General features: G+C 39.1%; 27 protein-coding genes and 2 pseudogenes across 39 annotated transcripts; 16 read left to right on the forward strand and 13 right to left on the reverse strand.

Moving 5' to 3' along the window:
• Positions 1-7,880: 7,880 nt before the first annotated feature.
• LOC116210525 (histidine kinase CKI1-like) lies at positions 7,881-11,622 on the reverse strand. The gene is made up of 5 exons (XM_031544408.1): positions 11,529-11,622; positions 11,168-11,432; positions 9,975-10,555; positions 8,727-9,794; positions 7,881-8,192 (listed from the first exon to the last, which is right to left on the reverse strand). The coding sequence occupies exons 1-5, from the start codon at positions 11,580-11,582 to the stop codon at positions 7,983-7,985; spliced, it is 2,178 nt and encodes a 725-aa protein (XP_031400268.1). The 5' UTR covers positions 11,583-11,622; the 3' UTR covers positions 7,881-7,982.
• Positions 11,623-14,489: 2,867 nt separating this feature from the next.
• On the reverse strand, positions 14,490-18,625 carry LOC116212217 (histidine kinase CKI1-like). The gene is made up of 7 exons (XM_031546785.1): positions 18,572-18,625; positions 18,198-18,434; positions 17,352-18,038; positions 16,829-17,204; positions 16,073-16,647; positions 14,846-15,988; positions 14,490-14,699 (listed from the first exon to the last, which is right to left on the reverse strand). Exons 1-7 carry the CDS (start codon positions 18,623-18,625, stop codon positions 14,490-14,492), a joined length of 3,282 nt encoding a protein of 1,093 aa, XP_031402645.1.
• A 1,590-nt stretch (positions 18,626-20,215) lies between these two features.
• Positions 20,216-24,765, reverse strand: LOC116210461 (aspartic proteinase-like protein 2). The gene is made up of 11 exons (XM_031544336.1): positions 24,639-24,765; positions 24,246-24,462; positions 23,707-23,836; positions 23,354-23,601; positions 22,818-23,042; positions 22,435-22,600; positions 22,264-22,337; positions 21,983-22,070; positions 21,433-21,505; positions 21,127-21,198; positions 20,216-20,486 (listed from the first exon to the last, which is right to left on the reverse strand). The coding sequence occupies exons 1-11, from the start codon at positions 24,709-24,711 to the stop codon at positions 20,335-20,337; spliced, it is 1,518 nt and encodes a 505-aa protein (XP_031400196.1). The 5' UTR covers positions 24,712-24,765; the 3' UTR covers positions 20,216-20,334.
• A 4,031-nt stretch (positions 24,766-28,796) lies between these two features.
• On the reverse strand, positions 28,797-32,767 carry LOC116209904 (aspartic proteinase-like protein 2). Its single transcript, XM_031543657.1, has 10 exons — positions 32,556-32,767; positions 32,076-32,205; positions 31,727-31,974; positions 31,176-31,406; positions 30,795-30,960; positions 30,601-30,674; positions 30,335-30,425; positions 29,786-29,858; positions 29,534-29,605; positions 28,797-29,139 (listed from the first exon to the last, which is right to left on the reverse strand). The coding sequence occupies exons 1-10, from the start codon at positions 32,765-32,767 to the stop codon at positions 28,988-28,990; spliced, it is 1,449 nt and encodes a 482-aa protein (XP_031399517.1). The 3' UTR covers positions 28,797-28,987.
• A 5,415-nt stretch (positions 32,768-38,182) lies between these two features.
• On the reverse strand, positions 38,183-38,916 carry LOC116210414 (17.3 kDa class I heat shock protein-like). The gene has a single exon (XM_031544279.1). The coding sequence runs from the start codon at positions 38,815-38,817 to the stop codon at positions 38,341-38,343; it is 477 nt and encodes a 158-aa protein (XP_031400139.1). The 5' UTR covers positions 38,818-38,916; the 3' UTR covers positions 38,183-38,340.
• A 5,202-nt stretch (positions 38,917-44,118) lies between these two features.
• LOC116209845 (thioredoxin F1, chloroplastic-like) lies at positions 44,119-45,929 on the forward strand. Its single transcript, XM_031543569.1, has 3 exons — positions 44,119-44,504; positions 45,339-45,438; positions 45,559-45,929. The coding sequence occupies exons 1-3, from the start codon at positions 44,134-44,136 to the stop codon at positions 45,691-45,693; spliced, it is 606 nt and encodes a 201-aa protein (XP_031399429.1). The 5' UTR covers positions 44,119-44,133; the 3' UTR covers positions 45,694-45,929.
• Positions 45,930-47,833: 1,904 nt separating this feature from the next.
• On the forward strand, positions 47,834-54,282 carry LOC116211571 (glutamine--fructose-6-phosphate aminotransferase [isomerizing] 2-like). The gene is made up of 11 exons (XM_031546019.1): positions 47,834-48,293; positions 49,114-49,283; positions 49,405-49,516; positions 50,033-50,178; positions 50,994-51,152; positions 51,679-52,039; positions 52,526-52,776; positions 52,871-52,985; positions 53,082-53,337; positions 53,554-53,722; positions 53,898-54,282. The coding sequence occupies exons 1-11, from the start codon at positions 48,020-48,022 to the stop codon at positions 53,979-53,981; spliced, it is 2,097 nt and encodes a 698-aa protein (XP_031401879.1). The 5' UTR covers positions 47,834-48,019; the 3' UTR covers positions 53,982-54,282.
• A 107-nt stretch (positions 54,283-54,389) lies between these two features.
• On the forward strand, positions 54,390-58,502 carry LOC116211574 (biotin carboxyl carrier protein of acetyl-CoA carboxylase, chloroplastic). 3 transcript variants are annotated; one of them, XM_031546021.1, is made up of 7 exons: positions 54,390-55,245; positions 56,232-56,285; positions 56,364-56,536; positions 56,617-56,935; positions 57,040-57,111; positions 57,967-58,032; positions 58,135-58,502. In XM_031546021.1, exons 1-7 carry the CDS (start codon positions 55,108-55,110, stop codon positions 58,156-58,158), a joined length of 846 nt encoding a protein of 281 aa, XP_031401881.1. In that variant the 5' UTR covers positions 54,390-55,107; the 3' UTR covers positions 58,159-58,502. The 3 variants fall into 3 exon arrangements, with proteins under 3 accessions (XP_031401881.1, XP_031401882.1, XP_031401883.1); XM_031546022.1 differs by having other exon boundaries at positions 54,395-55,245; positions 56,382-56,536; XM_031546023.1 differs by having other exon boundaries at positions 54,399-55,245; positions 56,430-56,536.
• A 791-nt stretch (positions 58,503-59,293) lies between these two features.
• Positions 59,294-61,612, forward strand: LOC116211575. The gene is made up of 2 exons (XM_031546024.1): positions 59,294-59,962; positions 61,072-61,612. Exons 1-2 carry the CDS (start codon positions 59,453-59,455, stop codon positions 61,132-61,134), a joined length of 573 nt encoding a protein of 190 aa, XP_031401884.1. The 5' UTR covers positions 59,294-59,452; the 3' UTR covers positions 61,135-61,612.
• Positions 61,613-62,317: 705 nt separating this feature from the next.
• On the forward strand, positions 62,318-66,224 carry LOC116211573 (membrane-associated protein VIPP1, chloroplastic-like). The gene is made up of 11 exons (XM_031546020.1): positions 62,318-62,636; positions 62,808-62,932; positions 63,030-63,140; positions 63,243-63,307; positions 63,393-63,474; positions 63,714-63,788; positions 64,381-64,451; positions 64,546-64,628; positions 65,220-65,284; positions 65,522-65,596; positions 65,752-66,224. Exons 1-11 carry the CDS (start codon positions 62,525-62,527, stop codon positions 65,866-65,868), a joined length of 981 nt encoding a protein of 326 aa, XP_031401880.1. The 5' UTR covers positions 62,318-62,524; the 3' UTR covers positions 65,869-66,224.
• An 8,296-nt stretch (positions 66,225-74,520) lies between these two features.
• On the forward strand, positions 74,521-75,703 carry LOC116212444 (protein TIC 20-II, chloroplastic). Its single transcript, XM_031547064.1, has one exon. The coding sequence runs from the start codon at positions 74,601-74,603 to the stop codon at positions 75,264-75,266; it is 666 nt and encodes a 221-aa protein (XP_031402924.1). The 5' UTR covers positions 74,521-74,600; the 3' UTR covers positions 75,267-75,703.
• A 9,492-nt stretch (positions 75,704-85,195) lies between these two features.
• LOC116211399 (putative RNA-binding protein Luc7-like 2) lies at positions 85,196-91,123 on the forward strand. Of its 5 annotated transcripts, XR_004157662.1 has the most exons (14): positions 85,196-85,480; positions 85,690-85,742; positions 85,971-86,139; positions 86,226-86,289; positions 86,598-86,677; positions 86,882-87,035; positions 87,413-87,474; positions 87,578-87,640; positions 87,911-87,969; positions 88,083-88,128; positions 88,282-88,363; positions 88,808-88,854; positions 89,902-89,948; positions 90,053-90,131. XR_004157662.1 is itself a non-coding variant. In XM_031545764.1 (13 exons), the coding sequence occupies exons 1-13, from the start codon at positions 85,334-85,336 to the stop codon at positions 90,792-90,794; spliced, it is 1,248 nt and encodes a 415-aa protein (XP_031401624.1). In that variant the 5' UTR covers positions 85,196-85,333; the 3' UTR covers positions 90,795-91,123. The 5 variants fall into 5 exon arrangements, 1 of the variants encoding a protein (XP_031401624.1); XR_004157661.1 differs by lacking the exon at positions 88,808-88,854; XR_004157659.1 differs by lacking the exon at positions 88,083-88,128.
• Positions 91,124-92,168: 1,045 nt separating this feature from the next.
• On the reverse strand, positions 92,169-96,289 carry LOC116212054 (calreticulin-3). Of its 2 annotated transcripts, XM_031546639.1 has the most exons (14): positions 96,106-96,288; positions 95,518-95,625; positions 94,980-95,172; positions 94,484-94,742; positions 94,294-94,350; positions 94,162-94,209; positions 93,860-93,946; positions 93,715-93,772; positions 93,531-93,598; positions 93,344-93,436; positions 93,206-93,262; positions 93,021-93,116; positions 92,725-92,754; positions 92,169-92,521 (listed from the first exon to the last, which is right to left on the reverse strand). In XM_031546639.1, the coding sequence occupies exons 1-14, from the start codon at positions 96,215-96,217 to the stop codon at positions 92,510-92,512; spliced, it is 1,278 nt and encodes a 425-aa protein (XP_031402499.1). In that variant the 5' UTR covers positions 96,218-96,288; the 3' UTR covers positions 92,169-92,509. The 2 variants fall into 2 exon arrangements, 1 of the variants encoding a protein (XP_031402499.1); XR_004157805.1 differs by having other exon boundaries at positions 92,725-93,116; positions 96,106-96,289.
• A 7,237-nt stretch (positions 96,290-103,526) lies between these two features.
• On the reverse strand, positions 103,527-105,792 carry LOC116212008 (acyl carrier protein 2, mitochondrial). The gene is made up of 2 exons (XM_031546577.1): positions 105,465-105,792; positions 103,527-104,008 (listed from the first exon to the last, which is right to left on the reverse strand). Exons 1-2 carry the CDS (start codon positions 105,675-105,677, stop codon positions 103,832-103,834), a joined length of 390 nt encoding a protein of 129 aa, XP_031402437.1. The 5' UTR covers positions 105,678-105,792; the 3' UTR covers positions 103,527-103,831.
• Positions 105,793-109,534: 3,742 nt separating this feature from the next.
• Positions 109,535-113,259, forward strand: LOC116211967 (phospholipase A(1) LCAT3). 3 transcript variants are annotated; one of them, XM_031546522.1, is made up of 11 exons: positions 109,535-109,976; positions 110,070-110,161; positions 110,443-110,570; positions 110,671-110,806; positions 110,898-110,949; positions 111,140-111,240; positions 111,395-111,574; positions 111,664-111,821; positions 112,234-112,288; positions 112,531-112,584; positions 112,765-112,859. In XM_031546522.1, exons 1-11 carry the CDS (start codon positions 109,730-109,732, stop codon positions 112,816-112,818), a joined length of 1,257 nt encoding a protein of 418 aa, XP_031402382.1. In that variant the 5' UTR covers positions 109,535-109,729; the 3' UTR covers positions 112,819-112,859. The 3 variants fall into 3 exon arrangements, with proteins under 3 accessions (XP_031402382.1, XP_031402381.1, XP_031402383.1); XM_031546521.1 differs by having other exon boundaries at positions 109,538-109,976; positions 112,850-113,259; XM_031546523.1 differs by having other exon boundaries at positions 109,538-110,262; positions 112,850-113,259.
• Positions 113,260-115,037: 1,778 nt separating this feature from the next.
• On the forward strand, positions 115,038-121,997 carry LOC116211339 (gamma-tubulin complex component 2). The gene is made up of 22 exons (XM_031545669.1): positions 115,038-115,492; positions 115,640-116,159; positions 116,281-116,321; positions 116,442-116,487; positions 116,602-116,736; positions 116,862-116,993; positions 117,343-117,426; positions 117,503-117,601; positions 117,714-117,805; positions 118,339-118,411; positions 118,776-118,928; positions 119,013-119,132; positions 119,327-119,380; positions 119,842-119,925; positions 120,023-120,097; positions 120,176-120,298; positions 120,416-120,541; positions 120,634-120,741; positions 120,828-120,890; positions 120,983-121,057; positions 121,188-121,384; positions 121,469-121,997. The coding sequence occupies exons 2-22, from the start codon at positions 116,082-116,084 to the stop codon at positions 121,593-121,595; spliced, it is 2,085 nt and encodes a 694-aa protein (XP_031401529.1). The 5' UTR covers positions 115,038-115,492; positions 115,640-116,081; the 3' UTR covers positions 121,596-121,997.
• Positions 121,998-133,615: 11,618 nt separating this feature from the next.
• Positions 133,616-138,441, forward strand: LOC116212407 (phosphoglycolate phosphatase 1B, chloroplastic-like). Its single transcript, XM_031547005.1, has 12 exons — positions 133,616-133,979; positions 135,031-135,098; positions 135,307-135,399; positions 135,479-135,550; positions 136,008-136,079; positions 136,329-136,388; positions 136,554-136,606; positions 136,789-136,886; positions 137,280-137,379; positions 137,532-137,635; positions 137,716-137,826; positions 138,031-138,441. The coding sequence occupies exons 1-11, from the start codon at positions 133,697-133,699 to the stop codon at positions 137,820-137,822; spliced, it is 1,110 nt and encodes a 369-aa protein (XP_031402865.1). The 5' UTR covers positions 133,616-133,696; the 3' UTR covers positions 137,823-137,826; positions 138,031-138,441.
• Positions 138,442-154,918: 16,477 nt separating this feature from the next.
• On the forward strand, positions 154,919-159,603 carry LOC116211848 (fatty alcohol:caffeoyl-CoA acyltransferase). The gene is made up of 3 exons (XM_031546374.1): positions 154,919-155,526; positions 158,328-158,754; positions 158,848-159,603. Exons 1-3 carry the CDS (start codon positions 155,074-155,076, stop codon positions 159,330-159,332), a joined length of 1,365 nt encoding a protein of 454 aa, XP_031402234.1. The 5' UTR covers positions 154,919-155,073; the 3' UTR covers positions 159,333-159,603.
• A 2,686-nt stretch (positions 159,604-162,289) lies between these two features.
• LOC116211427 (splicing factor U2AF-associated protein 2) lies at positions 162,290-167,438 on the forward strand. The gene is made up of 14 exons (XM_031545804.1): positions 162,290-162,629; positions 162,749-162,856; positions 162,992-163,126; positions 163,231-163,433; positions 164,092-164,307; positions 164,564-164,656; positions 164,732-164,770; positions 165,141-165,230; positions 165,320-165,422; positions 165,530-165,610; positions 166,153-166,229; positions 166,704-166,784; positions 166,881-166,972; positions 167,137-167,438. Exons 1-14 carry the CDS (start codon positions 162,587-162,589, stop codon positions 167,258-167,260), a joined length of 1,485 nt encoding a protein of 494 aa, XP_031401664.1. The 5' UTR covers positions 162,290-162,586; the 3' UTR covers positions 167,261-167,438.
• Positions 167,439-167,646: 208 nt separating this feature from the next.
• Positions 167,647-168,904, reverse strand: LOC116211428. Its single transcript, XM_031545805.1, has one exon. The coding sequence runs from the start codon at positions 168,806-168,808 to the stop codon at positions 167,852-167,854; it is 957 nt and encodes a 318-aa protein (XP_031401665.1). The 5' UTR covers positions 168,809-168,904; the 3' UTR covers positions 167,647-167,851.
• A 5,532-nt stretch (positions 168,905-174,436) lies between these two features.
• Positions 174,437-174,940, forward strand: LOC116212218. The gene has a single exon (XM_031546786.1). It carries the CDS (start codon positions 174,437-174,439, stop codon positions 174,938-174,940), a length of 504 nt encoding a protein of 167 aa, XP_031402646.1.
• A 6,752-nt stretch (positions 174,941-181,692) lies between these two features.
• On the forward strand, positions 181,693-186,183 carry LOC116212219 (pentatricopeptide repeat-containing protein At3g02650, mitochondrial-like). The gene is made up of 5 exons (XM_031546787.1): positions 181,693-182,493; positions 182,535-183,122; positions 183,283-183,346; positions 185,048-185,115; positions 186,052-186,183. Exons 1-5 carry the CDS (start codon positions 181,693-181,695, stop codon positions 186,181-186,183), a joined length of 1,653 nt encoding a protein of 550 aa, XP_031402647.1.
• Positions 186,074-192,517, forward strand: LOC116210280 (annotated as a pseudogene).
• Positions 192,513-194,355, reverse strand: LOC116210279 (GDSL esterase/lipase At5g55050-like). The gene is made up of 5 exons (XM_031544127.1): positions 193,826-194,355; positions 193,588-193,721; positions 193,235-193,462; positions 192,903-193,152; positions 192,513-192,800 (listed from the first exon to the last, which is right to left on the reverse strand). The coding sequence occupies exons 1-5, from the start codon at positions 194,073-194,075 to the stop codon at positions 192,580-192,582; spliced, it is 1,083 nt and encodes a 360-aa protein (XP_031399987.1). The 5' UTR covers positions 194,076-194,355; the 3' UTR covers positions 192,513-192,579.
• A 1,625-nt stretch (positions 194,356-195,980) lies between these two features.
• LOC116210629 (type II inositol polyphosphate 5-phosphatase 15) lies at positions 195,981-203,552 on the reverse strand. Of its 4 annotated transcripts, none has more exons than XR_004157533.1 (10): positions 202,276-203,552; positions 201,182-201,971; positions 200,722-200,846; positions 200,211-200,295; positions 199,229-199,537; positions 198,575-198,842; positions 198,165-198,288; positions 197,130-197,490; positions 196,368-196,866; positions 195,981-196,216 (listed from the first exon to the last, which is right to left on the reverse strand). XR_004157533.1 is itself a non-coding variant. In XM_031544578.1 (10 exons), exons 1-10 carry the CDS (start codon positions 203,535-203,537, stop codon positions 196,510-196,512), a joined length of 3,579 nt encoding a protein of 1,192 aa, XP_031400438.1. In that variant the 5' UTR covers positions 203,538-203,552; the 3' UTR covers positions 196,253-196,509. The 4 variants fall into 4 exon arrangements, 2 of the variants coding, with proteins under 2 accessions (XP_031400438.1, XP_031400437.1); XR_004157532.1 differs by having other exon boundaries at positions 195,981-196,251; XM_031544578.1 differs by lacking the exon at positions 195,981-196,216 and having other exon boundaries at positions 196,253-196,866; positions 199,229-199,269; positions 199,372-199,537.
• An 11,309-nt stretch (positions 203,553-214,861) lies between these two features.
• On the forward strand, positions 214,862-216,772 carry LOC116212026 (protein C2-DOMAIN ABA-RELATED 4-like). The gene is made up of 3 exons (XM_031546600.1): positions 214,862-215,098; positions 215,734-215,829; positions 216,151-216,772. The coding sequence occupies exons 1-3, from the start codon at positions 214,988-214,990 to the stop codon at positions 216,433-216,435; spliced, it is 492 nt and encodes a 163-aa protein (XP_031402460.1). The 5' UTR covers positions 214,862-214,987; the 3' UTR covers positions 216,436-216,772.
• Positions 216,773-245,515: 28,743 nt separating this feature from the next.
• On the reverse strand, positions 245,516-247,473 carry LOC116210115 (MLP-like protein 31). Its single transcript, XM_031543926.1, has 2 exons — positions 247,191-247,473; positions 245,516-246,065 (listed from the first exon to the last, which is right to left on the reverse strand). Exons 1-2 carry the CDS (start codon positions 247,381-247,383, stop codon positions 245,788-245,790), a joined length of 471 nt encoding a protein of 156 aa, XP_031399786.1. The 5' UTR covers positions 247,384-247,473; the 3' UTR covers positions 245,516-245,787.
• Positions 247,474-256,292: 8,819 nt separating this feature from the next.
• On the reverse strand, positions 256,293-258,231 carry LOC116210018 (MLP-like protein 31). The gene is made up of 2 exons (XM_031543806.1): positions 257,935-258,231; positions 256,293-256,823 (listed from the first exon to the last, which is right to left on the reverse strand). Exons 1-2 carry the CDS (start codon positions 258,125-258,127, stop codon positions 256,546-256,548), a joined length of 471 nt encoding a protein of 156 aa, XP_031399666.1. The 5' UTR covers positions 258,128-258,231; the 3' UTR covers positions 256,293-256,545.
• Positions 258,232-267,437: 9,206 nt separating this feature from the next.
• Positions 267,438-269,601, reverse strand: LOC116210441 (annotated as a pseudogene).
• Between the last annotated feature and the right edge of the window lie 13,160 nt (positions 269,602-282,761).

A 282,761-nucleotide genomic window follows, 5' to 3' on the forward strand; every position in this document is an offset into this window, starting at 1 on the left:
TGCTATGATTACAATGAACCCACATGTAGTTAATTTATTTATGTTCTATTGACCTACTTAGTTTTTGATGTTATTCTATTTATTTTATTTTGTGTTTAATGCCTGCAATTGCCTGATAAACAGTTGTTATGATCTGTTAATCTGAATGAACTTGAAAAGCGAATTTCAAGTTTAGAACAGGGATAGAGTAGCCTAAGTTTAATCTCAAGGAATCGAGTCAATTAGTAGGTAAGATAGGAATATACTTACACATCTTAGGTAGCCAATTCAAGTTGGAACTTAATGAGTTTAGCCTAATCGCAATTTTGCTAGGAATATAGGGGATTGGTCAAGTTAGATATTTTTTTTCCTAAGCAATTTCAACAAAAATCAATAAAGAGTTCTAGAAATACAGTAATAATCCGCAATCGCAAAGGTCGTGTCTTTAACTTCTTCCAAATTTCATTATGTTTTTTCTTATTCGTTTCCTTCGTGATGTGAAGAGTAATGGTATGACCCCATCTAACTTATGTATCACTTAAAGATTTTTTCCCCGCTACAACTAAGGCCCATACGACTAATAATAAAGAGAAATAAAAAGCTAAATGTGGGCGCAACAAATGTCCATGAGAATTGAATCTAAAAATATTGGTTCCTAGGCGAAGCCGTGTACCATTTCATCAAGTCCCATTTCCCTATTACTTTGCAATTTGACTCTTAACTATCAATTATAATTCAATGTGAATATTGTTGCATTAGTTTATACAGTGACATAACTAACTCGCACACACCACATTTAGAATCCGTATTTGCTTAAGCCAAATTGTCACTCTTGAGATTTCCATAAAATAGATTGCGAATTCATATGCTTATTATTTTATTTTTTTTGGGTAAGTGGTAGACAAATTTCATTAATACTGAAGCATTTGCATCAAGTAAGCCACTCACCCAAGTACAAGCCTCACATAAATAATCCTCTCGACCCAACCCAAACTGCTAATATTTACATTAAGAACTATAGAAGATTGAACATGCTTAGAGGAAACTCCAAGGAAAGAAAGCATTTTCATTTTTACTTCATCAAAGATTCTCTGAGCCAAAGCAGTAGGAGATGGTACCTGTCTCTTGAAAATTGTGGAATTTTGTTCCCTCCATATCCAAAAGATGTAACATCTAGTTAAGCTCCGACCTTCAATCAGTACAAGATTTCAATACACCCACTTGGGACCCTAAACTCCTCCAAATTCCCTAAGTAACAAACAAGCGAAGAATAAATGATCCCGAGTCTCTACCTGTGAACTGCAGAACTCACATTCTGGTGTTGCATCAATTACACCCGACTGTAGTAATGTCCTTGTACTTGTTCGACGGTTTAGAATCCCACTAGTGCACTGGCCGTATGAGTAATATAGTAACGAGTAAAGTATCGTTCCCATGAGAACTTGATCTAAAATTCTACTAACTTCTGAAATTATCATAACCTAATCGAAGTCAAGAAAATTAAAAATCGGTTTTAAATATATTAAGCAAGTTAAAAATAACCAAAGATCAATCGGTGGAGACGACCTAGGAAAATAATTTTCTCCACACTTCGCTAACCCGATATACCTCCTCTATCCCTAATTCGATTAAGATCCAACCGACTAACCTAAAGGTCACAATTATTTCCTAAGTATCTTCCGAACTGCGTAGGAAAAATACCTAACTTAACCGGCTTCCTATATTCCTATGTAAATTGAAATTGTGCTTGGTTCATTAGGTCCCAACTTTAATCTAGCTACCTAGGGTGTGTAAATATATTCATATCTCACCCACAAATCAAACTCAACTACTCGAGATTGAACTTATGTTATTATATCCATGTTTTAAACTTAAAATCCCTTTTCCAAGTTCATTTAAATTAACAAATCATAACAACTGTTGATCAGACAATTGGAAGCATTGCGAACAATATAGAATAAATAAGTTAAAATGGAACTTCATTACATTAAGAGAAAATAAATAAATTAACTACATGTGGATTCAATTGCAACCCTAGTATATGAAATTAGCTCATAAGAATTAGAAAACACATAGACGAATTTAACATAAATATTGAAATCAAAAGAGTTCATGCAAAAAATTTAAGAAGAATGGCAAGATTTCGCCATGAACTGCCTAAAACCCAAGTCAACTTCTTCCCTACGATGTCTTCCTCTCCTCTAATGTCTGCACTTTAGAAATCACACCCATCTCAGGATATATATCCATCAAAGGGCCTTGGTCCCAAAATACAAAACTAAATTTCTGAATAAGGAAAATATATCATTCTATATTTTGAATTCCTAAAATCAAGAATAAGAAAATTTCTAGTATAATATAATTTTGGGGTTATAACGCCATATATCCCATGGTTTTACTATTTTCTTAAATTTATCCCATACTTTAAAAATTACCCAAAAGGCCCATGTTTACCTCTTATTCCAAATCTATCACGCCGGATGTAAGTGGACTCCAAACCTATCCATGGCTTTAATTTTTTTTTAAATCTATCATATGATTTTAATTTTTTTCTCAAATCTATCACAGGCAAAGGGCCATCGTGGCAAGAATGGGCCCACTTACATTACACGTCAGCAACACTATTAAATATTGAAAAAGAAATTAATATCATGATATATTTGGAACAAATGTAAACCGTGGGCTTTTCTAGGTAATTTTTAAATTATGTGGTAGATTTGATAAACAGGTGATACTATGGGATATCTGGCGTAATAATTCATATCCTTTTTCTAAAGTGAATCTTCAAGATATTCCTACTTTGATAACCGATTTCCTCTGAGTCCGCACATCTGAAAGCTTCTAGAAGTAACTTGGGCACCAAGTCCATATAAATGTTGCATCTCTTAATTAATGGGCCAAAGCCCGGCCCGTTTAAGTGATCCACGTGGTCCATTAACGTTGTCCATGCATCGATCTCGAACTTTCGAGCACTCCCAAGTCTGCAAATATAAATCCTGAAAATAACACTCGATTCAATAGCATGAGAAGTCATAGGAATATTCCAAATAATTACCTAGAAGAGAGATAAAAATACTAGATAATGTAGAAAATAAAATTAAACTAAAAATGACCCAAAATTACTAAAACTCAACTAAATCGAGGACCTACCATCGATTTATAGCCCAAAAAGTATCTAGATTAACTCGATTCTATCGATTTATCAGTACTTAACCTGTTGAGCACACGCAACGAACTAATGAAAGATGATCCTGGAGTATGCCCTGCAAACCATACAGCATCACCCCATTCCACTCTAGGTTCCCTTGCTCTCCATCCACTTGCAGTTGTGTCACAGCCATCGTTATGAGGATTCCAAACAAAGCTATCCATTGTAGCTAACACCACACCAGCAGCAAGTGCTTGAATAGAAGGGGCCGGTAGATCTAAACTTCTCGGCCACCTCCAATTCCCATCCACTAAGACTGCATTGACAGTAACATGCTCCCTAATAGTTGGAAAGCATCTCAAGCCTCTTTCACAATAGTTAATTAAAGGCCCTACTCGTAGATCATAGATCTCAACTGCAGGAGCTTTCTCCAACTCGAAGAGGAATCACTTCGGACTTTCAATGACCAACCACTCCTATTTTTAACCAAAAATTTCCTCACCCAAGCAACCCATAATGATCCAGAACAAATAAGAACGTCCCAGAAATTTTTCACTAAACGTACTTTATTCCAAACAACCACATCCTTAACTCCCAAACCTCCCTCCTTCCTAGGTAGACAAACCTTCTCCCAACTAACCTTCCCCTACCAGTGTAATGTTGTAGCCCCTTCCAAAGACAATTCCTACATCTCTGATGAACCAATCTCACAACCCTCTTAAGAAATGCAAGCACCGATAATTGACCATGCTTAAAAGAGCTGAATTTATCAATTGGACTCTTCCAGCATAAGAAAGGTACTTCACTGTCCAGTTTCTGATTCTTTTTGTTATCTTTTCTGTTAAGACTTCACAGCATCGCATAAACAACTTACCGGACACCAGAGGAAGACCCAGGTACCTCACAGGTAGAACCCCTTTCTTAAAACCAGAACGCTCCTGCAATTCTGCAATTCGTTCCTCGCTCAAGCCACCAACAAAGAACTCAGGCTTTTCCGTATTCAGCTTAAGACCAGGACATTCGTAAAAGACTCAATATATCCAAGATAGCAGCAAAAGAATCCTTTGACCCATTACAAAAAATAAAACGATCATCCGCAAAGCATAAATGGTTCAACTTCAAAGATTTACCCAAGGATGAAACCCAACTTTGCCTTAAACAGCTGCAACACCAAGAATTCGAGAAAGAGACTCCATTTCAATCACAAATAAGTATGGAGAAATCGGGTCACCCTGCCACACTCTTCGCTTACCAAAAAAAAAATGTGAGAGTTCCATTGATGGTCACTAAATAATAAGGAGATGTGATGTAACCTCTGATCCACCCGATGAATTTGGAAGGCAAACCCATTGCCACCACGCTACTCATAATAAATTCCCAACTTAGGAAATTAAAGGCCTTCATTAAATCTATCATGATGGCACATCTGGACGATATATGTTGCCTGTCATAATTCCTCACTAGCTCGTGTGCAAGAAGAACTTTGTCAGAGATCTTCCTACCCTGCATAAAAGCCGCTTGGTTCAAACTAATAACAAGAGGCAATACTATCTTCAGCTTGTTGGATAACATCTTTGCAACACACTTATAGACAACATTACAACCAGATATGGGCTGAAAATCTTTCATACAATCAGCCTAAGCCTTCTTGGGAACAAGTGTGACAATAGTCGAGTTTACTTCCCTTCTCATGCTCCTGTATGGAAATAATGTTGAATAGCCGCAACAAAATCCTTTTTTTACTACCTGCCATCCCTGCTTGAAGAAGAATGCTGTAAAACCATCAGGGCCAGGGGAAATAATTCATATGATTATTGTATGCTTGACTTACAAAAATCTTTGTTTCTTCTAGAAAAATATTTTTGTCTACACTTATTTTCTGCACTTCGAGGTAAATGGGCTTAAGCACATAAAGGTCCACGGGACCACCCCAATAGGAGTAGCCCATGATCAAAGACTAGAGGATCCGTGGCACTACCTGATTTGGACAGCTGCCGGGGGAAGGTAATTCGAGAAAAAAGTGGTGAAATGCTCTAGCCAGGCTGATCAGATCAGTTAGCCAAGAGCTAGCTGTTAGCTTGTACTAAGGGAGGAATTTTGATTCTTTCCTGAACGGCATTATTGCATGAATTTGGACATACATGAGGACAAGTACGTGAGTCTACATGGTAGCGGGAGTTATTTCCTTGGTTTGCACACCAGATATGGAGAGTTAGCGCAACACACACGGTTACTAGCTCGATTAAGGAATTTGTTCGATATTCTTCCTTTTTTGGGTTGATGCGTGTGAATCAAGGCAGAGGCATGGCTGGTGCCCTAAATCTGACGTCCAAGGAGTCTTTCCTTGGAGGAAGATAGCGTTTATGGAGATTGCTTGGAGGTCTAGCAAGTAAATTATTTTAGTTAGGCAATTTCCTTATCTTTAGCTAGTTAGAATATTATGTTTCCTAATTTAGCTAGTTGCTGGGGCAGCACAAATTTTATTACTTTATGTGGCTTATTTCCATAAAATAAGGCCGAGATATGCCCTTTAGGTTTTCTAGATCCATCCTATAAGAGTGAGAGGCGCCATTCGATGTAATCTCCCCCCTCCCCTCTCCGACATCAATCACATAATGGCTCTACTCTACGCACCTTTATTTTTATCTTTACTTCATCGCACCGCACTTCAATAGCTATCTTTTCATGCACCCTTTCAATACCATGCAATAGCCTTCCGAGGCAATCCTACCGATCCGTCGGCATATCCCTTTTACCCCACTTGGTTCCCGATCAAGGAGGTTTCCATGAGCTAAGGTTCCAGCCTCAACTCATCCTTTTCGGCTCCTAGTAGCGAACCCATTGCTTCATTCAACTTCTAGCTAATTTACCGCGAAGCCACACAACTCTCCCACGAGCCAATCCCGGTCGTAAGCTACATCCAAGACCGGCTTCTAGCCGTCTGTCGACATCATCCTACTATTAGCACTCGAATTAGGGAGAATCCTAGCGGCTAAATTCTCGAGCTGTGTAATTGTTTGAACATCATAGTCAATCACTCCAACGACATCTCTCATAAACCCAGCTGCCGATTAAACCTCTGGACCTTTGGGGCCATGGTGTTACACTCTAGCACGGTAAGGTAGGTTGGTAGTTTCGCTACCAATCCTTGGGATTGCATCTTGGTACACCTGGTAACCCCAATCTCGTAAGATATTCAGCTAGTCGGCGTCGAAAGTGGGATTGCGTGATTCTACCTAAAACAAATTTATTGCACGCTTGTTTCATTTGTTGGCCAGGATTTACGTAAATTGATATTAACAAATTGCGTTACAATAAAATTTGACGTGAAGCAAAAGAAATAATTAGTAAATATAATTAAAAATATATGACGATACAATACCAATTTTAAAAGAAAAGATGTCAAACATTAATTTGAATTTTTCTAATGGTGCGTTTGATTTTAGAGTTAAAATAAGTTTGATTTTGATTTTGATTTTGATTTTGATTGTGGAAAAGGACAAATGAGATGAGATTATAAATTTGACTTGGGAAACGTGTATTTTTGTTGTGTAGTGTGTTGAGTTAAAATCAAAATCATAATTCTAAAATCAAACTTACAAATCAAATGGGACCTAAGAGTTCAGAACACACATGGACTGACAAATATTAAAGTGAGAGTTTTCATAAGGAAAAAAAGTCACTTTTGGTTATCAATATGTGGTGGTTTATTCAAGTTCTTTCTAAGTTTTTCTTAATTTAATTATGTTCAATCTTGCTCTCAACATTCCATGTGCTATTTTTACTTTTGTCTTTTACCATCAACTTTTTGTTCCAAAAAATTAATTTTGCGTTTTATTTAAATGATAATTAATTTTTGCAGATTAAAAAAATGAAATAGAAAATGGGAAAATATAGAAGGAACCACTAAGTCAGTTGAACCAAGGGGCGGGGAGGGTCACAAGCATCTACCGCACTCCCTCTCCCTCTGAGGTGGCCGATGATCACTGGGGTCGTTGCTGACCCCCAACCCCCGATTTGATCGGGATCTCAATAAATCGTTGCTTGAGCGGATTATCATGAGAGTGTATAAGAGAAGATGATATGTTGAAGAGGAACAATTTTCAACGTGGAAGGGAAGTCGACATTCTGCTGTGATTGATGTGAATGGTGACAAAGATCATAATGAGATTGTAATTAATAATAATTACTTAAAGTTGATGCATCCCTATGAAAATCTTGTCTTGAGAATATTAACTAAGAAATGTCCTTTCTTTCATCGGAGAATACCATATTATCGTGGCATACCCACCTCTACTTTGTTTGAAAGGCTCGAAATAATTGCATCTTCTATGGTTTTGCTCATATCACTGCTCAAGTCCTTCCTCAAATTCAGGTTGTTGTTCGTTATAGGCTGTGTGGAATTAAGGATTTTGAGAAGAAGGCCATTTCAGCACAACACAAAAAACTTCTTTCAAATTGGGGTGTATTATAGTAAGACTATTTGTATAATGCGTCCGTGACATGGGTGTTATTGAGGCTCTGTGATGCCTTTTTTGGTTAGCTTCTGACAGACCTTCAGGCAATGAAAATATTTTCTTCACAATCAAATGAACTCTCCTCCATTTGCCAAAATAAAAAATAAATAAAAATGTATCTATATATATTACCTCTCCTCTATTAGTAATTAGAATCGGTATCTTGCTTCTAAGGGCTTATGTCAGACCAAATATAGGGAAATTCCAACATAATATAAGCATTTTTAAATATCAGGTTATAATAATTTGATTTTCTTAATACCGAAACTCAACTTTATTTATTGTTTTTAGAGTTTGTACTTGGTACACATAGAGTTTCATGCATGAGTTTGCCAAATCTATGTGATGTTCATCTCTTGGAGAACTTCGACGAGTCTTTCTTTCTCGAGAGGCTTTTGGATGTACGAGTCCATCCCCACCTCGAATGCCATCTTCACTTCTGGACCCTCAGAATGAGCACTAACTGCAATGATTGGAATTCGGACGTTGTATTCCAACTCCTCTTGCCTGATCCTTCGAGTCGCATCATAACCATTCACTATCGGCATCTGCTAAGAGGTGAAAATTAGACTCCCATCTAAATTATAATTAGCGAGCTAGTATCACTTTAGGCATTAAAACCAAGAGAATTTGGAATATAGACTTCGGAAAAAAAACGTTTCTATAGCATATGTTCCTCGCCGTCAGCAGCGGTCTGATAAGTAAAATTAAGGGGGAAAGAATCAATTTTCAGTTGTAAGACAAGAAAATTTCATATCATGACAGATACCAGATTTCAAGAATATCTTGAGAAATCCCAACAAATTGTTTTCATGTCACCAAAAACTTTCTGCAACAATTGGTAGACAAAGAACCATTTTCAAATTTTTGTATTCCTGCTATCATCGGAAAACCTTTTGATCTTGTGCAATTTAAAACTTTTCGTCCCGATTTTTTCTTTGGTATCAATAAAGAAACTAACAAAAAAGGACTACTCCAAGTTTATGTTTCCGTCTTCATAGCTAAGTTATAAAATTAAAAGAAAAATAGTATATATAGATATATATATATATCGATGACCGAACTTATTTAGAGATTATTACCTCACAGTCCATTAGGATGAAATCATAAGGCAAAGCAGAAGATGAAAATGAGGCTCCATCGGCAAGCTTCCTCAGCTCTCTGAGCTTACTGGAAACGATTGACACAGCCTCGTCCCCATCTTCGCAGACATCAACACTTGCCCCGAGACTCAGACAAGTCCACTTAGCCAACCTCTGTAGCACCAAAACGTCCTCCACCACCAGTACCTTCTTCCCGCTCAATAGCCTCACCTCGTCAGGACCCTCTTCTCTTATCGAACCTGAACTACTATCATCATCACCGACTGCAATCTTCTTCATCTTTCCTGTTCTGTTCCTCACTGCTGAGGATCCCTTAAACTCAGGCAGAAGCTTGATCACCTCGATCAAACGGGTCCCATGAAATGGCCTCGAAATGATTACATCATTCGAGAGGTCTAGGTCGGGCTCCTCCTCCAGGATTCTCCTGTAATGAGCAGATGGCTTATCAAGCCACACTACCTTGCAGCTGGCAGTATTGGTATTCTGAATCCCTCTTCTGAATTCCGATACGACTCTGATGAGTTCCATAATCGGCCCAAAACTCAAGTCAACCACAAGAAGCAAGAACCGGCTATCAAAGGGTTGAATCTGGTCTTGGTCGCTGCTGGAGTTGTTTGAGGCCGACTCGCTTAGGCTATCTGCATTCTGGGACATGTCAGATTCCCCCGATGAGCTGTGGCAAGAGAGGTCCAGATATCGCTTGGCCTTCCTCAGAATTGAAGGGAGCTTAATCCATTCCCTCCCTGCCCAAACTTTTATCCCGAGCCTCTCCATGTAGCTCTTTGACACCCTCCTCCTCTCCGTGCCCCCTATCAGTAGAATGGCCAGCGATAAACCCTCATAGCTCGAGCGGCAAGGAAGGCTCAGGTCCGCCTCAGGACCAAAAACATTTTTGGATCCTTTTTCGGCGCCTTCCTCATTCATCAACTTGTGGGGTGAAACAAGAATGCCACCTGAAACAGCAAACAGCATGTTGAAGCGGAAGCATGTCCCCGTCTTCTCAATCTCCTTTTCCACGATCTTTATGTCACCTCCCATCAGACGCACCTGAATTAATCAAAGATCCCAAATTCAGCACTAGGAAAAATTACCCATTCCTTGGCAAAAACTGTTCCTATCAACTTCAATTTAAAGAAGACATGAAAATTTGTCTGAAAAGATGAGAGAAAGAAGTGTTCAGACAAACTTTTCACGTTGTAAATGGAAAGCTTGATTAATTAATTTTACCAGAGACTGAACGATCCCGAGGCCTAAGCCGGTCCCTCCTTCTCCCTGAGCAGTTTCCTGTACCTGTACATAATTCTCAAACACAGAATTCCATTTCTCTTTTGGAATCCCTTTGCCAGTATCGTTCACCTCGAACACAAACTCCATGGAATTTGGTTTCCTCTGCAATCTGTTCACCCCCTCGTCATCTTTGCACCAGCCTTCTCCCTTCCCAAAGAACCACGAGGACAACCTTTTCTTCTGTGCCTTCTGATTAGTCGTATGGATGGTATGATCCTCCGAGTTTGGTTCCTGAGCCCATGCTCGAACTGTTATATGCCCCTCAGGTGTGAACTTCACTGCATTGCTTAATAAGTTGCTGAGGATCCGCTTGAGCTTTCCCCTGTCTCCCTTTACGATTGAGTGCTTAAGCATCGAGCCGTCAAAGAGGTCCAGGACCACGTCAACGTTTTTCTTCATGGCCACGGGATGGAACATATCAACCACGTCCTCAAGGAGTTGTGCCAAGTCAAACTCTTCCTCCTCGAGCACCATCTTTCCGGCCTCAATCTTGCTCTTATCGAGAATAGAATTCAGTAAACCTGAACACAATGCATAGTATTGCTGCCAAACATCAGTTTCCCAGTTATATACATAAAATAATAAACTTAAGGGCCTGACTATATTTGGAAAAGTGCTTTAGGTCCAAATATATATATATATATATATATATATATATTATAACTCATCTCAAGTCTCAGTTAAGAAAACTAGATCGTTATAGACTTTTTGGGCCGCAAAAGATGGCCATATATTACACCTTTTTTTTTCCTTCTTTCTTTCTTTATAGACAAATTTGTAACACGTTTGGTTGTAGGGGAAACGATAGTATTTTTTAAATGATATAATAATAAATTATGTACGTCCTCATCCAACAAGATTGACCTTTTAAAAGGGAAAATTTGCAAATGCTTGTGATTAATCCAATAATATTTTTTTTCGGTTATAAGGGAGGCCTATAGCCTAATACAATCTAATAATATTCTTAGACCCGAAAAAGACTCAAAATTAATCACAAGCATTTCCAAAAATTTAAGACAACACAATGCAACCAGTTGAACCAATTGCTGGTCTAACTAAATATAAGAACAGGAAATAGTTGTATTTGAAGTACTTTCTTTTTGGAAGTAAATTACGTCTGAGAGCATTTCTACCTAACAAGTCCTTCGCGCAATTGTCCATTTGCTCCAAATTCTTAGCTAGCTCGGTCATAGGGGCAGCCTCATGATAGCACATCTCAATGAATGCACTGATGCAGGCAAGGGAGGCACGGATGTCATGGCTTGCTTTTGCGAAGGCAATGCTCTCGTTCTGAGCCTGTCGAGTCGCCTCCATCTGTTCAATGAGCCTAGCAGACAGGCGCATCTCTCTCCTTGCAGCCCTCACGATTACGCATATGAAGCTGAGGATGACTATGAGCTGTAAAACAATTAACATTACAAGCACTATGAGCGCGAGCTTGCTCTTAACCGGTAGTTCAGGCTCTTCATGGAAACGTAACAAAGATATACTTACCAGAAACACGAAGAACCAAACAGGTCGTAACACAGGAAAGGAGCTGAGTTGCATGTTGTTCTCTTCAACTTCTGATGAGGAAGATTCAGATTCCTATACATTATTGTTTGCTTATCAGAGCAATACAACCGTTTGAAATTTAATTTTCTGACTGAGAATTAAAGAAGCAATACTGGAATACACACACTAACTTATATGTAAGAGAAATTTCCCTTCTGAATGTAAATAATGAAATATAATACGAGGCTTTTCTTTATAATTTACATGATTTCATGTAATCACATATATCTGACTGTTCTCAAATTCACTTCTTTGTAAATAATTTAACTTGGGATTACTTTCCTAATATTTTTATTCTAATTCTTTATTAGTATCTTAAATAAAATGTGAAACATCTACTTGTAGATATTGTTCGACCGTTACTGAAATACACGCAACGTTCTCAAAATCCCATATATACATTTAGCACGTGTTTGAATGGATCGCCATAACGGCCCCGTTACCATTCTAGGTGGGATAAAAAATTCCATATATATATATAGTTTAAGTTTGTGTAACCTATAACTGGAGATCCATCGGGGCCTTCAATTCCACATCCATCTAAAGATCTAATGCCCGATCATGTGAGTCTTCATGACTATTCCAGCTTTAACGGGACTGGCTATGAGAAAGCAATATAACATATGCAACTTCGTATAAAATTGTCGAGCATCTACCTCACATTCAAATGCACTAAAAAAAAAACAAAAACATAAGTTAGGAATCTCTACCCGGAAAGATCAAGATATCTGCAATTATAGAACATATATAATACAAAATTACGAAGTTCTTGTAGCTGCATGGTTAGAGGAGGAGGATGACGAGAAGGAAGTTCATTAGCCAGAAAGAAAAACTTTACCTTACAAAAAAAACCCTAAGTAAAAGAACTAAGTTGCCAACTGCCAAAGATGATGATGATATATGAACGAAAGAAAAGGTACTCGCTAGATTTCCCTTTCATGTAGATTATAATAACGTATCAGTCCATGGTTTTCTTTTACTGCTTGGTTACGAGAGAATCCAGTTTCTTGTGATAGCATTAAAAACGAAATCTAGATAATAATGGCAAATTTTGTTTTATTTATTAGATAATGTAATTGAACGTGGAGGGTTGGTGCAGTTGACAAAATGTACAAAGGTGGATGACACTCCATAGTCTCAACTTTTAAAAAAAAAAATTGTAGCGGAAAAAGGGGCCCGAGGAGTGAGTAATTGACTCTAGTTAAATTCCCGCCGCCGGTTAAGATCATATGCCGCCGCTAAAAGAAATAGCGGCACTTCCTAAATCACATACTAAGTAGTTTGTACCTAGATAGTATATGTGATGCGCGTTGAAATCTCAAATGAAGATATTGTTTGACTGCTGAAATGCACGCGATAAATACTACTTAATGAATAGATTTATCTCATTATGTGTGAATGACAAATCTCTTCAAAGGAGATGATGATAGCATTTAATTAACATGATATCAGAACAGTCATCTCAGATGTACTGACCTACTGTGGCTTTTCTGGATGTCCATCAAGGGCACTTGTAACTTTTGAACATCAACAGCTAAATGCAACAATACAAGGAAGATGGATGATCTGACAACTGGACAATTTGACTTCATCAGCAGGAGCACTTTTTTTCAATTATACAAAAGGCCTATGGACCTAATACAAAGAAAAATATATTTAGCAAACCTAATGAAAGCACATAAGCAGTTCCGCAATGAAAATAAAACCAAGAATCTCTAAATTACCATAGCGATGGCATGTACTACTACGGTACATCTCATTTCTCCGTTAGTTGGAGTACTTCATCAAAAACAAATAATATATTGCACGGAATCAAGCATGGACAGAGACGGCCTAGAGGGCAGCAGTCGCCCTTTATAAAATTTTCACGCTTTAAGAAAATTTATATATGGTTATTTGATTTTGATGAAATTCCTTATGTTCTTCATTCTTCCAGACTGCTTACAGTACAGAAAACTATTCTTTTTCTGAAGCTTCTTTTCTCTGTAGCAATTCACGTGTCTAATTGATCCACACTAAACTTTTTCTGGTATTTTTACGATCATGCAAAACATATTTCTATAGCACTCTGATATAGTACTCGCAGGAACTACAAAAGTGTTTGGTAAAGTGCGATCAAAGCCGTGCATTGCAATATGTGTGAGATGCTTGAAACCTCCTCTTGTGCTCATTATGCCGACGTTTCTCGAAAAAGTATAGGCATATATGTTTCGTATGGTCAATTATGGATTCAACAGAGAACTGAATATCTCCTTCACTTATTAGAACTTGTAAAGCACAGCAAAGATACAACAATGTTCATTTTCTAAGGACAGTTTTACCCTCCGATGCAAATGATAACTCCATGATAGATTCAAATTAATGAAAATCTGCACTAGGGTTAATGGGTTTCGATGGACAATAAAGCCATAGAGAAGGAGAAGGATGTATCAGGAAATGGCCTAGGCTACATTAAAACTTACTATTTACCAATAAGAAAAAATCTTAGCTGGTACTGTCGAGTCTACCTAACAACACATTTTCCTCTCTTTCCCTTTTCCGGATTTTCAACTCCCGTTGGAGCCTAATCTTCTCAATTTCTGGCCTTATTTTCTCATCTTCTGTAACTTTTGTCGAACCCCTTGGATTTACTTGTTAGGAAAGGAGAGCCAAGCTAAGGCTTACGGTGGTGGAAGGTGATGAGTTTCTGCTGAGCAGTCTATTTCGTAGCAAACGAAGGATGATGATCATGAGAACAAGTATGATTCAGTCCTTGGGAATACTTGTTCTAAGTGTTATCGACCCTCTGAATCCGCTGTCAATATGAGTGTACAGTGCCTAAATTTGTCATCAACATAATCTTCATAATCAACAAATTGAAATTCATTTTACAAACAAACTCAGAAATGGGCAAAGTGAAATTCATGCAATGTTCAATTTACAGAGGATTTCCATGAGGCTGTCTCTCGTGAGAGGCTTTTGGAGGTACGAGTCCATCCCGGCATCTGAAGTCATCTTTACCTCTGGGCCCCCAGAATGAGCAGTCAATGCAATGATCGGGATTCGAACATTGTACCGCTTCTCCTCCTCCCTGATTCTTCGAGTTGCTTCGTAACCATTTATTCTCGGCAACTGCACAAGATATCAATTATAGCTTTCCGATCAGATGAATTTGCCTTCAATTCGAAACCCAGAGAAGTCATATATTTCCAAAGCTTGCTACCTCGGTAGTCTTTCTTATTCTTCTATAATTTAAAAAAAAATTCATAAGAAATTACCTGACAGTCCATGAGGATGAAATCATAAGTCAGCACGGCAGAAGAAGAGGCTCCATCCCCAAGCCCCTTCTGCTCACCAAGCCTGCCCGATACGATCAACACCGCCTCTTCCCCATTCCCACAGACCTCTACACTTGCCCCAAGATTCATAACCAATGCCTTTGCGGCCTTTTGTAGCACTAGCTGGTCCTCCACTACCAATGCCCTTTTCCCACTCAGCGGCTTGGATGCTCCTGGAGCGGCCCCCCTGACTTCTCTTATCGAACTGGTACTATAGTCAACTTCCCCTACTGTGAGGCCCAGTTTCCTACTCTTCATCTTCAGGCTCTGATTCCTCACCACCGATGATCCCCCAAACTCGGGCAATAGCCTGATCGCCTCAATCAAGCGGCTCCCGTGGAAGGGCCTTGAGACAATAATATTGTCCCAGCGGTCGAGCTTACCCTCCTTCTCCAGGACAATCCTGTAGTTAGCACGTGGCTTATCAAGCCAGACTACCTTGCAGCTGGTGGCACTACTATGGATCCCTTTCCTGAATGCCCGTACAAACCTAATCAATTCCTGGATCGGCCCGAAACTCATATCAATTACCAGCAGTAAGAATCCACTGCGACTGTGAACCGGCAGACTCGGGCTTGATCCTTTGCTTGAGTTCTTTGAGGCAGACCTGCTCAGGCTCTCACTCTTCTGATGACTAACATCCGATCTGCCCGACGAGCTGTGGTGAGAGAGGTTCAGCTTTTGCTGAGCCGTCCTCAGGAGAAACGGAAGGTCAGTCCACTCCCTCGCTTCCCAGACCCTTATCCCAAACCTCTCGAAGAAGCTCCGACATACTCTCCTACGCTCCTCATCCCCCATCAACAAGACTACACCTGATGATCCCACTGGTCTCGGGCTGCTGTTCTGCTTTGGACTCCCCCGCATGCTCAAGCTTCGGCTAGGACTCGGGGTTCGGATTGTCAGGCATGGCCATGGATTAATTTCTCTCTGGGGACCTAGTTCAATGTCTTCCCCTTTCATCGACTTGTCAGGTGAAGCACTGATGTTACCCAGCACGGTTAGAACAACATTAAAGCGGAAGCATGTCCCTTTCTCGCCAATATCCTTGTCTACGATCTTTATATCGCCACCCATTAGACGTACCTGAAATAGTAAATCTGAATTTAATATGAGAAACTATATTTGAAGCAAATCAAATGCAGAATTAGTAGTTTCGACAGGTCTTACGAAAGACTGGACGCTCCCAAGGCCAAGACCGGTGCCTCCTTGTCCCTCAGATGCATCCTTTATCTGATTATAGTCCTCAAACACCGACTTACGTTTCTCTTTCGGTATCCCTTTCCCTGTATCATTCACCTCGAACACAAACTCCATGGAATTTGGGTTCCTCTGGAATGCGACTACCTCCTGAACATCCTGATTTGCCACATCCTTCCCAAAGAACAAGCCTGACAAATTCTTCCGCCACCCCTTCTGATTATCCGCTATTATGACATTCTCCAAGCTCATTTTCTGGGCCCACACCCGAACTGTTATATGCCCCTTGGGCGTGAATTTCACCGCGTTGTGCAACAGGTTACTCAGGATCTGCTTGAGCTTTCTCTTGTCACCCCTTACGAACGAGTGCTCAAGAACCGAGCCATCAAAGAAGTCCAAGACCAAGTCTACATCCTTATTCATGGCAAAAGGATGGAACATATCAACCGAATCCTCAAGAAGTTGGGCCAAATTGAAGTCTTCCTCCTCAAGCTGCATCTCCCCCGCCTCGATCTTGCTCGTGTCAAGAATGGAATTCAATATACCTGAACACAATAATTTATCACTGTCATTCATCGGTCATATTTTTCGGAACTTCTTTCTATACATTCGAAAATAAGGTGAATGGCTACCCGTTGAACCACATAATTCTACTGTTTCTTGGCCATGTGAGCAGTTTAATCGTTGTATCTAGTTTTCTCAGGAAAATATTATGCGAATCAATACCTAACAGCTCGTTTGCACATTTATCCATTTGCTGCAAGTTCATTACGAGCTCAGGCATTGTAGCAGCCTCATGATAGGAATTCTCGATGAGGGTGGTTATGCAAGCGAGGGAAGTCCGAATGTTATGGCTTGCTTCGACAAAGGCTTTGCTCTTTCTCATACTCTTCCTCTCAGCCTGTTGGGTCGCCTCCATATGCTCAATGAGCCTTGCACACAAGTGCATCTCTCTCCTCGTGGATCCCGCAATTATGCATACAAAGCTTAGTACAGCTACAAGCAGAGCAACAATTAGCGTTACGAACAATATGAGCACAAGCTTGCTTTTCCCACGGATGGTGCTCGTCAGAGAGTCGTCTGGAACAGCCAGTATGTATACCTACATACATCGGAAATTGCATCATTGGACAAATGAAAAAGGTTGTCATGTTCATCCAATGCACATCCAGTTTCATGAATGGAACTGAATGGATTGAAACATTTCTACGCGAAATTTTTCAAAAAAGTAAAAGAACTTGCTGCATACCGATTCTATTCCCAGAATTTTAATGTGTGAACAATAGAGCACATACGTCGTGCTCAAGTAGGTGATTCTGGCATCCCTTAACTTGTCATCACCACCGCTGGAATAATCGCATGTCAGATTCACGAGCTGAACCATCTCACCTTGTCCACTCTTCACCTCAAAGGAGACTGATCCATCGCCAACAAGAGATGGTTGAGTATTCGGGAGGCCTTGGAGAAGAAGTCTCCCATCTTGACTGATCAAGTACAAGCTCGCACCCTCAAGATTCATGCTCAAGAACATCCCTTTCAGAGAATTCACTGGAACCCCAACCGAAATTATGCCTCCAATCCCGAGGCGGGCTGTGTTTGTCAGGACAAGATCCTGATCACTGTTCCACCCAGCTTCTAAAGATGCAAAATACCCGCTCGAGCTGTTGACGGCTTTACGAAACCAGCCAGAATTATCTGTATGGACCAATGGATGGTAAGGAAAGGCAATTCCATAGAGATTTCCTGTATCGGGGTCCACGAGCTGCTTATACCAATTGTACGAACTCGAATTGGAAGGACTTGAGGAATTGGCATAAAGTGAGACCACTCTGTTTCCATCGAGGTAATAGGAGAAGAACAAGCCACCTAATCCAATGTATGAAATCTCCGAGACAAATGGAACCACTGATAATGTTTGAAACATCAATGGAGCCACCTGTTACAAGAAGCGATCTTAGACGAAAATTCACTTCTACCATGTCATTTACCCGAGATCATAAGTTAAAGCTTGCCTACGGATCATGAGAAGACTGCTAACATATATATATATATATATATATATATATTTACAATCAGAGGGCATATCATTCCATACCTTGCTTTCAATGTCGGCAAATGAAACTTCAGGCCCGTTGAGAGACGAATTGCAAACTCTAGCTAAATTCGTGGCCGTAAAATTAAGGGGAATCATCAGTTTTGCAGTCTGCTCAATCTCCGATATCAACAGAGATTTGAGCCTAGCAGAGTCCGAATCCACTTCTCTCTCGATACGGCTCATGATACCTCGCCAGAACGGTACCAGCCCGACCGGGATAACGAGCACCACAAATGCCTGAATCACGAAAGCAATAAATTACAAGAATGATCATCGAAAATGCTCATACTATCTTTATATCCTGAGAAAGTAGTACAATAAAGAGAGAAAGATTACGAATCGGGGTATTGCGGTAAGAAGAGATTGGTGTCTACCAGAAATGTGAAGAAGCAAAGGGGACGTGAGGCCACACAGGAGCTGAGCTTCATGGTGCAATCTTCAACTTCCAATGAGGAAATTCAGAAAATATACAGCAAGTTTGAATTTTTACATAGCCTATATTTATGGCAGCATATCTTCGAAAATCATCAGAAAATCTTTGATGAACATCTAAAAATTCTCTTGCTCTTTATTAAATCACGTGATACCATATATCACAGTTCTTAAGTTCACTCCCTTCTATAGAACTTCCCAGCCTATCCAAGAGGGTTAAGCTCGGTCATCGCACAATGCATACTCAGCCTCTCTTGACGTGATGAAACCTCAGGCCATCATTCGTTCAACTTTCCATATACATGTGGACGAGCTGAATTACATATGTCATGTAGAAAAGAAAATAATTTGAAAGTGAAAACCACAAAAACTTGTGGTGCAATTGGCGAACTGCGGTGAAAAATTATTATCTCCTTTTTATAATTAGTGAATTGATCAATTGCTGCATTCAAATCATACAAAATAAATTATCAGATTATCGAGATTTGTCAGGGTAAATCTATCTTTTCAGGAAACTCCCCTGGAAATGAATCCAAGTCCAGAATATATATGAAGTCTAATTAAGTTCTAATTACTTGGTATTTACCATATTGCCGTATGTGATGGTTATAAACAAGTTAACAATATCTGAAGATTATATACACGCTACCAAAAAAAAATCCAAATATTTCGGAATCGTTATTTCCAAATTATTAAAATCCAAATATTTCCAATATACAGTTTTAGGCAACATTTATATTCTCTCCGGTGTGTATATTGGAATCTGGAAGCCCATATGCCCAAATAATTATGTTTCAAAATGCCCTTAGCCTATCAAACAAGTCTCGCATGTACGCATTGCTGGGGTTCACATAATAATTATCGGCTAAGTCTTATATTATCAATAGTTTTCTCATAGTTAATAAATCTTCAATTATCCAAACCATTAAAGGACTGCTTAAATGGCATAAATTGTACAAGGTCCCCATAGAATTCCATGTAACAAAGGGGACCTGTGAGTTTCACGTGTCCGAGTTCGTGCTTTGTTTTATTTTCTAAATTGATGTTAGATTATGCGGGATATAAATTGATGATCAATGTTCCACCCCAATGCTTAAGTTAATAGGTAGTAAAACCCAACCATCCTATAAACTTATGGGTCGCATTCCACTCCAATATCGGTTTCACATATCATGCATAGGTAAGAACATTTAAGATTTTTCTCATACCGACGAGGCTAAAACAAGCAGGTTTTGTGTTAATTAAGAGCCATTAGCTGTAACAATAATGAATGATCAATTCTGCGATTTACTTAGTTTTTTTAATTAAATCAAGAGGCAATTGGTAATAACCATTATATTGGATAAGGAAATACTTCAACACAGACGAATTTAAAAATTTCCACTTTTAGTTTATATATTTTATCCGTGTTAAATTTAACATTTTTCAGTTCTAGGACTTGATTTTTCTAATAAATTTATTTTTCTGTGGAAAAAAGGAAATTAAAAAATATATATATATATATATATATATATTATAGTTCGACTCCAACTCTGAGTATATTAATTATTCATAATTAGTCACTTCTAAGACTTGCAGATAATTGAATATAATTTGGTTTATCTCTGTCTCAATATCATCATCAGCTATTTTCACCACTGTGACATTCCTTCTCATTCTTCCCTTCTTCCTGTGGCTACTCTGAAATTTTCGAATGTGAGCAGGACTACCATGCAAGACTGTACAGAACAGCGGGTATCAACAGGAACCACGTTAACGTTCTGCCGACCACTGGAGCAGAACTCGGACTCAGATTGTGGGTGCCAACAGTGTGTGTTGCCCCGGATTTCTCATCCTTCACTTGAATGCTTGATGAACCTGAAGTTGACATTGGGCAAATCAATGTCACAATAAAAGGAGAGAAAAGCACCAACGTTGTCGAGAACCAGTAGGCACCACTTAAGAGTTTTAAGGGGTTCTGACATAAATGTCAATAACCTTTGGGGTCCTGACACTTCGGGTTACTAGTTTTGCATTGCATAACTATGTAAGAAAAACGTAGCAGTTTGAATGGAAGAGTACATTTCCAGCCAAATGAAATTTCAATCCAAGGTTATAAGATCCATCCACCGAAGGAACCACGGATGACAATTTTTCACAGTTTGACTTGAGCAAGAATCAAATGAACCAGATCGATCTACATCTATGCCAAACAAAACTATGTATTCAAATTTATTTGATATAATATCTACACATACATAACTGAGGAATCTACTTTTTATGATTAGGGGATTCGGAGACAAGGACGAGTTTTTTCGGATAAACACATCTCTTAAAGTCAAACCTGACACCAAGTAGAACATACTGCATCTTTCGAGCAAAAGGAAAAGCAAACACCGAACAAACAATTTAAAAGAATTGGAAAGATGAATATGCACGCAGTATCTAATAATAGTTTAACAGCAAACTATGAATATGTGAAGAACAATAATACAGTAAATCAGTACAGAATACTTACAGTTATAGTCAACCCATCCAATTGTCTGATTTACAAGGTTGTATATAACTAGCTTATTTGAAAGCACCAAATCTGCAGTTCGAAGTTATAGCAGGATGAGCAACACGGAAAATCGAGCCAGAGAACTTACGTTTTTCAGCTTTAGCTTCTCGTTTATACGAACAGGGATCATTAGTTTGTAGAGTCTCACACAATAATGTTTGACTTTGGTCAAGATTTGCATGGAAACACAAAGGCAAACCTCGAGAAGTCGAGTTGTGGTGAAGTTTGGGTATATAAAGGTCAAGTCGGAATTACTGTACATACCTCCCAGAAGGACTACCTCCTTCCCACCGTACTGTACTGAACTCCTCAACCAACCAAAGCACCAACCGTTTTCCTGTATAATGAAGTTCATCAAAGTAAAGAAAGATACACCAAACCGGTAAGTGTATAAATCATCAAATGTCATGAATTTGCCTCCGCTAGTTACTTCATTTCAATGTCAAACATTCTAAAGCTGATAAGTATATGTAGGTCGCGCTTTAGTGTTTTGAAGTTGCTTTGCGAGTTTTTCTCCCCTTTTTGGAATGATGAAGATAGAAATTTTCATTCATTAGCCGCAAAGGAGCACCTTGGAGACACCAACCCCTTACATGTGCCAAAAGAAAATGTCCAGAGGGAAGAGTTGCAATAACATATCAATTTATCATGTCGAAAAATGTGAACCGATATTCCTAAGTAAGTGCTAGGAGCCTAGGAGCATGTATATCAGAAATAAAGCCGACAAGTAAAATGTTTTAGTTCCAGCACAATGTTCTCTTTCCTTTTGGTTTTGCTCCATTATTTGACTGAAAACAAAAACATAGGCACTTACATGTTGGAATAAATAATCGTGAGGATATACTGTCAAATTAAGGGAACCAGCGAACTGAAACTTGACAGCAGGAAACCCATCGTCCATACTGCAATAAAACGCGGAAACATGTTAAGGGGTACATGTTTTGGGTAACTGATAATCCGGCCTAAAAAACAACCCTAGCAAGCAGAATGTCATAGTCGACTAGTTAAAAGCATGAAATGGTTTATGAAAACATTAATAGTTCGCTGATGTATTAAAAGACAGAGTTCCTTAGGAATTGGGAATATTTAACTTACTTTCCAGAGAAGTCAAAACAGGAAAACGTATTATCAACAATGCGCAATACTAGTCCAGGTTGCTTCGCCATAATCTGGTTAATTAAATCAATTTAGAGATGATCCATAACAATGAGGAATAATTAAGTACTTAGGATTTTCAAAAATTTGTTCATTGTATGGTACACAAACCTTGCTCATGACCGAGTCATATATGTCCCCAGGAAGATAGGCCAAGGTTGTGCCACTGTCAACAATTGCTTCTATTTCATCGTAGAGCAAGCCCAATATACCCATGCTAAGTTGTATTGCCTCTCCATCAACCTCGATGGCCTTCATGACAATATTGTAATGGGACCTAAGATAGTTGATGAAAGTAAAAGTGACAAAAGTGAAGCAGAAAAACTAACCTAATTGATCAACAAGGTATTAATAAACAAAGCAAGAAATACCATTACAGCATCATTGAAAACAAAGACAGAATAGAAAACCCACACAAGGTTATTAGGAAAATTCGTAATAAAGATATCATTAATGCGGAGGAGGAGGACAAGAAAACAAGTTGTGAAACGTACTGATGAGGTACCAACGGAGTGGTTTTAACTATCGGCTGGACAATTTCCCCGATGGTGAAGATTCCACCACCGCGTTTGTTATCCAAGCAGTGAGCAAAAATCTTCTTCACCTTTCCAGCCGAAGCGAGCTGCGAAAGCACAGAAGTGTTTGACTGCCCAAAACCCATAAGTCCAGAGAGAGCTCCGGAGGCCATGGCCAAATTCCCTGATTGATTAGTTGCACACCTATGATCAACAACACAAAGAAACTCGATGACAATATTGGAGACAATCCTTGCACGACAATACCGCATTAAAAACAAGCAAATTCTAACTGAATGATTATTGTGACCCCATGACCTAACTTACAACCATCAATAATACCATAAATTGAAGGATCGAAAAAAGAATACCATAAATTGATTTGCCAGAAATGCTAGCTAGAAGCACTATTGAGTTGTACTGGACCTAACCGATATACCAAACATCACCCTCCCCGTAAAAAGGAAAATGAAATTCTGGTCATCATAAAGGCCTCCGCTAGAGCTGCAGCTTACCCGAATATTATGCTCGCGTTAGCCAATGAAGATTGGAGATTCCTGGTCCCTTGATTCAAGTGCACATAATCCTTAAAATAGTACCCAGCGGATGAGCTCCCATCCCCGTAAGTGACATTATACTTGCACTGCATATCGGACTTGCAATCCGGTATGGCACCATTGTTAGCGTACCTGCAGAACTCCTGATCACAGGTGACCGAGTTACCAGTGGACGACCCCTTCGGATCATAATATTCGAGCTTTAGCTGCATTTGATCAAATTGACACAAGCATAACTTAGTATCATCAATCAAAAATTTCAACCCGTTAAAAGGCCAATAAAAATGAAATCTGCCGGAACGTAAACGCACCCCAAGGTAACTCATGGTGGGGCAACTGTTGCAGCTAGAACAGAGCACCCACAAGTTATCGCTTCCGGTGTCGACTTGCACGTAATAATCCTGGGAAGGACTCCCCAATCCGATTTTGGCATAGTACAACCTGAACCAATCAACATCTCATTGTCAGACAGACTTCCTAGATGGTCCTTCCATGTACTATAGCCCTTAAATCAGATAACATTTTGTTCAGATCATCACATTTTGTTCATGTCGGCCTGCCCCTCTCACGGATGGCGACTTTATATCTCATTCATTAGTACAAACTACAAAGACGGTCTCATGTCGGAGACAGCAGGACAAAATTAAATTCCTCCATTCTACATCATGAGGACAAAAGTCTTAATTGCTTCGCAGTGTTCTCCGACAGATATCCTAAATGGCAGCAGGAAAGAATTCTAATGGCCGAGTAACCAGCCTTCGGGGCGAAAAGACAGAATTTCAAGCTAAAAGAAACGAGCATAAAAACCGCAAGGGGGATTTTTTGGAGCTCAGGGTGGCAGGACATTGACCCGGTACTGGTGGCATTGCCGCTGCCGCCCAAGGGGAGGTCGACGGCGGAGAGCAGCCTGCCATGGCGGGTGGAATCGTGCTCCCACAAATCGCTGAGCGACCTCTGGCGGCCCTTAAACTTGCTGTGCACCTCGAAGGCAACTTTCCCAGAGGCCACCGTCGCCGATAGCACCAGCAGCGCGGCCACTGCCAAGAAAGCCCTCACACCCATGATTCCTAGCCGAATGAAGAATTAAAGGAGGTTATTTCTGTTCTGAGAAAACGGGGGATGGGTGGCGGGAAATGGGTTTCATGGATGCCCCGGAATGAGAGACAGAGCCATGAACGAGGGAGGAGGACGACGATGGAGATTTGAGATGGCAACGCAAAGAAAATAGCTAAATGGTCATTACGGAAAACTATGGAGAGGGGTCGTTGGACGATGGCTTTGGCCATTTTCGGCAGGTTGCTTTCCTCAACTTCCATGGCTTCTGTTTTAAGGTTGTCGCCTCGCTTGCACCCTCCTCTCGTCTCTCCCCCGCTTCTTTCGGGTTTGCACAGTGACAGTCTCAAAATTTATCCCAGTGCTTTTAGTTTATCTCATTTTGAGCCCTCAAGTTTAACGTGCTATTGCATTTCATGCAGTGCCGACGCCATCGGATTTTCGATACGGTCTGGCTACATGCTCCGCTCATGAATCTCATGGAAGGCCACTCATTGGGGGCATCCGTGAACCTAGTGATACATCAAAGACTCGTGAATTCTGATTCTTTTGAATGGTCACAGTTAAAAAATATTATTTTAAGTCTCGATTTTTTGCATATGTATGTGTAAATTCTTAACTATACCTCCACTCGGAGGTAATAATGTGATTAATACATGTGTGAGGGAAGATAATAAAAAAGGAAAAATATCTAGAGGAATAAGATTCTGAAACTATGGTTAAGTGTAAGAAAAAATTTGAAATGGACCCTTTTTTGAGGGTGTAGGTATAATCTCTAACATTGTATTTGACCATGAACCTTCTATCATCTGGTCGGGACGGACAGGGGAGTTTTTTCCCAAATTAGGAAACAAAATCTTCTATTGAAAATTTGAAGCTACTTTCCTTTTTTTCTTCCTAACAAAATAATTCTCCAAATACACTAATATTGACGTCTAATCATTTCCAAAATCCAAAATTTTATAAATTCGTTTCATTTAAACCATTTCTGAAATTAAAAGAAAAATATACGCACAAAAATATAGAGAGGGCTACAGGGGCCACTATTAGCCAGTATCGCTTTCGACCAGGTCGTAAGCGATCTCACCAAGGACTATGATGGCTGGCATTGGGCCCCTATCACTCCTCTCTCTCTTCACGTATAGAGAAGCAATCGGAGACTAACATCGCTGCTAGCTCTTGATGAGGTTACCGGCAATCTCGCCTCCCCTTCCATCTCCGTTGGCATCCTTCTCTTTTCTTTGAGCGTGTTCTTAAATATGTTGCAAAGATAGGGGTTGATTTAAAATGACCCAAGAATTTATTCTATATAAAGTTTATTTATCTTTGGAATTAATTTCAAAGATAAAAGTCTTATTTCTGGAAAAAAAAAAAAAGCTCCTCGCTAGGAAACTGCGTCGGCCAGACCTGTTGGACTGAGGATTAGGATAGGGCTGTGGGCCAATCCATACCAACCCAGCTAGCCGGCCCATGGAAAAGCCCAGAAACGGGGGGCGAGGCCCAAAGCATCTCACCAGATTGTGCGAGAGAATTTTACATGGGAATTGGGATTTATTGATCACTTTAACCAAATCATTTAGGGTAAATTATACTGGTGGTCCAAAAAAATTTACAAATGTTTCAATGTGGTATAAAAAGTTTTTTTTGCTACTTGATGGTACAAAATGTTTTAAAGTTGTTTCAGTATAATACAAACCGTCATCTCGCCATTAACGCCGTCAAATCGATGCTGATGGTGTAAAACCAATTTTTGTTGGATGTTACATAATGGTGCAAAATATTTTGAAGTTGTGACTTAATAATACAAAATATTTTACGTAAGTTACATGATGGTGCAAAAATTATAGATTTTGTAAAAGACGGCTTAACGGCGTCAATAGCGAGATGACGGTTTGTACTATACTGAAACAATTTCGAAATATTTTGTACCATCAAGTAGCAAAAAAACTTTTTGTACCACATTGAAATATTTGTAAAATTTTTTGGACCACCGGTGCAATTTACCCAATCATTTAACTTCAACTAACGCATTATACTTATAGCGTCACAAATATTATAGACTAGTGTTTTTTTTTTGCCCTTGTGTTGCAGGAATTACTAAATAGACATATTTGTTTATATTTTTTTATTTATTTCATTCCAATAATAATGAATGTAATTAATTAATTAATTACATAGTAATTGAATCATATATTAAAGTTAGCATTGTAAATTCTCCTACTTACGTTCCTTTACATAAACCGAAGACCTCCTCATTCAAAAACCGCTAACTCCTTGCAAAAAGTTAGGGAAAAAATATATCGATCCAACAATTACAAGCAGGTCATTTAGGCAAGGGATTGATTGGGTTACCCACTATATCGTCCTAACCAGATTTACAACCGCTGTGCAAAAAAGGAAATTTTTTTAAAAAAAGTGAAATTAAATGTTCCTTGAAAGAATTAGTCCGACCGTAATGGTCATTTAGGTTAAGAGGTCAATCGGTTTGTCGGATATCTTGTCATTTAGGCTAAGAGGTCAACCGGTTTGTCGAACATCTTGTCAATTGGATCTAAAGAATAGTATAAAAAAATTCAAGAAAATTTTTTTTAAAAAAAAGATGTGTATTAATTTAAAAAAAAGTGGGGAGTGGGAAATATTTCCCCACTCGACCACTAGTGACAGAACGAGATCCGTAATCAATATCATAACTGGAAAAAAATTACCAGAATTAAATTATCATAATTACAATTATTAATTGTTTATAAAATATTTGTTAATTTATTTATAAAAATTTATATAATTTCAATAAAGTGTGTGTATATATATATATTTATAGTTGTATTCCCATTTATTGAATAGTAGTCAAGTTTATATATATACTAGTTCATCGGACCCATGTGTTGCACAAATTTTATAAAGAAAGTTTATTATGAATATTTAAATATAAAACAGTAATTTGCATAAATTTATAGTTTATATCAACACGTAAATTTTTTTATTGTATAAACGTTGATGCGATAAATTTAGATTTATGGTAGGAGAATATATATCAAAAGTTTTAAAGTACAGAATCTATATAATATATACATAATTGTAATTATCAATTTAATATCGAAGAAAATTAATGATAAATCTAAAATACTTGTAGATTAAATCAATCACTTTATTTGATAAAAGTATAATACGCTTAAAACCTACCAAAACTTTTAAAACTTCATTATTTACTTGTATATTATTATAATTGACATTCCATATATTAGTTTTATAAATTCGAATACTTTTAGATAAAATGACCCGATCACTTGGATGAGAAATGTACTTAATTACACTGAAAGTGTTCATTCGTTGGGTTAGCTACCCTACAAATTTCTTTCCATTTAAAATCAACACATTGTCATTAGTTCATGTCTTTCCTTAATAACCCTCCATTTGCTACATGTAGAAACCGTGTTAGATTTTGTTTAGTAACTTCATTAAGTGCTGAAATTAAATTTTCAGTACTTAATGGAGTTAAGCTTGTTTGTTAATACAAAATAAAAACTTAATTAATGAGTCAGTCAGAAAAGTGCTTAATCATTAGGTAATCCAAAAGCTATATAATCATTCAGCTCTGTTTTTGCTTACTCGCTCGGCATCGGTGACTTTTAGCTTATTTTGCAGCAATGCTCTTGAACTTTTTTGGTTTTGCAACTTGGTCCCATTTACCAAATTCTGGTCGGAGTGTTAGAGAGGGAAGGGGGGGACGAAGGCAAGGGCCGGTGGTAGCCCCAGTCTGGTCATCACGCTCAGGCAAGATCGCCAACACCACTCGGGAATCGAGGGTCAACCCACCTAAAAGCGGAGAGAGAGAGAGAGGAGGGGTCGCACCACGATTCCCAATCAGTAGTAGCCCCGACCTCGGCCACCACTGCCTAGGCAATTGTCAGTGATCCCTAATGTCGCTAGCAACCTTGATTAGGGCGGTAGTAATCGGAATCGAGGCCACCACCGCCTCCTTTCCCCTCCTCAAATCAGATTTACAATCTAACTTTTCTTTATAAAAAAAAATCATAAAATAAAAATAAAAATATTGAGGCAAAAATTAAGAGAAGGAAAGTTTTGTTGCCTTTCTATAATTAGGATCTCTAATGATCTAAAGTTTTCAACCCTTGTATCCCACCGAATAAAATTTGCTAGCACTTATTTACTTAAACACTTCAATTTTAAACGCTTAAAATTCAGCACTTAATTTTAAGTGCAAATGAATACAATCTTAGTTTATATTTTAATTTTGCAGAGGTGGAATATGAACACGAACCTTCACTCTCTCCTTATCAGAAAGAGTGGCGGTGGCCCAAAACGCATTATTTTCTCGAATATCAAGAGCTTCCACAAAAATAAGCATTTTTTAATTTTTATTTCAACAATGAGTATTCCTATAAATTAAAAAGGAAAACTAAAAAAAAAATAATGAATTAGCTCATCTCTTGTCTCTCTGCACAAAATTCATAGTCCATCATCGGCCATTATTGTTATCTCTTCTCCCCGTGGCCACCGTGAAACTTCTGAATAATAGGACTACGATGGGAGGCTGTACAAGATGGCAGGTATCAACAGGAGCCACGTAAATGTTCTTCCGACCACCTGAGCCGCACGCGAACTCAGGTCATGGGCGCCAACAGCATATGTCGCGCCGGATTCCTCGTCCTTCACTTTAATGCTCGATGAACCTGAAGTTTGACATTGCAAAGACTAGTAAGTGCAGGCAAAGGGGAGACAAAGGGTCAATTTGTCGTAGAACCACGTCCTGAAGATTTTCCGACGCAATGTCCGAGAAACTTTTATATCATCCCGACCCTTTGGCTTATTAGTTATGAACGTGTATTTATGCAAGAAAACAAAAATATTTGAGTGACAGAAAATTATCCACGAAAATGGGGCTTGAATCCAAGGTAAACTCTAAAAGATTTATTCCCCCACGGATCAAGATATAGAAGTTTTTCATAATTTGGCTTGAGCAAGAATCAAACTAATCAAATGATAAACATCTAAAAACAATATAACAGCAAACAATTAGATATGTGCAAAGGACAATGATAAAGTAAATCAATACAGAATACTTACAGTTAAAATCTACCCAGCCAACAGTCTGATTCACCAAGTCGTACACAACCAGCTTGTTCGAAAGCACCAAATCTGGAGTGACAAGTCGTACACAACCAGTTAAATTCGTTGATCGCTCGAGTCTCGTACAAAAACATTTGACTTACGCCAGGAAATGCACTGAAGCACAAGGCCAACTTGAGACATCGAGTTGTGGTGAATTAGTTTGCAGGGACACATGAAGTTCAAGTCAGCATTGCTGAACATACGTACCTCCCAAAAGGATCACGTCCTTTCCCTTAGACTGCATTGAACTGCTCATCCAACCAAAGCACCACTTGTTATCCTGTATGACACATCAGAGTACGCAAAAGTACAGCAAAACGGTAAGTATATAAAGCAGCAAAATGTCATAAATTCGTATGCATAAGTTACTTCTTTTCAATGTCAAACTTTCTAATAGTTGCAAAAGCCGATGAGCCTATCTATGTAGATCAAACTGATCTAGTGTTGTGACTGGTTTTCTCCCCCTTTTGGAATAATAATAACAGAAATTTTCACTAATTAGCCGAAAGGGAGCAAGCAACTCGGAACTACCAACCCTTTATGTGCAACAAAAGAAAATTCTCAAATGGAAGAGTTTCGATAGCATAGAGAATTGATAGTGTCCGAAAACATGTAAATATATTTCGAAGAAAGTGGCAGCACTTTTTATCAGAAAAACTGAACCAGTAAAGGTTTTCAGTGCCAGCCAATGTTCTCTTTCCCCCTATGGTTTCATTCCATAATATTTGACAGAGAAACAAAAAATTAGAAACTTACACTGATTGGGAACAAATAATCGTGAGGATATGCGGTCAAATCAAGGGAACCAGCAAACTGAAACTTGACAGCAGGAAACCCATCATCCACACTGCAGTAAAACATCAAAACATGTTAAGGGTACATGTTTTGCATTCGCAGCTGGTGAATAAAAGACACGCTAATAGTTGACCAGTTCAAAGTTGTTTCATAGAATGGTATATGAAAACATTAATAGCTTGCCAATGTATTAAAAGACAGAGTTCCTTAGAAATTAAATATCTTACTCCTCAGAGAATTCGAAACAGGTAAACTGCTCATCAACAGTATGTAATTTTAGTCCAGACTGCTTTGCCAAAATCTGGTGAAACAAATCAATTGCTAGAATTAACCATGATAATAAGGATCGATTAAGTAGGTAATGATTAAAGGAAAAAAAAAAAAAGAAAAAAAAAAGGAGTTCATCAGAGGGTACACAAACCTTGCTCATCAGTGAATCATAAATGTCCCCAGGGAGATAGACCAAGGTTGTGCCGCTGTCGATAATTGCGTGTTTCTCATCATCGAACAGGCCTAGTATACCCGTACCAAGCTGTATTGCCTCGCCACCAACCTCAATGGCCTTCATGACAACATTGTAATGCGACCTAAGACAGTTGATGAAAGTAAAAGTGTCGGCAGTTAAGCTCAACAACTAACCTTATTGGGCAACAAGGAGTGAACAAAGCAAGCAAGAAACACCATTACAGCATTATCTAAAACAAAGACAAAATAGAAACCTCGCTCAAAGTTATTTGGGAATTTCGCAATCACACATATCATTTATGCAGCGAAGGACAAAAGAACGAGCTGTGAAACATACTGATTAGGTACCAACGCAGTGGTTTTAACTTTCGGCTCTACGACTTCCCCAATGGTGAAGATTCCACCACCTTGTTTGCTGTCCAAGCAGTGAGCAAAAATCTTCTTCACCTTTCCTGCTGAAGCGAGCTGAGAAAGCACGGAAGTGTTTGACTGCCCGAAACCCATAAGACCAGAGAGAGCTGCAGAGTCTTCGCCTGAGCCCAAATCCCCCGATTGTTTGTTCGCACACCTATTCACCAACATGAAGAAACTCATGAGAATACTGAAGACGCACCTTGCACAGTAACACCACATTAAAAGCAATCAAACTCTAAGAGTCAAGATGCCGACAAATTTATCTTCTTTGGATTCCTGAATGATTATTGGAGACTCCAAACACAACCCAACCCATAATCCCCAATATTACCATAAGTTGGTTCCCCATAAATGCTAGCTAGAAGCACAATCAAATTGCACTGGACTTAACAGAAAAACCAGGCATCACCCCGTTGTCAAAAAGAACACAGAATTCTGGTCATCATAGAAGGCCCGGATAGAGCTGCAGCTTACCCAAATATAACACTTGCATTAGTCCATGATGATTGGAGATTCCCAGTCACTCGATCCAAGCGCATCTGATCCTTAACATAGTACCCGGTAGTAGAGCTCCCGTCTCCATAAACGACATTATATTGGCAAAGCAAATCGGACTTGCAACCAGGTAATTCACCGTTGTTTGCGTAAATACAGTACTCCTGATCACACTTGACTGTGCTCGCAGTGGACGAGCTCTTCGGATCATAAGCTTCGAGCTTTATCTGCATTTGATCGAATTAATACAAACATAACGTAGTTTCAATAAGAAATTTCAATCTGTCAAAGGCGAATAAATTTGATGTCAGCTCGAATGTAAACGCACCCCAAGACTGCTCTTGGTGGGGCACCTGTCGCAGCCAGCGCAGCTCACCCACAAGATATCACTACCGGTGTCGACTTGCACGTAATAATCCTTGGAAGGACTCCCCAGTCCAATTTTCGCATAGTACAACCTAAAACCATCAATATCAAATCGTCAGCAGACTTTCTATAAATGCTCCTTCCATGAACTATAGCCCCTACATCAAACAACCGGTCGCATCCTCGCATTTTATTTACATCGGGCACACCTCTTGCGGGATTCGACTCTATATCGTATTCGTTACAGATCAATGGAGACAAAAATTGCCACACAGACATGGTCTTATGTCGGAAACAGCAGGACAACAAGAAAAGCCTCATTTCTCCATCATGAAGATAAAAGCCTCAGCTGCTTTGCAGTCTTCTTCGATAGATATCCAAAAGAAAGAAGCAGGAAAGCGCAAGGAGGAATCTTTGCAACTCAGAGTGGCAGGAAACTGACCCGGTGTCTGAGGGGTTGCCGTTGCCGCCCAGGTGGAAGTCGACGGCGGACAGCAGCCTGCCGTGGCGGCGGGAATCGTGCTCCCTTAAGGCGCTGAGGGACCTCTCGCGGCCCTTGAGCTTACTATGCACCTGGAACGCAACGTTGCCGGAGGCCGCCGACGCCGACAGCACCAGCAGCGTCGCCACGGCCAAGAAAGGCCTCGGATCCATGTTTTCTAGCCTTTTTTATTACTTTTTTGTTGTTTAGTCACGCCGAAAGAAGAACAGGGGAAGAAGGAGGGAGGAGGGAAGTGGGGTTCATGGATGCCCGGGAGAAAGAGGCAGAGCCATGAAGAAGAAGAAGAAGAAGAAGAAGAAGAAGAAGGGAAGAGGACGACGATGGAGACTTGAGATGGGGATGTGAGAAGAATAGCTAAAAGGGTATCATTGCGAACCATGGAAAGGGTTCGATGGACGATGACTCCGGGTATTTTTGGGAGGTTGCTTTCATCTTCTTCCATTGCTCTGTTTCAGGGAGATGCTCTGCTTTTTTTGACGTTTTCGCCTCGCTTCACGCTTCTCTTCCCTTCATCTTCAGCCCCAATTCCTTCGGGGTTAGACTTGCAGTCTCAAAATGTATCCCCGTCGTTCTATTTTATTGCATTTTAACCCCCAAAATTTGACATGCTGTAAGTCGACAAAGCCCCGACGGCCGGCCAACGCCATTGTTTTTTTGAATACAATTTAGCCATGCGCTGCTCATGCATGAACGTTTTCTAACATCACAGAGTCAGTTGAGGAGTTTCGTTTTATCTTTAGCGATCGAAATTTAAAACAGTGTTAGTGTATAAATTTTAATTGTAGCTTTCTAAACTGTGCATGCATGTGCTAATCTTTTCCTATGCTCCGAGGTTACACCAAGGCATGCGTCGGAATTCTGTTCGGGGAAAATTAATGAATTGGGGAGGTCGAGAGGATTAGAAAACCGGGAGTCGTCTTCTGAAACCGCAGCCAAAGTACGGGGAATAATTGGAAGCGGGCCATTTTTCGGGGGTATAGGTGAAATTGCCATCATGTTAATTGACCTTGACCTTTTCTTCGTCTTTGTGAGGGGCACGTTAGGGCAACTTCCTCAGTCAACCTGATGGACTTAGTAAGGGAACCACTTTGTTCGAAGACATTGCAAAGCAAAGCATCATCATGGATTGTGCGAGCAGATTGCTACATTGGATTTCATATGAAGCAAAGCTTGTCTAAGCAATTAAGAAACACCTATCATGTATCGAAAATGGTACGATATCGTGTCCCGATGATGCAAAACATATTATCGAGTTAATAAGAGTAAATTTTATTTCAAACAGAATGATGAATATATAGAGGGGGAGAGGAAACCGCCACTTTGCTAGACTAAAGTGGTGGCTTCCCAATTCCACAGACATCGATTCGGGTCTGCGACACCGATGACCATCGAAGTTGTGCTAGCATTAATTTAGGGCCGCCCAACATCAATGGGACGCATCCTAACCCTTAAACCGTGGTTAGGGCAAGCATGAGCAATGGCGTCCTTTCGATCGATACCATATTACTCGCTCCCTTCAACGGAAAAGTATTATTGATTAATCATCCTAACCTCAGATCAAATTATGTTAAACCATGTCAATTGTCTCTTTTTATTGGTGAATTGAAGTTTGGAAATTTCAAAGAGTATTTGTGAATTTTCAAAGGAGACTAAATATCTTCATATTAAGTTTATGATCCTCCCTTATAGTCGAAAAAAAAAAAAACGTTAAAGCCAGATGAAGTGAAGAGGGCCTTGATTAGATTCGTTGCTTATTCCACGTCGTCCTTATTAAATAAATTTAGGAAACCAAACCCACCAAAGAGCCCGTGCGAAACTCAGGTTTTGGCTCCTTTTGCCGTTTACTGAACCGTACGTACTAGATGAAAATTTCTAATTTAGTCTCCCAGAGAATTTGACAAATGCTATCTGGAATTTCCGAATTTCCAGTCATTGCCAATAAAAGTAAGACAATTGATATGAATTTTTGGTGCATCGTCACACTTTTTTTTTTTGAAAGGAATATTTGCTATAATTGTACATATCTATGTGCAATATATAAAGTGATATGCCACGCTTTAAGAGGTGCTAGATAGATAAGACAAGCATGGTGATCCATCGAAAAAAGCAAAACATGCTCTTCTATTAGGTGACTTTTCAAACACAAAATCGTTGTACCATGCATATCAGGAACCGTTAGGGATCGAAAAAATAATCCGACAAGCCAGACACAGTCTAACCTCCTAGGCCCACATCGATACACCTAATCAGTAATAATACCTAGAGAAAATTTTCACTCCATTATTATCTCTCATATATATTTAATATCTTTGAAATATTTTTCCCTTAAATATCTACATGATATCTCTATCGAATATTTCACTATCTATTATATTTAATTAAATATCTCAAGAGGATTACGATATCCCGATAAATATCTCATGTAGATCTCTATAAATACCTTCTGGTATACCTAAAGCTCTAAGTTCAATTAATTACTTTTCCGAGCACATTCCCATTTAAGCATCGAAAAAGAAAATCGAGATTCCTTTATGTTCTTCCCCTTTTTGCAGGTTGATCATGCCGAGCTAAAGGAAGTTCGTGGTTTGTGAGACGCATGAGGAAGGCACGTGATCAAGGTCCGCAAATCACAACCCCAACATTGGTGTCATCTATGGAAAACGACACGATAAGTCATCACATCGGTTGTTTTCCATTAAATTGAGAAGAAACAATGGTTCTAACGAGGAGTGCCGCAAACTCCCAAGCTGGAAACGACAGGTCTCAGGAGGCTTCAAACCTCTTGCAGCAGGTTGCGATAAACCACCCAAATACTTGGGGAGCTCCTAACCCTTCGCGACGGGCTACTAGGAGCAACCTAGCACAATTGGCTCGTCAAGATCCGTCACCGCCACAACATGACCCAAAGGCTGAACCAGGAAGAGGATGATGCTGTCTCCTGTAAGCATTGTCCAAATCTCCCCGCCAAAGGGACTCTTAAAAGCTGCCTAGCAACAATCCTTCGCTAGTCACAATTCCTCCTAAACCGGCTATAGCGCTCTCTCTAAAAGGCATATAGCATCTAGTAGCAGAGCATGTGACTAAAGTGATGCGGGCCATGGAGCGATAGCAAAATGGGTTCCCGACCTCAAAGAGGACTTCGAGTCGCCCCTTATAGGGAGGTCATCCTCCGCGCTAAAGTGCCTCGTAAATTTACTCCTCCTCAGATTACCCTATATGATGGGAAGATGAACTCGATAAACCATGTTCGTCGGTACACAGCTTCTCTCTTGGTAAGAGAAGTGTCTAAACAAGCACAACGCCTCATGTTCCCAAGAATTCTCACTGGTGATGCAGCGGACTGGTTGCATTCTCTACAACCTGGCTCAATAGGGAGCTTTAAGCAATTGAAGGAGTTATTCTTAGAAAGGTTCGAGAGCATGTGCCTAGCGAAAAGGAGCGTCACTAAGTTATTTTCCCTGGAACAAAGGGAAAAAGAATCCCTTCGCGACTGGTATGACAGATTCTTCAAAGCTTCAACTGAGGTAGAAGACCTGATTTAACTATTGGAGAGGGAAATCAGGATTCCATCTCGTTCTTCCCTTTTTGTAGGTTGATCGTGCCGAACTAAAGGAAGTTCGTGGTTTGTGAGACGCACGAGGAACGCACGTGATTGAGGTCCGAAAATTGCGACCCAACAGAAACGAAAGTTAAAAATACACCATTTGAAATAATTGCTTTTATCAGTTATATTCGTAATTTTGAAAAGGCATGTTAAAAGTATAAAGGAGTATCAAATTCAACTGAGAATAGAAAGCGGTTTTTTAGTAACATTTAAAAAAACACTCCAAATTGGTACTGCCTAAATTTAGGGGGATAAACTGTCCGGTCGGATCAAACTACTAAAAAAAGATCTCAAATTTTTTAGGTCAAATTTTTCTGAGTGTGAAACGCGAACTAAATCAGATATAAAACGCCCACCCATTATAAGATCGGGTTCTCTGGTCATGTTCTCGGGCTAATCCGACTTTTCAAAAAAATTGAAAAAATATATATATGCGACGTCAACCATTCAACCCAACCCCAGTACCCATCCTAACTCCCAATATTCACGATATCAAAGGTACTCAAAGTGGAGAAAATGGAAGAACGGGTATAGAGGGGTTGGGTAGTGTTTTATTTGTTTTTATTCATTTTTTAATATACATACATAGTCGGATCGGGTCAAACTCGGGTTTCTTTCTTGAACCCGAACCCGAACCGAGAATCCAGTATGAAAAGAGAAACCGCCCAAATTTGCAAACGATTTTTCGATTTTTGGTTTTCCCGGTTGGGTCTTTTTGGTTTCTGCTTATACTTTTACCTAAATTTATGCATTACAAAGTATAAAATCGTAATAGGTTATGAATTACAATTGTTAACATATTTATAGGGTAATGTGTGCTGAAAATTTTCATATATGTATATATTATATATATATATATGTTGAAATTTAAATTCTGAACATATCCCCAATTTATCATCATAAGAAAATTTTCAAAAAAAAGTATAATATCTATAAAAGACTATATTGACAATTGCAAATTAGGAGAGTTAATTTGTAATATATGCTATATAAAGGAGATTTTAGGAGGAAAACTCTTAAAATATTTTTTTAATTGATAATGTTTAAGTAAATGTATATATATATATATGTCACTAATATAAAAGGTAAAATTTTTCTCCAAAAATATAGACAATAATTAACGTCAATTTTTTAAATGAAATAATTTTTTAAACTCTAAAGATTAGATCATCACCTATAAAAAAAAGGTAAAATATATCCTATATTGTGAACCTCTTCAGGAAAATCAAAAAAATAATAAAAAATTGATTTTCTCTTTTTGTACTATACTAATACGACCGCCCTTGTAACTAAAAGGTTTTTTGAAATTATTGAAAATTCATGACTAATTCGCAATCTATGCAAACATTACAATCTTATTATTTAATACGGTTATCTTAATAATAAAGCTAAATTTACAACTTATGAAATATGGAACATAAATTTAGAACTATATATATATATATATATGTATTATATATATATACACCTTTTTAAGCCTAAATTAGTGTTCTTATAGTTGTTGAAGGAAAAAAACAAATGAATAAATAAAATAAGAACAGTCAAGAAGCTCGAGGCTTTCACTAGTATTATAATAAAGTTAGATCGATAATAATGTTAGGTTAGACACCAAGAAAAAATAGTCCGTCCGAAATACACAATATTATCTTTTACCTTATTTTATTTTATTTTAATAGCATTAGCAATGGCTCCCACAAAGAAATGTGATCACAATCGATAGGTGAACGTCATATAGCATTATGTCACGCCTGTTCATAAGATTCAATGCAAAGCCTGAGTTGAGAGCCTCTGATTCGAGTTGTATGTTCCGGTCACAGAGAAATTGCTAAAACCGAACCCACGCAAAGATTTCATCCGTGGATGACACTAACCGAGCTTGCCGTGCCATCGGCTTAATGCAACGGAATTCATAAGATTGTACCACGCACCAATTAATTCGTACATCACATTGAATTAAAACTGACATAATAACCCGCATCACACATAATACCCAAAAATTACATTACGCGCTGGGAAATTACTCTACCCAGTAGTCATCCCCATCTTGACAATATTTAGACTAAAATTGGATTACTGAAGTTGTAACAATGATTATTTTCCAACTCAACCCCCAATGAGTCCTCAACCCGAGATCTCAATGGCCTTAACCTCTGGCTTCTTCTCTTCGACTTTTGGGATGGTGACGGTGAGCACCCCATTCTCCATGGAGGCCTTGACTTGGTCCATCCTCGCATTGTCGGGGAGCCGGAACCTCCTCAAGAACTTGCCAGAGCTGCGCTCGACCCTGTGCCAAGTATCATTCTTGTCCTCCTTGCTGACGTTCCTCTCCCCGCTGATAAGGAGAACTCGGTCATCCTCGACCTCCACCTTCACCTCCTCCTTCTTCAGCCCCGGTAGGTCCGCCTTGAACACATGCGCCTCCGGCGTCTCCTTCCAGTCAATCCTCGTGTTCACAAATGCCGAGTTCTCCCGGAAATTAGTTGAGAGGGAGTTGGAGTTGGGGAAAGGGAAGTCCTTGAAGGGGTCCCAGAGGTCGAGGGAGAAGGGGTCGAAGACGTTGCTCCTTTGCCCCGTGAACCAGCTCGGAATCAGCGACATTGTCGGATACTCAAAACTCGTACAGTGAGGAATATCGTGGTTAGCTTTGGATAACTCGCTGATGACGAATCACTCGATTGATTTGTAGGAGACACCCGCTTAGTCATTTATACACAGAGATAGAGTTTTCTAGGAGTTTCTCGTGTTTCCGGACCAACCGCCGACATTAATCTAAATTGCCTCTCCGGAAGTTTACCCCGCCACCGACATTAATCTACCTTAAATCAGTTTGTCGGTGCTCTGGACTTCTCCACTACATTCGAGAATTGGGCCCACGGGCTCAAAACTTCCCCCCTCAGAGTTTAGGCTTTATTTTATTTTTTAATAAAATATCTTACTCAACCCAACTCAACACACTATTCTTCATAAAATTTTATTTTATTTTTACTTTTTTCTCTAATTTGATAATAAATTTTCTCACATACTTTTTTCTAATCATTTTTATAATCAATAAATCACCATCTAACTTTCCATGATCTCAGTAGCCCTCATTTAATTCAATTATTTTTCTAAAGGTATTTTGAATGAAGAAAACTTACCCCAACTACCTTCCTTTTCCCATTTATAATATAGAAGATAATGTTGTTCAATTTTAAAATGATAGTCTACATCTAAATAAACGATTTGAACAAAATATGTTATCTATAATTTTTTTAAAAAAAATTATAATAATTTTAAAACTTTCAGAGTTTTGAAATCTTTCGAACTTTACATATTTCACGAGTTTCTCAATTTCTAATGTTGTTTGAATTTAGTTATCTAAATAAATAATTTTATAAAAAATATTATCTACATAATATTTTTCAAACTTTTTAATAATTTTAGAATAGTCGAAATAAATAGGTCACGTCATTCTATTTCGTGCAATGCTCTAATTTCATTTTTTTTATTATAAAATAGGTTCCTATGCTTAGTATAATAAAACATAAATTTTAATAGCTAATAACGGAGTAGAGTATGCATTTGATACAAATGAATGCAAGGCTTACCATATGTGAACCAAAGCATATGAAGTGGGGAATATATAGGGACTGTTTACTTATGAAGAATTTTTCAAGTTTACAAGAAAATTTTCTAACAAATGAAAAATTGCAAAAAAAAAAATGTTTACTATTTACTAATATTTAATTGAATTAATTTTTCTAAGAAAATTTTCTTCTCCATTATTCCAAATTGTAAATTAGAGAAGCTCTTTTTTTTAGTTTTCCAATTTTCCATTTGTCTATTATTTCATTTTCTAAATTCTAATTAATAGGTTTCCTTTTCTAGTGACTTTTCTGTCATTTATAAATTTATTTCATATCATCTTTCTATGGTAATTACCCCAACTATTCTCATATTAGAAAAATTTCTAATTTAGCATTAGTAAACATATTTTTACATTTTTTCACGGAAAAATACATTTGAAAAAGGAGAAGAAAAATAGAGAAAAAAAAGTGAAAATCAATTTTCTAAAAGTAAACGGGCAGATGATTGTATTGAACGACTGTAAGTAATGTTTATCAACCCAAAAAAACAAAAAAAAAAAAGAAAAGCATATAGTGCAGGTGTTCTACCACTTTCCTCCGACAGTCCCAGCTTAGGACCCTTTTTGGAGGATCATCACAGACGGAGCTGTGAAGACATACCATCTAGAAACGACCCTTTTTGGAGTGGCACTGCTATTATCGGACTTGGGACGAGTAGTTGCGGTTGCAGTTTCAAGCAGCCTTGGTGACAGTCCATTACGAGCTGAAGGACTGGGGTGTAGGACCGGGATCCAGCTTGCTCAACATGCCGAACATCCAGTTCGTTTCCTCCAGACGGATTCGAAAATGCTGGTTCTGCACTAAATGTGTCTGATGTCCTACCTCCAGAGCTTTTCGGTATTGACTCTGATTGTCTCCAACTTTTGGGCACCCTCTCGGGCCTTAATGTAATATATTCCCCTAGAGATTCAATTAAATATAATGTTTGTAAAAGGGCAGCCAGCTGAGGACTGGTGTGGTTTGCGCCCTTGTTTCCGTCTGTCTTTGCTGAACTTTGTACTGGCACTACTATGTAAATATGGGTTATGAATAAAAGCATACTATCAACCAAAAATATATATAAAAAAAAAAATGCACCGGCGTTCAAATCCTACAATGGCCTCTTTCTTTGTCTCCTTTTCATACTTGTCGTCATTTATCACTTCTTTTACTCATAGTTACATTTTTATAAAGGTAAAATGCAAAGACTTCCCCTCGAGTTTGGTAAAATTGCACTTAACCTCATTTGTTTGAAAAATATACACTTAACTCCAGTTGACCGGTTTGACCAAATTTATATCTTTTGTAAAAATAACAAACTAAGTCATAATTATTGAATTTCTTTTTTAAGGCCCTACAATTAGTTATTATTGAACAAAGTCTTTAAATTATATAAAATTTTCGGATAAAGCATCTCTTATATTTCAAATATTTTCTTTAGTTTAAAAAATTAAAAAAGAATATGAAATAGTTCCCAGAAAAAGAAACAAGTTGAATGCATCAAACAAATAAGAGAAATAAAGGAGAAAAGGGAGGTGGTGGCATTGGAGGGCGTCGGAGACCTCGTCAAGCATGGACGTGGCCCATGCAATGCTATCGAGGATTTTGCTCTCTCTCTCTCTCTTCAACTACTTTTCTATTTATGTTTATTTTTCAATTTTTCCATGTGTCAAGTTAATGATTTTTTTTATAAAATTAGAAGGGCCTTATATGAAAACTTATGCGAAGTGGTGCCCTTATTAAGTAATAAATAATACCATGGCCTTAAGAAGAGAAACCAAAATATTATGACCTAATTGTTATTTTTTGCAAAAATAAAGATTTCCTCAAACTGATCAACTGGAGTGAAGTGCATATTTTTCAAATAAATGGGGCGAAGTGCCATTTCACCCAACCTCAAGGAGGTCTTTGCATTTTACCCTTTTATAAATGTGCTATTACAAAGTAAGATAATATATATGAAAATTTTAACCACATAACATATTTTGACATGCCAACTATCAAACAATAAAAATATAAAAAAATATATATAAGTGACTCTGAGGCAAAACTAATATACAATTTCAAGTCTATAATGATCCATAAGATTTTTGGAATTGTTATATATAAATAGAACTCACCCCTGATATGATTGAGGACATGATTATCTAAGAAACATTAGTGGGAGTTAAATTTTGTAGTTGGGAATAAATGTTCGCTTTTGCTATATGTTCACTAATATGCTATTTTATAAAATATAAAGAGTATACTAAAAACTAAGTAAGCATTTAGAAACATAAATCAAATGTTGAAATCAAATTTTCAGCACTTAATTTGATTCAGTTTGTTTGATAAATAAAAAAAATGACTTAATAAATTTAAGTAAAAAAAGCATATAAAAGTAATTAAGAACCTACTTATTTTTAAGCTAATTTAGTCAGTCAATTGCTGCTAATTTGCCATAGAGCTACTGAAATTTTCGAAATTGCAAAAGAGTTCATTTTCTTCTCAGATGGAGAGGAGGGGAGGCAACCCGCAACTAAGAGATAAGATCAGCGATGGGGACATTCCCTGATCGGCTCCGCCACCGATGAGTTGCCATGCAAGCACAAAGTTCGTTGGCGATCTCAATTATGGTGGTGATTCTCGGGCGACAAGCGACCACTGCCCCCTCCCTCCCTTTGCAATCAGACGATCAAAAGATCGATCTGAAGTTTCCTTTTTCAAAATAAATAAATAAATAGAGATTTTGAAAATAATAAAATATAAAACATTGAGTAAAAAATGGAAACAACCAAAATGTTGGGCTACCATACTATAAAGAGACCTTTAACTTTTTTCCACCCAAAAAAAATAACTTCAACTTTTGCTTACTTATTTTACCAAATAATTTATACATAAGCATTTAAGCAATTATTTTATTAAGTTATTCAAATTTTAGCAATTAATTTTAAATGTTTAATTTTATGTCTAAACAATCACATACTAAAGATAACTATTCCAATTATTATTTATTTAAGTTTATTTTATATAAATTATTGCATAAATAAATAAATACATATAATAATACTACTATTGACGGAAAGAATCTTCAGAGACTATCGTCAACTGATGTAATCCAATTGGGACAACTATTTTGTCTTCCCATTTATGTGGACGTGGGTGCGGAAGAAATATCAACCAAATCCTAGCCTCTAAGAAAATCTTGATTGAAATGCCAAAACAACCCCAAGATTTTTCTTTTTTGGGCCCGTTAACATTATTGGTCCCCTTGTCTCTTGCAAAATCAAATATCCCAAGTCATTTTCTTGAGCTCTATTAGCAGTTCTTGCCCACAAGTCTCCTTATTTTCATAGGAAAATTCGAAATTTTCATATAAAGTAAAAATGAGAAAACAGAAAGCAAAATACGTGCTATTACTTAGGCCAAACTCACCAAAATGAAAGATATCCTTTGTATTGAGTAATTCATAAAATACAATGATTAAGAGCGCTTATAGCACATGTCAAATATCCATCTCGAACGGTTTGATTTTCATTACATGATTTTTATATATATATATATATATCAATAATTTTCATAGCGTGATTTTTATCAAATGCGCTATAAAACTCATGTTTTATAGCGCATCTAAGTTAAGCTGCTCATGCCATTTCTCCTTCATGCCGTTGAAGCGGCTTTCGTCCATCTTCTACCATATTGATGAAGCAGCCATTGCCTTATTTCTCCCACCTATAAAGTGGTCTCCGTCTATTTTTCAATCTGCCGATAAAGTGACCTTCATTTGTTTTTTATCCCATCGATAAAATAGCTCTACATCCAATATCAGTCCCGCTAGTTAAGCGGTTAATACTACTTTACCATCTCACTAGTGAAGCAGCTTCTTATCCTTTCAAATTATCGGTTACTCGAGTAACAACTGCAATCATTGCTTAATGCGATACAGAATATAGAAAACAATATAATTTTCACGGTGGTCTGTCCGCTTAACTCACCTAATAATACATATTCTCTCTATTGAACGCACTCAAGATACTCGATGTTGGAATCGGAATCACAAACCATCCGCAGATTGGTCTCGAATTTCATCAGATCTTTCCTCTCCCCCTTATCCTGTTATCCATTTGCCATTCCCTACCAGTATCTGGGGGCGTTTTAGTCTTTTCGATGCTACCGTGTCATAGTAGCTCTTCTTCCCCCACCTATCGCTTTCCCGCTAATATCCAAAATGCCAAAAACGACCCCAACGGTTCAGAGAACCAATATACAAACTCGAGGGTATTACGTCTTTTCGTCGCAAGGCAACTTGAGCTGCTACCACTTCATATAAATGGCCCCTGCCACCCCTCGTACTCTTCAGCCCATTCCATCTCCCTTCCTGTTATCAATGGCTCTTCATCTATATCAATCATCTCCGTTAATGCCGGCGGATGGCTCCGCGCCGTTCTCCATCCCGGCTCAGAAGATCGGCTTCTCATCTCGGTTTCTTCCCTCTCCGTCGAGCCATCTCTGGCTGTCTAAGGACGTAAGCCTGCAGCCGAGGAGCGGGAGGAAGCAGAGTGGGGCCTGTAGAGCGAGGTGCAGCTTGGAGACGGCCATCGTGAGTGCTGGACAGGTGATGGAGGTGAACAAGGACAACTTCTGGCCCATCGTCGGAGCTGCCGGTGACAAAACCGTCGTCCTTGACATGTACACCCAATGGTATGCTCGAACTTGTCCTTACTCTGCTGACCCTTTCTCGAATTGGATCATCCGTCCCTTCAAACTTCGCTGACACTAACCGCCATATCGTGGGAAGCTTTATTCGAACAATCAAACTTCTAATAGAAAGCATTTTTTTGTCGGTTGGAAATTGGAAATGAAGTTCAATCTTCAGCAAATCACCATCGATTTATTTATGCGTCAGGAATCACGAACTCGCAGTGGACTATTAAAAGTTGAAATTGATTGTTCCATAATTTGGGCAACTGAAGCTTGATGAACTTGAAGCTAGTCTATTCCGCCGGCTTTACCGGTCGAAATGAATGATAGTTCACAGGATCATTCCGTGCCGACTGTTATCTCATATATACTGGATAAGAAAGTGCTTAGATTTATCGAGTTGATGGAATTGCTGCTGCCCTGTTATTTCGTTACATCCCCTTCGTGCTATAAGATAATGGTCGAGTTTTCTTCTTGTGAATTTGGCAATGACCCCGTGTAGTTTAAGAAGAGTCGGTTTCGGTTTTCTTTTCCGATCAATGAACGTTTGTATCTCTCTCTGGCTTATAGTCTGAACATCATCTTTCTATCATTGTGATCGTTCTTTTTAGTCCCTGCAACAGTGTGATTCTTTCATCGGTCCGTACCATAGCTCAGAAGATGTCGTAATAGTCGTATATCTTTGTTTTGGCAAAGCACACAAATCACACTGGTCCATAACTTTATAAGCACGATGATGGCTCATTCGTGATCGCCATGCTGTGCCATCAGAACCGGACGATTAGTTATCCGGCAATATGACTTTTTCATTTACAATCTTCCTTGAATCTGCAGGTGCGGTCCCTGCAAGGTGATGGCTCCGAAGTTCCAAAATTTGTCTGAGAAGTACCTCGATGTTGTCTTTCTAAAGCTAGACTGCAACCACGAGAACAGGGTACGTGCCCTGCTCATCATTTAATTCCGGACTATCTAAAAGCTTACAACTTCTTACCCTGCGGCGGGCAGTCCTTTGTGTTTCGGTTTTTGTAAAAGTTACGTGAAACATTCTTGGCAGCCTCTAGTGAAGGAGCTTGGGATAAGGGTGGTTCCTACATTCAAGATTCTCAAGGACAGCAAGATTGTGAAGGAAGTGACCGGGGCCAAATTCGACGATTTAGCTCTGGCCATCGAGACTGTCCGATCGAGCTGAATCTCTTCTCTTGTTCTCTACCCACTGTAAAAATGTCCAATGCTACAAAGTCGAAAGGGGCAAAGTTCATACAAATTACATATTCTTTTCCGGGTACGAGGTCGAAGTTGATTTGGGTATTCTAGGAGGGATGTTTACGGTTTACGATGTGTACGGTAAAATGGAAAGAGGATATGCAATGGCTGTATTATGAGCTCATAATCAATGCAAAACAAATAACTTTCGGGATATTAAAAGGTGCCCATATGGTCCAATGAAGTCCAATTTAAAGATTGGAATTACATGATTCGTAACATTAGCCCTACGACTGGGGAGAGGTTAGGATTAGGAACACTATTGTTCGGTGATCGATCCACATCCACGTAAAAGGGAAAAAAAATCGTGTTTAAAAGTGATCGAATTTTGCCATGATACGATGACTTGTAACTAGTAGTAGTGGGCATCTTTAGATGAAGAACTATCCTCCAAGTAAAAATGCACAACTGCAGTGACTAATTATTAAATAATAAAAACAGAGGAAATGTCACTTTTGATCCTCAATCTTAAATTGCTCTTTCATTTTTGTCTAAACTCTCTGTTTTTTTTTTCATTCAATTTCATGCTTAGCGGTTCGTGTTTTATTCGCTTTAGCCCTACCGTCCAAATTTTCGTGAAAAATTCATTTTTCCATATAAGTTTTTTTTAAAAAGTAATAAACATATAAAAATAATAAATCAATAATAAAAAAAAGAAACTGAGAAACAAAAGGAATAGGGGAGAAGGATTGAAAAGGGGGAGGGGATTGTCGGACCCTCGTCAGCAGATATACCCCTCTCCCTTTGACGTCACCGGCAACCTCTGGGGGCGAAAGAGGACTGTGATCCCTCGATCTTGGGGGAGGAGGGCTTCGCTAGCGGCCATCTCTTTCCTCTTTCGATTCTTCCACCTTTTTATTTTATTTATGTTTTCAAAATTTTTTTGGTAAGATTAATATTGTAGAATATTTTTGGATAAAAAAGTTATCTTTTAAAGGAAAATTTGACGGAGGCCGTTCACCGGGGCCGACCAAACATACATTTGCTGACGCGGCAGCCAGCCACATAGACTCTTGGCTCCCAATGGCTAGATGCCACATCAGCAGGGATGATGCGGCAATACGATGACGTACACATGGAAGGGAAGAAAATAAATACTTTTTCTTTGATAAGTAAAACAGGAAAAAAAAAAACGAAAGGGAAAAAAAAAAAAAAAAAACATTCCTGCACGATTGCAGGCCGCATGAATCCCAGTTTCCCGTTTACCCAAAAAGGAAAAAAAAGAAGAGGTTTTTCATTTCGAATACAATATGTGACTGTAATATCGTCAATAAAAAAAAAATATAAGAGCTCCATAATATATCGCAATTATATTCTAAAAAATTGATTCTTAAAAACGTGAAACTTTTGTTTAATATGTAATGGATCAATTCATTATGTAAATTTGGCAGACTTGCATTGAAATGTGATTTTGTCTGGTGAAAATGGTAGAACATCGAGTTAAGATCTTAACCAGTATTATCAAGCGATATAATTGACCGAAATAAAATATTAACTCAAATTATCAAGCATGTATATAAAAAAGGATGAAGATTAGGTTATAGTTTCATCACAGCATATCTTTTTTCTCTCCGGTATTGATGTGTGAAAAATAACATGGAGAAAACACATTAACCATAGAGTTTTACGATTGAACATTCGATTATACTTTTTCAATGTTGTGGACTTTTCCATCGTTTCAATTTGGAAAGTTGATTTTAACTGTCTTGTTCACACCACATTCCATACATTGTAAAAACACAATGAAAATACATTGAACTATTTATACGTGTAAGATCTTGAAAAACTCTGATAATGAAAATACTAAATTTACATAAGAATTTTGGTATTTGAAAGTCCAATGAATGAACCTTAGCTAAGCTAATTCAGCTCGAGCATGGTTGATCCATTAAGAGTAATACTCTTCTAACTTAATCATGAATTTTTTCATTCAAAAGACCCCGAATTATTTGGATTAATCTAAGCTGATAAATTTCGTGATTTTGTTCATAAATGAAAATTCATTATTTCATCCATGAAAAAAAGAAAAGAGGATTATATATATATATATATATATATAATTGGAAACAAAGCCTGTCGGAAGTCCAACATTAGAGAAGATCCGGTAGAAAATTCAGAGTCTTCCAACTTCAACCAACCCGACCGCTCTTAAACAGAAAACAATGATCGCTCCCCGCCATTTCCATTGACAACCGGAGCTGCGCAGACGCAGACGAAGAAGAAGAAGAAGAAGAAGAAGAAGGGGGAGAACAATGTGTGGGATATTCGCCTACCTGAATTACAACGTCTCCAGGGAGAGGAGCTACATCCTCCAGGTCCTCTTCCACGGCCTCCGCCGCCTCGAGTACCGCGGCTATGACTCCGCTGGCATCGCCATCGACTCCTCCTCCTCCTCCCCTGCCCTCCCCGCTGCTGATCCCGAAGCTCCCCAATCGTCGGCCTCGGCCCCACTTTGCCTCCACCCTCAGCCTCACGTCTTCCGCCAAGAGGGCAACATCGAGTCCCTTGTCAAATCCGTTTACCAAGGTCCAGTTTTGCGACGTCTATGTTCTCTGTTTCGTTCCGTTTACAAGGATTTTTTCTGAATTGGCGATTGAACCCATAATTTGGGTTGAATTGGCCGACAAGTTTTAGGAGTGAAACCGACAGAATTTTGCTTATAGATTGAATTTGATCGTTGCTGAATCGAGCATTTTGACAGCGTCTGAGCTTTTCCCTTCATTGATGAATGCTCATAGCCACGCACTTTCTCCAATTCAAAATTGATCCAGATTCCCTTAGTGGGGCTTTAGCTAGTCAGTCCTTGGCAAAGAATAAAGTGGAAATGTCTACTTTTCTGTATTCTGTTCCTTGCTTCTACTTCAGAGCATATTCCTGAAGAATGCCGGCAGTACCGGTTTGGTTGCTTCTTTTAGTTGAGATGCTCGGTGTCAATTTTGGAAAATGATGGGTCACTGTTTTGTTTTTCGGTTTCTATGGGGTATAGATCTTGAGTGAGGCTTCTTGAGATAGTCATGAATCTCCCGAGTGTACTCTTCTCAAAATTTTCCTCAAAAGAAATTCATTCGTTAGGGGATCAAGGGAATAATCTGCTAAATGTGACGAGGCTTGCTCTTCAAAATGTATAAACTTGATTTTATAGATGGACATGTGCCTCATGGATGAATTGTTTATCATAACTTCACTATGAGAAGTTTATCTGATGTGGAACTGACCTCAACATCGATCAGCTACCACCTGTTAATGAAACCATCCACAATTCGGAGTCATTTAGTCTATATGTTACGATCCAGTTTCTTTGGTTGAAGGTTTGTTTCTGACTTGACTCTGATTCTGATGCTTTTAGAGGTTGCTCCTGATCTGGACCTGCAAGAATCTTTCAATATCCATGCTGGAATAGCTCACACTCGTTGGGCGACTCATGGAGAGCCTGCTCCGAGGAACAGTCATCCTCAGACTTCTGGTGCTGGAGATGAGTTCCTGGTTGTTCACAATGGAGTCATAACCAACTATGAGGTTGGCTTATAACTTAAGATTGTGTCTTCGACTTCCAAACCCCCCAATCCTATTAGATCTTTCAATAAGAAGTGATTAGCACCTTTGCTTAAGTTCTAAATTTTCATTGTACTGGTTTTAGGTCTTGAAGGAAACACTAATCCGACATGGGTTTACTTTCGAATCTGAGACAGACACTGAAGTTATCCCTAAGCTGGCAAAGTACGTCTTTGACAGAACAACTGAGGGAGAAGGTACATTTTATGGATAATTGCTTTTGAGTTGACAGTATCATGTGCTTTATGACTCTCAAGACTCATCGGAACATAAAAATCATGCTTTTAATCTGACCATATTCTGATGTTACTGTTTTCAATAAATACACCTCCTTATTGAATTTGACTCTTGGATAAGCCATCATATAGATCAAGTCTTTCCACTAACTCATCATAGTTAGAAGCATTTTATTGCTGAAACTTAAAAAGTCATGTTGAACTGAGGCAGGGCTAAGAACTTTCTTTTGACGTTCATTCTGAGCGGACTACCAAATGATATCCATTAGTCATTGAATGTTTAGTCATATTCTTTTCTAATTGCATTTGGGTGAATGAACTTGTTGTTCTTTCACTTCTTATGATCATTGAGAAAAGCACTTTATAGATTGTCTCAGGCATGTTTTGGTCTATTGATATCACTGTCTGATATTGTGCTCGTCAAGTCAATTTTTGTCGAAAAGAATGACTTCTGACGTCTAGCACCTTGCATTTCAGGGGAAGTGACTGTCACTTTTAGTCAAGTTGTGCTTGAAGTTATGAGGCATCTTGAAGGAGCTTATGCCCTCATTTTCAAAAGTCGCCATTATCCTAATGAGTTGGTTGCATGCAAACGCGGCAGTCCTCTGCTGCTTGGTGTTAAAGTAAGCTCTACGCTACATTAATTTGCAGCATCTGTTGTGAAAGGTTGAGCTTGTGTTTAAATGTCCCACTCTAGCTATAGTTTCCTCTCTACTTGAGCTTGAGAGTGACAACAAAAACCACACTGAGATTTAACTCTCTTTTGCATTAGTGCCTCATATTTTTGTATCAAGGAAACTGCATTACATGTTCATGAGAATATTGATACAAGAGGTGCATGGGTGAAATTTTTAGCAGAAATGATGATGTCATTTCCGTTGACTTTTCTTTTATGAAAAATGTCGTTTTTACAAGTTTGTAGGAAGGTTTTGAAATTTGTATCTTGAAGGTCAATCATTATTTGAGCGGATTCCCAATATTGGTTTTGGTGAGATATGAATTAGTTCTTCTCTTCTTAGTAATTAGGTACTTGAACATTTGTTTCTTTTCTTTTCTTTTTTTCACTTTTTATTCCCCTCTGTAGCTTTTATATGGACAGATGAATGCTTGATTGGGTTGTCAAAATCTGAGCGGATAATAACATAATTGGAGAATGCTTTAGATCACTTTGTGGTTATGTGGGTAGAAGCCTAGGGCCATAGATTAGGCTGACACTTTATTGAGAATCCCTCCCTTTACTTTTTTCTCATTTAGGGGAAAAAAAAGGGGTCACTGATCCTAATAAGGATTTTTTTTCCCTCCAACACCAAAATCATAGTTCCTGAGGGGTATTGTCACTAAATTTGGACATCTTGCATAATACTGATGATTCCTTTTATCACTCATCTACTCGTTTCATGGTTGATGCCTTTGATTATACATCTGTAACTTTATACAGGAATTGACTGAAGATGGGAAGAGCGTATCAGCTTTTGATGCTTTCCCTTCAGCAAATGAAAATCCAAAGGAACTCTTTTTGTCCAGCGATGCAAATGCCATAGTAGAACACACGAGAAAAGTGTTGGATATTGAGGATGGTGAAATAGTTCATCTCAAGGTAATTTGTTCCCATGTGATTAAATAAGATACTTGTATTTCCTATCTGCGTAACTTTTTCTCTCTGCTACTTCCTCATTTTTAAAAGTGGAGGGCACTTCCTTTGCACTTTATTTTGCTCTCTGACAGGGTTGATTTTCTTTTCATCATTTTATTGGTTGTATCAAAAGGTTCTTGTTTCGTTGAGAGAACAATTTCAGCTACAATTTGTTTCTTAAAAGATGGATTTTAAGTTTCATCGGTCTTCAAATTTTTTTCTCCTTAAAAAGCATAGACAAGTTTCCTTGCTTCCATACCAAAACACGTCTTCCAAAGTGGAATCCATGACTTATAATGATTTATTACCCATGACTTACTATCTTGTTCCTATTATACTTAAAGAAGAGAAACGTGGAGTTCTCACAACCAATGAAACCCGCAGATTATAGTCACTAAAAGCTTGTGAATTGCAATAATTGTTTCTTTGAATGGATAATTGTGAAATTTTTTGGAACTTGTCTGTATATATGATCGGAGCTTGTTTTCAGGATGGAGGTGTATCAATTCTGAAGTTCGATAAAGACAATGGTGAACTAGGAGGTGTTCTCTCTAGGCCGGCATCTGTCCAACGTGCATTGTCTGTTCTGGACATGGAGGTTGAACAGATTAACAAAGGAAATTACGAGCACTACATGCAGAAAGAAATTCACGAACAGCCACAGTCTCTTAAAACCACAATGAGGGGAAGGTTAATACGAGGAGGCTCCTGCAAGGCCAAGACTGTTCTCCTTGGTGGGCTCAAAGATCATCTGAAGACGATCAGGAGGAGCAGGCGCATCCTTTTTATTGGCTGTGGGACCAGCTATAATGCTGCTTTAGCTGCTCGACCCATATTGGAAGAACTTTCTGGTTAGTCCTGTTTTCCATTGTTTGGCTCTGCATGGTTCTATAGAATTTTCCGCTTTTCTTTCCATGTGTGAAAATTGCATTTAGATTCCTCTCCTCTTCGGATTATTCAAGAAAACAAAGACTTCTTTCATGCTTTAATCCTTCTACCTTGTTGAACAGTAAGAGCAGAGGGTGTTTGTGATTTATCTCAAATATGCTTTCTCACGACTTATTTTGGCTTCATAAAGAGGTTTAGATTTGCCTGCTGTCGTGGGCTTGTGTGGTGTTCATGGGTCTTTTTAGCTCTTAAAGGATTCTCTCATCAATGAAAGTTACTTCAGCCTTCCGCTGAAAATTTGTTTGAATGGCAATGCAAGATTTGTCAGCTTCTTGTTTATGTTTCTCTAGAATAAGAAAAACTGGATAACTGGCCTAACATACTTGCCACATTTTAATTTTTTAATTCATTTTACCGACTAATCTTACCTGTTGTTATTGGTAAACCAGGTATCCCCGTTACGATGGAAATTGCCAGTGATCTTTTGGACCGCCGAGGTCCAATATATAGAGAAGATACTGCCGTTTTTGTCAGTCAGTCTGGCGAAACAGCCGATACCTTACTTGCATTGGAATATGCATTAGAAAATGGTGCATTGTGTGTTGGCATAACAAATACAGTTGGCAGTGCAATTGCCAGACGCACGCATTGCGGTGTTCATATAAATGCTGGGTGTGAGATTGGTGTTGCGAGTACCAAGGTAGAGTAGATGCGTCTCTCTATCTTAATGAATGCTCGAGTTTTCTATTTAGATGGTCCATGGAATGGACGTTTTATATTTGAATGATTTACAGGCGTACACAAGTCAAATAGTTGTCATGGCTATGTTAGCGTTGGCCATCGGAAGTGACACAATATCTAGTCAAGAGAGGAGGGAGGCGATAATTGATGGTTTAATTGAACTCCCGAGTATGTTTCAGATTCTAAACTTTTCTCTGCCTAATCAGTTGACCTCGTTGCAGTTCATCTTTGTCTGATATAATTGTGTCTTATTCTTTTTTACAGACAAAATAAGAGAGGTGCTGAAGCTTGACCAAAAAATGAAAAAACTTGCTCAAGAACTGATGGCAGAGCAATCGCTTCTTGTTTTTGGAAGAGGATACAATTACGCGACAGCATTAGAGGGTGCTTTGAAAGTGAAAGAAGTGGCACTGATGCATAGTGAAGGAATGCTGGCAGGTGAAATGAAACACGGTCCTCTGGCCTTAGTCGATGAGAACCTACCAATCGTTGTCATTGCTACTCGTGATGCTTGCTTCAGGTTTGTGTCCTACAGGATTTTGTTGGATTTTGACGCGTTTGTTTTGGGAAAGGTTATCTGAATTTTCCATCTTTACAATAATTTTTTACTGCCTTTTATCCTCGATTATTTTCATAAAGGAGAACAGAATTTCATGGCATAGTTTTCCTCTCCAAATGGACAGACATTGAGGTTCATATATAATTTTATGTCTACTTTTTCAATACCCTTGTACAGCAAGCAGCAGTCTGTCATACAGCAGCTCCATGCCCGAAGAGGACGTTTGATAGTCATGTGTTCGGAAGGGGACGCGACAGTTGTTTGCCCAGGGGATAATTGTCGTGCAATCGAGGTTCCTCTGGTCGAGGATTGCCTTCAACCTGTTGTTAATATAGTACCCCTGCAGGTATGGGCTGTCAAGTGTGAACTTCTATTAAGAGAATAGGAATTACGTGAAATGCTGGATTTACAAACCAGACTAGACCGACCAGGAACTGCAGTATACTCGGCCTGACATCTACTCATCATTCTTTATCGATCATGTTTATATTGCTTACTCGACTTTACTGTTTGGGATGCAGCTCTTGGCATATCATCTGACGGTCCTGAGAGGATTTAATGTTGACCAGCCTCGGAATCTCGCGAAGAGTGTAACAACCCAGTGAAGTAACGGAGGACCTCCATCTCTAATATTTGAATCGGGTTTGCTGACGATCACATGAAACAGACGCGGCGCTGTCTCTGACTGACTGAGAATCCCATATTCTCGTTATCTAGGAACCGAACGTTTGCAAGATAACTTGATGTTGATATGTAGGCAGTTGACTGGCATTCATCATTCATACGTACCTCTCTATCGTGAAGCTCTGAGGAGCGTGTTTGGTGTAAGCTCATACACTTCAAGTTCGACTTAGCTTGTTCACTCACTGTCATAGTGAGTATGAAATTTATTTGTTCTTTCGAGAATATCCCATCCCCTTTATTACTTTACTACCGGATTCGAGATGAGGTGATAGTCTGGCCCTCATACCAGCAACGCAGATGTGTTCTTTCTCCTGTTCGTTGATCGAAGTTGTCATCAACAACCGTCCAGACGGACTGAAGCGCACAATCAGTTCACGAGAGGCAGCTGGAACTCCAGTTTTGATGGTTGGCAACAATCACTGAGTGAGCGGAACTTTGATGAGCTCTGCGGCTCGGGCTGGAGCTCCTGGTGAGGTCCTCCTTGGTGGCGGGAAACTCATTGGCAGTGCGACATTTTCCTAGCAACCAATTCCGCTGGGAAACGTTAATGGCACGACATGGGACGGTAACCTACGTATGCTTTTCTCCTCTCTAATTTTCGGTATTACCATAGGTTCGGGTGCATTATTTGAAGTACATGGACTCGAATTGCTCACCCGAGTGAGCGTTTTTGGGTTATTAACCCGAAACCGTTGGATCGGGGTCGCTTAGGAGCAGTGATGCTCCCCGTCTAAGACGGTCCGATTCGATCTTTCATGGTTTGGTTGGATTGATAACCAAGAAGGGGCACAGCACGTGATTGAAAACGCCAAATCGGACTGGACAGGACATTCCCAAGCAGCAGTGACCGATTGAGTGAGTGACGCACTTTGGTTTCATCGAGCCCCTCTCTCCGCCTCCCTCCGCCTCCTCCGCCGGACTTCCCTAAACTCCGTCTCTCTCTCTCTCTCTCTCTCTACAAATCCAATCTCTCTCTTCTCCTCCTCCCCTCGCTTTCCTTACTCTCTCTGTGGCGCTGCCGACGAAGACCTGGGACGGACAGCAACAATGGCGTCGTCTCTCTCCACAACGGCCTCCACTCTGCCCAAGGCCACCACGAACCCGCCTCTCACCAGCCGCTCTCCCTCCTCCCCTGCCCCATTCCGGCTCTGCTCTTACAAGCCCAAGCTCGGCTTCCCCGCCAAGGTAACCCGCTCCCTCAATTGCGCTCTCCGTGCTCAATTTTGGCTTTGGATTGCTTCGAAACGGAAGGCAGAATGGGGAGGTTACTTTGAATTATGCTGTACAATTGACGCAGCATTTTAAGCCGGCGATCCTCGTATTTGTTGGACACTAGGGAACCAGGAAGTGATCTGTCTTCGGATTGTTCCTACCTTGTACTTGAGAAAGTGATCGAAAGCCGACCTTTTTAAGTTGCTTAGATAGAAAAATATTCTGATGGGCACCTTTTCCCCTCATCTCCTCGTGTTCGGGGTGGATTAGCATCAACGTTGTGTATTTGTTTAAGTTTATGTGGAGAGAGATGCAGAGGATCAGGTGGCCAATGTGACCAATCTTATATTGTTGCTTCCTATGTGTGTTTGCTTAGTTAACGGTTTTCTACTTATCGCGAGATTGAGCCAATCCAACTCCCTAAAAAAAATAAAACCTGTTCAGAATCTTTGGTTCGTCTGATATGCGTATATGTTCATGGCAACAGGCGGGAACTAAAATTAGGATCGTCCAATATCTAATGCAAGTATTCTCATCCTTTTGCGTTTGTTAATGTGCGATAGTCGTGTTCGAGACTCTTTAGATGTTATGCTACTGTAAGTTGGACGGATCTATAGTTGCCAAATAGATAGCATCATGGTTGCCAAGTTTCCTCTGCTAGCTTGAAGTGGAATTGAGAGATGCCGCAGCCAGCCTCCTCATTTTTTAATCTGTAAAATAGAGGTTTCTCGTTACATTCTTCTTTCCTTTTTCTGCGAGTTAGTCGACTCTCGTGATAAACACTTTTCCTTCAAAGGGTCTCTATTTGTGAATTTGTATCCCTTTGCCTACTTGCCAGGTTCTGGAAAACTAACTTTTTATTGTTGCCTGATTGCTCAATGCTCTTATCAGCCCATTTATGAAACTGATAAACATATACATATCTATGATACAAGATAATGGTTGAATTGCACTTGTAGGGCCTGCGTCATAATTGGAACCGTTCCATATTCGTGAAAACCCAATCAAAAGAGGTAATAAGAACCTTCCCCTGATTCTCTTTGGAGGCTCTGATTTCAAAACTTGAATCTTTCTTGGACATGCTTTTGGAGCCATCTGTTGCCTTCAAGGTTGCTTTTGACGGATCCTCAAATGCTGCTGCTATATCTGCCTTGAAGTCAGGAGTGGCTCCATCAGACTCCAAGGACACACAGCCATCTGGTGCTACTCTGGCTACTGAGGAGTCGATCTCTGAGTTCATTTCTCAAGTTTCAAACCTAGTCAAGTGAGTTGAACTGATCTGATACCTTAACTAAGAATGGTCATTTTCAACAGATTTCAAAATGACCTATGTGTTCTGTTCAGGCTTGTTGATTCTAAGGACATTGTGGAGTTACAGTTGAAACAACTTGACTGTGAACTCCTAATTCGCAAGAAGGAAGCCTTGCCTCAACCACCATCTCTGCCTCCACCTATGATGATTCATTCTCCTGCTTCTGCATTAGCCTCGGCAGCTCCTCCTATGCCAGCTCCAGCGCCTGTCTCAGCTCCCCCTTCGGCTCCAAGCCCATCACCTTCACCACCTGCTGCAAAGTCAGCTGAATCATCACTTCCACCTCTTAAATGCCCAATGGCTGGAACTTTCTATAGGAGTCCTGGACCTAGTGAACAGCCATTTGTGAAGGTGAACTTTCTTCTATTTGCAATTTACTAACTCCATCTTGTTGTTTGTGTTGTGCTCAAGAAATTTTTGGAAGTTTACTCACACTTAGCTGCATTGCTCCTCAGAAAGGAGACAAAGTACAGAAAGGGCAGGTTGTCTGCATCATTGAGGCCATGAAATTGATGAATGAAATAGAAGTGAGTCTTTCTTCGTCATTCTTTTCTCCTTTCACTGAATTTTCATGAGTTATTTGTTAATTTGTTACCCTATCTAGTACCACTTAATTAGCATTTTCTAGTTGCTGAGTGCTACCCTTAGTTGTAATAATCAGTCAACGTAATATGCTGCACCCAAAAAATGCTGGATAATTTTAATTTTCTCAATCAGATTTGACGGAGTGGAGCTTATATGTATTTCGGGTGGCATTGATAGACTAGCATTGTAGGTTTCTGATGGAATTGTAGACACAAGTTTGTAGCTTGGTAGTTTGAGATTGATATTTGTGGGAAGTTACATGTCAACTTTTCACTCCCATGGGTGTCTTAGGTGACTAACTGATTTATACTAAAGTCTAAAACATGAAGTCATTGGTGAGATTAATTTTAATAATCATCAAAATGGACGGGGACTGTATCAAGAAAACAGAAACCACTATCCATTTCGAATTCGACCGTTCCCAGATGTTGTTTCTTATTCTTATGATACAATATCCACAACTTTTTCCAACTAACTTCCTAACTGGATTTTCACTATACAATGAGACAATTTTGCTTTAAGATGATGTTGGCAGAGAGATTCTATCTTGGATAGACCTTGTTGAAGAATACATATTTTCATATTAAAGTGACCAGTTGTGTACCTCTATGCTGTAGAAGTCATTTGATCAGTTACAGCATTGGCGCTGAGCTATCAGTGAAGCAGATAGCATGACACGTTATAACGAGGCTGAGCCTTTGTTTAGAACTCTCTTGTTATTGCAGATCAACATCTATGTGGTGTTCTGGCATAATTTATGCCAATCTAACAGTGCCAAACTGCTGTCTTTTCTTTAGGCTGATCAATCTGGAACAATAGTTGATGTCCTTGTCGAAGATGGGAAGCCTGTGAGCGTTGACACTGTGAGTTCCTCACCACTTTCTGTGCTTATAATAGATGTTTAGCAATTTCATTTGAAGGTCCAGAAAAGGTTAACGTGGTCTTTTCTTTCTGTCCCTCTGCAGCCTCTTTTCATTATCAAACCTTAGAGGGTGTTCAGGGAAGAAGGAATAAGCTGAAACAATGGACAATAAACATGGCCATTTTTCTGTGAAAAGAGAAGAAAATGTTTGGAGGAGATTGCGGCATTTGTTGATTTTAGTATTAACGTTTTGAGAGGGAGATGGTAGGTGTTAGAAACAGGAGAGACTGCTGACTTGCTTACTTCTTTGGAAACTACACTGTTGAAGTGTTCATACGCACGTATGCATATAAAACGCCATGGTTGGATATTTACATCTGGAAGCTGTTCCACCCTAGCAATGGATGGTTATCGGTTTATGGCTGTTTTATAAGCAGGAATGCTAATGAGACAGGATGGAAACTTGGGGCCCCATAGTCTGTCATTTCATTCCATTCCTTTCCCTTCCCTCGTGTCATACAATATGTCCTCTCCATGTTTGGTACGAGAGAAAGGAATATGAGGGAAAGGGTGGTGGTACAAAAAGGATCCCGTGTTATGGGATGATACCATCTTAAGAGAGTCGGGGAATCAAGTGCGGGACAAGAGACTGTTAGAAACGGCCAATATGCAAGTTGCTCTTTTTGCTGTGTCGCTGCTGATAAATAGTAAAGGGATTTGAGAGGTAGTGTAGCTTAGAATGGTCATGATTTATGTAGGATATTCGTTCCGGGATGTCCCCGATCTTCAAACCAGATGAAGCCTTTGATATGGGTTTGAGCTGATGGAATGAATGCTCTTGCCCTTTCGTTTGTCGATGTAATATAAGCCCCATACAAACAGTTACTGCATGTGTATTTCGATCAACATCAAATGTGCTCGAGATCTACATACATGTGACGAAATGTTCCAGATCCTAGATTCGACTCTTGGCTACCTTGTACTCGCACATGACACCTCCGAGGCCATTATGGTCCGTGTATATGCATTCTCTAAGTTAATTGTCGCGACACATATCTCGATAATTAGTAAGATGGTTTCAGAGGTTCGAGATATCTCAAATATTTGAAAACCAGAAAATGGAAGACATAGCAAGAACAGAATTTCTAACTTTGACATACATCGACGTAGCGGGTTCTATAACAGAAGAAGGCGCGTGTTGGGCAAAGCCGGGGTATTCGCGTGGTGGCGGGGAGACGAACGAAAGCTCTCCCTTTCCTTAACAAACCCGAAATTCCCCAAAAAAAAACTGGTTTTGCGCAGCTCTTCCATCATCATCGTGTCAACCTCGATCAGAGCAGAAGAGCTCCATCGTCCCCCTCAAAGGGCAAACCGTAAACCCCCTTAAAGGAGCAAAATTGAGGAGGAGGAGGAAGAAGAAGATGGGTCTTCTTTATCATAATCACCATCATCGTCTTGCTTCGGTTATGTGTTTCCTAATCGCGGCGATCCCCTTGGTCCAATCAGAGGACTCCATATACGACCACCTCCGCCAGTTCGGGCTCCCCGCCGGGCTCCTCCCTAAGGGCATAACCGATTTCACGATCGACCCCTCCGACGGCCGGTTCCAGGTGAACCTGCCGCAGCCCTGCAACGCCAAGTTCGAGAACCAGGTCCACTACGACTTCAACGTCACGGGTACCCTCAGCCCCGGCCAGATCGGCGAGCTGTCCGGCGTGTCCGCCCAGGAGCTGTTCCTCTGGTTCCCCGTCAAGGGCATCCACGTCGACGTCCCCAGCTCCGGCCTCATCTACTTCGACGTCGGGGTCGTGGACAAGCAGTTCTCCCTGTCCCTATTCGAGTCCCCTCCCGATTGCGCCGCCGTGGACCCCAACGATCCCGAGTTCTCTTGCCGGCCCGAGAAGGAGGGTGGCCTCCAGCTGGAGTCTCAGGTCCATATCATACCCTTTCAGCTTCTACTCCCTTCTTTGCCCTTCCTCCAATAACCCTTTATGCTTCGGATCATGAAATTCTCTTGATTGGAGTGATGTTATAAATTCTTGGAATTCGAACTCGATTGTATTTGTCTACGGAGATGCAGAAATCTATTGAATTCTTTCATGGGAATGAATGATGAGATCATTAATGCAATGGGACTTGTGTGCTGAAACTTGTGGGCATTTCATCATGCTTCGTGTTTTGGCATTTAGTTTGTGGCATTTGATACTTTGTGCCTCCTTTTCGCAAGTATTCTTGGTTCACCAAGCTGATTACTGGAAATTTCTGCCCTTTACTCTATTGCATTTTTCAAAGGTAAGTTTGACCGCAATCTGTGTTGGCTGCAATTCATGGAACATGTTCATGGATTGGGTTCGGTTAAATTTTAAACTTTCTACCGCACTGTCGTTGCTGGAAGATCGAAGTTGCATATAAAACATGATGTTTATATTCATGTTAAATTATTGGTTGATCAAGATTTTGCATTTACATGTTTTTTGGGCTGCTCTATTCATAATTCATTGGATGAGCTTCTTCTCGCAGCTGATCTATGTGCCTTGAATCTTGATGCTGTGTTAGTAAAGTTTATGCCGTCATTAAATTCCTTTGCTTTGTTTATACATTTTTAGAAATCTACGAACAATCTTGGATTTTTCAGTTTATCAAGTAGTCATTCTGAATCAGGTTTTATAATCTTTCTGGTCCGGTGATTGCTTTGCTGTATCCTCTGGATCTTGCCTGCCTTCTTGTTCATATCTGCCAGTTATTCTCCATGCATGAGAAATTCCAAAACCCTATTGTAATATTAGCTTTAATCTCCACTTTATATATTCCCGTAAAGATCTTTCTGTGAGCATCTCTGATCTGTTGGTGCTAAATGTTCTTTTCAGTATTTAACATGACCGTTCTTGTCACTGCAGAGCTTCTCTCTGTTTCCTGCATTAAGCTTTCCTTTGGAGGAAAGATCTATGCTATCGTTTTTCTGTCCTGAACGGTGGTTTCTATTAAAGCGTGCTCCCCCTCTGGTTAAGATGGTGCTTAAATTGTTCTATTGTTTTTGCAGACTGAATCAGGAAAGATCTGTTGCAATGGTGGGCAAGAAAACGGATTAAGGGCGGCATCATAGATACTAGGAGGCTAATTCAGAAGCCGCCAGTAGCTTGGTCGTACCTTATGGGATGTCTTCCTTTTTATCTCGAGACCATCGGGAATCGTTTGTGTTTATGGGCAGTTTGTGCTTTCAACACGCGCTCGTTGTTGATACTACTGTACAGATCTAGGAGGGTACTATACGATACAATACAACTTTCTTCTTTGGAAGGGTTGATGCCTGTGACAATTTTGGACAAGCGGAGAGCATAGGAGGAATATGAATCTTTGTGGATCGTACTTACTGGAGATATGGGGATGGAGTCGTCTTCGCCTTGTATTAATAAGTGGATGCAATTCTATAATATGTGTATTAAAGAGTCTTTATTGTAATTCTTCCTGTAACGATAAGCATTCTGTACATGGTGCTTTCTAAGACTCATGGTCGTGCAAGTCTGCGCTTGTCTTCGGATTAGTGTCAGGCTGCTGATAACGGCCATTGCGACTTCTCATTGGATTTGATTTAGTTGTGATGGGTGGGATGCATTGTCCCTCCGCTGGCTGGCTTTCTATCATCCGTGGTGGAAACTGGAAGCCCGGCATAATGCCATAATTTTTTTGAAAGGGTATCACGCTTCAAACGATTGATTTTGAACGTGAGGTAATAGTCGAGACTAAGGAGGACAGGCCGCGCATTCATGTCTGATAACTCTCGTGGTTCACAAAGGCTGCAGCAACCTCATCCCTACAAGCTGAAGCCCAGGCCGTTTTACTCGCACTCAGCATAGCTCGTACCCGAGGACGGAGGAGATTATAGGTGGAACGTGGTGTACTTGCCTTCTTGTCGAAGCGAGCCACATCTCCAATTCGCAGCTTATTCCATGGGAGAGACCGTTTTTTCTTTCTTTCTTTGTGGATTGGCGTTGTACGTGAATATCTCGGATAACTTTCAAGCTCACTAAGCCTACTACTGTGACTTTTATGAATGAATACCACCGTTTGCCTTTGACCCCCCGCCCAAAAAAAAAAGGAAGAAAAAAAGATAGAAATTCAATTTGAGACACTGCTGTTTTCCGTAAAAACTGATGTTAATAAGTTACAGTTCGTGGGGCGAAATTACTTGAATCAAAACGACAGGGTAAAAGTTGGACAGAGTACATAGTTTGGGGGCTCGAGTATAATTTTCGAAAAATAACAGAGCAAGCAAAGGCTGGCTCAATCGATGACCACCAGAAGAGATTAGAATCACCGGTCGCCACCACAGGTCAGCTCCGACGTATCAATGTCTGAACTTTGAGCTGAGAGCAAAGGAAGCCTTCTTTCACTCTCAGGCGCCGGCGAATGCCCTTAAACCCTCGACGAAGAAGCCTCTCTCCTCCTCCCGCCGCTTCCTCCCAGTAAATTTGGGGGTGTGATTGTCCAGAGAAATGGCCATGAAAGCGCCGCCAATTACCGGTTTGAGCTTGGCTTCACTGCCACCTTCTACCCGGAGGCCCTCCGCCGTGGCCTTCAGATCGTCCTTCTTCAACAGCCCCGCAGGCATGTCTTGACGCTGCCCAATTTCTCCCTTTAGTAGAGCGAGTGCTGTAGTTAATTCAAAATCGCATTTTGATGTTGGCCGGTGATTGGTTGCATGCTTTGGAGCAGCCGCTTTAGTCAAGCAGTTCCCTTTCGATGGATGGAGAGGTCACTTTCAGATTGTGTGTGCAGGGGCAGGGCTTCGTGTTGGTGGGGTGAGAGTTGCCTTTTCGGATAGGCTAAGATGCAATGGCCATCGTGGAGGTTCCCTCGGGGCTGGGATGAATCTATTCGATCGGTTTGCCCGCGTCATTAAGGTCTATACTTGGTGGCAGTGAACTTATTATTGACTTCCGTGCTTCGTTATCGAGTTCGTTTTGCTAAATCAGCTACCGTTCTTGTTATGGTCCTTAGTCTTATGCAAATGCCATTATTAGCTCGTTCGAGGATCCAGAGAAGATCTTAGAACAAGCTGTACTCGAGATGAATGATGATTTGGTCAAAATGCGTCAGGCAACTGCCCAGGTAATGTGTTCACCACAAACTTGTTCATCATTGAGTTGCTTACGCTTTCCTTCCTCATTCGTAAAGTCGCCCTTCGGGTTCAAACTTTTGTTTTGCTTGAAGGTTCTAGCATCCCAAAAACAGTTACAGAACAAGTGTAAAGCTGCAGAGAATGCTTCTGAAGACTGGTAAAAGTTTCTGCCCCGTGCCTTTATTTCTAAGTTTGTAAATTCTCTTTCAGAGGGTTCTTGACTGTATTATGACTGCTTATAGGTATAAACGGGCCCAACTGGCTCTCTCAAAAGGTGATGAGGATCTCGCAAGGGAAGCACTTAAACGCCGGAAATCGTATGCTGTAAGAATCAGATACAACATTTATACCAGAGTTATAGAAAATTTATTACTATGATTATCACATAACTTGGAAACTAAACCACACAGCCTATAGGTTGTGGTGGCAGCATGATTCCTTTCAGCAGCTGAAGTTTCCAACTCAATACTAGCGGAAACAATATTAATGGGTTATAATATCCTTTTTTCAGTAAGAACTAAGATGTCCTGCATCAAATTTACCTGGATTTTGGCGTTGCGCAGGATAATGCAGCTGCTTTGAGAGCTCAGCTGGATCAGCAGAAGACTGTTGTGGACAATCTTGTCTCAAACACAAGGGTGGGTGCGACTTTTGTTGAATTTGTCTACTATGCTGCCAAGTCTAGAGGTTTTTCAGTAACAAAATTGTATTGGACTTTTCTTTTTCCTGCACGTAAAATTTAATAAGAGGTATTCAGTTGGTTATTAAACATTCGATAGTTATCTGTGCCTGCTTCATTAATTAGAAATTCAGCAGGCTTATTAACTTCCAGGTACGAGTTAAGCTCGAATTTTAAAATCTTCTGACCTCTTTGCATTTTATTACCCTTCTAAATTTGCAAATTCGACTATTTATTACAATTTATAGAGGACTGGCCTTCCTATTCTTTTCAATATTTGTTTTTGTCTTCCTGCTTCCTGTTTATCTTGGGGAGAGGATGCAGATATATATGACTGTCTTATCATGTCATTTTCTTTCAGAATAAACCTGGTTTCCCAAAATTATTTATGGAAAAGACTCAGTGCTTGATTTTGGCATGATATGTTGTTTTGCTTTCTAGTCATTATGGATCCATATTATTTCACCAGCTGTTGCTCATTTTTCATGTGGATTGCAAATTCATCCTATTGATTCTATCAAGTTTTTTCTTTTTTCCTTGTTATTGTGCAGCTCCTGGAGAGCAAAATTCAGGAGGCAAAATCAAAGAAAGACACCCTCAGAGCACGTGCACAGTCTGCAAAGTTTGTCCTACAACTATCTTTTTTCTTTTCTGAAGCTACATTGGTCGTATTTCTAACCAAAAAGGCTAAAGTGCTAGCTTAAACCCTTTTGTAGGACTGCGACTAAAGTGAGTGAGATGCTGGGGAATGTTAACACAAGCAGTGCTCTTTCTGCATTTGAGAAGATGGAGGAAAAAGGTTGGGCTTTAAAGTTTATACATCAAGTATGTCTGATCTGTGTGTTGGCTTAGTGACAGAAACAACTGCATGGTTGATATATACAGTTGAATATCAATCAGTGGAGCAGCCAGGAAAACTGACAAACTGTTAACACTTAGCATCACCATCGAGAGAAAGACCCAATTTATAGGAGAAGTTGTTCATGTCTGCCGATACCACATGCTTAATTACATTTTGATAGATATTATGTATACATGTTCACATTACGGTACTCCCACTCTGACACTTACATGCGAAAATCAATCGAGATTCCCTAAAAAATAAGCTTTTGACAGCTTCTGCGTTGGACGTAGTTGGAAATGATTTTTAAATTCATCTGCCTCATTGTAGTCACCAAACATATAAATATGAGGGCTGTAAGTGTAACAGACGATGTGATACTAGTTTGGGTGAAGGCCACAGTGGAGTTCTTTAAAGTATTCCTTCTCCTCTTTTATTCTAGTTTTTTCGATGCTTTGGTAGGATTAGGTAGTTGGGTTAAGATATGATGAGTTTGATCAAGATAGAGATACTGTGATTGTGACTAATGAGTTGACCTCACTGTTACAGTTTTGGCCATGGAGTCTCAAGCTGAGGCACTCAACCAATTAACATCTGATGATCTTGAGGGGAAGGTATCGATCACTTTGGCATGCCCTGTTATGTCTTTCCCATCTGAAATTTTGTGCAGAAAAATGGGTCATGGATAATTTGTGGGGGTTGTGTATGACAAATTAGACCAGCTGATAGACCGGCTTGTCATCCGATATAACATCTTAGTTCATTCTCTGCTTGGTTTGGTTGTCATTCTTTGAGTCTCTTAATAATTCTCTTAATAATTTCCCATTTGTCTTGTCCCCTGTTTCATGCAGTTTGCATTGCTGGAGAGTTCGTCTGTGGACGATGATCTCACAAACTTGAAGAAAGAGCTCTCTGGAGCCACGAAGGTACGTACTGCTTTACTGATCTTACTGATCTTCCTCCCTTCAGGAACTCTTTTTCTCTCTCTCCTCCTCCCCCCCCCCCCCCCCCCCCCCCCCCCCCCCCCCCCCCCCCCTTTCTTCCCCATCTGATCTTCATTTTACCCTGGGCTTTTGAACAGAAGGGAGATCTTCCACCGGGGAGAAGTGCTGTAGCGACAAACTCGAGCTTCCCATTTCAGGACTCTGAAATCGAGAAGGAGCTGAACGAACTGAGGAGAAAAGCAAAGGAGTTCTAGACGGGCGTATGCTTCTGCTTCTTTCACCATGTTCCATTTATAGAGTGAAATACTGTCTCCCTACTACCTGGTAATGCTTTCTTTCTGTCTGCTGGGAAGATAATGTGAAACGGGGAGTTCGTGCCTTGTCTAGGAGTCAATCGGTTAGAAGCAAGATCTACTCATGGTCCTGGAAAAAGAAGTGTTAGCTTCAAGATTTTCGAGTTAATTTTTTTTATGTATGTACATGAAAAATCACATGTAGTGATATAGACTGTACAATTGACATTGGGAGCTAACTTACCGCAGATTTTTAATATTAGTCCCGAAAGAGGACTTCGTTGGTGACTAATATCGTTATCGAAAGAAGTTGCAAATGCCGAGTGTGATCCCATATGGTTTCTATAACAGAAGCCTCTATTTCAGGGGTTCTTTTAAGATTATTCTTCAACCATGAGTCATTTACTCTTAGGCTGCAAGTAACCTTTAATATTGCCACAAAATGCTCTTTAGCAACAGAATCACTTAGCAAAGCATCAGGCTGGCATACATTGCGCGGTATGCACGATCCGCGGTACATGCGAAGACAACGGAAACGCGCAAAGATTGAAATCATCTGTTTATATTTATATATGATAACAATTTTTTTTGGTCTATTAGTGCAGCAGTCGTCTCGCAAAATTGATACCTCATGAAGTCGCAGCATTAGTTTACTGGCCTTACAAAACCACGTCACGAGTTTAATTATGTAAATATTATACTGAATAAGATGTCTAATTTCTCTGTAAAACTTAAGTCATATAACTTTTATATTTGATATCTTTCTAACCATAAACAGTGAAAAATTTATAAATCTTACATAAATAGTAGAAATTATGACAAAATTATATATATTTGTGTATCCAGATATTTCTATTGTAATTATGTATATATGACTACAAAGTTAAAATATTATTTTTCCTTAACTTGAATTTCGATCCTCTTCTTCGATTGATTACACATATGGGTTTACTTCTTTTAATTTCATCACAATTACAGTGAAATCAAATCCATCTTTATTGATCAAATATGAAGATGTAATTTTCCTATGGAGTTTTATAATATCTGGCAATGTTTTGAAATGTATATGGCTTATACCGAATGATTCATAATTATAGAACAATTTTTTTTTTAATGCTTGTTGGTATGTGATCGTGATCCTTCGACTACTCTGTGTTGTAAATATCTTTATGAAAATTGAAAATGGATAATGAATCGTATACACATAATGAATTAGTTCTGGTCATGAATCTTATGATATTAATTCGGTTCACTTCTTTCTTATCTTCCGCGAGGTAATTTATGACTCCGCCATGATCAAGGTTTGCTTAGTGCTTCGACGAAAATACCTTCTTCTTTTTTTTTTTGGAGAAAACAGCCATTTATTTAATTATCTTTCTCAAATTATTGCTTATTATAATAATTTATTTGTCAACAGATCATGGGAGGACATCCTGAAATAAATTATTTCAACTAGGAAGATATTTTTACCTGCTTCAACTGCTCTAGAAAGTAAGATCATCTCCTTGCGTGATTAATTTTCTCTTTAATCACATAAACAATCATATGATCATGGCATTTCCCATGTACTTCTTTGGATTCGGAAAAAAAAGTCTGGCAAAGGGGGTCGCGTATACACATAGTTAATCTTCCAGGAAAAGAGTTCTAGCATTTTTTCGCAGTGTGGACGATGCTTTTCCGACTGTCTAGTTTCAGTTCGCTAGTTCGCGTAGTTTGACTGCATAACCTCACAATTATAGGACCGAAATTCTGGGAACTTGAGCTTGCCTGAATGCAATGCGACGAAAAAATTCTTCTACGATCAGTTTATCCTTTTTCTTTTCTGTAATGTGATGTGTTTCTTTATTTAATTCTCACGGCTCACGTGAACACCTTACAAGCCTATCCGACCGATCAGTTTCTACCGCATTGATTGTGAAGGTGGACTAATAAGGAATATATCCTTCGACTTAATTTCTGAAGTTACTTTAAACTTGAGATTTCTTCAAAGAAATCATCACTCTCTTTAATTGATGTGCCTATATTTATGTGGGTGTATGTCTCTACTATATATTTCATGGAGGACTGACACTCTTTTATTTTCCCAGAATATTTTTTCTTATACAACAAAAAGTTTAAGCGAACTTCTGATTGTATGCATACGTGGGTTCTAAATTTGTTTGAGAGATTTGCCCCCTTATTCCTTAGTGGCCCAATGAAGCTTGAACCAGAATCAGTTAGGGGGTTTATTGGACTTTCGGATTTCAGGTGGTATTACACCTAAAATCTAAGGGTTTTTTTTTTTTGGTGAAGAAAATCCAAGATTTTAATTAAACTAAAATTGCTCCATGCATGCGATGGGCTTGTATATGAGATCGATGCATGAAGCCTCTGGCATATCAAACTTTCTTAAAGAGCAGGTGTTTATTTTCTCAAAGGGCTTAAATTTCCAACACAACTAATTCTGTGTATTTTAGAGCTAAAAAAAAATCAAAAAATAAGGAGCTTAGATTCGATGAATAAGGGGGCATGCATGGGAAAATTTCCATGACCCTTGATCAGCTTTATAAATGACATATTGCTAGCTATGTAATAAAAATATTAATGCTCATTATATCCATGTTTTCATATAATTATTTAGCCGTTGCCCGTTAAAAATGGAAGTAGCCAAACATATATAGGTGCCATAACTAAGTAATTTAGAATTGGTTGTTGTATTTGCTCACTTTAATTTCTTGTTGCATTTTCTTCACAGAGCGGCAGCTCAGACAAGCCTGGTTTTGAGATAAATCACTTCCGGAGGTATGCGGCATTATGTGACAACTAAACACCAACTCATATTATTCACATCGTGCTTCCGTCCGCTATTCGTTCGTATTTTCTTTCTTTCTCTAAGAGTCAAATACGTACGATAAATAGTTATAATTAATCACGACTACAATTCTACTGCACCATAGCTGCTAACCCTCAAGTACGTCTTTGCATAACAGATAAGGCGCCTTCAAATAAACTCGTCGTCCGCCTTGAGAACCAAACAATTCGATGGGTCGACTACAACTGTAAGTGCCTTGTACCCTTTCACTTTACTGTCAAATTATAATGTATTCAACTCGCTGTAGTATTCTAATTTGTTAGATGTTACTTTTAAATCTTCAAATTGAGAAAATCTAACTATGTTTTAATTAGTACATCCTAAACGAATTCAAACTCCTAAAATGCATCGATCTTTTTCTCCCTTATATAAACATACGCTTTTGCCAAAAAGAAAAAGAAAAAGAAGACTTTATATTTTCGTTTGCAGAACTCTTATCTCACTCACCAATTAATGTATTCGAGCTTTCCCCCATATCCTCTTGCAGAAATATCGTAATATTCATTCCAGGTTCATCGACCATCAAAGTGAAAGACGAGAAATATCGGGAAATAAACTCTGCGTGAGCACACAACTTAAATGTGCGCTAGCTCAGCTCTGATCTATGGAAGAACATTAAAGTATTTCCTCTAGATAATAACTGTCATCTTGCACATGTCATGTCTAAATTGGTTGTAGTTCTATTCATATTAAAGTTCCAGAGCACTACCAATATAGGTTGTTTCGAGGGGTTTGACGCTTATTCCTTTGAAATAAGGTCTCGAGTTCGAGTCTTGTAAATGGAAAAAAAATTCACGCTATGAGAGTTTTATCCCCTTAATATTCCGACCCGACTCAAATTGGATTAATCAGAGCCCGTTAGGCTTCCAAACACTAGGGTACACACACACAAAAAAAAAAAAAAGGTTCCTGAGCGCCCAATAGAAAGGAAAATGAGGAGAGTTGGGGGCGCAGTGTTCAACTACATCCTTATTTTTATGTGCCATACTATGAGATATTGGTACTGCAAATATCATAAGTCTATTTTATTTAATATAATGGTCCAATCAGATTGTAATGCTACGAAAATATTGATCACATCATAAAAGTAATATTGGTCTCGCATGATTGATTCTATGATATTATTTTCCAAAAATGGCAAATTTGGCAAATTTCAACAAGTCGCAATGCCCGAATACACAATGCTTACATTCTCAGTGATTTGCACTAAGATGGTAAGACTAAAACACAATCCGATATCTAAAAATCTCTTAACTATATTTTTGGTAAAAAGAATCTCTTAATTATTATAACCATTGGGCATTTATCAAAACTATTGGCAGAAACAATTGCCGACCAACATTTTCTAAACAATTTAGGAAGGGTTGGCGGGAAAATAACAATAAAGGAAGGGACATAGTCTAATCCATGTGATATTTATTTCATAAAAAAAAGAAAAAAAAAAGAGAGAAAATCCATGGGAAATTAAATTTCAGCCCATCCTCATCCTACATCATACGATCTGTCCCGCCTAACAAACGCATCACAAGAGAGTCCTTTCAATAATGGACATGAATGAATGGAGCAGCCTCCGGCTGAGGGGGTGGAATTGGCAGAGCCGAGTGTGTGACGAGCCTACGCAGGAACGCACAGCGCCTGAATGAGTGAGTAGGAAGAAAGATGCGATATGGAGAACTATACTGTAGGTGAGAAGGGAGAACAAATACCTATAACGAAAACGACGTAGCGGGGGTCTAAGCGAGGTGGCTTGTACTGAGAACTGGATAGTTGGAACTTTTAAGTTGAGGGTTGTCCCGATTCCGAAGGGTGGGGGCTTCAATTTCGTCCACCACCCCCCGATTGGGGTCGTTGGCACTCTATGTGATCATGATTCCGTTCAAATTAACAGAAAATTTGACGTCGTGCTAGAATTGTTATCAAATCGAAAGTTTGTTCGTTTTTATGTAAAGGAAAAAAAGTTCTGTGTTAGAATTATTAAAATGCGAAAATTTTGCTTTTTTATTTTTTTAATAACCCCAACTTTAGGGGTAGGTTAATTTAGATTATCTTTGATATCATTCCTGAAAGAGGACGTCGCTGGCAACTACTATCGCTATCGAAAGAAGTTGCAAATGCCAAATATGATCTGTATGGTTTCCATAACACAGACCTATTTTAAGATTCTTCTATAAAGAGTCTTCTTCACCCACTGAGTCATTTGCTTTTAAACTGCAAGTCCCCTTCTACATGTCATAAATTTGCTCTCCAGCAACAGTACAGGTGAAGAAAGCATTAAGCGAACATGCTGTAATGCACAGTACAGGTGAAGAAAATAGAAGATGCGTAGATAGATTTCTGAGTCCATTGCAGTCAAAGAGGTAACATATTGATGAGGTTGTTGGTCAATCGATTCAGATATTCAATGACGCGCCAAGGATCACGGTTTCACAGTTGGGGTGGCAACATCGACTCGTAGTCTCTTTTTTCCCGCTATGTCTATTCTCTTGGTCGCTTGCTCTTATGCATAAGATACAACCCAGTCTCTGAAGTGGTTAGTGACCGTGATCGGGAGTTAGGGGCAGGCTCCAAAGCTCCATGCCCGACCTATGTTTATGTTTATTGATAGAAGCTATTCATTTAATATTTTTATATTTATGTTTATATAACGGGTACATTAGTGCAGGGAACAAAGTGTTGATCAACTGAAAGCTCCCAACATTGTCCAGTTGTTGATGTGGCAGATTTTTGTAAAATAAAAGGAGGCCTCTCGTTGCACGATATTTCAGAGAGTCAACTTTAAATACCTAGAACAGATCTAGCAGTATCTATGCACGAATAAGTTAGTTTACACAGATTATATATACTAGTGCAATAACACGTGCGTTTTTTCGGTTTGTTATGTCAAAGGCCTTCCGTGGTCAAGAGTTATAGTTAATGCCATGTATGATTAATTAGTTGAGTAAAATAGCTATGTAAGTTTTTGTTCATTCTTGTTTTCGTTTATTCTCGAAGTGGCAATGTAGTTGGATTTCTCGTAAGTAACCTCTTAGCACATGACTTGGGCCACACTGGCTTGATGTCGAATTTTGATTCCCTTTGTACCTTTGATGGTTACCCAAACTTTCCTATAGCTTAATCTAGTTTCAATGAATAATATATTTACTTAGCAAAAAAAAGCTATGTAACTTTTTGGTTTGTATATTTTTATTTTCTAAGTTTTTATACTTGTTTTGAATTTTTTGAACTTTTATAAGTTTTCTGATTTTTCTGTAATTTTTATTTATTTTTAATCTTTTAAATGCATTTTATAATATTTTTTAATTTTTAATTAATAGAAAAATTCAGGAAAAATGAAAAATTATAAAAATTAATTGAAAATTAGAAATGTTCAAAAAATTGAGACAAAATATTGAAATAAAATATGAAAATTAGAAAATAAAAACTAAAAGTTCAATAAAAATTACAAAATATTCAAAATTTTAAAAAAATGAGACGAAATATAAAATAAAAATAAGAAAAATCCAGAAGAATAAAATGAAATTTAGAAAAAAAAGACTAAAATTATAATAATTAATTCTAGAGTAAGATGTACATTGATATGGTAATTATCCTCATGAAATTTCAAAGATTAATGAAATAAACATATTAAATGTTAAGTTAAAATTTTGCTATAAATTTTAAAATAAGTTTTTTTACTTTTTATACGTACATTTAATTGATTGTTTGAAATTTCATGAGAGTAATAGACCCCTTTAAAATCAACATGCCTCTTTTAGTGTCTACCATACTACTCACATTCTACTTTAGTTACTCTTTAGTCGCCTCCCAGGTCGAGTTGGTCATAGCTCATTTCTAAAATTTGCTTGGCTTATTTCTAAAATTTAGCCTCATCTGACGCTCGACGAGTCTCCGTTAAGTCCATCAAGTTCAAATGACTAGGTTAACTTTGCCTCCAAAACCCCAATTGCTAGAGAGACTTGTTGAACTTCATTGAGGCTAATGGAGCCGTGGGCCTTCTCAATAGTTGTTCCCCCCTCAGGCGATTGGGAGAAACAACTCCTAGGAAAGCCTTGTCGGCTCTATTGGCCTCAATGAGTGGTGGGAGTTCTCGAGGTGAGGTTAATCTAGTCATTACGAACAGTTACCACTTGAGGCGAAAGTTTTAAAATGAGTTATGACATGCTCAACCTAAAAGGCGAACGAAGGGTAACGAAAGTAGAACGTGTGTAGCTGGGTAGGCATCAAAGGATGCATGTTGATCTTGGAGTGGTCAATTGCTCTCATAAAATTTTCCTTGAATTCTTCTTATTTTTTCTGAATTGATTTTTATTTTATATTCTTTCAGAATGTTTTAAACTTTTTACAAAATTTCTCATTTTTTGTAATCTTTTCCTAAATTTTCTTCATTTTTATTTTCAAAATTTGAATTTTTTATCTTGAACACTTATAAATCTTTCTGAATTTTTTTTCATTTCTCTAATTTTGTTTTATTTTTACTTTCTATTTTCTATATTTAGTCTGAATTTTTTGAAAATTTTATAAAATAATTTTTCTTTTCTTTTTGAATCTTTTAAATGCATTTCATATTATTTTTTGAATTTTTTTAATGCAATGTCAGTATTCTGTTTGCCTCGTCAACGAAAAAAAATGGATAAACTGAAGGATGCTACATTTGTGAAGGAAATGAAACTTCATGTATTTTTGTGAGGAAAAAACAGTGTTATCAAAACCGGATCGGATGATGAACCGAAAGGGGTACTGGTTCATGGGTTTATGGGTCCAACCGGGGGTTCGATGGGTCGGACCGCACGTTTATTTAAAATAAAATAAATATTCATATTATTAAAAAAATTATGATAATTAAGATAAAAGTATGATGATTTTAAATATATAACAATAGTATAAGAAAGTATCTATATTTAATATTTTTTATTTCAAAATAAATATTTTATTTTAATAAGTACTTAAAAGTAGAGTTAAAAGAACAAAAAAGTGGTGGTGGCTTGATTGGTAGTATGCTAGTATGAGAAGTAAGAGGTCATGAGTTCAAATCCTTATACGACCAACTGAATTTTACATTAAATAGGAAACCAGCCGGTTTAATGGTCCGGTGGTTCAAAGCTGCAATTTCAGTTTTCAGGAAAACTGGGCCGGCCGATTCGACCGGTCGGACCGGGAACCGGCACCATGTCCGATCTGGTTCGCTTGAAAATCGAAATTGCAGCTTTGAACAGCTGGCCCCATTGAACCGGCCAATTTTAAGTAAAATTTCATTGAACCGGCCGGTTCTATGGGTTTTATGGGTTTCCTATTTAATGTAAAAATTGATTGGTCATGTAAAGATTTGAACTCATGACCTCTTACTTCTCATACTAGCATACTACTAACCAAGCCACCACCACTTTTTTGTTTTTTTAACTCTACTTTTAAGTACTTATTAAAATAAAATATTTATTTTGAAGTAAGAAATATTAAATATAGATACTTTCTTATACTATTGTTATATTTCTTTAAAATCATCATACTTTTATCTTAATTATCATAATTTTTTTAATAATATGAATATTTATTTTATTTTAAATAAACGTGCGGTCCGACCCATCGAATCCCCAGTTGGACCCATAAACCCATGAACCCATATCCCTTCTGGTTCATCATCCGGTCCGATTCTGATATCACTGCTGCTTCTGGTTAGATTAAAAAAAATGTAAAGTTCGTAATTTTTGGTGCAATTATTTATTTATTTATTTATTTATTTGGAATAAGTACAAACAATTTCTCCCATTTCAGTAAGGCACGGTAACATAGGATTTTCGATACCAACCTGAACATAGGATTTTCGAACGAAGTCACACAAAGCGAAATGGCAACGATAGCTCTCCTCCGCCTCTCCGTCCACCACCACCGCGCCCCTAAACCCTACCACCAGCCGCCGCCCACCACCGCCTCCACATTCACCCCGGGGCTCCCCCGTTTCCTCAAGTCTCCTCCGGCTTCCAGTCGGATCCCTCCCCTCCCGCGCCACCGCCGGCGAGGAGGGCCCGTCGTCCGCATGTCCTACAGCTCCACCCCGGCCACGGACCGCCTCATCTCCGCCGTCGCCTACATGCTCCCCTTCTTCAACTCCCTCCAGTACGGCCGCTTCCTCTTCCTCAAGTACCCAGCCCTCGGCGTCCTCTTCGACCCCATCCTCCCCCTCCTCTCCCTCTACAAGTCCGTCCCTTACGCGAGCTTCGTCGCCTTCTTCGCCCTCTACCTCGGCATCGTCCGGAACCCGAGCTTCAGCCACTATGTCCGCTTCAACTCTATGCAGGCTGTCACCCTCGACGTCCTCCTCGTCATCCCCCTCCTCCTGCAGAGGATACTGAGCCCCGGCCGCGCCGGTCTCGGGTTCCGCCTCATGGTCTGGGGCCACAACGCGATCTTCGTCTTCAGCGTCCTCTGCTTCCTCTACAGCGTCGCCTCGAGCATTCTGGGCCGGACCCCTTACTTGCCCTTTGTCGCCGATGCTGCGGGCCGGCAGCTCTAACCTAACTCCGGCCCCCCAAGTCTCTCCGAAGCTTAATCGACCGTGGAAGGAAAGTAGAGCTTCTTAGAGACAAAGGAGTGAGCTTTTTATGACAGTTGAGGAGGTTGTGTGCTTATGTAGGTCAAATTTCTGTCGGGTTCGAGCTTTCCTCGGTGATCTTGTTCTGCTTGCCTTTGTTCATGTTGCTTGTGCGAGATTATACGGTTTAATGCGGTTAAAGAGGAAACTGAATGTTTCGTAGAGATTCGTGAAGACCTTCTCACTGATTTCAGCTGTTTATATTGCTTGCTTGGTCGACTCATCGTTTCGATTCGATACGATTCTGGTTTCTTCAGTGTTTCTGATCCGAGTCTTGTAAGAATTTCTGGTAGAATCACCATGGACTCAAATCTACAGTTAATGCCGACTATTCTGCTGCCTATGGCATTGTGATTGAAGGGCTCTTTTCTAATGATTCATCTGCTATTGCGTTTCGTGTGGATCTAGGGACAGAGACCAGATGGAAGGAATCGCCATAAATCATAAATGAATTTTACAGGGCAGTTTGTCTCCTCTTGCGCTTTCTACGTCTCGAGCTTATGCTGAAATGAGTTGATCAATCAACGAGCCCTCATTGAGCTTATGCCATTGTTACAAAAAACCAGATGGAAGGAATTGCCATAAAGCTTAAAGGAGTTATACAGGGCAGTTGGTCTCATTTTCTGTTTTCGACATCTCGAGCTTATGCTGAAATGAGTTGATCAATCAACGAGCCCTCCTTGAGCTTAAGCCATTGTTAGAACCCCTTTGCAGTCCCCTCGGCCTGTTTTCCTGCAGGACCTTCTGCAGTGTATCATCTTGGCAGTAGTCATAGAGTTTAACCGTGCAAGATGGATTGGATCAGTTCTCTAGTGCCTAGGACACCATGGACAAAGTATTGCCTTGCAATCCTGAGGCCCCGATGCACAAAAGCTAGAGGCAGTGTATGAATTCATATTTTGCTCAGTGTACCTCAATTCCGAGACCGCCTCTCCAAGACAACCATCAATTCTTTCCTAGGGTGTTACTTGCACCCACAAGGATCTACCTATCGCCTTGTAATTTTCGATAATGACGATAGAGAGCTCGAGTTTTGGTAGTTACAATGCTTGGGCTAATCCCTTGACTCGGCTAAAGTCGAACATTAGGACCATTGACTATCAGATAATACTATGCACGTCGTGTTATTGTTTGGTCATTTTTTTTGGGGCATCGTAACATTGTTGTAGTGCTTACATTTCGATGGATAAAAGGCAAACCGTCTTGTGGTCAAATAAAATCTATTTCCTTCTGTTCACTAATCACTAACCATGGCGAAGTGGTCTCAAGAGCTGAGCTCGAGTGGATTGTAGTTCACCGAGTCAATGTCTATCATTGTTGATATCCAGGTGAGGTAAGGCAGTCTCGGACACAGAACTTAACCTATAACCCATGAGAATAGAGGAGCAGGGGCATCGCACTCGGCTGGTTGATATGGATCATCCTCTATGCGAGGATCAAGTCAGCCATGCGATCAACTGTCGCCCTGGTCACCCAGTCGCATGGTCACCCACCAGTCGCATGGACTTGTCATCTAGTCGATGGTTGTATAGTCATCAATTGTTTGGCTGCTTATCATCCGATCACATGGACGGATGGTCTCATGTCAGCAAGTCACAGGATCATATGTAATGGGGCCACTTAATTGAATCTCATGGTATTGCCCAGAGGCCCCCGGGATTGTGTCAATGCATGGTTACACCCTCGCATGACGTAAGGTCTTGGGATTGTCCATAGTCCGTTAGCTAGATCTGGTCGTGAGATTTCGAGATTGTCCAACATCCGTTGGCTGTCAATGTGGGCGTGGTAGTGGGTTACTCCATCATGCGTCGCCTATCGTCCGTTGATCATTGACCGTCGGCCACTGCCTATCAGCATGGTGTCATGGGGTCGCAATGTTGTTTATCGTTCATCATCCGTCGACGTGGACGTGAGGTCATTGGGGTTGCCTCATCATCCGTCATCCATCATCTGTTGGTCATTGGCCGTCGGCAACTGCTCATCGCCATGGTCATGGGGTTATCCATTGTTTTTCTGCCCACCACTTGAGCGTGAGGTCTCGATATTGTCCATCATGCGGTTGTTGTCAATGTGGGTGTGGCAATGGGGTTACTCCAGCGCGCCACCCATTGTCTGTCGATCATTGATCGTCGGCCCCCTCTCATCGACATGGTCGTGGCGTTTTCCATCTCATCATCCCTCGCTTGCATGTCGTGAGGTCGTGAGCCTGCTCATCGTCCCAGGATTCTCGCCCGGACTGGCACGTGGGAAGACTAAGTTCCCTACATGGCTTGAATGAAAAGAGCACGAAGATCATCCCCTGCCTTATGTCTGCGTGGCAGGAGGGTCTCCCTTCCCATTGAATAAGAAAATTATACTTTGTTCGTTTTTTCTAAGGTGGGCGGGAACCTTAAGCTTTCCCATGCTCGGGATTGAAAAATGCCTCAGGATGAAACGTTTTCCAACTAGCTTCTTCTTCTTCTCTAGAGCACATATGACAGGGGTTACCCAAGCCCATTGATTTCGAGATGTGCTCCTAGTATCATCATTCGCGAGCGTGGTCATGCTCGGCTTACTTCTTGCCTGGAAACAGTCGTATCTAATCTCTTTCAACGGGGGGTCATTGTCAATGACATTCGTCGTGGAGAGGTCATAACCCCAACACATGGTTCTTGAGAGGTCTTCTCTAGAGCTAAGCTCCTCCTCAAGGATGGTCATACTAAAGCATCATCGTGTTTCCACCACTGAGGTTCATGCCCCCGGCTCTTGGCCCACTAGAAGTCTCCTTCCAAGAAAAGATCCTTCCTGGGAATGGTCTCACCTAGGGCATCATGGTACCAATGCACATGTATACTTGGCTTCCACCGTGAGGTTCATGACCGCACGGTCATGCCCCCCACATTTAATCTTGGGAGACCCCTCTAAGATATCTTTTATCCTAGGCATGGTCGCGCTCGAGGTAACTCCTTACTCGGTGATCTCCCTCACCAAGGGTTCATCCCCCTCGAGCAAGGTCATGCCTGAAGGAACTTCTTATCCGAACATAATGATGCATGGCCTTCTTCATTGAGGGGTTACCATGCCCGTCCTTTAGTTATGTTCTATCTCATCTGGTTTTTTGTAAGTTTCCCATAGATGACGCCAATGACGTGACATTGTTTTTCCCAGGGCACGTGTCTCCACACCTTAGTCGTCGCATTTCTGAAGGTCCCCGATGGGTTGATTCGTGGATCCCTTATTCTTTTCTATCTCTATCCCTTTGATAAATCCGTCTTCCTATTACGTCGTCCATCGAACATCGACCTTCGGTCTTTTGTCAACCTCAGGTCGTCCATCAACTTCGGGGTCTCGACCTCAGGCCCTCGACCTCACATCATCCTTGACCTCACGTCATCCCTCAACCTAGGGTCCTCCACCTCGTGTCGTCCTCAATCTCACGTTGTCCGTTGACCTCAGGTCCTCAACCTCACGTCGTCCCTCGACCTCACTCCCTCGACCTCGGGTCCTTGATCTCACGTCATCCGTCGACCTTGAGTCCTCGACATCACGTCGTCCATCGACCTTGGGTCCTTGACATCACGTTGCCCTTGATCTCACGTCATCCGTCGACCACGGGGTCCTCGACCTCACATCGTCCTTGCCCTTGAGTCCTCCACCCCACGTCATCCCTCGACCTCGTGCCTTCGACCTCGGGTCCTAAGGTCCTCGACCTCACGTCGTCCCTTGACCTCAGGTCCTCCGTCGCCCTCCTTCCGATAGTTCCCCTCCACTTGCAACACCTCGAGGTTGCCCCCAGGGAAGACACCCGACACCCAAATTAGAGATAGAGAGAGAAGCTCACAAATGGTGGAGAGGGGAAGAATGGGCTTACTTTTGCCCTTCAGTGCCTTCTATTTATAGAGAAATTCTCCTGGTGCGTAGAGTACCTGAAGTGTATTTAATGGCGTGTATGACTTATGATTATACTAAATGGATATTAAGATAAATCATAGTGGTAGGACAGTAGTGTTATTTTAGAGTTATCCGTGTTTGTTGTATCAGTATATGATGATAACATCTGAGATTTTATATGCAAAACAAGCTTTGCTACGAGATTTACTTGCACCTTTTAGCACGGGTGGGCTCGAAGAAAAGTATTTGGGAATGACCGTAGTCGAGGATCGAGAAAGATTATCGCCATGTGAGCATGAAAGATGATTGTATCAATTACAACCTTTGCTAGTCTAGATCGACTCATCAGTATCTTTCTTTCACTCCTAGCTAGTTAAGGCAAAAATGTCTCATAAGTTGTGTGTTATATAGACTAAACAGGAGAGCCTAACCCAAAAAAACTAGTTTATTAGGTGGGTGAGCTCATTTAGTCTATAAACCTCACAAAATCAATTGCCCATACAGTCGATGTGGGACAATTAGTTCAGTCCTTAACAATCGTCCCCCCATAAGGATCAACGTCCTCGTTGGTCATGGCCAGTTGGTCGAGCGACGTTGGTCACGGCCGGCACTCCCGAGCCACCTGTTAACTCTATGAAATAGAGTTATTCAATACCTTTTATGGACTTATTTAAAGTTAGATCTCGAGTTTAGGTTAAGTATAAGTCGGTTTATAGTATAATTGACATTAGATTGCATTTTGATAGGCTTTTGAGTCTTACAACGCGTTTGGTTTGACAATAACATTTTAAAATAAGATTTTGATTTTGAAAATGACAAAATGGATTTAAAATGAGATTTTGATTTTGAAAAGGACAAAATGGAGCGATGGTGTTGTGAATTTATTATAATAGAATTGTATTATAATGGAGTGGTATAAATATTTATGTATGTGGTCCACTTGTTTGACTTTTAATAAGTTATTTTGTTTGGTTGTGGGTAGAATTAAGTTAAGTTATGGTTTTAAAATTACACTTACAAACCAAATGAGCCTTATAGTTAGTTCATGAATTGAGCTTTTCGCAGCCTCTAATTTCTTGATATTTGGGTAGGTTTAATTTACTAATTTTGGTGTCAAATGCATATGGATGAAAGCTTGTTCAATTGGGATTATCAAGGCTCGAGCAATACGTGAATTGGAGGCCGAACGATAAAGATATGACTTGAAGAAGTTCGAGATACGTGCAATTTTACAAAGAGTAAAGAGTTTATGACCGTCAACACAGGGGTTTGTGACTGTCGTGAAGGGTTGAAAGCACATAGAAGTCGTGGTCACGACCGTGAGGCTTGGAGGTCATGACCGTTGCTAATCAGTTCACATGGCCGACTTCAGTTTATCTCGGTCTTTTGTGTGGGTCTTGAGCATGCTTAGAGAGAAAAATTAAGGGGGAATTATCTTTATTTTCTTGGTAATAATACTCTTGGAATTTAGAGGATATCCTCTTATCTTAGAAATAGGGAATTAAAAGTTTAATTTAGGAAAGAATATCTCTTGATTTGGGGAGAGATTTTCGAGACTCTTTAAAGGTTAGTCGCGTCTGTTTAAGGTGGGGATTAAGACAGAACGTTGAGAACAGAGAGGAGGCACACACCACAGGAGAGAACAGAGAGTTAGGTGCAAGAAGAAGGGGAGATCGAGAGCGTGACGACGACGGTTCGAGTTAGAAGACCAGCTACGTCTTTCATTCTTGTATCTATTTCAATTCTTATTACCATATTCATGTTTTCTTCTATGGATTTGATGTTCACTTTTATGATCATGAGCTAAACTTATTTTTCTAGATCTTCAATGAAACCTAGTATTTTTATATAGAATTCAGAATTCTCTTTTTTATTTCCATTGAGTTCGATTGAATCGCTAGTCCTTATCTCGATCTTAATGCTTTCAATTCATTGGCTACCAGTTGAATTGATTAGAAAATCTAGATGAGCTTGGAAGAGGATTCTATGTTAAGTCGTGAATAGGATAGCTTAAGTTTAGCTTGAGTTGTAAAACCGACCAATTCATGCGAGGGATAGAAATATACCTGAACGCCTTAAGTAGTCAATTAGGGTTGATGATTAATGGATTCCCACTTATTAATTGTCTAGGAATAGAGTAGTTAATTTGATACAGGGAATAGGTTTCTGCAATGCTCGGAAGAGAAGTAGAAAGATAATAGAATCTTAGGTTAGCAATTCATGAATTTGATAGAATAGAGAGAGAATGATCGATTTTATATAAGATACTATAGAAAATTGAAAGTTCTAGGTTCATCTCCATTGACATTACTCATGTTTACTTTATCGCTCCAATTTAGTTTTAAAATTTAGTTTAATCCACTCTTTTGAAACTCAATCGATCATCCGGATAAAAGGTAGTTGTGATAGTTTTGGTACTTAGTGAGGTCTTGATCAGTCTCTATAGGACGATACTCTTACTCTGATATATTACTCGAAACGATATGTGCACTTGCGTGAATTGACGATTTATGATAAATTTTAATTTTTCAAATAACCTTAATTCCATTAAATTAGTGGCTTGTGATAATCTTTATCTTTTCTGAAAATTACGTAAATAACAATTAACTGTTTTTTTAGGGTCCTATTTTTGTTATCATAAAGTTACGTGATTTATTTAGATTTTTTAAATAAAAAACTTGCTTTTAAGTCATTTAATTAATTAATTAATTTAATATCCCATTGATAATTTGAACATTTTAAATTTAATTTTTTTCTAATTATGAAATTATGCAATTGTCATTTATATAGACCTTCTAACCCAAATATATATATATAATCTACATATTATATTCTATTTAGAAATCGATTTTTACGTTTATTAATTAGGACTTCTTATAAGATAATTTTCTAAATTATATTAGTTCGAGGATTTTTCTCATATGTATTTTACTATATATATATAGATAAATGGATATATGAATATTATAATTGAAATATATTTTGTAGTTATATAAATAATCTCAAATTATATCATAACTTCGACCTTAATTGGAAAAAAATAAGTACAGTGGCTAAAGCAATGTAAACATATATATTTTTATTTATTTTTCAAATTTAATAAGAATAAGAAAATTTTATGAAAATTAATTGATAAATAAAGCAAATCGATATTTCTAACCCTATTAAATGTATGCATATTAATCGCTTATCGGAGTCAATTTTACTATATATAAGGATATAGATGGATATAGATGGATGGATTATAGAAGATGATGCAATTATAATTATTCAGAACCCTTCATAATCCAACTGCGAATTCAAGGTCTAATTCCTTCATAGCTAACCCATGGCAGCACCGGCCATATTTCGCTAAGTGCAACTATATTTATTAGAATGACCAGATTTTATTCAGATAGACTTGGAATAGATAAATAAACTAGCCATGAGACCCACATTGCACGGGATTATTACCATGAAAAATGATATATTTTGTATATAATTAGATCATTGTAAATATAAATTAACTTACGATTGTAGAATTAAGTTTTGGATAATTCTCAAATTGACAATTAAATGAAATGAATAAAATTATTTGAATCAAAATTATGATAATTAGTTATGATTGCAATATAAATTATCCCATGCATTTTGTGGTTAACTTAGTATTTTTATTAATGCATTGTGTTATGAAAGCTTCATTTATAATTTTATTATTAAGTTCTACATTACTTTTATTTTTTCCATCAAATTAATGTTGGTTAATTAGTAAAAACTTATGATTATGTTCAGATTTTTATTATTTCATAGTTTTTCGTTATTATATTTTTGAAAATATGATTTCATATGTAATTTACTTCCCATGAAACATATAAGTTCTTCAAAGTATTTGTTATTATATTATGCGGAAATTTTAAAATTTCTTGTTATTTTATTATGGTTAGTCGTTTTACTATATACTAACTAAAGTTATACGTGCACAACGAACATAATTTAAAAAGTAGCTATTCCAGCATTATTTATTTAGACAGCATTATTTAAAATTTCTTGTTATTTTGAGAGTATCATCATAGTCAAAAATGGTCATGTTATTTAATTATTATTATGATTTCAAAATTAATAGATTAGAAATGTGTTGTGAAGATCATATTGATGTACATATAATTTTGAGGTTATCATCCTAGCCAAAAATAGTCTCGTTATTTAATTTTATTATGATTTCAAAATTAATCGATTAGAGATGGTTGTTAACACCATATTGTTTAATATATATAATTTTGAAAATATCATCGCTCAATATTGTCCCATTATTTAATTTCTTGATTGGGGCTATGAAATTTGAGGAATTGAATTAATGGTCTAGGATTCTATGAGAAAAAAATTGGGTGATGAATTTAAAAGCACGGGAATGGCACTCTTCCTCTTAAAGATAAAAGGCCGATCGATAAATGAAAGAGATTAAGATGAAAAAGAATATTTAAAATTAATTGTTCTTAAAGATAAAAGGCCGGTCGGTAAATGAAAGAGATTATGATGAAAAAGAACATTTAAAATTAATTGCTCTTAAAGGCCGATCGGTAAATGAAAGAGATTGAGATGAATAAGAAAATTTAAAATTAATTGTTGAAATGTGATTCTATATATGATTGGCCTTGTTTATTTGAAATATTGTGGTGCATTAAATATTTCTAATTAATAAAGTAATCTCTCATGGATAAATCAAATGTGAATGAATGATAGAGAGCTAGGGATCTAACACATGACAATACCTTATTAATCTTGGAATGACACTTGACGTAGCTTAATTAAACAATCTTTTTTTGTTTTGCCATTGTATTGTATATTATATATGTCTCCAATTAATCCATGGTGAAAAAGGTCTCTACCAACATTCCCGAATCGGAGAATAATCATTCTCATGATCGGGGCCAGAAAACAAAGTCGAAAGTTCTTAATTAACTGAGGCAACCATTACCCCGTCCATGGAAATTTTGGAGTTGTTCTCGGAGACTTATTCCTCAACACATAGCATAGCATAGCATAGCATAGCATTCTTTGCTTGAATGTCTCTGGAATGCTAATTTAGAAACTCTGGCCGTGTGGAGGCCATCCCATTCTGGTTCATAGCTAATTGAACTCCTCCGCCAGTAGCATCCGGTAGAGCTCCCTCGGCACAGTCGTATCAAATTCCATAATTTCTTCTCAGAATGCAGAAAACTATAATGGTAAGAACAATGGGTCCCGATATTTTCGATGATTAGCTCCTTCAATGACACGACGGTCCCGAGCAAACACAGGATGAGCCGATCTTCACGCTTCAAACCCTGATGTCCTATGTATTCGACCACCCGCAGATGGTGGTGATTATTTATCAATCTTTAGTCGAGATCATGACCATCAAGAGATGTCAAATGCCTGCTTCAAGCCCAACACGAATACTTCCATCGATCATTTCGTCAAAATCAATTTCAAAGGCACGGTAAAAATATAAAATGGTTGCAACTGTCAATAAAATTGGCACGTGAAATTAATTGCTCACAATGGAGGGTTAGGTGCTGCAGGAAAGGGGCCTTCATCATCTGGGAATATTGGCAAAGGATCGCTCGACATCTTGTCGACGTTGAGAATATGTCAATGTGCAGCAGATTCCTGAAGCCGACTAGGTGCGGCAGAGGAGGCAGATGTGGTGAGGGGCGCGAAGGTGGTTCAGTGGCACCACCTGCTCTGCGCGGTTGGTAGTGGGGTGGGCTGGACGCACCTAGCGTTTTTTAACAATTTAACAACACAATAATTACTTTATCTCAACTATTCATTACTTTTCTCATTTTTTTTTATAATTTAACAATACAATCATTATAACCATAAATAAATATATTTATTTATAATTGGAATGGAGTGGAGTCCCAAACGAAGTCGGGGGAGGGGGGCGCAGTTACAGATAAAGGTATTCCAATTTAATTAAGCTGAAATCGGAGGGCATATAAGCAATTTCGTCGGGAAAGAAGTGTAATCGCGATCGAGCACAAATCTGCTGCTAGAAACTGCGAGGGCGTCTCCGTTTTCTTCTTTTTCGTCTTCCTCTTCCTCTTCCTCTCCTGGGAAACCCAAACCCTAACACGTGCGATTCAGGGAGGTGAGAGATGGACGCGATAAGGAAGCAGCTGGACGTGCTCATGGGAGCCAACCGGAACGGCGACGTGAGGGAGGTTAATCGCAAGTACTACGATCGTGACGTCTGCCGCATGTTCCTCGTCGGCCTCTGCCCTCACGAGCTCTTCCAGCTCACCGTAACTCTCTCTCTCTTCACCTCCACTATTGAATTCTATTCTTCGCAACTGTAGCAGTTTGCTCTTGCATTTGATTGCTGGCTGTTGCTGTTAGTGTCGGTGAATACTAGTAGTTGTTAGAGCTTCTTAGGTTTAATTATGGGTTGTCCTTTTCCAGATATTAGGTTGCCATTGTCGTTTCTCAAGCTTTTCTTTTTCTCTTTTTTCAGAAAATGGATATGGGGCCGTGCCCAAAGGTCCACTCCTTGCAACTCAGGAAAGAGTATCCTTTTGTGCTGCATTCTTGCTTTATTCTGCAGTGAAATAGCTCTATAGCAATTGATCTTTGTTACGGGAAAGTGCGACTTCGGTTTATGGATGTTTAGCGCGCTGATTGAAGATTACAATGGTGTGGAGAATTTGAGAACAATTCATATATTGTATCATGTGCTGAAGGTTTTGGTCATGTGCCTATTATTTTTCTAGCTTTGTCGCTTTAACTCTCCCCCAGATACGAAGAAGCCAAAGCAAAAGGTCTTGATAATTATGACAGAGACTTGGAAGATGTTATTGACCGACTTATTGTTGAGTGTGATCGGAAAATCGCCAGAGCCCTCAAAAGACTCGAAGAGGATGATGCTAAGGCTGCTATTGCAATTTCTGTTTCTGAGGTTACGCAGGTGTGACATGTCATTCATCTACATAATTGTAATGCTTGCTTACTTGGTAAGACAAGTCTAGTTACTTTGGCTTGGTTTAAGTGCAGACCCCCGAGATACTTGAACTGTCGAAACAGATAAAGGAGAAGCTGAAAGAAGCTGATCAATATGGTAACTTTCTTATTTTGCAGCTCTGCTATCCCAGGTTGCTTTGTTGGAAGTTTCTTCTGTATATTCTTCTCATGTCTGATAGATAGTAAAGCCTCTTGCAATTCATCTTTCCAGTACTTGTCTTATCCATTTCACCTTACTGTCAGTTCTGTAGGCACTCTTATCTCTTTCTAAGAGTAGTTTTGTTATATTTTTATTTTTTGTAGAGTGGCTACTTTGGTTAGTGGTATTGTCCATGTTATGTGCCACTGATTTCGTCAATAAGGTGCTGATGACCCATGATGCATCTGATTGTCTTTGATTTGCAGATCTTGAAGGCAAGACTGATCTTAAAATCCGAGCTTTAGAAATTGTTGAAGAACTGAGGACTAGAAGAGCAGATAAACAGGTAGGAGTTGTTTTGATCCTTTTTTTTTTAATTCTAGATTTTGGTTTCTTATGTTTCAGATAATATCAAAATCTAGTTCAGGCTGGAATTTTTCGATTGGGAAAGGGTTGAAGTTTTCAGTTGGTTGAAAATCTGATCAAAAGCCCTGAGATATTTATGGATATCTTTATAACATGTTGGCTTTATGCATGTGGTTTATGTCAGTCTATGCTTCTTTTGGATGCATTCAATAAAGATAGGGCATCTTTACCACAACCAGTGCCAAATGCACCACCTTTGGCACCCCCGCCTGCTGTCACTGCTGATCCTCGCACCCAAGAAATGATAAATGAAAAATTGAAGAAGGCGGAGGAACTTGGTGAGTCATCTTGTCTGGAAATTTGGGCCATCTTGTGCGCGTGTTGTACTCATTTCAGTTCAAATAACCCTCCTAGGATATGATTATTTGAGTCGTAGGCTATTCTTGCTTCTTGTCTGATAAAACTGTATGAAGCTGTTAGATATCTATGTCTCTACAGGAACAAAACCTGTTCAGCTTTTGATTTTTGGGTTTTAGGTTGCTTCTGCCTTCTAACTGATATGCTATAGATGCTAATCTCTTTGTTGTCATCATGATTACCAGTCCAAATGACTGGATCATGTCTAAATGGCTCTTAGAAATGAAATTGATAATTTTAGATATAAGCGGTCTGTATGTGGATGGACTAACTTCCTGAAGTTATCTACATTCTTCAGGTGAGCAGGGAATGGTAGATGAGGCACAGAAGGCTCTGGAAGAGGCTGAAGCACTTAAAAAGGTATTTTTCTTTTTTTCCTAGTCTTCGCAGACTTAAGCTATTTTGTCCATCTGGATTGATACTGGAAGTTTCAGGAGTGATTTATTCATCTTCTTTCCTTCAGCTTCATGCCAGACAGGAGCCTGTACAAGAATCTACCAAGTACACAGCTGCCGATGTGCGAATTGTGAGTGCAAATTAACTTGCATATGAAGCTATATCTTTGATTCAACCAAATGGAAAAGAAAACAGAATGAACACCTGCATTTGTTTATCAACTGTCACAGAAATGAAAATCCTATTTTACACTTGATTTGCTACTTCAGAAGCTGTAGTTAACCAGAGCATGTGATTGTTAGTATTTCAGAAAAGCTTTATCTATGTGTTTGCAACTAAAGTACATATCTGCACACTGGATATGCTATTTAATTTTTGTTGGATTCTGCTGTTTTCACAGACCGACCAGAAGCTACGTGTTTGTGACATTTGTGGAGCATTTCTCAGTGTTTATGACAGGTAAAGTTGATATTTCTTTAAAAGACCTCTAGCTTAGGGAGCAAAGTATTGGTGTTTGGGTTTTAAGTAATTCAGCTTTTGACCCGAAGATTATACCTCCTTGTCACCAGCAGGCTTTTGGGCCCAGTATTACGAGGATTACTTTTGCAGCTAAAGAATGTGCGTCTATTTTCCGTTTTATATTTGAAAATCATGCTATATTAGCAACAATGTTGCGCTACAATTTTATGATTCAATTATTAATTTATTATAGCTACTAACAATTCTTGTTGATAGATTGAGCATATTCTTCTAATTCTCTTGTTATTTCAGTGATCGGCGTTTAGCAGATCATTTTGGAGGAAAGCTTCATTTAGGCTACATGCAAATCCGTGACAAATTAGCAGAGTTGCAGGTCAGTAATATCGCCTATTATCAACTGTTGTGGACTTGTCTTTTCATTCGGATGGTTGTAGAGAGGCAAAAGAGGAGTCTCCTGGCATTATATCGGCTGAGACTAATTTGTTTTTTTTTATTATTATTCCCTCCTTGCCTGTCCTCTTGCATGTTTTTGTGCTGATTTGATGGTTAAAGAACCCACAGGCACAATATGATGTTCCTGCATTAGGTGTTTCTTGTATCTTTCCTACCCAAGAGGTATCTTGAATGAGATTTGTTGATCTTGATTGTGAGTAAACTTAGGTATTATCACCCATGAATTGATGGCCTTTCCTGGATGGATGGATTGATCTTCATATTGTTGATAGATGTGGATAACCAAATATTTTTCCTGCATGTTGCTGTCTACTTTTACCTTTTCTTGAATGTATATAAGTTTGACCTGTAATATGTTTGTCAGGTGCTGCTATTTTGTTCACATTCTTCATTCTGAGTTGCTCTGCATCTGTGAGTTTTTCTTACTTAAGAGAATAAAACGCAATGACCTTTTAATTTATTTTTCAGTTTGGATTAACTGGCTTAATTGCATAGGCCCCAACAAATTAGATTCTGAGGTGGACTTAGGTTTTGTCGGCCATTACGACTTGTTGACTCAGTTATATGAAAGAATCGGCAGCTTTTAGTACATGCTATGGGTGCTTGTAAGGATTTGGTGCTCTGGTTGCATGTAAAGGTTCGGTTATTGGCCATAAACTATTTTTGTTGTTTCTAGATTGAACTTAGGTTTTAATAAATTCCTAGCTGCGAAGGGACCAAGGCCTGACTCACTGTTTTTGTATGAGAATGTGTTGGTATGAGAACAGGGCCCTGCTATTTGTTTTTTCCCCTTCCCCCTTTCAGTGGTATATGACTAAATGTGTGTTTTCTTTTCGTACTCTTTTCCTCTGACAGTAAGTTTTAGTTTCTTTGCTCGAAAAAAGCAAGTTATGCTGTATGTGAGACTCTTATGTAAGGGCCCTTGATCCAGAAAGTGCTGTTGATACAATAAGAAGCCTGATGGATGTGATGAGCATCAGTCCATCTGATTGATTGTTTAGTGTTTTACTGAGAAGGCAAAGATAGCATCTAGTGATGAAAATGGTTATCATGGCTTGTATTGAATATTTTGAAGAAGTATGCCTGTGGAAATGTTCCGGCTTGTTAAAAGTTTGGTGTTAGAATGTCAATTTAAAAACCTGTCGTCCTCAGTTCAGTCTCTGTTACAAGCTTATATCTCTTGAAGATACCTTTCAACAAAAATGAGCTAGCACATTACAGGAAAGCAACATCTTTCAGAAGTCTGCCTGTTTAACCTTTTCCGAATTCAAGTAATAAGTCAGCCTTCTGCTCTACTTATTATAATGAAGGAAAAATGTTCTTATTGGTTTATGGCATACTGAATATGGCTTTTTCAGCTACCATGAATCCTTGTAGCTTGTTTTGTCTCCTCTTTGCAATTGATCTCGCATAATTTGGGAAGTATTTAAATGGAATTTTCCTTGAATTCACTCTCAGGAAGAGAGAAACAAGACCCGCAAGGTTGATCGCCATGATGATAGAAGGTAAGGTTTGGTGTCTTCTCGAATGCTGCTGTTCATATTGCTAATCATACTTTTCTGAAGGTATTGCTCCTGCCACTCTGTCTAAAATGAAATCCCATGAACAGATCAAAAGAGCGGAGCAGGGATCGAGATAGAGAATCAAGTAAGGACCGAGACCGAGGAGATAGCCGCGACCGAGGGAGGGATAATGATCGTAGGAGCAGCAGGGATCGGGACAGGTACTATGACAGAGATCGTGGATATGACAGGGAAAGGGACCGAGACTCTGATCGTTCTCGCGGCTATGATTCAAGAAGTCGTCGTCGATCACGCTCACGATCAAGGGAGCGATCGAGGGATTATGATCGCCACAGGTACATCTCTTGACCATGTTTAGCTGTTCTCCTGCACGTTGATTATTGAAGAGCTTAGCATTCCTCTCTGTAGAATATGACTAAATTGTTCCAATAGGAGCATTTGATTGCTATCTCTCTCTCTCTATACACAAGCACGCACACACACACATATTAAGAGAGTGCTTCGGATAATTCTGTCCATTCATAGTTTGGTGGCCCAATAGTATGAAACAAATCTAAGAGCTTAGCATTTTTTTTCAATCGCGAGAAAGACAATGAATCTTTCGGGACGTTTCTGAGTATAGTGGTTATATATTGTTCCTCTGCAATTGTCTTGGACTTGATATTCACATTTGATTCCATCACGTGTCTGGTTCGTATAAGATTGCATTCACATGGTCAAATCCTTCCAGAAGTTGATTTCCTGCCTAGATAAAGAAAAAAGATGAGGATTCTATCCTATTCTTATTGATTCTTGTTTCCTCTTTCCAGGCGCCATGATCGCTACTAGATGGCAATGACAGATGAGTGAGGTTGGGCATGAAGCTTATCTAATTGTTAGGCATTGCGAGAGTCGTGTTAGGAGGAGATGGAACAGATTGAGGTTGGTCTGTTACAAAATGTTTTAGCAGGATCATATGTAGTTCTCCGCGTATAACAGAAATGAGAGGGTGTTGAATACTGTTTCCTGTTTTGGTTCGTAAGCTTGTGGTGGTTTTGCTTTGACTACATTGTAGCTTTTGGGTGTACTTTTACTGAATCTTGGCGTCTCATCTGAAGGTTTGTTACGGCCAGTGGATTGTGTTTATTGTTTGAGGTTGAGATTTCGTATTTACCATATCCTATCGAGCGTGTTATTTTCGAATGCCATGTTTAGTGCCAACTAATGGAGCAAGTCCCCATGCAAAGGGAACAATAGGAACTCCATCCATTTAAAACCTGATCGATGATTGAAGCGGATCTTCTATTCCCAATAGAGGATCATTTGAAGGGAGCAGTCCTGCAAATAACTATTCCAACTCGGGTACTCCGTTGCCAATTGGATGAATTATCGAGTAGAATAGTGCATTGAGCTATGCCTTTCGTTATTGTATTCGACTATTTTCTATTTTGTTGAACTATAGTTTTCTGTCCGAGAGTTCGACCATTCTGGTAAGTTTATGTAGCCTTTCTTTCGTTTTATCTTCTTTGTTTTACCCCATAGAGATGAGGATTTGTCATTACTTAAAAAACATGCACGAGATTCTCAACAAAAAAAGTTACAGTAATAAGACATCGGAGGGATCTCAACATATCAAATCTCTTGGTTCTGTGGGTCGGTGGCACCACCGTTTCTGCTCGGTAGAGGTAGCGTCGACCCACCTCATGCCAGTAGGGCATCCACCGGGCTTAAATCCGATCGATCTGATAAGAGGAAGTCGGTTTTGAACGCATCCAGGCCAAAGAATGGAGGATAGAGCAGATCAGAGGAGCACCACTTGGTTTTGATTCTGATTAGGAAAGCGGCGAGGGAAGCTCGAGTGTAGAGGAAGAATCGGGGCCACGAGAGAAGGATCCCACCACACGGCTAAAGAAAGAGGGTGGAGGACGCGAATGAGCCGGAGAAAACAAAAGCCATCAACTGCAGTATGGCGGGGGATGTTTACATGAATAAATAGGGAGGGGTGGGATTGCCTACGAGGAAAGAGGGGACAACGCCGGATGCGACCGGCTGAAGCTGGATGCACCGGTGGGGAGAGCAGGAGGGGCCAGGGTCTCTATCCATATTCGTAATGTTAGTGTAAAATTAGCACAAAAATTTTCCTAAAATATCTTCAAGGAGTCGGGGAACAAGTTCGGCGAAATGAGTTTATATAGGTTTCCAAGGAGATACAACGTCCTCATGTTGCTGTCTCTTTCGCATTATCTCGTCGATGATTGCATATGATGAGAGTTTCTAAAGCAGACTGTCAACTTCTGTTACAAGACGCAAAAGAAATACTCTATGGAGCTTCGAGTTCTGATACATGTAATCAAAAGATTGAAGACCTAGAGTTCTTGTCTCCATAAAATTTCAATAGGAATACAAGTACAATGTCATGTCACGGAAATGTCCCCGAATATGACATTCTGGAAATTACATGCTTTTACAACATTGAGCGTGACGCAAAACTACATAGGATGGGGAGTCGAGTCGTACCGATCCTCAGAGAACATGCCAACAAAGAGCTGAGGCTTATGGCTCTATCAAAGCTCATCCTGCAAAACATGACGATATCAAACTTTCAGATATAAGAGTGACATTTGGTTAATGAAGCGGCGATTCCACAAGCATCCAAGACTATCAGAGCAATATGGGCAACATGGATTATTTAGTGATATGGAACCTCTTCGGATTGTAATATCAGAGTTTACAATACCAGTTAGACCAAAAGGAAAAAGTGAAGAGAATCTTTGCTTACATGATAATCATCGAAGTCGTGGCGATCATGCTGCAACAAAAACGTTCCATATCAGTATGCACTATGTTCAGTCACATTCGTACGGATAAAAATGCCCAAGAAATCATGCTAGCATGACAAGTCATGATCATGTTTGTGAGGTTGTGAATGATCTTATCAGCAGTCTCTCCTATTTTATCCATACTTGCATACTTGGTCTAGTAATGAGCTCAATGAGAGGGACTTGTAAGAAACTATGGCTCTGACACACTAAAACCAGAAACTGTATAAAATCTCAGAGCACGAGATATACTAACCCTTCTATACTTGTCTCTGTATCTATCCCGGTAACGTCGATCATGACCCCTCTCCCGACGTCTCCTTTCGCCTTCCTCTCTTGCTCTTTGAGCTTCCTGTACACATTAAGGATGAAAGTGATTGGAACCTTTAAATGGTTCAAAAATATGGCGCAATGATACAATCACCTCTTCAGGCAACTCACCTCTTCCTCCCGTGCTTTTCTGATTTTTTCAGCTTCCTCAAATGCCTCCTTCTCAACCTGGAAATCAACCAACATGAGAATTTGAGCTGAATATCTCTGAAAAGCAACTATCTACTAGAACAGACAAATAGGACAGACCTCCCGATTGGCAAATACTTCTTCCACCACTTGTTTTGCATAGGCAGGATCATCACAAATCAAAATGTTGTCAAAGACCGAACCTGCCTTGACCTGAGTTAAAGGAAATAAAATTACCATGACAATTTCTTAAACTGATCCTCCTTTCTGAAGTAAATATGCAAGAAACTTTCAGATGAATTCCCACCTGCCAAACCTCAATGCCTACATACTTAATTGGCTTCAGCACATAAAGATCAGGGTCATCTTCAAATTCTGTATAAAAAAGAAGAAAATATAACTCTGTAAATCTCTGGACATAGAACTTATAGCATTTTCTTTCATAAAATAGTGAAAGAGAACAAATGACTCAAAGGTAGATTGCACAGTACCAGGATTATCGATCCAAGGGGTTTTCCATTTACCCTTGTAGTTCGGGTTCTTAATTTTCTGACATGCCAAAACAGAAAGCTTATCAGTAGAATCCCAACAATCTAAGCCCAAAACATCCATTAAGTTTTGATGCTTTCAACAAACCTTTCGTTTCCATGGTCCTTTGTATGCTGGGTTTGGTACTTTCGGAGGTTTCCAAATGCCATCTTCTTCCTCGTCCCAATTGTCGGGCTGAATAGGAAACAAATGGCAGGTGAGCAAGCATATTTTTCCTACTTTTTACCAATGTAGACAGAATAAAGCTAAGCCATATTTTTTTCAGGGCAGTATGCATGAAAAAGGAAATCCCGATAAAAAACTAAGATGGTCTTGACAATGCAACCAGAAATATGGGATCCATAACCAGTCCACTGATAGCGGCGTTATCAAAGGAATTAAACACTAACCTCTTTAGATTTTGGATCAGGAATCTCAGCTGGAATTGAATCGTATCCCTGAATAAGACCAACAATATTCTGAGTCTACAGCTTATGTCCAACAAAAGACATTGGAAACAAGAAATGTTAAACATAGAATACCTTGGGTTTGACATCATTAGGATCATCAATATACTCTCTGTCATCCCAATCAGCAGGCTGTAACATATCAAATGTGAGTCGTAAATATAAGTTCTTAAATGGACAATAAAGATAATTTCTCATAAGAAAAAACTAAGAACCTTCATGAATAAGAATATTGATGGTGTAAAGTTGAGGCATGGTGTCAAACCTTCTTTGCTTTGACGTCTTTAATTTTCCTCGGAGGAAGGATATCCCAATCAGTATACATGCTCCCTGAGTCCCTCTCTCTATTATCAACCAGAATGCTATAAGAAGCATCTGGTCTAAGTATAAATGTATAAAAATGGGTCAACTTGTCAGTCTCACACTGCAAATCCTTCTTTATCGGGTAGTTCTGTCCTTGGTATGAGAGAATGACATGGAGTTTCTTGGTCTGGGTCCCACAGAGATCTGGTCCGAACATCACACTGCACAGAGAAAAGTAAAGCCAATTCACCAAATAAATGCTAAAGATAAAAAAAAGAGAGGGCAAAGTTATCACTGCACATTCAGATTTTACTTATAATATCATGCATTATCCTAATGGTATTCATGACAATGTGGAAATGATCACGAAATATAGTCTGTGATCCCATTTGAATTCCTACTCCCTTGGGAAGACAGTTGTTAAGATGTAGACGAAATGCTGGGCAAATCATAAGCACCTGTAAGGTGTGTCCCCACCAAACTTCTTCTGATTGACATATCCTGAGAGAAGCTTTATGTAACCACCACCACATTCAATGTCCTGCTCAAACTTTATAGAGTACTGGAGGACCAAAGTCCGGTTCTTGTTGCTGAACTCCGGTATCTTCGCAGATACGGCAGTGTGTTTGGCATCCAAGGATGTCTGGATACCTGCGAAAAGGTGAGAATATTAGATGGGAAACAAGAGAATATATCATAATATGTTATTCAGACATAACACTTCAACCCCAAACATGCATGAAAATGTCCGAGTCAATTGACACCGAAAGAGCAAACCGAGGTATGTTGTTCACTGGTCATGTAAAATTTAGATGATATATGATATGCTTGTCTTAAATTCCCGAAACTTTGTTGCACTCCCATTTCTACGATTTCCGCATTTTGCCCACATGTTTGGATAATACAAAAGTAATAAACAAATCAAGGCACCTTCATCTGTAACTTAAGGCTTTCATCTCAAGAAACAAATAGCAAGAAAATAAATCCAAAAGGTACCCTTATCGTCTGGATCACCGGACCACTTCCCAGCGGTGTGCTTGAACGAACCCGCCTTCCCTTCAGCCCTTTTCCAGTCGGACACGACCCAGCGGCCCTTCCACCCATCTAAAATCGAAGAAACAGAACAAATATGAGTCACCCATTTAACACGGGAGTAATAGAAACTTATCTACTCTCAAGAGCGTGGGAAATTAAGCTATGGAGAAATCATTACCATAATCTAAGCTTCCATAGGGATTTGTTTAGTATTTTGTGATCAGGAAACTAATTCAGGACAAAGTTTCTATAGATAACAAAATCTCAAAACCCAACAGGCAAAACTTTCCTTTTGTTGTCTCGGGCATCAAAAAGACCAAAAGGGTCCGCCGAAGATTTCATCGTTATTTTCCCCAAAACAGAAACATCCCATTTTTTCCCGACATCAGCCGACCCAAGTAAAAAGGACACCCAACACGAGCAACCACTTGTGAGCACCCAAAGGGCCAAAATCCAATCTTTCGAGCTACTTATCCCTTTAATACGATCAAGAGGCAGAAGCAGCAGCTGAGTCAGTAGAACAGTAACGGGGAGCAACGGTATTACTACCTTCGAACCGCTCTTCAAAGATGATCTCTGCGAAGGAAGAGCGTGCGAGGAAGAAGAGATGCAGCGTCAGAACTAAGATGGAAGGAAAAGCCTTGACAGCCTGCCCCGCCATTGTTGGTTGGGTGGAGCAGCTCCAGCGGACCTCCGAGGATGCCACTGGGGAATGCGATCGTTGGAAGAGCACTCTGCTTCAGCTCAGACTATATAACACTAACGAAGCTCTCATTCCGCTTAGAGAGATGATTGACCTCATCTTTCACAATTATTACGGGGCGTGCCATCGGTGGACAGTCCAAGGTTGACCGTTGACTAATAAATAATAATAGAGAAAATTAAAAAAGTGGAGGAGTTCCAAGTTCCAACCAATGGGAATGAGAGTGGACGTAGCATCAACCAATGGCCTTCTTCCGTTGTAGTTTGTGGGACCCATCGAATTTAATTTTTAATCTTAAAATACTTTTTTTTAACCTAAGCAGTGCATTCTTGGTACGAGAAAAGAATAGAAAATAAAAAGAACAAAGAGCGCATAATTTGTGGTGATAATTGAACTTTGTATCTCTTAATTGTTAAATGAGCACCTTATATCATTACACCTTTCCTCTATGGTAGAAAATATTACTGTAGTCCACTCAGTGCATAAAAAAGACGGATGGATGAAACTATAATGGAAGGATTAGAGGGTCGACCGTGCTATATTTTTCGAAATTTTGCGGGACCTTCATTCGATTTTCCGATAAATGTCTTTCCTGATTCCCGCATTCTTCCGCCATCTCCCATGAAATTCCCGTGACTTGATGATTTATCGTGATCACCGGAAAATTCGAAAAAAAAAAGAAGAAAAATTGATGTCCGACGTATACTTGGGGCTAATGTGAAGAGCTATGGCAAGTGGGATGGGGGTAATTTCGTCCGTAAATTTGTAGCGACTGGGAGAGAGAGGACTTGGGTCTTTCCGGGTTGGGTTGACTCTCCCAAGTCTAGTCTTCGGCCGACCGTGAAGAAAACGAAAGAAAATGGTTTCCCAATTAAACGAAATTTCCACAGATTAAATTGGTTGGATGGGAATTAAAAATTAATAGCTAGAGATTCTCAGGGAAAAACAACTTTATCCATGTTAATGACATACTACCGGGGGGGAAAAAAAACAACAACAACAACAACTACTATGTTAATGACAACAATTAATTGAGAAAGTTGATATGGTTCTCTTTAATTACAAGTTCGGATCATGACGAGGATTGATAATTTGATAATAAGAAATCTTTGAAGCGTACTATAGTTTTGCACCGAGGAGGTGGATGGGAAGAGATTGCAGCGACAAGTAAACTGAATCAACACTTCACGATAGGCACGGTCCAAAGAATTGAATACGACCCTAATCATTTTATTCATGTCGCTTTAGCATGATAAATTAAGGGGGTCCGCACGAGGAAATTGAACACAAGAAAGGTAGGAAGGGAAAGTAAAGGTGCAAAGGAGCATCGACACAAGCGAGTATCGAAATCAAACCTTTTGTTTTAATCGAGCACGTGTATCAACTTACTAAAAAGTTATCCTTCCAGATGAAATTCCATTTTCGATTGAAGAAACGACGTTTTATCTATTGAAATTTCAGTATGGTGCTACTTTGTATTCACTAAAATTTTCATTGTAGCAACTTGATTGCTCGAGTTTCTTTTTGTCGTTTATATTTCTCGTCACTTGGCGCACTAATGTTATCTTTGTATCAGTTTAGTCATGCAAAATTTTGAACAAAAATTAGACATCAAGTCACCAGATGCCTCATCCTCGGAATTTGACGGCAAAGAAGGCCGACAAACTATTATGGAAAAAATATATGTCATACTATAATATTTTACTTTTGTATCAATTTTATCACGAACTTTTAAAATTACACTATATAGCATATTATTTAGGATGCAGTGTCAATTATAGCATGACGTTAAATGTTCTGTAAAAATTCAACGGAAAACTGATGTGTGATACATGTGAATGAATAATGAATCCAAACTCTTACTACATGCAAAATAAATCATATTTCGACCCATCTAATGCCATTTTACCCACTCAACTCGTTCGCCATCAATACCCGAATTTCATTCCCGCCTATTCACATACGGAATCGCTCTTTCTGAAAGCAACTACACCATCAATAGAATCCAAAAAAAAAATCACATATTGAACTTATTGCAGTTCATATAGTGAATAATGAATGAAAATTTATTGGATGAGAAAAAAGAGAAGCTCATAACTATCAAATGAAATGCAAATATTAATTCGTTTTCTATGATAACAAAAGAGGAAGAAATATGAAGAGAGAGACTGACAAGCATGTGGGTGAAGAAGGAGAAGAAATGGCAAAGCACTCAATTGAAGAGAAATTTGAGACTACAGTGATGCGGAAAATATGTAAAGAGGAGGGAACGAGATTCAGGTATTGATGATGAATGAGTCATGTGGGAAAAAGGGTACTGGAGATGTAAGAATATGAGTTATTTTGCATGTGACAAGAGTCTAGGTCTACTATTTATCCACAGGTGCTCCACATCTAACGAAAAATTTGATGTCATGCCATAATTGATATTACACTTTAAATGATGTACTATATAGTGTAATTTTAAAAGGTTATGATAAAATTGATACAAAACAAAACGATGGATTATGATTGACACTACATCCTAAACGATATGCTATATTAGAGTAATTTTAAAAAATTATGATAAGATTGATATAAAAATAAATTATTGTGCGATGACATAATTTTCCCAAATATTGTCCACCGTAATGATACGAAACCTAACTTTACTCCTTAATTGCATGGATCCCATCAAAGACTTCCCCTCCTAATAATTCCAACTCACCGATTCAATCTCTCCCTCAGTTGACAGTACAGCCACAATTAGGCCTTTTACTCGTGTAAATATGATTTAATAGACAAAATCCCAATAAAAAAACAAAAACAAAAGAATGGCGAGGAGAGAGAAGGAGAGATTGAAAGGCGTCGGGCTCCTAAAAAGGTTACGGAATTTATGCATTGTAAACTTTTATTCCAAATTAATTTTCAACCAGTCATCGAACTAGTGCCTTGAGCAGATTTTTTTATGATTTTTTATTTTATATTGATATTATTGTATTTATTAATAACAAAAAATTGTAATAAATAATCTTTTTTAAAAATATCTATTATATAAATACATTTTGAAAATTTTAAAAAATAATAATGAAAATATGAAAAAGTCTAGGTATATACTAAATGTATAAGGGGATGCAAATGGTCGATCGTCCAAGAACTGAGAGTTACGAATAGAAACTCCTCATAAATCGAATAAAGAGCATGAGCTCTCGTGGGATGAGTTTAAATTAGAGTTGAGTGTGGTTTTGGTCCCTAAAAGATTTCAAAACCTTGAGTTCAGTCCCTAAAAAAAATTTGTCATTGTTTTCGTCCCTCAATATCCATTCCGTTTAATGTTTTAGTCCTGAAGCCATATTTCGCGTGCCAACCGAGACGGAAATCTCACGTGGCGGATGAGCTGGACTTAACATCGTTAACCACCCTGCAAAATTGACAAAAACGGCGTCGTCGTCTTCGTCGATCGAAGGCTGCCCTAAACGACGTCGTTCCCCCCTCTTACTCAACAACATAAACGGTGCGTTGAATGCCCCTTGAACCCAAAATCCCTAATTGCGATTTTGCTCCCCCAAATTCGAAACCCTAACTGCAATTGCAAATCTAGTGCAGAGGAAGGAAGAGGTTCGAGGCTTTGAAGGAAGAAATCCGAGGCTGGGCAATCGATTTAAGATTCAATCGCAAAGGAAGGAGACTGGAATAAGTACGAGGCTTTGGAGCACCTAGAATTACCCAACAATCGAAAGAAGTACGAGGCTTTGAAGCAAGAAATTGGAGACTGTTCACTCAAAATCACAGCTCAATCAAAGAGGAAGGAAGAAATTCAGGTGAGGGAAAGAAGCCTTAATTTCATTGAAAGGCGTCGTGCTCCAAAAAAGGTTACGGAATTTATGCATTGTAAACTTTTATTCCAAATTAATTTTCAACCAGTCATCGAACCAGTGCCTTGCGCAGATTTTTTTATGATTTTTTATGATTTATTGATATTATTGTATTTACTAATAACAAAAAATTGCAATAAATAATCTTCTAAAAAATATCTATTATATAAATACATTGTGAAAATTTTAAAAAATAATAATGAAAATATGAAAAAGTCTAGGTACATACTAAATGTATAAGGGGATGTGAATGGTCGATCGTCCAAGAATTGAGAGTTACGAATAGAAACTCCTCATAAATTAGATAGAGAGCATGAGCTCTCGTGAGATGAGTTTAAATTACGTAACATAAAGATTAATACAAGCAGTTAAAACGATTCCCTTTTAGAATTTTGAGTTGCCAAATTAACCCCAAAAAAAAAAGGAAAGAAAAAACAATGGTGGACAAAGTCACACTGAACAAAAATTAGAGTGGAAAAGTTTTTATTTTCCTATTCGATTTGCAATTTCACAATGAGGAGGGGGCCGCCCAGAAGATTCTTCTTTGACTTTGTCTGCGTTCACTATGCTAAGCCAAACGTCTAATTTGGTTGCACTTACTTGCTTGTACAAAATAACACAATTAAAAGTTTTATAAGGGAAAAAAAAAGGATCAAATTTTGATTTTTATCCGACTGGTCATCGTCCTCCTGATGGAAACTTACCCTTAACATGGTCATTAGGACAAGTTCCTCGTATCGTATGCAGGGATTTTCCGCATTGGCGAGTTTCTTTCTTCTCCTGGTCCAGTCATTTGCTTCCCCAATTTGCATGCACAATTGCACATCAATAGTTCAGTATCACCAACATTTTCTCCGACAAGCATGAACCGGTGTCCGATCGAGAGACTTGAGATAGTTTAGATACATGATTCCCATATTTCATAAAACGTGACTAATTGAGTATGTTGTTTCAAAAATATGGCAAAACTTTTGTGCACAGCACCAACTACATTTGCTATCAACCCTCTTTGTATCAATAATTAAGGTTTGCCTAACATGGTGTTGTTTTTTTTTCCTCGTGCTTTTGGTCCAATTAATTTTTCTATTAAAAAAATTGATTTCTACAGCATGTTTACATCATACATGAGTTGCCTTAGTACCATAATGGGCCAGAGCATTGAGTCCCCTTCAATGGCCCTCCAGAACCTCTCATTATCAAAATATCATCACCAATTCCCACTTTCAAAACTAGACAGTTATTCTTCATTGCCTTGATTGATTTTCAAGGACACTGGAGTGAAAGAATCTATGCAGAAGTACTACAGTTAGAGCACGAAGATGTAAATCAATTACGGCGGGAAATCATTTATTTTACAGTAATTAAATATAAATTTTACATATTTTGTGCAATGTGATTAGTTGAGTGCGCTATTCTAAAAATATGTCCAAAGATCTTGTATGCTATGCTGTCAGCATTCACAAGGTTGTGTAACGTATCGATGGCCACCGCGACAGTGATGGATGATTGGGTTGAATAACGAGGAGATTTTTAAAACGCAGTTAGTTCGAGAAGCAATTAACAAGGAGTCTAACGACATATCGGGACACCAAACACTGCATTGGCCAACTTTATAGATTGGATTGGACCCCATGGGATAGAATGGGCTTTGAGTTCCTTCAGTGAATAAGCCCACCACATGCTTCTCCATTCCAAGTTGAAGCTTAAATGGGGGATCGATTTTGTCTCATCTCCACTCATGTGAAAATTAAGGGATATATTTTAAGTTATAATTCAAGTTATGTGATATAGAGAGCTAGTTATAGTTGATAAAGTCGAGCTAAGCCTAAACGTCTTTCGGTGGAGTCCAACGGAAGCTATGATTCATACTTTATACAGCGTAACTGAGCGCGTTGCTTTTAAAGTATGCAATAATTTTTCAAGTATCAGTTATAGTGCAGATGGAATTTATTGTATCAAAAGGTTTAATTAAATCGTAGTTGGCTCTATGCTGTATATAATAATTGAGGCCATGTTTGGTTTGTAAGTTAAAATCACTTTAATTTTAACTTTAACTTTAACTCAACACACTATATAACAAAAATACATATTTCCTAAGTCAAAATTTTAAATTTGAACTTTAACTCAATACACTACACAACAAAAACACACGTTTTTCAAGTCAAATTTATAATCCTAACTCATTTGTCCTTTTCCACAATCAAAATCAAAATTACTTTAACTCTGAAACCAAACGCACCAATGTCCTCATTAATTAACAGCACTACAAAGAGAGAGATGCTAGGAAGTTGTTAGAGGTTGTAGAAGCCATGGGGGACCTCGGTTGAGCGTCAATCCTTCCCACCCCCAAAGCCGAGATCCCAACTCTGGGATCTCGATTCCCGGGCCGGGGACCTCATTGGAGCAATCAACGAGTCATTGAGAGCACTAAAAAGACGAAATTTGGCAAATTGAAGTATTACTTTTAAGTTTATAAACCTCTTTTGTAATAAAAATAAATGAATAATAATCATTCTCACGAGATAAAAATATTGTAATTGCCTATTAACCACGAGGACCAACTGTAGCCAGAGTGACGCTGAGGAGCCGAACTTACCACCGTCACAACGATATTACACTTTTTCACAAATATGAAGTTTAACGTAGTAACAAACTTATGAGTCGAACTTATTCCCAGATTATATTGCGGCATTTTTGTCAAAAATGTCATAATATTTATTTACAGCGAAATTGCTCGAACGGTCGCAGCTCCAAAGGGATAATCATGTGATCCCACAACTGAAGAGCTCATTGGTCATGTCCATGGGCGCAGGCCCAATTCATGCCCCAGTTTATGACTTGGGATCAAGTCACATAGCAAACGGTCGTCTGTGTTCAATTTGTGACCGATGATCCTTTTTGCGAAGCCGATATTGCAAATGGTGATACCAGCAATCCGATTAGACGTTTTTATGTTGCCATGGTCAGCAGCCAGAAAATTCGAAATGTTAATACATTGGTGGCATGCGAGGACGGGGAGATTCATTGGAAGGGAGTCTTCTACCAAGAAACATGAAGAAGAGCTTGGAGAAATGGCTGATGCAGACGACAGACGATACAGAAGAGCAAAAGAGAAGGGAGCAGCTGCTCGCTTGCTCCTTTAGTAGAGGCGGAGTCGCCGTGGCTATCCAGCTGCACTTCATTGTGAAGAACAACGAGAAGCTGCTTCATGAACGTAAACAAAGCCACTTCATTGTGAAGAACGACAAGAAGCTGCTTCATGAACGTAAACACCAGACCGACAATCAAACTTTTCTTAAACAAAAAACTTGCTGATCTTCATCTATAACCATGGCATTGGCACGTTCAGAGTCGCACATGAATTAAACATATATAGTCAGTCACACACCAACAACTCATGTAGATAACCGACGTGGTCATCTAAGAAATAATAGTGCATTATTTTTTTATTCAAATGGAAGGAACATCAGAAAAAGAACGAGGCACCCATTCCATGAATATGTTCTACACTTGGAGAACGCATTTACTTGAAACTAATCTTCATCGAACAATGACTGTTTAAGGAACACACAAAAGCGAAGCTTCATGCCGAGGGATAGAGTTTCGGTGAAGCATCAAGGATGACAACATGCCCGGATAAAAGGGTCCAGTTGACGGCAAAATCCCTAGAAAGCATAGGAATCAAGAAAAGAGAGTAATGATTGCTCGGGTTTATCTCTCATTTTGCCTGAGGGTGGGAAGCGATGAAGTCTACTGCCATATTTATGGAGCTTATCTTGTCCGCTTCGTTGTCAGGGATCTCAAACCCGAACTCTTCCTCGAGCGCCATAACGATCTCCACTGTATCTAAACTGTCCAGCCCGAGATCATTTTGAAAGTGCGCATTCGGTGAAACCTAAAACCAAGGAGGGGGAAAAAGAGTCAGCTAACCGAACAGAAAGCAAGCACTCCTCAGTCTGTTCCCCCCTTAGACATAGCAGCCTCTTCATCGTACAACAACTGAACTCACTCTAAAAACAGGGTGGCCAAAACAAACCCACCGAACTACATAAGATATGTATCAATCTGGTGGATTATTCTCCCAAAGAGACTATAAGTATTTAAAATAGACAATTTTATTGAAGATAACTAGGACACAGTAACCCAAGAAGTTCCTCAAAGCGTAATGTAGTGCAATAGTTTACTATAAGATCCAATTAACCAGTGCAAGTGATCAGTACATGAGTATAGTTTACTTTACATATCCTTTAATTTGAAGCATTGTGGTGACCCGTGCTCCTTTTTCTTTTGAAATGAACAGTCCAGACTAGCAGCTAATACATTTACGAACCATATTCAAAAGAACAAATAAATTAACTAAAAGAAACTCATAACACTGTAATGATAAAGGATGGAAACCTGCCGGATGTTCCTCCACTGATAACCACCGAGAGGCATAGGGACTAACAAGTCCAACTATTAAAACAAACCACCAATTCTGTCTCTTTTTGATGGTCAAAAAGAAGGGCAAAGAAGCTGTCATAACCCCCATATGTCAAGAGGCTATCATACAAGAGTGAAGTTTAAAATTTTCTTGTTCTCCTCAAATCACTGTTTCACCCAAGAACATAGTTCTAAACTCCAAATATTCTATACTGAATTGCATTAGCGGTAAATGTATCACGGATTCATATAACAAAATCATAATTTGACGCAGCAAGCGTATATGTGTCCTGGTATTTTTCATTTCAAGCATCAAAGTTATGAGATTTAGAGCTTCAAATACAAATAAATAGCTCTAATGAAAAGCCTAAATCACATGTCTCGAATCTTACCTTCCTCAAAGATACCCGCATAGGGATACCTTAATCGAAATATTAGACTACAAAATCACGGAATTTGCTATTCCAGCCTATTCCAATTTTAACAGGGTCCGCGACTACTAGATGAGACCATACATACCAAGAGAAGAATGAAATGAAGATACCGAAGTTCTAATCAAATGCGGTTTCTTTCCTATCCCATTTTTGTGGAAACAGAATTAGCACTTGCAAATTCTAATGACATACAGAATCATTAAGGATGTTCTCATCCGAGGAAGCAACTAGGATGTCATTTCTTTGCCCGATAATAACTCATAACTGCTCGAAGCAGAAATATCGGGATCGATCAAGCATCGAATCGACAATGCGCGCAAGGAAGCTGCTGGAATGTCAATTAACAGCCAAAGCACTGAAAGAACAGCTCCTCGCAGAAAAAGACAGGTTCGCCTCCAGTTTCAGCAATTCGGTCTCAACAAGGGATGAAACAAGCTAAGCCACTAATGGGGGATCCTCGCAGAAGGTAAGAGTGGAATGGGACAAGCACGATACCTTGGAAGGATCGACTTTCTGGAAGTTCTTGACGACGGAGACGACGCGATCAGTGACCTCCGACTTGTCGAGGAAGGAGCCCCTGACCTCCTCTGAGAAGAGACGGCGGAACACGTTGAAGGACAGACCGGCAGAGCTGCTAGGGTTGAGGGTACGGGAGATGGGGTTGACGTTCACCCTCAGGTACTTGAGCAGAGCTGACCTCGCCGCCATTTCTGCTATTCCTCTTGCTCCTCCTCTTCTTCTTCCTCGTACCCCTGAACAGCTAACCTCTCGTTCCGCTTCCCACTCTTCTCTTCTTCTGCTGAGGCACTGCGACAGAATCAGATCCTTCGAGGGATCTTTGATGGATGGACATGGAAACGGAGAGGCCACCTGCCCTCCTGGCCTCGGCTTTTCTGGACCGATACAAAAGGCCCATGTTCGGCCCAAAATGGGCCCAAGATGAGCCCAAATTAAAGGATGTGCCCCAGATAAGCGGCCCAACTTGGAGGCTACGGGTTCGCTTCTTAACCCTTTATTTATTTTCTTATTAGCGAAAATGCTTTTCTTGGGCCACAAAAGCATCAACAGAACACCTACATGCAGTGAATTAATCTATCCGGATCTCGTATGATCAAAATATGATTTAAAACCAGACAATAAGGAAACTAGAGAAATGTCGAGATAGTTTACGTGGAAACTCCAATGCAAGGAACAACCATGGGACCAACTGCAACTCGACTTCATATAAGCCTTATCCTCAGGGGCTGCTCTTAGAGACACACATGACTCAAGAGAAATACTCTTGGATCAATCATATATCACCCAATAAGGCGGATTTCCTCACATTTTCTTCGTGGATCTATTGCTTTTTCTCCTCCCTTGTACCGTAAAGCGTTGCATATATGTAATGGATATACCATGTAGCAATATCATAAGCCAATCGGGTTCTCTAATTCCTCTTAATTTTTAGTAACATCACCAAAAAATTTACTGTTAACATACACATATCTAAAATCTACTTAGGGTTTAAATATTGGATTAGGATCTATTTCAATTCCCTTCCTCGATCACTAAGCAAGCAATCTAAGGACGTGCTACCAAATCAGGGTTTCTCGACATTCGTTGTCGGTCCAAACAAAATCAAATGACATATCCATAATCTCTATCGTGTCTTAGTACTGACAATCCAAATCCATGGGCTTTCTCTCCACCATATACGAGGGATTTTTCCAATAATGTCATCTAACTATGCGAAGACCAAAATACTAAGGAGATATTCATTCAGTTAAAAGGTTTCAGAATCGATGCTGGTGGTTAGTAGGGGAATATGACATATTCGTACGAGCAAAGGACTCTATGCCTGTAATGGGCTACTACAACCCCAACACATGATGAATCTCATCTCGCCCCTTTGCCCTGAAAACTGGCTAGCCACATTATCGTTGATGTCTTGATGCAATGACACGTGATCCCAAGAAGTTTTTTTGTCTTTTTCAGTGTGCATCATGTCTTGGTATGTAAAAATCCAATAGACTTCGGCTGATCTAATCGAACTGAATTGACCTACAAAGGAGTAAAAATTTTCCAACGTGGATTTTCTCCATTAACAATACTTGAACTCGAAACTTTACTTAAGAAAAACAAATGTCGAACTAGTTAAACCAATCCACCTTGATTCAACAAGCACTTTTCTTTTCTATTAGTATGGCATAAATTGAAAAAGGAATATAAAGTTTTAAAGAGTGGGCAAAGATTGTTCATCAATAATAATAATAAAAAAGGTAGGCTAAGATGTTTCCTAAATTAGGACCCTGGCACTTATGCTTTTTCATAAGATTTATACGGACTGCCTTACCAAAAAAAAAAAAAGAAGATTTATACGGATCGGGTCGGAGGATATAGTAATCAATCTTTATCAAATAACATTGAAATTGAAAATATTTTAAACCAAACGCTATGCTTGGTCGGATATAATTTCCCATCGGGATGGGAAAGGATTATTAATCCCATGGATTTTCAATAGCCAAATCTTATGCTTCGAACTTGGCAAGTTATATATAAGTGATAGCCCTACTTCTTGAGCTTCGGCTTGCCTTGTAAGAGTCTTATAAAGTCAAATTTACCAATTTATCCATTATTTATTATTATTACTTTATTAAATTTCTTAAAATATAGGTCAAGAAAAAAAATTAAAATAAAAAATAAAAAATTTAAAAAAAAGAAAAAGAAAAGATAGAACCATTGAAGGGACGGAGGGAGGGCTCGACGCCGGCGACCAACCCTCTGATCGAGATTGCCAAGGACACTAGATGTTGCCGACAAGCTCAGTCAGAGGTCAAGTTGCAGGAATCGAGCTCCCACTGACCGGGATCCCTTGGGTGATGAGGGCTCAATGCCTATCATCGACCTTCCCATCGAGCTTGCTGGGAACACTAGATGCTGTCGACGAGCTCGATCAGGAGGCCAGTGGCTGCAATCGAGCCCCCACCGCTCAAGAATCTCTCGACTCTCTCTCTACAGCCCGGTAGATTCCCGATCGGTGAGGGCTTGATTTCGGCGATAGGAGGGCCAGTGGCTGGCATCGAGCTCCAACAGTAAGTAGTCATCCCTCGATGTCTCCATGGCCGCTTGACAGATTTGGAGAATTTTCGTCTTTTTAGTCTAAATAATATCATAATCCGGGTCTAACCCACTCTTAGGATTTCAGCCCAAAAAAAAAAAAAAACTCGTCCAATCCTTCCATTTATTCTATCTCAGTAGGAACTAAACACAGGATAAGGATTTGGGAAAAACTATTCGGTGTTACATCTAGACGATCAAACATGCCACAAAGGGATTTGGTCTTACGATTAAGGAGGAGTTTATGTATTCACTCAATTCTTGGTTTGAAATCCCTTGAGATCATCTGAGAGCGTTTGGTGTGATTACAACAGTGCATGAAGTCTCGAAATTAGGCACGCAAAACCTGAATATTGATAAAAAAAATGAAAACATTTAATCGGCTCATAAAAGTTTGTATGGTTTGTCCATTCTATAAGACAGTCGAGGCATTGTGCCCCTTTATTTCGCCGATGAATCGTCATGGACAAGACACAGGTGTCCCAAGGTCGCCATGGAAGCTGACCAAAAATTTTCCAAGAAATGACGTATGAGTCGAGAATGAAAGGCTCCTTCTACTTCTTCTAGGCTTCTCTTGCCTTCCGCTCATGGAAAAAAATGGAGGATAGGACAATTCCTTGGGATATACCCACGAATGGGGCCGGAGTGGGCCCCCACACAATGGTCGACGTTGTCTCTTCCCGTTTTGATGGCGCCACCTGTGTCTCTGCCCTCTAGTGTCATATTAAGAGTGCATTTGGATTTAGAGTTGAATTGAGTTGAGTTTTAATTTTAATTAGTTTGTAATAATTTTATTGTTGAATTATGAAAAAAGTATGAAAAAGTAATTAATAATTAAGAAAAAGTAATGATTGTATTATTGAATTGTGAAAAAGTAATAAATATTGAAAAATTTAATATTAAAAATTAAATTAAATAATTAAAAAGTTAAAAATTAAAAATAATAATTATATTGTTGAATTGAAGATAAATTGAGTTGAATTGAGTTGAAAATTTAAAAAAAAACAAAACGCATCCAACTCGTTCGTGAGATTTCAGGAGCGTAGGTGCAAGGACAGTTTTTATCCTTCCATCTCTCTCTCTCTCTCTCTCTCTCAAATCAATCCTCGTAGGAAAGAGAGAATTTTGATGCGCAATTATCATTATTATAATAGAGCGTATGATGATATTTGTCGGATTGATTCCGAAAATTAGGTGAGATTTTGCTTGTTTGAGCATAAACAACAGTGATCAATAATAACAACCGACTATCGAGAGAGAATAATACAGTGGTGTACCTCTCGCCTCTTGATTAATAGATTTTAGATTCGATATTCAGTGGATCTACCTGTACCTTTTTATTAGATATTTAAGATTTTTATTTTAATATACTGATCTATGGGCCCCTCGTAACCGAAAAAAAATAAAACAATCGACTTTAATGATATTACCATATGAGGCTACCGGTAGGTCCTGATGCCATCTCTTGTCTCAGCTGTTCCTTCCTTTGACCAACGTCTGTCAAAGGCTTTTGCTTCTCTTGACTCAACTCAGCGTTGTCGCTCTGTTTACTTTAATTCATTCCACTGCCCGCCGATCATCCATTTACTGCCCCAAAGGTGAGAGCTTTTGGCAATCCCCCGTCACCATTTCACTTGGGTCGTGTCGGGCTCCCGGCTACGATGCTTGGGGATCTCTGCCTGTGCCCCTGTTTCGGGTCAGGCGGCGGCTCTGTTAGTAATGGCGACGAGCCCGGCAAAGGGGAGGCTTCTGACCGCAACCCAGTGCTGCTCGTGTCGGGTATGGGAGGCTCCATCATCCACTCCAAGAGTAAGAAGCTCGGGTTTCAGACCCGGGTTTGGGTTCGAATCCTCCTAGCTGACCTCGAATTCAAGAAGAAGCTCTGGTCCCTCTACAATCCCGAAACGGGTCCCTCTCTCTATCTCTCCCCTACATTTGGAGGAAACTCTTTATCCTGCTTATCTGATGCGTAAAGCCTTTTGTTCTTGTTTGGTAGCTCAGGCTATACTGAATCCTTGGAAGATGATTCTGAGATTGTGGTTCCTGATGATGATTTTGGGCTCTACGCAATTGATATCCTAGACCCATCGTTGGTGAGATGAAAGTTTTCCTTTTCTCTCAGCGGATAATCCTACTTTGCATCCGAGAATGTTTATACTGCATACTCGTTGCAAATGATGAATTCCGTTTATTGGTAATGATCCCGGATATCTTACTTTGCATCCGAGAATGTTTATAGCTCAGTGCATCAGCTGAGTTTTACCTTGCACCCCATAAGGCTTGTAGTTTAGTGCATCATATAGTTAAGTGATTTTGAGTCTTGAGTTTATTTCTCGATATATTTTTCTGATGGAAGGTTTTCTTCGTGTTCCAGTTTGTAAAAATAATGCATCTGAAAGAAGTTTACCATTTTCACGATATGATTGATATGCTGCTCGGAATTGGGTATAAGAAGGGCACCACGCTATTTGGTTACGGTTACGATTTTCGGCAAAGCAATAGGTAGTAATGATGTAATAAACATATATTCATGTGGCATCATTTAAAATCAATTTCTCATATGTTGGAACTTTACTGTGTCAAACCTCGTTTATTGCTGCAGAATGGATAAACTGATGGAAGGTCTCAAACTGAAGTTAGAAACAGCTTCCAAAGCTTCTGGTGGTAGAAAGGTCGATATAATCTCTCACTCGATGGGCGGACTTCTTATCTCGTGTTTTCTCTCACTTCATAACGATGTGAGTACATTCTGAGAATAACTGCTATTGATTCCGTGTATGAGCATATTATGATAAAGGGTTGCCGATTAATGCAGTAGTTGATCAACAGGTGTTTTCCAAGTACGTTAGCAAGTGGATTTGTATTGCATGCCCTTTCCAAGGTAAGTTCTATCATCCCGTATCTTCCGATTTCATCCACATGGGACCATGTCTTTGAATTATTTAAAGAAAGGTCCAAAGTGATACATTTACAAATAGCAGGGTTTCACCTCCTTTGCCTAACCTCTTTGTATCCATGCTAAAGTTGTGCGATGAAATTGTCCCTGAAAACTGATTTGGTAAGCTTGATAGGAGCACCTGGGTGCATCAACGACTCACTCCTGACTGGACTACAGTTTGTAGAGGGATTTGAAAGCTACTTTTTTGTCTCTAGGTGGTCCATGCATCAGCTTGTGAGTTCTCAAGCCACATTGATGGTTATCAATTCAGTTTTTTTTCTGCATTACTGATGTTCTTAACATGCAACCACTATAACAGTTCGAATGGCTCATTGCTGTCAGCTTTCTTTCTTACTTATTCGAGAATTTTCTTTCAAATAATATGTAGCTGGTCGAGTGCCCGTCAATATATGAAATGTTGGGTAATCCTGATTTTAAGTGGGCTAAACCTCCAGAGATTCAAGTTTGGCAGAAGTCTTCTGCAGATGGAAACGATTCCGTGAATTTGGAGACATATGGTCCCCTTGAATGTGTCTCTGTGTTTGAAGCAGCATTGAGGAATAACGAGGTACTTTGTTTAAAACCAATCTTTTCTGAAAGATAATCTTCTGAATTTCTTTTTATGGATAACGTCATGATTGATTTTGCTTGGCGTAGTTAAGTTACAATGGAAGAACGATATCTTTGCCATTCAACTCTTCCATTCTCAAGTGGGCTGCTGAAACTCGCCGAATTATCAACAATGCTGAACTTCCAAGTGGAGTTAGCTTCTACAATGTTTATGGGACTTCATTTGACACACCTTTCGATGTTTGGTATGCATTATATTTCCTATGCACGTGCGATATACTTGTTCCTGTCCATCATAAATGAAAGTTCCTCTACTTAGTATGAATAATGCATGTAGTAACTTCACATGGAAAATTTGAGAGCCCTACAATCTATTGACTTAAGTCACACGTGTCTCCATAAAGGGGATGGAGATGTAAATTTGATCTTCTCACCTTATAATTTGGTTAGATAAGTTTCTTCCGTGAGTAAATCTCGTTTAAACCAAATTTGAATCTATATGAATTAAGATAGCCACTTTGTATCTTTCCATTTCTTACATGTTAATTTTTTAGTTGAGTGTATTATTGGAAAATTATCAAAAATAAAGCGTAGTGCTGTAGAAACTGAAAATTTTAGGTTGATAAAATTATTGCTGACTCTGAAACTTTGCCTCAGCTATGGTTCTGGGACATCTCCAATCGAGGACTTGTCTAGCATATGCCACTCAATGGTGAGTGACCAATCATCTCTAATCCGTACACAATTTTTATCTCTATTTGACCAGTTTCTCCTCAAGTTGTACCTTCGTTTGGATATTGAGAGCTCTATATTTGATCTTATAACGTGGAAATGTATACTGCTATGGTGCAGTTCAAAGCTCTTTCATTTGTTGCTGGTGCTATCAATGTTCTCATGCTTTTTCTTTCTTCCACGGGATTTTAACAATTAAAACCTTCTTTTTCATCATCACAGCCTAAATATTCGTATGTAGATGGAGATGGGACTGTTCCTGCTGAATCAGCTCGGGTATGTGTTTTCCATATCTACCATTCCATGGAATAACTTGAGAATTCAGTTTGATACTTGTCTTTGGATTGGGTGATAGAACTCATCCCTGATGCCAATACCCCGTGTGGTACGAATGACGTTAACTTTCTGTTTCAGTTTTATTATGATTTACCAAATGGGCCATTTTGCACTTCTCAGTGGCCTACCGAAAGGAGTTCTCAACATCGTACTCTAGATTCTTGTCTAGTTTAAGTAAATGAACGGGCCATTTACTCGAGTGCAGGCAGATGGATTCACAGCCGTGGAGCGGGTTGGGGTTGCCGCCAGACACCGGGAACTGCTGCGTGACAAGACTGTGTTCAGGCTGATCCAGAAATGGCTGGGGGTTGAACAGGGGACAAGCAAGCACCGCAGTAAGACATCAAGAGTGATGCATTCCTCTTAGCGAAAGATTCGAGGTCTGCTCTACCTGAGAGTGAGCTTGACAGTGTCTCTTGCTTGTAATTATCATAGGCTAAACCGATCGGTACTGGGTCAACAGTTGTACATTTTCTTCTGTTTGCTTGCGAATTGTTCGCATGATGCAATTGGAGGGCCAAAAGTTCAGTTATGCCCTGTTCCTCGAGTCCTGATTTTGCGCGGAATCAATATCCAACAAAAGCAATGTCCGATATGGTTGGTCTGTTCCAATTAGTTCGTGAATGTGACGATATTCGACCTTTTCTTTTTTTGAAGTTACTAGTGATGACCGACCCGCCTACGATAATACATTTCTCTTGATAACACACATTACCGATGAGCACGCCAAATGCAAAAGAATCGGTTCGCTTGCATAGTCACATACAAGATGACGTTTTCGAGAATATTACGGTTGCGTTTGAATTGTTAGTGTGATTTTAGAATCATGATTTTGATTTTGATTTTGATTGTGGAAAAAGACAAATGAGATATATTATAAATTTGACTTGAGAAACGTGTATTTTTTTGTTGTGTAGTGTGTTGAGTTAAAATCAAAATTATGATTTTAAAATTAGTTTAACAATTCAAACGGGCCTACGAAACTACATAAAGTGACTGAACTCCGGGAAAGTAATGTGTGTCCAGTTTTGATTTTGCAAAACGAAAAAGGGCGTGCAAAAGTGGCACTAAAAAATCCAAGATTTAGTTCAACAAAAAATAAGAAAAATATATGTAATAGCACAATTTTTTATTTTTGTATTAATTTTATCACAATATTTTAAATTATATCATATAGCATAATATTTAGGGTGTAGTGTCAATTATGGTCTGACTTTAAATTTTTCATGAAAATTAAACAGAACGCGGGCGTGGGATACATGTGGATGAATAATGAACCCAGACTCTTGCCACATGCGGAATAACTCATATTTCGACTCGCCTGATACCTTTTATCCACCTGACTCTCTCAACATCATTGCTCTTTTTAAAAATAACCATGCCATCAATAGAAAAAAATCACATAATAAACTTATTACAATTCATATAGTGAATATAAGATAAAAAATTATTAAAAAGAAAAGTGGTTCTACTGGTATGTCACTGCTATATCATTGGCATCCAATTCAAACTAGTAGAGATGTTCAGGCTTTTTAGGCGTCATGTTACAGTACAAGAAATGATCAGCTACTCGACTGAAGCTAGGAATTCAGACACCATTTTATCCAGTTCGTTGAATGGCTCAAGCCACTTCAGCAATGGGAAGAGCTTTTCACCGAAAAAGCAAGAAAGGTGCGACTACATCCACAGGGGGATAGGCATGTCATTGTCAAATGAAATGCAAACTTTAATTCGTTTTCTTTTAGGAACAAAAGAGGGAGAAGTGTGAAGAAAGAGACTGACAAACTCATGGGTGAAAATGAGGAGAAACAGCAAAGTACTGAGCTAAAGAGAAATTTAGGACTGCAGTGAGGTGAGAGATGCGTGAAGAGCGGGAATGAGATTCGAGTATTGATAGCGAGGGAGTCGAGTGGGTGAAAAGGTCTGCTGTTAGAATATGGATTATTTTGCATGTGGCAACTATGGGCCTAATATTCATCATCTAGCGCGTCACATCAGTCTTTCGTTTAATTTTTACGAAAAATTTGACGTCATACCATAATTGATATTACACTCTAAATGATATATTGTATAGTATAATTTTAAAATATTATGATAAAATTGACACAAAAACAAAAGTTATGATATGATTGACATTATTACATTCTAAACGATGTGCTATATGATGTAATTTTAAAAGGTTATGATTAAATTGACACATGAACAAATGATTGTGCTAGAACATATATTTTTCCACAAAAAAAAATATGATTAAGAGCAGGCACGATTAGCAAATTGCGCTATCAGATAAGCAAAAATGAACTTTATCTACAGAAGGCGACGCTAAACCGAGATTAGTCTCAACAAAATATTGTTGTCTCACGGAAAAAGATAATCATAAAACAAAAACATGCTCAGAATTCAATTAAATTTCCAAGGGGACCGCCGATCTTAATTTATTTCAGAATAGTCCCTTAATTTATGCTCAGTTGAACTAAGGTCATGTTTGGCAATAGAGTTGCACTCAGTTTAACTCTATTACACATTTTTTAAAATTTCAAAAAGACTCAAATTTTTAAAAAAATTTCAATTTTGCCCCAACCTTTTCTCTCTCCTCTGCACGTTCACTGTTCATCTTCCTCTTCTCTACCCCCTCCACTGTTCATCGCCCCAAACCCGCCCTCTCTTTCGACTCTGCAAGATTCGCCTCGATCCCGCCCTCTCCTCAGGCCGAGGCTGCAGAAGCATCAACAGACTCGCGGAGACGGAGGCGCTCAGTGAGCGAGTCTCGGAGGGAGGTGAAGTGCGAGTCAATATCGGACCTGGCGAGGGAGAAGGAAGGGAGGACAGAGGGGAAGCTCGCCTGAAGGTCGTCTTATGCCTTCTGAAGGCCCTCCTTCTTCCTGTCAATGAGCTCGATTGCCTCTTCAATCGATTGCACAGTCTCCATTCTTCCTCTGCAAATCGGTTGCCAAAGCAGAAAAACCCTAATTTTTATTCCAATCAACTCTGACAGAGAAGAAGATGAAGCCGCCATCCTCGCTCCACAATCACAATTGAAGGCTCAACCGGTGTCGATCTTCAGATTTGGGGCTCGGTTGAGATTCACAGAGAGAGACAGATTGCAAAAGAGAGAGAAGTCGGGAAGGAAGAGAGAGAGTGAGTGAGAGGGTGGGGCATATTTTGAAAAATCTTAAAAATCTAGGCCATTTTATAATTTTCAAAAAGTTTGGAGTTGAGTTAAACCATACTCCGCTCAATTTTCCTCTTCCGTCTTTTTACTGTTCTCTTTTGGCGCTTTTTTCTTTTATTTCCTCAACTCTCCGGTCGTCTTGTCGCTGAGCGAGTCGCCGTAGAGAAGCTCCGGCGTATCAGTACACTGAACAGTGCTCTGGATCTCCCCGGCAATGAGCAGCTGATTCGAATTCCTCTCACTTCGAAAGCTCCCCATTGCATCGATGGAGCCGGCGGCGGCGATGCCTTCAACTCCTCGCTGGAACGTCGAAAGGCCTTTCCTCACCGGCCGCTTTCACCAGGTCGCCTTTCCCTCCTTTGAATTCTTCATGGACAAATGTTCAGACAAGCTTCTCTGTGAATTACCGTCTCTGGGGTATTGTCGTTTCTGTGTTAATTTCTCAAAAGTCGAATCCTTTGCAGGAAGTGAAAGGAACATCTCGGCTCGCACACGATTCTCATAGGTACCTGCCCTAATTATCCTTCCACTCGTTTCCCGTTGGTTCGGATGCTCGGACATCTTTTGACTAATTCCAGTTCATCAACTTCATTTGGTTTTGCCTTTCCCTTGTGACCTGAATCAGTGTTGGATCGAACGAGGCCATAGGTTGCTATGATGCTTCGGTTCAGGTGTGAGCTATTTTCTAAACGTTCCAGCGTTTTGGCAATTCTTGTGGGGCGTTTTTTGTTTATTATTATTTTTGCTCCAAACACTGTTGAAATTGTATTCCGATATCTTTGTAGGAGCTTATTGTCATCGATGACCTCCTATCTGCTTTGGTTGGTATCGAGGGGAGATACATTTCGATCACGAGAATTCGTGGGAAGGATGATGAGGTTTCCTTCCAAATTGATGCATCCATGGATTTGACACTACAAGTGAGACCCTTTTTGAGCTTTTAAAAATTCCTTGTCATTTGGTGTTTATGTGTCCTGTTAGAGCATGCTGTAAGTTTAGTTTCATTTCTCGAGCATTTCAGCTGAAAGAGTCTTTCCTAATGCAGGAAATGGCTAAAAGGATATTTCCTCTTTGTCAAAGTTTTCTTTTAATTAGCCAATTTGTGGAGTCAAGATCTCAGTTCAAGAATGGATTAGTTAATCACGCCTTTGCTGCCGCTCTCAGAGAACTCCTCCTAGTAAGTTGTTTGATACACAAAGGTGTTGGTTTGCTGCAGTTCTGGCTCAAAAGCTTTCAACATTCTCTATCGATTTGCCATGAATTGTTTAACTGTGATGATCTTTTTCTTTTCTTTCTGATTTAGTCTTCATAGAATTTGCTATACACATTGTTCACCGTCTTGGATCTATCGCGTGGTAGCTTGGCCATTTTCTTTTTCTTTTCCTTCTTTCTGAGCTTTTTCTCTGTAACTGAGTTTTATCTTTACTTTATTTATTTATTTATTTATTTTGATAGTTTTCATAGGAACTTCTATGTATCTGATAGCACTTTTTCTGCAACTCAATGCTGGTCATCTCTCTTATCAGGATTACCAGGCAATGGTTGCACAACTTGAACACCAGTTTCGACTCGGAAGACTTTCCATACAAGGGTTGTGGTTTTACTGTCAGGTTGGTGCTCTTCTTAAAATTCATTGTTATCAATCCCAAGATCTCGTGGTCAAGGAGATTTTACCACGCGTTGCAGCCCCTTATGGTGTCCATGCAAGCATTATCAGTGGTGATTCAGAAGGCTTCAGCTAATAATTACACTGGTTCTGCAGTTCTTAACCTGTTACAGAGTCAGGTTAGCATTGCCAAGGGCTCCTTAAAGTTCCTAAAAAGATAATTGTTCCCTCTACATTTGTTTTCTCACCTTTTGATTTTGATATTCGTGTTCTCATTTGTGGTTTATGCAGGCGAAGGCCATGGCTGGTGATAATGCAGTAAGGTCATTACTAGAAAGGATGACTCAACGTGCAAACAATGCATATCTTGGTATATTGGAAAGGTATCTGCAAGCTTGGCATATATTTTAATGCCCTAACTCTTGGAGAGCGCATTGAAGAGTGTTTGAGTTGCAGGTGATAGTTTGTTAGGTCGGGGTCTAGGGCATCAGGTATTGGATGCTTTTGAGCTACTGGATATGATTCAGTGAAAAACATTGCATGACCTCTCTTTATGAATACTTTCTCGTGTGCTGTATGCAGGTTGGTACCCTCCGGGGGCTCTCATTACCAAATGCATTCTAAATAGATTCAAAAAGGTTTTCCTTTTTGAACTATGTGGTAATTGTAGAATTGAAAGGCTGAATTAATTTAACTTTCATCTAAAGTTGTACCTCAGAAAAACTTGGGGGGGAAAGGTTTACTGATTACTTCGCATTTGCAGGGTATATTTTTGGGAAAATTCTACATGCCTGTTACACTTGAGAACATGATCTTTCTCAATTGTTCCTTGTTGCCTTGTTCCCTTATTTTTCTTGCACAAGAGTGCTATGATGTGGTCTAGATCTTTTGCTAACATGGACGATAATTATCTCAGATGGGTCTATGAAGGAGTAATCGATGACCCTTATGGTGAATTTTTTATCAAGGAGAACAAATCTCTTCTAAAGGTAAAGCAGTACAGCAGAACCCATTTCCAGAGCAAACATGCTAATTTTCTTCTCACATGTTTTGGAGTTTTGCATCATATATTTTAGGCAACTCTATTAGTGAAAATGCAGCAAGTATGCTGATGTTCCTATTACTAAATAGATTTTTAGAAATGTCAATAAATCTGCTCTGCACCAGTTTTAACATTAAAATTACATCTCTAACAATTTGTAAATATATCTATGACTTCCCATGATATTAAGCTGTCAGAGAAAGGATACCCAATCACACAAACTCACTGTGCTGATGATCTTTAGTGATTAATTGTGGCTTAGTAAATGGTAAATTTGCTGTTATGATGCTCACAGTTTTTTGTTTGTTTAGGAAAGCCTCACTCAGGATAGCGATGCTAAATTTTGGAGTGAGCGTTACAGTCTCAAGGATGGAATCCCTAGCTTTTTGGCGAATATTGCCGGGACAATTTTGACAACTGGGAAATATCTAAACGTCATGAGAGAATGTGGACACACTGTTCAGGTTATTCAATTTTGGAAATAAATAAGTGAATCTTATTTTGATATAGTTTCATCATTAGACGCTTGATTAAATTTTTATATGTAGGTCCCAGTGTCAGAGAATTCAAAATTCATGAGCTTTGGTGCGAATCATCACTATCTTGAATGTATAAAAGTTGCGTATGATTTTGCCAGTGGAGAACTCCTAAATCTCATCAAAGAAAAGGTAAGATTTTCTTTCATATTAATCTTTTGTATAACATTCTCATTTGATGAAGTTAAAACTTTTATTTTTGCAGTTATCATGCTTGCGCCCCCCCCCCCCCTCTCTTCTTTTCTTTTTCTTAATTATCTGAATAGGGAGAACTTCTCATGGAGCAATTTGGCTAATTGAAATTTTTGTCAAAATTTCTTGTGTAGTATGACTTGGTTGGAAAGCTGCGGTCCATAAAGCATTATCTTCTTCTTGATCAGGTATTCTCTTTTATGTTGGCACCCTGAGGCTGAGTTTCTATATTATTTTTGTGGCTTAATAGTGAATTTAATCTACTTGAAGTTGAGACTGCTGTGTGAATACCTCACTCAGGATAGTGATGCTAAAATTTGGATTTGATGATGAAAGTTTAGAAAACAACAATCGGACAGTTCTTTAGGCTCTATGGAATTTGATTCCATTTGGTAATAAAAATATTTCATAAAACATCAAGCATTCAGTCTTAAGGAACATGATTGTCTGGACAAATTTCTAGCAAATAGTGAACCATAACACTAGCAAAAGAGAGACACGAACGGTGCCTCCCCACCCCAATATGCAATTCTATTCTCTTGCTGTAGAGCGACATCTTTAATGCGGTTTTCTTGTTTTATGCATTGCAAAGCTATTACTTCACGAGCATTTCGAGTGGTTTCATTATATTCTCTGTATGGTATCGTAGGGTGATTTCTTGGTTCATTTCATGGATATAGCTCGAGATGAACTCAACAAACAACTTGATGAGATATCAGTGGAGAAGCTTCAGGTTTTGCATCTTATCTTAAATGGAGCTTCAGATACTTATTCTTGTTGCTATCTGCATTTGGCTTGTATATAATTGTGATATATCCTTCATTGAATAGTCTCTGCTGGACCTTGCTCTACGTACAACTGCAGCTGCATCAGACCCCTGTCATGAAGACTTAACCTGTTGTGTTGTGAGTCCTTGACATTTCTTTTGCATAGAGAAGGTGAAATCTACGGAATAAATCTTACTCTTTTTTGAAAACTTTTAGGAAAGATCCCCTTTGCTGAAAAGATTAAGCGATCTCGAGCTTCATGACACTGTATCTGATGGGAAAGGCTCGGAGGAGCCTGTCAGCGTAACAGGGCTTGAAACATTTTCTCTCAGTTACAAGGTATTTTCTGTCAGAATCTATTTCACCCTTCCGTTAAGGCGTTAATCCCTACTTTCAATTGTTTGCAGACTGCACTTTATGTTGTTCTTGATTCATTATCTTGTTATCGTATTTCAGGTTCAGTGGCCATTATCTATTGTGATATCAAGAAAAGCCTTGACAAAGTACCAGTTGATTTTTCGGTTTCTTTTCCACTGCAAACATGTGGAACGCCAACTTTGTGGAGCTTGGCAAATGCATCAGGTATGAGGTTTAATTTCCTTGCTACTAAAATATGGAATGCTTCTCCCCTTCTAGCACATTCAAATTGATTTTTGAATTGATATGTCTTGCAGGGTGTCCGTGCTCTGAACAGTCGTGGAACTGCCATTTCTCGATCCTCTCTTCTGTGCCGAAGCATGCTTAAATTTATTAATAGCCTTCTACACTATCTAACATTTGAGGCAGGTTTTATTTTGGCATCTTCATCATGGGAACTGTTTTAAAAGAAGTGGTGACATGCTAAATTTGTGATATTGCGTGCTTTCAGGTCCTTGAACCTAACTGGCATGTGATGCATAATAGGCTTCAGACAGCGAAGAGCATAGATGAGGTTCCCTTGGTCTAATTTTGAGGACTTTAATGTTACAATTCGTGCTACGTAATTCTTTGGGCTAACTTTATATATTGGACCTTGTGAAACAGGTTATTCGGCACCATGATTTTTTCCTTGAGAAGTGCCTGAGAGAATGTCTGCTTCTCTTGCCTGAACTTCTGAAGGTTAATTCTGTACCATAAAATTCTGGATGTTATTGATTGCACTAATTCTACCGACTGCAATATAAGTTTTCTTTGCTTCTCGTAACGTTGCTACGTGATAGACTAATATAATTTCACTCCTAAAATGCAGAAGATGGAGAGGTTAAAGATGCTGTGTGTACAGTATGCTGCAGCGGCCCAGTGGTTGATATCATCTTCTGTCGACATTCTGAAGATGGAGGAACCATCAAGGGATCGATCAGAGAAATCAAAGCCATGGAAATCAAGAGGCTTATCTCAGGGAATGATGTTGACCACCAGAAATGCGACAGTAATGGATTCTATTATGTAAGTTTGAAGTGGTAGCTGATGCTATTCTCTCTCTGTCTCCCTTCCGATCTATCTAATGATTTTAATTCTTCATTGCTGAAGCACTTTCGAGAAGGAATTCAGTACTGAGCTTCATAGCCTGGGGCTGATCTTGAGCAACAATGCCCAGAAGGAGCCATATCTTACTCATCTTGCACAGTGGGTTCTCGGTGTTCGGAGTAACCCATGAATATCTGCAGGGCTGCTCTATATTCCTGAGGTTCTTCCTCATCTAGTCCATTTTTGCAACCACCGACGATGATCTCTTGACTGCCTCTGTGCAGCTTTGAGCATCATTTTTGGGAGATTTCCAATGGATGCAGTTAATGAAATTGGACCTGCAACGGTAAAGGCTTAAGTAGTTCGTTGAGAGGTAGGAATTTGTTTCTTCTGTAAAAGCAACATGTCTTCCTCGTCTTGCTTCTGTTGGAACCGTTGGTTTTTTTCCAGTGTCTTGTCAGTTTCACCTGAGGAAATACTCTGGCTGCTTGTAAGATTATTGAGTTTCTATTCCTCGAGTTTGTAAGATTATTATGTTAATTCGAGAGAGGCTGAGTAATTAGCGTAATGCTCAACCTTAGATTGACTTAAACCTCTTAAGCTCGGGGCCGGCTCAAAGAGTAAAAAGTCTCAAACTTTCAGCTCAAGAATGGGCTCGGGAGGATGCTCATAAAGCTTGAGGAATTATCTAACGAGACCTGTGGCAATGATGATGATGATGATAATAATAATAATATATGATTGGTTCACCAAAAATAAAAAGGTATATAATTGCTTTTCATTAAGCAAATACATATATATATATATATATATATATAGTTTACGCAAACAAATATTTATATTGGTATATTGTTCGGGGATACCATTACGGTATGACTAGAACATCAACAGAAAAAAAGGGTAAAATCCTGAAACGAATGAATTTTTTTGTGTTATTTAGATGCAATAATGCATTGTGTTTTTATATAATTTGGCTAACTTAATGTACATCATTAATATATATATGGTGGCTAGAATTTAAGATTTTCTTATTAATTTATAGTGATCTATTGCTTCTAAGTGAAAGCTACTTTATATTTCCTTTGTTGAATTAAAGCTATTTTATTTGAGTATAAAGATTTTGGCTCCTTTTTATATTTTGGCATTGAGATCTTTAAAAGATTAATCAAGCTCCAGATAAAGGAGATTTGAGATCTTTGAGCGAGAACTTTTTATTTATTATACAACGATTTAAGATACATTTTAAATGGGTTTCGGCTCCATAAGTCACCCAAAAAAAAAGGATACATTTTAAATAATATTGGTTAAGTATCAATTTTTTATTTAAAAAAAGAAAAAGATAAGAGCTTTTCCAAATGGTAAAATGTATTTGAGTTAAGAAAGGAAAAGATGGATTTAACTATTTAAGAGAGTGATTAGAGGGTCTACCCATATTTATTAGTTATAAATATGGGATTAAGGGTATTTTCGCACAACATATAACAAATGCGGTGAATAAGGGGTGGAAATCGCCCCAGCCTAATACTCATTCAAGCCCTAATACAAATCCAATAATAGGCAAGTAATTTTATAGATGGCAAGAATTTTTTGTTAATGCAAATGAAAATTATTATGGTGGTTTTTTCGATAATTTCTCTACACCACTGATTTTATTGCCGTGAAGGATCAGATACGTATGGGACTGCCAAAACTAAATTATTTTGATTCCATATAAAAATGGGATATACAGATTTTATAATGACACTGAGACACTAACGAAGTATTCACACATACAGCCTATCATCTGTAGGAGGAGTTCCCATCCTAGCTAGGGAAGCAGATCTGAGGCATTTCAAGGTGAGTTTCCAATTTCATAGTCTAACATAAGTTCGTTTTCGAAAACTTTTGTTATTTGTATTATTATACACATTTGCAAATTTACTTTTTGTTTTTTTTTTTTTTAAAAAAAATAGAAATCTGTCGTCAATTCTAGAATGTATGTTCAACGGTTAAAGAGGAAATAGAAAATGTATATTATATATATTGTTAGAGGTGTCTCGCATCAAGTTCGGAAGATCCGAGAGACCCGAAGACTCGAAAACATGTTTTCCTCAGCTTGAGCGTTTTATCACGTATATTTAGTGTCGTTTATTTTTCGATTTCTCACTGTTCTAATTTCGTTTGGGTATCTTGTTACAATATATATCAGCCTCGCCTCTAAAATATTCTTGGTCTTTTTTATTCTTTTAATTTTGACAGGTACTACAAGACAACTCAGATGTCCAAGTTATCGTTTGTTCTCGTTGCAATTGTTCTCTTTGCTTTCATCCAATGTTAGTAAAGGCTTGTATCCTTATTTCTCTAACTTAATGATCATTGGCAAGTTATTTTTAGACTGAAAAAAAAAAAAACAATTTTAATCTGTTTTCGAGACTTGGCCGATTTCTTCAATCTCGTTAAGAAAAAGAAAAAAAAAACTTTCTTCATTTTGTCCTTTTTGTAATTTTCTTTTGGGAAGTTCCTCTAACAAAAAAATTGAATTAAAAAAAGAGTAAAATCTAAAGAGAAGAGGACCCGAAAAGGAAAGAGAAATGAGATTAAAATAACACGTGTATTTTTTGTAAGATTGTTAGTGTTTTTAATTGAATATAATTTTTTAATTTTAACAGGCGCTATTTCACAATACCAAGACCATCAACTAAAAGATTTCCCATCAACAAATGTCGTGGAGATAGCGCCACATTGCGGTAGGAATGGTAGCTCTACAAATTGGTGTTGCGAGTCATTCCTTCCCATTGGGTGCTTCAAGGACATGGAAACGTGCTTGGAGAACTGTGTTCCCAACCCTCCCTCTACCGTCGGGCTACATAACTAAACCGGATTTCCTGAAGGAATTTGGATCAAAATAATTAATTAGATCCTATGAATGTTATAAGTGCTTTATTTGGAGGGTGGATTCTTGATGCATAATAATGAGAAGGATTTGCTCGTGATAATGTAAACTCAATATTTTTAAAATTTTCATTCTTTTGTATTTCAAGTTTTTTTTTTTTCCAATAATTTTCAAATTACAAAACTATAGTTCGTATAATGCGGGGATCTCCATATAGGATACGAGAGGTGGTTGAGGTTGAGAGTGGTTTGGGTTTTTCACCACTGAGGAGTTCCCATCAGTCCCAATTGCAAAATTGACTTTGGAGAGGGAATGGTAAACCCTGGTCAGGGGGGATTAAGGGAGGAATCGAATTGCAATCATGTTCGTTACTGTTTCTTTGGAATCCTCCAAAATGTACGAGTTCAATTCATTTCATAAAAATTCAATTAGATTAAATTATGCTATTTGGATTCTAAAATACACAAGATTAAGATGAGAATTCACATTGGTGAAAAATCAACAAGATTCATGTCAATTTTGACATGAAAAATCAACATGATTCAAATTCTTATATATATATACACACACACACTAGTGTAGCAGCACATGCGTTGCACGTGCCTTGGTTATTCTATATTGATGAACCATATATTGACTTTATATCAATTAGAATCGACCTAAGTAAATAACTTTTTAGGTGCTACTGACAAAATTATGTGCGCGCGCTTTGAACCGGGTTGTGCGCTATGAAAACCGGGTTGTATCTTCCATAAGAAAATGTAATCAGTCAATTGTCCCTCAATTAAGTTCCCAAAATAATATCCTTATCATTGTTGTCGGATTTCCTCAAGAGTCTTCAAAAATCATACACCATGATCTTCCCCGGTTGTATTTTGCAATTTTCTAGCCTTGTTCATCCTTTACCCTTTTTCTTTCCTTAAACGGAATGTAAATCAATAAGAATGGCTCGGTAGTCAAATAATGGCACAACCTTCTTTTTCTATGTGAATCCTATCATTTGGAAGCTCAATTTAGAACCCCGACTAGTCTAATTAAGTTGGGTCGACCCACTGAGGGATAAAATTCTCCTAGCATGGATTTTCTCTATTCACAAGATTCGAACTTGAAACTTTAAGGGTAATAAGTGCAGAATCGTTTGAACCAACTCAAGTTGGTAATGACACAACTTTCTTGATAAAGACTATATGTTCAAGTAACCCTAAAAATGAGGCTAGAGATTACTCCACATTGGGAACTCTAATGTATGATGCCTGATCATCCTTCCATCCATGTATAGCTTGTCCGTTTCTTATTTAGGTATGGCCTTGATTACCCGTTACGTACGCCGCCGGGGGTTCACAGAGTTTCGGGAATTAGTCGGACGAAGCCTGGACACCCCGGGTTAGCAAAAAAAAAAGAAAAGGTATGGCCTCTTTAATTAATAAGGACTTGACAGAGTGACCATAATCTCATAGTTTAGTTATTTTAGCATTATCGTTAATTTAATGTATTCACTAAACCAATCCCTATGGTATTTTGACAAGATAAATGTAATTTATAATAAGATGTAACTTTTTTAAAATTCTATAAAAAAAATTGTAGAATAGCTGGAACTTCTTGGAGGGTAGACAAAGTGTAACAGCAATCGCCTCCCGTCAACAAAAGGAATTACATAAGCTCAAGATGGGAATATACAATCAGTGAACACATCCTAACTAGGGGCAGAACGAGCAGAAACAAGAGTAAATGAGATATTAACATATGATTTCTTGAAGAAGTTTCCCATACTATTGGCCTTTCCAAGGGTATGAAGAAATTTTACTTAACTTAATCTTTCAAAGCCAAAATCACACTAATATCAGCAACTAAGTGCCAAGAGTGCCCCTTGTGCTTGTTGGGCCGGTTTCTCTCCTATATGGAAAATGGTGAGGACTAGTGTTAGAAGTAATCCCACATGGAAAAGTTGAGAGGAAATCCATAAATTTATAAGAGATAATAGTTAGCAATCAATTGGCTTAAGCTTTTGAGTTGCGGATGGACCCGAGTCTGAAGTAAGCCTATGGATTTTACCTAACAAGTGGTATCAGAGCCCAAGGTAATGATTCTAGGGAAGTGCACACGCTATGCATGGAAATCCACACCGCATCAAGGCTCGAGTGTGGAACTCGTGGCTAGTGAAGGGCCTAACAATTAGTATCCGAGTCCGGAAGTGAAAGCCCGGCTCGAAATCCTCCATATAGTCGAGAAGGGGGGGAATTGTTGGGCCGGTTTCTCTCCTATATGGAGAATGGTGAGGGCGAGTGTAGATAATGGTCTAGCAACCCATTGGCTTAAGCTTTTGAGTTGCGGATGGGCCCGAGTCTGAAGTAAGCCCATGGATTTTTCCTAACAGTCCTTTCTAACCCAAGTGAAGGATGTTGCAAGAGTCGGATATAAATATCAATCTTATCGGCAACGGGCATTGATGCCATGAACTGAGAGGCTCTTGTTTTAGCAACCACCTCAGCTTAAGGCCTTCATTTATTCCTTCACTTCCATTGGTGCCCGAAAATGCAGAGGAATTGCTTTATTATTGTCTCATGAAATGCCTCCATAACAGATTTTCCCGGCTTGGCTTGCAAGAGAGGACCCATCAATGTTCCACTTAAGCCGTCCATAGAGGGGAAGTTGCCCATTGCACTTGCCTTCTAAAACTCAGTTGACTGGATCAACCTTATTTTGATTCCATCAGTGAAGATAATTTCCTGCAGAGTATGGGAAGTTGCTGTCCTTCACCTTGACACATACCGATAGCGTAATATTTATGCAGCGATTCATACCATAAGGCCATATTTTGGTAGGCATCGAAGGAATGGAACGGAATAATTTGTTTCAAACCTAGCAAACATGCACAAAATATGATAAACAGTGACATACAATTAGTCCCGTGTATGATTTACATGCGTACTTCATTTATCAAGAGGCAACAACGACTCGCAAGAGTTCCCAATGTCTTCAACAAATAGTCCGGTAGGCTGCCGTTGCTTTCTATAAGAAGCCACGATCTCCCAAAAACTGTAATAAGTAGAATGATCTCAAGAATGTGCAATCTAACTTGATAACATATAATATCTAAAGCATTGAGAAATTTGTATCAACTTTGATGTGATTGAAATGAATATTGTGTGTAACAAGTTTAATTGATTCATTACCACTATGATGAGTTCATTCCCAGCCTCTATGTTAAACTATAACATAATTCTAGGATATCGCTTTGGAGACAACAAAAAAGTTCCTAACTAAACAATCCGTCCTGCCGTGAAATTTTTCAAATCTAGATAAAAATATGAGTGTCTGTCTATGGAGAAGCTCAAGGAGCAAAAGTATGTAAAAAATAATACCCTATATCATTTAAGGAAATGTTCCTCATAACTGGGCAACTGAAGATGATTTATGAAGCATCCCGATATGTCTTTGCTGAAAGAGAAATTCTTAGTGTGCCTATTTTGCACCCCTCTTCTATAACATTCAATACTTATCTAAAGTAAAATGGAAGATAAATAGGAAAAACCAAACATCAACATGCAGCTACAGCACAGTTATTGAATTATACCACAACGATTGAATAATATCACATAATAAACAAAGAAATATAAGGATATAGTCATGACTAACCTTTGGAGATCCAACATTGCTTAGCATGTGTAGTGACAGCGGCAAAGAATCATTCACCTCTAGCCATGGCGGCTCAAACAACAGAATAGGACGTAATTTGAACCTTTAAAAAGGAACATTAATATCACCACCATATATATATATATATATATATATAATAAGTACATTTTGTGACCTTTTTTATGTCTAGAAATCACAACATATAGGTGAATCAACGTAGTTGAATAAGATTTAGTTTCAAATTTTAAAAGGAAACCATTTCAAGCAAGCAAAATATTTCATCTCGACAAATTCTAAAGAAGGCTGACTGAATTGACCCTATACATCAACATAGTGAAATACATCAGCTGAGAAAAACAAACAGTATGTCTGTCATGATTTTTTTTTCTTTTCCTTTTTCTTCTTATAGAAAATGAGAACTCATTTATGAGTGAGTGAAACATAGTACACGAAGGGTATACAGGGCACCTCACCACAAATGAGCTGACAGAAAGACAGAAAGAAGAGAAAAAAAAAAAAAACATAAAAGGGGCAAGATTAAGAGCACAAATTGGATAAAGAAGGGAACACTCGATGAATAGCAAAAGCCTACTAAGACCAAGCTAAACTAAAGGCATGAAGTCTAGAAGAAACCCAATTTTCAAAGTCCTTAAAGTCCTTCGGTTCTTCACACCACATTGTCCAAACAATGCAGAAAGGGATGACTCTCCACATCTTCTTGTGACTATGCCTAGCACAGATGGAATTCCAGCTTTTAGAGATACATGCACCAAATCCTTTGAAACATAATTCCAATGGATACACATGACTTAAGTCTTACATGATGTATTTCCCAAGGAAAATAAACTCCGACATCATTTCAAGTATCCAAATCCAAACTCAACAAAAGTTCGGTTGAACTAATCCCAAACACCCACAAGATAAAAGAAACTGTATTTTGGACAAAGCAGCAAACATGGCTACTGTGAATGAGAGATTACAATAAGATATTTACTTGGATTCGAAAGACAACTTGTGATAGGAGTATCCCTACGAGTTGCTTGATGCACACTCATCAATCATCATTTCTACTATAGTAAGCCATACAATTTAAGAAGAAAAAAATAAGTGGAAACATGTCGCAATTTGAATAACGATTAAATAAATTAATTATAAATTATATATATATAAAAACTTTGTTCTACTGAAAAACAAATAAAGCATATTAAAGGTGTCAATGGGTATATATTTTACCTGCATTTAGTGGTTTTTGGGCATTAGAATGATAACGTGCCTCACAAACAAATTAGGCCCTCAGAAAGATTGGTCAATAATTTAATAGGAATTACTGAAAATATAAAAATTGTATAAATATATCATGGTATGTTGCCAAGATATTCCTTCAATAAAAAAAAAGAAAAAAGAAAAGGATTTAACTTGTTACTCTAAGCAAGTACAATCTGAAAAGTATCTTAATTAGTCTCATATAAAATTAATCTTATTTCTTCTTGAATTAAGCCTATTGTGATCAACAGATATTTTGGTTTTATAAAAATCAATAATCACGATACAGGAAGAGAGACCCACAAATGTCAGAAATCAAAATGGAAGGAACTAATAGTCAATCAATAGTTGTCCTCATGGTCTCTCTCTCTCTCTTTTTTCCCCTTTGGTGGATGTCCTCATAGTCTTTTTATATGCAGACCCATCGGAGCAAATAATTAATAGAAACAACCATGAAAAGTTCTTCATTTGTCATAACAAAACCAATTAAAGCAAAAAAAAAAAAAAATACACACACACACACACACTCTTTAAGGGCATACAAAATATACTTAAGCAGGACGCCTTTTTAGGAGTTTGGAGGAGGATAGAACAATGATTTCATATGCATATGTTTAAACAAGGCAGGTGCTCAGCGAAAGGAGAAGATAACAGAGAACGATAAGCTCAAAGAAGACGCGGGAAATGGGGCACTACGTTTCTTTGACATATACTAAACAAGGCGGGTGCAAAACGCTTTGTTTGAGAAATCAATATTTCCTTTGCTTCTTCTTTTCGACTGTTCATGCCCACTAACCATTGACGCCTCCATCAGTTTCTTTGCTTTGATAACCGATCCCCATACCCAAGAATGCTCCCTCTCAAGCCGCCGTTTCTTTCCAGGCTTCCATCCAATTCTCGCCTCCTAACGTCCGCCCCTCCCTCTTGGTCGACATTCTGACCGCCTTGCTTCCAGTTTGTTTCCGTACTTGTTCCCCATGGTCTGTCGGGGTGAGTTCCCCTTCACCGTCGGAGAAAATGGGCGCCGTGACTGCTCAAAGGAGTGGGCAATGGACGAAGGTCGTATTTAACTGGTATATAGGCAAATCGACGTTCGGCAAATCGGCACCTTGGAGACTCTTCGGAAGGGAAACAGTCGAAGGGCAACAACCGGGGAAGGTGGCGTGTGAGATGAAGTGCAGCAGGGATGGCAGCATGGGAGGGAGGGAGAAGGCACCGTTCTTTGACCGTGAAACTGACTGGCGGTTAATTCCAAGGGGAGTTTAGTCTTCGACCGATTTCGAATTTGAAATTCTTAGTGTATCAAAGCGCATTTGACGTGATTACCCGTTCCGTACACCGCGAAATTTCACGGAATCTTGGGATTAGTCGGACGAATTCGGGACATCGGAGTTAGAAAAAAAAAAAAAATCTGACGGGCGGTCGACATTAATTAAGAGAGGCGAAAGGACAGGGGTGGTGGAGTGAAATCGGCGAAGGGGCATGGGCAAGTGAACTGTCAGACTCGGACTGGTGTCAAACTAAGGATCCATTTTTTAATTGTAGAGTGATATATATATAAGAATTGAGAAAAATGTGTAACGCGATAGCATACGTTTTGGTAATGGAATTATAATATTATTTTATTAGTTATTATAATTTTTTTTATTATATTAATCATATGAATTTTTTTTGTAATTGAAATAAAATAAAATAAATGGCTAATGTATTATATAGAGCAAATTATATTATAATACAATACCAGAGCTTGGACTATGTGCCGCTGATAAATCAATCAAACTTATTATATTAATATCTTTAGAGGAAAAAAATACGCTAAAATGAAATAAAAAAGTTAAAAGACGGAAAAATACCTTTTCACTCCTAATCTATTGCCTCGAGGCACTTTTGCCCCCTAAACTATCTTTTAGGAACATTTGCTCCCTGAACTACACTCAAGGGAAACTGTCCACTGCTGTTAGTTTTTCCGTCAAAACTAACTGAATTGCACGTGCCTTGAACATGACGCCACATCAGAAAAATAACAAAAGTAAAAAAGAAAATTTTTAAAAAGCTAGTTTTATCTTGTGGAAAAGTTTTTTTTTTTTTAAAGGAAATCAAGCTGTTTGGTGATTCACCATTATAGATGATCTATGGAAGTGCTTGGGGTTCCCAAGCTTCATGGACGTGTTACTCAATGCACGTATTATGAAGTGGTGGTGTGAGTCCAGAGTCGCACGCATCAGTGGATGGACGCCAGCCTTCGATGTCTTTACCATGGAGGGTGACACTAGTGTTGAGCTCAATTCTAATAGTCGAAGTCGGGTTATGCAAAATAGAAATACTGATTCATCAAGGTGCACGCTGTGTAATATCGATAAACATGTCTCCATAGCCATGTGTAGACATGGGCGTGGGTCTTCTTGTGTAGCAGCTAACTATAGAGTGGAAGCATTATAATTTCAAGAAACCCTATTGGCATGTGGGCGTCCCTGAGGGACAAAAATTTATTGGCAAGAAATCTAACTTAGTTCAGTAAAATCTCAAAAAGAATGAATTAGATGCGTATTTATAATATTTCAAATTTGGGACTACTTAAATATTTAACAAGTAACCCCGGACTTTTACAACTTAAAGATTTTACGGTGATTATTCATTTGCCAAATAAAATTTATAGCTTTTGAGAGATTTAGATAGTTGTATATATGAGTTACTATAATAGAAAAAGGGCAAATCACTCAGAAAATAAAAAAGGTAAATTGCATTAAAACCGTGAATTTATGAAATTTCAAATATACTACGAACTTCAACATTTAACACAAAAAATCATCAACTATTATTTAAATTCCACATTTATTATCCGTTCAGTTTTCCGTTCAGTTTTACTGACCTGGCAATGTCAACACCGTAGGAACCATTTGTCACGTACATTGCCATGTCAACAAAAAAAAGATGGAAGGATAAACAGATGGTAGATATAGAATTTAAGTAATAGTTGATGATTTTTTGTGAAAAAAAAATGAAGTTCGCCGTAGATTTGAAATTTCATGCAAGGTTGATAATTTTTAAAGCAATTTACTCTAAAAAAAATGTTAGTTTTACTTTTCAAAATAAGTTCATCCAATTAAAATAATCCATATATAATAGTTAATAATTAGTTCTTGAATCTGTTATTTTAATATTTTACAAGTCCTTAGAATATATATATATATATATATATATATAGACTACGAAATGAAACTTAATATCATAGAGTTTACTCGACGTTTTTAAGCTTATTAAGCTCTTATCAGGAGTCATCAAGCTGAATCCTGGCAACGCACATAAGAAATTAACTAGTCTAAAATATCAGCTTGCTAACACTATGGCCATTGAATTTTTCAATTGCCAACACTTTACTATCCCAAAAAAAATTCCAGCGATTCACTTCTCCAATTTTAATTTCGTCTAACACTTAGGTCTAGTAGTCAACTCCTTCAACATAAAGCTGACATATACGCTATTATTTGCGATTAAAAATGAGCAAAACAACGTTGTTTTAATGAAATTTTTTTAAAAAGATTTTTGTTTCTCTAAATTTTTGGGTAAACAGTGGACCAAGAGAGCACACCAGGTTGGGGGCTCCCTGCCAGGCCATGGTCCCCTTCGGCGAGGTGGCTGGCGGCATGGAGTGATGGAGTGGGTGCCCCCGGCGACATCATCTGCAGGGGAGGCGGCTGGCCAAGGGAGCCCCCAGCCGGTCTGACCCCCCACCTCACACTCTCTGTTCGAACAGGGAGGAGCTATTAGAAATGAAGATGGGCACTGTATTTCAGGATTTGCAGGCAATATTGGTATAGCTACGACGGTAATAGCAAAACTTCGGGGTATGTTCTTGGGACTTGAGTTGGCTTGGAAGCTCGGGTTATCGCAGTATTCATTTGGAGATGGATTCCCAGATTATTTCCCGTCTATTGATGAGGAAGGAGTTTGTGCTCCTAGAATGTCCTTGATTATAAGGACTTTACGCTCGTTATTATCGCGCGTCTGATAAGTTAAAGTTATTCGCACCACGATAGAAAATGGACGGCCATGCGGTTGTTGAATCTTCCGTTGCAATTACTTCTCCCGCACGCACACCTTTGGACTGTGTGAGGACTCTATCTCTCCGGAGATGTCTTTGAGGCTGCCTTACTCCGACTTATTTTAAATTTAACTGTTCGCATAGTTGTTATTTTGTTTAAATCTCGTCCCCGGTAGTTATCTACCGAGAGAGTTAAATCCATCGACAAGCCCATTTTGGAACGTACGATATGATGATAAACGATCGATAAGCTTGAAGGGATAGGCAGGCAAGAGCACCCCGCCACCCAAAATGCCACGTCATCACTCAGAAAGCTAACGGCCACAAACTGACATTTCTCCACTCCGACCACACACGAGACAAGGAGGGGACAAAAGAATTTTTTTTTTCTTTTTTAATTAAAAAAACAGAAACAAAAATTTCAGAGAGAGAGAGAGAGAGAGAGAGAGAGGGGAGAGGGAGTTAAGAGGAGAGAGAGATGCTGAGCAGCAGAGCAACAGCAGCAGCAGCGGCCGCCATTTCCGTCCCGACGGTTGCTACCCTGAGGGGGAGGCCTTCTTCTTCGTTGTTTTCGCCATTTCTCTCCAGTCCTGGTCGCAGGCTCTCCGGCGGCGGCGCCAACGTATGCTTCGGGCGCAGGAGAAGCAGCAGCAGCAACAACAGGATGCGGAGTGGCGGTATCGTCGCCTCCGCTGCTCAGTCGCTCCAGGATCCCGACCAGCTCATCGATTCCGTCGAGACCTTCATCTTCGACTGCGACGGTGAGTTTCCAGCTCCATGATCATTTTGTTAAAGCTCAGGTTACACGTATACGAATCTACGCGTATGTGCGTATTCATACCACCTTAGATTTAATATGTTCGAGTGCACTCAAGAGTGCGCTTCGTGTTAGTATCTTCCTCACCCTATGAGGCCGACTCGAGATTAATTGTTGAGGTCGAATGTTTAAGGGCACGTGATAACGTATAGACACGTTGCAAGTGAAGGCGAATATTAAAGAGTAAAATGGAATAAATTTCACGTCAAAAAAGAAAGAAAAAGAAAAGAAAAATTTTAATATATGAGTCAAGCCATATATTAACCATGTATTTTCCTTTTCTCCTCAACAATCTTGGCTTAAGTTTCTCCGCTCCTCGATCACCGACTGCATGATGCGTCCGATTGAATTTTACCACCTCCAAATGTAGATTTATCCTGTTTGCTAGTGCAATCATGGTGTTCTTCGCTGCTGCTGGTGGGACTCTGGAACTCGGATTTCAGTTGACGTAGATTTTGAGCTATGTTCACTCCACTGACTTTTTGTTGTTGAACATTTCGGTCTAGCGGCCGGGTTTGTTCTTCCTATTTTGCTCATTGATGAAGCTCGTAATCGTACTGGGCAACGATCTTTCCTGTAAATTTTGTATTTTATCACGTTTGCTAGAGGAATGGAATCATAGCAGCAGAATTGAGTTCAGTTTAGTGGATGGAGCTCCTACACCTTGGTAATATATTTTTCGTATCTAGGAGATGACTTTGTTAAGTTGGGAGTTCCAAATTTAACATCTGGTCGAGCTTCCTCGTTAGAAACAGAAAAATTAACCTTCCTTGTTCTTATGTAAATTCCTTTCAAGATTATGGGGAAAGAATTTATTGTAGCTGCATCGAGCCTGAGAAATGTGCTTCGCATTGTACCATCTAGCAGTTATCCTGTAGTTTTACTTTGAGGTGGTTGGTGTTATCTCAGCCACAAAGATGGGAAACTAAGGCTCATGATCGGCAGGTTCCAATGTAATAGCTTTGTGACCAACCACATCACATGTTTTCTTCCAGGAGTTATATGGAAAGGAGACAAGCTGATTGATGGAGTGCCAGAAACGCTTGACATGCTCAGGTCAAAGGTTCGTAGTGAGCCTTTGTTATTATCACTGCACAGGCCCCGTTAAGTGCCCAGTTTTCATTGCTGATTCTTGTAAGAACTTAAGCTAGTTGAAAGGCGCACTAAGAAACCTCCTGCATCACGCATGATTCAATACTCCAATTTCAAGAAATCGATGTATTGTTCAGTGGCCCTCCCTCGTCAAAGTGCTGATTTCTGTTGCTGTTTAGGGCAAGAGATTGGTCTTTGTGACCAACAACTCAACCAAGTCCAGGAAACAATATGGAAAGAAATTTGAGACACTTGGTCTCAATGTCAACGAGGTTACTAAAAATTTGCCTTTAGTTCTTTCAGGTTTCATTTACCTTTCATTGCTTCTAAATATAACTAAAATTGTTTCAGGAGGAAATATTTGCATCATCTTTTGCAGCTGCTGCATATTTGAAGTCTATCAATTTCCCTAGAGATAAAAAGGTATGTGTTAACTGCTGTCAAACAATTTGTTTTCCACAGCCACATTTTTTTTTAAGTACTTCAGTAGAAACCAATATTCTACTTTTGAATACTGGAATGAGTTCCATTGAGGTCCTGTAATTGCTCTCATGAGCTTTGCTTCTTTCTGCAAGTACCTTTTATTTTTCCGCAAAGCATCAAGGAAGTCAATATAGCAGATTGCATTTTTATCTTTTGATATGGCCAACTTCCTGTCAATTTGATCGCTATTCATTTATATCATCACTGAGTTGTAATATATAACTCCACATTTTATTGTGATTATTGCTGTACTGAAGCCTTGCTATGCTGTTTATTGCCATATAACTAACTGACTAGAAGAAACGTCACATAGAAACCCTTCCATATCAAGCTTTTATTAACTAAGAGTCTCAAGAAGTTAAACTAATGTGATAGAGGAACATTGCAAATGTTTCAGGTCTATGTAATTGGTGAGGATGGCATCTTGAAGGAGCTTGAGCTTGCTGGATTTCAGTACCTTGGTGGCCCTGTATGTTTTAAGTCCTAAAATCTGAATTCATGCACAGAGAGAGAGAGAGAGAGAGAGAGAGAGGGAGAGAGAGGGGAGAGGGGGAGGGGGAGAGGGGGTGCGGGAGAGGGCAAGGGGGAGGGAGAGGGAGAGCTATGCTCAAGTGGTAGACATGCTTTCAGGAGAAATCAACTGGGGTGCTATATGTATCATCTGACAAGGATATCAAACTATGTTGTAATCTAATGATATGTCTTCTATGATCTGCAGGAAGATGGTGGAAAGAAGATCGAACTAAAACCTGGCTTTCTAATGGAACATGATAAAGATGTATGCTCCTACCTTTTCTTGCTTCCTAGTTGAGCTAATCTCTGAAAGTTTCAATGGATGGATCATGCAAATGAATCTCTCTGTTTTTTTTTTTTTTTTAATTATCTCGTTTTTCTGTGTTTCCAACTTCTAGACACACTAAAATGCTTTCCTGTTTGGTTGAAGGTTGGAGCTGTGGTGGTTGGATTTGATCGATATTTCAATTACTACAAAGTTCAGTAAGTCTACTTACATTGCCTAGAGAGGAAAACAAAAGACGGAAGTCTCCATTTTTGTAACGATGGTGTTGAGAAATTATTTAGTGCATGGCAAAAATTAATCCAGCACATAATTGATAGATGAAATGCTCACAGGTACCTTTCTGAATCATATACTAATCGGTTCTTGTCCATTTTGAAAGGTATGGAACACTCTGTATACGTGAAAATCCAGGGTGTCTATTCATTGCAACAAACCGGGATGCAGTCACCCATCTCACAGATGCTCAGGAGTGGGCAGGTTTGCTCTTTCCTTATTTCATCTGAATCTCTTTTGCTGCAAGCCCCCTTATTAAACAGGTTGGCTTATTTGATCATGATTTACTTTCAGAGTGAGTAACATGGTATCTTAAGATTTTGAATGTGGTCAACTTTAGGGGCTTAACTTGTTATTCTGAGGTCTAAAATTGTTATATAATTCTGGAACTTTTTTTTTGTTATAATATAATTCTGGAACTTGACTAATGCGCAGAACCAATAGATTTATGATGCATTGCTTTCATGAGCATCTAAACCTGTCAGCTTCATGGCTCGTATGGACATGTCGTAGATGAACATGAAAGGATTGTTGATGAAGCAATGTGTCGTATAACCATTCTTTTAAGGCTCAGCTAATATTGTGGCCATGAATCAGGTGGAGGTTCTATGGTTGGAGCTCTCTTGGGATCCACTCAACGTGAACCCTTGGTTGTTGGGAAGCCTTCAACGTTTATGATGGACTACTTGGCGGACAAGTACACTTCTCATTCCTTCCAAAATTAATACATATGTCTACGTATATATACAAAAACATGTACAGATGTATATGCTTTTTCTTCCCGTTTCTCTGACCTATGAGGGTCCATGCTGGTTTCTCGATCTTAAAATTATGCTCCCTAATTGGCAGGTTTGGCATTACCAAATCTCAGATCTGCATGGTCGGTGACAGACTGGACACCGATATTCTATTCGGGCAAAATGGAGGCTGCAAGACTCTCTTAGTCCTCTCAGGTACCTTGCAATTTTTGGTTATTTGTCGCAACAATTCTTTCTCATCCATTTTCTTATCATTATCGAGTTTTTTGTCCCAGGGGTGACCTCTTTGTCAATGCTTCAAAATCCTAACAACTCCATCCAACCGGATTTCTACACCAACAAGATATCGGACTTTCTCTCCCTCAAAGCTGCGACTGTCTGACACTGTAAGCTACTCCTAGTCATCTTCAGCAGATAACATCGTCATTTTACCTGTTCTGTTTTTTCATTTTGTTATGAGCTTTGATCTGCTATCGCAAATCATGCAAAGTTAAAAAGTCTCATCAGTTGAATGTGGTAACCAGTATGAACTCGCATTCCATTAGTTCTCTTCTGCATCCCAGTTTTTCATTTACACTTGTTTCCATCAGCAACTGCTCTAGGCTCCTTTACTTTGCTGCAACTGGACAGCAGCTGCTTCATCGAACTTAAAGCTAGCAGCAAAATTTATACTATTGAAGTGTATAGTGATACGTCAGCAAGCCCTTCAATGGGGGGTGGAAACTGAGACGATGCGGTGCAGCAGAGCAACATCGCCAATGAAATTCATGAAGGCACAGGAAAAAGGTTCCCTGTGCAGAAAGTTCGAGTTAACATTTATTGTATTTTCACTTGTTCTGTATATGCAGCTTGATATCCCATTTTTTATTCTATGCACTAGAAAATTTGATGACTGAAAAGAGTTCAGAATGATTAAGTTCCCCATAGATGAGGCGTATGAGCTAAACATTTTTTGGTACATCCAGTCGGTAAGATATATCGAAATACGATATTCATCACCGTATGTACCTCTACAATACATACCTCCAGCTTGGACACCGCCGTAGATCAGCAACACCATAATTATTAACCCGAATCAGACAACTCAAAGTTGTGGCTAAACACGGCAAACCTGTCAATGTTGAAACCAAATACAAAGGTTTTCAAGATCTACGCAGTGCATTTTCCAGTGGCTAGTGGTAATGTCTTTTATCAGTTCATTTCGATTCAATTCATTTCAATTTGAATATAAATTAATTATGTTATTTGGAATGGTTATGGATTTAATTGAAATGAATAGAATAATATTGTTTAAAATGCATTTTAGAATGGGGTAGTCTATTTATAAACAAATTTAAGCTCTACAATTGAGCTCGTAACAACCAGTTGAATTGAATTTTGGTTAATCTTATTGATTTTGGCCTGATTTTAAATCTGATAAAATTTTTGCATTTTTAATAATAATCCTTGTATATAATGTAATCCAAACAACAATTTCTTCTCCATTGTATTGACCTCTGGGGTGAAAAGGCAATTCCAAACGGATTGTAAAAGCATTTTCACTTAGTGCATTAATATTATGGATAAATGTATATGCCTGGAAGCCATATCGTCGAAAACAAATTTCAAATTATTGTGCAATGTGGCATATGTATAATGTTTTGACAGGAGGTGATTTCTGAATCCGATAACGATAGACGGCATGCACATGTGATACTTATAATTCATTCGAAAATGAAACGGGGTTTGTTGGTGCCAGTGCCAAATTAATTAGCTGCGTACACATCGAATGTTGAAGGGCGAGGTCCCTTGATACGACTTATTATTATGGCAATATCTTTTCTTCAATAATAGTTGCAGTTGATTGGCGAACCATAATTCATTGACGCCAAAAGATTAGATGAGAATGAGAGAGATGGAATGGAATAATCGAATCAAACACTTCATGATGAGGAGGAGGGGCTTGGTGCAGTAGAATAAGTCATTGATTTGGAATCAATAGGTCTTGAATTTGGTTTTCATCCATGGAATTCTCGTGTCCTTTCGTTTTGCTTTCTCTACTCTTGTATTAATAATAGTCTATATGCCTCCCATATGATCGAGAAAATCAAACCCCTCCCATCTATATATTAGTAAAATTAACTTGGATGCGTAATGAATTAGTGGGTGCATAATAAATACAATAAAAGGTACCTAAATCTCTTAATAACAATAATTAAACGAAAATTTAAAAAGAATAATAATAAAAAATATATAACATAAAAAATTAAATGAGAACAGATTTCCAAATTACAATTGCAACAAAAAATCTATTTTTAGTATATAGCGAAACAAACTATGCTAATTCCCCAAAAATTGTCATAGCCAATAATTATATTGACTTATAATAATAAATAAAATTTTTGTACATACGATGGTCGGTACTGTAAACTTATGGTCATAAGTAGAACAAAAAAATAAATAAATAAGGATTTCATAAATACTGTTTAAAAGGACAAAAAATTTATGTTGTGATTTTTAAGTTATATATAAGTAACAAATGTATATAAACAATTAACTTAATGTGATGCATAGTAAATAAAATAATTTATAGCAAATTATCATTGAACTATTTAAATTACTATAAATTTTTATGAAAATTATAGAAGATTATTATTTAATGTTTGAAATTAACAATTGAAAAATATTCTTATGTTTAATAAGAAAATTGGTATTTCAAATTGCAAATACTTACAAATAAGAAATGATATAGAAATTTGAGCAAACAATTAAATAAATATATGGTGCATATTAAATAAGATGGTTGGTTGCAAAATTATTTTTGAACCATTTAAAATTACTCTAATTTTATTGAATATCGTTATTTATTTGAAATTTAAAATTAATTATTTTAAAATTTACTATTACTATTAATAAGAAAATTGCTCTCATAACCAATGAAAATATTAATCTTAATTAAGAAAAGCTTCTTCATAATTTAAATTAACATTTAACTATAAGAAATTAAATAATTGAATATGCGCAAAAAACCTGTGTATCGTGCGGAATGAAAACTAAATGATCTAATAAATAAGTATGAACATAGATTTTAAAATAATTTATACTCGAAAATAATTAATTAGGCATATAGATAAATTGTCAATAATTACTAACTAGATATATGTACGAGCATATTAAAACATAAAATTTAACATGTTAAAAATAAGGATTCTGAATCAATAAAATGACTACTTTTTAATTGCTTCTATCAACAAATAGAACATTTTTCGAAAATAATAAATTATCTAATAAACAAATATGAAAATAAATATTAGAACAATTTATATTTTAAAATAATTATTTAAGCATATATATAAACTATCACAAAATAGTAATTACATAAGTTTAGGTGCATATCGAAATATAAAATTTAACATGTGAAAAATAAAGAATTTGACTAGAACTATTCCAAAAAATGTGTAAAGCGACAATTATATATATGTCCAAGATATCTTTAATTTTATCATGGTATTATATTCACTATCAAATAAATAAACTACTCATCTATACACAACATTTTTTTAAAAAAGGTACCAGACTAATTTTATGAAATTAGGATCACAAAAATTTAAAAGTTCAAAAAATTGAAAGTAAGGATATAACATGACATAATTTTTAAAAAGAAATTCAAAATAAATTTTGTATAACTGCATTTTATAAATGTATTGGATCTACATAATGTTAATGGTTTAATAAATATGCAACTCAAATGAGGGAATTAATAGCAAAATTGGGAATTAATGCTAACTAGCATTAATAATATAATTAGCTACAAAATCATTATTGAACTATTCTAAAATTAGTTTAATTTTCTTAATATATCATTGATTATGATATAAACTTAATCATTCGAGATATTTTATTACATGACAATACAAATATGTTTCCCAAAAATCAAAATATATTTACTATAAGAAGTGAAATATAAATGCGTCAAAAACACAACGCAAAGGATGCAACACTAAAAAAATAATTTAATCACATATATAATTTCCATGAAAAAGACTATAAGCTATTAATTTTATGATTTTATGGTCATATAGGAGAAAAAACTATAAGCACAATATATGTACTTATGCTCATCAACAACAAAATATATAAAAGAAATTAATGAAAAAGTGGAATCGGGTAGGGTCCTCGGAGGATCAATATGTTATAAATAATTAATTAATGTATGTAGGGAATCTATGTTTCACCGAAAATGTGGGAAATATAAAGACATATAAATGAACGTTTCGACTACCATGTAATGCGGCGACTCCGTATGATTCCAATCGGCATTTACTAACAGGTGGAGAAGCGAAAGATCACTTAATTGGGGCGGGCCAATTACTTCATCCTATGCGTCAAGATCATGATCGTGGTCCATCCTTTTATATATTGTATATAGGTTAATTATATTATTATTGAAAATTCTTCAACAGATCATGAAATGACCGACCAACTAACTAAGCAAGCTATAAATTACGAGATTTATAATCTCCAATGCATATCTATAAGCTGAGTTTCTTTCCTTTTGGTTGGGATGTCTCCATCCATGTTGGCTTGGAATTTCTTAGTTCTGCCTTTGTTTTGCAAATCCAAAATGTGTCACACAACGTTAAGCTGTGATGATCACGTGTATATCTATCTCTACTATTATAAAGTCAGAAAAATGGCATTTATCCTTTTATTAGCTATTAGTTAGAATTTCTATTTTATTGTACCAGATTCATGAGTTTTCCTTGTAATCAAAGAAAGACGACTTTTATTTAAGTTTTACTTTCTATAAAATATCATTATAAAATAACTAAAATTAATAATAGCTACATAATTAAGGTTACAATAGTAATTACATTTTAAATCCCTCCCCACTCTCTTCTCTCCTCCTTTCATCCGGTCAACTTTTGTTTTTCTTTTTTCCTGTTTTCCATTATAATCCATTAGGAAAGAAAAAAAAATGATAAACATGAGTTGGGCCAACTTTACAATTTACTCGCTTAATGCCGAATTATTTTTACCGTGCATAACACGGTTTCTAAATCACACACACACACACACACATATTCTCATATATAAGCAGAAATGAAGTGGATCCTACTTGATACGATGATGCCTTCAAAAGTCCAGATGGCTGTTTGTAATTTTTTTCCTTTTTTCTTCATTTTTTCCCAAGTTTTATAGTTATTTGAAATTTTAATTTTGCAAATAAATATAATTCATAAGGTGAGATAATCTTCCAAATATTTTTTGAAATAATTTGGTAAGATACAATTCCAAAATTTTGAAATTTTATTTGAGATTTTGATTTTGCAAATGAATGTAATTGATGAGATGAAATAACCTATAAAATATGTTCTAAATTTATCAACAAAGTGTTAGTTGAGTGGTAAGCAGTCTCAACCTCTATAAAGAGGATAATACAAGTACGAATCTTGGGAGGGGAAGTAATTCTTAATACTCAATCTACTGGAATTGCGAGAATAATGTGCTCAAAGTTTTATTTTACCTAAAAAAGTATGTTCTAAAATTTTAACTATTTATGTAAATAGAATCTATTATAAGATGGACAAAAGTCAATTTCAGTCCCCTACTTTTAATTGCTTTTTCTTATTTGTCCTAAAACTTCTTTCTTGTTCGATCTTGTCCTCGCCGTTACTTGTTTCATTCATTTACGTTATGCCGTTTGATTTTCTGCCAAAACTATTTTTTTTATCTTTTTTTTATCTTTTTTTGTTAATAAATTAATTTCTGAAAATGAAAAAAAATACTTAAAAAAGCAAAATAGAGAGAGAGAGAGAGAGAGAGAGAGAGTCACAAGGCCCGAGGGATGACCGAAGGTCTTCGGGGTAGAGGGGGAGTCACCCCACCCACACTCACCAGCGACCTCCCTAGCGGTCGCCAACAACATTGAATGAGGGGTGATGCCCCCTGCGACAGCCAATCCTCTCTCTCCCTCTTGCCTATGTCCATCGTCCAATTCCTTTTCATAATTTTAGAAAATTAATTTTATTTACACAAAATTTTAAAATCTGTTAGTGTTGACAGAAAAGTTAAATGATAGGGCATTAGTAAATAAAATGATATGCTTTATTTCAAATTTTGTTTAATATCTTAATTGTGCGTGAGCCTTCTCTCTACAACTTTCTCTAATTTTAAGTTTTTCATAAATGAAGTTAGAATTTTTATTTTTAAATTTTTTTTCTAATACTATTTACTAGTTACTAAGTTTTATAATTTTATTTTTGAAATAAGTAGTAACCTAAGAAAATTTGGTTATGACAAAAAATTTTTATGATACTTTTCGTATGTGAAATTTGGAAGATTTTTGGAAAGTTCAAATTTCAAATTTGATATAAAATTCTAACAGTATTATGATAGATACCATTTATCATTTCATAATATATAAATAGAAAGTACAGCTAATGTGAATTATTCTTAAATTTCAATTTTAATAATGTAACTTCATTCATGCAAGTGTTGTGAAAAATTGAAGTTACCAATGTGGATTATATGTAGATTACTAATAAATTTAAAATTTAAGAGTTTTTGAATTTCTGTACAATATTATTTAATAAATTTTGAAATTTGTATTTAAAAATGAAACAACGATTATTTACATTATATGTTTTGAAATTTTCAACTTTTCATGATTATACACGATTACTAAATTCTGAGTTTCTCATATTTTCAAATAAGATAATTTTTTGAGCTTTTCAGTATTTCAATAAATATATTCCGTATTATTTTGTATGATGCGCTAGCTCCATCCCTATCATGATTATACACGATAACATCTTATACTATTATTTAATGAAAAACTTCACTTTGTAATTGCCAACATTTTTTTTTTCTAAAATCAAACTTTATTATATAAAGATTATTAATTTCTCTCCCAAATTCAAGAAAAATATTAAACTAAAAATTAAAAATTCACTATTCTGTTACCTCAGAAATCTTTTTCATATCTTTTCCACATCTATTTATAAAAATCATTAAATTTTATTATTGTTAAAAAAAATCAAATCTTTTAAAATTAGAATTTTGAGTTTGTGCAAAGAGGCGATTGTTGTGCAAGCGCCCAGTTGCGGGCTAATATATATGTAACCTTATTAATTTGGATTACTTATTTTAAAAACAAACGAATATTTATGCTTTTTCTGAATCCTTTATCATGAGAGCTTTGTAGGAAGAAATAGATGGAAAAGAGAGAGAATTGGGATATATGTATATGATGTGGCCTTTAATATGGTTTTTGGGTCCCTCGGAGTTGTCGATGTGCATGGCCACTTAGTATCCAAAATTAATGGATTCAGACTAATTTAGGTTCAAGTGGATTTTATTTATTAAGAGATAAAATTTTTTTAAATGTGATTTTTTTTATTTATAAGACTCGTGTAAAAAAATCTTGCTTAAAGTAACTCACATATCGGTACATTCATTGTTGTTTGATTAATCAGCACATGTATGCAACTCAGACCTCATCCCCAGAAACTGAACTCCATCTGTACTTTTAGCCAAATTGAGTCTGTAGATAATTAAATTAAGGATAAAGTTCAATTTTGGTCTCGATCTTTTTTTGGGTTTTAGTTCTTCACTTATTTTTGGGCTGGTAATTCGAGTCCTCACTCTTCCTTAGTTGGTCACTTTTGGTAATATTACTATTTATTAAATTAAAATAACACTGATCTGTAACTTTATTTAAATAAGAATTTTATTTTTAAAATATCAAAAGTACTTAAAAGTAAAATAAAGAAAAATTCTCAAATCAGAACGGAGAAGGGGATTAAGGTTTTTGTCATTGGTGCTCGTCCATGAGTTTCTCGGAGCATAACCTTAATCCCTCATCGCTCCAATTAAATTGTTAAATCACCCTAATTTCGAAACTTTCTTGATCTACCGCACACATATAGACATGGAGGAAAAAGAAATGAGAGAATTTAAACAATATGATAAGATAAATATAAATGGTAAAAGATTATATGAAATTTTAAGTTTAAATTGTGCATGAGCCTTCTTTCTTCAGCTTTCTCTAATTTTAAGGTTTTCATAAATGAAGTTAGAATTTTTTATTAAATTTTTCTAATACTATTTACTAGTTACGAATTTTTATAATTTTATTTTTGAAATAAGTATTACCTAAGAAAATTTGGTTTTGACAAAAAAAATTATGGTAATTTTTGTATATGAAATTTGGAAGATTTTTGGAAAGTTCAATTTTCGAAATTTAATATAAAATTCTAATAGTATTATGATAGATACCATTTACCATTTCATAATATATAAATAGAAAGTACAACTAATGTGCATTATTCTTAAATTTCAATTTTAATAATGTAACTTCATTCATGCAAGGGTTGTGAAAAATTGAAGTTACCAATGTGGATTATATGTAGATTACTAATAAATTTAAAATTTAAGAGTTTTTGAATTTCTGTACAATATTATTTAATATATTTTGAAATTTGTATTTAGAAATGAAACAATGATTATTTACATTATATGTTTTGAAATTTTCAACTTTTCATGATTGTACACGGTTAGTACATTTTGAGCTCATCATATTTTCAAATAACATATTCTTTTGAGCTTTTCAATATTTTAATAAATATATTCGGGATTATTTCGTATGATGCGCTGGTTCCATTCCTATTATATATATATATATATATGTATGGATATCTTATACTATTATTTAATGAAAAGCTTCACTTTGTAATCGCCACCATTTTTTTCTAAAATTAAACTTTATTATATATAAAGACTATTAATTTTATATGAGATCTTCGAAGAGATAGTAATCCGCGCATTCTGAGGTCATTTACATAAAATATGATTTTATATTTTACAATATTCAGAAGATTTTAGAAAATACTGATTGGTCTAAAAAATCTAAATTTATATGCTTTGAAAATTTTAAATTAAAAAATTAAAAGTTCCTTTTATAAAAAAGCTAAAAAAAGAGAAAATAACAATGAAACCTACAAATCTATACTCACATATTTTTTTAAAAATATATATTAAAATTTCAAATTCATACATTAAAATTTAAAAATTCTTTTATAAATTAAGCTAAAAAAATGAGAAAATACTCATCAGTCCCGCAAATTTATATCCTTATATTTTAAAATTTTAAAAGTGTTGTTTAAAAAATTTAAAAAATTAAGAAAATTTCATTTAATAGCCGAGTAGCCGAGTATTTCGAGGCTATTTGGTCAGGTCGACCTTATTCTTGCTTTTATATATACAGTTGTTCAGCCCGTGCATTGCACAAAATAAAACATAACTTATAACAATATAAAAATGATCAAAATCTTATGAAAAATATTAATTACAATTTAAAATTCAAAATTTCGTGATTTGTTGAATATTAGGTAACTAATAGTATCCTATAAAAAATTAGAACGATATTATGCTTTATTCGGGTTATAAAATATCTTTTAAAAATAAAAATAAAAATAATTTTATTTAAAATTATTATAAAAATTAAAGAGATAGTTTTCTAAATTAAATAATATTTCATTCGGCAATACATGCATTTTGAGGTCATCTGACCATCCCCATAGCTTCCCTTTATTAAGTATAGATATAGATATATATATATATATAGATATCGATGCCATCTATTTTATACGCGAACTTATAATCGGGGGGGACCGACAAACTGGAAAATCATACTGGAGCTGCACCAATGGTCCAATCACAATGAGCAGCAATGACATTTGCAATTATAAGCACCGACGACAAAAAAAAAATCAAACAAAATAAAACAAAGAGAGTCAGAAAAGTGTCATTGGTGCTCGTCCACCCAATATTTTTCGAGAAACTGAGGGACGAGCATCAGTGAAAATAAGGGATTAAGTTATGTACTCTTGTCCAGTTAATAATTGCCTTAACGTCCGGTGACCAATGAGCATTTGTCCGTACGATAATTTACAACAATCATGTATTAATGGTGGACTTCCGGCTCATAAAATATTGGGGGATTAATACATAGCTAAGTAGCTGTGTAAAACTCCACCCTGAATGGCACGTGTCCAGAAAGAAAGAGAGAGAATTGTGTAATCGGATACTTATCATTCGAAAATAGAGTTTTACTCGCCCAATATTTTCTTTTCGGTTAGTTTGCATTTCGGTGCCCCCACCCCAAACAACCAACACCTTACCGTCATTTTTAATTAGTGCCTCCCTTTCCAGTTGACGTCCTGTTCGTTCACAATTTCATCGTCATCGACAACGTTAAATTGGGAAAAAAAAGAAAGAAAGATGTAAACAACCCGGTCTCTTTCAAGTTTCAGATTCAACTATTAGCGCCGGCCGACCGTTGGAAGTAATTTTCATAAATAGATTAGATCCACATAAATTGGCTACTCGAATATCAGCTCGAGGGGAGGAATCTGCCTGATGAGTTTAAGTCCACAAAATTCTGACCGTTAAAAAAGAAAAAAAGAGCGAGCAGCTTCTTGTGAGATTAAATAGAAATGTCCAATTTGTACTTTTATATATATATATATATATATTGATGCAACGCACATGCGAGCGACTGTCACAACTCAGTTGATTTCGCATAATACTGGAATTACGACTTTTAATTTCCCATTGATTCTCCGAATTCCTAGGAAACCGGTATCAAACTCGAATTGAATCCGAGAATGGGCGAAAGAGCACGGTATCTCCAAACTTTATTGAATGATCAAAAAACGATTTATAGACCTAGGGCTTACATCGCTTAAATAGAAAAAAAAATTATAACGAAAGAAATAAAATATTCTTTAAAATAAACTATTTCCTAAAATTTGTAAAAATGCCCAAATAACATAAAATTGTCTATTTGAGGCCCTAAACGATAAAATTCGACTTAAATCTCGTCTTTTTACCACCAAAGGCCGTAAGTTGTGCTCTGAAGGCCGTTTTCCCTCGAGACAGGGTTGTCAGAACTTGTTTTTCTCGATGTACCGATTTGCCACGTCGTCTGCCGTATCATTCTCTCTTGGGTGGAGAGAATTCGCCCTTGAATTGTCGTTGTCCGAGCTATCACCTTGATCTTCACGAATAGAGAGATTAAAATGCTTTGCTACTTTCTCACTTGCCATTTGAATGCATTCTTCTCTTTGCGAACTCTTTCTCTTAATTCTTCGTATATAAAATTCCGTACACCTCTTAGCCAATAAACACTTTCATTGAATCTTTGCTTTCTTGATCGAGTTGCATGCACTTCGACCAACTTTGACAATTGAATAACCTCCGAAATCGGCACCGGAAGCATCCATGCATCTTTCTTTGTATTGAAAATTTCTTCATCTAGAATATCCTCAATCTGAGCACAATAATGAAAATGTTTATCACCTCCAATATCATTTAATATGGATTTGCTGACAACGAACGTTAGTTTACCTTGATCATCAAATACAAATTCTGTAACTTCTTCTTGATCTTTATCTGGATATATATCGAAAACTGGATTGGCTTCATCATATGATATGTCTTCGACGTGATATGCTAGCATGAATCTGAAACTTCTCATTAGTAGATCTTGATTCCGTCGGTTGACTTGATGCGTAAATGAATTGTCATTCAATTCAAAAACACGATCGTGATGAAAAGGATTGCCATCCTCGTCGTCATTATTAGCACAACAAGCTTCGTAACGCTCAAGACGCTGTTGCAGCCACTCAATCTAACGACGCAATTCCACCAGCTCCAAATCACGAGCATTACCTTCCGAATGATTCTCCACAATGCGTCGTCGATTAGAATTCCTAACCTGTCTCTGATACCAACAGACGTAGCATACACGCAAGCAACTGTCACAGATCTGTTAGTTCCACAGATTACCGAAACTACGACATTCAATCTCCTATAAATTCTTCGAATTCCTAGGAAACCGGCATCAAACTCAAATCGAATTTGAGAATAGGCGAAAGAGTATGGTAGCTCCAAACTTTATTGAATGATGAAAAAATTATTTATAGCCTTAGGGCTTACTATATATATAGATAGATAGATAGTTGCATTATACAGACGAAATAAATTATTTTAAATTTGTAGTATTTTATTTAAAAGCAAATTAGTAAGAAATGAAATAAAATAAACAAATTTAAATTACATAAACAAAATAAATTACACAAGTCCTGAAGCAATTTACACCGATTTTGAAGAATTTCAGTTCAATTCTTAGTAAAGTAATTAATTTTTACTTAAATTTTTAAATACTACCTGATTGTACGGTGCAAGTATTTTTGTTGATTGCACGATAGAATCTCCTAATAGCATAGCAATCAAACATCTTACTATATTATTTTCCTGTAAATAAAGAAAAAACTTTGTACTTATTGGTTTTTGTTTGATAAATTCGTACTTTTTCGACCGGATGGATCCGCGATGGTAATTGCTGGGATTGTTTGGGTTAAAAGAAATCAACAATTGTTAATTATGAAGATTGAGACTTGGCGTCTTGTCAAAATGACAACCACCCATGATCGCAGTGCGTGCGTGCGAGTGTGTGTGTGTTTGTGGCAATGAAGTAATTGGGCCTTATCTCCTTCGTAACACCTACTCAACCACTTGTAATTAATCAAGGCATCATCACGCCCCCACTACAAATATATTTATATAACCCAGCTGGCCTGATCGTTTTTATGTGAGACCAGCATGTGCTTTGTGCAAAACCCTTATTAAATGGACATTGAAATGGACATCCCCCTCAATTCTCACCAATCCTTTTTCTTGTCTCACATAGTGTCTCCTGTCCTCTCTCCCCATCACCTGCTTTCTCTACCTAATTACGTGGGTTTAATTGCTCGCATCATCAATTAGTAGCTGTTGGTCTATGCTTAGTTTTTGCCTTCAGATCGGAGTTACCACTATCGTGGTATCGAGGCAAGCGTGGATACGTTCTACAGTTGCTATAGATCGATGTAATCAATGAATGAATGGAGATCCAATCGTTGGTTGAAACTGACCTTTTATTATTATTTTTTTTTCTTTTCTATTAGTTTCATTGTATATATACATACACATCCCGATTTGCCTTCCATTGTTGATTTATATGTTGCTATTTATATTGTCGATCTCACTAGCTAAATATCTTTAATGTGCTACTAGTAGGAAACCGCGAGCGTTGCACGTATGGCTATATAAATTTAAGTACTGATATTTTCTTTCATAATTTTAAAGGTAAATTGTACTGGTGGTCTAAAAAGTTTTACAAATATTTTAACGTGGTACAAAAAGTTTTTTTGCTACTTGATGGTACAAAATGTTTCAAAGTTGTTTCAGTATAGTACAAACCGTCATGTCGCCATTGACGCCGTCACGCCGTCCTTTACAAGATTGTAAATTTTGCACCATTATGTAATTTACATAAAACATTTTGTACTATTAAGTTATAGCTTCAAAACATTTTGCACCATCATGTAATATCCCAAACGTCTCACAAAAATCAGTTTTGCACCATCAGCGTCGGTTTAATTACGTCAATGGCGAGATGACGGTTTGTACTATACTGAAACAACTTTGAAACATTTTGTACCATCAAGTCGCAAAAACTTTTTGTACCATATTAAAACATTTGTAAAACTTTTTAAACCATCAATGCAATTTATCCTAATTTTAATGTAATAAACCAACTATGATAACCTTTACAAATCTATAACTTACATAAACATGTGAAGTTAAGTAGTGCGTTTTCAAATGAAGGAATTCCATTTGTGCCTCTTCTTTACAATTTTACCTCCTCATAATCCAGTGAATCCTACCAATTGTGTTACTTAAATTCAAAGTGATAGTTATTACATATAAGCAATATTGTGAACTCTCGCTCCTCCCTGTCACTCCAACTACCAAAAATCGCAAAGGTATTGCCTTTAAGCACCTTTCTAGAATTGCTTCCTCGGTATTATTCTAAACACTTTCCTTTTACTCCGTGATGTTCAATTCCTGCTCTTCGTCCACTCTACGCTATGTCATTAAATATAAAAAAGGAAAAAAAAATAAATCTTCAACCACGAGACATGGTAACATGCAAAATAAAGATAAAAAATATATATGAGAGAACGAACAATCGGTAATGGTAACCTCAAACACCTCAACACGAGGATAGAGGTCAACAGGCAGTGAGGATGGATGCCGGAGCCTCAGTGCCATAGGTGGTGATCCCAATAGGCATCAAATTAAGGCTCTCAAGCAGGGAGAATAAACAAAAGTTGCCAGGATGCAAGGCCCACCTATGACGGCTTAGGCGAATTGACGATGTTCTAGATGAGAGATTTTACCAGAATTTTCTTAAGGAAGCTCAGTTTCTGCTCCATCATCGAAGTAAATGAGATTCAGATTATTACAAATAATAAATAACGAACAAATAATCAACCAAATCAAAAGAATTGATAAGTTGCATATCCTAGAGGAACATGAGACAAATTTAGTAGGAGCAAAAGCCAACTGAGGAATATGCCAGCTTCAGCAGGGGGAATGAGGCCGGTAGTGGCAAGCCGAATAAATAATGAGGATATAAAAGGGGAAAGCGGCAAGAGAGTATTAGAGAGTTTCTTTTATCTAATCTGAAGAATTATTAATTTTAAAATAACTAAAAGGAATTTGAAGACATATTTGTTAACTCTGTGAAAATAGAGTTATTCGGTACATTTGATGGCTATAATTGGAGTTAGTTTATTGAGTTTTTCTATGAAGACTTTTTTTGGAGAAAGGGAGTAAAAATTGAAACATGTCTATATATATCGAAATGTAAAAATGGAATTATGAAAAATCAAGAAATATCCCCAGTGAGCTCTGTACTTTTGTAGTAGTTATAGATTCTTTCTTCTTTTGTTTTAGTCTTTCTTATTCTCAAGGATGGACCTAGCATTTGAATCAAGAAGAGGTAGGTCCTAATGAAAGGCTGCAGGGAGCTAAATTTATGAACTATACAAACACAAAAAATAAACAAATTCCGCATAATTTTGAAATTTCAGAGCACGAAGATAAACAAAATCCATATAATTTTGAATCTTTAGTTGAGATGATGCACGATCCCCCATGAGCCACCCCATATTCCATGTCTAAATAGGAAAAGAAAAATGTCATCGAATAATAACGAAAAAGTTTCAAGTTTGATTTTTAGTAGGGCTATGCACGCCCCTTGTTAGGTTTTCTATTTTATCATATCAGGCTACTTCACTTATAATCGATATATATATATATATATATATATATAGAGAGAGAGAGATGGACCATGAAAGTGTTAAGAGGGTAGTTGCCCCCTAAAATTTTGACCTTCTAAGAAAAATTATATATTATTTTTTAAATTTTGATGTAATTCTTTATATTCGTCGTTGTTGAGACATATTGTCTCACACGGAAAAATAAAAAAGAAATCAACGAGTTTATAAGTGATTGGGTACCACAATCTATAAGATCGAACTTTTAGGTTGGAGATGAGCCCAATCGCTTATCACCCATGGTATTTTACATAGTATCAAATTGGATTACGTTTTCGCGTGCATATGTGGGCTTACACCATGCCAAGTCTAGTTTCGAGGCAGCTAAATTGCGCCTCATCTTAATTCGGCCCAAGTGTGGCCTCATTATTAATTACCCTCTTTCTCTCGCCCGAGGTGTGAGAAGAAGTCCACCCTGTGGTTAAGTTCCGAGCACGGAAGTCTAGTCCCAGCTTATAGTCGATTCTTGAGGGCGAGTGTTCAAGTCCACGTGGCACGTGTAGGTGAAACATCAAAACCACAAGTTGCCATGTGAGGGCAGGTGTTGAGACATATTGTCCCATATGGAAAAACTAAAGAGAAATCCACAGGTTTATAAGTGTTTGGGTACCACAATCTATAAGCTCGAGTTTATATTTCCATTAGGCTTATACGGACTTGGGCGCATATCCATTTAAAAACTTAAGCTAATAAGTGTTGGTACCCAATGATCCTATAAACTCATGATTATTCTTTCATTTTTTCTATGTGGGATTATAATTCATAACATCCACCTTCACGTGCAACATGTGGTCTATTTTTGCCTATACATTATCATGTGCCCTTAAATACCTATTCTCAACAACTGACATTGAGTCAGGCTCATCTTCTGTACTTGGGCGATGGGGGACTAACACGAGACGCTCTTTTGATTGCTCTCGATTTTAGGTTGGCATAGTGTGAGTCCACATAAGTACGCAGAAGAGTAACCTGCTCCGATACTATATTAAATCTCCATTGTGCTTATATGAACCTGGGCCAATATTCACTTTAAAGGCTCAAGCTGATAAATGTTGGTATCCAAACCCTTATAAACCCCATGAATTTTTCTTTAGTTTTTCCGTGTAGGACAATATATCTCAAAATCCGCCTTCATGTGGCAATGTGAGGCTTTGACGCTTTACCTACACATGCCACGTGGACTTGAACACCCGCCCTCAAGAATTGACTATGAGCCAAGACTGGACTTCAGTGCTTGGGACGTAACTACAAGGTGGACTTCTTCTTATACCTAGGGCGAAAGGATAGGGGACAATTGATAATGAGGCAATGCTTGCGTCGGATTAAGATGAGGCGCAATTTGGTTGCATATAACTAGACTTGGCATAGTGTGAGCCCACACGTGCCGCGAAAACGTACCCTGCTTTGATACCATGTAAAATATCACTGGGCCTATAAGCGATTGGGTCCATACCCAACACAAAAATTTGCCAAGTCTAGTTTCGAGATAGCTAATAATGCACCTCTAGTTAGGCCATAGTGCGGAGCTCGATGCTAGTTTAGTGTTTGTCCCCCCTTCGCCCGAGCACAGAAGATGATACACGGCTCATGATCAATTATTGAGGACGGGTGTTTAAGGGCACATGGCACATGCTGGGTCACACGCTGTCACTTAATGGCTGGTGTTGAGATATGTTGTCCTACACAGAAATATTGAGAAATAAATCACAAGCTTATATAAGACTTGGGTTCAGTAACCTATCAGCTTAATCTTTTGAATTGCAAATAAGCTCAAATCTGTGTAGGCCTAAATAGAAATTTTACACCGTTTAACTTGAAAAAGTGTTTCTTATCACCTCCTCAACCTCATGGACCTTGCTCCCTTAAGTCCAAATCTTGAGTATGTCCCCGTATGCATACATGTTATATGTACACTAGGTTCTTTATTTTTCATTGTGGCCATGGCATGTCTCGAAACTCTTCATATTATATACATTACCGTAAAATGTGTTTCCTTTAAGTAGAAATGATGCCACGCGCTTACAAATTCTATTCTTATTAAGATCAACTAAAAGCGATTATTTCACGAAATTTCACATTATTATTCTTTTTGTCTTTGATTTGCTGAAGTGATTTTTAGGGTATTATACACAATCGACCATACAGGATTCACTCGCGAGTGCGCGCGCGCACACACATACATACATACATGTATAAATGAATAATATGGATGCGTCGACATGAAAGTATGCATTGCTGCGTAGCTATATAAACCGAGCCAGCTGGGGTATATATATTTGTGTATATAAATATGAATGGTAGGTAGCAGCAAAATCAGTGTTCGCACAATCCCTGTCTGCTAAATATATCTGAGACTTCTTCCTCATCAGTCAGAGAGAAAGACATCTAGGAAATTAATTAAAAAAAAATATTTATATTATTATGGGGACAATCCGTGAAGGGCACCAGCCTCCATTGATCCAAGACCTCAAGGTGACCGTCCACGACACCTCCGTCGTCCTCCCAGCTCAGCCGACGCCCCGGCGGTCCATGTTCCTCTCCAACATCGACCAGGTCCTCAACTTTGACGTCCAGACCATCCACTTCTTCGGGCCGCACCCCGACCACCCTCCCGATGCTGTGGTCCGAAAGCTCCGCGACGCCCTCTCGCAGATTCTCGTGCATTACGACTTCCTGGCTGGAAGGCTAGTGGTCGACCCAGCTGGGAGCGGGCGGCTCGTGTTTGATTGCAACTCTGCAGGCATCGGGTTTGTGGTGGCCTCCAGCGAGTACAATCTGGACGACGTCGGGGACCTGGTGTACCCGAACCCGGCTTTCGAGCAGCTGGTCACCAAGGTGATATGTCCCGACGACAAGCCATTGGGCATTTTCCAGGTACGTAGATTCATTATTATATATTGTTTAGGACATTGTTGTCGGGAAAAACCTTGCAATTCATAGTGGTCAGCCATTTTTGTCTTACTCCACGCAAAATCTGTCACTGATGCTTCGGAAATTCAATCACTACAAATTTGGTAATTTTTCACTATATTGACAAAAAAAAAAGAGCCTATAATGATGAACTTGACTTGCTTCAAGTGGTACGGTATTTATTCCTTTCTTAAATAATATCTTGAGTTCGAGTTTTATCAATGAAGAAAATTTACATGGGAGAATTTTATCATATAGTGAGTCGACCGGACTTAAATACTAATCCTTTCGAATATTATGGTTCACATTGAAAAAAATGCAACACCTACTTATTAACTTCTCCGACTATTGATTTTGCGGGATCGATCGAGATCAGTTTTATTGTTTTTGTGCCGATCCCGTCATACCTGAGTTATTGAGGGGGTTCAATCTTCTTCCACTTGCACGTCCACCTAATGGATAGATCATCAATAAATGCTCATCCCCTTGGACTTCTTACACAGCAAGCGCACCGCCTTGTTAGCTCGGCTTGTGACTTGTCACTTTATATGCTGTCCTTTATTATTATTATTATTATTTTGATAGGTTGCTGTGCTTTATTTTTATTTCCTAGTGAACTTTCCGTGCAATGCCATTAATGAGTGTTGAAAATTTCTCCATATATGATGACGTCGATAGTTAAATCTTGGTGAGATTATTTTTGCATACAATAAATGTCCATAAATGGGGATGGGTTTATTATTATTTGTTTTGGGGTGGGGGAGGATTGGGGCTTGGGGGAAAATATAAAATTTATATATATATATATATATATTTTGAGTATATCATATTTTTACATTAAAATATGGTACTTCACCCTCATGATAGGTTGCTGTACTTTATTTTTATTTCCTAGTGAACTTTCCGTGCAATGCCATTAATGAGTGTTGAAAATTTCTCCATATATGATGACGTCGATAGTTAAATCTTGGTGAGATTATTTTTGGATACAAGAAATGTCCATAAATGGGGATGGGTTTATTATTATTATTATTTTTTGGGTGGGGGGCAGGATTGGGGCTTGGGGGGAAATATAAAATTTATATATATATATTTTTTAAGTATATCATATTTTTACATTAAAATATGGTACTTCACCCTCATTGGTTTTTACAATTTTAAACAATTCCCGTATCTTCCTCTTGAGTTTCGTCCCCTTTGACCGAACTCCTAGATCCGTCCATGCCCATAAACCTAATAGGAGAGACGTACGTGAAAGAAAGAGGGTCGGCACGTTAGTGAACTCCCATAATGAATCCGGACATTGGTTTATAGGTTTGGGATACATCTAGATAGAATAGTGCCATTGCATGTAAACACTTATGTTTGCTTTAATGATAATTTTGGTGTGCTTCGAAAATTAGGCACTTTCCTAGTTACATTAATTAGGCAGATAGATTAGCCGTGTAACCGCGGGAAACTGTGGCTCACATTATTAATTTTTTTTCTTTTTGTAAAACATAGTATTCGAAAGCACAATATGACCTCGATTAATTCAGTTCGAGCCCGATTTTTATTAAATGATAAAACTCTCATAACATGAATTTTTTTTATTCACAAGATTTAAATTCGAAATCTTATTTAAATAGTGTAAGTGCTGAATCGTTTGAATCAATTTACATTAGTCATTATTAAAATTTTCTTTTGGGTGAAATACGGGGCAGAGAGCCCGGGCTCTCGCTGTATATGTGTGTATATATATATATATATATATATATATTCTGCGGAAGTAGGCTCTCCCTATATTAATTAGTTGGATAGTTAATGCACGTGCAATATCTAGAAACTAACTAGAAATATATGCCCGTTCTCTTGAGTGAGAATCAATCTAGATCCACGACCTCTTGGCTGTAGATGATAATTCCATGCAAATTCACTAAACCCTCTTGTTTAGCAACAAAAATTTGTGAAAGAATCACCTGACATATAAACTAGTTGACACCCGCACTTTGCACGGTAATTTTTTCGTCTGTTTTTTTTTTGGTCAATATATAGCATGTAGTAAGTCCTTGCATATATAGGGCATTTTCCTTCTAATTCAGTCAATTCAAATACAATACGAATGTAAACATTCTAAAAGTGGGTGTAGCGCAGTGGTGCACGCTCTTATCTGGTAATCGAGAGATTTCAAGTTTGATTCTTAGTGGGATACATTCTTTTAGCTATTAAAATTTATATTTTATTGTACTAAATCTATAAGCTTCTCTTGTAAAAAAAAAAAAAAAGGAACGTAAGCCTTCTCTAGTGATGGTGACTCATATATTAGTTGGCCTTACCAAAATTGGCCAATGCACGACAATAGTCCATAAATTGAACACAATTTAATCAAAAAATTTGACCAAGAAAAGGAGAATTTCGCACATATTTGAGAACTAAACCTATATACTATACGACAAAGTTTTAGATTCGATTTAAGTGTTGAAAACAGTACACTTCTTCCATTATCCCGACTCAATTGGCCTTCCCAATTGTATTCAAGGAGCTATTTAATAGATTAAATACCATGTTCGGAAATGAGATACGATCGGTCGATCTGTCGTATCTTATTCATGATATGTTAATGCTTGTTTATACGAGGGAGGGCTATGGGACCCGCCTTCAGCATATGTCTTGAATAAAGGCGTATAGATTATATTCCAAGCATGCATGCAATAATTGGCCGACAAAGTAGAGACTAACAAGAAGTAAATGTCTTCGGGCATGCATTTCGATTTCATGTGGAAAAGGTGACATCGTTCAAGTGTGGAGGATTTGCAATCGGAATTCAGACCAACCACTCCACTTTCGATGGCCTAAGTTTCAAGATGTTCCTTGACAACCTCAGTGCTCTTGCGGCTGACAAGCCCCTGCTGTTCGAGCCTTGCAACAATCGCGAGCTCCTAGCAGCTCGGTCTCCTCCGAGCGTCACATTCCCCCACCCAGAGCTCATGAAGCTGGACATGCTCCCCTGCAGCGGGGCCGACTCTAGTGCTCCCGTATTCGAGAACACCACCGAGCATCTCGACTTCAAGATCTTCCGGCTCACCTCGGAAGACATTGCCTGCCTCAAGCGCCAGGCTGAGGATGGTGGCGTCAAACGTGCCTCTGGGTTTAACACGGTTACGGCCCTCGTATGGAGGTGCAAGGCTTTATCAGCCGGACAGGGAGAGGCAGGTAATTAGATATCGATGTCATGCATGACATTGCACCCCATAGAGAATTATTTGGACCAATCAAAATCGGTTACTAATTATATTTGATACGCAGGTGATGACGAGAGGCTGTCGACGCTGCTCTACGCAGTCGACATCCGATCGAGACTAAGCCCGCCACTGCCTCAGTCTTATGCAGGCAATGCGGTGCTGACTGCCTATGCAACGGCCTCCTGCAAGGACCTCAGGGCAGGCCCGCTCTCATTACTGGTGGAGATGGTTAAGGAGGGGTCAGCTAGGATGACGGACAAGTATGCGAGGTCGGCCATAGACTGGGGGGAGCTCTACAAGGGGTTCCCGAACGGGGAGTTCCTTGTGTCATCGTGGTGGCGGCTCGGGTTCGCCGACGTGGAGTACCCATGGGGCAGGCCTCGGTACAGTTGCCCGCTGGTGTACCACCGCAAGGACATTATCCTTCTCTTTCCCGACATTGATCCCGCCCTGCAGAACGACAATGTCAACGTGTTGGTGGCACTTCCGCCTGACGAGATGGCCAAGTTCCAGTCCCTCTTTCACAAGTTCTTGCAGGAGTCCGTGTGATTGAGCTTACTTCTTGATCTGTGAGATGCATATATAAAGTTCCACAAAATAATACATCCATATATATACACACATATATAATATATGTATACATATTATAAGTTTTAGTTTTTACATATAATTTTAATTGCAGGTGCAATATGTTTTTCTGGGGAAACCGCAGATGCAATATATTAGTGTATGTCATGCGTGTTTGCTCTAATTTGGAGTCTCAGCCGCTCAATTATATTTGTAATTGCAATATATGTAACAAGCCGGCATGGATTACAAATTGCTGCAAGCTGTTAAAATCAATCAAATAAGTTAATTAAATTAGATCGCGTCGAGAAGCTTCCTCAAATTCACCCCTTGAGCAGAGGAATAAATTTGAGTAACACTACCAAAAGAGAATGGAGATTGTAGGAGGGACGGTGCACCCTCCAGAGTCGAACGGAGGAACAAGATCAACTGGACCGTAGTGTCAAGCGGGCGAAGAAGGTTGAAGTTCGACGTGTAATTGAGACAGCGATGGATGATGGCAATCCAACAGGGCAAGTCCTGTGGAGTTGCCATACGCATCTTTCCATATTTTTATGAGCTTGTATCAGACTGCGATCTCCAGTCAAATTCTGGACATATATAGGGAAGCAGAATAATGGCCTGCTGACGCAACGTACGCTGCAACTAATTAATTGCAGCCATAACCACTGCATGGAATGGAAACCTCGACGCCTTCAAGCTATTGCTCATCATAAACCCTTCGATAGCCCTAATACTCTCTCCCCAAGACAGGAAAGTTCCCGTTCACAAAAGCCACCGGGGCATTGTTACAGATGGTCCTTTTCATAGAACACTGGCGTGTCAGGGTGGTCAGGTGAGTGCAGATACACGAACCGCAACTTATAGGCATTCGTCGAACTCTGTATGTCCATGACGCCCTGGCCAGCAGAATTCGGCCTGGTCGGAAATGAGCCACCCTCCCTCTTGAATGCTGCCACAATCCATTGCCTGCGATGCAAAGCTGAGACGGGGACTAATATGGTGGAGTAGCAGTACAGACGACCCGTACCGGATTCCTATCCCAATCATTCCGAGGGAGTACGAGACAATGCTGCTGGCAGCCCAAATCCTTAGGTGAATGCCCCAGGCTGCCTGAGATGACTGAAATAGGCAAAGTGATGAGCTTCCACATGAAGCTCGGCCCTGCAGTGACGGCATTGGCGGTCGATGTAGGCTCCCTGACTTGGCGATAGCTGGAGCTTGAGGGTTGGAAATTAGGCAGTGGCTTGGAGAGGGAGGTGGGGAAACTAGCAGAGGGATTCGTGGCAGTGCAGGAGGAGGAGATCTTGAGCTCGAGATCCGTGTGGACCTATGAGCCACAATAAATCAATAGCAATTCCTAACAGATTGATGTTAACACCCCTTATCAACCAAAAGAAGCATATTTCTGGACATTCAGCAACTACTCGACTACAGTTTCTCGCATGAAGGATTCAGTGCATCGAACACCGTGCGGCTATCAAATGAACATGGCAAATTAACACATACACGTACTAACTGCATCATAGTCAGGCAAGCTAATTAGAAATAATAATCAACATAATTGTCCAACTACAACTTTCTTGCGGTTTATTGTGTTTCTCACACAATGTTACGAATATTCGATTCAAAATACTGGACAGCACGGTGCAGCTACATAAAGGAAAACGCTTAAGGTACCAACAAACAGTCTCAGTGATACCTTGAGCCTACCTTATAGCACTGGAGTGAGCAGTAGAGCGAGTTGAATCTGGGGCAACTGTACTGGGAGAGCGGTTTCTGGCACCAGAAAAAACCATAGCTGAAGCCTTCAGAAATGGAACTTTCAGAGAAGCTTTGCCGGTAAATAAGATCTAACACTTCCAAAACTTGCTGGCAAGACCATAACCAAGCAACAAGGACCAATTGAATTAACATATCATCGGAATACTTATCAACATCAAGTCTACGATACAAGTCCACGCCTGAAAATGGCCGAGAAGCAATTAAACCACCACAAAGAGCCATAAGAATTTGCATCAAATGCTAATCATTTCAGCTCATTCAGAACATAAGCTCAGCAAATAGTTCACATCCCACACTCACTCACTCGCAAAGCTAGAATTGGATGAAACCATACACGTGACAGATTGTGTGGGAGTTAGGATTCAATGGAGCAGGCTTAGAAGACCCCATGAGATGTGAGGACCGAGTCCGCCATTACTCAAGGTAGGTCGCTTTACTCGCTTCGGATGATTGAAAGGACGTGCCAAAATTCAGAGCAGTCTCAATTTCAACAATAGTAGCAAGAAATCTTCAAGCTGCAGAGCTGAAGGAGCAGAGTGAATGATCATGAGGACGATGTGAAAGCATCAAACGTTATTCATGTTCATTGCAGTAGAAGAGATTCAGCAAAAGAAACCAAGGAAGCAATAAGACCTGCAAAGATTGTCACTAGAATATCAGAAACTCGGAAGCTGGGAAATAAAATGGTTGGTTAATAGGAGAAGGGATATAATTGAGCCAAGTCCAGCCTGAATATAGGCAAGCCCGAACTCGATTCAATTGTACATTCCTAAGCTTGAGCAAGCTTAAATATCTGAACTTGAGCTCGAATTTCGACTTTCTTACCCGAGGTAACTCTGAGAGCGGACTTGTGTATATATATACACAGCAGTCCCCATTTCCGTTAACATCCACAGACCCTTACTCGAGTCGAGTGAGGGACTTGTGTTAATGAAGATTTGCACCATAATCAAGAATTACCATGGGCCTGGGCCTAGAAAATTTGGGCCTACTGTTGAGCAACGATGGGCCGACCCAGCCCATGATGAGGCCTTTCGGTCAACTTTCCTAGAAGATCAGGCCGCCTCCGCCTCAACTATCCGGAAGCCTCTTTATCTTTCTTTTATCCCGAAAATGCCCCCAATGATTCCGTCTAATTCCCTCTTCTACTCGACCCGACTCGCCCCTCTCGTTCCGTCCCTCATCACTCCTCGTCTTCACCGGTTCTCCTGCGGGTCTCCCGTCTCCTCCTCCTTTAACCTGGAACTGCGTCGCCGCCGGGCCCCGACGCCGGCGCTGTCGACTCCACCGACGGCCTTCGAATCTCCAGTCGAGCTACTACTTTTGCTTTTCCTCCTGTTTCAGCCTCTCCAAATATACGCGAGCATTCTGCCATTCTCCCTGTGGCTTGCCATCGCATATACACCGATTTGAACGAGCGCACTGTCTGCTGAATGCGGTGGAGCTGAAAGATGTCGTCAGTGAGTGGCGTTAAGGAACATCAACAGCCGTACGGTTAGTTTTCGTGAAAGTCTATGTCCAGCTCTTCCGTTCCTTAAGGCTCTTTTGCATCATTGGTTTAGTGATTAGTCGATTAGAAGAGTACCGACAAAGCTGTTCCTTGATGTATTTAGGTGGAGATAGCAGCTCCGGGAATCCTGGGATGGCTGGAGAGACAGGATGGTACATGCTCGGCCCAAATCAGGAGAGCATTGGCCCGTATACATCTTCGGAATTACGACGTAAGCTCGCCGAAATGCTCCCTTCTTCCGGCTATCTGTCTTTGTAATGTTTGGATCGAGCTTCGAATTGGAGTTGCTCAAAGTCACTTACTGCTGCTCTGGTGTCTGCTTTTGTTGTTTGCTTCTGATGGACAGAGCATTTATTGGAGGGGTACGTCTTCGAGAATACGCTTGTGTGGTGTCAAGCAATAGGGGAATGGAAGCCCATATCATCAATTCCCGAGCTGCTGGGCGGACTTATTCAACCTGGAGTCGATAATCCAGCTGAGAGTGAGTTCTCTGTACAGTACATAATATTTTCTGGGGACGGTTGAGAAGGGGAACAAAGCGAACCATTCAAGAGTATACATGGTCTGACATTGCCTCTCTTGCAGCTCCATTAGACAGTGAGGATGAGTTCCAGAAATGGCAAAGGGAAGTTAAGGAAGCAGGGGGAGAGAATGTGGGAGCGGGTGCAAATTCTGTGGAGGATGAGCAAGCCCGACCTACGACACCTCCAGAGGGCGAAGAAGAATTTACCGATGATGATGGGACAACGTACAAGTGGGATCGTGGTCTTAGAGCTTGGGTTCCTCAGGTTAGTCTTGCTCTTATCTTATCTGCCAGTTTTGATTCTTTAACTTATTAGAAAATTTTGCTTCTTTTCAACATAACCTTAAAAGTGTTGATCCTTTGTTGAATTTTTATATTTTCCGAGGATAGGATGACCATGTTCTCACATTCAAGAAAGTTTATGATTCGATTATATAGGTCGTAGATGATTAAATGTTTAGTTGGTTGATGACTCTGTACTGTTAATTTTCAATGGGATATTTATCTTCTATTGTTATTGTAACTTCTTTGTTATAGCATATAATATGTTTTCCATTTGATGGTTCAAATCAATTGTGTGCTGTACTCATATTACTAGTACTAATGAGATGAGCTAAATGTGAGACAATGACAACCTTTGGATCTGTAGGAGACTTTTTTTTTTTTTTGGGTTGAAAGTTAATAAGATCTGTGAATGACTTCCTATGTGGTGATACGGAATATTTGCATTCTACTAATGTTAATTAAAATCCTTGTGTTCTTATTTATCTTGTGCATTTATGTATTCGATGATGATGATCTGATTGGAATCAAATACTTCTTCGCTCTCACTTTCTCTTGAGGTATTGAAGGGTAGCAGATAAGTTATCTTTTATTCGGGATGCTCTGTTGAATCTGTAGCTGACTGATTAAGCATATTTCAGGATAATTTGCTGGCCAGAAGTGACCAATATGAGCTGGAGGACATGACTTTTAAGCAAGAAGATGAAATTATTCCTACATTGAACTTAGATTCTCCTGCAAATGGAGAGGATCATGAATCCAGTGAGCCAGTGGAACGAACTCCTATTAGTGAGGCAGAGGAAGTGAAACCTGGTGACAAGAGAAAGCAGCAACCTGAAAAGCAAGCGGCTAAGAAGGTTGACTCTGCTTTGCCTTTTCGCAGTTGCTTACAACTAATGGAACTGTCCCAATTCATTTATTCATCTATATCTACATATTGAATTAGTTGCTTGAACTGTTGATATATCCTAATCTATTGGGGCATTTTTGTTATATTGATACCATTTTCTTTTTATGGTCTTATGGTATAACAGTATCATTTTTATCTTCTAAATTAGATTTTTTTTTTGTTTCTGACCATCTTTTCCTCCTTTCAATGCATTTCCTTTGCAGGAAGCAAACAAAGCTCCTGATAGTTGGTTTGAATTGAAGGTTAACACACATGTTTATGTGAATGGGTTGCCTGATGATGTCACTGTTGATGAAGTAAGTGATTGATACCCTTTCCTCAGTTTTATTGCCTCTGATGACAGACAGTGTCTGATAACCAGTGTGGTGCAGATGGTGGAGGTGTTTTCAAAGTGTGGAATCATAAAGGAGGTGAGTCCTGTTTTATGCTTTGCTTCACGCTATAGTTATGAATCTGTACTTATGAAATTTTATTTCATTTACCATTCAAGCACCTTCAAGATCAATTATCCTATCAAAATATACTATAGGTTGGTCTTATCCTATCTACCTATGTAAATCTTGGAGCTGCATTCTCCTTTTTTTTTTTAAGAACTTTTGGCTTTACTTGCCACGGCGACCATGTTCGGATCAATTAATAAATTGATTTTTTCATAGGCGGGAAGATGTGAAGTGTTTGCCAAAGTGAACCTCTTTTAACTAAAATATCAGTAAAAGAATTGTAATACCTTTCTTTCTCTAAAAAAAGAAAAAGAAATATCTTGCATTTTACGCATTGCAGGATCCCGAGACAAAAAAGCCACGTGTGAAGATTTATATTGACAAAGATACTGGAAGGAAAAAGGGGGACGCACTCGTTACCTATTTGAAGGTGATAATATATTGGCATGCTATACCTTACACAAATATAGTTGATGCATGTACAATTTTTGACATGAACTCTTTATATGTGCATGGTAGGAACCCTCAGTTGCTCTAGCTACCCAACTTTTGGACGGGACCCCTCTTCGACCTGGCGACAATATACCCATGTCAGTAAGCCCGGCTAAGTTTGAGCAGAAAGGTAACAAATCCAGATAGTACTTAATCTTGAAATGCATCAGAGCAGATTGAAGAGTATCTCATGTACTATTTCTATGGCTTGATGATTTTGTTTTTTTGTTCATGCAGGGGAAAAATTCATTGCGAAACAAACAGACAGCAAGAAGAAAAAGAAACACAAGAAGGTGGAGGATAAGATGCTGGGCTGGGGTATGTTTTCTTAATTTGATCCAGGCACTTAAGCAATCTGTAACACATCTTATGCCAAGCTTGGTGCATATATGTGTAGACTGGTATACTGATAGGAATATAGATATCAACAATAAATGCCTGGATCGGCCCTTTGCAGACATGTGGTTAGAGTCTTCAAGAAACTCCACTGAGTATCCTGCTCTTTCACAAAGCTATCTTGTTTAAGAGTGATTTCTTACTTTTCAATTTATTTATCATGTTTTGCATGTACATTGCACCAATAAAGTGCTGGCACTATAAAATCGTTCTTTTTACTTAGTTGTGTCTGTGGGTAGCTTCTATGAATATGAAGTTGAGATATTCCATTGGATCTGCTTTTGGATCAGTGCCAAGCAAAAGAAAAGGCGAATGCACTGACCTTAGGCGAATCCAATGATGTGAAAGTTCGACCCCTTACATAAGCTGGTGTTGACCCTAAACTAGTCATTGGTGATGAATGAATTTTGCAATTTATTGCCTAGAGTTTTTTATTTATGTTAATTAAGCTTTGTGCATGGCAGGCGGCAGGGACGACGCAAAGCTGTCAATACCAGCTACTGTCATTCTTCGCAACATGTTCTTTCCTGCCGAAATCAGGGTAATTTATACGAATTATTTCAATATTAGATTTAAGAAAGGTTCTAGTCAGTTGCTGTGGCTCCTATGATTAGCTTTAGCTGCAGAACACTCCTTTAGCATCTGTGCGAACCTTGGTGTGAAAACTTTTGACATCTTTTTTGCGCACTTGGTATCATATAATGACAACAGAATGGAATGGAATAAACATGAAGCTGTGGAGCTGTAGTCTTTTTTCTTGCCACCATATGGAATGGATAGTGAATATGCTTTTGTGTGCCGTTACTGTTTATGAAGAATTTCTCATGAATTTGAAACATGTAATGTTTCACATTCTGGCCAACTCAATAAAGAGAAACTTTTAGAGAACAGATTACTTGTTTGGCACATTTCATGTAGAATTTGATGATTTGTTCGCTGGGACAAGTTAGGGAATGGGTATCTCCACTTATGTGCAAGAATTTTCAATGTGATTCTAAATTCGTACATATTGCAGGCTGATGAGAATCTAAAACCTGAGCTGGAAGCAGATGTTCGAGAGGAATGCATGAAACTTGGTCCAATAGATTCGGTCAAGGTCTGGTCTAGTTTTGCTTTCACTTTGAAGGAACCAATACGTCATTTGCGTCAATGGGATATTAGTTTGATGGTTCATTATCTGTTTGTTTCCTAGGTATGCGAAAACCATCCTCAGGGAGTTGTGCTTGTCAGATTTAAGGATCGGAAGGATGCCCAGAAGTGCATAGACATGATGCATGGGAGATGGTAATTTGCTTGAATTTACTATCGTGACGTCCATGTTTTTGCTCCCATCTTAAGCTTTTGAGCTGCTAGAGAAAATCATATTAGTTTAACTGGGTAGCATATCTATTTATCTTATTATTGCGCGATATCCCATAATAAAAACTTGCTCGATCTACTTGGGCTAGGTTCGGGGGAAGGCAGGTACATGCTAGTGAGGACGACGGAAGTGTTAACCATGCTCAGATTCGAGATATAGATGCTGAAGTTGCAAGGTTGGAGCAGTTTGGTGCTGAACTTGAAGCTGACTGAGTTCGCTCTGTCTGTAGCTTTAACAACTCTTCAAGATTAAGTACTTGCTGTTGAAGTCTTGGTGTCTCGGTCATTTTTGTAGTTTTTTAACTGTACGTAGTGGTGGCTTAATCGTGTAAATAAATTGGAGGTAATTCAACACGTTTTGAGTTTGCGATACAGAGATGCATAATATCCATGCCTAATGTGATAGCATAGGAAGTTATATAAAGATTGTGGCATTGAACGTGCCATTTCATTTTCGATACGGCTTGCAGCATGAACTGTATCGATATGGAAAGATATTTGTCCTTGACTGCATATCTCAAATCACGAGTGCACTATGCACCCGATAATCTCAGGACAAGTATCAATAGACTTGACAAGCCGAGGGAAAGTTGTCCAAGTAGATGAATTGAGCCACTAACATCACTTGTTTATGAAGAACAGAACGATAATGCCCTGGTAAAGTAAGGAGGATTGAATCCGCACATTGGTCCGCAGCAGCCGGTGTCGTCTTAAGAGAAAATAATATAATGCAAACCTAATTCATCTGCGAGCTGCAATTGGCATAATTAGTTCACCACTGAATCAGATGATTGTGCCGTTTATTTATGTACATACATCCGATTTCCCGTGCTCGACGTCGATCTTTTTCTCGAGAAACCTCTTCTTGCAGTAACAGTAGTAGACCATGAGCACGACCCACTTGATCAGATTACCCAAGCAGACACCGAGCACTTGAGCGACCGTTGCCCCGACTCCGGTGCCGGTCCCCCTCTTTCCCCACACCAAGTAGAGGCAGAGTGACCTCAAGCACAGGCGCCACAGAAAGAACACAAGCATCAGCAGGAACCCGAGCCTCCGGCTCCCTTTGCTGAGGTATGCCGCCACGCCTATCGCGATGTCCCCGTGCTTCTCCTCCAGAACAGAGATTACGATCCCGACATTCCATATCGATCTCCACTCGACGTACTTCATCAGCAAAGCCAAGAAAGGTACTCCGGACAGCAGTGAAAAGAACTGGTAGGAGTTTATCCCAAGCGAGATTAACCCAAGCGAGACGAGTGCCGAAAGCAAGAGCGCATACACAGAAGTGATCAGAGGGCCTACGAAGCCGAGATCTTTTAGGGGGTTCAGGAAGAATCCCCTGAAGCTCTGCAGGGTCTCCCCGGCATAGAGTGCCGACGAGTGGCGCAGGATCAAGATCGTATTTAGGAGGTCCAGCGGGTGAACGAGGATCAAGTATGTGAAGCCCAGTGTGGCAAACTGGTGAAAATGCTTCGGAATAAATGTCTTCATCCAACTCACGGGACCGCCAGAAGATATATCGCAGAAGCCTCCGGCGCAGAATGTGTCCCGAGATTCATCGGAGAGCAGTGTGCGGGCTGAATCATAGAAGGTTTCTTGGAGGAGGAACTCGAAGAGCAGGAGGGAGAGGAAGAGCGGGAAGGAGGTGAGGAGGGTGAAGATCAAGAACTTGGGGTTCGTGGCTGTGATCTTGAGAGACTGTCCGAGGATGCCACCGAACCCGAGCTTGTCCTTCTTCATGATGGACTCGTTGTCCATTGTTCGGTTCTTCTTGCTGTGTTCTTCTTCCTCCTCGGAGCTCTAAGCCTCTCATCAGTGTCTGTCTTAACAATGGCGGAAAGTCTTGCGGTCAGCAACTAAGGAGATTGACGTTTGACTTTCGAAGGCGGGCGGGTCTTTCCACGCACATGTCTGTCTCATGCGTCAAGTTGGAGGGGCTTACAATCTGAAACTCCCCATAGTGCGTTTATTTTCTAAAAAATATTCAACTCAACTCAACTCATCTCAATTTCATTTATCTTTAATTCAACATCACAATCATTACTTTTTTTATTTTTTAATTTTTTTTAATCATTTAATTTAATTTTTAATATTAAATTCTCTCAATTATTCATTACTTTTTCACAATTCAACAACATAATCATTACTTAATCATTACTTTCTCTCAATTATTTATTACTTTTTCACATTTTTTCTCATAATTCAACAATACAATCATTACAAACCAATTAAAATCAAAACTCAACTCAACTCAACTCAATTCTAAATCCAAACGCATAATATTTTGGATGAAGTGAATCAAATAAAGTCATTGCGCGAGATTTGTAATTTGTCATTTTCAAGAAATTTCATGATTGTCAACTCGTTGTGATATATATTTTTTGCTAAGTGCATGTTAATTCTTATTTTTATAGTTATTTTTTAAATAAATTATGACTTAAAATTAAAAATACTTTATCCAAGTTCAGAAATAAATTAAATCTTTTTAAAACATTTTACCTACATTGAAATTACTTCTAGTAATGAAGTTTAGACTTAGAATTTTGAAAATTTTCAGTTTTTATTTTTAATATTATATTCTCATAAGCACGTTTTTTTATTATAGTATATTGTAGATACAATATGAAGTTTATAATCTAAAGAAAATAAATGTCGATCTAAATGTAAAGTTCATAATCTAAACTTTATAATGTAAAGAAAATTAGTGACTTGTGATAATAAATTCTTTTGAAACCATGTTTATACTTTATAGACTCAAATAGTTATTTTTTAAAATAACTTTTATGTTGTTCGACGAAAATTTTGTGATAAATTATTTTATTTAACTTGAACTCATATTTATATCACCAATTTGATAAGAAAAAAATATTACATGCATTCACTTTTTACATATAAAAACTTTATTTTGGACATTTTAAGATAAGATATTCAAAATCCTTATTCGAGACATGGAATATGTATAATCAGCTGTAATTATTTCAATGATTTTTTTCTCAAATGGAATTCATTTTCATATTTATTAATTGTATTCATATATTACCTATAATACTAACTTTCGAAAAATGTTATCTTCATTCTTCACAGTCAGTTGAATGTATAAATTTTTTGTATTTTTTCTTAAAATGAAAACTGGTGAATTTATAATATTTATATAACTTCTTTATGTGTATATATACATATGTTAGTAGAATAATGTAAGAATAGTTAAATAAGAGATAAGCATGAAGAGCTGAATAGAAATAGTTCATTTTTATATTTATTAATTGCATTTATAAATTGTATTAATTTAACCACTTTATGGTATTTGATGATATATATATATATATATATATATATATATATATATAGAGAGAGAGAGAGAGAGAGAGAGGGAGAGAGATTTCAATGAAAGAGAATTTAATAATGATAAATGTCAATTAAAAGACTATAGGTACTAAAAATAGTAATTGTGTAATAATGCTTAAAAATTAATGTTTTAATTGCAAATGTAATCACCTGTTTTATCGAGGCTCAGCGAAAAAGAAAAAAACATATCTATTTTTTCGAAAGAATTTTGGCAGTTAGTGAAATAGAGAAATGCATGGTGCTTGAATTACATATATTTTTAGGCAACATGGCCAAAACGTGTGAATTATTTATCTATATCTATATCTAAATTATTACGAAGGGAGAAGAAATCATATTTTTTCAAAAACTCATAACAAATACATATAAAAAAGTGACAATCATTAGATCATGAGAAACTAATTTTTAAATATTTAACTTAACCATAGAATTCTCCATAAAATTCTCCTTTAATTGGACTTAATGGATCTATTGGGCTTTCAGATACCAAATTGTGCACACAAAAAAAACTACATTTATTAATTAGGTAGAAACATGGATATCAAGAAATTAAGTTATTGAACCTGTTCATTGCACATATTTTATAAAGAAGATTTTATCATAATAATTTAAATATGAAGACATTAAGTACTATCATTTTATAATTTAAATTAGTGCATGGAAAATTTACTTTTTATACTATATAAACTTCAATAGAAAAATTTCAGACCCGCACACTAAGTAATATTAATTAAATAGTTCAAGCAAATAATTAATATAAAACACTTCATATACATAATCACAATCATCAATCTAATTTATAGAAAAATATTTTTTAAAACCTAAAAATTTAAATTTCTTAGCTTTAGTTAGTGAATGAACAATAATGATAAATCTATAAATTTTTAAAGTTAGTGGTAAGCTGATTTTTATTCTCAATCACATTTCATGTATTAAGTTTCATGAGTTTAAATAATTTCAATAAAATTGGTTTGATGTGAGAATTCTTGATCAAACTTTTATAAAGTTAACAATTATTTTTAAAATTTATTTTTAGATTTTAAATAATTCCCAATTTTCTTAATATTATGAATAATTATTTAGTAATGATCTCTTTAAAATTAAATGATAAGTGATTAATATATTTATTTGAATTTATTCATTTCTTTTATGGGCAATAATAATAATTATTTAATTTTTTATTGTATATTAATTTATTAAGACATTTACTATTGAATATATTTATTTATTTATTTGCAGAATAATAATTATTTTAAATATATATTGCATATTAATTTCATTAAGATATTTACTATTGGATATATTTATTTCTTTATGATTATTACTATTATTATTGTGATTTAGAATCTATATTGCATATCAATTTTTATTAAGACATTTACTATTGAATATATGTTTTTATTTATAATTATTACTATTATTATTTTGATTTAAAATCTATATTGCATATTAGTTTATTAAAACATTTACCATTCTACTCTCGTTTATTAGGGTGGATACAACTATATATATATATATATATATATATATAGATTAATTATATTTTCTTACTTTTATTAAGATATAATTTTATTAGAAAATCATCAATAAAAAAACACATACTTGATCTGCATAGTACAAATATCTCCGAGCATAATAAGAATATAATAATTGCAATATAATAGGCCTTAAGTAGTCTGCTAATTTTAGGTGGACGAACTTTCTTGTAGTAGGCAAGTCAAAGTCTATTATCCTTAGGTAAGGCTATTTGAGTCTTGTGATTAGAGAAAATATATGATTGAGAGAGGTCTTTCCCTTAGTAGGTTGACCTCGCTCTAATATAGACTAATTGAACCTAATGGATTTCCAAGTATCAAGTGGTATGCACCGAAAAAAATTGCAAATAAAAGTAGGTTGCTTAAATTTGTGACAAATTGAAATTGAATTCTTAGCAACATGAGTGATTTTAGGTTAGCTGCTCTATGTTATCCTTAGATAAGCTCTCGCGAGCTAGTCTTGTGATTGGAGGACGTTCATAATTAGGAGAGATCTATCTCTTAATAGGTTGACCTAGTTTGAACATAAATTGATCGGACCTAATGGGCTTCCTAATATCAAGTGATAAATGCTGGAAAAAAATTACAAATAAAAATAGGTTACTCTTTTTTGTTACATAAAAATTAGACTATTTAAATTGATGACAAATTGAAATGGACTTATTAGCGACGTTATTTGATTTTAGGTGAGTTTGTACATGTTATCCTTTGGTAAGGATTGGCATACGAGCCTTGTGATTGGGAAAAATTTGTAATTGGACGAGTTTTATCTCTTAGTAGGTGGACAACCTCACTGCAGTCTAGATTAATAGGGGCCAATGGAATTCCAAATATGAAGTTGCACACACCAAGAAAAAGGATTTTGTATAGTTAAATCAAATAAAAACTTGTTATTTTGAAATTATATTTTTTTTAATAAAGGGAGGATGTTGGTGGCTGTGGATGGGTAAATAGACTACTTAAATTGGTGACAAATTAGTGACAAATTGAAATTGACTTTTTAGCAAAGTTATTTGATTTTAGGTAGGTCGACGTATGTTATCCTTAGGTAAGGACTGGCATACGGGCCTTGTGATTGGGAAAGATTTACAATCGAACGAGTTTTATCCCTTAGTGGGTGGATGACCTCACTGGAGTCTACATTGATCGGGCCCAACGGAATTCCAAATATGAAGTGACACACACCGAGAAAAAGGATTTTGTATAGTTAAATTAAATAAAAATTAGAAAATATGAATTATTTTTTTTAAAAAGGAGGATTCTGGTGGCTGAGAGAGGGAAAACCCACCCCCCTTTCCGCCACCATTCACTCGCCAACAAGAGATTTCGTAGTACTGATGATAACTCCCATGATATTTCTTAATTAATAAAACTTAATGTATAAATAGTATTAATTATTAAAAGCTTTGCCGTTCAAATCCTATTTATTGTATCAACGTGAGGTAGATATATATATATATATATATATATAGATGTCCTAGAAATAGTATTTTTAGAATTTTATTTATAGAAATTAACAAAAGTATTATAAATAATTCCATCATTTCACTATTTCTTTCTTCTTCTTTTTTTCCAAATTCTATTAAATAATCAAATTTCCTGACGTGACACATGCTAACACTTGGCGAAACTACGTATTATATATTATATATATTTAAAGATTATTTACTTTGTTACATTTAAATTATTTTATATAGATTTTTTTAGAAATAAAAATCACGTAATTAAGCATGACACATGGCTATATAATTAAGGATATTTTATATATTATATATGGATTTTTTAAAAAGAAATTATATATTATATTTGCAAAGATTAATTATTTTATTACAATTTAAAATATTTTCTAATATAGATTATTTTTTGAAATAGAAACTATGTAATTAAGCAAGACAAATGGCTATGCAATTAAGGATGACATGGGTGATATACCGGCGGTACATGATAAATTGTTTCAGCCATTAAATATTATATATTGATTTTGCATCGATACATTCAACAATATTGCCCGAATTTCCATCGAATGACCAATGCCACTAATTCGGAACCGATCGGGACGCATCTAGCCAGTTGATGTACACGATAAGCGGCAATAGTACATTTCCAGAAACAGAGAGATCTCCATGAATGAAAGAGGAGCCATGACAGCCCAAGGCCATAAGCAAAACATTAAAGAACAGCCCTTAATGGAATAAATAAATGAGTTTGTTAGGGATAGTCCGCCGTCCACCTCATGGAATCTAACGTAAACTTTCAGGATCTGACCCGATCCCCGGCGCCGACCGCCCCGCATGCCTGCCTGCGTGCCTGACTACTCTAACTCATAGTAACTGTCATTGCTAAGCAACCCGCCGTTGTTTCCGCTCCCTCCCCCCTTTAATATCTCCTCCCCAGCGAATCAATTAATCAACCGTTAGGGATCATTTGCAGGGAGGAGAGAGAGAGAGAGAGAGAGAGAGAGAGAGAGAGCGGGGAGATCTCTGCTCTCTCATCCTCCCCGCCCCCAATGTCCACCCTGATCCAGGAACAAATAGATGCAGCCGTCGACGACGGGTTTGCCCAGCGGGGCTGCTGCTTCTGGGGAAGCCCGCCCCGAGAATACGACGGCGATGACCGGCCGTGCTCGGTGACAGCATGGTGGGAGCGGGTTGGGGTTCCCGGAGGGAACGAGAAGCCGTGGTGGTTCCGGGTTTGGAAGAGGATGAGGGAGTGGTCGGAGTTGGCGGCCGGCCCGCAGTGGAAGATGTTCATCCGCAGGTTCAGCAGGAACCAGCCCGGGAAGGGCGGGAAGTTCCAGTACGACCCCCTGAGCTATGCGCGGAACTTCGACGAGGGGAGGGCCGAGCAGGAAGGTCATTTCGATGAGGATGCCCTGTGGCGCGACTTCTCATCGAGGTACGCCTCGATACCGGCTTCTTGCAAGTCATCGATGGACCTCGGGAAGTCTGGTGGTCCCATCTTCGATATATTCTCATGTAAAAAGTTTTTCTTCAACTTGATTAATAACTAATCACCGAGGAGAGAATTGTTTTGTTCCGTGCAAATGTCCGATGATGCTTCTTGATGCGTTTCTTTTATATGGTCCGATCCTGCTGCAACCAATATGCATAAATGCTTATACCAGGCAAAGCATTGACTGGATGTGTATGCACACCGGATTCGATACGAGCCACTGATATGCACGCCGGTCTCTGGTTAAATTAGCAATATCTAGCAAGGCATATTTAATGCCAGACGCGTTTATAGGCCCAGCATAAGAGATTAGAATAACATGTTTAGTTACATCCAAAATTTGTCATCCAAGCTAGTTGATCATTAAAGCCCGTGAGATTACTAATTCACGTCTTGTCGGAAAGTATATATTGCATTCCAAGGACATGTCAGAGGCAGCCTCATCGCTTTCGTGAGGCATTCAGAGATTGGTCTCATCTTTTTCCCCCTCTAAAATATTTGTCGCGCGATTTGTAGCCATTGCTGCTGATCTGGTTGCTTGTATCTAGTCTCGGAGTCGGATCTTCCATTCCGCGAGAACACTGCTCCAAGAATGGCCGTGCTGCAATTGATTTTAAAACAGTAGTCATACGTTAACCTACCAATAATATTAATACCTCCACCATCAATAGTATCTGTGTAAGCTTCTCATCAAGCCATTTATGTTGCACCGAGGAAAAATAAAGCTAAAGATTTGAAAAGCTTATGATCAACAAGAGTAATTAATCAACAAATGCAGGCAACTTGAGGGCAGGAATTATATCCGAGGAGAGCCATCCGACTGTATATTTATCAGTCATTTCATATAACGCCTCCCAGATGATCTTTCATGTCTTGATCAAAGATGTTATCCAGACCCCGTGAAAAGTAATGTAGAAACTAGTTCTCTTTAGCGCTATCTTCTGTAGTCATTGCATCCAAATTCATTCGCATTAATTAAGCAGCTTGCTTTCAGATCAAGAGATAAAGTAACTAATCTAAAGGGCATCTCAGTTTCCAACAGCTGAATGGTTATCCATTATCTTGTGGATATATATGCAACTCTGAGAGCTACAATTCAATTAACATGAGATATATATTAAGCTATACGAAGGTTAATCAGTACCCGTTCCTACATTGAGGCAACGATCTGAAGCCTGTGTGCTGATTTTCTTTTGTTGATATCATCATATGGTGGACTGAACCCCTCAGTACGGAAGTTATAATCAGGCAGATTGCGCCCATCATCAAATTGATGCAGGGTCTCAAGAAAAGGTTCATTGATGTTCTCAATCTGCAGAAGCAATTTATTTAGTTTAGAGAGATATCCATGCGAAAGCGATATTTGTTAAGCAAATTAGTAGCTAAATTGCATTTCAATCTGCTATGAGGGATCAACTCATCCACCTGTTTGTAAAAGAAATACCCATCGCACAGATCAAGGATGAGTTTCTCCCACATCTTCCCGATTTCTAAGCCCCTATTTATATTCTTCGTACCATTGAAGCCGTTTGCGTACATTCATTTTTGGAATATTCATTTTCCCCTTATTTTAAAAGCTATTCTTTTAACAAGTAGATGCTTGTGAGTTGTGATATGGAAGGAGCAAAGAGAAAGTAAAGAATATGTACTTTTGTCTTTCAGTGAGACTTTTTTTTTTTCCTTTTAACCATACGAGGAGTAATATTTTTCATTCCTGTAAATTCGGTTTCAGGGAGTAATAGTTACTATTGATGATAGTTTAGAGAGTGCTATTGATATTTCCCTATGACAGCATGGACACCTGCACTTTCATTACCGATGAGCTCAAGAGAAATCGATGTTCTTAGATGCGCTTTTCACGTAAGAAACTATAAAGGGAGCTCTGAAACACCAAATTAAACACATAAACTTACAGAATTAGAAAACAGAGAAAGGCAATATATGGCAGATTCTACCTACAAATATTCATCAATATACGACACCAACAAAGTACGCAATAAACTCACTGCTCCAAAATCCCCACCATTAATCATTATGATGATCCGAGTGTAACCCGTTGTATGCAACAAGAGTGACAAGCTGACTGGTATCTGCAAGGAATATCAAAGACAGATGTGCTCTTCTATGAACAACGAGATGTTGCACTCCCTTTCCAAGAGCTCCCCATAACCGTCAAAGTGTAAACTTGTAGATGCACACTAAATCAGACAGGATATACTGATATATAACCATATTTGCTCAACGTCCAAGGGACGCCTGCAGTCTCATATACGAGGAAGCAATTTGCGGAACACTTGCTATACATGGTGATAGAAGGATGATTACAAGCATAGGGCGCTTTCAAAAGTATAGTGCATCAACGGACAACAAAGGTCAACAGCAGCAGGCTGTTAGAGTATGGCTCAGTGCTGTTGATGTTGTCTATCCCGTGTTTATGCATTTGTTTGATATCTATCTGTTTGCTTCTTGGCTAATCATTTGGTTTGCTCATACCAATCTATTTCTGTATGTGTCGGTTTCTTTTTGTTGGATAGATTTAGACAATTATTTGTTTAGTTCAGTTGTTGTTTTGAATTTCAAACGTAAGAAGCAGTTACTTAGCAGTTGTTTTGTGTCTATATATGTAGGAAAGGGTCGATGATGTATTGTGTGGTGACAGTTAATGAATTTTATCTTCTCCCCACTCTTTCTGTCTATTTTGTCTCTCTATTTGTCTATTGGTTCTTCTGATCTGTAGAATCTGCAGAATGAGATTGAGAGATTAATAGTGGTATCAGAGCTTCTTTAATCTTGAGGGGCCTGTGTGTGAAAGATCCCGTGTGATTGAGAGGCTTGTGAGTTTGATCGAGAGTGTTTTCTGACTGCATCCATAGAAGTTCAAGGCAAGATGGAGGGAGGTTCGAGCGGATTCTCCGCCATAGCACTACCTGTGTCTAATGGGGAGAATTGTAAAGCATAAGCTGTGAAGATGACAACTTTTATGGAATGTTGTGATTTGTGCGAAGCAGTGGAAGAAGACTACAAGGTGACTCCCCTTCCTAACAATCCAACCATGGTTCAGATAGAGCTGCACAAGGAGAAGAAGAGCAGAAAGGCAAAGGCAAAATCATGTCTTTATGCTGTTGTGTCATCCACCATCTTCACCAGAATCATGAGGCTTGAGTCAGCAAAAGCTATCTGGGATTACTTGCAAGAAGAATATGAAGGAGATGACAAGATTAGAGGTATGCGAGTGTTAAATTTGTTGAAAGAATTTGAAAGGCTTCAGATGGGAGAGAGAGAAACTGTGAAGGAGTTTACTGATAGGCTTGTGGAGATTGCTAACAAGATTAGAGTGCTAGGAACTGGTATCAAGGATGATATGTTGGTGCAAAAGATTCGAGTTTATGTACCAGAAAGGTTCGAGGCAACTATTGCTTCATTGGAGAACACTAAGGAACTTTCCGACATCAAACTTGTTGAAGTTCTTAATGCTTTGCAGGCTCAAGAGCATAGAAGTAAGATGAGAAGAAAAGGAATTGCTGAAGGAATGGTTGAAGGAACTTTGTAAGCCAAAATCCAGCAAAGTTCTGGTGGAAAAGGAAAGAAAATGAAAGAATATGGCAATGCTTCTGAGATTGTTGCAGCAGAAAGATCAAGTAACAACGGAGGGGGAAAGCATTCTCCATGTCAGCACTGTGGTGGAAGGAACCATCCATATTACAAGTGTTGAAGAATACCTAATGTAAAATGCAGAAAGTGTCATCAGTTTTGGCATGCTGAAGTCATTTGCAAGGAGGAAGAGACTCGACAGCAAATAGAGGCACAACCTGTAGTTGAAGAAGAGGTAGAACAACTCTTTGTTGCTTCTAGTTTTACCTCATTTGTTTCAAAAGGATGCTGGCTTGTTAATAGTGGCTACACAAACCACATGACTGTAATGTGAATCTGTTTAAAGAGCTAGATAAATCATTTTCCTCAAGAGTAAGAATTGGGAATGGAGAGTACTTGGCAGTGAAGGCTCAAGGAATCGTCCAAATAGAGAGTTGTGTTGTTACAAAACTGATATATGAGGTTTTCTATGTTCAGAAGAGTGCCCAGAGTTTGTTGAGTGTTGGTCAACTTGTAGAGAAAGGATACAAGGTGATGTTTGAGGAGAAAAAAATGTTTGATTTTTGATTCAAAGAGTCAGAAGACATTTGAGATTCCACAGAATAATAAGTCTTTTTCTTTGGATCCACTAAAGATGAAGTCTAAGGTGGATGATGATCAGTCTGTTGAAGGGATTACACCACTTGTAGACAAGCAACAAAGTTGTAATATTGCAGATGTAGTTTCAACAGTTGCATTTTCAGAAGTTGCAAGAGAAGAAGAAGGCAAAGCTGATAAAAGAGTGATTGTTGCAATGAAGAAGGAATTGGCTATTTTAGAGCCCAAGACAAAGTTTGATCTGGATGGCTTACCGGAAGTTTTTCAAGTTCTAAAGCAGGAGAAGATAGTTTATGAATTAAAAGAGACTCCTAGAGCTTGGTATAGAAAGATGGATGAACACCTGCTGAATTTAGGCTTTGGAAGAAGCTTGAGTAAGTCGACATTTCAGGTTAGAAAGGAAGCTGGTGCAGACCAACTTGCACATAAGCTCAAATGTTTCTTGCAAAAGTTTGGAGTTTGCAGCAACATCTGATGTAAGGAGGAGATTGTTGGAGTATCGTTTCAGTACTGTTGATGTTGTCTATCCCGTGTTTATGCATTTGTTTGATATCTATCTGTCCGAGTCTTGGCTAATCATTTGTTAGCTCAGACCAGTCTGTTTCTATATGTGTCAGTTTCTCTTTATTAGATAGATTTAGACGTTTATTTGTTTAGTTCAGTTGTTGTTTTGAATTTCAAGCGTAAGGAGCAGTTACTTAGCAGTAGTTTTGTGTCCATATATGTAGGAAAGGGTCGATGATGTATTGTGCGGTGACCGTTAATGAATTTTATCTTCTCCCCACTCTCTTTGTTTGTTCTGTTTCTTTGTCTGTCTATCTGTTCTTCTGATCTGCAAAATTTATAGTGCTGCGTTTGGTTTCAAAATATGATTTTAAAATCAGATTTTGATTTTGAAAAAAAGTGGTATAAATGGGGCCCACTCTTTGACTTTATATGAATTATTTTGTTTTATTGTTGAAAAAGAGTGGTATAGATGGGGCCCACTCTTTTACTTTGTATGAGTTATTTTGTTTTGTTGTTGGTAGAATTAGGTTAAAGTTATGATTTTAAAATTATATTTGCAAACCAAACAAGCCGTAGAATTCTGAGATTGAGATTGAGAGATCGGTCCTGTTTGGCAATGGAGTAAAACTCTATTTAACTCAACTCTAAATTTTTTAAAATTTCAAAACAACCCAAATTTTTTTAAAATTTTTAATTTTGCCCCACCTCCTTCTCTCTCGTCTAGTTCACTATTCATCGTCTTCCTCCTCCCCCTCCACTGTTCATCAATCCCTCCCGTTCGACCTCTCTTTCGCTCTCTTCATCTCAATATCTCAACAAAGCCCCAGATGCGTGGACGAGAAGGGTTCATTCTAGTCGAAGGAGGTGAAGGGCCCGCAGAATGAATAGTGGATGAAGAGGAGGAAGACGATGAATAGTGACCTGGAGGAGAGAGAAGGGGTGGGGCAAAATTGAAAAATTTTATAAATTTTGGGTCGTTTTGAAATTTTAAAAAGTTTAGAGTTAAGTTAAACAGAGTTTTACTCCGTTGCCAAACAGGACCACTCAGGCATAGGTAGTGGGGGGATGAAAAAAGATCAAGTAGAAAGCAATAATACCTACTTTTGATAGTTGATTATTTCCTTTCCTACATTAAAAATAATTTATTGGAAATTAGTCTATATCATGCAATATTTAAATAAAATCATAATTATCTTAATCAACATATGAAATTTTTATATGAGGTACCTATAATCAAATTCCTAACATCACGCACCTTTTCTTTTATGTTTCATTCATATTCTGAAGCGGTTAACAATTTCGTCACTCCAAAATATCTATATATTCTCCCTTCTTTTTTTCCTTGGATTTTAGTTTGATTTATTGTTCACAATCGAATAGAAATTATTTATCTATTTTCCCATAAATAGAACATTTATATTTTGTTAGAATTAACATGTATTTGATACAAATTATTCGTTGTAATAATTTATTGATATCTATAACATAAAATCCACCCGATTTGATTCAGTTGTAACTAAAAATTATTCAATTTCTACTCGTGCAAACGTATCCGTGCCTAATGGGATGCAAGGTTGTATGAAGCTCGCGGGGGCCAAAATATGCTAAATCTCAAACTTCATAGTGCACATAAAATCAACCAGAAAATTGAATCCATAAAGGCCGATACACTCGCTAGGGTTTTTGAGTTACGTCATTGTTGCAGTGGAAGAACTTGGACGCAGTGAAGAAGGAGACGGATGTGGAGAGCATTGCCGAGATTTGCTCTCTCCAGATCTCGACATGTCGCCTGGAATTTTCTTTATTTCCGATTACTTTCCCTGCAAGGCCATCCAAGTGGCCCCCCTCGAATTAATTATCTCCTGCTGTCGTATTCCGGCTCCTTCACCCTAATGGTGGGCCTGCGAGATTCTTCTCTGACCAGTCGGCTTTCGGGGCGAACCTGAGCCGAAGATGGTCCCCTCGAGGCCGTGGAAATGGCTACTGGTGAATCTTATGATGACCAGATGGAAGATGTCGTAGGCGGTGGTGTTGGTGTGAGCTTGCCTATTAATTTTCCATATAGTTTTTTTGGCGGCGACGAAATCTGGGAGATCAGCCCGAAGGAAATGGAGAATGTGCTGTCCCTTCCTGGAGTCTAAACTCAACAGCACGCACTTGCCAAGGCCGTGGCAGGAGAAGTTCGTGTTCCAAGGGCTCCAAACTCCGCATATTCTAGGCGAGAATCTCATCAAGTTTGTTCAGTGGGCTTTGTCGGGCTGTTCAAAATCTTCAGATTACATATCAAGCTTTTTAGTCGAAGCTTTGGATCAGGACGTGTGCGAAGGCAACCCTACGAAGAAAGAGGCTTACATGTTCTGGGATTTTGTCCGGAACAAGGCCGGATTGGATGATGGAATTTTGAACGACTTGCTTGAAATGTTCTCGAGGCTGGGTGAAGGCCAGGGTGCCCTTTTGGTTCTTGACGAGTTTGATCGATATTATAGTGTTCCCGATGCTAGGTCTTATTATTTCACGATAGATGTGCTATGTAATTGCAGATCTTATGACCTTGCCTGGTCCATGTGCGAGGAAATGCTCGGCTTAGGGACCCTGCCTGAGGGAGAAGAAGTCGGGAGCATCATCTCTTGGCTCTGCCGGGGGAAGCTGGCTAAATCTGTTCGTGCCCTTTACTCCGCTTTAAAGGAGGAGCTCCTTCCTCCATCAGCCATCAGCTTCTTGATCACCTCATTGTCCCTGGAGCATGAGACAGTGAAGTTAGCTCGAAAGATGCTAGGTGACTTTAATGAAGGGGCCAGAAGATATGCAATCAAGCCATTTTCGGTAGTTATCAGTGGCTTGTGCTGGAGCAAGGACTTGGATGGTGCGAAGAAGTTCTTGCACGAGATGATCGAGTTCGGCCCACCTCCTGGAAATGTGGTGTTTAACTAGGTTGTAAATGGATTTTCCAAGGCTAGAGAGGTGGAGACGTCAATGGAGGTGAAGAAGCTAATGGAGCAACTGGGTCTGAAGCCCGATTTGTTCACTTACCCAGTTATCTCATGAGAAGCTTTGTGAGTGATGGTGAGATGGAGGAGGCGAAGAAGAAGCACAAGAAGCTGAGCCCTGTCATGTACCCCACGCTCAGCAGGGGATACTGCAAGCTCGAGGATTTTGACAAAGCTTTAGAACTGTTGAGAGAGATGAAGAGCTTTGGGTTTGAACCCGACGCAAACGGGTACAGTAAGCTGATCCAATCTCTCCACTTGAAGGCTCTTGACAAGGAAACAACTGAGAAGTTGATGGAGGAAACGAAGCAGAGCCGGTTGTATCTAAATGGGACCACACGAGGTCCCGTAAGGGCTGTGAAAGAACTTGAAGGGGAGAGGAGTCGGCGGCTGAAGAAACAAGAACAGAAGCTTAGACAGTTTTCGGTTGCAAATCGATCGAACCTAAGCCAATCAGATGATGTTTATTCATTTGGCATGCTGTATCTCCACGAATTTGAGCCTTCTAACTACTTCTTTCAACTTCACATCTCTATGCATTTACCGAATCGGAGCATGGTCCTGAACTTCGGATGCTGATTTTTGGATGTCGCGATAATTAGTTAGCCACTAATACCAATTTCTTGGTAAGATTTCGAGCAACCCTTTGCAAATATTGGAGGGATATTAACGATAAGACCTTCATGATATACGAATTGCGTTCTGATCAATGGACTAGAAGATAGTTCATTTATTTAAGGCGGAGATACTTCGAGAAATGGGAATCACCGAGATGGCGGAAGGTACATTCTCGGCCAAAATCGGGAGAGCTTTGGCCCCTATTCATCACCACTTCATGCCGTAAGCTTCATAGTTCTCCCGAATACTTGCTTTAGGGTCTTCCTCTCGTATAAAACTACAGCATTATATTCCCCATTTCCCTTGAGATGGATGTGTCCTTACAAAGAGAACATAAGGATAGTATGAAGGGATTCTTTGTTAAAATTTGATGTTCCCACAATGATTCAAATGTGTCCTCACGATTGCTTGTGCTCGAGGGAATACAAAATAGCGGAGCAAGTAAAAGTATAAGTAGCATAGCAAAAATGCGTTGCTTGTCATTAATATTTAAGTTTGCTCACGGTAATTGTGCCCTTCTGGGAGAATCAAGAACGACATCTTTGGATGGCACTCGCTAGTACTAGTATACATATATATGAGAATTTTTAATTGGCTAGTTGTAAATAGCCCCAGGTCCAATTTTCTATTAATAGGACTTTTGGAGAATTGAATATCAATTTTGTCCCTAAAATGGACATGTTACATCAATCGGATCCCTCACACCAAAACTACATCACCTGAGTCCCTTGTAACATCAATTAGGTCCTTTATACTATCAATTGGGTCATTTGTCATATCAATTAGGTCTTTTGTAGCTTCATTGTGGTCTCTCCATCCTTACCATCATAACTCTGTTAAGGACCCAAATGTACTGATTATCAAAAAAGCCCTTCATTATTATTATTATTATTATTTCCTGTTGTCCTTACATACTCTCTTATCCCCTCCTTTCTCTACTGTAAATGGTGTTCAAGCTGTTCGTTCTCTTCGCTCGGACCACCGATCAATGAGTTACTTGTTTCTATGGAAATCTAATATATATATATATATATATATATAAAGCTACAATTTGATAACGAGAGTTGAGTCAAAAAGTAAAGAAACAACTTGAAAATTTTGACTTAAATTTAAGTTTTTATCACCATACTATAAATTTTCAAATGACTATATCTTTTAAATCATTTAATGAAATCACGAGCTGTAAATTCTTATAGCTTCCTTACAATCCAAAAACTCTAACCATACGAAAGTTTTAGAAAGAATCTACCATTAACATACACTTCCGACTGATCAATTTCTCGACGGATTCATCACGTGAGATCCCGATTGATATCAGTTTCAATGCTTACATAGATTAAATTGCGCAGGTGACCCAAGGTAGGATTACAATGAAGAATATATAGTAAAAGGTGGAGCATTTATAATCTAAAGAAGTGCTTGTAACAGGGGATCTCACCCAATAATCATGCCTTAAACACAATGCATAAAAAACTGAAAGAATTTTGATAATTTTCATCTTATTCATACATGCATAACCACTTGTATGAGCTGATATATGTACCTTTGACGAACTTTACGAGGACCAAGGTGACTCGCAGTCAAAGTCGGCGGCAGAACATGCCCTACTATAAGGCCGGGACAAGCTGCCACTACCACAAACCCGTTTTCTCTCATGTAGTCAAAAGCGGAACTTTCTGCTTCAGTCTTCGAAAAACAATATATACCAGTTCTGTTGGAACACAAAAAGATAAGGCAAAGGGAAACCAAAGTAACGCCAAACTTAGGAATAGTCGAAATTCTGTATCAACAGCTTTCCTATTTAGTACGAAGTATTAAGTAAATTTCATCAAAATGTTGGGGAAAATGGCCCTTAAATCCAATAGGTAATGAATCAAGAAACTGGGCATCCAATGAATCAAGAAACCTCTTTGCAGCTGCGCTCTTCTATGCTGTAAGTAACGCATCCTCTTCTGTCTCCGCCACTCCCATGGTGGAATGGGCAATGGGATCATCCTTAGCCCACAGATCGACATTCTTTTCCCTTGCCACTTCTTCTCACTGAAAGTTTATACACGCTCTTCATTATTGTAAATATTTTGATATCAACGAAAGCTCACTTAGAATAATTAACCTGGACAAGGCTAGCACGGTTGTCATGATATTTGTAGTGCCAAGCCATCCCATAACTTAGAAGAATTTCTTGTTATAATTTTACAATAAATGGTGACCTATTAATGAAAAAAAAAGAGTTGAATTTAAAACCTCAAACAAAGATGTACCTAAAGAAAAATGTCATAATGAAAAGAAAATGTAGCGTAGTATCGCATGCCTCGCCTGTTAACCTAGAGGTTGCATGTCCGATACCTAGTGGGACTATTAGTATTCATTTATTAGTTATTTAGGATTTATCTTTCATTGCACTGGGTATTGGATTTCCTTTGTAACTGGATTAAAAATGCCATCATGTTATACATCATCCACATCACATCCGTATTTGTCCTTGTCATAGGCAATGACAGTCAATGGTGTACCTTGCACTAATCTTCTGAGGCTATTCTTGGGCAAGAATCTTCTGATGCCATTCTTCGACTCTTGCCCATATTCTTGATCAACCTCAGGTGCATCTATTCCACGTGTGACTTGCCTAAATGGTAAGCTCTGGAGACTTGAATCACAATGTATAGCAGGTCTGTAAATAAAAGGCATTCTTTTTTTTTTTCCTAAGTTATGTTAGCTCTATTACTTTGCACTACAAAAGTTCGGATACTTCTTTGGTTCTCCAATTCTTTTCTTAAAATACCCCCGCTTCATTTATACGTAGTGAATAGGTTCTTTCTTCCTTTTGAAATTATTCCAGCCTTTTTCTCAACTTCCATTCCTTCTTTAGGTGATTGGTTTTATTGATGAAAGAAGAACTAAAGAGAAAGGTTATGAGCCAATGTTAAAGGAGACCTTCTGTGATGAGGTGAGGCAGAGGGAAATGATGACGTTAACTGTTATCTACATTTTCATTGACTAGGGTTCAGCTACCATGATAAGAGTATGATGAGCTCACTTCACATCCCAATATGCAGATTTAAGTCTCTTCATAGCCCTTAAAACTTCACATATTTTGTGCAGTTAGACGAGCTGAGGCAAATATATGAGGAATTGCCAGAGTTTTTGGAACAGGTGCTCAGTAGTCCAAATTTTCATTCGTAAAATTGAGGGTGGGCACACACAAACTTCTTCTAATTTGATTAGCTCTTTTTAGGTTTCTTCATTGGAACTTTCCCATCTTCCAGACATGTGGAAGGAGAAGCCTGCTCCTTGTATTGTATATATCCAACAAATAGGTAATCTTATTCATTATTTTGGTTAGTGGTGGATTTCTGTTAACATTTTTCATCATAAGTTGTTGCTTTCATGACGTTTGATTAGCACCTGAGAGAATCTGCATGATCATCCATGAAGGCCAGTTAGTTTGTTTATTTTTGTCTCTCTCTCTCTCTCTCTGCTGAAGTATGTATTTCCCATTTGTTGTAAGAAACTCGATTGCAACTTGCTTTGAAGAGTTTCCATCTGATCAGCTTTTGAACAAGACAAACTCTAAAGATACACAAGTATTCTAATATAGTTCTAGATAACACAACCTTTTTTTTTCTTTTATTATTTTCTGTCCCTTTTCTTTTTCAGCCTTCTTTTTATGTCTCTATTTTTTAAGAGTGATAACTGCGAAATTTTCAAGCCTTGGATTTGGAATGCATCTTTAACAAATGCATTTGGTTAGTCCCACTGATTCTGTTGTTTTATCTTCAGGATATCTGATGTGAGCTTTTGAAGAAAAACTTGATGTGACACTCGGAAGGGTTCAAGATTTTGAATTTGCTGTAAGTAGATGTGTTCTTGAAACCTATAATGATGCAAGTTCATGACTTGACTGAGATGGTTTTGTGTATATATTATGTACGTACTTAAAATATGGATCATATGCAAATGCAGTTCTCTGACACAAATGGAGATACGAAAAGGTTCTTCTTCTACAATTCCAAGACACGAGAATTAGATGCCCTTTTTGGAGACATTTATCACAAAATTTTGGGTCCATATTTTGAACTACTTTCATCTCTGAAGTTTCTCTATAATATGTGAACACTTATGGATTTTTCTTTCACAAAATTCATGAATGAGAAGATATGGAACGGGGAAATTATCAGAGACTTGGTATCACATACACTTGTGTTCTCAGAACATCTGCTTGAGACAGTGAATTTTGCTGCTGAACTTGATTGGTAAGGGCCACTCAGCTACTCCCCCGACTGTTCTTTCTTGCGCGCATTTGCTTGGTGCTCTGTTTATTCACCTAAAATATTTTGTCCTTATTATGTGAGCTAATCCCATTTATATGTGTGAACATATTAAGTCTAATGACGCTGACTGTATTAACTTCTTGTTTAAGCTACTTGTCACTGACATTGGTTGCTCGTCAGAACAATTATGTGAGGCCCACATTGACTGATTAAAATTTGCTTGATATACAAAACGGAAGGTATGGACTGTCAATATGCCCCACAATTCTTCAGAAAAACTTTATGTAACATTGGAAGCATGATTTGTAACAAGTGGTTATGTCACATTTCCAGGCGTGTTTTGTAGGAAATGACAGTTGACACTTTCATACCGAATGATACAACTATTTTTAGAGATGGTAACTGGAATTATACGATGTACTCTGTCATGCCATTGTCTGAGTTCCTTTGACCAAGTCTAATCCAATCTTGCAGGATTCAGAACGGATAAATATAATCACTGGTCCCAATTACTCAGGCAAAAGTATCTACATAAAGCAGGTCAGCGATATCCCTTTAAGAAGCAAAAATTGAAACATAGTTTCTTGGTTAGGTGTTTTTCCATTCCATCTTTTTTAGTAATACTTCCAGTACTTGACAATGAGCTCCCAAATTGCTTTCTAGATTGTTAATTTAAGCCTTGCAGTTGGCAAATAAACTTCTAGTTGAGTAGGTGCGAGTTTCTATAATTACATTATATGCCTGCGACAGTCTTGTCTAGTCTGCACGCGTAGTCTTGGGCAGTTGCTGTTTCCTTTTGTCATTAGTAGGTCTACCCAACCATAAAAAGTTATTGGAGTTTTTTCCCCGCTAATTTCGACTATGGAGTTTCATGTGTAAAAATTACTTGAATGGCTACATAGTAACCTCGGGAGCATCTTTTCACTTTGATTAAAATATCTCTTCCAGGTTGCTCTCATTGTCTTCCTTGCACATATTGGAAGTTTTGTACCGGCAGATGATGCAACTGTGGGTTTGACTGATAGGTTGTACGACTTACTCTGATACCGAAGCTATGGTACAGGCCACGCTTATGTTGAAGTTTGGTAACATATGAATCTAAACAGGATTTTTTGTGCAATGGGTAGGAAACTCATGACTGCAGAACAATCAACCTTCATGATTGATCTTCATCAAGTAGGCATGATGCTAAGGCACGTCAAAATGGGATGAGTACTCTTTGTCAATTTATTTTATTGTTATATATATTGTTGTTATTGCTCTTAGTATTTCCTATGCGTGCCTTTGATTATCCTTATGTTCGCTGCTCGTGGTCCAGTGTAGGTATTCGAAAGTGGAAACTAGCTGGCTCTGGAGGGTTCTCCAGTATTTGAGAATTAAATTTCACATAATCTAGTTGTTCCTGTTACTTCATCTAAACTACGCAGGCATGTGACTTCAAAATCATTATGCCTGCTAGATGAATTCGGGAAAGGCACTCTAAATGAAAGTTGGTAGGTCTCGACTAAAACCAATAGAAGCGTGGATATGTTTTATTTCTAATTGTTGCTGATACTCGCCTTTAGATGGAGTTGGCCTGCTTGTTGGAGCAATAAATTACTTTGTCATGTGCGATCAACCCCCAAAGGTTTGGGTTGAATGTCATAATCATGTTTCTCATGAATCAGTTCTACATTTATCAGTTGTATCGTCCTTGAGAAGTTAGTAGCAAGCCCATATGAAAGAGGATGACCACTGTAATTTGTGGAATGAGAGAAGCCTATCTCTGCAAATTGTACTGGCAAACTTATTCCCAACAAGATCATAAACTATGATTATAAATAAAAGCCAAGTCATCATACTCAGAAGTAGACCTTCTGTACATTATCTATAGAGATTGAATCAAATTTTATTATGTTCTGTGGCGTATTCCAGGTTTTGGTATGCACTCACCTCACTGAATTACTTGATGAGAGCTATTTGCTGAAGGTATGAGATGCCTTTCAGTCATCTGCAGCTGCTGTTTCCTCTTTGGGAGGTTACATATCGATTTTTCATGACAATGTTAGTCGGAGAAGATCAAGTTCTACACCATGAGTGTGCTAAGGCATGAAGATGCTTCAGCAGATACTGAAGACATTGTATTTCTTTACCAGTATAACTTACCTCTGTTCTTGATCGCATGAAGTAGCAATCAGAAGTTTTTAGTTTCACTATCTGATAATTGGGCTTTCGACATTGAAGGATCCTCCTTTGACAAGATTGCCATTCTTTGTTCAGGCTAGTTCCTGGATACACGCTTTCGAGCTAAGGTAAGCACAGATATGTATGCTTAGTGTTATGATGCATTTCATAATGCTTTATCAGGAAACTCACATCTAAGTTATACTTTCTCCAGGTCTCCAGTGTGCTCTCCTCGCTGGTATACTTCTAAGCTCTCTTAAGCTGTGAAAATGAGAAATTTGTCGCTTAAAATGAGAAATATTTGTGCCATGCCTTGTCCAGAAATTTTAACGAGAGGATTACTTAGGTGCTCCGAGAAGATAATGATCTGCAGAATTTACTAATGAAGCCGTGTTGTTTTTCTACTGTCACGAGATGGTGCTTTCATCATAAAAGTTCTTTCTAGTAGAACTCTTTCGGGCAAACTATCAGCCATGCTTATTGTTGGAGAAAAATTGGGGAGTGTGAGAGGACAAAATGTCCCACATCGGTTGAAAGGAAAATATGGGAAAAGTTTATAAAAGACAAAGGCCCAATAACCCATTGACTTAAGTTTTTGGGTTGCATATGGGCTCGAGATCGAATTAGGCCCATATTTTATTTAAAAATTTATCCAACAAATGGGCTCGAGTCCGAATTAGGTCCATTTTATTTAAAAATTTATCCAACTGGTATCATAGCTCTTGGTTATAATCCTGGATGTGTAGGGCGGCTTCGTGCCGTGAGGTGCGCATAAAGTGCATGTATGCGCGGGTCCGTGTGACCTGTAGGCTCGAGTGTAAGCGTAACGTGCGCCTCGAGCAAACACCCGTTGTGTCCGATGTCGGGACATCAAAGTGAGGGCGGGTGTGATTAAGTCGTGTGGTCTCATCGATTGATTAAGGTCACGTGTCTCTCGTGTAAGACGACACGATACCACGTGAGGGCGGGATGTTGGAGAAAAAATTAGAGAGTGTGAGAGGATAAAATGTCCCACACCGGTTGAAAGGAACCCATTGGCTTAAGCTTTTGGATTGCATATGGGCTCAAGTCCGAATTAGGCACATTTTATTTAAAAATTTATCCAACAAGCCAATGGATTGCTGAGCCTTTATCTTTTATAAACTTTTCTCATATTTTTTCTTCCATTGGCTTAAGCCAGAAAGGAACTGTCCCTGTTAATTCTTTCAAACTCCCACTCTCTTAGTGTTTCTTTCAATCACTCACACACACATGTCTGCAGCACAAAGAATCTGCATATATTTTTTCTTCCATTGGCTTAAGCCATAAAGGAACTGTCCCTGTTAATTCTTTCAAACTCCCACTCTCTTAGGGTGTGTTTGTTTTTAAAAAAAATTTTAACTCAACTCAACTCAACTCAACTCCACTTATCTTCAATTCAACAATACAATCATTACTTTTTTAAATTTTTTAATTTTTTAATCATTTAATTCAATTTTTAATATTAAATTCTCTTAACTATTTATTACTTTTTCACAATTTAACAACACAATCATTACTTTCTCTCAACTATTCATTATTTTTTCACATTTTTTTCTCATAATTCAACAATAAAATCATTATAAATCAATTAAAACCAAAACTCAATTCAACTCAACTCTAAATCCAAACGCACTCTTAGTGTTTCTTTCAATCACTCACACACACATGTCTGCAGCACAAAGAATCTGCAGTTCAAAAACTGAACAGAGGGAGAGAAGAACAAAGGATGAAACTGAGAAAGAAAGAAAAAGAACTTCATTAACTGTCACCACACAATACATCATTGACCCTTTCCTACATATATAGACACAAAACAACTGCTAAGTAACTGCTCCTGCACACGTCTAACAATCCTTAAATAGCTACAAAGTCCCTATAAGCAGAGTAATTGCAACTTAAGGACCTAACTGCAAATTAATAAAACTGCTTAGCAAATAGAGAAACTACAGACGTTTAATAAAGACACAGCAGCTCTGAGACAACATCCAACACTTACTAAAATATGGAACTAAAGCGCATTGTGTATATGGTTTAAAATGTAATGAATGTGGTCTTTGAGCGTACAGTTTGGAAAAGATGGAATTTCTCAGTAAGGCTTCTTTATTGTATAAAAGATGGTGCAAATAAGATGGAATATGAAGTGACCCTGTATTCATTTCATTTTTGGCATTTGTGGAGTATTCGGTTTCTAAGCTTGCTCCTAGACTTGTATATTCCTGGCTGTCACGCATTTCATTGCTGCATCTCTTCTGGATCAGTGGTTTCCTCAAAAAGTTAATTTGATGCTTTGCTTGTGCAGGTGTTCCGAAGGAAGTGATTGACAGAGCTGCATCGATTTTAGGTAGCCCTGGGAACAATCAGACATTGATCAAATGCACAATGAGAGAATATTAGCTCAAGGTCAGCAATACAAGGTAATTGTTGTAATAAGACACGCGTGAGTGTGATACATAATTCCCCCGTGTTGAAAATGATCCGACTTCTGAGTTTTATGCAGAATGCATTGGAGAAGATGCTGGCATTCGATACAATTCGTGGTGACCTCAGAAGCTTCTTTGAGGAAATATTACCATCATAATATCTGAGGCATGAAGTAACTTCTCTTTGGCAACAGTATACGTTCTGCTCTGGAGATTCGTATGTGTATTTGTCGAGGATTAAATGATGGATATACTACTCCTGGCTGGTGTAGGGGACTAGTACCAGCCGCTTCCAGTGATTGTTAGATATTTTCTTTCATTCTTCCTCTTAGAAGAAAATAAGGAAGCTTTGCCTTTTCTGGGAAGTTGGGAAGTACGGCATTTAATTAGATCGGACACAGCGCACAGATCTAGGAATGTTTAGTGCATGAACTTCAGTAAGAACGACATTTATTGAGTTTTGTATCTCCACTTTACAACAACACAATCTTAGACGTGATGAGTAGTAATCTGTTGCTTAACTTAAAGGGCAATTAGCTGCCGTACGTTTACTGGGGAAGTGTACTGTGGAGGGCCATCAAAGACATTGTCTATGAACCGTCGGCTGGCTGCTTCAGTGGGATGGTATAGATCCCAGAACAAGTGGTCTGTCCTGTTGGAGCAATGCGTTGAAGTTGGCAGGCACGGGAATTGGGCATTCAGGTTGCCGAGCCCACAACAGGCCGTTTTCACCTCCTTAAACCCTGAAAGACCAAGAGTGAGAAACTCACCGGCATTCTTAAAGTATAAAAAATGATGACGAAAGTAAAAAAGCTTGGCATTTGGCTAAGGAAAGGACGCCGTACCATTAGAAGCAGGGTCTTGGATGAAACCATGTATGAGAGGATAAGTGTGGCTGTAGGAGTAGCTCATGTCTTTCAGCTCCGACTTCAGCTCCTTTGACATTGATTCCAGTGCCTCGTTGTACATGACGGTCCAGGTATTCGTGTCCTCCCTGCAGCCTCTGGTCTCGTTCTGAATCCTCTGCGCTGGGCAGCACCCGACCGGAGGCAGTCCCACCACCATAAATTTACGTGCGCCGTGAGTATGTAGTATCTGCTCAGAATAAAGTCCATCAATGTGTAGTCCAGCTATCATGTGTCTAGTAGCTTCATGCATTATTGGCGATATCATGTACCTTTAACTTGGCTTTGAGCAAGGTGGTCATCTGGTTGACGTACTTTTTTGGGGGTATATTTTGATTGATGGATCGGGAGTAGGCAAGGATGTCGTTGCTTCCGATCACAATGAAGAACAGAGACTTCGATAGATGCTTCTGAGCATGGGCAGATCCTAGTTGCTTCGTAAGGTGATCATGCACCTTTAGGTAGTATTCCACTTGCTGCCACAGAGGTATTGATTGCGTCTGCAAATGATAGTTTTACCAAAATGTTTGAATAGGCTTTGATTACGTTACACTAGTAGTGTGGCATTTATATATATTTTCGATCGTGCAATTGTAAGATTGATCATAGAAGACGTTTTCCGTACATTAAGTGGATTTGACGTGGTATTGAAGATTGCTGCCCCACCAGAAGCGAAACTGACACCCCAAAGGTATGATGTACTCGAGTCTGAGTCGATAGATAGGTAAGGCGGAGGACTCGGCAACCCCACCTTCTCAGCTGTTGCATTACACGCCATTTCACATGAATATGTATGTCCATGTACGCGTCTGTAGAATACATGGAGCTATGCTAGCTGATGGAATTTTCAGTTGAGAGCATACCTAGCAAATCGACGATGTTCTTGCCATTGCTAAACCTTCCAGTCGCTTTCCGGCTGGGGAAATCGATTCCGTTGTGCGGGAAATTTGCTTTTGCTAATGAAAGCGGGAGGTAGTTGTTGTTCCCAACATCGACGAAAGAGTCCCCGAACACGAAAATCGCGGGCAGCATCTGCCCGTGCGAGCCACTAGACTGCAGAATGAGAAAGACTAATACAAACAGAATCACACTTCTATAAACAAACTCAGCCATCTTGCTCTTTGCCTCTCAGAAGATGAAGACTGACTGATCAATATCTTGGGACGAAATTGATGAAGTAGTAATGAGAGGAGACGTCTTATAATTAAGAAGGCAATGTAGTGCGAAAAGGGGACAACTATTCTAGGGGATTTTTTTTTTTCTCTATAGTGTGTAGTGGTGGCGTAGTGGGTTTTTTTTTTGAATATCTATTTCCCTCCCAAATCATTTGCCTCTGTATGCATCAATCCCGTATAGCAGGTCGATGAATATCTTCTGGTCGTGTATAATATAAAAGTCCTACTTTGATGTTTTATGATGAAAGCAATATCTTCTGGTCTTTCGTGAAATTAATGGAACGCATGTATGCGTATATTCTGCCTCAAGTTGAAGCGCGTGACAGTAATATAAGGTTGCTTTTGACGCATTGTTATTTGAGATTACTGATAATTTAGATTTCCACTGAGATAGATTCTCGCTTTTAAAATTACCGGTAATGCTCACGTAATGTAGATAGACACTCCTAGTTGGATTACTTTAAGCATCCAAATTATCAGTAATACGCATTAACCAAACATGATGATAACCCAGGGAATTTAGAATCACGCTCGCAATAATCCAGATGGACTACCTCATACCAAATACCAAATGCCTTCAAGATCCCTCATGAATTAATTATTTAATTTTGCCACCAAATATGGGATTACACGTACAAAAAGTCTTCTTTGAGAGAGGGGGGTCTTCTTAAAAGAAGATTGGAACATGTGGGGGCTCACAGCCCCGACTCTCCTGGAGGTGTTAGATAAATATATTCACTGCCCAATACAATATGTTGCCATGTTAAGTTAAGGACATGCAATTTGTCAATTGCAATTATTTCCCCTTTAATTATAGTGCACGTTTCTCATAATTAATTCATTCCGCCTTAGTTAAGCTTTTACAGTTACGAATTGATTGATTCGAATTCGCGCTGACAGACAATTCCATGGCATTAGTCCTCTGCACGTCACCTTCTAATCTATATATTAATATAAATGGAATCATTTTACTGAGCTGGATTGGGTCGATAATGCGAAATGCCTCTAGCTTACCCACACGAACACTTATCCACACAAAACAGAACATTGAAATCACGGAAAGTAAGAGACACATAGATGTACTGTGTACATGTAATGTTTAAATGATTCGTTATATAGTCAGATTAAACCATAATTATGTGAAGAAGATTTTTTTTTTTGGGGGGGGGGGGGGGGGGAAGGGAATTAAGAGAGAGAGAGAGAAGTTTGAGAGGTGGGAGTTATGAAAGAGAGGACAAAAGAAAAAAAGAAAGAAATTTTTTAATTAAAAGAATCAAAGAAATGAAAATAAAAATAAAAAGTATGAAATTAGTTTGGAAGGACGAAATTGATGGCAACATGCATTTCCGTTCAAGACTAACGGTTGACTGGATGAAGGAACTCAATTGATGTTGCAAAGTACCCAAATGATGTTACAAAGAATCTAGCTGATGTTACGAAGGATCAAGGTGATGTAGTTTTCGCGTGAGAGACACGATTGATGTAATTTGTCCATTTCGGGGACGAAATTGATATTTAACTCGAGTTTTGGGTATTGGTTTATATTGTTTTAAGGACGTACTATTCAAAATATCCACGCTCAAGGAATAAATACAGTACTCTATTTCTGCGAGGCCTTCAAAGAAAGCGTGCTGCTACAAGGGGCCCTATGCTCGTAATTCGTCGAGCTCTATGATTCCTTGGCCTTTTGGGTATCGATATATATTTTATGTCGTGAGCAAGGGGAAACTAGTATGGAGCTATAATAGACCATGTTGCTCGTTGGACATGACCCGCAATCCTAAGACTGGTTACGGGTCATTTGAAATGCATCCCCTGCAGTTTCAGTCGAAAACAAAATGTGTGCATCAGAAAACTTCATTTTGCACCTTAGAGTTTGACGGGACCATTTAGCATTCATTCAGTTTGCATCAATAAGATGGATCCTGAAGACTCAGTTCTCAGCTCCACTTTATGCCACAGTGGTATCGCCATTCAATGGAGATACTGCAAGCCTAGGCATTGCGGTTGCTGGGGAAGATGAAGAGCTTCGGAGTCGGATCTCATGGGTATGAGTCGGTAAGTTGTTTAGCCGCTCCGCTTGAAGGACCGAAAACAACGAAGCAAACATCAGTCTACAAAAGTAATGAGGCCTTTTATTAATCCATAGATTTGATGAATATGAATACAAGCAAAAACTGTAACGACAAGAAAAACTGCACTGTGTAAATAAATATTATGACAAACTCACATAAATATTTCCCCGATTAATGCCGCGTTTCTCTGTACATTTGCTAACCATCCACAAGAAAAAACAAAGAACATATGCAGATCGACTAGTTTAAGAATCTTGAGAACATTTTCACCAGCCGGATATTCAAACCTTGATCGCTTCATGGACTATGCAAATTCCTCAAGTGTTCCACCACCTCGTAGGAATCGCTAAGCCGCTGTATATCAGAGCGCTGGAGGATCTGAGCCTGCCTCTTTGAGTCCGGTGTTGGCTTGACTACGACCTGCTTCGTTCTTGATGTGGAGCAGTGGCGGACCCGGACTCGGTGGGACTTTGTTCGAGTCATGTAAGTCCCGCCCACCCGAATCACCAGTATGACTTCCTTGTCTCGGGTGTCCTCACACCAACCATTCTGCGGGACCCCATCGACAAACTCCTCCAAGGTCTGGAACTTCTCGTGACGCACCAACACCTCGACTGTGTGATCGGGTTCGATCGTGCCCGAAACAGGACTCACCTGGTTTGACAACCAATTCAAATTATTACCGGGCATTTGCCAGTGTGTGAGAAAAGTTCATCTGAATCTTGTTTTCAAAGCTATTTTCAAAAAAGCATTGTTGAATTGCACTGCTTTTCATATTAAAGTCATCTATGCACTCGCAAACGCAAACTGATGGCTCTCTATAAGATCTAATAGACATTATCAGACTGATTGTCAATCTAACGAAGAAAGCATAAATTGAGTTGAGCCATATATACAAAGCAAGAAAACACAATTACCTCGAGCCATGGTGGAAACCCAAAAGAACCCCTCGGATGATGACCTGCTGCTTGGCAGTCCTCCTTAATCACAGCGACACCATCACAAATTATCTGAAACAGAGCGATATCCTTCCTCGATTTGTTTGTGATGCGCAGGATGGACGTGTCTTCATTTTGAATGATTATGTTGTTGGTACTGACTATGGTTTCCGGGATCTCAAACAGCCGATCAAGCAAAGAGTTGAATTTTCCATTAGACGTGATAACCTCCCCAAACTCTTGTCTCCTCACTGATTCATCGATTCGAGCAATATCCACACTGAATGTGCAGCGGACAGGCTTGTGATCGCTGTCAGTCACATCCATGCAAGCCTCATACCTTTCAAACACGAGATATCAAACTCCAGGGATTAAATTTGAAAATCGTTCAACGTGGATAATTTGGCAGTCATAATGAGTTACAGTAAAAAATGACAAGCAGCCAAAAGAGGTTCCAACAGTTGCAGAGCAGTTTGATCGAGAGGGAATAATGCTCTAAGAATAAGCAATAATCTCTGCAAATTTTCAGTGGCAAATAAAGAGAAGAAAAAAATTACATTCTTATGCCATTTTCATGTCCATTTGAACCTTAGCAGATATAAGCACCCGATTATGCTTTGTACACTCCCAGGTTGCAAAGGGACCATACAAAAACAGAGCATAGTAGAAGGGAATTGCAGAGTGAAGGGAAATCAGAAGGAAAGTTGCTGAGAAATTAGATGGAAAGCGCTTTTATTCGATTCATCAAAGACCAATGATCAAATATTACACTTTTTATAAGCACAAGGGAGGTACAAAGGAAATATTACAAAGCAGGATTCCACAAAGAATAATTATCTGAAAAACTGGAACTAGTGCAAACCTTAGGGTATTCCTAAATACTGAGATTGCACAGACAATGTCTAACTGAAATATTAGGAACAGCAGTTTGTATTTTGTAGGGAAAAGGTTTCTATGATATATGCAATGATAAAGTTGGCATAAGCAATTTAACTCGAGTACAGGAAAACTTACTCCGTTACTGAAGCAGCCACAGGACAATCTAGACTGCAGTCATTCAGCAGAAGTGAGCGGCTATCACGGTACAGAATTCTGTCACACCAAGCGGGAATTCTCTTCTTTTCACCAGAATCATACCCTGAAAAGGCAACAGGAAAAATTAAAAAAGATAAAAGGGTTGGTCCAAGTTCTAAAGCAACCTGACACATCGGCTCTTGTGAGAAATGATTCCTAGGAATCACAAGTAGTAATTCAGTGGCAGTCGTCCCATTGGACCTAAACCATACAAAGCATCGTAGAAGGACTATCATGCTGAGGCAACAGCTCCTACAATGTTATGGTAAAGGAATGGAATTGCTATATGAAACTGCCCAGTTTTAAGTTCTGAATCCAATCCCATCTTCAAAATTTGCAAGATAAACTACCCGCTAATCCAGCCAAGTGCCGTTCAAACTTGTAGGTAGGAGGAAATTTTATAATAGCTTCCCGCATTCCTTGAAAGACATTTCCCGCTTCCATCTCTCCTCGGAGCTGATCCTTCTCTCTGAGCCAGTCGAAACATCTTTGGGAAATGAAATCTCTTGCTTCATCATATGATATCCCATCAAGCCGATAATTAAAATCTCCAAAAAATATAACCATGTCTGCCTCGGACAACTCTGGCAGTCCCTCAACTGACTGCGCCCCAATTACCTGTCCAAGAATTGGTGGTGAATCACAAAGACTGAGACAGGGCATACTTTAACTAAAGTTATAGACTACACGTTGACCACTAAACTATGGTTTCATGTGTTCAACAGGAGTTCAACGAACTCTACCAGAGTGGATGCTGAATAAATTTAAGAAGAATGTAACCAGTTCAAAGCAAGAGGCGGTTTGTTCACAGAAAGATTCAGCCTTACTGTCTGAGCACGACCGTCCAGTCAATGGATTAAATTTATTTCTGAGAACCATAATTGTCAGGCATTCAGTTCCTAGACAGACCAGCAAGGCTGCTACTTTGTTTAAAATCAGGATCCTAACACAAGAAGACCAATAATTATGATGAATGTAAAACCATATGAGATATGTATACGTACATTTGCACCACGAATCATTTGCACGGCAGAGGAAGCACCGGCTGCAACAGAAAGGATAAGAGGCAATCCATGTCTATAAACAAGCCAAGACAAATAAACCGAGCAGGCAATCGAACAAGTCAATAACAGGTTCGGCAGCATACCAGCTACTGCACTGAAGGAGTTCGAGGGCTTGCTAAATGTCATGGTCCTATATACATGGTCGAAATCGGCATTTCGACGAGTAACTGCTTCGATATGAGCAGCAAAATGGCAATTTATAAAGCAAATGATCCGATCATAAACTCTGATCCTCAAACCGACAGCTCCCTGTTTGTAATCATTTCCAGCCGTGTCAAGAAGAGAAAACCAAAATGAAAAAAACAAAAAGGACAACACAATAAAAATAAGTGGAGAGACAAATCTGCTCAACGGCATACAAACCAATAAGAGATGGCTATTTTGCATATCTAGATCTAGTGCACCCAAATTAGTTATCTTATCAATTTATTTTGAATAAGCAGACTGGGCTATAAAGTATGCTGATGGAAAATAGAGGCTGGTACTTCTGCTAATCACTTGTCCCACATATTTCTGTTATAATCTAGCAAGATATGTCCAACAATGTGACAAGTTCTCCGACATAATTATCTAAAGCCCAAAAATACCAACTTATTTTGATGGGGAATTATCTTCAAAATAGCAAACTATTTAGATAGTTAAAAAAAATTATGCTTCGGTTGGGGGTAATTTGCAATTACTACAAAAATCATGCTTTATCTATTGTCGGTGTTTTCCACTTAAATGTCCCATTTGATGATAAATTCAAAAACAAGTTATTGTTAAAGCAGCATTTTAAATGCAAACATCTGCAGAAAGTACAAACCACAGATGCAAATATATTTATATACTATTGGGTTTTTTTTATTGGGCTAAGAGATTAAATACCATTTCGTGAACACTTACATTGGCAAATCAACAGAGAAGCAAAAGGAAGACAAACCTTATTACCAATTGCACGCCCAAAACCACATGGAACTGCTGCAGCATCAGCATCCCCAGCATGGGGTCTAAGACTTTTTCGCACCCTAACAAATACTTCATACATCAGACATTAGAAACTCCAGAGATAAGCTTACCCAGTGCTAATAACAGTCTTGGTGATATGTAAAGATGTGTATCTAAATGGAAACTATAGCCAAAACGTTTTTAGATTCAAATTATCAAATTAAGCATAAAACCTATTTCATTCTGAAATAATTGATTTTACAGGTAAGCGAAAGAAAGAGTGATTTTATCTCATAATAGACTAAGGAAAGTTGATTTTATCTTATGATACTCTGAGGAAACCTTTTCAGATAACATGTCTTGCAATTTTTCTTAGCTAAACATACAGCAGACAGGAATAAAGAAGGCATTCAAGAACTCAGCCGCTGATTTAAGAAGAACTTTGAAATACCTACAAACATCCATCAAAACAAACATTTAACAAAAATTCACATATATTTACTCACCACACAGCAACCAGTAGGCCAGCGAGCTGTCTAGAACCAATTCGTTCGAAAGTTGACCCTTCATCGAGTGTTTTGCCAATCATATCGAGCCACCATTGCCCAACAGCACTACCCTCAAGCCCCACCTACATATCCAAGAAAACGATAATACCCTTTTATTACACCAAACAATGATCCATGGAACTGCTTGTTGATTTATTTTGCCTATATTACTGAAAAAATTATCATCTATAAATTTGTCAGGAAACTCCCTGCTGAAATTTTAAATAGACAGCATCAACAGCTTTCATGTATACAAGTTTAATTTGTTCTTTTGACTTAACGAGAAAGTGGTAGGATTTAAGAATGTCTTGTTGATCTCTGAAGGGAATAAGAAGATAGACTCTGAATAAAGATCTACTTGAATAGAAACATTCAGATAGGACTGAGATAAAATCATAGTACTTATAAGATCCCATACCGTCTCTTTAGCTGCAGACATAGCAAGAAAACCAGCACCCATTTCAACCTCTTGAAGCCCAACAACTACTATACCAGCTGCAGATGCTGCAGAACCAAGCCATGCTATGAGCGAGTCACGAGAAGCCCTTCCTTGTCCAACATTCCATGTACCTGCCAATACTTTCACATTTTCGATTCTACTGTACAAGAATTCCTTCCCACCCAACTCCGTTCCTAACATGCCGTCGAGTGGGCCAGGTGAAGTAACATTCCAACCTCTGATTCCACCATGACTAGCCAAGCTGAAAACATACCCTGCCCCAACAGTCAATTTCATGACCGGACCGCTGTGAGCTGTCCATGACCCGATCAGATTCCCTTCGAGGTCCAGCACCTGAAGGGTCCCATTTCCATACCCCACCCATATGCGAAGCCCTAAAGAACAGAGGCACTGAACTGGAAAAGGACAGTATTGGACATCTTGCAGGCGATTCCCATTCCCATCCCACTGGATAAGTGAGCCACTTGTACACCCCGTCCAGATCATCCCATCTGCTGTCGACACCAATGCTTCAGTTTTACGATTGTCGTCTCCAAATGCCCCCTTTGTCGCAGCCCTACGAACAACATCTGCTGCTCCAATTAGAGCATTGCGCGAGCGCTGAAAGAAGCTAACCGGGGTCTGCACTTTGTCCCTTTTTGCTCCAAAAGGCAAGTCCATGGGAAGATCCTGAAGTACCACTTCTGCCCGGCTCTCGACTTGACCATCTATATTGAACACACGAAGCAATTCTCTTGTTCTAGCATCCCTGCAGGAAACAACAAATGTCTTAAAAATTAGAGTAAAATTGAAGAGTTGGGCGTCCACATGCAGAAACAACCATTATGCTTGTTTGGAAATTCCTGTAAAATTCTTAGAGATGCATGAATATGAAAATGTCCCTTTGAACAAATTCCCCTTATATGTCCCACTTCTACAATGAAAGGCCAACTCAAGGGAATTCATCTTATTACAAGCAACTTGGTGTCAGTCTTAGGGAGTGAAATCACAATTTCAGTCATTAATTATCTGACAAAAATCATAGCGTGTAACATCCTAAGCTTCGTACGTACCAAAGGGCGAACGAAAAATGACTGCCGCTCCACATTCTTCCTTTGGAATGATCTGATAGCAAGTGCTTTACATCAGCACCTAAACTGTGAGCAAAGCCGTTCGGGTTAACTAGGTTCCGTGGCTCGATGTACGACCTCTCGAGTGAAGAAACAGCAATGTGCCTCTCCTCCTCAGTCAATAAGAGAGATTTCTCGATGGCCTCCCATGGCCATATCTTGATAGAACCGCTTTCCGAACCTGACCACAGGTCCCCAAATGATGATATGGCAATGGAAAGGATGGGTCCGCGATGGCCCTGCCAGCAAAGGGCTTCCCCGAACCGTGTCTTGCTACTGGCCCAGCCGCAGCTGCCTCCACTAGGAGGCATCTTCCAGCACCGGATCCTTCCGTCCCTGTGGCCACTCCAGACCAGGTGGTTCGCCTCATCGGAGGCCATGCACAGGGTGGGTGAAATCCCGGCCACGGACTCGCGGAATGGCGCCGTATCCAATTCCGCATCCTCCCCCAAGTTGCAGGCGGAGTACAAATCGTGAGTCAGGTCCCAGACCCGGAGGTTCTGCTCTCCACCAGCCCACAGGTGAGTCGGGGTCGCCACTATCGTCCTCAGGAAGCACCCGATTTGGGTCTCCCGCAGCGGGTGCGGCCTCACCTCGAGGCTCGACGGACGTCCCGGGTGGACGGCCGCCCGGGGCGGCAGCTTGAAGATCCCCGTCCCGCCTCCTCTGCCGATGAACTCCGGCAGACCGGAATTGCTGCTTACAGCATGCGAGGCGGCGACAGTGGCGGCGGGAGCAGAGGAGAGCTTCCGGTCCAGGAACTGGAGCATGTAGTCGAGTCGTTTGGTGGTGGACTCCATTGAAGTAGTGGAGGACCGCCGGTCGTCCTCATCGTCATCGGAGGCGGCGGCGGAGGAGGAGGACGAATCGTCGAAGTGGCGGCTGAAAATTCTGGGTCCACTGCCGGAATTGGCCTCGGGGAGTAAGGTGCCGGACAAGAGGGGATTGCTATCCGGGCTCGAGCCAGTCAAGAGATCGAAATTATCGCCGCCGTTGAACTTAGCTTCCATTGGGTCATCCGAGGAGAGCGGGGAGAGAAGATCGAGGGGCGGCGGAGGATTTTCCGAAGGCGGTGTTGTCGTGGTGGTGCCGGTAGAGGCGTTACACTGTGTGTTCGGTAGCGGCGTTTCTTCTTTTGGTCCGCCTCCGCCAAAGTTTGTTAACCCGTCGAAACGAACTGACGAGTCCCGACAAGTCAGATTCATTCAACAAGCTGGAAATTTCATTTCGCGTCCCCGAAGTTTATGTTTGTAGCTATTTCACCCCTTGAAGTTTATAAGGTCGTGGTGCACCTCGAACCGAGTACAGTCCGTTTAGCAGGAAAAGAATAAATAAATTATTTGGTAATGTCGTGCAATGCCTAAAAAATATACAGAGACCAAGTGAAATATTATACGAAAGAGATCTGTAAAAACCCATTGACGACTCGCATGTGGATCATGTGATGATTATTAATAGTAATCTGTAAAATCGCACTATGATCAATGTCCAATTAATGAAATAGAGGCTCAGGGTTTAGGGGGGTAAATTTGAAATACTTTAAGAGTTCAAGTCAAAAATGCAAATTGAAATGTCTCTCGAAAATGCACTCATTTGTTTGGTTTCACAAACAAATTTTAACTTTAATTTTAATTATACTTCACTTAACCGCAATTATCTTCAATTCAACAACACAATCATTACTTTCTCTTAACTAATTATTACTTTCTTTCAATTATTTTTTTTTCAAAATTTAACAATACAATCATTACTTTCTCTCAACTATTCATTATTTTTTCACACTTTTTCTCATAATTCAACAACACAATCAATCATAACCCAATTAAAATCAAAACTCAACTCTACTTAATTCTAAAACCAAACATAGCAATTCTATTAACTTAGCTCCAAAAGATAGTTTGAATTAGATATTAGAAAGAAAAGAAGAAAAAGGGAAGCACTTCCAAGTACATATTTGCAAATAAACGTGTCAGCCACTAAGTTTGATGTGGGTATCCACCCATTTTGCATATTAAAAGTGCAGCCTTTTCTCGCCGCATTAGGAAGAAATGCCGATAAGTTGGGGCAGTCCCAAATGAAGCTAAAGTCAAATTAAATTGTAAATTCAATAGATTTGTATTTCGGTAAAATTATTTGGTGTAATTCACATACTTTGAGGATGAAATTGAGGTTTCAGTTGTGACAACTTCAAAGAGTTATGGACAGTCCGCGAACTAACGTTGCGAGATACAATCGACTGTAATGGTGATTATTTGCTAAATTTCATTTGATTTCCCGAACGAAAGGATACATTATGAAGTGGATAATCTCTCCGGTTTGTGCCCATTGAATACAAATGAAAAGGGTTTTTGATGCCATCATTCATATAGAATCATTTAAAACAGGAAAAACCGAGAGAGATGGTTTGGGATTTTTTCGAGTTTGCTAATCGAAGAATTCATAAGGCTTGAATTGTATCCGAAAAAGAAACTTCCTATTCAACTCTAACAACTTCCTTTTGGGGACAAATAATTCTCTTGGGAATGTACAATGCGCGTCTTGAGCTTACATCGTTCATCACCGACTTCCTTTTCAATCAACTTGTTCTTCCCCAACTAAGTTCGAAGTTCGAGTGCACCTCCTTCACCGCCCAACTACGAGTTGTTCGAAGTTCTTCACCAACTCCATCTCCAAATTTGGTTCGAGCTTCATCTCTTATCCATCTGGACCATCTCCAAAGTACTTCTTCAACAATTAGCAGTTACAAAAATTTACGCAGTATTCATGCCTTCACGGATTATTTGAATATTTAGCTTACTTTGCACAGATCAATTAAGCAGGATTAGCTTTTTTTTCATCGGATTATCTGAATGTTTTGCATACTTTGCATGGATCAATTAAGCAGCGTTAGTTTTTATTCATCATTAAGTTGTTCTAGAAACTTTCGGTTTGAATGATAAAAACAAGATAAGATGTCCTCCTTTTGACCTAAGTTTGTGGCTAATGGGCAATCCATTTATAACCCGGGATGTCCAGGCTTCGCTTGTCTAATTCCCGAGACTCCGTGAACTCCCAGCGACGCACGGAGCAGGTAATCACACCAAATGCGTTCCAATGGCTCCAAAGGGTTTCGAATCCGAGATCGGGTGAATACTCAAAATCCTCCTTAACCACTAGCTCCAATCCCTTGAAGTTGACAATCCATGTATATGATCATGGGCAATGTGCATCTCATATACTTGTTGGTGAAAAGTAGGTATACGCGGGGGGCCGGCCTGCTTCTCTGCATTATTGCATGTGGCTAAATGTTGACTTCCCCTCTCACATCACACCCATGCAATACGTATGTCTACATGTACGTACTTATTGTTCCCTTTTTTAAACTAATATAAATATAAAACTTAGATAGGTTCATTGTTATAAGAAAAGAAAAGAAGGATCAAAGATATCTTGTATAATAATTTGTGGACGGCAAAGCCCATCACTCTTTGTCCTCACCAATTACATTATTATTATTATTATCGCTTTTTATTCACTTTTCATAGCAATATATAATATGATTCTTAAGATTCACGTACATTCTTCTCTTTGGCAAATGATGATAGTCCCTCGAACTTTATCGTGCCCTTCCTGTCACCGACCTCCACCGGCATAACTAACCGGAGCCAAGCCTATATCTCCCTTTTTGTAACTTTTAAAATTTGAGGTGGTCCTGATTCAATATTTTACCACTACAACCATATACATCTTATTAGTACAAATCGGTTTCAAAAGGATCTAGAAACTTAATCCAAGGGGAGTGAAATTAAAGGGGAAAAAAAAGAAAAACTAAAATTGTAAAGTTAAGGGGATAAAATACGACAATTTTTTATATAGAAAAAGCAAAGTCGTTATAGAATATAAAGAAATTTAAAAATTTTCCTGAGTCCTGGCGCCCCCCTGGGTCCATCCTTGGCTACTTGTTGCGGTTCAGAACATGAGTTTTGAGATATTTATAGTGGCACTGTTGTTCGACCATGGGTGCATGAGGTGCCCATTCAATTACTTGCAAAAGTATCGTCATTCATGCACGAAAACTGTCATCTTACTTTTTAATTATGCATGGGTGAAAGAATAAAAAAATGAAATATGGTGAAAGAATGAAAACATGAAATATGGTGAAAGAATAAACAAATTAATGACTTTTTAGAAAGATTGAAATATCAAATTAATTAGTAAAAGCTAAATACATAAACGAAGTGCCAAATTTAATTGGTGTCACATATATGGATAGGAAAGAGTAAGCCCAGGTGCATCCAATGCTCTTGCTTGGACGAAATAAATTCGATATAATATCAAATCAGTGAGCTAAGAGGTTCGTGTGGATGGCATTTGGCAAAGTCATGAGCCGGTGGTCTTCTCAAATCATGAAAACTTGCAATGTTTATGTAATTATGTGAATGCAGGAAAGAGATGAGATCTTGGTGAAAAAAAGGGGCATAAACGCATCACATATTCATGAGTTTCGGATTTTAATTACCTATTACATTACTAAAAAGCGAGGGCGGGATCCCTTGCTAATCCCTCGCTAATGAAGGTTTAGTGAGGGATTAGCGAGGGATACGGATCCCTCGCTAAAACGAGTATATTTAATCTATTGAAAAATGTTAGCGAACCATTAGCGTGGGGATTGTCCCTCGCTAACTAAAAAATAAATTAAAAAAAGATTTATCTTCCTAGTGAGGGATTAGCAAGAGGTATGGATTAACGAGGGATATGGATCCCTCACTAAAACGAGCTAATCCATAGAAAAATGTTAGCGAAGGATTAGCGTGGGACTGTCCCTAACTAATTAAAAGATAATTTTTTTAAAAAAATGTATCTTTCTAGAGAGGAATTAGCGAGGGCCGAGGGTCATATCCCTCGCTTGTCCCTTTCAAAAAACAAAATAAATTCCTTCCGCCTTCAACCCCTTATCGTTACTTTGTGTTTGCCATGTCTCATATCTTTTGATTTTTCATACAAAATTATAACTAATAAATTTGGAAAATTTACATATTTTTTTAATTAGCGAGGGATCCGCCCTCACTAATCTGCCAATAAATTTATGGTGGATTAGCGAGGGCCAATCCCTCCTACACATGGACAATTTTTTAAATTTTTTTTTTAAGGATTTGCGAGGGTTACTTAGCGAGGGATCGGATCCCTCATTAAGTCCCTCGCTAATTGCTCGTATTTTAATAGTGTTACTACTTATACTGGAAAATATGTCGGTGGTGTAACTTTCACTTTCCTTTTTTACCCATACTCCTATAATTCTATTAATCAAGAGCTCTTTGATCATATGATTAACCACCCTCTTCTGCACTCTCTCCATCTCTCTCCCCTATCTCTCCCCCTTTTTTCATCCGCCAGCCTTCCTGTCCATTGCATTCCTTCTGTTTTCATTTTCTTTTTCAAGTTTCAGTATTAACTTTTTTAAAAAAAATTTATAAATCAATCAAATTATATAGCAATTAAAAAAGAAACAAAACCAAATGATTAGATAAATGAACGAAGAATATCAAATCGGTTGCACATCACACACGTACAAATGTGAGTCCGCATGGTCTAATTCTACGTGTAGCCCGAGTGCACGATCTAATTGTTAATTTTATTGCTTTTATTTTTAATCGAAAAGCTATATTTTTCTCTATCAAAAATGGGCAATTAATTATATTAGAAAAATAAAACCATAATAGGATGGGCATAAAGGAGTTATAAAATTATTTCAGAAATATATTTTTTAAAATAATTGGCACAAGTATAATTAAAAAAAATTCGAGTTGATTCCATTCGTAGCACGGGTTCTCCTCTATATATTTATATAGATATAGATAATAGGAAGACTTACAATTGTATCGTATTCCAAGCAGTTGGCTGGGCTGAAAACATTTCTCCTCAATGTGGCTTTGTGGGCTACTAAATGAATGTCTTCTTTTACAAAGGCTGAGCCCACTCCAACTCCTTTCCCAAAGGAAGAGACCCTCCATGCAATGCAGACCTTAATTGGTCAAAAGACCCCAGTTTCTCTCCAACTCATAATTCGAGTTATACTATTTATTGCACTCAGTTCCTCGGAAAGAGTTTGGTTCGGATGGCAAGAGAATTTGTTCTCTTTCACGTTCAGGACGTCATATCGAAATTTATCAGGAGGCTGCGAAAAGTAATTATCATAGGCGCATTCTAGATGACTTGACATAGATGGTCTGCTTGGATTTATTCAGGAGGGATCAATGAAAAATCCCCGACCATTACCCAGATTTTTAAAAATGGTAATAATTATAATTACCGTGCTCAATTAACGTACAATATAGTTTCTTTTGTTCTGATGCGTTAACCCATGGAATCTTAATAACAAATGGTTTGCTCGTACTAATGTTTGCTTTTTTTAAAAAAAAAAAAGTTTCAGGAAAGATTGATGAATTTAAATAAGAAAATAAAAATAAAAAAATTTAATAAAAGAATACTGATAATTTTAGCACTAAAAGAGACTGGAAATTTCTAAGTTATTGTCAAATATGGTACATTCATGAATGGACCGGATTTGGAGCAAAGCGAAGGACATGGATATGACAGAAGGCTGCAAGACAGTTGTCTGGCAATGACTTGGTGATATTTCACTTTTATTGTTTAGGAATGATTTCCTATTTTACTTTGAATTATATTTCCTTTTATTAGATTGCATTATTCAGGCAATAATCTCTCCAAGGGTGCATAATTTCTTAGATAAGTACGTTTTACTATTCTCATTTCCATCTTTGCATATAATCAGAATATTTCTAGAATTCTCATTGGACAGCCAATTAGAAGATATTCTTATTACTTTTTACGATTAGATTTCTTAACCGCTCAAGAATTATTTAGCGTACTTATAAATACTTGTGTAGCATACCTTGTAATAAAAGGCCTCCCTTCAACACGTTCAATATAACAATTTTTTTTTAGTGCACTTAGCACCATTTCATTTATTTGATCAAATTAATAATTAAAAAAAATACTAAATGAAGTCATAATTTTGGGATTTCTTTTTTTAAGACCATTCATTCATTTATTTTTTACTGATTAACGCTCAAATTCCATAAAATTGATATTTTAAAATAACTTTTTTATTTTGAAAAATAAAAAATGAAAAATACAAAAGAAGAAGAAGAAGAAGTTTAAAACTACAAATGGAGAGAAGTACAGAGAAGAAGGGGCTGTTGATGCCAAGGCGATGTTACGCCAGAGACTTCCTTGCTTGGCGGTGGCCAACGGATGGCTTTGGCAACCTATCTTACGGAGCAGGCGATTATGTTGCCGCTCTGACCGACCACGGCCTATCCTTGTTGCTGGCGTTCACTTGCCGCAGGTCTCATTTGAGCATCACATTGGTTTCTCTCCACGGCGCATCGCTTTTCGATCACTAGACAGCTTCGATTAGAGGACACGGTGAACCTATAGGAAGGTGAACCCTCGCCTTTCCCTCGATCATCTGTACTCATCACTTCTATCAGCTCCTCCTAGTCCTACGGGCAAGACTCGCTTCTGGCTGTTGACCATGCTCTAGAGAGGTGAGGGACACTGTGTTGTCCCGAATTTTGAGACCGTGCCCTAGCATGAATGCGCAACCCAACGCCGACACGGCGCGACCACAGGCCAAGAGTTTATCGCCGGATAAACACGTATTGATGTTGTTAATATGTGGAATCTAAGGAAAATATATTTTGAACAATTATTGGCAGCCAAAATGTATCCTTATTTAGTATTTCTTTTTCTTTTTTTTTTGTCCGTTCTTGCACTTCATCAACCCGTGTCTAACGTGCCCCGAACTCTGCATTATGCAAATCATCATTGGATCACATGCACGCCTTTTGATGCAATTTTCTCTTCGAAACAGTAAACGTGATAAAATGTTGTCAACTTGTGGACGAGTGACTATAGAACCCCCACAACTGTCGCTCGACATTGATCTTATGTCAAGTTGTCACTTATATATATATATATATATTCAAAAAATTCCCAAGCATTCTTCAAGCTAAAATAAAAAATAAAAATCCCAAGCATTTTCAAGGTAGCCCTAACCGTACCATTGTCATGCCGTCCGTGTCGATGCCAAAGGCCTTTCATGGTGGCTAGGCTAGGCATGTAAGCCAACCACCATCGGCACCAATGGATGCGCCGATCAACCAGAAGAGGACTTGATTTAAGCAGCAAAAGCCTTAAAATGCCACACATATGACATGACTTTCCATTGGGTACTACTTTCGAATTAATCAATGCAAATAATTTTTGAAGGATGAATTTAATGGAGGGTATAGTACTGTCTCAATCGACCCATGTGGGTAGCGTACAATCAAATGGATGGATCAAATCGAGAGCAAGTGTCGCGTGGGTCTATTTTAGACTCGACGACTGATACGCAGCATCCGCGTAGGGACAAAGCTAATTTCAGTTTCTGGCAAACCTTGTACGTTGCATTCTCAATGGAAAAGAAAACATTGGACCCCCACTGTCCTTTTCAAAATAATTGCAGATTCTGGAGGTCTTTTGCTCTCTGCAATCTTCCCCTCTACTACAGAGCCACGCTTTGCACGAGCCTTTTCAATTATTGTCCATAAAAGGGGAAAAAGAAAAAGAAAAAGAAAAAGAAAAACACCATTTACGAGAAAATTGACAAGAAATATTTCGACGGGTAAATAAAACCTCATTTTTGTGAATCAGACACCCATTTTGATTTCGGGTTCAAATCAAAGCGAGTTAATCCGTCTGTTACCCGAGATATTGACGTAAATTACATTTTATGACAGAGAATTATAAAAGTAACTTATAAAAGTACAATTAATTTTGATTGAAAAAAGACACAACAAAAGTTATATATTCTACTGAAAAGACGTTACAAACATTACAGATCAGAGCGAGAGTCGAAGAAGAAGAAACCATGTTAATAAGGAAATATTTACTCTATTCTTATGAAAATGCAAATAACATATATGCTAAGAGATAATAATCACTCACGAAAAGAAAAAGAGATAATAATCATATAGTACATATATTTTTGTATATATGCAAAGAATGATAGATATCGTGTAAGGATTACGGTATTGGAAAAATAATTCTAAATTGAAAGATAATGCATAAAATGAATTTTTAAATCTTTTATTTATAGGAAACTTAAACATTGAATTTTAAAAAAAAACCACTTATCTCGAGAATACTATTCAGTAATTGAGAGAAAATTTTTGATATTCTACATACATTGAATATCAAAAATGTGTTCTCGATATTATACATATGTAGATTAGAGACAATGTACCTATCAAATATTAACATAAAACTTGACAAATACTTCGAATTTTTATTTATAATTAAATTCTCCACCGAAATGACGTTTAATTATGAACTGAGGGTTTGTTAATAGAGTTCTTACAACATTATTACTCAACTTTTGTATATTATAATAGATTTTTTTAAGGCATGAATATTTTAGGTGGTGACTGCTAGCCTCAACCCCTTTCAGTCCATCCCTGCAAGTTATTACTGTACTAGATTCATTTCCTACTTATTTTAAGAAATTCCTCTCAATTCTGCAAATTATTGACCTACTAGATTTCTCAATATGTATATTATCGGTTAACTATGTGAAAGATATAATAAAGTATGTTTCTAGGAAAACGACCTTTAAAGTTTATAATAATTTGTTAGATCGACAAGACCGATAAAGATTAATCAAGATAATAATATATATAATGGGGAGTTCGAATTAAAAGCAAGGATATTTCTGGTGACAATTTTCCACCGTCCTAACCTTATCACATTCGTAAGAACTTCAGTTAAAATATCCGGCGCGAACTCAATGAGAACACGTGTGATAAAAAGAAAAAAAACCTCAACTTTTATTTTTAAATTTTCACAACTTCCATTATAACATATATAATGCTGACAGCATATTGATTGTGATTTTTCAATATAAGGAAACGACGAGGTCCATTCATTTTAGATTTTTCGTCACCGTCCATTATAAGAGAATGTCAACCCCAGGGATAATGAAAGGTGCTTTTAAGAACTTCCTATGTTTACAAGCAGAGATATATCCTGATAATTTATATTGTGAATCATATATATTTATATATATTAATAATTAATGAAAATGTGCAAAAGTACTTTGGAAAAAAAAAAGAGAAGGGAATAAATCAACTCAGATATACAATAATATATGATTTCCTTTAATACTGAATCTTTGGCGAGCCTATGAAGTATTGAATCCCTGCTTCTATTATCAATATATGATTGTGCTTTTGCATATTCACAATTTTTCGATAACTTTTCTTTTTTTCTCTAATTATGATAAAAAAATTATGTACTATTAGTGTTTATGTCACGAATGGTTCATGAAAAACCAGTTAGTCGTTGGATCAATATATAAGAGTGTCTACTCCCTGAACAGTGCTGTAAGAACCAGTATTGAACATCCCTCTGTAATTGAACCCGCCCCCATAGCAATAACATATTTTGGTTCATTATTGCCATGCCTACTGTTAATATTAGGTCCGCTAAGAGGGCTTTTATTTATTAAACATACGTATATAACTTTCTATATTGATTTCCTCCCTTATTGCAATTCTATTTATGAAAACACTAAGCAAAAAATTCTAGATTTTCTATTCAATCTATTCATTGAAAAATTAAAGGACTACAAATTATAGCAGAATGCGAGAGATTACCTTTTGATTTTACCTGATGCAGAAGAAGAAATAATAGCATGTTATCATACAGGATATTCAGGCGTCAAATTCGGTTAGCAAATACTTTTGTGCATAATTCTTCAGGTTGATCCAATATGTAGGACAATTTCATGGACCCTTCGTGGCATATACATGAACGGTAAGATGGGTAGGATGTTGTAATAGGACAATTTGCCCCAAAAATAAAAACAAATAATTATAAAAAAGAAAAATATTCTGATCAATAAATTTTTTTGAGTAAATTAATAATTTGATCATCGAGAGATGCATGTTACATTAAATCTGATCTCAATAAATTTTTTATATCAAATTGAATCTTGACAGATTAAGTGTATATAAAATATGCCGTTCCGTCAGACTGCCATCTAATAATGGACGGAAAAATCTGATGTGGCATTAAATTAACAATTTGCCCATTGAGAGATTGGTGTTACATCAATTCCGACCTCAAAAATTCTTTTTACATCAAATTGGACCATGACAGACTAAGTGTACATAAATTGACCCCTTCCGTAACCAGAGCCCAGAACCGCTTCTTGTGCCCGAGCCTCCACTTCCAGTACCTCCTCCCCCTCTTCTACCACCTCCTCCTTGCCCACCACTGCCATGTCCATATTGACTTCCGAATCCATATCCCGAGCCAAAGCCACCGTGGCCTAACCTTCCTCCACCACCACCACCTTTTCCTTCACCGCCTCTGCCACCACCATTGTCGCTACTATCTCCAAAGCCACTTCCTGAGCCATAACCTGATCCAGAGCCATATGAACCGCCACCGTCTCCATCACCTCTTCAAATTGATCTCTCCTGGACGGTCTCTGCACAACGAGGCTAGATCTAGCATTTCCACAACCAAATATCGCCGAAAAATGGATCGTTAGGGTCGACCGAAACCCTAGATCACTCAAAGGTCTTCTACAATCCTTGCAATGTGCTCAGCGATCCTCGCAATAGACTTGGCAACGTTGTCCGAAGGTCGTCCAGCACTCATGAGCCGAGAACAACCCTCCGGAGCCTTGAAAAAGAAGCGATCTGCTGAATTGAGACTGCCATGAGTTTGAGACTTCTGTGGACCATGCTTCTCAAGCCTAGGGCTCGTTGAGCCGAGGGCTCCCCATCCCATGAGCTGGGCCCGCTAGTCCAATGCAAACCCACCCATGGGTCTATGGATGGTTGGCTCAAGAGAGCTCACATGGTGGAGAGTCACCATGATACTATTCATCTACTTCACGAAAAAGATAAATAGTATCTTTTTTAATTTTAATTATATTATTTTAGATTTATGGTTAGATTTATCTTTTTCGAATATGGCTCGGGTTACGGATCGGAATATGGTTCAAAGTTTTTTTAGGGAACTCACTTGGCCAATCATCGCAATTCCGATTAAAATTAATGGAGATATTGACGGAAAGGGTTAATTGATGCACACTTAATCTGTCATGGTCCAATTTAATGTAACATTAATCTTTCGAGGGCTAAATTGTTAATCAATGAATGCCACATCAAATTTAGAATGTCACATCAGATTTTTCAGTCAATTATTGGATTGCAGTCTGACGGAAGGGCCCATTTAATATACACTTAATCTGTGAAGGTTTAATTTGATATAAAAAATTTCTAAATGTCGAATTTGATTTAACATATATCGCTCAATAACCGAATTATTAATTTACTCAAATTTTTTCCATTTTTATTTTTGGACAAGGCCAATTGGGAGGCAGCACGTGGGCAAATGCGCGTCCCAAAAGGACACTTTGCCAAAATCAGCTGGCCTTCGTCCGTTCGCTGTGTCTGTCTGGCCACCATGGCCACTTCAAAAGCAGGTCAATTCTCCTGCCTGCTTTCCTCCATCCATCGTCCTCCCTTCCCCCTCGCCGGCTCTGTGCGTCCCTCTGCTATTTGCGAGCTTTGCGTCTCTCAAAGGAGAAGGAAGAATGGATCACGTCTTGGGTATCCTCAAGGTTCGGGTGAAGAGAGGCACCAACCTCGTCGTCCGCGACGCCCTCAGCAGCGACCCCTATGTCACCGTCTCCCAGGGCAACCTCGTGCGTGAGATCTCTCTCTCTCATCCCTCTCCTCTCCCCTCTGCTCTGTTCTGATCTTGTCATACATATACATGTGTGTCTGTATATATGTTACCGTTGCGTGTTGATTTTGTATGTCCGTATGTTTATTATGATGAAAATTGTTAATTTGTTCCTCTAGATTTTGAATAATCTTTGGCCCTGTCATAATTTTCAGCTGTTTTATTTAATCTTCGACTCTTATGTCGGTGTAGCTTCATCCCGTGACATGGTCAATGCCAGTGTTATCGGACCGAATTTGTGTTTCATAACAGGACCTGTTGTAAACATGTAGTGTTGCATAGTGCCTCTGTTCGCTTTCTGCTCGTCCTGTTGTAATCTCCTTGTATTCTTTAGAACGAACGAAAGCATATGTTACCGGGATAACTTTGTTTCTTCGAAGCATTCTAATGCTCTGTCACTCTTGCCTCGGTTTGTTGGGGTTGCTATCCCCGGTAAATCACTTGCTGTCCGTGCTCGAAATGAAACCAAAACTTGTGTATGCCTCGAGGCCGGAGACAGTTCTCTTAGTTCTGATATACCCTTGTCAATATTACTTAAGTCGGGATATCTTTATCTCTAGAGACCTTATTGCGTCTTTGCCACCGTTTGTGCAGAAAGTGAAGACTCGTGTGGTTAAGAAAGACTGCAATCCCGTTTGGAATGATGAGCTCACCCTCTCCGTCACTGATAAGAACCTCCCATTGCTTGTTGTAAGTACGAGAAACCTTTCTCTTATCCATTCCTGGTCACTCGACAAAACCGGAATTATGAGTCTTGTAGGTCAAGCAAGTAATGGAAGGAACATCATGTAATCCATCTTAATGCTGCTTCTCACCTTTGCTTTTTAGAATGTCAAAGCTGACGGGAACAGAAGATGTCGCAAGGCTAGCTTGCTGTGATTATAGATTACTAAGCTGTATTACCGAAATAGTATTACATTTTTGTCGGGTACTTTTGGTAACTGTTACCAGCTGAGGAAGCTGAAACCAACATGAAGTCATTGCTTAAGTTTCATGTTTTTGCGAGTGCAGACAGTTTATGACAAAGATACGTTTACAGCGGATGACAAAATGGGGGAGGCAGAGATCGACATTAGGCCCTACCTGGAGTGCATAGAGATGTGCCTTGAGAACCTCCCGTCCCCAACTACCATAAAGAGGATCCAGCCGGGCAAGGACAACTGCTATGCGGAAGAGAGCTCCATTGTGTGGTTAGATGGGAAGATAGTGCAGGACATGATCCTGAGGCTACGAAATGTGCCGACTGGAGAGGTCGAGCTCCAACTCGAGTGGATCGATCTTCCTGGCCGTAACTGAATTCAACTGAGTGGGCTTTTCTCCGAATGTGGTCATTGAGTCTGATGGCTTGTCCAGATCAATAAGAGAAGCTGTGTCTTGTTCTTGTACTAGGTTCCCTGTTATATATGGTTAAGGGGCATGTCAACGTCGAATGTTTGACCATAAATGTCTGGTCGATCCTGCGAAACAGATTGATTCCAACAGGACTGGAGTTGATCTGCCCATATGAAAGTTTGAATCAAGTAATGTATGTTACATAAAGTCTTTTGAGTCCTATAAGTGGGAGGAGCTCTGTTGGGATGGCCTATGACTCCATAATTTTTCTAATTTTACTGCCATAATTTTTCTGATTTTACTAAGTATTAGTTGATAGTTGACATGTAATATTTGATGATATTACAAAAATCACCAGAGTTTTAGCATTACGCAGAGAGATAAAAATATCAATCGGTTCATTTCAATTAGTAATAAACAAACAAAGACCCGAGGAAGGGGGTCTGAGGTAGTGGCAAAGCTCTAGAGGAAGTCCCCTTTGTTCATATACAGGCCAACTCCATTGCCAAATAGTATGATATGTACTCCATTTTGCTTTGCTAATCTTCCATACGGGTTGCTTTCTGTCCAACTATTTTCAGTCGCTTGCGGTTTCAAGCTGCATCGTCCGAGCTTCCGGAGATGGATTTGATGATTGAATGTTCCTATGCATTTTCCGATCTGTTCAGGATCGTTTATTGCTATTGTTGCTGTTTTTCTGCACTTGCCCTATAGTTCTCTTCTCTACTTATATTCCTTTATGCTCCGTTTTCCTTTCTCATTACGAGCAGTTTAATAATATAGAATGGAGCATTCTTTTATGGGCGAAAAGTTCGTGCCAAATCGTGTAGTTCAATCTGTTCTCTCTCCCCGTAAGACTTGGGACTTATCTGCTATACCTTTCCAGCTGCTGGCACAGGCCAGCAATCTCATTCAAGGAGTGCCACTCCGGTGCTTTTCGAGTTTAAATGACTCGATTATATGGGTTCATCCTCGAGATGGTTTTTACAGCACCAAATTAATCTGCTAATTTGCTTCTAGTTAATCATTCTGCTCCTCAGCCCATCACCTCTTTCAACTGGATTTGGAAGTGCTCTGCCTTGCTTCGGATCCAGTTCTTCCTTGCGCTTTGCGTGAAAGAGAGCCTAGCTCCAACCTCTCTACTAGCACGTAGGGTGTCAATGTGGATCCCTCCTGCCATTTCTTTTCGCAAAAACGAATTGATCCTTTACATCCTTAGAGATGGTTGCATTGCCTCAGAGTTTTGGGATGAGTTCCTAACCCCGGACAAGAGAAACCAATCCTTCCCTACCCCGTTGGAGTTATGGCTTCGCTTGAACTGCCTTTCCTCTTCACTCTCGCATCTTGGTATTCCGAGGAGCGTACTGTTCTCTTTTGCGGTATGGCTCTATGGAAGCAACGGAGCAGTCTCATCTATGCTAAGGCAGCCCTACATATGTAGTAATCTGCCAAGCCTAGTCCTTCAGCTTGCTGCTGAACTTTATGCGACACGGAAGCCCCTATTGTCCTAGCCTACAAAGGAAATTTTCGTAGCATGGAAGCTTCCTCCTGAAGGCTTCTTTAAATTGAATACTGATGGATCGAGTAAAGGAAACCCGGGACAGGCGGGTGCTGGTGGAGTGATTACATATGCAAATGGTTCCTGGATGATAGGTTTCTCGATGAATCTCGGCATTACCGCTAGTGTGATAGCTGAAATTGTGTGATCTACCACGAGGCCCCATCCTTGCCCTAGAAAAGGGAATTGGGAGATTACATGTGGAATTTGACGCATGCCTGCTTTTGCCATGGATATGGGGCAGTGTCCTTCGTAACAGATCATTCATATCAATTGTTGATGATTGCAGGACATTATGTTGCCGATTCAGGGAGATCAAACTGTATCATGTTTATCGGGGAGGCTAATGGCTGTGCTAACCTACTGACCAAGAGGGGTGGAGACAAAGCGGATATTCTAGCTACTCAATATGCGTTGTTCCTGGCTTTTTTTTTTTTCGAAATTTGCCTTTTTTGTTGTTGTTGTTATAAGGGAAGCCTATGAACTTACTACAATAAAATAAAAATCTAAAATTTGCCTTTACTAAGGATATTTCTGGGGCTATGGAACCTCGTATTGTAGCTGACTCTGAATTTGCTAGTGAAGAATAATTGATGTACTTAAATTTGTTACCAAAATAGTCGGAAACATGCATCATAGGAGACCATGTAAAGGTCCTTAGGTCCCAGATAGGGTTCGCCTTCTTGTACTGCAGCTTCCAGTGCTCGACGCTCATAGTCCCTCCCCCTTTCGACGTGGCCTAAATGATCAGAATGAAATTCTTGTACAGTTTCAACACATTAATTTCAATCACTCTAAAGGTAGTGGTTGGGGGCCTAAACCCTCAAACTCGAAAAACTGATTTTTCTTTTAGGTTTTGTTTGGTATACGAGAATGAAATCGCATGAATATTCCATCTTTCCACTCTATTTCTTTATATGATGTTATTTTATTAGTTAGAAAGAGCATTCCATTTGAAAAACATATTTCCTTCAACTTGATAGAGGGATATTTCTTTCCTTTCAAAAATTAAGTAATACTCATTCCTTTATTACATGAGTATAGATGGGCCGCCAGATGAGGGCCCCTAAAAGACTTGAAGTATTAAGTTCAATGAGAAGGCCCAGGCCCATTGGTGCTTTCGCCTGATGAAATGGGCAGGAGCAGTTATTTTGTCCTTTTTGAAATATATGCATCGTGCGATTAACTGCCCATGAAAGCAGTTATGACTAACCCTTTTTATAAATATTCTACTCGAGTAATATATAGATACAGAGCTCTGAGAGTGGGTTATTGTGCTCCCAATGTCTTGAGCTCACATCAAGCATTATATAATAATAAAAATTAAACTAGTTAGTCAAAAATGGTAAAATTTGAAATAATTTAAAATTGTGTACTTTACTGTCTAATAATGTATTTAAAAATAGAGAAAACATTCAATTTGGTCCCTCGATGAATCTTACCAATAATTTGGTCATTAAAAGATCAGTTGGCTAACAAATTGGTCTCTCAATGAAATTTGCCAACAATTTGGTACTCGAAAGATTAGTTTTGGCCAACAACTTTGTCCTTGAAAGATTAATTTGTCAACAATTTGGTTCATCAATGAATTTTACCTACAATTTGGTCCTCAAAAGATTAGTTGGCCAATAATTTGGTCCTTGAAAGACTGTTCCATCAGACAATTCAGTCCCGACTTTAATTGATTGGCGACGCCGTGGCGATAATCAGACCTGGAAGCCAATATAGCACATTCTTAACTAAGTTGTTCCATCCCCCACAATACCCAAAGATGTTGTTCACATTTTCACTCCCTCAACTCTATAAATCCCGCCATTCCCCCTCCCCCATTTCAACACTAACTTCGAATGTCTTTCTGCAAAGTGTGAAAACACAGTGAATGAGTGATGAAATCAACAATTTCATCACGTGTTTCATGCATGTTGGACCACCTCTATTGATTCTAGGGTAGTTAAGATTTTTGTTGCCGTTGTAGAAGATGGGTGGTAGGATGACCAAAATGATATCATATCGGGTTTGGGAATTAAAAAAATCAAATTTTCATTTATCGTTGGTTAAGGATGTGTCATATCAGCTTCTAAGTCAGATTATCGTCACGACGTCGACGATCAGTTAACGTCGGGACTAAATTATCTAGCGGAATGGTCTTTGGAGGATCAAATTGTTGGCCACCTGATTTTTCGAGGATCAATTTGTTGGCAAAACTCATCGAGGGATCAAATTATTGGCAAATTAATCTTTCGAGGATCAAATTGTTAGCCAATGAATCTTTCGAGGACCAAATTGTTGGCAAATTAATCTTTTAAGGACCAAATTGAATGTTTTCTCTTAAAAATATACCTCAAACTTTAATTTAGTATATTTGAGTGAAATAATTTACATATTTGAGTTAAAACTCAAAATAATTTTTTCACAAATAATTACTTACTTGAAGGTGTAAAGATATTTTTAGAAATACTAATAACATTTTCATTTTTCATGTAAGAGCTAAATACATAGAGAAATTAAAAAGTCCCATTACTAAAAAAGTAATAATTTTATTAAAATTCTATGTAAATTAATAATATTTGAGTACAAAAATTTTAAATTAGATGATTGATTTATTATTATTTTCAAGATGTGAGATCCAGTTTTCAAAGTGACTTTACAGTTTTCATAATAAAAATTTTAAAGTTTCTTTAGAAAATAGAAATCTAACGATTTACCATAATTTTAATTAAAATAAACTTATTAATTAGATTATATTAATTTATTTAGGATATAAATATAGTTATTTAAGTATTTAACAAAGTTAGCTCGATACGTTGTTTTTAATAAATATTTTATGTTCAATGTTAACTTGAAAGTTATTAAGAAGTAAATTTCATATAATGATAAACTAATTAAAATTTTATAATCAAATTAAATGATATAATATACTAAAATCCGTCAGAAATAACAATTCTGGATAAAGTGCGGGTGAATTGACTAGTATGATTGATGATAAGAAGAAACTTTAGAGCATAATATTAACTGGAATGAAGTCTCTTTTGGGTTTCTAAGATGATGCATTGGAAGAGAAGACAAGTATGTATTGCTGCCCCTACCAAGGACATAATCCCAACAGATAACGTAGCCGACCCCTCCCCAGTCGCCTTCATGCAACTTGTAAACTTGTCCCTTCGCCGAGGTCAAGTCTGAGATGTGGCAGTCGGCAACTGAACACGTCGTGTGACTTCTATCACTACAAGAATTTCGCATCATAGGGATGGCAAAATCAATCTCTATTCTTTCTCTATACCACCCATAGAGATGGAATAGAGACAATTTTGACACCGTTTATATTTTTAGCGTTGCTATTTTTTTAGATGGAAAATTTCCGTCTCAAAACTCAGCGGCGGAAATGTCCGTCCGCATGTAGTCAGTCTCTGGGAGACGAACTAGAGACAAATAGTTTTGTCCATACGAGACGGACATTATCCCTCACTATGGACTTACTAACGGAACATGGACCAACTTTTCCGTCTGTAAGTGACAATATTTTGCATTTTCAAGAATGTCTCAAATCTGCTAGACAAAATATTCTGTCTCATAGAGTCGAAAACTATGTCCGTAAGTCCGTCCACATGTTAGAGACGACAATATACACAATTTATTTCCATCTCTATTGGACGGAATCGTTCGTCCCATTTTCCTTCCATAATTTTGAGATGGAATTATACACGAAATGATTCGTCTCACTATAGGAAAAATATTTTCCCTATTTTTGTCCATACACCGAGACGCACTTATGGACATAAATTTTCGTTTACCAAAGACATACTTTTGCATCCATAATCCGTCTCTATGATCCATTTGGGACAGAAGTTTAGACGGCGTTAAGATGAATCCATTCCGTTCAAATTCCGTCTCTATTAAAATGAATAAAATTTTAAAAAAGCAATATGTCCTATATAAAATCATAGGATTATTCAAAAACCTACATATATCCATACCAGTCCACACAGTCATTCCCAAAAGCAGACAACCAAAATTCATCTATCCATAATAAGTTAAAACAAAACAAAAAAATGATTTGGACCATAAGTGTCCAAATACATGTCGAAAAGATTTAATGCCATTTATGTCAACATCAACACCGGTTAACTGTCAATCTCGATTTGGACCATAAGTGTTTAATGGATCAAACATTTAGGACTGAAAATGCTAGAATGAAACTTATTGGACTCAATATAAAAAAAAGACAAACTTATAGGACCATTTCTGTAATTATTCCATTTATTAATTGGTCCGGAACAGTTACGTAATGCCTATCACTTGTTATTGTGTTTAGAGTGTAATTTAGAAGTTTAGCTTTTGTTGTTTGTCTTTGGCAGATAATGTTGAAATGAAGAAAAGTTCCAATACGTCCAATAGAGAATAAAAATTTTGCGCTTCTCCACATATGGTCCTACGTATGTATCTTTCAATAAAATGAAATGAGATCTTATCATGTGGTCCCCATTTTCGTAGAATTTTGAGATTTGCGATGATAATTAAGGTTTACTCACATTTTCATTCGCAAGAGGAATATCAGTATTATTATACTCCAAAGGAATTACATGCTTCCCAATCAGGTTTAGAACTGTGGCTCATTTTTTGCGTAATGTACATATTACATGTGATCTAATATTGTAGGTTTTATAGTTCATATGGATAATTAACTAAACTAGCTTTCTATAACACTAGGTTTTTCGACCCGTGCAAGTACGGGTTTATAAAAAGTTGATAATAAAGAATTGAACTTATGAATATAAAATAAGAAATCGAAATCAATAATAATCATGAACTAAAATATTTATAAATCCTTTCTGTGAATAAAAGTTATTAAATCACTATTTTTAATGGACAAGTGAGGAAAATTATAAATATTTTAAAAAGATTTATAAAAAAAGATATACATAATCAAACTGTATTGACATAGGTTATATAAAAAAATGTAAGGAAATATTAAGACGAATAATTTTGGGAGAAGCACTGGGATTCACTTCGTTGCATGGAATCTTGACTCATGATGAATTTAATAATATGCTCCATATTCTTTTATAGGTTCTGATGAAAATATGCCAAATGGACCATACTTAAAAGGGAAAATAGCACCATATAGCATGTATTTGACGCTATTTTCACCACCTAGCAAGTTCATAAAACTTGGCACGCCATAGCACAAATATGATTTTTATGTCAAACTTAACAATCCATTGTTAAAAAATGGATGGCAAGCTGAGTTGGCCTTCACGATGGCCCACTTTGCACACAGCTACTCTTGACACGTGGATAAAATAATAATAAAATATAAAATAAAGAATTAAAACAATAAGAAAAAATTAGCGGGAGAAGGGAGGAAGGCGACAGGATTTCCTACCAAGCACGAGCCCCCGTCGCCCTCCTTTCAAATTAGCCGAGGTTATCGGAGACCAGTTGAGCCTCCGGCTACCACGACTGAGGTGGGGCGGTCCGCAAAGGGGAGCCCTTCCTTTGATTTGTCCCTCCTTTATTTTCTCGAAAAAGAAACATAGGAGGGGCAGATCGGGGGAGGAGGCTCCCCTTGTAGGCCGCCCCACCTCAGTCGGGGTCCCTGGAGGCCTGAGAGGTATCTGGTGACCTTCCTCGAGGGGGGGCCGCCCGGTGGAAGGGAGCCCTTTCCTTGGATTCGCCCCTTCTCTGTCTTTTTTTAAAAAAAAAAAATTAATTTTTTAGTGTTTTCATTCACGTGTTGCGTCTAGGTGCTCAAAATGGGCTCACTGTGAAGGCCAACTCAACTTTCCGTCTATTTTTGTAGCGGTCTGTAAATGTTGTGCTAGATTTGACATAAAACACGTATTTGTGCTATGGCATGCCATGTTTTAAAAACGTGCTATAGGGGGTCAAAATAGCGTCAAATCCTTGCTATTTTGTGTTATTTTTCCTACTTAAAAAATTGAAATTGAATTAGAATTATAAATCAATTGGAAAAAATTACTTAGTTTAGCTTGTAAATAGTTGGCCCAATAGATAAGAATACCCAAATTAAGAGTTTGTATCGATATTGACAAAATAACCTCACCACGTGTATATGAGCTCCAAAACTGACTTATATAAAGATATCTATGCAATTAAATTATTTAAGATTTAATAGCCACCATAATAATACTATTTCTCTTAGTCATCACTAAATTTATGATTTCTTTTATCAACTAATGGCATTTGCTAAAAAGTTCTTAATGTAGAAAATGCCCCTCTATTTATAGGAAAATGAGACTTGGGGATCGATTTGTAAATATCAAAATCTACGGGGTGAAAATGAAAGAATTTTCAAAAAGTCAAAGGTCCCACCCAAACCCCTAGGCTCGGTTAATATCCGCGCTTGTGTCCTAAATTTCCAAATTCGGTGAAAATTGGTTCAACTACTTCGAACTGAACTGGTTTTGTCGGAAATAATAATGTTTGCCCTCAAACTTGTCGAAAAACTTCATTTTCACCGTTTTTGGAATTTTTGAGCATATTTGAGTAAAGAAAAATTATAGAAAATATTCTCAAGTTCAGAAAATGATTATTTATTTGAAAACACCCCCAAATGAATATTTCTCGCTATGTGAGAATATCGATTTTTTCGACTCGATCCCTTTTCTTATTGAATAAATTGTGGAAATCAAAAAATTTTAATCACAGAAAATTAAGGTGTCATTTCTCATTGAAAACACTGGTAATTAGGATTTAGAGAAGGTCTCTACAGAGTATGCATCACATTTCAAAACTTGCTTTACAATCGCATCCTCTGAGAATAAAAATTGTTAATTATCCCGTATTATTTTAAAAATAGGTACCAAAAGTAGAGATTAAATAGTTGGTACTCGAGGACTTATTTATTAAATCTTGAAGATTTGTCTTTTGATATCTGGTCACTTGTGTGCTTCTTGTGATTTTTCTAGTTTTCTAATCCCGATGTGCTCCTAAAATTGTTGACTTAATTCGGGCCGAAACAAGGAGCTTACACTCACTCCACCTATGAACCAAAGGCTTTTGAAACTTATAACTACTTAGACAACCTAGAAATGGTTTTGGCATTGTCAGCACCCAATTTTGGTCCACCGGCTTCAGAGGGGCAAAATCGTCGTTTTTGCCACCCATGAGGGAAGTATTTCCGATTAATTACCAGAGTATTCACGACTTTTCGGAGATAGCACGTTTTCCTAATCTAGCACCAATTTTATGATTTTTCAAAATAATACCATTTGGGACGTTTTCGAATTTCGCGTACATCGACGTCAATTTTCAAAATCCGGGACAAATTCAAGATTGAAAATAATTTTATCGCATAATATCGACCGGCGAATTTTCCGGAGCGTGATGGCGGTCTCGAATTATTTTTCCGACGTCCGATCCAGAAGACGAGATTTTAAATTTGTACGCGCGTCGATTTTGAAATTCGAAAAAAAAAAAAAATTTCAAAAGCCGGTCAGAAGTCAGACTGCTGACTTCTCACCGTGGCTTTCCCTTTTTCTTACTTTTCATTTTCCCAGCCTTCGTCCTTCTTCTTCTTCTTCTTCTTCTTCTTCTTCTTCTTCTTCTTCTTCTGACTTCTTCCGTTTCTTTTCTTTTTATTTTCCGATAATGGCAGCTCCCTGCGGCGTCGCTCCTCTGCCCGAGACCGACTTGTCTTGTCACTGTCCTCTCAGCTACGTTCTTCCTCTGCACACGTTAACTCCGACTCGCACGGCAACGACCGGAACCGGCTCGGCCCCTCCTCGAAAACCGGCGGTTCTCTTTCCCTCGCTGGCTCTCCCTCTCTCTCTCGATTCCGGAACAAAACCGGCAGCTCACGGAAAAAATCGGGGGGGGGGGGGGGACTCAGACACGAAAAAATTTTCCCACAGCTCACGCTCTCCCTCAGCTCACCCGGATTTTTCCCCGACAGCTCACCCACGGCTGAAACCTCCAACTCCTAGCCGAACCCGCAACTCCCCCAGCTCACCCGGGAACCCCCAGCTCGAAGTACCCGAAACCCCGCTGCCCCTCAGCTCGCCCGATCCTCCCGAAAACCCCAGCTCACTCATTCTCATCCCGGCTTTCCCTCAGCTCCAGACCGGTCCGCCTACTCCCGGAGCTCGACTCCCCGAGACTCCCTCAGCTCGACCGCACACCTGAATTTCTCCCGGCTCCCTCGCCTCCCTCTGTGTTTTTTGGCTAACCGGGTCGTCTCATTTTTTTTTCGGGTTGAACAGAAGGCCGAGACCAGCAACCCAGACAGCACCAGGCGGCCCAGCCCGATCCTCCAGCGGCCCAGCCCGTTTCAGCAGAGCCCAGTCCGGCCCGGTCCGCCCCCCATCAGTCCGAATCCCATCGGCCCAATAGTCGGTCCGGCCCACTCGGCCCAATTTGGTCCAGTCCACCCCACCGGATCTCGGCCCGACCCAACTCGTTCGGCAATTTTCTTTTTTTATTTTTTTATTTTACAGATTCACCCCCAATCTCCCGAACTAGGTAAATTCCCAACTTAGTGGCATGTTTAGGACTCCGCTTCTGAATATTAATGCTTACTTGGATGAATATGATGCGAAATGAATGTTATTGGGCTGTGCGGGTGATCGGATTCGTCTCAAACTCGATTTTACGAACTTTCCGTTTGTCTCATTTCAGTACAGAGGACGCATTTTTTATTTTTTCAGATCTGCCCTGAATTTTAAAATGGTTTCCAGTGAAGTCCCGGTCATTTTAATATCTTCAAATCAGTCCCTGAACTTTTCGAAATTTTTAAATCAGTCCCTGAACTTTTCGGAATCTCCAGATCAGTCCTAAACTTTTCAGAATTTTTAAATCAGTCCCTAAACTTTTTGCAATTTTCAAATCAGTCCCTGAATTTTTCGGAATTTTCACATTAGTCTCTGAACTTTTCGAATTTTCACATTAGTCCCTGAGCTTTTCGGAATTTGCAGATCAGTCCTTTAACTTTTCGGAATTTTCAAATCAGTCCTGAACATTTTCCAAAGACATCCAGCCCTTTCCTACTTGGATCACCGACCGACAGCGTGTGTGCCATGTTTAAATATTTCATTCTTGTAATTATATGTATACGGCATGATAACGTGTGTGCTTTGCATGATTTTTCGCTTTCCATGAATCGGTGTCGTTTTATCGATTTCGTTGATATCGTGTTTGCGTGTATGTTTGTATGTGTTTATCATGATCATGGCGGCACCGGTTATGTAAATTTGTACGTTCGCCGTGCTTGATGTGGTGATATGCTCTTGATCGGTGCTTAAAATGCTTTATCGTTTAAATCGAAACCTCACATGAATTGGGTTAATCATGCAAACTCGACCTAAAATTAATTTTTAAATCCTAAGGCGATCGGGAATTAGGATTCGCATCGGACGGTCCATCAATGATCGGCTCGACGGTCCGAAACTCGAATATTTAGAGCATTTAGCAAAACATTAATTAATTTAATCAATAATTCCACTAACGGGGTAATTGGACGTTCACACGATTAATTAATCCACTTGGCCCTAATAATTTTGTACGAATTGGTAATAAACCGATAACACGCGTCGATAGGTTGCAAACATGCGTTGGTGCCCTTCTCAAAACTTGCAAATTTTATAAAACTCGAGACACGTAGTTCGATGTGACATGGATGTCCAGGAAGGACTTGCGCGTCTTGACTCGAGGCCTCACCTGATTTCAGGAAACTCAGGTCGGGATGTGGAAGTTCTTCTTAGATCACTTCCGGATAGATTAACCGATCTCTTGGTTTTCTGGGGTTCTTGACAACCTTGGAGGGCCCAGGGGATCGGTTAGCGCGGGCACAGGCCGAGGCGGCCCGCGCCGCATGATCTCTCTTTTCTGAAAATATTTTCACCTCAAGGGCAAAATCGTCTATTTGCAACTTAGCGACACCTCTAGGGTTAGAATAATAGAAACATTACGGTATTAGGGTAGGGATGGGCTACCTGTCTAGGCGCAGCTTCATCTGCACAGCCCGCTCTATCCGACCGATGAGTTTTTTATTACTCTAGCATAGTCTCGGGTAGTTAGTTCGGGTGGATTGGCTCAAAATACAAACACCGGACTAATTATATACTTGGTTAAGACAAAAACGGGCAATAGCGGGATAGGCGTTAGGTTCTAGGACTTACGAGCGGAATCCATATTCGGTAATAACTTGTAACAACCATAGTGTCACAACATAGAACAATTCTAAAAGCAACCCACAAACATAAGATTTGACAACAGACGTCACGTACGTCAAGTCCTCGAAAATAATGCCAAGTGCGAAATACCTTCCCGAGGCGATCCTTGATCGATTTCACACCTTGTACCCACTTTGTCTGTTTAGGGTAGGATTTGCATGCCAAGATACCCCGGTTAATAATTGGTTAATTCACGTAAATTCGGCAATAATAAAACCCAATTGTTTGTTTATTTATGCCCGTTTTGTTACATTATTGCACTTGTTTTGTTATGCGGATCGAGCCCGATCTCTTAGGATACGATCCATAAGGGGTCCAACGCCCCAACCGTAGATCACGGGGTCTAACCCCCTAACACTGAGCGCGCATCTTAATTTCAATTCCAGTATTTCAAACCACACGGTGAGCACGAGTGGAATAATAACCGAACGCGATTCGACCGGGATTCAGTTGTTGTAATTTGTATTTTATTTATTTGAGAGGACAATGTAAGGATTTATGTTGTACATTTTTTCATGTAAGAATCCCGGTCGGAGAGTGGACGGTCGGAGTGTTCCTTCGAATTTACGGTGTCAAAACGCGTAAGATGAGCGGAACTTAATTAAGCGGTAATTAAATTAAAATGGCAAGCTTAGACAAGCTAGAGTACCGATAGGGCATGCGAGATATAGGCTCGCATGTAACAGAACCCCCGAATTCGGAACCTCGAGTTTCGCAGACCATATGCCTTAGCAATTAGGTGTACCCCGTACCCCCAGACCCGGGTAACTTGCCGGCCCTCGACCTTTCGGGTTGTAAAATGGCAAGTGGCGACTCCTTCTCACGTGCGTCCGTCGCGCGTCCCCAGGAAGGTGGACACTCCCAAGCCGCGTTGCATAGGCGCGCGCACGCGTGCCCGACGAGATGAAATTCGGGTGCGCACAGCTTGGCAACTCCACTGGGGACACGTAGAGGGTTCGGGCTCGTTCCCGCTTGCTTTGTTTGCCTGTTTTTTTATCGCTTTCCGTTATTTTTCGCTTATCTACTTTACGCACTTTTATTTCCTGCACACGCATTGCATATCATACTAGCTTCTAGGTACCTATGGGTCGCGTCCCACGACCGGTAATAGGAGCATAGGTTAGATAGGGGTTCGAAGTAGGGGTACGGCGCGCAGTTCGACTGCCGTTTAGGCCTTGAAAAGAATCCCGCTCCGTTTCAAGGAATTAACACCCTTGAGTCGAGAGCCCCCATCCTTACGTAGCACGGTCCCTGTAGCACTAAAATCTTGCATTTTGCAGGAGCTTCATGCCATCCTCCAACTCGGCTTCAACGACAGTCCATTGAGTCGGCCTGCGCGCCATTTGAGTCTTTTCCAATTTCGAGAGACATGTACATACACCTCGTAATTCAATTAAGCCGTGGGCATTTACATTTCCGCATGCATACATCATATAACTTTCAAAATTAGGGTGTCACTCGCATTGATAAGTCCTAAGTCGATTTTCCTTTCATCTTGGTAAGGGATGTCTCGCCCGGCCTCCTTTCCTCGCCTCGACAGGATCACACCACCACTGGACGAAATCAACCGCATATGGATAAGTCTGCGCCGAATTGATCAGGACTACATCACCACCTTCGTCGGAGATGTACCTCTGTTGTCCGCTCGTCGGGTAGATTGGAATTTTCTCGGAGCTGCTGTAACGTTTTGGGATCCAGCACACGCCGTCTTCAACATCCAGGGCACCGAGCTCGCGGCCACTATTGAGGAGTATAAGACCCTCATCGGCCGGACCACAGTCACTCACGGAATTATGGAGCCTAATTTCCAAACTACTCGACCAGTTCTAGTTTCGCGCCTACTCGGGGTGCAAAGGTCTTCGCTGCAGGCCGAACTCGCATATTCCGACGGTACAGAGATAATAACTGCGAAACTACTCCGTTTTATCGATTCACAATCACGCGTGGTCCAAGGGGATCTTTTCCAAAAGAATTTGTGTCATGCAGTTTTACTTTTGATTTTTGGGACTCTTTTATTCCCTCGCGCAGCTGATCGTATAGACGCAACTTTAGCTAGCGTCGTCCTCCAAGTGGTCGGAGGCCGCGAGTATGAGGTAGGCCTAGTGGCCGAGACTATCCGGTCCCTCGACCGCATCACACGAACAGCTGATCGTAGGTTGAGAGGGTCCCCAATCCTCTTACAAATGTGGCTTCAAAGTCATGCAAACCCCTTCGGTCTCGTGAGGCCAGTCCTGTTTTTCAGTCGCTCGGGGTCGATCATTTCGCAGTTATTATCTCTGATACGTGTGGAAGAACGCAAGGTTTCCGAGTGGATCAAGATTTTTCGCGAAATACCACCTAGGGGCTTTAAGTGGAGAGCCGTGTGGATGCCACCCGGACCCGCGGCCCTTAGGTGCCCTGATTTTAACGGAGTACCACTCGTGAGTCATGCGGGGTCCACCACATATTTTCCGGCACGAGTGATGAGGCAGTTTGGCAGCCTGCAGACAGTCCCCGAGGACACGGCACGGGCTAAATTCGAACACACTTGGCGGGAGGATCAAACATCCGTGGATCGCCAAAGAGACATCGAACGGGTTTTGGACGCGTGGCGAACCGTGGTCATCGAGCGTCCGTATTTCCCCAAGCATCCAACCCTTGAAGAACAGGATTTCCAGGCTACCGAGGAATATGTCCTCCGTTTCTATCGGTGGGGTCCTACAGCACACGAGGATCCCGCCGACTCTCCACGAGCTGAAGATAACGGACCAACGGGAGCGTCTCTCACCCCGAACATGGCCGTTCAAGCAGAGCTTGCTAACCTCAGGGCCGAAAGAGATCACCTTCGTCGGGAAGTCGCAGAGAAAGACGAGCAGCTTGTGGATCAGCGGCAATTACAGAGAGAGCTCGCCCAGGCCCGCGCCTAGCTGCAGAGGCGCGAGCAGGAGCTGGCACGAGCGAATGTCGCCTTGGAGAGGTTCAGGAAGAGAGCCCGTGGAGGTCCACGCACCCCTTAGGATAGACGCCTCCACCAGGCCCTCACCTGAATCGGTGCTCTCCACGGCAACAGTCACTCGCACCCTGAGCGCGGTGGAAGAACGATTTAGGGCTTGTTTTTAATTGCATTGTATCTTAGAAACCTTTTGAATCAATGCGAGTGACAACATTAGTTTTCAAATCCATGCATCTCATGCACGTCATCCCCTTATTTATTATGTCACACGTTTTTATTTTTAGAACGTAACTCGTTTGCGTAGAAATTTACACACTTGTTAATACAGGTAACCATAACTGGCGCCGCACCGTTATCTCACTCGTCTGCAATCGAAGATGGCACAGAACAATCAGCCTGCTAGCTCCGAGGAGAACACTCCACCGACGCCGGTTTATTATCAACCGTCCATGACTCAAGCACTACCACCAATAACTCCTGCAGGCGTACCCCTAGTACACTCGGGAGAAATTCCACCACCGGTCCCAATGCCAGAAGCTCAAGCACCGTCCACCTCTACTAAGGGTGCGGCCCGCATCGTCGCACTGGAGGGCGATATCTCCACACTAAAGAGCACGGTCAATCAGATGGCTGCCGACATGGCCGAGCTTATGGCCCTACTCAGAGCTCCAAACCGCACCTCTTCGAACTCTACTCCGCCTCCGGGGTACGGGCCAACAGTCGACCCAAACCCTTGGGTCCCGCCGACCCATGCTCCGGAAGGTATTGAAGCGCCTGCGATACACGCACCGGCGGGCCTCCCAGCCAACGTCCCTCCGCCATCGGTGACTCTCCCGGCAGCCATTCCTCTTCCACCGTCGAACCCGACTACTCTAGTACCGCCGCCGATGTCCATACCGGTTCCGGCACCTGTTTACGCGGCTCCTCCGCCGATGGTCTTCCCGGCACAGAGCCCCCACGCTCCTGCTCACACAGCCGAGCCTGTCTCATTCCAAGCTCCACAACCCCACATCAGCTTTTCTTACCCAACTCTACCTCCTCTAAGCATTCCCATCCCTGAACCGGGCACGCCAACCCAGGCTATCCCCATAGCTCCACCGACAAACTTTCTCCCGGAAATGGGGACTGAGCAGGAGCAGAGATTGAAGAAGATGGAAGAGAACATCAAAGCCTTACAATCAGGCGGCCCTCGCCTCGATGCCGGCGATTGCGATTGGAGTCTTTTCCCGGGTATGCGGCTACCCTCGAAGATTAAGGTGCCTGAATTCCAAAGGTACCGTGGCACGACCGACCCCCGTCACCATCTCCGTCACTACAGGGGAAAGATGCTGCAGTACTGGGACTACGAAGAGTTCGTCATCCACACGTTCCAGGACAGTTTGGCGGGAGCGGCTCTCGATTGGTACATGTCGCTGAAAGCCGCGGATATCCCTACATGGACGGACCTTTCGGGCAAATTCATCGACCAGTACAAGTACTGTGCAGAAACGCCTCCGACCCTGTTGGAGCTCAGTACAATGGAGATGGCCGAGGATTAGGGCTTCGAGGCCTACGCAGTGAAGTGGAGGGCTAGAGCGGCGAAGCATGTTCCCCCGATCAGTGAGACGCAGCAGATCCAATTATTCCACTCTACCCTCAAAGGGGCCTACTACTTGCACCTGTTGGCTCACACGTCTTCGTTCTCCAACCTTATCGACGCCGGGAAGAAGCTCGATATCGGCGTTAAGCTCGGCAAGATAGAAGGACCGGCCGAGAAGAAAGAGGGAGAATCCTCGAAGAAGGTTGCTACTGGGACACCCTCCGCGGGAAACAGGAGAGGAAGAGACACGTCCGTCAATGCTGTTAACCTAGGGCGCCAGGCCCCCCAACAGTATTCCAACAATTACACGCCCGCACCACCGACCACTCAGGTGTATGCCCCACCTCCGACGCATTATCAACAGTAACTCCCAGCGCAACAAGTATATTATTCCGCCCCGCCGGCCTCCTTTCCGTTGCCGGCCCCGCACAATTACGTCCCTATTCCTCCTCCAATCCAACAAAGCAGGCCTCCGGCTTCGAGAACTCCTCAGCCGGTGCAACGGGCTCCGGCCCCGCAGGACCAACAAGGCACCGCGCAGCGGCGCAAACAATTCACACCCCTTCCGGCCCCGCTCTCCCACATATACCGGCAACTCCTCGCAGGCAATAGGATTGGATCAGTAGCGCCTAACCCCGATTTCGACCCCACCATTCAGGATCAGAGTCGGCCCTGCGAGTACCATCAGGGCGCACCCGGTCACACCACCGACGATTGTTGGAAGCTGCGGGAGAAGATCCAAGCTATGATTGATGGCAAACAACTCACGTTCAACCTCCGTCAAACCTCCGAACGTGCAAGCTAATCCTCTTCCCGATCACGGGTCAAGCTCGGGACCCAGCATTAACATGATCAGTGTTTGTGCCATAGGGGAGTACGAGACCGGGCAGGAGCCATCCGCCCCGTTCGTAATCGAATATGTGCCTGCGGAAACCGATATAGGGTACGCGGGGTTTTATGCCACGCCCGCCCCATTCGTGATAGATGTCCCCGCACGAGAGCCATATCAAGATAGCAAGGTTCCGTGGACCTACGAAGGGAGTGTCGGGAACCTCGAGCGTCAATTCAGCGTCATGGGCGTGACGCGCTCGGGACGAGTGTATGAAAACCCGGAGGCCGCGAACAAAGGAAAGGCGCCTGCTGCGACATTAGGATTCGCCCCGGAAGCTACGTCGATCCCACAAAAGAAGGTGACCGAAGAGGAAGCCGAGGCTTTTATGAAGATCATCAAGGCAAGCGAGTACAAGGTTGTTGAACAAATGGGCAAGTCTCCGGCCCACATTTCACTACTCGCCCTTCTCTTAAGTTCGGAGCCACATCGTGAAGCGCTCCTGAAGGTCCTGACGGCGGCACAGGTCCCCAAGGAGACGGCTCCAGATCTCATTGAAGTAACCGTTGGATCGATATTCTCCAACAATATTTCATTCTCGGATGACGAGTTTCCCTCCGAAGGGTACGCACACTCGCGGGCGTTGCACATTGTCTGTAAGTGCAATAACTTCGTGGTAGGCCGGGTCATGATCGACAATGGTTCGGCTCTCAATGTATGCCCTGTTTCCACCCTGAAGCAGATGAATGTGGATCTGAATCGTATTCGTCCAAGCAAGACAGCGGTTCGAGCCTTCGATGGCTCGCGGAGAGAAGTGAACGGAGAGATCGACCTTCTGATCGAGGTAGGTCCATGTTCATTCAATGTCACTTTTCAGGTGCTCGACATCCCCATTGCCTTCAGCTTGCTGCTCGGGAGGCCATGGATCCATTTTGCGGGCGCAGTCCCCTCCACCTTGCACCAAAAGCTTAAGTTCATCGTGGAAGAGCGACTCATCACGGTCAAAGGTGAGGAGGACTATGCAATTTATAAGGAGACGGCTGTCCCCTACATCAGTATTGGGGATGATCAGAACCTCCCCTTCCATTCGTTCGACACCATCTCCGTCATCCGAGACTACGGAAAGGCCAGTCCGTCCCGCGCCGACCGCATGGTGGGGAAGATCTTGCTGCGCCATAACTACATTCCGGGTTCCGGACTCGGAGCACGTGGGCAAGGGATCAACCGCCCCATCTAGATTGAGGAGTACAAGAACAGGAGGGGACTCGGTTTTCGCCCTTCCTGCCACGAGATTGTTGAAGCCCGTAGTGGCAAGCACCTCCACCGTCTCGCAGCGTACTACGGGAAGATCAACAGGGGCACCCCAGTTCCGCCACTCTCCCACTTCTTTTCAGGACCACAGCATATCGTCGGAGGTACTCTTGACGGCCCCTCCTCGGATTTAGACGACGCGCTTGTCGATCTGCTAGGCATATACGCCGTCACCGAGGAGACTCCTTCAGGGGTCTACATCCGCCTCGCGCAGGAGAATGAGGAGCTCAACAACTGGATCTCAGTCCCGCGCTACTCGGCTGTAATCGCCGATGTGTAAGGCTATCTTTGTAGATGATGTTTCCCGCGTGTCGGCAAAGTCATAAGCCACACGACGGAAGAGGGGTTTTTGTTATGGCATCAATGTTCCCACCTTCAATGAAATCCCTACATGCATTTTTGAATTCTCGTGTCTCCTTCGTTTCCTTCTCTCTTACTCATTCGCAGCACTTTAAATATTTTTAAGACGACTCGTTTAAATTTCCAGGCTCCACTCGAATCCAAATCTTCGACGCGTCGATTCGAACCCATCCGAAGAACTCCTCGAAGAGCCCCAACCCATATACTTCGGGGAAGGGCTCGACGAGGACGGTCGAGTGCCTGAGATAGAGGAGTTTGCACCGCCTCGAGAACCGTCAACTCACCTCAATTGAGCCAACAGAAGAAATCAACATAGGCACTGAAGAGGAACCTCGCACGCTAAAGATCGGGACGGGCCTCGATCCAACACAACGAGCTCGGATGATCGATTTCCTGAAGGAGTACCAAGAGGTCTTTGCCTGGTCCTACGCCGACATGCCGGGTTTAGATCCGTCGATAGTCAAGCACTCTCTCCCACTCGATACAGAGAACTTCCCGCCCAAACGGCAACACCTATGGCGGCAGCGAGCCGGCCTTCTCCTCCGCATCAAGGAGGAGGTCGTCAAGCAGATAAATGCGGGATTCCTAGAAGTCTGCAATTACTCTGAATGGGTGGCAAACATCGTGCCCGTGGAGAAGAAGGACGGAAGGGTCAGGGTTTGCGTCGACTACCGGGACCTCAACAAGGCTAGTCCTAAAGACAACTTCCCTCTGCCTCACATCGACGTCTTGGTCGACAACACTGCGCGCCACAATCAGTTCTCCTTCATGGATGGCTTTTCGGGGTATAACCAAATCCGGATGGCCGAAGACGACAAGATCAAAACGACTTTCATCACGATGTGGGGCACATTTTGCTACAAGGTCATGCCCTTTGGGCTCAAAAATGCCGGGGCAACCTACCAACGGGCAATGGTTACGCTCTTCCACGACATGATGCATAAGGAGATCAAGGTCTACGTTGACGACATGATCGCAAAGTCCAAGGAGGGAGAGGATCACCTCGTCAATCTGAGGCGTCTCTTCGAACGTCTCAAGAAGTACAAACTTAGGCTCAACCCGGCCAAGTGCACATTCGGCGCGAAATCCGGAAAACTGCTAGGATTTGTGGTCAGCGAACGAGGCATCGAGGTCGATCCTGACAAGGTGAAGGCGATTAGGGAGTTACCTCCGCCATCAACAGTGCGCGAGGTACGGAGCTTCTTAGGACGACTGAACTACATCGCGCGTTTCATCGCGAACTTATCAGATAAGTGTCAACCCCTCTTCCGGCTGCTTCGTAAAAATGCAGCAATTGAATGGGACGACGACTGTCAGAAGGCCTTTGACGATATTAAGACATACTTAGTTCAGTCACCGGTGTTGGTCCCGCCCACACCAGGTCGACCTCTCATTCTTTACCTGACAGTGCGCCGGCAATCATTGGGGTGCATGTTGGGGCAAGAAGATGAGTCCACACGCGCAGAACATGCCATCTACTATCTGAGCAAGAAGTTTACTGAAGGGGAATCCAATTACCCGGAGATCGAGAAGATGTGCTGCGCACTGGTGTGGGTCACGCAGAGACTTCGACAGTACACTCTCTATCACACTGTCCGCTTGCTGTCAAAAGTGGATCCCCTGAAATATCTACTTGGTAGCCCATCCTCCATGATGAACATTGCAAAGTGGCGCTGTCAACTGACGGAGTACGACATCGAGTATGTGCCCCGCACATCAGTCAAGGGGCAAGCAATTGCAGACCATTTGGCGGAATTTCCCATCGAGGATGACACGCCGATCAACTCCGACTTTCCAGACGAAGGGATCCTCCGAGTAGATGAGGAGGAGGATGGGACCGCGTGGAAGATGTATTTCGATGGCGCGGTGAATTCCACCGGTTCTGGTATCGGCGCAGTGCTGATATCCCCGGACGGACGTTATTACCCGATTGCAGCAAAAGTTAATTTTCTCTGCACCAATAATGTGGCCGAATATGAGGCATGCATCCTTGGCTTGCAAGCAGCGATTGATTTCAAGGTGAAGGAGCTAGAAGTGTTCGGAGATTCAATGCTCACAATCTTCCAGACGTTAGGGCAATGGAAGACGAAAGACGCAAAGTTAGTACCATACCACGAGTATCTCGAGGAGTTAGCGGAGAACTTCGAGAAAATCTCGTTCACCTACACGCCACGTATCAAGAATCAGTTTGCAGACGCACTTGCGACACTAGCATCAATGGTGAGCATCACAAAAGAAAACCTCATTGAGCCACTTCAGATCGAGATTGCCAAAGGCCCGGCTTACTGCGACACAATCGAGGCGACCGATGAACAGCCATGGTACGAAGACATCAAACATTTTCTGCAAACTGGCCAATACCCGACATTTGCCAACCGTCGGGACCGAAAAACACTTAGGCGACTCGCAGCGCATTACTTCCTGAGCGGAGAGACTCTCTACCGCCGTTCCTTCGACGCCACACTACTCCGGTGTGTTGACGAAAACGAGGCACAACGCCTTATGGGAGAGATACATGAAGGCAGCTGCGGACCCCACATGAGCGGTCTCATGCTCACCAAGAAACTCATGCGCCTAGGTTACTTTTGGTCCACCATGAAGGCCGACTGCGCCAAACACGTCAGACACTGCCACTTGTGCCAGGTCTATGCCGATCAGATCAAAGCACCCCCCAATGAGCTACGCCCGATGGCGGCCCCGTGGCCCTTTTCAATGCGGGGCATCGATGTGATCGGCCCTATCAATCCCAAAGCATCCAATGGACACATGTTCATTTTGGTGGCAATTGACTACTTCACCAAATGGATCGAGGCCATAACGCTCGCTTCGGTCACCGCAAATGCCGTGACACGTTTCCTTAAGCGCGACATCATCGCCCGATATGGAGTCCCCGAGACAATCATCACCGACAATTCCAAGAACCTGAACAACAGGATCATCGATGACCTCTGTGAGCTATTCAAAATACACCATTGCAACTCTACGCCATACCGACCCCAAATGAACGGTGCAGTGGAAGCTGCGAACAAAAACATCAAGAGGATCATCGAGAAAATGACGGTGACCTACAAGGATTGGCACGAGATGCTCCCTTTTGCGCTCTTGGCATATCGAACGTCCATCCGCACTTCAACCGGGGCAACTCCGTATTCCCTAGTCTACGGCATGGAAGCAGTCCTCCCAATCGAAGTGGAGATTCCTTCCATGAGGGTCCTCGCCGAGTCCAAGCTCGAAGAAGCAGAATGGGCGAAGCAGCGCTACGAGCAGCTCAATCTCATTGACGAGAAACGGCTAACAGCGCTCTGCCACGGTCAATGCTACCAACAAAGAATGGCTCGAGCGTTCAATGCAAGGGTTCGCCACCGCGAATTCCGCCCCGGTGATCTCGTCCTACGAAAGGTCTTGCACATCACACCTGACTCTCGGGGCAAGTTTGCATACAAGTATGATGGACCTTTCGTCGTCAGGGAAGTCTTCTCCGGAGGGGCAATTATCCTAAGCGATATGGACGGGACCGAAAACGCGCTCCCGGTCAATGCCAATGCCCTTAAGAAGTACTACCCTTAATGGCCTCTTTGTCATCCGGCGGTTCCTTTGTGTTCTCGGAGGTTTCAGGCTACCCTCCAGGCCCTTATCTTCCTCTGTCTTCCTTTGGGCTCTGTGCCGTTTCACCTCACCATATTTTCTATTTATCACGCACGTGTCCTGTCCATTCAATTCTTCTCATCTAAGGATACTTCAGAGAGAAAAATAATAATTTTCCCGCTAGGTCGAAAACCTCCTTGAGGCGGCCTAGGCAAAAGTTAGGGAACGAGGGGCACGACTTAAAATCCCGCAAAGGGGAGTCGTGGCAAAAGGAGAGCACAAATAAATTCCTCGCTAGGCTGAAAACCCGCAAAGGGCGGTCTAGGCAAAAGTTAGAGGAACCGAGAGGTGCGATCGGACCCGAACGTGGGCGATCGTAGTAAAAGGTGAGTACTCATGTGAGAAAAAGTCAAATAAAAAAAATATCCCGCTAGGTCGTTACTCATCCTACGGCCTAGGCAAAAATTAGGGGCAATTGTCGGCTTGACCACGAAAGAACAGCGGCACTTCGCGTGAAGCTACAGCTAGTAGTGGTTCGGCAGTCCTCGACGTAAGCAAACTCTCTTCGACTCTCCAGGCTCGAGACATGCCTCGAAATGGGGTCGAATCGTCGTATCCTTAATTTGGAGGATCCTAAAGATCCCTCCCTTTACCTTTACTCAAAACTCTGCGGGCCATGCCCCACCTTGTAAAAAGCCTTTCTTTTAGTCAAGTACATGTCACATTCGGGGACATGGCCGCCCCTCAAATGGCCACTGTGTCCAAATCCCTGAAGCATCGCTACATGGATTTCCTTTGCACATCGTAATTCCAGCGGTATTGCGTGACTGACAACGACCGTTAGCCGCTATTCCTTGTGTGCAGGTGTGAGCATTCGGATCCTGAAAGGTGTCTCTTCCTGACGGACTCATGTCTGCCTTATGCGACAAGACGAAATCCTAATTCGAGCGGATGACCCTCAAGGAGACACACAACGCCCAATCCTGCGACAAGCGACGAACAACGCTTGCCACGGCACCGTCATAAGCACAATATGAACTCGAATTCAACGGATCATAGCCTTCGCCCTCCGGCGCCCTGCGTCGTCCCCCGACATTAGTCATTGCTTCTACATTCCATCTTTACCGCTTCTCGAACTTCGCGTCCAGGACTTCGTGTCCATCTTCACTGCTTTTCGGACTCCGTGTCCATCTTTACAGCTTTTCGGACTCCGCGTCCAGGACTCCGTGTCCATCTTTACTGCTTTTCGGACTCCGCGTCCAGGACTCCGTGTCCGTCTTTACAGCTTTTCGGACTCCGCGTCCAGGACTCCGTGTCCGTCTTTACTGCTTTTCGGACTCCGCGTCCATCTTTACTGCTTTTCGGACTCCGCGTCCAGAACTCCGCGTCCATCTTTACTGCTTTTCGGACTCCGCGTCCAGGACTCCGCGTCCAGGACTCCGTGTCCATCTTTACTGCTTTTCGGACTTCGCATCCAGGACTCCGTGTCCATGTTTACTGCTTTTCGGACTCCGCGTCCAGGACTCCGTGTCCATCTTTACAGCTTTTCGGACTCCGCGTCCAGGACTCCGTGTCCATGTTTACTGCTTTTCGGACTCCGTGTCCACCTTTACTGCTTTTCGGACTCCGCGTCCAGGACTTCGTGTCTATCTTTACTGCTTTTCGGACTCCGTGTCCAGGATTTTGTGTCCACCTTTACTGCTTTTCGGACTCCGTGTCCAGGACTTCGTGTCCATTTTTACTGCTTTCCAAAATTCTTGTTCACTTTTACTGCTTTCCGGACTTCGTGTCTGCCTTTATCGCTTTTAGGACTTCGTGTTCACATTTATTGCTTTACGAACTTTTATTGCTTTACGAACTTTATCCCTGCATTTGCTTTTTCGAGTTACAAATTCACACCGTATCATTTCCTTGTCATGACTCATTCGTCTTTTTCCTCCCACAAACAGGTACGTTGCATCTGGGAGAATGGCCAGGTGGTCGTCAAGACTGAACGGGTGCTTCTCATAATCTTTGGCCGCACCCTCTATCCGAGCACGCAACCAAAGAGGGGCAAGCTGTCAGCACCCAATTTTGGTCCACCGGCTTCAGAAGGCAAAATCGTCGTTTTTGCCACCCGTGAGGGAAGTATTTCCGATTAATTACCCGAGTATTCACGACTTTTCGGAGATAGCACGTTTTCCTAATCTAGCACCAATTTTATGATTTTTCAAAATAATACCATTTGGGACGTTTTCAAATTTCGCGTACATCGGCGTCAATTTTCAAAATTCGGGACAAATTCTAGATTGAAAATAATTTTATCGCATAATATCGACCGGCGAATTTTCCGGAGCGTGATGGCGGTCTCGAATTATTTTTCCGACGTCCGATCCAGAAGACGAGATTTTAAATTTGTACGCGCGTCGATTTTGAAATTCGAAAAAAAAAAATTTCAAAAGCCGGTCAGAAGTCAGACTGCTGACTTCTGACCGTGGCTTTCCCTTTTTCTTACTTTTCATTTTCCCAGCCTTCGTCCTTCTTCTTCTTCTTCTTCTGACTTCTTCTGTTTCTTTTCTTTTTATTTTCCGATAATGGCAGCTCCCTGCGGCGCCGCTCTTCTGCCCGAGACCGACTCGTCTTGTCACTGTCCTCTCAGCTACGTTCTTCCTCTGCACACGTTAACTCTGACTCGCACGGCAACAACCGGAACCGGCTCGGCCCCTCCTCAAAAACCGGCGGTTCTCTTTCCCTCGCTGGCTCTCCCTCTCTCTCTCGATTCCGGAACAAAATCGGCAGCTCACGGAAAAAATCGGGGGGGGGGGGGGGGGGGGACTCAGACACGAAAAAATTTTCCCACAGCTCACGCTCTCCCTCAGCTCACCCAGATTTTTCCCCGACAGCTCACCCACGGCCGAAACTTCCAGCTCCTAGCCGAACCCGCAACTCCCCCAGCTCACCCGGGAACCCCCAGCTCGAAGTACCCGAAACCCCGCTGCCCCTCAGCTCGCCCGATCCTCCCGAAAACCCCAGCTCACTCATTCTCATCCCGGCTTTCCCTCAGCTCCAGACCGGTCCGCCTACTCTCGGAGCTCGACTCCCCGAGACTCCCTCAGCTCGACCGCACACCCGAATTTCTCTCGGCTCCCTCGCCTCCCTTTGTGTTTTTTGGCTAACCGGGTCGTCTCATTTTTTTTTCGGGTTGAACAGAAGGCCGAGACCAGCAACCCAGACAGCACCAGGCGGCCCAGCCCGGTCCTCCAGCGGCCCAGCCCGTTTCAGCAGAGCCCAGTCCGGCCCGGTCCGCCCCCCATCAGTCCGAATCCCATCGGCCCAATAGTCGGTCCGGCCCACTAGGCCCAATTTGGTCCAGTCCACCCCACCGGATCTCGGCCCGACCCAACTCGTCCGGCAATTTTCTTTTTTTATTTTTTTATTTTACAGATTCACCCCCAATCTCCCGAACTAGGTAAATTCCCAACTTAGTGGCATGTTTAGGACTCCGCTTCTGAATATTAATGCTTACTTGGATGAATATGATGCGAAATGAATGTTATTGGGCTGTACGGGTGATCGGATTCGTCTCAAACTCGATTTTACGAACTTTCCGTTTGTCTCATTTTAGTACAGAGAACGCATTTTTTATTTTTTCAGATCTGCCCTGAATTTTAAAATGGTTTCCAGTCAAGTCCCGGTCATTTTAATATCTTCAAATCAGTCCCTGAACTTTTCGAAATTTTTAAATCAGTCCCTGAACTTTTCGGAATCTCCAGATCAGTCCTGAACTTTTCGGATTTTTTAAATCAGTCTCTAAACCTTTTGCAATTTTCAAATCAGTCCCTGAATTTTTCGGAATTTTCACATTAGTCCCTGAACTTTTCGAATTTTCACATCAGTCCCTGAGCTTTTCGGAATTTGCAGATCAGTCCTTTAACTTTTCGGAATTTTCAAATCAGTCCTGAACATTTTCCAAAGACATCCAGCCCTTTCCTACTTGGATCACCGACCGACAGCGTGTGTACCATGTTTAAATATTTCATTCTTGTAATTATATGTATATGGCATGACAACATGTGTGCTTTGCATGATTTTTCGCTTTCCATGAATCGGTGCCGTTTTATCGATTTCGTTGATATCGTGTTTGCGTGTATGTTTGTATGTGTTTATCATGATCATGGCGGCACCGGTTATGTAAATTTGTACGTTCGCCGTGCTTAATGTGGTGATATGCTCTTGATCGGTGCTTAAAATGCTTTATCGTTTAAATCGAAACCTCACATGAATTGGGTTAATCATGCAAACTCGACCTAAAATTAATTTTTAAATCCTAAGGCGATCGGGAATTAGGATTCGCATCGGATGGTCCATCAATGATCGGCTCGACGGTCCGAAACTCGAATATTTAGAGCATTTGGCAAAACATTAATTAATTTAATCAATAATTCCACTAACGGGGTAATTGGACGTTCACACGATTAATTAATCCACTTGGCCCTAATAATTTTGTACGAATTGGTAATAAACCGGTAACACGCGTCGATAGGTTGCAAACATGCGTTGGTGCCCTTCTCAAAACTTGCAAATTTTATAAAACTCGAGACACGTAGTTCGATGTGACATGGATGTCCAGGAAGGACTTGCGCGTCTTGACTCGAGGCCTCACCTGATTTCAGGAAACTCAGGTCGGGACGTGGAAGTTCTTCTTAGATCACTTCCGGATAGATTAACCGATCTCTTGGTTTTCTGGGGTTCTTGACAACCTTGGAGGGCCCAGGGGATCGGTTAGCGCCGGTCACAGGCCGAGGCGGCCCGCGCCGCATGATCTCTCTTTTCTGAAAATATTTTCACCTCAAGGGCAAAATCGTCTATTTGCAACTTAGCGACACCCCTAGGGTTAGAATAATAGAAACACTACGGTATTAGGGTAGGGATGGGCTACCTGTCTAGGCGCAACTTCATCTGCACAGCCCGCTCTATCCGACCGATGAGTTTTTTTATTACTCTAGCATAATCTCGGGTAGTTAGTTCGGGTGGATTGGCTCAAAATACAAACACCGGACTAATTATATACTTGGTTAAGACAAAAACGGGCAATAGCGGGATAGGCGTTAGGTTCTAGGACTTACGAGCGGAATCCATATTCGGTAATAACTTGTAACAACCATAGTGTCACAACATAGAACAATTTTAAAAGCAACCCACAAATATAAGATTTGACAACAGACGTCACGTACGTCAAGTCCTCGAAAATAATGCCAAGTGCGAAATACCTTCCCGAGGCGATCCTTGATCGATTTCACACCTTGTACCCACTTTGTCTGTTTAGGGTAGGATTTGCATGCCAAGATACCCCGGTTAATAATTGGTTAATTCACGTAAATTCGGTAATAATAAAACCCAATTGTTTGTTTATTTATGCCCGTTTTGTTACATTATTGCACTTGTTTTGTTATGCGGATCGAGCCCGATCCCTTAGGATACGATCCATAGGGGGTCCAACGCCCCAACCGTAGATCACAAGGTCTAACCCCCTAACACTGAGCGCGCATCTTAATTTCAATTCCAGTTTTTCAAACCACACGGTGAGCACGAGTGGAATAATAACCGAACGCGATTCGACCGAGATTCAGTTGTTGTAATTTGTATTTTATTTATTTGAGAGGACAATGTAAGGATTTATATTATACATTTTTTCATGTAAGAATCCCGGTCGGAGAGTGGACGGTCGGAGTGTTCCTTCGAATTTACGGCGTCAAAACGCGTAAGATGAGCGGAACTTAATTAAGCGGTAATTAAATTAAAATGGCAAGTTTAGACAAGCTAGAGTACCGATAGGGCATGCGAGATATAGGCTCGCATGTAACAGAACCCCCGAATTCGGAACCTCGAGTTTCGCAGACCATATGCCTTAGCAATTAGGTGTACCCCGTATCCCTAGACCCGAGTAACTTGCCGGCCCTCGACCTTTCGGGTTGTAAAATGGCAAGTGGTAACTCCTTCTCACGTGCGTCCGTCGCGCGTCCCCGGGAAGGTGGACACTTCCAAGCCGCGTTGCATAGGCGCGCGCACGCGTGCCCCGACGAGATGAAATTCGGGTGCGCACAGGCATTCCTTCATGAAAATAACACTTGATATATCATATTATACTCGATTATCTTTCTTTCATGTAAATAAACATTACGTTACATTAAGCATATTCTTATTATACTAGCGCATACATTGCACGTGATTTTTTTTTGTTTTCATTCAATAATAAGAGAGACTCGTGAGCCTAATATGAGGAAAAAAAAATCTAATAAAGGGCATAGGTACTCGTATAATGTGAATCTGACATAGAATTCTTAATTAGGTAACCAGACGATAGAATATATCACTATACTATATTTCCTTCATTATGAAAACTAATTGAAAATGTTGAGTTATTATATATATATATATCTTAAATAATTTGATTTCACTAAGATTTAACGGTATTATTGTGTAAATAGTTAAAGAAAAATAACTATTATGCTTCCCAATAAAAATAGCTAATATACTTTCCATATAATTGATACATTTGTAAACATTTTCAAGCAAATGAACATAGGTCCATTGATTCCCGTGATTTTGTCAAGCAAATGAAAAATAGCTTCTCATTCCATGTATATATATTTTAAATTTTGGGTTTCCAGTTTCCTTAATTTTGTCTCCACTTCATTTCTAAGTCAAGGTATATCCATCATTAATGTAAACTCAGGATAACTTTTATTAATCCGAGGCACAACAATACAACATCGGCTCTTTATTGACAATAGGCCCATTGGGCCTAATACAAAAATAAAAATTAAAACGAAATGGTGAGGATCAAATTCAAGACATTTTGATCTCGATATCGGCGTCTTGTGCCATTACACTAAGACTATTTCCTCAAGATCAGCTCCTTATTTAACATAGCATACACACAAGTAATTATGCAGAAATGTACATATATTACAGAAAGCCTTGAAAAGGTCCTTAGGCCCCAGAGGTCAGGTTAGCGTCAATGTCCCTGGTGACCTTTACGGCGAACTCGAGTAAAGAGTAGGGTTCCGGGGTCTCCTCGCTTACCTTCCCGTACTCTATTGTCCAATGCACGGTGGTCCCAGTCCCCCCCTCCTTTGCAGTGGCCTGAACGATCAGGATGAAAGTCTTGTACAAATTCAATAGATCACCTTCGATCACACTGAAGGTGGCTTTGTTATTCTGATCATCCAAGGCGTCGATTCTCTCCTTCGCAGTCTTGGGCTGTCCGTCTTAGAGATTTCAATTTCGCAAAACAAAAAGTTGCCATGGGTTAAAATTTGTTCGATAATTTTCTTATGTACTTCAACGAAGGAGGAGGGTGGGGGGGTGGGGTGGGGTGGTAAGGAAATAGACTAAACCCTCAAATCCAGAGAGACTGAAACTGGAAGAACATAATCCTCTGTAAAGATAACGAAAATGCGATCTAGCAACCTTTTTCCGGATGGACCGAATGATGGTGTTTTTTTCAATTAATGATTTCTCGAATTCTTCTGGGCAAGACTAAATTTTAAGTTATTATAAACACAGTTCCTTGTAGGAGGAATTTTTTTTTCCCCCGGTGATCTGTAAGATAATATTTATATTAAGCTTACTATTATGTGTTATCTAAATAGTAGGGGCGGCCCAGGAGAATTTGGGGCTTAAAAAAAAATTGCATACGGAGCGTGATTTATCTAAAAAAATATTATAATTTTTACTAAAATTGTTTTTCTAATTTTTTAAAATGCAATTTACGGATTAATTTTTATAATCAATGTCTCTAAAATTGTTTAGCTAATAGTAAAATTAATCAATATTATTTTTCTTGAGGTATTGTAGATTTTTAACTAATGGAATGTTCTTGCGATAATATTTAACCCGGATTCCTACAGCCTAAAATGAGGAAGTCGTGCCCTTCCTTTTTCACCCCCATTTTTGTGTCTAACCCAAGCCAAGTGGGATCTATTTACAATTAGAGAAAATTTTAGGGGGGCATCGCTTCAATTTTTAGAAACTTGCCGTACTGACTAAGCGATTCAGTTAAAAAGGTAAGTACATCCCCATTTACTTAATAATTAAATGGTTTTTTGATTTAAGTATATTAAATTAAATAATTTTCTTATTAAAATTAAGCTGAAAATTTAATTTCAGCATTTGACTTGAGTAATTAAATACACTCTAGGTCTACAGTAACATTATATGGATTCCACCTGATGAGTCCTGACATTATATCCCTGACGCGTGTTTAGGGAATAACTATGGTTGTATCAGAGAATAGAACATCAAGGGATATTCGTCATAAAATAAACAAATAAATAAAAGAACATCAAGGGATAAAGTTTTAATGTTATAAAGTGCGTGCATATATCCCTTACCATGGACATAATCCCAATGAATAACAGACCCGACCTTTCCCCAGTCACCTTCGTGCAACTTGGTACCATGTACGTTGTCGGGGCTCGCGTCCGAGATGTCCTGAGGCTTGGAGCTGAACACATTGTAGAACTTTTTTGGCGAAGATCTGATCCCAATGTCAATCTCCATCCTCCCTTGTACCAAATGAGCCATTTCTTTTTATTCTACTGACTTTCTTCTTTTATCAGATATTATGGTGAATGATGAAAAAAGATGAGGAGGATATATATATAGAGAACAAGGGTATGGAGCAAACAAGTATGGCCGGTTAGCCCTTTTATAGATAGGAGAATACTTAATTTTGCTACCAGTCTTTGAGAAGAGTGACAGGTATCATAAAAGTAGGGAAGGAAGGGAGACATTAATTAATCAAGTTATTAAACGTGGGTTAAATAATCGTGATCGATATCAAAAGTGAGTATAGCGCAGTGTGCACGTTTTCGCCTGACAACTAAGAAGTCGTAAGTTCGATACTAAGTGAGACTAACCGTCTCATTTCTTAGATATTAAGATTTTTTTTCATTGTATTCGGCCATGAGCATCTCTAATAACCGAAAAAAATAATTGTGATAAATATGTTCTCCCAAAATAAAAAGAAGGGAGGGGGTGTGAATATTGTAGTTGGCAGGATATAAATTGTTTTCATTTGTTATATTAAAATTTTTATATAATGTTTTTCAAATACAAGAAAGATCCAAAGATCTAAAACACAAAATGAAAGTATGGTGAATGATGGAAAAAGATGAGGAGGATATATATAGAGAACAAGGGTATGGAGCAAACAAGTATGGCCGGTTAGCCCTTTTACGGAATAGGAGTATACTTAATTTTGCTACCAGTCTTTGAGAAGAGTGACAGGTACCATACAAGTCGGGAAGGAAGGGAGATATTAAATTAATCAAGTCATTAAACGTGGGCTAAAAAATCGTGATCGATATCAAAAGAGGGTGTAGCGCAGTAAGCACGTCCTTGCCTGACAATTAAGAGGTCGTAAGTTCGATACTCAGTGAAACTGCCCGTGTTCCTTTATTAGATATTACAATTTTTATTTTATTGTATTCGGCCCATGGACCTCCCTTGTAACTGAAAAAAATAATTGTCATTAATATGTTCTCCCACAATAAAAAAAAGGGAGGGGGTGTGAATATTGTAGTTGGCAGGATATGAAATTTTTTCATTTGTTATATTAAACTTTTAATATAATATTTTTCAAATACAAGAAAGATCCAAAGATCAAAAACAAAAAAACAAAAAGTAAATTAAAAAATGGACACAAATAGTCCCAGTGACTAGTGAAAATTGAATTTGAAACCTCTTAACTTTTAGAAGAAAGCGATTGCCACTATCCTATACCTCATTTCTCCATTTTTTTTTATAAATGCCATGCATATATAGAAATTAATTGACCGATACATGTAGCTAGGCCATGTATATCATGATGATATAAGTATTTCTAGTTAGAGGACATACGATCAGGAGTGTGTAATTGGACAACATCTTAAATGGATTTGCTTAACAATGAATAATGTGAATAGGAAAAAACAATAAGATTATATAAATTCATGATCTGTTAACCATGTGTTAAGCTAATTTATTTATTTATTTGTGGCAATCTAATTGGTGCTTCCTCATACTCCATGGTGAGGTAGGATCACCCGAAATTTTTTCTGTATAAGTTGGCTCTTTGCATGAAGTCCATGAACGTATAGGGAACTTACTGAGCAGAAGAGACATAGTCAATGGAAATCGAAGATGGGAAATGGGAATAGATGTGAACCCAAAGCATTGGTTTGCCTCGAGGGCAATTATCACTGTATTCAACCCAAAACATTGGCTTCTTGTATCTTCGCATTATTTTGGTAATGTATGTTATATAATGTAATGGCAGGATTAATAAAAACGATAATTTAACCGTTTATATTAATTAATAGGGCAACTACAATTATATATGGAGATGCATATCAATTATGAATTACAACACATAAAAGTTAAAAGCGCCAATACTTGAGAATTTTTTTTTTAATGTGCACATGGTATTTGGAAACCTAACAAATACTAATTCAGTTCGAGAAAAATTATGACACGTACGCCAATACAACTAACAGTCTAGCATTCATAAAAAAAAATCATAAAAAACTAACAGTCTATCATGGACATAATAAATCAAGACAATTATAACGTATATTTTTTAAATGGAAAATGTTGGGACACCGACCACGGTATTCTTAGCATTCTTTGGAGAACATAACGGAATGGAGTGTATAAGTTAGAAGAGTGAAAAAAGAAGAAGGAACAAGTTAGATCTCTATTTCTGATCTTTTTCTTTCAAATAATCTTAATGATAAGGTACTCTGAAATCCTAGGCTTGGTCAATACGCTCTCTTTCTTGATTTATGGAACTGGTGGCCTGAATCAGCAGCGGTGGCAAATGTAGGAGGTTTGGAGAAAAGTATGAACGGAAGGGCATTCGAAAATAATAAGAACATATTCTTCTTCAATTGCGCTGCTGGCCAGCTCCAATAGCAAAGATCGATGCGGTGATTAAATAACCACATCTTCAGTAAGCAAATGTTGACATCGGTCCGATCTCATCTGCTTTGTTCCGGATCAATGATCGGGTCACTTAGTTAAAGGAGATCTCGTATGCTTCTACTAGAAAGATAGCTCTATCCTTTCTGAAATATTAGGATATAGTTATTGTAATATCGTTCACTTCTTAGAATAGAAAATCGAGATCTTGCTCACGTTATTTTCAAACCTAACCAGCCAGTTCAATGGAAAAGAATAACAATTTTATAATTAAAAAAAAAACAACAATCAAAATTAAAACCCTAAATTGTTGATTGTTGATTAGTTTTTCTTTGGGATCATAGAACAATCCAACCGCAAGAGATGCCCCATCAGTTGGCAGCCTCCATAGCCAAAATCCAAATTAACAAGCAATCCGATTCTAATTTCATGATATCCACAGCAAACATGGCGGTTCATTCACCTAATTCCATGAGCACCAAAAATCCAATGGCAGAGGTGAAGAATTGCTTCGAATCAAGAAATTTCTTCAAATTCTTTTAATCTTGGGCGTAACTCAGCAAAAACAATTTCATGGAGGTAAAGAATTGGTTCCAAATAGAAACTGGATATCATTTTCGAAGGAATAACATTGAAATTAAGAATGGAAAATTGAATTGGAAGGACCGGAATGAGATATTAGGATATCCACAAATTTCAAAAATTGAAATCGAATTCTGAGGAATTTCGTGATTGCTTCCGATTCAATTGCACAGATATCTTAGTTGAATTGGAATTGGAAGTAATTCCTGATATTGCTTTTAATTCTTAAATTGATGTTACATGAACTCAATTGAAATGAAAACAATTCTTAGAGTGCGTTTGGATTCAAAGTTAAAGTAATTTTAATTTTGATTGCATCGGAGAACATTGCAAATTTGAGCACGCATTGGGATTACTCTTCGACGGAATGATTGTTGGTGTTTCTGGTTGTTTATTTATTTAATTCTTAAATTTTGCATGCTGATTTTTTTAATAGTTTTTGATTTGTGATATTGAAATGATAAAATTCATTATTTTCTTACTGAACCGGACGGTTTGCAGAAAATAATGTCAGTCAGGATCGGCCCATTCTCGGACGCGGTCAATTGTCTTCAGAAATATATATGGAAAAAATACAAAAATAAAAATATGTGTAGAGAGTTGTTATTCTATACAAATATCGCCAAAACAGCAGAAATATTATCAACTACCATAGTTGTTTTAATTTTCTTTTCCAGTTAATTATCGTAGAATCACCCCTACTAGTACTAATCCGATGAAATTGCAGGTTACTTCTTTGATTTTAGGTCTCCATTTCGTTGACTTGGCCGTTAGCATGGTTAATAAAATTAGTTTCAAATTTTAGACTTGAAACTTCCTTACTAAGAAATTAAATGGGGAGCAAATATCGAATGCTACCGCCATCTCTTGATCCAGTGATTCACATAAAAAATTTATTATTTTTTCCTAAAAATCTGTAGTTGCAATTAATTTTTGGACATGTGCGGGCATAGAAATTAATTAAAGATGCAACTAATTTTTGGACCATGTGCATCAAAATCATGTGCATTCAGCGTCCAGCAAAATCATTTGCTGTCACTAGCTGTACTTGGCAGTTAGAATTTATCTGCAATGGATACCGGAGCACTAATTAAGGCTTTCCGACCAATATTTATATTGGAGATTCTAGAGAGTTGACAGCAAAAACAAAAACAATCACGCTTATTATTATTATTATTATTTTCTGATTATAAGGTCTCCTTATGTAAGATCCTACCCATACACATGTCCTTTGTCTTTTTAGTTTAAAATTCACTCTTGATAGTTTATCTATCGATATTTTTTGGCCATGCATCTTCTCGTTGACGATCGATCTCTCCCGAGAACAAGCCGGACTCTCTTTGATATTAAACTGAACAAAAAGCACCGGCTAAACCAAATAAAAAAATAAATTACTTAAAAAATAAAAAGAAATAATAAAGAAACACCAAATTAACGTTTTCTACTTCTCCAATTGAACAAAAGCCGATTGGAGGCGGCATACAATTTCGAAAAATCCCTGAAATCGCTCGTAAATATTTTGCTCGAAATTTTATATTTCTATACTCCTGATGACAAAAACAACCCTTTTGTTCTTAACAAGATCTAGATCCTCTTTAGATACAAGTTAATTAATAATCAAATGATGATAAAGGCTTCACTGAATGATTCATTGTTGACTAATCCTGTTATTAATGAAACTGTTAACTATTACCCCTTAGTTGGCCAACTCCAGAGAGATTACCTAGAACAATGGGCTCCAACATGGATGAGAATATTATCGGAGAAAGATGATATACCTACCTATGTTGCATCACTGCTGATACCAAATGTTCAAGAAATGGCTAGGAAAAATCCTTTAGAGTTTCCCCGGAGATACATTAGGACCGAGGAAGGTATTCCCGAGGAAAATTTTATCTCTCGCCAGAGATCTTCACTCTTGAAAGGATGCCGGGACAAGCTCGAAAAACTCCATGAGGCATGCCAAGACTGGGGCTTTTTCAGGTTTACCACTAAACGGGCCGGTGCCAAGCGTCGATGTGATTAGAATTTTCATGGGAGATTTTAGCGATTCTTCGAAATAGTATGCTGCTTCAATTGATTCTTGTTCAATTGGAGAAAAAGAAAAGTAAAAAACGTTTATTTGTTTAGTGTTTCTTTATTATTTCTTTTTATTTTTTTATTTCCATTATCTTTTATTTGGTTGAACCGGTGCCTTTTGATTTCGATTAATATTGAAGAGAATCCGGCTCGTTCTCGGGCGAAATTGACGGTCGACAAGAAGATGTGTGACCGAAAATATTGATGGCAAACAATGAGGGGAAATCTTAAACTAAAAGGACATATTCGGCCATGCGCACGCAAGTCTCTTGACTTCTGATTTCACCTAATCAAGCCTAACGACACCAAATAGACATCAATTGGACTCCAATTCCTAAGGCCAAAATACCAAATAAGTGAATTTTACCTTAATTAATCTAATTAACCATAATTAAACTCTAATTAAGCAAAATTAACACCTAATTGAACCTATGTCCACTCGGCCAAATCACCATTCAACATCACATAGAGCTTCATGAGCCACATTCATCCACCCATGCATTGATTGGACTTAATTCACCCTAATTAAACATAATCAAGGTCCAAATATCCTAATTAGACTTTAATCATACGAAATTAAGCCAAAATAAGTCCTAATGCCTCTCGGCCCTATCATGACCGACAACAAGAAAGCATACATTTAGCAATTCAAGCATGAGTTGAAGGCAATTGGGTCTAATCTAGCCTAATTACGAACAATTGGAAGCTAATGGTCACTAATCATTGGATAATTTAGCTTAATTAAGCCCGAATTCATCAAATTGACTCATCTAAACACATTTTATCAACATGACCGGAATGTAACAATGGCAAGGAGATCCAATTTCATGCTAATTTCATGCAATTGATCAAGATTAGAGTTAATCCTAACAAGGTAAAGTCACTAGGCGTCTGATTTCATGCAATTAACACTCTAGTTGACCCAATTAGCCACAAATTGGACTCGAGTTCAACAAAACTAGAGCTGTCCCGAGCCAATTTTTAGTTGACTTTAAGCCTAATTAGGCATGCCACTACTCAATTAATTCTAATCGGGCACTAATTACACGAAATTGGCCACCTATTAGCACAATCTACACATAAATGCATTGGATAGGCACGTGTCAACCACACTGCGAGCTAGACATCTCGACTTCGGGTCTGACTGGAGGCGTGGAGGCTCAATTTATGTTAGTTCGGGTAATTGTTCGGGACTTTGAGCATAGAAACGTTGAAATCGGGTTAAAACTCTTCAAGAATCCTACTAATTATATGAATTATAGTATTATACGTAGCTTAATTGAATTTTGGGATAATTTTGGCAGAACATTAGCAAATGAAGTAGTTTGCTAAAAAGTCCTTAATGCAGAAAATGCCCCTCTATTTATAGGCAAATGGGACTCGGGGATTGATTTGTAAATATCGAAATCTATGGGGTGAAATGAAAGGATTTCTGAAAAGTTAGAGGTCGGATGCGTGCTAGTTGGCCATCCGGATGAGAATATCCAACTGGACCCGCCCAAGAACCCCAGCACGAGTAATATTCGCGCTTGTGTCCTGAATTTCCAAATTCGGTGAAAATCGGTTCAACTATTTGGAACTGAACTGATTTTGTCGGAAATAGTAGTGTCCGCCCTCAAATTTGTTGAAAAACTTCATTTTCATCGTTTTTGAGATTTTTGAGCATATTTGAGTGAAGAAAAATTGCCGAAAATATTCCCAAGTTTAGAAAATGATTATTTAACTAAAAAACATCCCGAAATGAATATTTTTCGCTATGTGAGAATACGATTTCTCCGTCTCGATCTCTTTTCCTATTGAATAAATTGTAAGAATCAAAGACTTTTAAAACCTGTTTAGTTTTAGGATCAATTTTTAAAATTTTAACTCTAACTTTAACTCTACTCACTACACAATAAAAGTCAATAACACAATTATTAATTTTTTATTTTTTTTTCAATTTTTTTAATCCATTTAATTCAACTTTTAATACTAAATTCTTTTGACTATCCGTTACTTTTTTCATTTTTTTCTCATAATTCAACAACACAATTATTACAACCCAATTAAAATCAAAACTCAACTATACTTAACTCTAAAATCAAACACACCATTAATCACTGAAAACTAAAGTCTCATTTCTTATTGAAAATACTGGTAATTAAGATTTAAAATAAGGTTTCTAGAGAGCATGCGTCATGTTTCAAAATTTGTTTCACACTTACGTCCTCTGAGAACGAAAATGGCTAATTATCCCGTATTATTTTAAAAATAGGTACCAAAAGTGGAGATTAAATAGTTGGTACTCGAGGAGTTATTCTTAAATCTTGAAGATTCGTCTTTTGATATCTGGTCACTTGTGTACTTCTTGTGATTTTTCTAGCTTTCTAATCCGGATGTGCTCCTGAGATTGTTGACTTAATTCGGGCTGGAACGAGGTGCTTACACCCACTCCATCTATGAACTAAAGGCCTTCGAAACTTATAATTACTTAGACAACCTAGAAATGATTTTGGTATTCCTTCATGAAAATAACAATTGATATATCTATATTATACTCAGATTATCTTTCTTTCATGTGAATAAACAATACGTTACATTAAGCATATTCTTAATATACTAGTGCATACATTGCATGTGCTTTTCCACTAGTAAATTAAAACGTTTGATTGTATCATGGGTCTAACTTATAAAACTAAAGAATGAGCCCCTAGTACTGTGTGCATTATATGAATAGTATGAGACTATGAGTGACTGCTGAAGAGAGAAAATGGGGATACGGAAAGTAGTGGATTGTTTATGTACTAAAATTACTTTTTCGACCCCATCAATCATTATTGATTGATCATTATTACCCTCAGGGAGAAAGAGAGGGAGGATAGATCCGACCGTAGTGGCCCGCCCCTCTCACGGTGGAATTTTTTTTCTTAATGTTTTTATTTTTTTTTTCATTAAAGATTAGGTTTTTCTACAGGGTGTTATGCCTTTGGCTTCTATAGGTATCTACGTTTGGCATATGCTTGCTCTAATTGAGATTTTTGGAGATTTTAGGCGGAGGGACTTTAGAACACCCTAAATGCACGGGGAATCATCCGTGGATCTACTATGATTTATTTTTTCATTTTTTAAGATAAAAAATTGCCATTTGAGCAAAAATGTATCTATGACACAAAATTATCTTACACGTCAGCAACACTAAACACTTTGATTTGATTGGTAGAAAACCAAATAAAATAATTATCCTAAAATAAAAATGAAATTACAGAAAGAGACGAAATTGAACATTCGACCAAAATGTAAGTGACCACAATTGTTATTTTCCCTTTTATGTTTCGCAAAACTACATAATAGGATTTAATGACTACATATAATTTCAAAAATATTATTTCTAAAAATTATTTTTCAATAATAAGGGAGACTTGTAAGCTTAATATGAGGAAATAAAAAATCTAATGAAGGGCATAGGTAGTAGCATAATGAGAATCAGGCATAGAATTCTTAATTAGGTTACTAGCTGATAGTGTATATCACTATACTGTAATCTTCCATTCTAAAAACTATCTGAAAATGTTGAATTATTATATATATGTATCTTAAATAATTTGATTTCACGAAGATTTAATGGTATTATTGCGTAAATAGTTAAAGAAAAATAACTACTATGCTTCCAAAAAAAAAAGCTAATATACTTTCCATATAATTGATACATTTCTAATCATTTTCAAGCAAATGAACACAGGTCCATAGATTCCCGTAATTTTGTCATGCAAATGAAAAATAACTTCTCATTCCATGTATATATATTTTAAATTTTAGGTTTCCAGTTTGCTGAATTTTGTCTCCACTTCATTTCTAAGTCAAAATATATCCATCATTAATGTAGACTCTGGATAAGTTTTATTAATCCGAGGCACAACAACATAACATCAGCTCCTTATTAATAATAGGTCCATTGAGCCTAATACAAAAATAAAAAATAAAATAAAATGGTGAGTATCAAACATAAGACATTTTGATCCTGAAGTCAGCGTCTTGTGTCATTACACCGAGATCCTGTCCTCAAGATCAACTCCTTATTTGACATAGCATACATGCAAGTAATTATGGGGAAACATACATATATTACAGAAAGCCTTTTAAAAGTCCTTAGGCCCCGGATGTCAGGTTAGCGTCAATGTCCCTGGTGACCTTTACGGCGAACTCGAGTAGAGAGTAGGGTTCCGGGGTCTCCTCGCTCACCTTCTCGTACTCTATTGTCCAATGCACGGTGGTCCCAGTTCCCCCCTCCTTCGCAGTGGCCTGAACGATCAGGATGAAAGTCTTGTACAAATTCAACAGATCACCTTCGATCACACTGAAGGTGGCTTTGTTATTCTCATCATCCAAGGCATCGATTCTCTCCTTCGCAGTCTTGGGCTGTCCGTCTTAGAGATTTCAATTTCACAAAACAAAAAGTTGCCATGGGTTAAAATTTTTTCGGTAACTTTCTTATGTACTTCAACGAAGGAGGGTGGGGTGGTAAGGAAAAAGACTAAACCCTGAAATCCAGAGAGACTGAAACTTGAAGAACATAATCCTCTGTAAAGATAACGAAAATGCGATCTAGCAACCTTTTTCCGGATAGACCGAATGATGGTGTTGTTTTCAATTAATGATTTCTCGAATTCTTCCGGGCAAGACTAAATTTTAAGTTATTATAAACACAGTTCCTTGTAAGAGGATTTTTTTTTTCGGTGACCTGTAAGAGGATATTTATATTAAGCTTCCTGTTATGTGTTATCTAAATAGTTGGGGTGGCCCAAGAGAATTTGGGGCTTATAACAAAAATTGCATATGGAGCGTCACTTATCTAAAAAAATATTATGATTTTTACTAAAATTATTTTTCTAATTTTATAAAATGCAAAATTACGGATTAATTTTTATAATCAATGTCTCTAAAATTATTTAGTTAATAGTAAAATTAATTGATATTATCTTTCTTGAGATATTGTAGATTTTTAACTAATGGAATGTTATTGCGATAATATATGACCTGGAGGTCGCTGGTGACCTTGACATGGCCGATGGTGGCTGGCGCCAGACCCCTACAGCCTAAAATGAGGAAGTCTTGCCCTTCCCTTTTTCCCCCACTTTCATGTCTAACCCAAGTGGGATCTATTTACAATTAGGAAAATTTTAGGGGATATCGCTGCAATTTTTAGAAACTAGCCTAACTGAGTAGGCGATTCAGTTTAAATGGTTTTTTGATTTAAGTATATTAAATTAAATCATTGTCTGTTTTTATCAAACAAATTTATTAAAATTAAGCTGAAAATTTAATTTCAGCATTTGACTTGAGTAATTAAATACACTCTAAGTCTACTGTAACATTATATGGATTCCACCTGATGAGTCCTGACATTATATCCCTGACGCGTGTTTAGGGAATAACTATGGTTGTATCAGAGAATAGAACATCAAGGGATATAAATAAATAAAAGGACATCAAGGGATAAAGTTTTAATGTTATAAAGTGCGTGCACATATCCCTTACCATGGACATAATCCCAATGAATAACAGACCCGACCTTTCCCCAGTCACCTTCGTGCAACTTGGTACCATGTACGTTGTCGGGGCTCGCGTCCGAGATGTCCTGAGGCTTGGAGCTGAACACATTGTACAACTTTTTCGGCGGAGATCTGATCCCAATGTCAATCTCCATCCTCCCTTGTACCAAATGAGCCATTTCTTTTTATTCTACTGACTTTCTTCTTTTATCAGATATTTTGAATGCAAGTATGGTGAAGGATGAAAAAAGATGAGGAGGATATATATAGAGAACAAGGGTATGGAGCAAACTAGTATGGCCGGTTAGCCCTCTTATAGATAGGAGAATACTTAATTTTGCTACCAGTCTTTGAGAAGAGTGACAGGTATCATAAAAGTAGGGAAGGAAGGGAGACATTAATTAATCAAGTTATTAAACGTGGGCTAAATAATCGTGATCGATATCAAAAGTGAGTATAGCGCAGTGTGCATGTTCTCGCCTAACAACTAAGAAGTCGTAAGTTCGATACTCAGTGAGACTAATCGTGCCCCTTTATTAGATATTAAGATTTTTTTTCATTCTATTCGGCAATGGGCATCCCTAATAACTGAAAAAATAATTGTGATAAATATGTTCTCCCAAAATAAAAAGAAGGGACGTGGCGTGAATATTATAGTTGGCAGGATATAAATTGTTTTCATTTGTTATATTAGAATTTTTATATAATTTTTTCAAATACAAGAAAGATTCAAAGATCTAAAACATAAAATGAAAAGTAAATTAAAAAATAGACACAAATAGTCCCAGTGATTAGTAAAAATTGAATTTGAAACATCTTAATTCTTAGAAGAAAAGCGATTGCCACTATGCTATACCTCATTTTTCCATTTTTCTTTTCTTATAAAGGCCATATATATCATGATGATAGAACTACTTCTAGTTAGCAGACATACTTTCAGGACTTTCTTCTTTGATCAGATATTTTGAATGTAAGTATGGTGAATGATGGAAAAAGATGAGGAGGATATATATAGAGAACAAGGGTATGGAGCAAACAAGTATGGCTGGTTAGCCCTTTTATAGAATAGGAGTATAATTAATTTTGCTACCAGTCTTTGAGAATAGTGACAGGTACCATGCAAGTAGGGAAGGAAGGAAGATATTAATTAATCAAGTTATCAAACGTGGGCTAAAAAATTGTGATCGATATCAAAAGACGGTGTAGCGCAATGCGCACGCCGTCGCCTGACAATCAAAAGGTCATAGGTTCGATACTCAGTGAGACTACCTGCACCTCTTCATTAGATATTAAAATTTCTATTTCATTGTATTCTGCTCTTGAGCCTTCCTTGTAACCGAAAAAAGAATTATTCTCTCAAAATAAAAAAAGGGAGGGGGTGTGAATATTGTAGGTGGCAGGATATGAATTTTTTCATTTGTTATATTAAAATTTTTATATAATTTTCTTCAAATACAAGAAAGATGCAAAGATCTAAAATAGAAAATAAAAAGGAAATTAAAAATGGACAAAAATAATTCACTGATTAGTGAAAATCGAATTTGAAACTTATTAAATCCTAAAAGAAAGCGATTGTCACTATACTATACATCATTTCTTCATTTTTTTAAAGGCCATGCATATATAGAAATTAATTGACCGATACATGCAGCTAGGGCATATATAACGTGATGATATAACTAATTCTAGTTAGAGGACATACGTTCAGGAGTGTGTAATTGGACAAGATCTTAAATGGATTTGCTAAACAATGAATGATGTGAACATGAAAAATCAGTAAGATTATATTAATTCATGATCTGTTAACCATGTGTTAAGCTAATTTATTTATTTGTTGAAATCTAATTGGTGCTTCCTCATACTCCATGGTGAGGTAGGATCTCCTGAAATTCTTTTTGTATAAATTGGCTCTTTGCATAAAGTCCACGAACATATAAGGAACTTACTGAGCAGAAGGGACATAGTCAATGGAAATCAAAGATCGGAACTGGGAATAGATGTGAACCTAAAGCATTGGTTTGCCTCGAGGGCAAATATCACTGTATTCAACCCAAAACATTGGCTTCTTGTATCTTCGCATTATTTTGGTAATGTATGTTATATAAGGTTATGGCAGGATTAATAAAAAACAATAATTTAACCGTTTATTTTTATTAATAGGGCAATTACAATTATATATGGAGATGCATATCAATTATCAATTACAATACATAAAAGTTAAAAGTGCCAAAATGTGGGAATTTTTTTTTCATGTGCACTTGATATTTGGAAGCTCAACAGATCCCTACAAATTCAGTTCGAACCAAGTCAACCCACTAGGAGATAAAACTCTCTCATCATGGAGTTTCTCCGTTCACAAAACTCAATGCCAGACCTTTGCTTAAGGGAAAAAATGCCGAATCACATGAATCAACTCAAGTTTTTAAAATTTTAATTTTAATGAAAATTTGACAATTAATTATTACATTAAAAATTGTAAATTGATAATAAAGATGTTTTAGAAAAGTAAAAAAAAAATTAATTCGATTAATTTTTTAATTATAAAGTATCATTATTAAAAATTATTTTTTATTAATTTTTGTAGGCTTCATGTAATGTGTGAGCATATACTTTATTGTTAATAATTGGAAAAATTATGGCATGTACGCCAATACAACTAACAGTCTTAACATTCATCAAAAAAAAAAAAAGGAATCATACAAAAACTAACAGTCTATCATAGATATAATAAATGAAGACAATTATAACGTATATTTTTTAAATGGAAAATGTTGGGACAGGGACCACGGCATTCTTAGCATTCTTTGGAGAACATAACGGAATGGAGTGTATAAATTAGAAGAGAGAGAAGAAGAAAAAAGGAACAAGTTAGATCTCTCTTTCTGATATTTTCCTTTAAAAAAATCTTAATGATAAGGTACTCTGAAAATTCTATAATTGTTGATTATGAAAAATAACCGTGGCAATTGATATTATTTTCTCCATTAGATTTCAATTTAAAATTCTCGTCCTTACACATGCATGGCGATAATTGTGTAGAATAACAATGTCTAACAATACTTTTACTTTTTATGCTTTTATCAATTTATATTTTCGACTTTTATCCATTTATATTTTCGACGACGATCGACCATGCTTGAGAATGATTGGATCACAATCTGCATATCTATATACATATAATATTAAAGTCGGGACGACGAATCGAGAAGCATCACGTAGAATGGAGAATGACACTTCTCGTATGACCGCTGATAGCAACATGATAGTGGCTTTGAGTTGAGCTCAAGAGGTGATTTCGAGAATCAACCAACCGACAAATCCGCAGGGGTCGCACTTTGTCCCGCCCGCTTGGTGGATGAAATCCTAGGCTTGGTCAATCCGTTTTCTTTCTTGATTTATGGAACTGGTGGCCTGAATCAGCAGCGGTAGCCTATGTAGGAGGTTTGGAAAAAAGTATGAACGGAAGGGCATTCGAAAATAGTAAGAACATATTCTTCTCCAATAGCAAAGATCGATGCGGTGATTAAACAACCGCATCTTCAGTCAGCAAATGTTGACATCGGTCCGATCTCATCTGCTTTGTTCCGGATCAATGATCGGGTCACTTAGCTAAAGGAGATCTCGTATGCTTCTACTAGAAAGATAGCTCTATCCTATCTGAAATATTAGGATATAGTTATTGTAATATCGTTCACTACTTAGAATAGAAAATCGAGATCTTGCTCACGTTATTTTCAAACCTAACCAGCCATTCAATGGAAAAGAATAACAATTTTATAATTAAAAAAAAACAACAATCAAAATTAAAACCCTAAATTGTTGATTGTTGATTTTTTTTTTCTTTGGGATCATAGAACAGACCAACCGCAAGAGATGCCCGATCACTTGGCAGCCTCCATAGCCAAAACCCAAAGTAACACGCAATCCGATTCTAATTTCATGATATCCACAGCAAACATGGCGGTTCATTCACCTAATTCCAGGAGCACCAAAAATCCAATGGCAGAGGTGAAGAATTGCTTCGAATCAAGAAATTTCTTCAAATTCTTTCAATCTTGGGCGTAACTCAGCAAAAACAATTTCATGGAAGTACAGAATTGGTTCCAAATAGAAACTGGATATCATTTTCGAAGGAATAACATTGAAATTAAGAATGGAAAATTGAATTGGAAGAACCGGAATGAGATATCAGGATATCCACAAATTTCAAAATTTGAAATCGAATTCGGAGGAATTTCGTGATTGCTTCCAATTCAATTGCACAGATATCTTAGTAGAATTGGAATTGGAAGTAATTCCTGATATTGCTTTTAATTCTTAAATTGATGTTACATGAACTCAATTGAAATGAAAACAATTCTTAGATTCTCTTCAAATTCTTCAATTGGAAGAGGGTATCCCACTGATTGCATCGGAGAACATTGCAAATTTGAGCACGCACTGGGATTACTCTTACACGGAATGATTGTTGATGTTTCTGGTTGTTTATTTATTTAATTCATAAAAATTTTGCATTCTGATTTTTTTAATAGTTTTTTGATTTGTGATATTGAAAATTATAAAATTCATTATTTTCTTACCGAACCGGACGGTTTGCAGAAAATAATGTCATATGTATAGAGAGTTGTTATTCTATACAAATAGCCATATGTATGGGTGAGTTTTCTCAATTAAAATCCAACAGCAGAAATATTATCAACTACTATTGTTGTTTTAATTTTCTTTTCCAGTTAATTATAGTAGAATCACCCCTACTAGTACTAATCCGATGAAATTGCAGGTTACTTTGATTTTACGTCTCCATTTCGTTGACTTGGCCGTTAGCATGGTTAATAAAATTAGTTTCAAAATTTAGGCCTGAAACTTTCTTTCTAAGAAATTAAATGGGGATCAAATATCGAAAGCTACCGCCACCTCTTGATCCAGTGATTCATATAAATAATTTATTATTTTTCCTTAAAAATCTGTAGTTGGAATTAATTTTCGGACATGTGCGGGCATAGAAATTAATTAAAGATGCAACCAATTTTTGGACCATGTGCATCAAAATCATGTGCATTTAGTGTCCAGCAAAATCATTTGCTGTCATTAGCTGTACTTGGCAGTTAATATCTGCAATGGATACCGGAGCACTAATTAAGGCTTTTCGACCAATATTTATATTGGAGATTCTACACAATTGATAGAAAAAAAACCATCACAATTATTTTTTTCCCAACCATCATATCTTCTTACGTAAGATCCTACTTCTACACATGTCCTATGTCTTTTTTAATTTAAGATTGACCCCTCATAGTTTGTCTATCGATATTTTTAGCCATGTATCTTCTCGTTGACAATTGATCTCTCCCGAGAACAAGCCGGACTCTATTTGATATTAAAATGAAAAAAAATATACACCCATTCAGCCAAATAAAAAAAATCAATTACTTAAAAAATAAAAAGAAATAATAAAGAAACACCAAACGAACGTTTTCTACTGTTCTTCTTCTCCAGCCGATTGAAGGCAGCATGCAATTTCGAAGAATCCCTAAAATTGCCCGTAAAATACTCCTGATGACAAAAAGAACCCTTTTGCTCTTAACAAGATCTAGATCCTCTTTAGATACAAGTTAATTAAGAATCAAATGATGATAAAGGCTTCACTGAATGATTCATTGTTGACTAATCCTGTTATTAATAAAGCTGTTAACTATTACTACCTTACTTGGCCAACTCGAGAGATTACATAGAACAATGGGCTCCTACATGGATGAGAATATTATCGGAGAAAGATGATACACCTACCTATGTGGCATCACTGCTGATACCAAATGTTCAAGAAATGGTTAGGAAAAATCCTCTAGAGCTTCCCCGGGGATGCATTAGGACCGAGGAAGGTGTTCCCGAGATCAATTTTATCTCTCGCCAGAGATCTTCACTCTCGAGAGGATGCCAGGACAAGCTCGAAAAACTCCATGAGGCATGCAAGACTGGGGCTTTTTCCAGGTTTACGACTAAACGGGCCAGTGCCAAGCATCGATGAGATTGAAATTTTCATGGGAAATTTTAGGGATTCTTTGAAATTGTATGCTGGCTTCAATCGGTACTTTTTCAATTGGAGAAAAAGAACAGTAAAAAATATTTATTTGATGTTCTTTATTATTTCTTTTTATTTTTTATTACCATTTGTCTTTAATTTGGTGGAACCGGTGTGTTTTGAATCCGATTAATATTGAAGAGAATCCGGCTCGTTTTCAAGCGAGACCGACCGTCGACAAAAACATGCGTGACCAAAAATATCGATGGACAAACTATTAGGGGTGAATATTAAACTAAAAAGATATAAGACATGTGTACTGCTAGGATCTTATGTAAGGAGATCTAACGATTAGAAAAAAAAAATCATGATGATTGTTTTTGCAACCAACCGTGGTGGCATCACTCATATTTATAAATATAATATGAATGATTTGTCTTTCACTCATATCCACTCCCTTCTGTTCTTCACTCTGTATTAAATTAATGTGAGAAGAAAATTGAACGATTCAAGGAAACTATCATAGATACAACTTATCGTAGATAAACAGTCTTCTTATTTAGACACAGAAATATTTGGTCATTCGCATGCATCTGGGGAAGATGTACTGCTTCCAAGCTAGAAAATGATTTTCACTGTATATGAAAATTTAAGAAGATATTTGGTATGAATCAATATTGATGCTTTCCCATGTATTGAATATATATTTTGTTTTTCTGATGCACTTTTGGCATCACACTCAATCTAAGTAGATAGTAATCAAGAGCCGGTGAAAACTAAAACAAAAAACAAACAAAAAACAAAAAACTTATCCAAAAAAAAAAAGCAGTTCTGAAGTATAGCCATTATGATAGGTATTAATTAGAATTAGCAATATATATATATATATATATATATATATTATGTACACGAGAGTTGATGAGGAGTTTCTATTTGCGTGACAAGAATCTTCCGTGTAAGCGTATTTGAGTGACGAGGAGCTTCCACATAAACATATTGAAAACCTTTCAATACATATATAGAGCTAATTTTATTAAATGATTTCAATGATTTCGAAGGAGTCAAAGAGATAAGTTGCCAAATTGTGACCTTTTTGATACACATCAATTTGGGCCTTTCACGGAGTTATAACGGCTAAAGACCGTGGGATGGATTTGATGTTACTAAGAATCAAACTGATGTGACAGGGGATAGAATTGATGTAACCAGGGACGAATTCGATGTGCACAGGGACGAACTTGATGTGACCAGGGACGAACTTGATGTTACCAGGGACGAATTCGATGTGTCCAGGGACGAATTCGATGTGTCCAAGGACGAATTTGATGTGGCTAGGGACGAATTTGATGTGACGAGGGACGAACTTGATGTTACCAAGGACGAATTCGATGTGACCAGAGACGACTTTGATGTGACCAGGGACGAATTCGATGCAACATTTTTTTTAGGGACCCAGATGATGCAATTTGCGTAAGTCAGGCATGAAATTGCTAGTTTACTCCCTCCGATATCTATCAGCAAGGCTCCGTCCAAGCCCTCCTCCCATTCTCTCTCTCTCTCTCTCTCTCTCTCTCTCGATTACTTTCTCTGTCGATCTCAGCTGTCAGGTTCGGTTCTACCTAGTACATCGCAGCCACAGTGGACTCCGCATCTCCGAGCCAGCTTTGCCTCTACATTTCTCCTATCCAACTCCGACCACATCCTTAAGCACCTCAGTGAGAGCCCCCACCCCCTGGCAATTGTGACGATCCCAGGAGTACACAAGCTCAGCTCCATCTCTTTATCTGAATAGAAGCATCAAGAGCTTTGGAGTCACTCCTAGTTTAGACTCACGTCTAGCTCTAACGACTAGCCCTAATTTCCCCTTACCTGAGAGCAGTAGCAAGATTCAAGTCGCCTCTTCAATCCCTTTGCAGTGTTCCACCATTGTAGCAACTCAGTCCCCTTCGAGTAGCCTCCTCCTCTCCAACGAACTGCTACAGCTCTTCCTTTGATCAGTAGCAGCACCTTCACCAAAAGAGTAAGGGGCAGACCCCTCTGTCGAGCACGATGGAGGGGAGGCCCCAACTGGTCTACGCCTTCATCCATTAAAATAAATAAAAATAATAATTCTTCAAAAAATTACAAAACGAAAAAAAAAACTTCGTTTTGGAAACTCTAATTAAAAAATAATATTTTACGTCATTTTCTCCAACAATGCAGCCACATTAGACAGACATTGACGGCGGGGAGGAAATTGATAGACGGAACCCCAACGTTTGAACCAAATTGGTGGTGAAAATTAATGAGGGACTAAAGTAGTGGCTCGAGGAAAATAAAATGATGATAGTGATAGTTTTATCTAAATAAGTGCATTTTACATACCATCGGAATATTTGAGGATCATTGGTTGATATGTGGAAGGAGGTGCTTAATAAATTAAGCACTTAATTAATTGATGGAATAAATGTATAGGAAGAATGAGAAGAATCTTTGCGAGAGGTAAAGGACACCGATAATTGAAAAATGACTTATTTTATTAAGTCAAAATTTTATACTTATTTCATTAAGTAGTTTTTTATTTAATAATTAAATAGTTCAGACCCTCATCTTTCATTTTTATTTTTCTCTTTCTTACATTTATTTTCGCTTTTAACTAACTAAATTGTAACTAATTATTAAGCATTTATTTAACTTTTAAGATTAGTACAATTTTTTTCTATTAAAGTGAATCACTTTCATACGATAGCAGTTTGCCTAGAAATCTGCCTCCAAGGTTGCCAAGTCTTTTGTTTCACTCTTCCTCTCTTTGGACGCCCCGACTCTTGTTAATTATCCTAACCGGACTCTTCATCTTAGAATCGCGCATTCATCATCTATATATGAAAGGGTCATTTATTGCAGGACGGTAATCTTACATTCCTTTCATTTGTCTTACAAAATTGTGAAAGTTGATTGCATTGGTTCATCTTTCTCTCTGTTAACTTAGACATGCTATCGCTTAGTTTCTACCGGTCTTCGTTTGCCATAGAAGTATTTAGATCGGTCAGTTCCTCTCCAGTCTCAGTGCATGCCACGTGCTCGACATGATGCTTGATCCATTCCTCAGTACAAGTTGAGTACCATACTAGATTAATTCCTGATAATGGAACAACATAATGTTAGTGTTTTATTTTTAAAGCTTGATCAAAATGATTAACTCAACTTTTCCACGAATCACTTTCAAAGTGTTATCTTCATTTGATGAGATATAAGATAAGGGTTGATATGTCAGGTACATGATAAAATTTTTAAATTGCATAAGATGTTATGTAACAACTTCAGGTATTAACGCCCATATACAAGAAAATAGTAATATAGATTAAGAAAAACAGAGGCCCCTGGTCCACTGGTCATAATAAAATTGACCCATGAATCATTTCTGTTCAACTCAGCTCAGAGTAGTAAAGTAAAGATCGAACTTTTCTGCTCAACTGAGCGATAGCTCGAAATACCAATAAAGATTATATTGCAACAATCATCGACTGAAACAAATACCGGTTCTATTAATTACAAATCCCAATTGAAATAGACTCCGTTGAAGGTTATGATTTTCCTGGAATATTACTGTGCAATTTGCAGCAGAAAGAAGCACCCCTTGCAGCACAAAGAAGCACCCCTGAAGCCGAGAATTGCCTGGTCATAGCAGTATGAGTATGTCATGTGCTTCTTCCGAATACCTCCCATCCGGTTCCTCTGCTTTGAGGAGGTGCCTGTAAGGATGGGTCTGGAGCTCACGTCGTGGTCACACCTTGAGAGCCGCTGGATTGGATCAACCGTACAGCCGTGGAGGACAAGGCCCGAGAACTCAGCCACGTAGGGAGCATAGTTGTAGTTGACACGGTATTTCCCACCATTGGTTGCCCAATAAGAGCTATCCCATATTGTCGCATAGAGAGACTCGGCTTGGAGGGGAAATCACCGCCCATCGCTTCAGTTCTCTTCACCTCTCTGATGGGGACATTGTCTACATAGAATCTAAAGATGGATAAAAAGCAGACATAAGTACTTTGCTGATAAGTTGGAAACGGTATCCTAACGCAGCAGACGGTATACTGAATGCCAATTTAACATATGGAGAATCAGACCCACTGAATTGTAATAATTAAGCGATGAACAGGCTTAGCTGTAGTGCTGGTTTCAGTAAATGTGGGTTACTAATTTAAGAGTGCATGCAGCAACCTTGTCCGTTTGTACCGAAAGTCATGGCCTTAGTATATGATATACGGGACGGTTTTATCATCAATATAATTATCTTTCTGGACAAAAGCAAAGATAGATAATTACACAATTCAGTATTAATCATCTTCAAAAGATTCTAGGCCGAACAAAAGAAAAACTTAATACGACAACATGGTATTCTGCCATTGGTTGGTGGTGGAAGTGGTTGGTTTTGAATGTAAACTACTGCATAAATGGTGCTGCCTAACCTCATCTCAATTACTGTCCTACAAAACCATGACCTGCACCGATTATTATATCTTAAGCAAATGAAGTACAACAGGCAAAGTATATTGCAACAATCATCGACTGAAACGAATACCAGTTCTAATTACTAATCCCAATTAAAATAGACTCCGTTGAAGGTTATGATTTTCCTAGAATATTACTATGCAATTTGCAGCGAAAAGAAGCACCCCTAAAGCTGAGAATTTCAATCTAAACTATCGTAAACTAACACCAGCTCTCCTCCCCATAAAAAAAGGAACTAACAGCTTAAGCCATATGGAAGCAGAGCAACAAGTAACAATTCACTTTTGATGATCAGATAGAAGCTCACATGATGTGAGAGTCAGTCCAGAGGATGCTGTACTAGGGAAAATCTTCAACCGGGTCAAACAAGAGGCTGTATCTCTCTTCTCTACCGGCACTCATGCTCCCGTTCTCGTAAATGTTAATTTGGATTCTCCAGTCTTTACCAATTATGTTGCCCAAGAACTCAAAATCAATTTCGTCATGGTTTTTCTTGTATGTATCCCCATTCGACATCTGCAGCCACCCAAGACATGTTTAACACTGGAGTAGTAGGTCGATCGACACAATATTCCTCAAACACAAGCCCTAGTAACAGGTGATTAGGAACTAGGTGATTAACTAGATTCAAGCAGCGATCTTCGGCGATAGAAACTAACGATACAAATTCCTAGTTCAACTAGGCATGATCAAGAAATCAAATAGCAAAGAGTACTGTTGGCACATCCTCTTGGTGGGTCGTTAACGGTCGAGACACATACATAGAAGGCAACGACAACTCCGGCCATGTAATCTGCAGGCAACTTGATGGAAGCACTAAAGAAACCATGCAAGTAAAGATCCTAAGACACAAACCTTGACCTGTCGCCACCCATTTTGCCACAAAAAGAAGGATTAAGCTCAAGAAGGAGAAGAGGAAGCTCGAACCTCCTCTGCTTGATCAGCTCAACAAAGAAAGACCGAACGACGAGAGTGGCGAACTGGCGAAGAGAAGATTGAATTGATGAAGTCATTGATGATTGAATTGAAGATTGAATTGATGAAGTCTTCACCGTTTCAGCCTTCAGTTCGATTGATTCGATTCAATTTCACTTTCAGGAAATCCGATATCCTTTAAAAAATTATGAGCCCATGAACGGGCTGTTTGAATGGTTTTTCGGCTAAAAATCAGTTAGGTTTTTGGATTCACCGGTTTATTTATGCATTTTCGAATTTTAAACTAACCAGACCGAATATAGGTTTGATTTCCAGTCCGACCGGTAGAACCGCCCGGTCTGGTTCAGTTCTGATAACATTGCTAATTAAGTCATGACATCAATTAACTATAAGAAATCTCAATAAATAACTTAAATTGTCCCATAATACTAATTAATGCCCAATAAATTAAAGGAAAAATAGTCCCATATAGCACAATTTTTACCTTATTTTCATTTCATATCACGTTTTTAAAAGTTGTCACGATCTAGCACGAATCACTATTTTATTCCCGGATCTAGCACACCGTTAAAATCTGTCTAAAAACCGTTAAACACCGTTAGATGGAGTTTAATGATGTGCAAGATCCAAGAATAAAATGGTGATTTGTGCTAGATCGTGATGACTTTTAAAAACGTGCTAGGAAGTGAAAATAAAGTAAAAACTGTGCTATATGGGGCTATTTTTCCTAAATTCAATGAGAGGCTCTCATTCATGCAAGAACAATGTGCGGACCCGAATTTCGTCTCGTCATGACCCACATGCGTGCAACCGATCGCACGGCCTAGAAGTGTCCACCTTCTTGTAGGGACGCGTGATGGGCACACATGAAAAGAAGTCGCCACTACTTGTTCACGATCCGAAGGTCGAGGGCTGGTAAGTTGCCCGGGTCTATGGGTGTGGAATACAGCTAGTTTGCTAAGGCATTGGTCTTGCAAAACAAGAAATTCCGAATTCGGAGGTTCTATTATGTGCGAGCTTATATCCTGCACGTCCTATCGATAATCTATTTGCCTAGGGCTTACCACTTTTATTTATTTACCACGTGATTAGACTGAACTCGTCTAACCCATTTTGACATCGTAAATTGGAAGAAAATGATTGATTCGGACTAAAGCCCCAAGAGAGGAGTAGGCACGCACATCGAGGAGTCGATCCGCTATCCTTGCTTAACGGTTCATCAGACCGTGATAGTTGATATTCCGCGAGAACCGAAACCATGAAGCATTGGGTTTACTCATCGCAAGGTAAGTAGATCGACTCGGCCGATTCGGCATTCAGACCGTTCACTCACCGACCGAGATTCTTACATAAATAAATGTACAAAACAAATCATTGCACTGTTCCCTCAAAAAAATGAAAATATAAATTACAATGATTGGATCTCGGTCGGTTCATTTTCTACCATCATTTCACTCAAACCCACCATTGTTTTAGGAAAAATCGCAACCGAAATTAAAGCAACACTAGCTCATGAGAGCCGGGGGTTAAGTTCGACTAAACTAGAGGGTCCCAGGAGGACCATATGGTCATCAAGATATCCGTGGGATCGGTTAAGCTCTCGAGTGACTGTCTAACTTCGTTTCAAACCTCCCAACCCAAGTCATCCCCCACTTGGATAGCACGTGGGTTGAAAGGGTGACTCGATGTTGGATCCCATTTCGCACTCGGGATGCGCGCACTCGGGTGTATGAGGGCGTTGGACCCTGCGATCGATGGTTAGGGGCATTGGATCCCGCGTGAATCGTATCCTAAAGGGTCGGGCTCAACCCACAAGAAAACAGAGAAAATCAGGGGAAAACATATCAATATAGAAAAAAAAACAGGCGAATTGTGTATATTGCCGGGTTTACGTGATTAACGAATTATGGACCGGGATTGCTTAGCAGACAAATTCCTACCCTAAATGGACAAATGAGATGACATATTTGATGTGAATGGGTCTTGGAGAGGGTATGTAGCATTTGGCGGTACTTTAAACGACCCGACAGACATGATGTCTCTAAACAAGTCTCGAAAATGTGGATTGCTTTTAAATTATTATGTATTGTGACAATACTGTTTTTTACAGGTTATGACAAGAATGTGTTTTCGCCTAAAACCTGAAACCTAACCCTATGCTTGACTATTTGCCCTTGTTTGATTAGGTTGGATTTGAGATTCATCTGTTTTCGTATTTTTGACCCGTTATAAGCACAAACCTAGGGAAATGGGGGTACGAAGCACCGCGAGGGTGTCAAGATCTCTGCACATAACCCATGAGGGATCGGACAACCTTTCACGGGCCGACCTCGCTCATGCCTCTAATCCAATTTCCTAAGCGCCCGACTATATATTAAGGTGACAGAAACATATAGATGGAAAAAGAGGGAGCGTACGAGTGACAATCACACCTTGATAGATGCCCGCCCTTTTCCTATTCGGTATGTTTTGATCATCCTAATGCCTAGGGTGTCAACGGGTCTAGAATTGGTGATCATGCCTTTGAATCGAAAAATATGTGTGTGCATGAAAAATCAAGATCTCGTGACACGGATTACCGAAAGTCAGTAGCTGGTGTCGGTCGATTTCTTGGATCCACCGGGGTTTTGAGGACCCCAAGAGCCCAGAAATTGGTCGCTTTGCCCGAAAAGTGATCTAAAGAGGACTCGTGTACCCCGGCTTGAGCCGCCTCAAATTGGGACTAGACTCAAGTCAAGTTATGCAAATACTCCCTAGATATCCATGCTACGCATGACACGTATCTGGGTGCTTTTGAAATTGTGAATTTTCAAAGGACGTGGCCAACAGTTCTTCAACAGTCAACGCGATTACAAGTTATTGACTGGTTCATGCAATTTATTAAAGGCCGAGTGGATTAATTTAGCTGAGTGAAACGTCGCGATTACTCGTGTCTGGAATTATTGAGATAATTAAAATTCGTCAAATGCAATAATTTGCGAGTCTCGAGCTGTCTAGACGACCATTGGTGGACCGCCCGATAAACCCAATTTTTTCTTTTAACCGACTTTACTTGATTAAACTGGCTCATGTGAGTTTTAATGAAAGACACATCCAAGCATTCCAAAGCACATGAATATAGGCAAAATGATCATAATAAAATTTAATTTGTTCGTTTTAAGTCTGAATGATCAATTAAGCCAGTTCTAATGCATTTAATCGACTTTATTCCTTGAAGCCAAGTGAACATGGAGTCCGGTTCATATGGATTCATTCTTATTTCACATAATAAATTTTAATCTCGACTTTCATTAGGTCCATTTCATGCTCGATTTGATTTTTATCGTATGTTATGGTTTTAAAGGCCCAAGTTTAAACATTAAACTGGTTTATGACTATCATCAATTAAAGCACACATCTCATGATTGTCATCCATGCATGCATCGAATCATCCAAAAAACAAGCCCTAATCATGCCACTAGGGTTCGGAACTTATACCTTTTCGAGGCCAGTGTTGGGATGAGCCCCGTAAAGCTTAAAAAACCCCCCACGGATAGGGACTAGAACAGGACTGTAAAGGACCGCAGAGCCACTAGCCGTTCTCGCTGTAGCTCAAGGGCCTCGAGAAAGGATCGAGGAGCAGCAACAATGCGCAACAAAAAGTTCGAAGAGGTCCCTAACAGGTGGAGAGCGGCTCTAATGACCCCGGATGGCAAGAAGTAGCCGCACAACTTGCAAACAGAACAAGAGAGAGCATCAAAACGACAAATAGTAACTTGAAAGCAGTTCTTCAACACAGCAACAACGGTCACAGGACAGGTCCGAGGGAGGAGTTTTGCTAGTTGGTTCAGGAAAGGATCTAGGGCATAAGGTAATGATACAAGGATGAGAACCAGGAGAGGGAGAAGGGATGGATGTAGTGGATGTGAGTGACAACCATATGAGATAGGAATGATAAAGTTGCTGGTGGAGGGCCGAACCATGCGCGAGGGAAAGAGGGTTGAGGAGTATTGTTCCCGTGATAGATAAGAGAGGAGAACGATGATGGTGATGGGTTCTGGTTTGTGAAGTGATAAGGGTGAGACAGAGAGGAAGCGAGAGAGTCTGAGAGTGTGAGCTTGCTGTGATGGGATCAGTCGAAGCAATGGAGGGGTTGAGAATGTGAGTGAGCGAGGGAGGCTGAGAGAGAGAGCTTGCGTGAGCTAGTGCTCATGGAGAGCGACCAGGATGAGAGTGAGGATTCTTGTGGCCGTGGTAACGGTGATGGAGATAGCTGGAAGAAGGGAAGGCTATCTATCTTGCTTTTTGCTGAGAGTAAGTGGGAGAAAAAAAAGCCAAGGATCTCAACCCGAAGTGAGGAGATGGTGGTCAAGGGAAAAATTGCGGCCAAAGGCTACATGAGGGAGAAGAAGCTCTGAAGAGCAGAGAAGGCGATGATGGTTCCGCTCAGAGAGGGTCGTGAGCTCCTGGTCTGTGAGGATCATGACAGTAGATGGTGATGGCGCATTCAGAGAAGGAAGGATCGATATCCATTGAGAGAGAGAGAGAGACCGAGTATCAGCTGGAGAGATAGATAGAGAAAGAGTCGTGAGCTGAGGGGAAAGTTGGTGAGTCGAAGGAGAGCTCAAGTTGAGGGACGGGTTAGTGAGTTGAGAGGAAGGAACTAAGATAGAGTTGAGCTGCGGGAGAGATCGCTTGGGTGAGTTGAGGATGGAGAGCTGAGCTAGGGGAGAGAACCGTGGTGGTGAGGGAAAATCGAGGTGGCTCTCGAGAAGAGCTCGAGCTGAGGGTCGAGAGTCAAACGCCATTCTCCCCTCCTCCCCTTTTTTTTTTTTTGTTTTCCCGGTCCATCTGTTATGCTGCCCCTCTATTTGCTTTCCTCTTCTGTCTAGTATCTCTGTTCTGTCAGCTCCGTTCGGACTGAGAGAGTTGCAGGTTTCATTCGAAAGGGAAGAATGGGGCCGATCAGAGCTGCATATAAAGAAAAGGGAGAAGCAGAGGAAAGAAGAGAAAAAGAACAAGAGGATCCTATCAGTACCCCATTGTGATCCATTGGCGCCCAAACAGAGCATCGACAACAAACCTAGCCATGGCACGACAGACATGATAGAGGGAGGCTCGATAACACTCACGCTATCTCTACAGATATGGACAATAGGTGCAATCAAGCAGGAGAGATACCAAGTCATGCACAAAAGCTACATAATATAACCCAAGGAGGCCAAAAAGGCAATTGGCTCCAAACTGATGGAAGATTGGCTCGTTACAGTGCAATTCTCTAATAATAAACACAAGTAGCAGAAAGAATGAAACAAGAACTTCACTCAGTGTCAAGTCAGAAATCCGTTCCGAGCATATCCAGGAAAACGGGCGAATATCTCAAGCAAACCCAATATGGGCTCAAACACATGCACGCAGTAAACTCTCTGGGGCCGTTCCTGCCAGAACATGGCACATCAGAACCATAAAATGCACGTGGATCATTCTTGAGGTCAAACTAAAGATTTGCTCAGGCACATGTGCCACATGATTCGCATCTCCCAAATAGAAGCAAGAGGGACTAAAGTGTAGGCGCCTGATAAGCAATCAGAGCTCAAAGATTTGCAGCCACCAGCGATTATCGAGCACATCAAAATGCTTGGTGCCAAGTCAAAGATTTGCTAGGGCATATTCAGGGAATCGATTATAAAACCTAAGAAAATTCGAAAACAGTTCAAGTGCACGGGATTGACAGGTAGAACGAGGCTTATTTTGACGGAATAGAGGGTACAGACACTCCAACATGCCCAAATACCCCCATAACTCCGTGTAAGTGCCAACCACAAATCCAAGGGCAAAATGGTCATTTGGCCTATTTAGCAAGGGCAAAAAGGTCATTTTGCTCGTTTGAATACAAAAAAAGCCAAAATGAACAGAACAGTGCGCAAATACACGAATAAGTGACGGAAAAGGGAAAATTGGCTTCGGGGCATCAGAATTGGGAAAAATCAACCCTCGACCCTAGGCAAGGGCAAAATGATCATTTGGTCCGCTTAAAGCATAGAACAAGCCAAAATGAGCAGAAAAGCACGCAGATACATGAATAGGCGACATAAATGACCAATTTGACTCTGCACGTCCGAATTGCACAAGATTGACCCCTAATCTCATGGGAGGGGCCAAATGGTCATTTTACCACGTTTCAACTGCAAAATGGTCATTTCACCCCTCACTTACAGAAAAGGGTTCCAGGGTCCACCGTTCTGTAAAAATGACAAAATATGTCAAAACGACCGGCACGGAGCGTAGATACGGAATATACAGACATAAACGACCAATTTGATTCTGTTTGCTCAAGGCAAGCAAAATAAGCCCTCAAGTCTCAAAATCAACCGAATATCCCCGTGGGCAAATGCAGCATTCTTGGGCTCATTAAAGCCGATTTTTTGCGCACATTGATCAAGCGACGTTTACTTGAGCTACGAGCATTCAATGCACGAATACCTGGGGCACGAGCATTCCGGATTTTCTTCCCGAAGTCACACAAGACTCAAAGCCATTCGAGCACTTCCAAGTGTCCATCAATGTCAAAATTGGGCTCATTTGATTCGGTTTTTCACGAGCATTACCGATTTCGCAATAACTTGAACTACGGGACTCGAATTCGTGTCAAACCAGAACCAGAACTTCGCCAACTCAACCTCAAACTTTTTGGGACCCACCTTAGCTGCCCTAGGTGACGTAAAACATGTAGGACCCACCAAATCAGCTCGGCAGCCACAATCCTTTAGCCGAATTTCAAATCAAATTGGATTTTGTTTCTTCTTCTTCAAGCTAACCAAAGTCAACTCAAGCCAACTTGCAAGCCACCTAATTTGACTAATCCTCATCACTAATTGGCTCAAAAATTCGGCTAGCCACCACAATTTGCCCTAATTGCACTTAATTTTGCAAAATGGTCCCTTAAGCACCTCTATATAAGCCCAAGTGCAAGACCACTTCTTCACAAGCTTTCTCTTCAGCATTCCACACAAAAATTACCCCAAGAGAACCTCTCAAACATCCCTGGTCGTTCAGCCCAAATAAACCACCGAAATCCCCAAGAAATTGCCGGAAAACAAACCGTTCCACACCAAAACTGTTTTCCGGCGACCACCGACTTGACTTAACCCGAACCTTGAACTAAACACATATCCCACATTTTTTCGACCTGCCGAGTCCATTGTTGGTGTTAGTTTTGTCATTTGAGGCTTCCTACTGCCCGAACCGGACCTGTCCAGAATCAGATCGATAAACCGTTTTGGATGGCAGCCAAGATTGTGACCCGGACCAACTCTTAAACTGAATAACTTCTTGGAGATTTAACTCAAGCAAATCCTCATACACTCCCTAGGGGTCCTCTCAGAGGAAGGAGATGTCAAACAAACCTTAAAGTTTGTGGGGGTAATAAGGCGGGTTTTCTGTCGATTTATCACACGGTCCCGTTCATCGTGTTTTATTTCGGTTATTTCAACTTGTAGTGATGTACGTGCATGGATGAATGCGTGTAATATGTCGTGCATGATGAGAAAAGGTTAGGCTCGGGATCGAGGAGAGCATCCCAACTCAAGAAAACCGAGAGATCCCGCTGGCATACCTTTTAAGGGGCTGGGACTTTCTTGATTTCCTTAAGTCTAGATCGGACTCCTTTGCTTTGATCTTAGCCCGTTTCCATGCTTTTATGCTTTATTTGATTTGCTATTACGAGTTGTTATCTTATATGGCACGCAAAGCACAAAGAAAAATGATTAAAACCGGGATAAAGAGACCATTCCCAACTCAAAGTAACCAAGAAATCCTGCGAGCATACCTTTTAAGGGGCTGTGACCTTCCTTGATTTAATTAAGTTAAGAGCGGTCTCTTTTCTTTGGTATGAAGTCGATTCTCGAGTTGCTTGCGGTTACATATCCGAAATTTGCCAAAAAATAGGACAAGTTAATTCAAGCAAATCGATCCGTACACCCGTGCATGAAAGGCACAAGTCCATAACCAGTAAAAGAATTGCATACACGGGAAACAGGACGTGTAACTTAGCTAAACACATCACTAACATCAAGCAAAAGTGCATAATCAACATAATAACCAATAAATGCGTCGATGAATTACGAACGGGTATCGTTGCCCTTTTCTAAAATCCAAATTTTGCAAAACAGAGAGACACATAGTTTGATGTAAAGCATCCGGGGAAAACACGTGTATTCTGACTAAAGATCGTGCCTAAACCTAGACTGCTTGAGTCGGAATGCAGGAGTTTTCTTTGGACCACTCTCGGGCAGACCGATCGTTCTTTTAGCTCTTACGGGGTTCAACCATAACCCTGCAGGATCCATGGGATTGGTTGACACCGATTATAGGCCGAGGTGGTCCACATCATGCAATCTCGCCACTTTCCAAAAATTTCTTCAAAAATAAGGGCAGAGACATCATTTTTTAACTTAGCGACACCCCTAGGGTTAGCAGAACAAAAACACTACATATTGGGAGCCATTGGGTAGCCTGTGCAGGCGCAAGTTCATTTGTATCGCCTGTTCCGCCCAGTTACAGTGTTTTTGTTATCCTAGCATAGATTCAGGCACTTGAGGAATCGGGCCAAAGGCATGACCGAGGATGTCTCGTGAAAAGTTACAAGCCGTGATGCATTCGTGGCATTCCGTGCCTTCGTTTCCTTGAGTTTGTGCGTAGAACGGGTTATTTTGTCATGAAAATACAGAAAGCGATTAATCGTGTACTTGGCATAAAACAAACATGGGAAATTAGGCAAAAAGGGATAGATTTTAGGTTTTTAGGTAAAACATGTTCTTGACATAACCTGTAATAGCCCGAATTGTCATCATGCAGAACAATTTAAAACAAACTCACGCATATAGTCGGGCTAACACTGCACACTTTCATCGTTCTGTTTAGGCTAGGAAACTGTTTGCCAAGAAACCCTGGTTCATAATTGGTTAAAACACATAAATCTGGCCTAAAAACACCACTTGTCTGCAATCACATGCTTTGTCTGTCATTTTCTGTATTTATCAGTTTTTATTTGTTTCCTTTGTTTTTTTCTATTTTTTGTCTGTTTTTGTCTATTGCTTGCTGTTTGATCGCGACTCGAGCCCGAGCCTATAAGAACACGCCTTGCACAGGGTCCAACACCCCAAATCATCGATCACGGGTTCAACGCCCATACACGGAGCGCGTATTAATTTGCTTTTCGTTTATTCAGCAAACTCACGGTGAGTATGAGTGAAATATGTGGCTTGATGCAAATCGATCGGGTCCAAGTACTGTATCACGTCTGTATTTCAATTCGAGAGCATGTAAGGTTATATTTCTGCATTTTCGTTCCGTGAATGTAAAGATCCCGGTCGATAAAGCAGAAAAGGCCTGAGCGTTTCATTGAATTTATAGTGTCAAAACGGGCAAGGAGTGTGCAACCTAATTCACGCGGTAAATAAGTAAAACTGGCAAGCCCTAGACAAACAGAGTACCGAAAGGGCATGTGGGATATAGGCCCGCACGTAATAGAACTCCCGAATTCGGAATCTCCGGTTCCACATGACCATATGCATTAACAAACTAGGTGTATTACATACCCCTAGACCCGGGTAACTCACCAGCCCTCGACTTTCGGGTCGTAAATAGGTAATGGCGACTCCTTCTCATGCGTATCCGTCACGCATCCCCGTGAAGGTGGACACTCCCAAGCCGCGTGATCGGCTCGTGCACATGCGTACCCCAACGAGATGAAATTCAGGTGCGCACAGATCCCGTTACAGAGGAAGAGAAAACATGAAAAGAAAGAAAAAGGAGGGGCCGGTCAAAGGGACCAGCCCTTTCTGAACTTTTTTTTTTAATTCTTACAGGCGTGTTTAGGGTAGGAAAATTGATTTTTCGGAATCTGTCAGTGTTTTCAAAATGAGAATTTTGAAATCGCAAAATTCGAGAAATAATCGACTCTATGAGAATTTCAAATTGTATCAATAGAGACTGAGTTTAAAAACCATGAATGCTTGGGCAATTAATCAACATACTTCCCTCCGATAGGAGATGAAATGACGATTTTGTCCTCCCCTGGAGCCGTGGACCAAAACGAGGTGCTGACAATATGCTCCTCTTTGGCTGTGTGTTCGAGTAGAGGATGCAGGCAAAGACTTTGAGAAGAACTCCGATTTGGCCTCGGCAACCTCCACGATACCTCCACTGGCCGTCCCTTCTACTCGTGTTTGGATAATGTCGAGTGGGGGCCATGCGAAAATGCGAGCCTATCTCTACTTACTTGAAGCATCTCCCAACACCAAGCAAAAGTAATAAAGAGAAATGGGTTGTGCTCGGAGAAAAGAGAAGTGCAGGAGATGAGAATTTAAACTCGTGCGGGACGCAAATTGAAAGGAAACAGTCGGGATAATGATCCTAACTGTTCAAAGAATCGTCTAATGTAAGGATAATGTTAAGATGATCTCGAGTGAATAGGAAGCGCACTATCGAAAAAGTAAAGAGGGGGTGATCCCATTGTGTGCAGGAAGTGTTGGTTAAAGAGTAAAGTGTCTGATTGAAAAGAGTGTACAGGAAGGGTAAACTGGAAATTGAACCGGGATGATCCCGAGTGCGCAGAAAGCACGTGCAGAAAAGTAGACCGGGATGATCCTGGGCACACAAGAAGCACTTGTTGAAAAGTAAATCGGGATGAACCCGGACAGATAGGTAGTACTTGCAAAACAGGAAACCAAGATGATCCCAGGCGCACAGGAAAGGAAATCAGGATAATCCTAGGCGCACAGGAAATACTTGCAGAAAAGGAAATCGGGATGATCTTGGTTGCACAAGAAGCGCTAGCGGGAAAGTAGACTGGGATGATCCCGAATGCACAGGAAGCGCTCGCTGAAAAGTAAATCGGGATGATCACGGATGCATAGGGAGCACAAGTGTGTTGGAGAATCACGCAAGGCATAGAAAATTCTTGGAATCCAAGCTAGGTGGAAGAAGAGGTGAGCTTGGCTGGATTGGGTTTGGGGAATGGCTCCTGGGATCATAGTTGTGTTTGCTAGAGACCAATTGTCATTGTGCTTAGCGGTAATGCCCCTGGTAATTGTGTTCATATGGGATGCCCCGATCATTGTGTTCATTGGGGATGCCCCGGTCGCTTCTGACTGTAGTCGTAGGATGACGATGTAATCAAATTGATCCAGCTCTCGGGCTACCACCCTCCTTGTAGCAAGGGGAGGGAGAACCGCATGTAGTTCACTTGCAAAGGTAGGCACGACTTACCGTTGGTCGTGTGGGTGGCGGTGGTATTGAGTGTGCCGGGGAGATGTTGTGTCAAGAGTGTTGATTTGTCGGAGGCCGGCGTCGCTACTGGGATGATGTTGCTTCGCCTATGACCGGCCTTGCCCCTTGGGTGGTGGTGTTTTTGATCTGCTAGACGCCAGCCTCGCCACTGGGGCGGTTATGTGATTTGCTGTAGGCAGGTCTCGCCGCCGGGGCAGTCTTGGTTCGCCAAAGGCCGGCACCATGTGATGAGTGACTCGAGCTCTAAAGATGAGCGCCTATGTATCCCGTAGGATCGGGAATCAAAGTTTGCCATAGTTCTTGAGACTTGGTCCCTGTAATCCTAGCATCATTAGTAAGTGGGGGTGAATTACTAATAACGTCTAATCACAAGAAAGCTACAAAATGGGGCGTCATCATGACTCGGGGCTCCTCATTCTCGGGTCACCTGAGCGATTCGTGAAGAGTTTTGTTTGAAAGTGCAGGTGGGTCCCCTTTTTGAAGGCCTCGCTGAGGCCTTTGGGGGGTCCTCTTGGCTATGCATAGGCATATTGAGACATTCTCGATGATGCCCTAGCAGTTCTATCTGTTGTTCAATGCGCTAGTCGACTTTGTACCCTTCTCGATAGGTTGCCGTAGGGTGGCTGTGCTTGTAATCCGCATGAGGATTTCTATTTAGATTTGGTCAGAGTTCGGTTTAGTTATTTTCCAGAGTGTTATGATTACACTCCCGGAGATGAATGTCTAGGATTTTGGGCACTGTGGTAGCCGATTTGTAGGGTGGCTGTGTCTCATTTGGAGTTATGAAATGGACTAAGAGAAAGATGAAAGCTAGGGAAGCACGTTGCCCCAAGCTAAAATGATAGTCCGGTTCATGCTTACAGCGAGATGTACCCTCCCCTTTTCGTCTTTCTGTTTTGTGAGCTGTGCCGAACAGCTTGGATGGTGTGCTCGGTTGCCGATTGTGCATGTGGAAGAATCCGCCTTGGACAGTTGTCGTTTATAAGAGAGCTAATCGGGAACTGTGTTGGAGTAGACAACTTGGCCACTTCTCATAGGGATCCATAGTCTGCACGGGCCTAGGAGTGAATTCAGTTTATCTTTTTCTCATTTTGTTCTCCTTTTGCTACAGTCGCCCACCTCGGGATTCGGTCGTACCCTTAAACCTAAAGGGGATGAGCTCACCTTTTGCCACGACCGCCAATCTCAGGATTTTTGGACGTGCCTCTCTTTTACCTTGGCTTTTGCCTAGGTCGCCCCAAGGGGAGTTTTCAACCTTAGGGGGCTCGATTTTTTTGTCTCTCGAGTTTGCAAGGGTGATGGGTTTGGAGGATTTGACTTCCGAGTCGACATTGTTCTGCACTTTGTCTCCATCGAGGAGCCGCGTTTGTTGCCTCCTTCGTGTTGTTTTGTTGTTTTTTTTTTCGACTTTTGGATCGACACTTCGAGGGTGTTTGGTGACCCTCAGGCTTTTTATTTTCTTTCTTTTTTTCGATTTGGAGGATGGGGATCTGTGTACCCCTTAAATTGGTATGAATTTCCTCAACTTTGTTGACGAAGTTGCTTTGATGCGCTCTACCTCGCGAAGACTTGATGCATTCTTACCCCGGCCTCATTGGTCAGATTCGGGTTTCGGAGTTTGTCTTGCGCATTTGGAAGTTGAATCAAGTGTCTTTTCTCCCTTGCAAACTTTATAAATGATTTCCCCCTATTATCTACAAAATTGTGCCCCAGGGAGTAAGTGACCGAGGTTGCCCCGGCGTGAATGTCAGATGGGAATGTTCAAGTATATGCAGATGTTGCCAGTGGCAGGCGACTTGCACGATCTTCGTCCCTACCTGCACTTTTAATTTTTATCTTTTCTACCAGGCATTTTTTCGATGATACTAAATCATATCCTAGTTCGTATTATTTCTAAACCAAACCGACCCCACTATGTGTTTGACTATCAGTGAGCGACTCGTTTTATCGAGGAAGCAGCGGCTCCTAGTTCGTTTACTGCGTGGGAGCCCGCATCCCTCTCAAATTTGTTTAATTTCTAATACTTCTGATAGAAGATGAAGTCATTTCGGGGCTGTGTTCTTCTTCTACAGGAACTCCAGCATCTCGTGGGGATC

Source organism: Punica granatum, chromosome 6 (assembly GCF_007655135.1).
Source record: "Punica granatum isolate Tunisia-2019 chromosome 6, ASM765513v2, whole genome shotgun sequence".
NCBI classification, from domain to species: domain Eukaryota; kingdom Viridiplantae; phylum Streptophyta; class Magnoliopsida; order Myrtales; family Lythraceae; genus Punica; species Punica granatum.

Coding starts and splice junctions, on each gene's coding strand:
- LOC116210525 (XM_031544408.1), bottom strand. CDS start 11,582: ATGCAACTCAGCTCCTTTCCTGTGTTACGACCTGTTTGGTTCTTCGTG. Junction 9,795..9,974: donor TCGGGATCGTTCAGTCTCTG/GTAAAATTAATT, acceptor TGATTAATTCAG/GTGCGTCTGATGGGAGGTGA. Junction 8,193..8,726: donor TCATCCTAATGGACTGTGAG/GTAATAATCTCT, acceptor ACCTCTTAGCAG/ATGCCGATAGTGAATGGTTA.
- LOC116212217 (XM_031546785.1), bottom strand. CDS start 18,625: ATGAAGCTCAGCTCCTGTGTGGCCTCACGTCCCCTTTGCTTCTTCACA. Junction 15,989..16,072: donor TTGGGAGCGTCCAGTCTTTC/GTAAGACCTGTC, acceptor TTACTATTTCAG/GTACGTCTAATGGGTGGCGA. Junction 14,700..14,845: donor TCATCCTCATGGACTGTCAG/GTAATTTCTTAT, acceptor TATCTTGTGCAG/TTGCCGAGAATAAATGGTTA.
- LOC116210461 (XM_031544336.1), bottom strand. CDS start 24,711: ATGGAAGTTGAGGAAAGCAACCTGCCGAAAATGGCCAAAGCCATCGTC. Junction 23,602..23,706: donor CCACCATGAGTTACCTTGGG/GTGCGTTTACGT, acceptor GATCAAATGCAG/CTAAAGCTCGAATATTATGA. Junction 21,506..21,982: donor ACGATTATTTATTCCAACAT/GTAAGTGCCTAT, acceptor TTCATTATACAG/GAAAACGGTTGGTGCTTTGG.
- LOC116209904 (XM_031543657.1), bottom strand. CDS start 32,767: ATGGATCCGAGGCCTTTCTTGGCCGTGGCGACGCTGCTGGTGCTGTCG. Junction 30,961..31,175: donor ACTGCGTTGGTACCTAATCA/GTATGTTTCACA, acceptor CAACTGTCTTAG/GTCGCATTACAATGTTGTCA. Junction 29,859..30,334: donor ATTATTTGTTCCCAATCAGT/GTAAGTTTCTAA, acceptor TGTGTCATACAG/GATAACAAGTGGTGCTTTGG.
- LOC116210414 (XM_031544279.1), bottom strand. CDS start 38,817: ATGTCGCTGATTCCGAGCTGGTTCACGGGGCAAAGGAGCAACGTCTTC.
- LOC116209845 (XM_031543569.1), top strand. CDS start 44,134: ATGGCCCCTGCCACCCCTCGTACTCTTCAGCCCATTCCATCTCCCTTC. Junction 44,505..45,338: donor CTTGACATGTACACCCAATG/GTATGCTCGAAC, acceptor TTGAATCTGCAG/GTGCGGTCCCTGCAAGGTGA. Junction 45,439..45,558: donor ACTGCAACCACGAGAACAGG/GTACGTGCCCTG, acceptor CATTCTTGGCAG/CCTCTAGTGAAGGAGCTTGG.
- LOC116211571 (XM_031546019.1), top strand. CDS start 48,020: ATGTGTGGGATATTCGCCTACCTGAATTACAACGTCTCCAGGGAGAGG. Junction 51,153..51,678: donor GTGAAATAGTTCATCTCAAG/GTAATTTGTTCC, acceptor GCTTGTTTTCAG/GATGGAGGTGTATCAATTCT. Junction 52,986..53,081: donor TGGTTTAATTGAACTCCCGA/GTATGTTTCAGA, acceptor TCTTTTTTACAG/ACAAAATAAGAGAGGTGCTG.
- LOC116211574 (XM_031546021.1), top strand. CDS start 55,108: ATGGCGTCGTCTCTCTCCACAACGGCCTCCACTCTGCCCAAGGCCACC. Junction 55,246..56,231: donor AGCTCGGCTTCCCCGCCAAG/GTAACCCGCTCC, acceptor TTGCACTTGTAG/GGCCTGCGTCATAATTGGAA. Junction 56,286..56,363: donor TGAAAACCCAATCAAAAGAG/GTAATAAGAACC, acceptor ATGCTTTTGGAG/CCATCTGTTGCCTTCAAGGT.
- LOC116211575 (XM_031546024.1), top strand. CDS start 59,453: ATGGGTCTTCTTTATCATAATCACCATCATCGTCTTGCTTCGGTTATG. Junction 59,963..61,071: donor GCCTCCAGCTGGAGTCTCAG/GTCCATATCATA, acceptor TTGTTTTTGCAG/ACTGAATCAGGAAAGATCTG.
- LOC116211573 (XM_031546020.1), top strand. CDS start 62,525: ATGGCCATGAAAGCGCCGCCAATTACCGGTTTGAGCTTGGCTTCACTG. Junction 62,933..63,029: donor GGTTTGCCCGCGTCATTAAG/GTCTATACTTGG, acceptor TATGGTCCTTAG/TCTTATGCAAATGCCATTAT. Junction 65,285..65,521: donor CTGATGATCTTGAGGGGAAG/GTATCGATCACT, acceptor TGTTTCATGCAG/TTTGCATTGCTGGAGAGTTC.
- LOC116212444 (XM_031547064.1), top strand. CDS start 74,601: ATGGCAACGATAGCTCTCCTCCGCCTCTCCGTCCACCACCACCGCGCC.
- LOC116211399 (XM_031545764.1), top strand. CDS start 85,334: ATGGACGCGATAAGGAAGCAGCTGGACGTGCTCATGGGAGCCAACCGG. Junction 85,481..85,689: donor ACGAGCTCTTCCAGCTCACC/GTAACTCTCTCT, acceptor CTCTTTTTTCAG/AAAATGGATATGGGGCCGTG. Junction 86,140..86,225: donor CTGTTTCTGAGGTTACGCAG/GTGTGACATGTC, acceptor GTTTAAGTGCAG/ACCCCCGAGATACTTGAACT.
- LOC116212054 (XM_031546639.1), bottom strand. CDS start 96,217: ATGGCGGGGCAGGCTGTCAAGGCTTTTCCTTCCATCTTAGTTCTGACG. Junction 93,437..93,530: donor TAGGCATTGAGGTTTGGCAG/GTGGGAATTCAT, acceptor CCTTTAACTCAG/GTCAAGGCAGGTTCGGTCTT. Junction 93,263..93,343: donor AAGTATTTGCCAATCGGGAG/GTCTGTCCTATT, acceptor GTTGATTTCCAG/GTTGAGAAGGAGGCATTTGA.
- LOC116212008 (XM_031546577.1), bottom strand. CDS start 105,677: ATGGCGGCGAGGTCAGCTCTGCTCAAGTACCTGAGGGTGAACGTCAAC. Junction 104,009..105,464: donor AGAAAGTCGATCCTTCCAAG/GTATCGTGCTTG, acceptor CCTTGGTTTTAG/GTTTCACCGAATGCGCACTT.
- LOC116211967 (XM_031546521.1), top strand. CDS start 109,730: ATGCTTGGGGATCTCTGCCTGTGCCCCTGTTTCGGGTCAGGCGGCGGC. Junction 110,162..110,442: donor ATATCCTAGACCCATCGTTG/GTGAGATGAAAG, acceptor TTCGTGTTCCAG/TTTGTAAAAATAATGCATCT. Junction 111,575..111,663: donor CAGCATTGAGGAATAACGAG/GTACTTTGTTTA, acceptor TGCTTGGCGTAG/TTAAGTTACAATGGAAGAAC.
- LOC116211339 (XM_031545669.1), top strand. CDS start 116,082: ATGGAGCCGGCGGCGGCGATGCCTTCAACTCCTCGCTGGAACGTCGAA. Junction 116,160..116,280: donor TCACCGGCCGCTTTCACCAG/GTCGCCTTTCCC, acceptor AATCCTTTGCAG/GAAGTGAAAGGAACATCTCG. Junction 116,994..117,342: donor CTCTCAGAGAACTCCTCCTA/GTAAGTTGTTTG, acceptor CTCTCTTATCAG/GATTACCAGGCAATGGTTGC.
- LOC116212407 (XM_031547005.1), top strand. CDS start 133,697: ATGCTGAGCAGCAGAGCAACAGCAGCAGCAGCGGCCGCCATTTCCGTC. Junction 135,099..135,306: donor TTGACATGCTCAGGTCAAAG/GTTCGTAGTGAG, acceptor GTTGCTGTTTAG/GGCAAGAGATTGGTCTTTGT. Junction 135,551..136,007: donor ATTTCCCTAGAGATAAAAAG/GTATGTGTTAAC, acceptor CAAATGTTTCAG/GTCTATGTAATTGGTGAGGA.
- LOC116211848 (XM_031546374.1), top strand. CDS start 155,074: ATGGGGACAATCCGTGAAGGGCACCAGCCTCCATTGATCCAAGACCTC. Junction 155,527..158,327: donor AGCCATTGGGCATTTTCCAG/GTACGTAGATTC, acceptor CATGTGGAAAAG/GTGACATCGTTCAAGTGTGG. Junction 158,755..158,847: donor AGCCGGACAGGGAGAGGCAG/GTAATTAGATAT, acceptor TTTGATACGCAG/GTGATGACGAGAGGCTGTCG.
- LOC116211427 (XM_031545804.1), top strand. CDS start 162,587: ATGTCGTCAGTGAGTGGCGTTAAGGAACATCAACAGCCGTACG. Junction 164,771..165,140: donor AGTGTGGAATCATAAAGGAG/GTGAGTCCTGTT, acceptor TACGCATTGCAG/GATCCCGAGACAAAAAAGCC. Junction 166,973..167,136: donor GACATGATGCATGGGAGATG/GTAATTTGCTTG, acceptor TACTTGGGCTAG/GTTCGGGGGAAGGCAGGTAC.
- LOC116211428 (XM_031545805.1), bottom strand. CDS start 168,808: ATGGACAACGAGTCCATCATGAAGAAGGACAAGCTCGGGTTCGGTGGC.
- LOC116212218 (XM_031546786.1), top strand. CDS start 174,437: ATGTCCACCCTGATCCAGGAACAAATAGATGCAGCCGTCGACGACGGG.
- LOC116212219 (XM_031546787.1), top strand. CDS start 181,693: ATGTGCTGTCCCTTCCTGGAGTCTAAACTCAACAGCACGCACTTGCCA. Junction 182,494..182,534: donor TCGGCCCACCTCCTGGAAAT/GTGGTGTTTAAC, acceptor TTCCAAGGCTAG/AGAGGTGGAGACGTCAATGG. Junction 183,347..185,047: donor AATCACCGAGATGGCGGAAG/GTACATTCTCGG, acceptor TAAATCCAATAG/GTAATGAATCAAGAAACTGG.
- LOC116210279 (XM_031544127.1), bottom strand. CDS start 194,075: ATGGCTGAGTTTGTTTATAGAAGTGTGATTCTGTTTGTATTAGTCTTT. Junction 193,722..193,825: donor GAACATCGTCGATTTGCTAG/GTATGCTCTCAA, acceptor GTAATGCAACAG/CTGAGAAGGTGGGGTTGCCG. Junction 193,153..193,234: donor TGCTCAAAGCCAAGTTAAAG/GTACATGATATC, acceptor TATTCTGAGCAG/ATACTACATACTCACGGCGC.
- LOC116210629 (XM_031544577.1), bottom strand. CDS start 203,537: ATGAATCTGACTTGTCGGGACTCGTCAGTTCGTTTCGACGGGTTAACA. Junction 199,538..200,210: donor GGCGTGCAATTGGTAATAAG/GTTTGTCTTCCT, acceptor GATTACAAACAG/GGAGCTGTCGGTTTGAGGAT. Junction 198,289..198,574: donor GCACTTGGCTGGATTAGCGG/GTAGTTTATCTT, acceptor TTGCCTTTTCAG/GGTATGATTCTGGTGAAAAG.
- LOC116212026 (XM_031546600.1), top strand. CDS start 214,988: ATGGATCACGTCTTGGGTATCCTCAAGGTTCGGGTGAAGAGAGGCACC. Junction 215,099..215,733: donor CCGTCTCCCAGGGCAACCTC/GTGCGTGAGATC, acceptor CCGTTTGTGCAG/AAAGTGAAGACTCGTGTGGT. Junction 215,830..216,150: donor AGAACCTCCCATTGCTTGTT/GTAAGTACGAGA, acceptor TTGCGAGTGCAG/ACAGTTTATGACAAAGATAC.
- LOC116210115 (XM_031543926.1), bottom strand. CDS start 247,383: ATGGCTCATTTGGTACAAGGGAGGATGGAGATTGACATTGGGATCAGA. Junction 246,066..247,190: donor TCATTGGGATTATGTCCATG/GTAAGGGATATA, acceptor GAAATCTCTAAG/ACGGACAGCCCAAGACTGCG.
- LOC116210018 (XM_031543806.1), bottom strand. CDS start 258,127: ATGGCTCATTTGGTACAAGGGAGGATGGAGATTGACATTGGGATCAGA. Junction 256,824..257,934: donor TCATTGGGATTATGTCCATG/GTAAGGGATATG, acceptor GAAATCTCTAAG/ACGGACAGCCCAAGACTGCG.